At 39.8% G+C, this 288,358-nt stretch overlaps 2 protein-coding genes across 4 annotated transcripts; both read left to right on the top strand.

Annotated features, from left to right (window-relative positions):
• The first annotated feature begins 19,016 nt into the window (after positions 1-19,016).
• On the top strand, positions 19,017-40,682 carry SEC22B (SEC22 homolog B, vesicle trafficking protein). Of its 2 annotated transcripts, XM_053915443.2 has the most exons (6): positions 19,024-19,226; positions 24,434-24,529; positions 26,621-26,730; positions 29,410-29,570; positions 32,017-32,163; positions 38,729-40,682. In XM_053915443.2, exons 2-6 carry the CDS (start codon positions 24,515-24,517, stop codon positions 38,881-38,883), a joined length of 588 nt encoding a protein of 195 aa, XP_053771418.1. In that variant the 5' UTR covers positions 19,024-19,226; positions 24,434-24,514; the 3' UTR covers positions 38,884-40,682. The 2 variants fall into 2 exon arrangements, with proteins under 2 accessions (XP_024426052.1, XP_053771418.1); XM_024570284.3 differs by lacking the exon at positions 24,434-24,529 and having other exon boundaries at positions 19,017-19,226.
• A 45,474-nt stretch (positions 40,683-86,156) lies between these two features.
• On the top strand, positions 86,157-286,819 carry NOTCH2 (notch receptor 2). 2 transcript variants are annotated; one of them, XM_053916245.1, is made up of 34 exons: positions 86,157-86,382; positions 172,645-172,726; positions 197,565-197,824; positions 200,805-201,140; positions 210,136-210,258; positions 227,623-227,856; positions 229,192-229,347; positions 230,028-230,216; positions 231,162-231,275; positions 232,083-232,196; positions 233,730-233,963; positions 237,811-237,921; positions 250,300-250,492; positions 251,781-251,926; positions 253,856-253,969; positions 256,502-256,621; positions 257,022-257,174; positions 260,068-260,296; positions 261,070-261,271; positions 262,675-262,828; positions 264,633-264,817; positions 266,434-266,566; positions 269,155-269,391; positions 271,846-271,958; positions 272,918-273,420; positions 274,760-275,107; positions 275,658-275,800; positions 276,001-276,211; positions 276,646-276,742; positions 278,696-278,861; positions 279,484-279,785; positions 280,502-280,649; positions 281,263-281,360; positions 282,290-286,819. In XM_053916245.1, the coding sequence occupies exons 3-34, from the start codon at positions 197,659-197,661 to the stop codon at positions 283,676-283,678; spliced, it is 7,161 nt and encodes a 2,386-aa protein (XP_053772220.1). In that variant the 5' UTR covers positions 86,157-86,382; positions 172,645-172,726; positions 197,565-197,658; the 3' UTR covers positions 283,679-286,819. The 2 variants fall into 2 exon arrangements, with proteins under 2 accessions (XP_053772220.1, XP_024426383.1); XM_024570615.4 differs by lacking the exon at positions 86,157-86,382 and adding an exon at positions 128,364-128,816.
• Positions 286,820-288,358: the final 1,539 nt, after the last annotated feature.

The following is a 288,358-nucleotide window of genomic DNA, read 5'->3' as shown; positions in this document are numbered from 1 at the left end:
TATTTGTAATAGACAAAAAAATGGGGAACACCCACAGCTGGTGAATCAATAAACAAATTGTGACATAGTCATGTAATGAAATACTACTCAGCAACTAAAGAAAATAACTATTAAGACCTCGCCACTTGCTCTGCTCTATTCACAAATAAGACGTTGTTACATGGCAGTTTTATTTACTGGCAGTAAGTAAAGAAGACAAGGTTCCTTTCCAAAGCTCTGACTCCAGAGAGTTAAGGCTTATCCATTGCTTATACACACTATTTGGTTAATCACATGTTGATTTCTTCTTTGCAGTTGGCTACACTTATCAGGTTGGGTTCCTGTCAAGCTTATCCTGTTTATAACTAGTTGGTCTGCAAAATACTGGGTTACATTTTAAAGTTTAGCAAGAATGCCCCTGACCTTGAGACCTTTGTCCTATCTAACAGCAGGGATTATACAAGGTGCCCCAATTCCACTTCTCTACCCCCATCATGAATTTTACCTAAGGCAAGTAAGCTTGACATTTGGAATTTAAACTTTACAATGAAGACAAACTGGTTCAGAAATATGCAGACACTTGAAACACACATAAGGATTCCTACCACCTGGTTGAACATACTAGCCCGTCAGAGACAGAAAAAAAGGTGAATGAGAAGCGACGTTGATCACTGATGACACTCACCACCCGGGGAAGAAAGAACTCATCTATATCTCTGGACACTCTGTTTGAAGCTATTGAATTTTTTAAAATGCTCAGGTCCCCTTGTTTTACTTCAAGTTTCACAAACAACCTTTTGGTTATTATTTGGCTTCTAAATGCGGCAAGTATGCCAAGAGGCCTCACTGCAATAACAAAAGAGGTTCTCATTCCCTAAGATGTTACAATCCTCATAATACATTAATAATTGGCCGTTCCAGATTCAGATACTAGTCTTGTGGATTTGTTTAATATCATTCTGAGAAACAGGCTCAACAAGCTAAAGACCAGAATCTGACATAAGTTCCAAGATAATGCCACTTGCATGGTCTCTTGGGACAGTCAGCTTCCCCTATAGAGATCTTTTTATTTCTTTCTATTTTATTTCACAGTTCATCTTTCTGTTATAGCACTTACTTCATACTATAGTTAGAGGAACATAGTTTAGAACTATACATGGGCTACCTGAGGGTAGCTTTGCATCCAGCTTTGTACTGGCCTCCACCATCATTCTCAATGAATAACATTGAATTAAGTCAAATATGGATAATGTGCTTTCTTACATTTTTTCACTGACTAAAAATTAGAAATTTGGATACCAAAAACACCCCTTCTCAAATACAAGCCTCTAATATTCATAAATTTTAATACCATAGCTAAGACAGATATGTTTTTTTATTGTTGTTCAAGTGTGGTTGTCTCCATTTTCTCCCCACCACTCCCCCCCACCCCAGCCATCCCCACCTCCCACCCCTGATTCCACTCCCCCTTGGTTTTGTCCATGTGTCCTTTATAGCTGTTCCTGAAAACCCTTCCCCCTTTTCCCCCATTATCCCCTCCCACCTCCCCTCTGGTTACTGTCAGTTTGTTCTTTAAAAGTATGCTGCGCATTCCTGGAGAACTGCTTTTTAAATGAGGGTCAGAGTAGCATCAAGCTTGGTGAAGTCACTGACGTTTGAGAATTACATTTGAGAATTCCTGAAATGTTTAAAAGCATTTCAGGGTCAGCATTACATCAGCTGAGATGAATGTAGAGATCTGAGAGAGGAATAACTATTGAAGAAATAATGGAAGTGTGCTATTTTAACAATTAAACCACAATTTAGAGAACTGAATTTCTAACCTACAAACTTTGGGTTACTAATGCCAGTAAAAAAAAAAAAAATCATACCTTTATGAGAAAGAATCATGATGTATTTAAAATTTGGCTTCTTTTGAGTAGAAGAATTTATCCCAGTGTACATAAAATACTCAAGGAGACTTTAAACTATAAATAAAAATCAAACTAAATTTTATTGTTTCAGACATTTAAAAAATTCCAAAGTAGTCTGTGAAAAATATTCAACACCCCATAGGTACACATTTTAAAAAAGCACTTTTGTTTGGGCTAAAATTCTTATAAAAAATCAAATAATGAATATTTACTGCTTTATTCCTTCTTAAAAGCAGTAATTTATTATGGGCTTCTTAATAGAAATGTGATTCTTTTACTCAGCCATAAAAAAGAAGAAAATTTTACCCTTTGCAACAGTATGGATGGACCTGGAGAACATTATGCTAAGTGAAATAAGCCAGTCAGAGAAAGACAAATACCCTATGATTTCACTCATATGTGAAATCTAATGAACAAACTGAGCTAACAAGGAAAATGGGGACTGAATCATAGACGGAGAGCAGATGACAGCTGGGGTGGGGGAGGTTAGAGGGTGGAGGGACTGAGCAAAAAGGAAAAAGGACTCATGGACATGGACAACAGTGTGGTGATTGTTGGGTGGACAGAGGTATAAGGGGACTAAATGGTAATGGGGAAAGTACAATAAAGATTAAATTTAAAATAAAAATAAAAATAAAGATACCAAGAAGAAAACAAAAGAAACATAATTCCTTTAAGCACTGTTAACTGACTATCTGACTCAATTTTCTCAAACAGTGGACAGTGTGATGAATAAATACATTAAGTGTCTGTGAATACACTAAGATTCCTAGTTCACAAGTGAAGCATAGTCCTGAACACGGAATACAGGTCCATTACTATTTACTTCTGTAATTAATACTCAAAAGATCCTAACCCGGACTTTGTGCATAGGACACTGAAGCCTTAGAGAAATTAATTTTTTCAGATTCCACTTAGAGACTGAAACCACTGTTGCCTTGTAGAGTACTAGCTCTCCAAAAAGAATAAGCTAAAGATACTATGACAAGGAAATGCTTATTTAAAAAAAAAGCGGCAGCACTATCTCTCTCTTCTTTAAAAAAAATCATGTATATGACAGATTTTCATCCCTCTGCTGCTACATGTAGAAAATTTGGGCCTAATTTGTCTAGTCGGCCAAGCCAGAGCCACAGAAGGGACTGGGTTTAGGGGGCGCTCATCCTGCAGGGCCTCAGCCAGCCAACAGGCAGAGCTCCAGCGCTGCAGGAGAAAGGTAGCCTAGGAAAAAAGAACCATCGCCAGCCCCCACTGTGCTGTCTGCAGCTAAGATAATATTTTATAAAGGAGGGCGTGTAAGAGAAGGCAGTGGGTACTCTTTCAAATGTACACCCACGCACACTTCGTGATCCATTATTTTGCTATCCCTAATGCTTCCACCCTGGTATTGCCTTCTGAATCACGTGCGTATCGCTCCCTTGACCCAGCAGGCATGGCCTTTAACTTCATCTCCACCAACGAGGTGGGTGTCAACACATAAAGCAAAGATCTTGGGATAGAGACTGGGTTTCCCAAGCTTTATCCAGCAGAATCCAGCGCCACACCTAGGCAACTCCCCCTTATCTCTCCCCCTCCCGCCCCCGCCCCTAACCTCATCAACTCTCACCCGCACCCCCACCCCGGAGCCACAGTCTCCAGCCCCTGAAGGTTGGTTTTCCGAGCTAGCGCACAGCCGCACAGCCGCACAGCCGCCTGCAGCCTCCGGACGAGGTGCCCGCAGCGCTCTCACCTCATCCAGGGTTCCGCTGCCGCGGCTGTCTCTTCCTCCTGGGCCGCTGCTGCCCAGCTCCCGGCCGGCTCCAGATGCCTTCTTTCCCGGCCCGCAGGCCGCCACGAGGACTGTGGGGCTCGAGCCACGTCCCCGAACCAGTAAGGCGCGTGGTGCGCCCAGCTGGACGCGCGGCAGCGGCAGGACCCGCTGTCGGTGTGCTTCATGGGTTCCCCGGGCCTGGCCACCCCAGTCCTAGTCACGGCCCCTGCTTGGTCTCCCCGCAGTGCCCGCACGCGTTCTCTGGGTGTGGATGAGCATCCACTCCGGTTGCCACCGGAGTGCGGAGAACTGGAAGGACCAGGCCTCCTCCGCGGCTGCCTCTGCCACCTGCTCCGCCCAGACTGCTCCGACCGTCTCCCACAAACACCCGCCGCTGCGTTCGCTCCCCACCCAGTGCTTCAACCTGGAGATGTCCTCATTCCCAGACCTCTATTTTCTCCCTCCCTGTAAGCTCCATTGTCACCTTCCTCAGTTTCCAGCCTCAGAAAGTTTCTCCTTTTCTCATTCCCTCTCCCGATTTTTGTCGTGCTCTTCCCCCCAAACCAGCTATCCTCTTACATTAGTTACTCTCCACCGAATCACTACTGTGCCAGGTTGGTGGCTAGCCTCCTTTCTCCCTCTTTTAAAATCTACTTTTCCTTTCAATTTTCCCATTACCGTAAAACCTTTCCCCTACACAAACTCAATTTTCCTTTCAGTTGAGACTGTCTAATTGCCACTCTTCATGAAGAACTCATTAAAATATATATAGTGTGGTATCTACTATCGAATCAAGGGAATGTTCTCATGGTTAAAAAAAAGTTCATAGGTCATATAAACCTACTACATGTTTGTTCTCAAAACCCTTTTCTTATATCCCCACAGTGTCCTCTAAGAACGGAAGCTAGTGAGTCTCCAACAAAGCAGGAAGCTTCCGGCACTCTGTGCTTCTAGCAGCACAGGCCTGCAAGGGAGCGCAATAGACACGAGGGATCCCAGGGTTCATAGGCATTAGTCACTGTCGTTGACCAACTCAGTATGAACAAAGCTGAAGTCATCCTTAACTCATTTTCCTTCCAAATCTGCTTTCAGTCCTGTCTTAAAAAACAAACAAAAACAAAATCTCAGCACTACCATCCACCCCAAGCTCCAAACCTGGGAGTCTTTAGAGACTTGTCTCCGTCACTCATTCACCTTATCCTTTTCTTTAATTCTACTTCCTTAGTGTGTCTTTAAGGGGTCCTTCCCATCATGATTCCAACTGCCTCCAGAAAAATGAAGCCATCAGCGATCTCATCATCTTTCTTTTAAATCTTCTAAATTAATCTGTCTTCACCTCCCCCCCCCCCACAATGTTTCTTACTTGGGCAATTCACCCTACCACTCTCATCTCTACTAAGAAATTCTTAATTAACTTTTCTTATCTTTGTATCTCTAGCCTCCCCCTTCTCCTTCAGATCCATCCCCAGCAAATAAACATGTTCAAGTCTGATCCCCAAGACAGAGGCCTTTCCCCACAAACCATCATCATGCTCTCATCCCCTCATCACTAGTTTGTTTAAATACAGCGTGTTCATTTGACGTCTACACTTCTTGACTTCCTTACCATCTAAACTTCTGCAGTCAGGCTTCTAATCCTATTACTTAGCTGAAACTGCTATTCTGGCCGACTCAGACGTTGCTTTAGCCCACAGAAGAGTTGTGGATTTCACCTTATACACAAATTAAAAGGAACAGGAATGGGATTCCTTAATTTAAAGGGATCTGCCATCTTAGTTGAGGCATATAAATAGTTTAGTGCAATTACTGCAAACCCGAAAGCTAAGAAGTGCTGAGACTTTCCGTTCCAGCCAGGATGGAGGACCATGTTATCAGATTAACGCTTCCCCTGGACAGGGGGAGTGAGATAGAATAGAATATATTATTTTTATATATTTATAAGTATTTATAAACATATTATACATTATATAAATATTACATATATAAGTATAGAATACAACAAGAACTCTTTAAGGTATTGAAGAATTAGCAGATAGGACTTGAATCTATGACCCTAGAGAGAAGAAAAGCACTTGAAGCGAGACACCATATTCACCCTGGGATTTTTCTCCTGAGGGAAATTTCCAAACCAGGTGCTAGAGAATAAAGGACAGGTAAAAGATGGCAGTGTTGCTGGGCTAAAGAATCAAAGGTCAAAATTCTGCCATCAGAGTGGCTGGGACTTGAGAGAGAACTCCCAAAGAAAAGAGAATGGCAGAGAAGTAGCTCAATAATCTAGGTACTCACCCACCTCAAGATATCGTAGTTGTTAATTCTTAAGCCCAGCATGCAAAAGCAAGATGCCAAAAAGTATACCAGAAACAAACAAACAAACAAAAAAACCCAGCCATTTGACCCTGGCCAGGCAGTGCAATTGGTTAGAGCAGCATCCTGATATGCCAAGGTTGCTGGTTCGATCCCAGTCAGGGCATATACAAGAATCAACCAATGAATGCATAAATAGCTAGAACTACAAATCAATGTTTCTCTCTCTCTCTCAAATCAATGAATTAAAAAAAAAATTAACATCAGTTTTAGGCCAATGAACTCAGCAGAGACTTCAGCATCCAACACAAGTTGGACTTCAAGTCTCCCTAAGGCAGAGAGACACCCAGGGCTTTCAGGTGAGAACCCCAAAGAGGCCACACCCTCAGAGGAAGGGCAATACTGAAACAGAATAGATCTAATAAAGCTTAAAAACAAGACTTTACAGGATCAAAGTGATCTGCCAGTATTCTATCTATTTGAATTTTGGTGTTAGATAACATTTTCTGGAACCTCCAAATTTTTTTTACTTACAATGTCTAGGATATAATATAAAGTTATGAGGCATGCTAAAAATCAAGTCCAAATGATTGAACACTAAGAGAAAAGTTAATAGAGCCCTGACCAGTGTGGCTCAGTTGGTCGGGCGTCATCCTGCAAAGGGAAGGATCGCCAGTTCAGTTGCCAGTCCCATCCCCATCCAGGGTGCATGAGAGAGGCAACTGATCAATGTTTCTCTCTCGCATTGATGTTTCAAAAAAAAAAAGAGAGAAAAGTTTATAGAAACAGATAGATACTAGAGTTGACAGAACTTCAAATAACTATTACTAATAGGTTTAAGAAAACAGAGGAAAAGATGGGCAAAGATGGAGAATTTATTTCAATACAGAATTGGAATCTATTAAAAACCATATGGACATTCTAATTATAAAAACCACAATAACCAGAAGTAAGAACCAATTGGGTGTGCTTAACAGAAGTCTGAATACAGCAGAAGTCAGGGTCAGTGAAATGGAAAATAGTCAGTAGAAAATTTCAAATAGAAGGAAAAAGAAAAAAACCCAGCAGTTTGTCCTCTCAATTTCTTGACAGTGTCTTTTGCAAAGCAAAAGTTTTTTAATTAAAATTAAATGCAGTTCAATTTTTCAGTTCTTTCTTTCATGGCTCCTATCTGTGTTGTATCTAAAAAAATTGTCACCTAAGCCAAGGCCATCTAGATTTTCTCCTCTTACCTTTAGGAGTTTTTTACTTTTCCATGTACATTTAGGTCTTTGATCCATTTTGAGTTAATTTTTGTGAGAAGTGGAAGGTCTGTATGTAGATTCCTTGTTTTGCATGTGGATGTCCAGTTGTTGCTGCACCATTTGTTGACGAGACTATCCTTTCCTTACTAATTTGCCTTTGCTTCTTTGTCCAGAATCAGTTGACTATATTTGGTTGATCTATTCTTGGGTCCTCTATTCTGTTCCTTTGATCTATTTGTCTGTTCTTTCACCAAAGTCACGCTGTCTTGACTACTCAGGTAGTGTTGGTCCTCTGACGTGGTTTTCTCCTTCAATATTGTGTTGGCTATTCTGGGTCTTCTGCCTCTGTATATAAACTTTAGAATCCATTTGTTAGTATCCACAAAATAACTCGCTGGTATTTTGATTGGGATGCATTGAATCTATAGATATAGTTGGGAAGAAATGGCATCTTGACAATATTGAGTCTTCCTATCCATGATCATGGGATATCTCTCCATGCATTTAGTTCTTCTTTGATTTCTTTTCTCAGTAGTTTTTTAGTAATTACCAGAATTGTGCAACCATCACTGTTATCCAATGTCAGAACATCTTTATCACCCCCAAAAGAGACTCTGTAGCCTCGTTATGGGCACGCCACCACAGGCACTCACCATTTCCATCCCCATTATCTGCTCTTCCTCCTCCCAGCCCCTGGCAACCACTAACCTTCTTCCTTTCTTTACACATTTGCTAATTCTGAACATTTCATAACAGTATAATCATACAGTACGTAGTCTTTTGTGTCTGGCTTTTTTCACATAGCATAATATTTTCAAGGTTCACTTACTTTGTAGCATATGCCAGTATTCCGTTCATGTTTATTGTGGAAACTGTATCACATTGTATGGAAAGACCACATTTTGTTTATTCATTCATCAGTTAATTGACATTTGGATTGTCTGCATTTTTTACTATTATGAAAAATGCTGTTATGAACATTCATGTATACACTTTTGAGTGGACATATGTTTTCAATTCTTTTTGGTAGATACCTAGTAGAATTGTTGGATCGTGTTACTCTGTGTTTAACTTGTTCAGGAACTGCTCAACGGTTTTTAAGTAGTTGCATGAGTTTACATTCCCACTAACAGTCCATGAAAGTTCCAGTTTCTCTGCATCTCACCAGCATTTGTTATTATGTGTCTTTTTTATTATAGTTATCCTAGTTGGGATGTGAACTGATAGCTCGTTCAGGTTTTAATCATTCTTTAATCCTCACTCAAAAATATGCTTATGGTGATAGAGAGAGACATCAATGTGAGGGAGACATCTATTGGTTGCCTCCCATATGTGCCCTAGGTATGTGCCCTAACTGGGGAACGAACCCATAACCTTTGGTATACAGGCCGATGCTCCAACCAAGCCACCCTGATTGTGGTTTTGATTTGTATTTTCCTACTGACTAATGATGGCGAGCATCTCTTCAAGTGTGTATTGGCTATTTGTACAATAAGTGTTCTTTTTTATTGTTTTTTTAACAATTTTATTTATTTATTTTTAGACACAGGGGTAGGGAGAGAGAAAGAAACATCAGTGTGTGGTTGCCTCTCGTGTGCCACCCTCTGGGGAACTGGCCTGCAACCCAGGCATGTGCCCTGACCAGGAATTGAACCAGCGACCTTGTGGTTCGCAGGCTGGCACTCAATCCGTTGAGCTACACCAGCCAGGGCTATTGTTTGTTTTTTAAATTATATTTTATCGATTATTGCTATTACAGTTGTCTTGATTTTCCCCCTTTGCCCCCCTTCACCCAGCACCCCCACTCCCTCAAGCAATCTCCCCACCATGGTTCATGTCCATGTGTCATGCCTATAGGTACTTTGGCTACTCCATTTCCTACTTCATACTTTACATCCCCATGGCTATTCTGTAACTACCTATTTGTTAATCCCCTCACCTCTTCACCCAACCTCAACACCCCCCCTCCCATCTGGCAACCATCAAAATACTCTCTGTACCCAAGATTCTGTCTCTTCTTCATATTTGCTTAGTTTGTTTTTTAGATTCCTTATTGATAGATTTGTATTTTTTGTCATTTTATTTTTCATAGCTTTGATCTTCTTCTCTTTCTTATATAAGACCCTTTAACATTTCATATAATAATGATTTGGTAATGATGAACTCCTTTAGTTTTTTCTTGTTGGGGAAGCTATTTACCTGCTCTTTGATTCTAAGTGATAGCTTTGCTGTGTAGAGCAATCTTGGCTGTAAGTCTCTGCTTTTCATGACTTTGAATATTTCTTGCCAATCCTTTCTAGCCTGCAAAGTTTCTTTTGAGAAATCAGCTGACAGTATTATGGGAACTCTTCTGTAGGTAACTAACTTTTCTTCTTTTGCTGTTTTTAAGATTCTCTCTTTATGTTTAAACTCTGGCATTTTAATTATGATGTGTCTTAGAGTGGGCCTCTTTGCATCCATCTTGTTTGGGATTCTCTGTGCTTCCTGGAATTGTATGTCTATTTCCTTCACCAGATTAGGGAAGCTTTCTTTTATTATTTTTTCAAATAGATTTCTAATTTCTTGCTCTTTCTCTTCTCCTTCTAGCACCCCTATGATGCAAATATTGGGATGCTTGAAGTTGTCCCAGAGACTGCTTATACTATCCTTGTTTTTTGGGAATATTTTTTTCTTCTTATTGTTCTGCCTGGTCGTTTTTTGCTTCCTTATGTTCCATATCATTGATTGGACTCTCTCCTTCATCCACTTCATTTCATCACTTCATTTACAGGGTACTGTTGTTCCCTGTAAATTGTTCTTTATTTCAGTCACTGTATCCTTTGCTTCTGACTGGATCTTTTTTATGCAGTTGAGGTCCTCACTAAGTTCCTTGAGCCTCCTTATAACCAGTACTTTGACCTCTGCATCTGTTAGATTGCTTATCTCCACTTCATTTACCTCTTTTTCTGGAGTTTTGATCTGTTCTTTCATTTGGGCCATGTTTCTTTGTCTCCTCATGTTGGCAGCCTCCCTGTGTTTGTTTCTACATATTAGATAGAGCTACTATGACTCCCTGTCTTGGTAGCATGGCCAACTGTAGTAAGTGTCCTATAGTAAGTGGCACAGCCTCTCCTATCACCCAAGGTGGGTACTTGAGGTGAGCCCTTCGTGTGGGCTGAGTACACCTTTCTCTTGCAGTTGAGCCTTGGTTTCTGTTAGCAGGTCAATGGAAGGGATTTACCCAGGCCAGTCAGCTGCAAGGATTGACTGTGACCACTGACCATCAACCTCTGCCCTCCATAGAAGATCAGCTTTGCATGGGCAGGATGGTGGTGCTCTGACATGGTCTGTAGCTATTCACAGAGCACAGGCCCTGGTGTTTCTCAGGTGGTTCAGGACAAGGACACTCCCACCTGTGTTCTGCCCAGGGTCACCCTGCCTGAGCTATAAAGCAGTCTGAGACAGCTGCTACTTGTGCTGGGCTTAGAGATTCCCAGGTAAAGCCAAGCTGTAAATCTAGGCTGGCTTCTGCTAGTGCTGGGCTTGGAGCTAACCGAGGCCAGCTGTTGCTTGTTTGATGGGATTTAGGAAGTTGTGAATCATAAGCGAAGACCGACCATTCATGTGGAAAAGCAGCTTGGGTGAGCCAGTAAGCTGGTTGGTGCAGAGTCTGTGGGGATCCAAGGTGGGTTAAACAGTGTTAGCCAGGTTGATGGAGTCTCAAATATGGCACCAGCTTGTGACTCTGTGGGGATGGTTTAGAATAGGGACAGTGGCCTCTGCTCACCTTGATGCCAGACACTTCAGTTTCTCCCAGTGTGCCACTAGTGCCTTTCAAGCTGCTACCCTGGTGGTAGAGCTTAGAAGGAGTAAGTACGAATAAATTTGTGTGGGGGTTCTTAAAGAGGTACTGCTTGGGACTCTAGAAGTTTCTTCCCCCAACTCAATCCCTGCAGGTTTTTGCAGTCAGAAGTTATAGAGACTTATCTTCCTGGCACTGGAACCCTGGGTTGGGGGGCCTTGTGGGGGGCTGAAACTCCTCACCCGTGAGATATTCCTCCCTAATTTTTACCCACTACACGTGGGTGGGGGACCAGCCCATTCCACACCTGCACCTCTCCTACCAGTCTGGATGGGTATGGCTTCTTTAATTCCATAGTTGTCAGACTTCCATTCAGCTAGATTTCTGCCTCTTCTGAGTGATGGTTGTTCTATATTTTAGTTGTAATTTTGAAGTGATTTTGTGATAGGTGAGCCATGTCTGCCTATGCTGCCATCTTGACCAGAGATCTATAATAAATATTCTTTCGAGAAATGTTTATTCAAATCATTGCCCATTGTTTGTCCTTTTCTTGCTGAGTTGTAAGAGTTTGTGTGTTTGTGTGTGTTGTGTGTGTGCATACAATTCCCTTACCTGGTATATGACCTGCAAATATTTCCTCCCATTTGTGGTTTGTCTTTTGAATGTCCCTTGAAGCAAAAAAGGTTTTACTTTTGATGAAGTCCAATTTTTTTCCTTCTGTGCTTTTGCTGCATATTTAAGAAACTATTCCTGAATCCAAGGTTATAAAGATTCATTCCTATGTTTTATTCTAAGAGGTATATAGTTTTTACCTCTTAGAGGTCTACAGTCATACATTTAGGTTGATGATTCATTTTGAGATAATTTTTACATTTGATGTGAGGTAAGGGGTGTTAGAATGTACAGGGACATGGAGGACCTAAGCCACCACCTATGCTGTAACAAAGAAGGTATGCGTCACGGGTTGAATACCTGACCGTGAGTTTCCCTATTATTGGAAGCAACTGAAGCATAGCCACTGGCATCCTGCTGGAAACCAATTGAATCCTCACCGACCCTCCCCTCTCCCTCAAGGTTTTCCCAGAAACAAGGTCCATAATTCTCTCAGACTTTCTGTCACCAAATCAGCCATCCCTGACCAGAGGATACTGTCTTGCAAACACCTATACCCAGGACACCTGGGGCAGATCAGCATGGTGACTCACCTCCCTGGGGGTGTGCTATACACCCTGAAAGCCCTTCCACTCTTTCCCTTGCTGCTGCAGTCTGCTCGGACTCAACCTGTCTGATCACAGTGTCCCACCTTGAATAAAAAACCTTAATTGGACCTTTTTGGCCTCTACCCCTTTTTTAGACACCTGGGCTACCTAACAGGGGGCCCATCACCATTCTTTTAAATGTGAATACTCAGTTGTACCATCCTTTGGTGAGAATACCATTCTTTCCCTCATTGAATTATTTTGGCACCTTTGTTAAAAACCAGTTGACCACAGATGCATGGGTTTATGCTGGACCCTCAGTTCTATTCCATTGATCTGTATGTCTGTTCTTACTCCAGGATCACACTGTTTTAATTACTGTTGTTTGTCATAAACTTTGCAATTAGGAAGTGTGAGTTCTTCAACTATTGTTTTTCAAGATTGTTTTGAATATTCTTAGTCCTTTGCATTTCTATATGCATTGTAGGATGTTCTTGCAATTTCTGTGAAAAGAAAAAGCCAACTGGGATTTTGTTAGCGATTGCAATGAATATGGAGATCTCCTTGGGAATTACTGTAATCTTAACCCTTTTAAATCTTCTGACCCATGAATATGGGATGTTTTGCCATTTATTTAGGTTTTCTTTAATTTCATTCAACAATGTTTTGTAGTCTTCAGTGTACAAATCTTACACTTTTGTTAGAATCAGCTAAATACTTCATTTATGTTGATGCTGTTGTAAATGGAATTGTATTCTTAATTTATTTTTAATTTCTAGTTCATAAAAATACAATTGATTTTTTGCATATTGATCTTATATCCTGCAACTGTGATGAAATCACTTATTAATTCTATTTTTTGTGGATTCCTTAGAATTTTCTATATATAAGATCAAGTCACCTGCAAATGGATTTCTTGTTACTTCTTCCTTTCCAATTTTGATGCCTTTATTTATTTTCTTGCTTAACTATCCTAGCTAGAACTTCTAGTGTAATGTTGAGTAGAAGTGGACTTCTTTGTCTTTTTCCCAAACTTAGAGGAAAAGCTTTCCATCTTTCACTTTTAAGTATGATGTTAACTGTGGGTTTTTCATAGATACCATTTATCAGGTTGAGAAAGTTCCCTCTATTTCTAGTTTGTTGACCATTTTTAATAAGAAAAGGTGCTGGATTTTCTCAAATGCTTTTTTTGGCTTTTACTGAGATGATCATGTGGGTTTTGTCCTTTATTCTATTAATATGGTGTAATACATTTATTGATTTTCTTATGGTGAATTGATCTTGTATTCCTAGGACAAATCCCACTTGGTCATGATGTATAATCCTGTTTATATACTACTGGGAAAAGTTTACTATTTTGCTACTTATTTTATTTTATTATTATCTTTTTTTATCTTAGAGGGGAAGGAAGGGAGAAGGAGAGGAAGAGAAACATCAGTCGGCTGCCTTCTGTACACACCCTGACCAGGGACGGAACCAAAAACCCAGGCATGTGCCCTGACTAGATTGAACTGGCAACCTTTTGGTTGTGGGGACAATGCCCAACCAAGTGAGCCTCACCAGCTGGGGCTGTTTTGCTATTTATTTTTACATAGGTATATTAGTCTGTCATTTTCATTTCTTGTAAAATCTTTGTGTGGTTTTAGTATCAGAATAATTCTGACCTCATAGAATTATGAGTTGGGAGATGTTCTCTCTCCCTCCCCTCCCTCTCTCCCTCTCCCTCCCTCTCTTTCTCTCCCTCCCTCCCTCTCTCTCTCTCTCCCCCCCCTCCCCCTCTCTCTCTCCCTCTACCTCTCCCTCTCTTTCTCTCTCTGGAGGAGTTTGCTTTAAACATTTGTTGGAATTCACAAGTTAAGCTGTCTAGACCTAGAAATTTTTGTAGGAAGTTTTATTATTATTATTGCTACTACTAATTTAATCTCTTCCCTTGTTACAGGTCTATTCAGGAGTTCTATTTCTTCTTATATCAGTTTAGGTAGCTTGTACCTTTCTTGGAATTTATGTCATTCTCATCTAGTTTATCTAATTTGTTTACATACAGCTGTTCACAGTACTCTCGTATGATCCTTTGTATTTCCATGGGTTAGCAGTAATATCCCCTCTCTCATTTGTAATCTGACTCATGTGGAGGGTTTTGTGCTCTTCTATTTTTTTAAATTTTATTTTTCAATTACAGTTTACATTCAATATTATTTTATATTAGTTTCAGGTGTACAGCATAGTTGACCTATGTGTTTTAAAGAAAAGTCTGGACCAGCACTTCCTCCTCCCAACAAAACCACCAGAAAATTCCATTTGAGACAAATTTCAACAATTACAAAGTTATAACAGTTACAAAGGCCAACTTATAAAAAAACACAAAATGCCTCTGGTGCAATTTGTGGTAAATGGTATTTGTATATAGTCTAATCCAGATATAAAATACCTCTATAATTTCCATCACTTTTCAAAAAAAGTGTTTTAAAAATTATACACATTTTACGAGCTTATGACATCACTCAAACATCATCCATCATGCATGATATCTTTTCCAGAGTCTTGAAGCATTTTAGAGGTTCAATTAGGGCTTCTGTCTTATTGGTATTTTAAGGTTTTTTTTCAGCAGCATTTCCCAACTTTTTTTGTAGGGAATATTGAAAAAAAATCAAGTAGCAACATAAAAGTTGCTAAAAACCTGAATTCAATTGCAGTAATTTAAGCTGTGTGGCAACAAAAATGGTGGATACCAACAAAAATACACATTCTACCCAAAAGTAATATAAAAAACTAATAATTTTACTTTTGAAGCAATAACTTTGTCATAAACTGGAGTAAAACACACAGAATGAGGAGACTAATAAGAAAGGCATTTACAAAAGTCAAATCCTACAGGAAGAAAGTATATTGGAACAACTTCTTCCCAGCTAAAGGCTGCCAAGAGAGAAGCTAGAAGTCTTGTGAGATTACCACAACCACTAAGCTTTTGCCCACTGGCAGGGCCTAGGTCCTCCTCTGTGTAGAGCTGTACTCAGTGCGAGGTGAGTGTTGTTGAGAAGATGTTGACTGCAGCACAGGTACATTCTGGTTTGGTCTCTAACATGTAGTAAGAAGCCTGCCTGCCTCTTTGGGGGAAGGCCTGCTGTTTCCTAGCTTGGTGGGTAAGACTGCCTAATTCTGGGGTAAAATTTTAGCAAGACCTTCAGGTCATCACAGATCTAAATCCATGAGCCCTACTTAGTTTGATCAGTAATAAAAGTAGTATTATTTCTCTATTGGTTCCTATATCTATTTCCCAACTTGATCTCAAAGTAGAAGAGGAAGAAAGGATTGTTATCTTAATACCCTAAAACCCTGGCTCAAACTTGCCATTGTAATAGTCTCAAAAAGCAACAGGCTGCATAAATAAATAGTAGGTTAAAAAAAAGTGAGTTGCTTTTGGGATGTTGGTTATCATCTGCCTAAGGGCTCTGAGGTAGGCCTCCTTATAGAAATGGTGCTGACTTTGGGTCTGTCAGATTTCCAGCCAGAGGATTATACTCCCTAACAAAATAGGGAGTAAAAGTTCCCACATCAGTTAGTGATGGAGTGAGAGGGTTGGCTAGGGAGACAGGGAAGGATAACCAGAAGAAACTGATTAACAAAAATTGTATCTTTGGGAGGTAGAAAATCACCTTAAGAAAGCATTAGCGACAAATTAAGTTACACTTGATTCTGTCAGATTTGATGACTTACTGGATTCAGTTTTCTGGCCGGTAAAGCTGAATAGGTCAGGCTGGTAATTTTTTTTTGACAAGGAATGATAACAAAGACTAGTAATAACTGAAGGACCTGACCCTTATGATTGTAAAGAAAATCACTCAGAGAGAAAGTTGTTCACTAATTTCTGAAAGACCAATATCGATAGAAGGGAGAGAGTCCAATAAAGAAGCAGGAGCTGAAGGACTATAAGAGGAAGAAGCCAACCAACTGTGGAAGTTGTTGAGACAACAGCAGCTAAGACCCGGAAATTGTAATGGCTGCTGGGAACAACTCAATCCACTTGGACTCCACAGAAAGGAAGTGTGGGGGTGTGTCTGAGGCACAATCTAGACAGACACCCAGGGTTAAAAAACAATTGCCACCCAAAGCTTTCATTATTCCCAAGTGAGGGATGTGAAAGGAATGGGTGTAGAGGTGGGCTGGGAGGTAACGGCAGAGAGACAGAGCCAGGCAAAACATAGCCTCTACCAGCAACCATGCTTCTTCGTTAAGCCAGTACCTGACATTCTTTTCCGCCCAGTCCTTGAACAGTACGTATCTGTTGAATAACTAATTGGACAAAGAGAATGGTTATGGATGGGTCTTCACTTAGTACACTGAATTGTGCTGTATACAACCAATGAAGTATTGTCTCAGTCCAAGAGCATGTCATTCATTCAATCGTTTATTCAATAAACATTAATTGAGCTTTGCTAAATTCTGTGTCTAGGATACTAGACTCTGGGGAATAACAAAAGACTTTTTCTGCTGTGAAAGGATTTCAGGGCTAGCAGGAGAAGAAAGACATCTGTTAAAATTATTTTTAATTTCAATAACATATTTAGATGCTATCAAAACTACCCCAACTATCCTTCCCAACACCACACCTCCCTACCACACCCCCACTATCCCAAACTCCAAGCTGGGCCTGGCTTTCCTAACAAAGTAGGGAGACCAAAATGACGCTATGAAAGACATAGTTTCGTGAGGTAGTTCCCAGAAGGCAGGCTCCATATTTGAAGCAGGCCATCTAACATAGTAATTCTTTTAAATAGGGGCTTTCACATTACTTACAATACACACTTTGCTCTTTTCCCCTCCTTGCTCCCCAAATCTTTACTTTTCACTTCAATGTCTGAACAGACTGAGTGCATAGTCACAGGTAAAGTCTGTGAGTGAATTCAAGAACAAACGAGACAAATTCCTGCTTTAATGGAGCTCGAACTGTAAGAAAGTTTAGTCAGGGATGGTAATTCAAAATTGCCACCAGCACGGACTGTGTCAGCTGCTTCCACCAGAGGTCCTGCTTCCCAACGCGGGCAGGGCTGGGCGGGGCAGCGGCCTTGGGGCGTCAAGGAGGGGCCATTCTTCGATCTAGCCAATAGCCACCTAGGAGGTGGAGCTTTTGAAGCTGACTGGCATAGAAACCGACCGATCAGAACCTAACCTGGGTGAACTGCGGTGGCAGAAACAGAAGAGCTCTGACGCTGTAGGGGTGGTAGGTGGGGCTGGAGACGGGTATTCAGGACTACAGCTATACATTAATGTGTAAGAAAGCGTTTCAGTTTTTTAGTAACCGGTTTGGCAGTACTAATGTATATGTCTGGATATCAGTCCAAATATAGTGGCTATTTTCGTCTAAGAGCTTCACCTCCTTCTGAGAAACACTCCCCCCACCCCCCATTTAAGCAATCATGCAATTCGAACAGGAGCTGCTGTTTACTTAAGAGACTTTTTCTCCTAAGTGACAGTGTTTGATGTGAGGGTATATAAGGGTCATAGGTTTCTAGGACTGTTATTCATCTTCAAAACCTAGCTCAGTGTCTGGCATATAATTAGGTACTCAAGAATTGTTTAAGAATAAATGGACACAAGCCTTTATTGCTTCCTTTGATCTCACGGGTAAATTCTCTGCAATCTTCTGCTAATGGAACACCGTCCTATTTTAGCAGCTTAATTTAAATTGATGTACATATGTGCTTTACTCAGTTTCTTTGTTAAGAGTTAAGAAGTTGCTGGCAGGTCTGATATTCAAGACTTCTGTCTCCCACACACTCCGCACCCCACCCCAGTACAGCGTTTACAAGCTTCGTGATCCTTGTATTTGACCTATTTCACAGTGTTGTCAGGTTTCAGGCAAAGGATATACATAAACTTTATAAACTTTAAATTCCGAACGATGTGTGTTACCACCACCCCCCGTTTTTTCATTCAGTGTAAAAACGTTGAGAACCTCCAGACTTTTATCACAGTGTTTGCCATTATCTAGTCCTGTATCTCCCAAAGGACCAAAGGGCAGGATCTTAAATGCAACTTCTGGTGTGAACGAGATGATGCTGATCAAGTCAAAAGCAAAAGCAACTCAGATTTCAGAGTTCCTGAGGTCTAAGTGCCCAGGGCTGTTTCATACAGAGACAACTCTGGCATTCTCCCGATGGCTGGCTGCTCTGTGACCTAAGATCAGTTATTCACATATACAACACATATTTTTTACCAGAAAATGTTCAAGGATCCGTTCGTGGGCCATAAACAAGCAAAAAAAAAAAAAGACAATAATTTCTGCCTAGAAATATATGAACATAGACAATATTATGTATAGAATATATAATATCGAAAATAAAAAATTAAATATGAAAATATGTAAGCCTTGGCTGGGTAAATCAGGGGGTTAGGCCTTTTGTCACAACAGGGCAAGGTTCCCGGCCAGGGTACACAGGGAACTGTTGTAGCAGGGGAGGGTGCATAGATAAGTGGAACAGATGGATGTTTCTCTCCTCCTCCCTCTCTCTCTCTCAAATCAATAAAATGGGGGGGGGGGAAGAAAAATGTAGCCCGATTTGTTTTGTTTTGTCTATTATACACCCTTTATCTAAGTACCCATCAATTCCCACCCTCCTTCCCAGCCCTCTCCCCAAATTTAGAGTTTCAAGAACTAGAAAATTCTGATTCAGCTTGTGTGCCACGTCCCTTCAAGGGTTAAGGCTTACTGGAGGCTCGAAATCCAGAAAAGTGAGCGGGGCCTTGGAAGATTCTGAAGGTGGAGGAGAGACCACGGAACTAGTGTTCCGGTAGTTGTGATTCTCGGAGGGAAGCCAATTCTGGGGACCGGTAGTGGAAAGCTCTGGAGCTTGTTTCCGGCCACCTCAGCGGGAAGCGGAGACAGAAGGGGCTGGATCTTGGGGAAGTAAGGTAGTGATAGAGCTCTTGTAGCGGCGGAGGAAGTCCACCCTGCGGGCCGGTGTTGGGTCCCTGTAACCCGTGAAGATGTTGTTGCTCACGATGATCGCCCGAGTGGCGGACGGGCTCCCGCTGGCTGCCTCGATACAGGAGGACGAACAGGTGAGCTACTAGATCCCAGCGACCCCAAGTACCTGCCGGAATGTTGTGCTCTCAGCACCCGATTCCTTCTTAGGACGCTGGAGACCTTGTGACTTCTCAGGCACTCCCGTCCCCTCTGAAGTGCGCTTTTATCTTTTGATTTTGGAGAGACTACCTGTTAGAAGAAATCTGTTCTGAGGGCGGAGGTAGATTTTTGTGTTACCTGTTTCTCTTAAAACGAACGAACAAACATCGCTCTGGAGAATGTCGGCTGATTGTGATTACCTAGTCTTTTGTAACTCTTTAGGGACTTTGTCAAAATCCAGGATTTATAAAATTTTGCTGCTGATAAGGTTGAGTGACGACAGGTCCTGGTTTAAATCAGCTCCTAAATTCTTCAACTCGAGCACCTGATCCTTGACCTAGCTTGCTGACATCTTTTGAAAGTGGGTGAGGTAATATTGCCACATATGCGCACCTGTTTGAAGTTCAGTACAGTACCTTCTTTCAAGGTTATGTTGAATTCCACCTCCTTCAATAAAGTCTTACTGTTGGAATTCTAACTCCTGTGTAATATTCCTGTTATGTTTTATACCTTTATCTTATTATTTTTCTTTGTCTTAATAGAGTTTCCTAGCAGGCAAACGACAGATTTTAGTCATCTTGATGTTTCCCATAGCATTTACTACAGCAGCTTTATGCTGGTAGGTGCTCAAAAATATATTGAATTTATTAAAAAACAACAACTCCAGACATCTTGAAAGGGAGGTCCTTTGTGATTCAGACTCACAAGAGAAATTTCTAGTGTGAGACAGGTTTCTGGAGCAAGGTTGGAAGGTCCTGCAGAAGGGAGTCTGAGAATGAAATTTTATAATGTATTTAAAGTAATCAATTTTATATTACAACCTAAGTAGTTTTAGGGAAAAAAATACCTCAAGGCCTTAAAATATATGAGTTGTAGGAAGAATTATTTTGCACATACCTTTAACTTGGATTTTTCATTCATATATTCATGCAAAGAAAAACTGAGCACATGAAGTGTGTTAATGCAGGGGATTAGGGGACATAGTCCCTACTTTCATGGAGCTTAGAGTTTAGGAGAAAAGCCAGATAACTAATAATTATAATGTAGTGTAACTGATACAGAAGGGGAAGAATGTTCTGTGGTTGAACATGGAAAAGGTATGGTACCCAAGTTGATTTGGGGAGATCAGGAAAATCTCAGAAGAAATGACATCTAAAAAGGCTGTAATGTCTAGTAATAAGGAAGGCTTTTCTTTGGTTATATGCCTTTGTAGGTTTGGTCTAGAGATATGTTTATTTTTGCTTTTAGAATAATAGTGATACAGATTTTGAAGTTGCATGGTTTGCCAAGTGAAATATTTTCTATTAGTTCAACACAAACACTGATACAAAATGTGAAAAAAAAATGGAGCATGGCCTGAATTTTAAATTGTGAAATATTTTTCTCTTTTCCAATTTGTCAGGTTTTTCTAAGACCACTCTGCAGAAGGAGAGAGTGAAAGTTTATAATGGAAAGTGATTTGAATAGGCAGGATGATGTAGGAAATATTTCTTAAAGGATATGTTGTTTGACTGAGAAATAGTTTTCCCAAAGTGAGGGAAGTCTGGTCAGTTTTCCAACTATTGCATTGAATTTCAATGTGGGCAAAGAGTACAGAATGGATTTGAAGTCACCTTAGTATTAGTGGGCCCTTACTCTCTACCTTGATACTTTATTGAAAAATTGATTTATTATTGTATGTATCTTAATTTTCTAAATTAGGTATTGGTTTACCAAGGTGGGTTGCTTTGTTCAATTGACAAGGAAAGAAACTTTACACAAAAAGATTTTTTTGTGATTGTAATTCCATGGTGATTTCCTTTCAGAAATGTTGACTTTGAATGATAAAGTCCTAAACTTTTAATATCTGCAAAAATATCAACTGCAGGCTAATTTTTACCAGTACAATACTATACAGAATGTTTATAGAATGCTCCATGCTGAGCCTGTTAAGTGAATGATGCCATTCAATTTTCATACTCATAGGTACTGTTATTATCCAAATTTATGGATAAGGAAGCTCTGAGGCTTAGAGAGGATAGGTCTCTGGAGTAAAGTCACACAGCTTATGAATAGCACAGTGGAATTTTTTATCAAGGTTTCCTAACTTTGGCACTGTTGACCTTTTGGGATGGATAATTCTTTGTTGTGGAAAACTGTTCTGTGTGTTATAGAATGTCTTGCAGCATCCCTGGTCTCTACACCTTAGATGCCAGTAGCATTACCTCCACCCTCCCTTCAGTTGTGACAACCAAAAATATTTCCAGACATTTCCAGGTGTACCTTGGTGGGGTTGGGGCAAAATCAACCCTGGTTGAGAACCACTGGTTTTTAATTACTATCTGTCTGACTCCAGACCACAGCGTTAGTACCTAACCACTACACTTTACTGCCTTGTTCTAAGGCTTTTTAGTAATGTATTTACATCCTAGGAATCCAGAAGTAACTTTTAAGAAATGGATATCTTGACCAAATAGTTTTATAGTAAGCACCTTAATTGTCCAGGCCAAATAATTCAATGTACCTTTTCAGTTATTAACATTGATAAAATAGAAACCATATTTTAGGTAGTTACTAGGTGCTAATCTCTGTACAAGCTGCCTTATTACTGCATTTGAATGGTTATTTAGATAATACAATAGAGAGTAAAATTAAAAAATGATGTAGGCAGAATATCTTATGTACTGTTTCATCTGTGCTTAACTAGAAATGAGGGCCTGGGCAGGTAGAGAGATGAATTTTTCTCTTCAAACCTAGATTCCGTAACTGATCATCTATTTCCTTTCTTTCTTCCATCCTGCTGTGTTGCTCCTTTCAGATGTCTGCAGTTTCTTCATTTACCTTCCTGTTCTACCTCAAAGTGAATCATGCTCTCTTCTCTTTATTTTGCCCTAGCTCTGTGGACTTGAAGACCTAGTAGGAAACAAGAAAGCAGATAGTCTGTTTATAGTTAAACGAATTTTGATTAATCACCTTACTGTAATTGCTTTTAGAGGAAAATGGTTGGTTCTGGTGCTTCTGGCCTTTGACCAGTTGAATTCAACAGGAATTTAATAATGATAAGAGTTTCACTAAACATTCTTGTAAGGCAGAAGATGGGATCGATACAACTAGTTGTTCCGCAGTCCTAGTGACAGCAATAAAAAATACTGTGGTTGTGTGGCAAATTACTACCCTCTACTTTTTATATTATAAACAGAACCGAATCCTAAATATGCTACTGGGTGACCTCAGGTTAGTTTCAGAGTTTGTCCAGACATTCACATCCTCTTCATTATTGGATTACTAACAGATATCCCATTACCGTGAATACAGGTTTAAGTCTGTTCTGGGTGAAGTAGGAAACAGAATTAGGATATCTAATCTATTTTTAGGTAGACTGGCTGACTATGGGCCCTTTGTGACTTTAACCTTGAAAGCAAACTGAGGGTTTATCTGTAAAGCAGTGATTATATTGTGAGGTTTAGATCCTAGCTGCCAGAGGTTTTCTTGACATTTCCTATGAATTCAATTTAATATTAAATGGTGAGAAAGCACCTAGAAGGTGGATCTGCTATCATTGGAGCAGTGTTTTTGTTTTTTTTTTTTAAGGTTTTATTTATTCATTTTTAGAGAGGAGAATGGAGGGAGAAAGAGAGGGAAACGTCAATGTGTGGTTGCCTCTTGCGTGCCCCCCACCCAGGGACCTGGCCCACAATCCAGGCATTTACCCTAGACTGGGAATCGAACCGGGACCCTTTGGTTCACAGGGCAGCAGCACTCAATCCACCAGCCAGGGTGTGAAGCAGTTCAGTTGAAGGGGTGGTATAGTGTGCTTAGGAGCAGGAGCTCCAGAGTTAGATTGCTTCTGCTTGGGTTCAAATGCTGTCCCCTTTCCTTTTTTGACCCCCAAGTCCTTGAGCAGTTTAAATTCTCAAATATAAAGTAAACTTAAGGTGCTCACCTGCCTTTACCTGTCAAAAAAGAAATCTGTGGTTGTAGATATTTTAAAAATAGCAGTGTATGAGTTCCATGTGCAATATGCTGGTTTAGTTTGATTGGGGATAGAGATTGTGCATGAGTGGTTTTTTTGTTTGTTTTTTAAGATCTCTAGGTGATTCCAGTGTGAAGCCAAGGTTAAAAATCATTAATCTACGTTGATATTATTTCTTGGCACTTCAGTAGTGTTTTCAACTTTATTTACATTCCTTTTATCTATTGTTGTGGGATCAGAATTCTTTTGAATGCCACTTAATGGGAGGGGGAAGCAAACAAATTAGCAAGTACCATTCAAACTTAGGATTGTAGGATATTGTGCACTAGTTCAAAGCGTGTGATATATATATATATATATATATGTGTGTGTATATATATATATATATACACACACACACACACACACTTTCCTTTACTGGCTGGCCAGTTATGAAAAAATATGTGCATATATGTATATATACATATGCATGCAATATTGTTCCTGATAGCATATAATATTAATTATTTTAAAGTAATATATGAAACTGTATATATGTACATATATACACAGGTGCATGCATATATATAGATAGATAGATAGATAGATAAAGAAGTATTTCTCAAGTGAACAGCATTATAACAAATCATAACTATAAGAACGGTGCTTAACTAGATAAATATACCAAATGATAGTTTTAGTGGTCTCTACCTAACTCCCCTGGTTCACCTCATGCTTATTTACTTCCCTATTCATATTTAAATTTTCAGGTTACCATTTTATTTTATTTTATTTTATTTTATTTTATTTTATTTTATTTTAATTTTTTTTATTGAGGCACAAATGACCTATAACATCATATTAGTTTCAGGTGTACAGCATGGTGATTCGGTATTTGTATATACTGTGAAATGGTCACCACAGTAAATCTGGCTGCCGTCCATCACCAGACATGGTTATGATTTTTTTTTCTTGTAATGAGGACATTTAAAATTCACTCTTAGAAACTTTCAAATATGTAATACATTATTATTAATATTTTAATATTAGCCAATAAATTAGATCCCCATGACTTATTTATTTTATAACTGGAAGTTTGTACCTTTGGATCCCTTTCAACCATTTTTACCCCCTACTCCTTTTCCCTCTGGCAACCACCAGTCTGTTCTCTGCATCTGTGAGCTTCGTTTTTTGTTTTGTTTTGTTTTTTAGATTTCACATATCAGTGAGGTCACACGGTATTTGTCTTTCTCTGACTCATTTCACTTAGTGTAATGCCCTCAAGGTTCATCCATGATGTTGCAGATGGTAAGATTCCATTTTCTTAATGGCTGAATAGTACTCCATTGTGTATATATACCCATCTTCATTCATTGTTCATCCGTTAATGGGCACTTAGGTTGTTTCCATATCTTTGCTATATAAATGTTATGAATGTTAAGCGTGCATATATCTTTTCAAATTATTGTTTTCATTTTCTTTAAGTAACTACCCAGAAGAGGGATCACTGGATCTTATGATAGTTTTTTTTTTTAAATCTTCATTCGAGGACGTGTTTGTTGATTTCAGAGAGAAATGAAGGGTAGGGGCGGGGAGAGGGAGAGAAAGAGAGAAAGAAACATCAAAGTGGGAGAGAAACATCGATCAGCTGCCTCCCATAGGTGTCCCAACAACTGGGGACCAAACCCGCACCTAGGCATGTGCCCTGACCAGGAATCAAACCCGCAACCTTGTGGTGTATGGGACAATGCTCCAGCCAAGCTACCCAGCCAGCCAGGGCAGAAGTTCTGTTTTTAATTTTTTGAGGAACCCCCACACTGTTTTCATAGTGGCTGTACCAATTTACATTCCCACCAACAGTGAAAGAGGGTTCCCTTTTCTCTCTGTCCTCCCCAAAACTTGTTATTTTCTTGTCTTTTTGATATTAGCCATTCTGATAGGTGTGAGGTGATCTTATTGTGGTTTTGATTTGCATTTCCAGTTCTCCATTTTAAATATAGCTATACTGGTACATTGCTTATCTGCCACTTAAACAATTTTTTATTGCTTCCTTGTGTTTACTCTTATAGCTCAGCGGTTTAGTATCTAGAGTTTTAAGATTTAATTTTATACTTTTTCAATATTAGACCTCACATCCAGACTGGGGGCAAACCTTTGCATATACACTTTTTGATTTAAACATGTAGTTATTAAACATCTATCATGGAGACACCGTATCAATCTTTCAAACCAAAATAAATAATCCCAAAATAAAATAATTCCTTCCCATCACATGACAGAAGTTTTCCCCCTGTGTGTAGGGGAATAAGTAATGCATATTTGCTTTCTATTCTTCATGCATTTCTCTCCCTTTTGGATCTTGCAGGTTAGTGAGGGATGATTTTTCTCCTTTTGATGACACTGCTCTTTCCCCCAGTAGACCTTCCCTCTTTTTCTTTTAAACAAAATTATAAAATCATTTAGAAATTGTTCAGGGAAATATTATCTATAATTCTAGCATCTGAATATTATTTTCATATTTTTATGCATATACCCCTTGTTTTTCAAACTTTTGCTATCCGGACTCGGAAACCAAATATTTATTTAGTAGAGGATATTGGACATTATAGTTTTTGTCCTTACTCTTGTTCCTTTTTACTTGGTGGCAGTTACAGTGTTCATAAGAATTCGAACAGTCATCGGTGCACACGCTTACTTTTGCTGAAATGCTCAATACCGTAACTTTGTGGAAGATTTTGCTTGACATTCCAGCATAAAAATAAAACTCACCAGTTTGCTGTTCCCAGGATTTTTCCCGAGTACAGAACAAGTTCCGAGTACAGTTCTATGCCAGTAACTATACAAGTGAAGTGGGTTATGAGGAGGCACTGGCCTGGTAGGGGAAAGAACACTGGATTGAAAGTTTAGAGTACCTCAGAGATGTAAATTAGAGCGTAGGGAATATAGTCAATAATGTTGTAATGACCACGTATGGGGCCTGGTGGGTACTGGAGACATTGTGGGGAGCACTCTGTGAGCTACGTGATTGTCTAACCACTGTGCTGCACATCTGAAACTAGTGCAGAATAATATTGAATGTAACCTGTAATTGAAACATTGAAAAAGAGGTCATTTTGTAAAAGCACAACAAAAAGAAAGTTAAGAGTGCCTTAAATATAGTTGAAAAGTATGCTTTTTCTTCTTAGCAAATAACTAATGATTTATTTAGTTATTTGAAAACTAGGAGTTTGATTTTCTTTTTTGCTATAAAACGAGGCCTGTTTGTTAAAATGAATGTTACTAACCTGTAAATGAAGGACCTTATTCACATAGTGTCCTCATACTCTGATTCTCCTCACTAATTTATAGTTTTTTGAGTGTGTGTGTAGAAATTTCTTAAGTGAAAGTGTCTTCTTGCAGTCTGTCCGAGATCTTCAAAAGTACCAGAGTCAGGCTAAGCAGCTCTTTCGAAAGTTGAACGAACAGTCCCCAACCAGATGCACCCTGGAAGCCGGCACCATGGCTTTTCAGTGAGTACGCCCTGATTTCTTTGTGATCATTCCAGTGTGAAATACACTGAGTGCGAGCAACACCTGAAGAGAACAGTAACAATTTTTTTAAAGTGAAGGTAACTTGAAAAGTATAGTGTCTTCATGGAAGCAACTTCCCTAGCTCTAATTCTGTAAAACTGGAATCGTGGTTTGTTTATTCGACTTGCACACAATAATTTAACCTGTTATCCTGTGTCTAGTGAATGCTGTACCTATCATGCAATGCAATAATAGGCAGCTTTTTGCTTTGGGACATTCATAGAGCCAGGCACGTGTAGGTTAGTACCCTGCTCAAACATTTACTGAGTTTGAAGTACATATGTGCTTTACTCAGTACATCAAAATAGGGAAAGTAATCATAGTTTTGATTATACATGGAGGGAATCCATATGTCTCTTTTAATTGTTTGCCTGGCACATAGAGAATAGTCAATAACCATTAGTTATTACTTAGAAAAAAAGAAAATTATAAAAAATACTTTAAGAGCATTCCAATTAGTGGTTATAGATAATGCATATAGCTGAGAGAGGGATCAAAGACATTTTATTAGATTTCAAATTATGCACAAATAATTGGTATTAAATGTTGAATGAATGTGAAGTTTGAATGTGATAAAACAGGAAGGATTAAAGAAAAGAGAGGATAAGAAGAGCAGAGAAAAATATAAAAGGACTAGCTGAATAAACTTGCTATTTTAAGAACTCAGATACTAAGGTAATGTAGACCTGGGAGTGACCTTCTGTATTCAACTTAAAAGGAAAAAAAAAAATTCTACACCCACCAAAAATAAACAAATAAGCATAAAAACCAAAACAAAAAGACATGGCCTATTGGTTAAAGTATATTAAGTTTCATAAGGTATTAATTTGTGTAGTATATAAAACATTTTCTACAAATCTAATTTTTAATGTCAAAAAGTTATAGGCACTGAATTATATAGTACCTTTATCTCTATCATGGGTTAGGAACAAAAGAAACCAAAAACCTAGTGGAGTTCTCATAGAACTGAAAACTGATTTCCCTTTGCTTTGTTCCTTTAGGACCTTTATACTTATCTCAACCTTCATTTCCATCTAAGAGCTATTTCTTAAAGATTTATTCTTTGCCAGACCACGTTTTAAGTCCTGTCTTTAATGGCCATAGCTGTTAATGAACTTACCCTCTTATTAGCAGAGAGATGCATATGCAAGCAACTATAAGGCAAGACATGCTACCATTGGGACATAACTGAAATGCTTTGGGAACAGAGAGAACAAAGCAATAAATTTCCATTTGTAGGGAGTTTGAGGAAAGGGGATAGAGAGAGAGTATAGAGAAATTTCATAGAAAAATTATAGTAGAATTGAGCATATGAAAATTAACAAGGTTTCCTCAGGTACATAAAAGAGTATTACAGTTAGAATAATACTATGTAAGTAGAAGTCCACAAGGATTCGAACGAACCTAGCTTGTAGGAGAAGAGCATGTCAGAGAATAGCGTGTCCTAGAGTGTATTAGGAAATGTGGTGCAATGTGGCCTACACTTGTTTTGGAGGGCTACAAATACTATGCCAAGGAATATGATTTTCTTTTATGCATACTAGGGAACCCCTAGAGATTTTAAGTAGGGCAATATGTTTCTTTTCACTTGTTAGGAATAAAACTGATGGTTTAGATTAGAAGATGGTTTAGACTGGTCGCAAGGAGACCAGTTAACTCAGGTGCCCAAGTGAGAGATAGGACAGCAGAGTTATTATTATCGTCAGCATCATCACTGTCATCATCATCGTTGTCATCATCATCATCATCATCATCATTATTTCAAAGGGCCTGAGAGATCACACAATAGACTATAAATACTACTCTGTGGAGTTCTAGGATGCCTTAGGAGCAGGGGTATATGTGTGTAATACTTTAGGCCCTTAGACTCCTACTTAAAGACTTATTTTATTTACTATACGTATTGGTTTCCTGAATGTAATTTTTGCTAAAAAAAAAAAAAAAAGACCACAGTGGCTAAAAAGACATTTGAAAATCACTGAGTAGCCTAACTTCTTTCCAAGAGTGTGCCAGGAATGTAATCATGAAGCCCCTTCCAGAAGGCCAGGAGGCTCACTGCTCACTCTCACAAGAGGAAGTCGTTCTGTTACTGGGTAGTTTCCAGTTGACACAGAGCACACCTACCCTAGATATTAGGGAATGTCACTAGTCCCGAGGTTGTTATTTTCTGTACCCAGTAATATTGTGGCATTAACTTCCAACTTTTAAGTATCCACACAATTTTTTAGTTTCACTGTTTTTCTTACAGCTAGAAGGAGTTTAAAACTGTGTATACTAGTTTACCATATGTAATCAAAGGATGGATATAGTCACAACTCCATGGTTTCAAGAAAAAAGCCTTAGGTATTAGGATATTTTAATTGAAGAATTATATAGTGAATAGATAATTATAATAAACATGTCTAGATACTCCTTTTGCAATATACTTCTAATAATGGAAAGATATTTGCTTCTAATTCCAAGGATTTATGGTTTCAAGTTGGCTTTCTGACTTAGTTAGCCTCAAAGGGCTTGGGTTAGACTATTTTTAAAAGTTTGTATGGCGCTGAGAGTCTGCTTCAGATTGTTAGAGGTATTGTTACTCTACAAAACACTTTTCTTGCTTTTTTGTTCCTCCAGCTACATTATTGAGCAAGGGGTGTGTTATTTGGTTTTGTGTGAAGCTACCTTCCCTAAGAAGCTGGCTTTTGCCTACCTAGAAGATTTGCACTCAGAGTTTGATGAGCAGTATGGGAAGAAGGTGCCCACTGTGTCCAGACCCTATTGCTTTATTGAGTTCGGTAAGTATTGCTCCTTGTCTCTGGGTCTAGGGAGCAAAGAATATGGAAAAAGCTATTTGTTATGCTGCTATAATTTTCACATAATTGTACTGATGTGTACTTACTGGAGTTTCGGATTCTGCCTCTCCCGTTCCACCTCTTTTTATTCTTTTGAATGAATGGGGCTTTCTTCTTATAAGTAATTTTTTCTGGTCTTTTGATCTTTTCCCCATAGAACTTGTTGCCCTTTGCCCTTTTCAGTTATTTGGTTTGATTCTTCATTAGGCTCAAGAACTGTGCCTAAAGATCTACTTGATTGGCATATAATAGCTGAGTTCTTTCCCCAACCCCACAGACACATGCACTCACTTGCACACTCACAGTAAAGCTCATTTTATGGAGGTCAGAATTTGAAAATCAGAAGAATGGTGTTTTGTTTCTTTTAGAAAAGTAAGATTCTCTAATTTTAACGAAAAGTACTGGAAGATAGATGTCATCAGGGGATAACATTTACTACATGCAGAAGTAGTGAATACAGGTGTTGATATCTATATAAGAATTACAGACTCATATCACTGTTCAGACCTGTTAAAGTATCTGATGGCAATAGGTCAGTGGGAATGTCCCGAGTACAGCAAGTAGAGGAGGTGAGAACAAGTATGCTCAGACTATATAACTGACATTTTTAGTTAAAAAAGAAATTGGTTTTTACTATCTCTGAGATTCTGAACTGTTTCAAGTTTTCCAGATAAGATCATCTTGCTTTTTAGAAATAAATAAAATTTAGCAAAATACTCCAGTGTTTTATAACTCCAAACTCTCCAAGTGCTAATTTTTTAAATGTCTTTTTTTTCAAATTTTACTTTTGTAGATAATAGTGATCCAGTAAACCCAAGAACAAAATAAGACTACTGTTGTCAAGGTCACACAGGAAATAGTTGATACACTCAAATTAGGTTAAAGGTTTATATGCAAAGATATGAATGGATTATAGGTGAACTGCAAGGTATTGGACAGTAATCATTACTATCCCTAGGCCTGGAGAGATGAGATGAAGGAGCAGTTTCTGAATTGGGGAAGGAGAAAATTTGATAAAGAGAGCCAACCTGAGCCCTGGCTGGTGTGGCTCAGTGGATTGAGCACCAATCTGCGAACCAAAGAGTCATAGGTTTGATTACGCAGTCAGGGCACATGCCTGAGTTGCAGGCCAGATCCCCAATTGGGGGTGTGCGAGAGGCAACCCACATTGATGTTTCTCTCCCTCTCTTTCTCTCTCCCTTCCCCTCTCTCTAAACATAAATAAATAAAAAATCTTAAAAAAAAAAAGAAGGCCAACTTGAGCTGTAACTTTTGGTGGAGGGATAGTGCCAGCCCAAGGTGACTTCTCAGGGAGGAGCTAGAGGAATAAATACCCTGATGTCACTGTTCACACTTCTTTCCTACTCTTGGGGCCCCCCCTTTAGCTGAACATAACTGGAAGCTATGGGACAAGGAGCCCATTGATGTAGCCTATGCAGGTCAGCTTCCCAAGGCAAAAGCAGGGTGCAGAAGGGTGGAGAGGAGATCTGAAGAGGCAAATGAAAGGCACCCAGCACACATAGTTTGAGATTTTTGCCAAATGTTTAGAACATAATAATGTCATTCTTGTACTTTTGAGAAATATAGACATGGGCTAAATATGAATGAGACTGCAGTTTTATAGTGGCTATTTGGGAAGCACCCTAACATATGTTTGCTTTACCTGAAGTTTACAAACAGTGAAATTGGGAATGTATGTTAAAGAAAATGCTTTAAGACAATTTTTTCAACTTTTTTAAAAAAGATTTATTTATGTTTAGAAGGAGGGGAAAGAAGGGAGAAGGAGAGGGAGAGAAACATAAATGTGTGGTTGCCTCTTGCATGCCCCCTACTGGAGGCCTGACCCCCAACCCAGGCATGTGCTCTAACTGGGAATTGAACTGTCGACCCTTTGGTTTGCTTACCAGCACTCATCCACTGAGCCACACCAGCCAGGGCTTTTTAATGCCCACTTATCAACTTTTTAATGATAGGGTGACTCTTTTGCCATGTTAGTCTGTAGAAAGGCTAGGTCGTTGCCAGCATCTTTTTCAGGGAATGTATCGAGTTAAGTAATGAAACCCTTAGGGTGCTTGGAATACAGTTTGAAAATTTCTGCTTTCAGGAAAGGCTTACAGTAGTGGGTCTTAATTTCTCTAAGGATCCTGAGAGCAGATACTTCTAATTCAAAGTTGTGCAAAGGGCCTTTTTTCTGAATGGTCATCTAATTATATTTTTACATTTTACAAATGAAGACATCAGAACTCAAATTTTGATACTTATTCAAGTGCTTGGTTTAACCATGGGGAGTTGCAGTCAAGGACTGAACCCAGAACTCCATATTGCCTACTTCAGTATTTTGAAGGACATGAAAGAAGTCATTAATGGTCGTTTTTCTTCATCATCCTAGAGACCTACATTCAGAAAACCAAGAAGCTCTACATTGACAGCCGTGCTCGGAGAAACCTAGGCTCCATCAACACCGAATTGCAAGATGTGCAGAGGCTTATGGTGGCCAATATTGAAGAAGTGTTACAACGAGGAGAGGCACTCTCAGGTATCTGAAAGCAATATGGGTCTTAGGAAGAGGTGGTTCTCACTCCACAGGCAAGGATAGTTTATATTGGGGTACCTTTTATGCTGCCAGATTCTACTGAGCACTGTTAAGAATTCATCTCTCAAAAATAGATTACATTGTAAAACTTCCAATATGTTTTTTCCTTGCATGGTTAGTTTTTGTGGAGTTGGAACTATGGAAGGATCTCATTCCATATCAGAAGTAATTACTGTGTCTAAGATATTTACAAAATTAAGTATTTACAGGAACACCTACATAAGTTAAGGGAAATGAGAGGAAATCGTCTATCGCAGTGGTTTCCTGAGTAGGCACTTCGGCTGACTTTACTGCTGCCAGAGCAAATGTTATAAAATGCCATTTTCATCAAGGCATTCCTCGGCTGAAAAACTTTAAAATCTCTTACTGCAAGATAAGATCTAGTCTGGTCTCAGCTTACTTTTCATTCAGTCAGTCATCATTATTGAGTACTGGCAATGCTCAAAGCATTGTGTTCTCTGTGATGGAAGATAAGGAGATTACGAGCTGCTCTCCTTCCTGGTTCACAAACATTCTGACTCATTCTGGTCATCCTGGAACTGTTCTTTAAAATCTAGATAACAACTACCTGTCTCCTTTTTTTAAATTGATTTTTTTAGCGGGAGAAGAAGTGGGTGGGGAGAGAGAAGAGAGGTATCGATTTGTTTTTCCACTTATTTATGCATTCATTGGTTGGATCTTACATGTGCCACGACAGGGGATCGAAACAACAACCTTGTTGTATTGGGATAATGCTCTATGCAAGTGAGCTAGCCAGCCGGGGCAGGACCTTTCTCTTTGCAGAAGCCTTTCTCATCCTTAGAGCCCACATCACATTAAACTCTTTAAAGCACTTAGCTACATATGTGGGGTTTTTTTTTTTTAGCATATAATGGGGTGTTTGTATATAAATGTGTATATGTTCTTGTTTACTTATTTACCTGAAATATAAATATATGTTTAATATATAAGTGTATATTTATATTTAATGTTGAAGTGTTTACATAAGTGTTTAAATGTTAACTGAAGTGTTTAATGTGAGAATGTACTATTTAAAAGTAGTGCTTATGTTTCATGTCTATTTCATATACTTCTTTTATGCTTCATAGTAATGATCACACGTAGATATCTTAATGACTATTTCTTGAATTTAACCTTGCTACCTATTCATGAATCAATTTTTTAAAATTACATATTGTAAAATTGAACATTAGTAGTAAAAAGTTGTCCCAGTGAATAGCTTCACACTCTTTAAACATCAAATTTTGAGTGAGTCTGTGTATATTTTCATCATAACAGACTTATAGTTTCTCCCTGGGATAAAATAGACTTGCACAGGAATTTTTTAAAAATTCAAAATATGTACTATATTGGTTAGTTTTTCAAAAGTGTAAAGAATTCTCTCCTAGGGCTTTGCTGGGTGCTACATAGCTGATATGCCAATTGAGAAAGAAATATTTACATTTAAGCCCTGGCTAGAATGGTTCAGTTGGCTGGGCATTGTTCTGCAAAGCTAAAGGTTGCTGATTTGATTCCTGGTCAGGGCGCATGCGGGGTTGTGGGTCAGGTCCCCAGTTGTGGTGCGTGCGAGAGGCACTGATCGATGTTTCTCTCCCTCTTTTTCTCCTTCCCTTCCCTTCTCTCTAAAAATAAATAAATAAAACCCCAAAAATAAAAATAAAAATAAAAACATTTATACCCTAAAGTAACTTGGTCTGATTGGGGAAAGTAAGAAACATTGTCACAGAGTAATTTATAGATGGTATAAGGAAACAAACATCAATTGACTGCTTTGTGCCAGGCAGTATGGTAAGGGGACTACATATATCTTACTTACTTTTTAGAGTAATCCCAGGTGAGGTGGGTGGTATCAAACCAGTTTTACAGATAAAGCATCAGAGACTCAGAAAAGTCGAGTGGCTTACTAAAAGTCCCCCTGCTAGTGCCTGGTGGAATTTGTTGTCCACAGAGTCGTCCATCTTCAGCATAGGATAGTTTTAAATAGACATATAGACAATGAGAACTATAAAAATGTAGAAGGAAGTAGATAAATGTGAACTGAGCAGGAAAGACTTCTTGAAATTTGATAAATCAGGAAGGAGCGAAGAGTGGTATTTTAAGAGAAAGAAAAAGCATTTCTGAACAGAGCGTTTGTGAGGGACAGTGAAAAGATTAGCCTACCTCAAAAAATGTTTTATTCTCTAAGCTTCTTCATAATAAGAATCCATCTTTTATGCCTTCTTCTCTTTCTAATTTTTTAAGTTGTATAATTAGTTGTATAATTAGTAGAGTTATACAATCTACTTTGCATTTAAGACCCAAGAATAGGTCTTATGGGTTCTTTCAGCAAGATCAAATTATGCCCCTTTTTTTCTACCTAAATATACCTGTTTCTTTTAAGCCATGGATTTCATTCAAAGGTATCACCCTACTAGACTATAAATTCCACAAATACAGGGATCAAAAAACCACGTTTGACCATCATTGTATCTTCTGCACTTCACATAGTGCCTTCATGTATTTGCTTAATGACTTTTCCCAGCAGTAGCTTTGTATTAATGCTATTATGTGCTTCTGAATGTTCCTATGTAAAGGAATGCTCTTACCTTTTATACTTATTTCATATTTCACATGTTTGTTCCTCTGCCCAGTTATTCTCAGTGGATTTAGATTCACTTAGCAAATACTAACTTAATGCGCATTGACTATACGCCAGACTCTGTCCTAGTTACTGGCAATATAGCTATCAACACAGTAGTTAAACACCTCTGTCCAGTAGGTTATACACTCTAGTAGACTGGTTAGAAAGATTCCTTACAGCACTGTCATGGGTATTGCTCAGCCTATAACTTTTTTTTTAACATGACTAGGTGTTTTTCTTGTAGACAAGTTGATAACTTAGATATAGCTGTCATGCCTGTGTTGTTAAGTAATGCCACATTTCTCAATCAAACCAGTCCGTTAGGCAACTGCAAATATTCCAAAAACATTCTCTGAGGGAGAACAAGCAAATTCAGATTGCAAAATAGTTTTTCAAAAATTTGAAGAAGTGCATTGTTTAATCAAAATTCATTTATGTCACACTGAGAGTTTGTTTTTATTGTTCAAGTATGCTGTATACTTTAGTCCAGTCCAGCTTGTGTCTGTTTGGCTATTTCTCTAAGTGCTCAGTTCACAATTATAAGAAGATAATGACATTACAAATGTCCTTATAGGAAAAATAAATGTTGCAAAAGATTCTAAAAAGCTTGATTTAGTAGATATTAGTAGTTTTCCAGCACCTATTATTGTATTGTAAGGACAATACAACTTAAGTCTGTTGAGTATAATTGCTGGAGAATCTTAGAAATTTGGCATTCACCATTGAAATAAAGCTTAATACTCAGTGTTTGGTTCATTGAATTTTCTGGGTACATGAGTCTTACTTTACATACATTATTGTTTTTCATAATATGAGAGAATATGATTTAGACCATTGGAAGATTATGGAGATGCTTAGGTCAGCCAGCATTTCTCAGATGTTTACCATATGCAGGCATTGCGCTCACTTTAGAGGCATTCTCATGTCCCTGTACTCTGGCGATAAGTTTCTGTTATCCCCATTACATGTTGAATAGATGATAAAACTGGGTCTTTAGAGAGGCTGAGTTGACCAATGTCACGTGGCCGGCGCATCTGAAATTTGAACCAAAGAGTCAGAGGCCAAAGTCTGCACTCTTAACCACTTCACTATACAGCCTCAAGAATTTGAGCATAGTTTGGCCTGATAATTTTAAAATGCATTGTAGAGGGACTTCTGGTCAAGATGGGGCATAGGTGAACACAGCTTGCCTCCTTGCATGGTCACATCAAAGTTATGACTGAAATATAGAACAGCCATCACTCAGAAGTGGCAGAAATCAAGTTCAGTGGGAGTCTGACAACTATGGAATTAAAGAAACCACATCCATCCAGACTGTTAGGAGGGGCAGAGATCGAATCGGTTGGTCCCACATTCATGTGTGGTGGATAAAAATTCTGGGAGGAATATCTCAGGGGTGAGGATTCCCAGCCCCCTACCAGGACCCCTAGCCCAGGGCCAGTGACAGGAAGATAAATCCCCATAACTTCTGGCTGTAAAAAACAGCAGGGATTGAGTTAGTGGAAGAAACTTCTAGAGTCCCAATCAGTTCCACTTAAAGAACCCACCCACAAACTTACTCAGACCTACTCCCTCTGAGCTCCAGCATTAGGGTAGCAGCTTGAAAGGCACCATGGCATACAGGGAGTGACTCAAGTATCTGGCATCTGACACCTTTTTTTTTTTTAGACAGAAAGGCAGTCAGAGCCACAGAGCCAGCAGATATGTGCCATATCTGAGAATCCATCAACGTGGCTAACATTGTGCCACCCTGGAGATCCCCTGAGGCTCCATCCTGCCCAACTTACAGCTATTAACAGTAGCTTTTCCATAGGAATGGCTGGTCTTGGCTCACGCTTCACAACTTCCTAAATCCTTTCAAACAAGCAACAGCTGGACTCAGTGAGCCACCAGCCCCTGTACCTCTTGCTCAGTGGCTTCAGACATGGCACTAGCAGCAGCTAGCCTAGATTCACAGCTTGTCTTCCCCTGGAAATCTCCAAGCCCAGCACAAGTAATAGCCATCTCAGATTGCTTTATAGCTGAAGTAAGGTTGCCCTGGGCAAAACACATGTTGGGGGCTGACCTTGGCCTTCACCACCTGGGAAACCACAGGGCCTGCACACCCAGTAGACAGCTATAGACCACATCGGAGCACCACCACCCTGCCTCTGCACAACTGATCCTCTGCGGAGGGCAGAGGTTGGTGGTCAGTGGTCACAGCCAATCTTTGCAACTGACTGGCCTGGGTAAATCCCTCCCATTGACCTGCCAACAGCAACCAAGGCTCAACTACAAGAGGAAGGTGTACTCAGCCCACACTAAGGGGGCACCTCGAATACCCAGCTTGGGTGATTGGGGAGGCTGTGCCAGTGGACCCCACAGGACACCTACTACATTAGGCCACACTACCAAAACAGGGAGTCATAGCAGCTCTACATAATACATAGAAACAAACACAGGGAAGCTGCCAAAATGAAGAGACAAAGAAACATAGCCAAATGAAAGAACAGATCAAAACTCCAGAAAAAGAGGTAAATGAAATGGAGATAAGCAATCTATCAGATGCAGAGGCCAAAACACTGGTTATAAGGAGGCCCAAGGAACTTAGTGAGGACCTCAGCAGCATGAAAAGATCTAGTCAGAATCAAAGGACACACCGATTGAAATAAAGAACAATTTACAGGGAAACAACAGTAGAGTGGATGAACCTGCGAATCAAATCAATGATACAGAACATAAAGAAGCAAAAATCAGAACAACAAGAAGGAAAAGGATTCCAAAAAAATGAGGATAGTGTAAGCAGCCTCTGGGACAACTTCAAGCATTCCAACATTTGCATCATAGGGGTGCCAGAAGAAGAGAAAGAGCAAGAAATTGGAAATCTATTTGAAAAAATAATAAAAGAAAGCTTCCCTAACCTGGTGAAGGAAATAGACATGCAAGTCCAGGAAGCAGAGAGTCCCAAACAAGATGGGTGCAAAGAGGCCCACTCCAAGACATCATAATCAAAATGCCAAAGGTTAAAGATAGAATCTTAAAAGCAGCAAGAGAAAAGCAGTCAGTTATCTACAGCGGAGTTCCCATAAGACTGTCAGCTGATTTCTTAAAAGAACTTTGCAGGCTAGAAGGGACTGGCCTTCTAGCCTGCAAAGAAATATTCAAAGTCACGAAAAGCAGGGACCAAGATTACTCTACCCAGCAAAGATATCATTTAGAATTAAAGAGCAGATAAAGAGCTTCCCCGACAAGAACAAACTAAAAGAATTCATCATTACCAAAGCATTATTATATGAAATGTTAAAGGGACTATTTAAGAAAAAGAAGTTCAAAACAATGAATAATAAAATGGCAATAAATATATACTTATCAACAATTGAATCTAAAAAACAAACTAAGCAAACAAGAACAGAGACAGAATCAGGTATATAGAGAGCTTTTTGATGGTTGCCAGATGAGAGGGGGATGTTGAGGTTGGATGAAGAGGTAAGGGGATTACGCAGTACAAATAGGTAGTTACAGAATAGCCATGGGGATGTAAACTACAGTATAGGAAATGGAGTAACCAAAGCACTTACAGGCATGACACATGGACATGAACCATGGTGGGGAGATTGCTTGAGGGAGTGGGGGTGCTGGGTGAAGTGGGGCAAAGGGGAAAAAATCTGGACAACTGTAATAGCATAATCAATAGAATATAATTAAAAAAATAAAATGCATTGTAGATTTTTTCAGTGTTTTAGGATCATGGGTTAATCAGTACATACTACCTTACCCTTACAAATGATAATTTAAGCTTCATTGTGGTTTGGTATAGTGTCACTCATTTTGGTTATTTTTATGTCTTAATGCATTTGATAAAACACTTCCAGGCACTAATTAATATTTTCCTTTTTTCTTCTTTGACAGCATTGGATTCAAAGGCTAACAATTTGTCCAGTCTGTCCAAGAAATACCGCCAGGATGCGAAGTACTTGAACATGAGGTCCACATATGCCAAACTTGCAGCGGTAGCTGTGTTTTTCATCATGTTAATAGTGTATGTGCGATTCTGGTGGCTGTGAAGTAGTGAATCCGGTCACTGGCAAGGGAGAGCCTAGAACCCGGCAGGTGTATGTTTTCAGGAAGCTGAGCTCACAGAGATGTGTATTAGAATCCAAGTGGAACGAATGCCTCTAAGGACTTTGCAAGAAAAGACATATCCTGAAAATGAAAGATGACGCCTCATTTAATAAAGCTTAACCCTATGTAGAAAGTCTCTTTGGGGGGCAGAGGCTTTCTCTGGGTGCTAAGCCATGTATGTTAGGGAACAGTAGGTTGTTTTGTTTTATGTTTTCTCTCCCAGTTGTTTTACGTTTTTTAAAACAGCACTGAGTGGGTCATTCTCATTCTCAGTTGGAGCCATCAGTGAGATTTCACTTAACCAACCTGTGCTAGCAACAGTCGGAAATTCCTTTGGAGAAGGCCGTCCTCTGGGCAGGTTTTTGACTCTGTCTGATCAACATTCCTTTTGTTGGTGACATTTGTGATTTTCAGTAATCTGAGTTTTTTGATGGCCTTTTAAATAAGACTCCAGTATGTGAAGGTTAATTGCTGTGCTGCAAAGATCTTGTCTGTTGGCCCCTGTAGCAAGTTAACCTTTGTTATTTTCCTTTTATATTTTGCTTATTGCACAATTGCTTTAGGGTTAAACGAATTATATCAAGATGCCTTGAAATTATATTATAGCACTCCTTGATTAAGAAGCTAAAATGTTTTCTGTCATTTATTCCTTACAAGACTTAAATTTGTTTGGGACATTCTTAATTTTATTTTTGAGCATCTGGTTTATGTTAAGATGAGTGAGCATAGCATACATATAGCCAGAGGCCCCTGACTTATGAAAGGAAAGGCCCAGCTCATAACTACAGCTTTGTTTTGCCCCTTTCTCACTTTTTCCGCCACGGTTTTCCCGCTGTCTTTTCTCCTTGCCACAGTTTGTTAACATTTTTAAAATTCTTGCCCAATAGTTTCATGTCCCATAAGCATCCTCTCAGGACAGTCTCAAATTTCAAAATGGAGAATGTTCAGCTCTGTAGTTAATTAAATTTAAGTTCTTTGCGGAGTGACTACTCAAACACTAAATATATTTATCTGAAAAAGTCGCTGAGAGCTCCTCACACCTGCTTCAGTTTATGTAAATTCTCTGAGAATGGTCTAGAGCTACATAACTCATTTATAGCAGCTTCTATTAACAAATAAAAGTACCTATGATTTTTTCCCTTTTTTGCTCAGGGATAATGGGGATTTCCTTTTACCTTCTGAGATAGAATTTTTTAAATGGGAGAGTAGGCCTTTTCAATATTGTCACAAGGGTCTGCAGTATAACCTGTAACTCCTACAAATACTGCAAATATTTCTTTAAATTGTACAGGGAAACAAGCCAACTTCTTAACATCTTTGGAAAGAACTTTAACCAGTAAGTAATTTTGTAACTATGGGGTCACCAAAGCTACTGTCCTGATTCCTGATAGAGACAAAAATTCTATTTCCTTGTAACAAGGCAAGGAGAAATGCTTATTTTATTCCTGATAATTTCCAGAACTAGAATAAAAATTTTTTTCTTTCCATTTTGGACCTAAATCTGCCGATTGGCATTTTGTGCATGAAATATGAAGTTACTCTTTTTTATAGAAAATAAGTCCCTGAAAGGCTTGTCCCTAAGTAATGATGTTGGTAATAAAAGCCTTTGAAAGGCTGAAAAGCTATGTGGTGGCACCAAAGCATTTGGTGCTTCTCTGGGAGTGCAGAGTGGCAGCTCGTTGTCGAGAGTTGCATGTTGTAACCAAGTGGTCAGCAGTGAAATAAATACTTCTAGAATGTTCCCTTCAGTGTGAAGTTTTGTTACTTAGTTTATTTATGTGCATATGACCTAGGTATATTTCTACCTAAACTCAGTGAGCTAGTTAAAAAAATGAGAAGAGGGATTGTAGAATGACAAAGGAATTTAAAAAAGTGGTTTAAGATTATGATGGTAGAAAAAGAACAAGACTGTTATAATGTGGCTCCTACTTCTCTTCTTTATTGGAAGTAGTGGGAAGGGAAGATCTGTAACCAAACAGAATAGAGAGTGTAGTGTACAGGGAGGGTTATCAGGGGCACGTTGAGAAGACACCTAGTTTACTTGGGGAAGGAGTGTGGTAAGAAGAGGAGAGTGGGGTATTCCAGACAGAGTCAATGGCTTATACAATGTCATGAGTTAAAAGAATAAGGTGCATTTTGGGAATTGTAATTAGCTGGTTCAATGTACCTGGTAGGGTAAGTGTAGGCAATGGAGACTTAGGAAGAAGAGCTAGACTGGTCCACTACCATAGAGTGACTTGTCTACTATGCTAAGGAGGGTAGGTTACACTCATGTCAGGGGCAAGAGGTGACATCAGATTTGTAGTTTCAAACGATCATTCTGGCCATAGTGTAAAAGGTAATATTAGGGAGGGATAAACCTAGAAGTAGGAAAGTGCAACTAAGGAGCCATCAAAGGTAAAATGAGACATAGGAGACAGGTTTCAAATGATTTCCAAGAAAGGAGTTATCCCAGGTGCCAAATAATAGCTAACACATAATGCTTTCTTTATTGGGAGCTAATTTAATTTTACACTGAAGTAAGTACTGCTCACACAATGTGAGTGAATAAACTTTTTACAAAGGATACCACTCAGAGGTACAGAGAGTTAATTTTGTCCAAAGTTGCTGAGTTGGAAAGTGATGGAGCTGAGATTTTCCAGAGTCTGCTTTCTCCATTCTACTACCCCACCAAGTGGTCAAATAAGTACCAAACAATATTTTGAATTTAGCAATTAGCAACTTAATCACGCAGACAGAAGGAATTCCAGAGAACTGGGGACAGAAGTCAGATCAGGGAGGTTGAGGATTGTGTGAATTACTAGGAAGAACTACTCTTATAAGCAGCTTTTCTGGTTACAACACTGAACTTCCCAAGATGCTTATTAAATTAAGAAATCTCACAAATGTTAAAATACAGCAATATTTGGCCAATTGTACATCTGTTCATTTAAATGTCAAAGTGGTTCTTAAGCTTTTTGGAAAGCCTTTGAAAATCTGGTGAAAGGTATATGCCTTTACCCCAGAAAAACATTCACATGAACATGCATACTGAGTATCACAAACAACATCAAGGAATCAAGAACTCCATAAAGCCTGTTCGTAACCCAGTGGTCCGTGATCCCCCAGGTAAGGTAAGAACCCCAGATATATAGAATGTGGAACTCAAAGGTAAGTACCCAGAAGCCTTGGAAACTGTCCAGCTCTGGTGAATTGGAAGAACTATATAGTTTGAACTAACTTTGTGGATGAGATGCATTCTTGAAAGATTGTCTGCAAAAAAATTTTGTCTATTTTCCTGTAGTACATTTTAGGGAACAGGTTATACAGAAAAATATTTTGGTCTCAGTTCTGCAAAATCACATTTAAGGATCTTAAAGTTTTCTACTTTTTATCAGTAGGAAGTCTAGCAAAAGCAAGTTAAGACAAATGGATAATTATTTTTGCACACACAGTGTTTAATGCTTCATGTATAAGAAAACACCTCATAATTTAATTTCCCATCTTATTGGGACTTTATATGACTAAAGGATTGAACATTGGTGGCTACGCAATTAAGGCTTTTTGTATTTAGCAAAACTGATTGAACCCTCCCCTGCTTGTCTTCAAACAGCTCAGCAAAAAGGTGAAGTGCAGTGGGTGGATAGATGTTTTTACTATGATTACAAATAAACTGATTGGACCAAATAGCTTGTACTGTAAAGGTCCCCAAAGAAAACTTACAGCATGTTACATAATTTGAGGTAGAATGGGCAAATTGAGTCTCATACCCTATTCTTACTCATCACAGTGAAGGTTGACCCAACAGTGTACAACTATCTCCAGAAGTTTAGTCACTCAGTTCTAATAAAGTTTGTTTCAAGTGCTGTAACTGAAACCATGTTTTAGATTAGAAAAACTGTTAGAAATTTAACTTTCATATATTAATCAAGACATCCAGTTTTTTTCTTCCATAACATTCATGTACTGAGCACTATGTATTAGGCATTTTACACATGTTATTACCATCCTCATCACCATTTTCCCAGCTTGCCCAAGGCCACATAGCAAACTGAAATACTTCGGTTCAACTCCAGAACTGCTGGCCACCTACCCAGCACACCATTCTGTTTCCTGCTCCTGAATAATCATGCAGACATGTTCATCTTAAGCATTTGGCATTTCACTTTGTCCTGTCAAGTTATTTAATTTACTTTTTGGGGGAAAGGTATATCTTTTTTAACAATTTCATTTTATTATCCCATTCTCTTTTTAATTTTTTTTGTCATTTCTCCTGTATTCCTTGTTAATATTTTGTTTTTGTTGTTTTTTTTTCTCATGAGTTTTTATTTGCCATTTCTCATCCTTGGTTTGACTTTTTCATTTATAATATATTAATTCATAATTTCAATATGAATTAATATTAATATGGTCTTAATATTAATTCAACATTTTTCTACATCTGATTCATTTAAAATTTAGCAAAATGATTTTTGAATCTTCCCTTCCTAGTCCTTTTGCCCACTCTCTCTTTTCCTCACTTCTTTTTCTCCCTTTCCATTTTACTTCTTTTCCTAGAAGCTGTTTTTACTGAGGAGTTAATGTCATCCTTCAACTTTGCTCTGTAAGCAAGAGCTTCAAAATCAACTGTTATGTGTACTCTTTATTTCTAGACCTCAGTTTTTCCCTTTTATTGTTTTTATAATACACTATGTTCTCTTATTACTTAATACAGATATGCCCCTGCTTTAAGGAATCCCTTTACTAAAAATTTCAAACATGGCAAGAATTCTTTAAGAACAAACTTCACTGGTTTGCCTTCTGTATTTGGGGTGTCAGCTATAGCTTGTATTGTTGATAACTCTGAAGTACCCCTGTCTATCCTCACACTTGAGGTCCAGACCCAGTTTTTTTGCTGCTTATTGGCTATCTCTCTTTGAATGGTCCACAAATATGTAATTGCATCTGAAACATTACCTCCATTTCAACACTCAAAGGTAAAAACTACCGTGGGCTTCCTGCTGTGTTTCAGTTTTTAGACATCACCTTTACCTGAGCTACAAGTCTGAACTGCATTTGACTCCTGATTTTGCCTTCTGTCTGTCAACTGTTAACCGAAGTCTGTTTTTAATAACCACTCATACACCACTTCCTTTCCCTTGGACTTAGATTCAAGCTCTCATTAACTTTAACTTGGACTCTTGCAGTGGCCTCCTTACTACTCTCCTTATACAGGTCCCTTTTCCAACCCAGCACTACCATGTTAGCACCAGAAATTTTCTTAAGGAGTCGATCACGCCCCCATTCCCTATAGAATGAAAGTCACATACGCCACAGTCTGCCTTCCACAGTCTGTGCTTTGTGCCATTCCAGACTCATCTGCCACTCCCCGCCCCCCACCTCTTTTGTTTGAGCCCCATCACACTGTCAGTTCTCTCCCAGCCAGACACTTTACCTTGTGCCTTGCTTCGCTCATTAGTACCTTCTCTCCAGAACATCTTTTTGTAAACCATACCCCTAGCCTTTTCCCTTTCAATTTAAAAGAATCTAAAGTTCTGCTTATCTTTCAAAGACCCAGCTCTGATGTCTCCCTTGGAAAGCCTTTCTGACGGTCTCATGCTTCTTCCCACCAACCTGGGAGAAATTACGGTTTCGTCCTCCCATAGCAACTTGTTCACATTTGTCACATAGAACTCACCGATTTAAAATAGCGGTCGTTGTGTGCTTATTTGTCTCCTTGGCGCTCAGTACAATGGCTGATGCTAGAGGGACTATAGCATTTGCTGAATGAGTACACTGACTTAAAAAAAATTATGTGCAAGTTTTCTGGAACTGGGCTATTCTGCAAGTCATGGATATATACATCATTTGAGTGAAAGAAAAAAAAAACAGTGGAATAAAATGGCAGGTCTAATAAGGGAATGGGGAAGGAAAGAGGCACGTTAAAAAGTCACAACAAAGTCCAACAGGAAGATTCTATATGTAGTGAACACATTGGAGAAGAGGAAGAAAATAATATAGCAAATGAAATCAGTCCTTTAGGGCAGAAACAACTGAAAGGTAAGAGGGTGAAGAGGGAGGAGAGTGGGGCATAGAGGTAAATTAGGCTTGAAAACCAAACATGAAGTCAAGACTGGCAATCTCGGGCTGGCCCTATTCTTAGTTGACCACAGAGCCTTGGTGCTATGGTTGCTTTTATGCTGTGTGGATAGTAGTAAATGAGCTTTTCACGTCACTTAACTCCTTACCAGTTTGTTGTCTAAAAAAGTGACGTCAGCCCTGACTGGTGTGACTTGGTTTGTTGGTCCTCATCCCACAAAGCAAAAGGTCACCAGTTTGATCCCAGGTCAGGACACATGCCTGGGTTGCGACTTTTGTCCCTGGTTGGGGCTCTATGAGAAGCAACTGATCGATGTGTCTCTCCTTCTCTTTCTCCCTTCCTCCCCCCTTTCTAGAAATAAAAAGTAAAATCTTAAAAAAAAAAAAAAAGCGACTTCAGTTCAATAACAAATACCTTGACCGATATGCCCTATCAAAGAAGACATATTTTACCATGTCTCAGTTACAAAACTGGTGTAAGGCTTAGTTTTGACCAACTGATGGCAGTTTCCACCTGCCTAACTTCTCCCAATGGTTCCCTTGTAACTACTGTAGGTAGGCAATGAAGGGCAGGTGGTAAGACCTATGAAAGTAAAGATTGAAGACCACATCAGTTTGTATGCTTTTTGTTTGACCGTTTTGTTAACATGCAGAGTGTGTTTATTTGCCCACCTAGAACTATAAAATAAATGTACTCTGACCTTCAGATTGGTTTTTCTTGATTTTTTTTCATCTTTACATTCTGCTTTTTCTTCCATCTTTCACAAACTCAATTTTCCCCAGTACCAGAGTTGGGACTTACTATTAACAAAACTCTATGTGCCAAAGAGTCTTTAAAAAATAATAATAAAACAGTGGTTTTAATTTTTTAAGATAGTAATGGGATGTAAGGTACAGGGTAGAGAATATAGTCAATAATATTGTAATAACTATGTATGGTGACAGGTGACTACTAGACTTACCGGGGTGACCACTTGATAATTTCTATAAATGTCTAATCACTATTGTACACCGGAAACTAATGCAATATTACAAGTGTAATTGAAAAATTAAAAATTAAAAAAAACCTAAATACTAAAGAACTTCAAAGCTAAAGTTGAAGAAGATCTGCTATAGCCCATGCACTTGTTTGTGGGATTTCAGTAAATACATTTTTGTTGTTTTTGCTACAATAACCATGTAGCCTGCTAGAATCCTATCAGTACGGTAGAAAGCGTATTTATGGTTACCAGTTAGGTGAACACTATGGGACATTGCTGATGAAGCATAGAGGTTTACGTGAGAGTACAACAGGGATGAATTCCTGGCGTCCCATGCAGCAGGTCTGTGCAGGTGAACGGGGAGAAAACACCAAACTGGGGACTCAGGAGATTTGGCTTCTAGACCCAGCTCCCCACTCTGCCCCTGTGGGACTCAAGGTGAGTTATTTAGGCCTCAGTTTCCCATGGTTGAAAAGGGGAGCGGTATCTGCTAGCCTGCTTCACGTAGATTATTGGAGGATAAAGGCAGGTAAAAATGCAATCATGGCTCAGTGCTGTATGAACTGTTAAGTGGCCTTTAAGTGCCACAGAAACGTTACTATTATCATTACTGTTATTGTTCCTCTTCTAACTTAAGGGAAACATTCATGACCAGTGCAATCCATCTTTTCCTCTGGAAACTAACAGTTCAGTCCCGTGATTATTTTACTCTTGATGGAGCGGCACCCTGGCCTGGCTGTACTGCGGCAGTCAGCGTCCCTCAGCACCATCCAGGCCTCAGGTCATGCCTTACCGTTTCCAGAAGAGGGAAGCAAAACTCCAACTCAAAGGCTCTTGTCACTTCCTCCAAGTGTCTACCCTACTGTTTCCCTGAGGTCACAACTACACTGCAAAGAGAATAGCATTTTTATGTATTTATTTGCTATTCTTTAAAATTTCTTTCAATTACAGTTTATATTCAATATTATTTTGTAGTTTGTAGTTTCAGATGTACAGCACAGTGGTTAATTACATTACAAGGTGTTCCCTCTGATATTTCCAGTACCCACCTGGCTCCACATATAGTTATTACAGTATTATTGACTGTATTCCCTATGCTGTACTTTACATCCTGTGGCTATTCTGTAACCACCAATTTGGGCTTCTTAACCCCTTCACCTTTTTCACACAGCCCCCCAACCACCTACCCTCTGGCAACCATCAGTCTGTTAAGAGAGCAGCTTTTAACAGATGGTCTCTAAGTGACAGATGAGACACATCTCATTATTATAAATACTACAATATAACAAACATTCACTCATTTCAAATAATATTTTGTCTTTTCTCTATCCTCTGAGGAAAATAATTTGGGCTGTTTCTTTAATCTCATTTTAATGATTTGACTGGTGTAACCAGAAACTTAGCCATGTTTTCCCATTTTAACTCCAGAATTTTATATCTCACATAGCACAGGTTTTTAAATAATTTTTTTAATAAGAAGAAAGGAAGTTGTTCAGGCCTGATTCCTTCCATTTAAGATGCCTACCTAAGTCCAAAAAATGATCCCCAACACTGTCTAAATGTGTCTGTCATAGAGTGTGTCTGAGTCATTTGAAGCAAATGTTATTTGTATCTAATCTTTCTTATTGCTTCATTATTCAAACTTGTTTTAAAATGTCCTTGTGCTTTTATACTGTGTAAGAATTCCAGCAGCTAACATCTGAACTGTTTCGATAGCATACGAGGTCCTCTCCTCTATATTTTCAAATGAGGTTGAGAGCCACTCTCCCCAACTTTGAGATATATTTTATCACCTATTATCAGAATACCTGCTCTGTGCTTAAAGAGAAAAGTGCTGGGAGATACTCCATGTATCAAGAGAGGCTTGAGGGCACAGGGTACTTCTCTCCTCATAAGTGATAAAGAGCCAATTCTGAATCTGATGCTTTTTCTGCCTGTTTGACTACAATCAGGGTACAAAAGCATTCTGTTATAGTTTTTCAATTTCTTCTGCTCTTGTCAGTTCAATTCTGGCTCTTGCTCTTTTGAAAGAAAAAAAAAAAAAGACTTTCCCATTCCAGCCCCCTCTACCATCCCCTCCAAGTCAGAGTCATCTTTCCATTCCAGCTAGACCTCTTCCTGTTCTTAAGAATTGCATCACGTTCTTGGCGTGATGTAGACCCACACCCCCTGTGGACACCAGGGGCTGTGCGGGCCTTTATTGGTTGACAGTGCCTGTCTGGTGAGCACAGAATAAGTCACTCACTTCCTGACTTCCAGCCCTGGCTGAATTCATCTCCAGAAAAAAAAAAATATCCCTTGGATTTTTGTTTGTTTATAAATCCCCTTCACCTCAAATTGGCAGTTACAGAGTAGTCACGGGGATGTAAAGTATAGCTTTGGGAATATAGTCAATAGTATTGTGATAACCGCACATGGCGCCAGGTCAGTATGGGAAATATCGAGGGGAACACTATGTCAAGTAGGCGATTATCTAACCACTAAGCTGTACACCTGAAACCAATACAAAGTAAAATTGAAAGAAAAATAAATAAATAAATAAATAAATCCACTTCACTTCAGCCCAGTCCTGGAACGGGCAGGATTTTTACCAAGCAGGAACGGCGTGGAAGGTCATTTGAGGGAGAGGGTGGAGTATGCACACCTTGCTGTCTACCTTTGCTGTTTCTAATTCCTCACTTCTCTCTCTTTTCAACTCAGTGTAATCTGACATTGGCTCCCACTGTGTTGAAGGGGCTTTTGCTTAGGACAGTAGTGCTCCCTGTGTCGCTAAATGGACACATCAGTCTTTATCTTATGTGTCTCTAAGCAGCTGATGCTATTGACCTCCTCGAAAGACCCACTGTCTTCCTTTGGTTTCCATGCACTAGTGTTTTTGTCCTGCCTTAGTCACGGATCTTCAGTGTTCTTTGCAAGCTCCTCCTTCTCAATGAACATCAAGTGTTGGTATTCCTCAGGATCCTGACCTACATCAGCCTCTTTTCCCTCTATGCATTCTCTGAGAAATCTCATCCCCTTCCACGACTAGTTGAGGTCTATATACCAATGACTTCCAAATCTCTACCTCCTCTGAACTCCAGACATACATTTAACTGCCTTCTAGAACTTCTTCAATTGGAAATTCCTGGGACCATATTAATTCACTCACTCAAATAAGGTTCTAATGTTCCTTATCCAAATCTATACAATAACATCCACCCGTTGCTCTCACCAGAAACCTAGGATTCATCCTTGATTACTCTTTTGCTCACTCTCCACATTTAATCAATAACCAAATTCAGTAAAATCTACTTCTTTGAATCTTCCCATTTATCCTTATCCCTACCTGGCTTAAGTGATCACCTCTGGATTTTTGCAACTCTTTGCTAGTTTTCTGCCTTCAGTTTCTCTCCCCTTGGTGAATTTCCACCAGCAACCAGAAAATTTTTGTAAATGCAAATATGATCAATTTACCTCCCTCTGTTTAAAATCATGTAGTTGCTTCTAACTATCCTTCGGCTAGAGTACAATCTTTTAGGCAGGGCTCACAGGCCCTTGGGCATCAGCAGCCTTCCCAGCAGTCACCAGTCCACACTCCACTCGTGTTGGATTCCAGTGTTTCAAACATACCTGCTTCCTCTTGCTCCTAGGCCTTCACAGATGCTCTTTCCTTTGCTTGGAACAATCTGGTATAGGACCTCGAACATAGCTAATCTAAATCCCACCCCCCAATTGTCAGTTATCTTGTTCCTGAATTAAAATTGGATTTGGATAGTTCATTTTTTAATAACTTTTGGGGAGTGGTTCTGAAACTCTCCAGTTCCCATTGCCTTTCATTTCTTTTTTTCTTTTTTTCTTTTTTTATTTATTGAGGAAGGAGGGGTGGGGAAGCGAGAACACTGGTTTGTTGTGCTACTTATTTATGCATTCACTGGTTACTTCTTGTATGTGCCCTGACCAGGAATCAAACCCTCAGCCTTGGTGTATCAGGGCAATGCTCTCACCAACTGAGCCACCTGGCCTGGGCTACTTCAATTTTAATTAATTCTTCTTAAATTAGTAAACATGCTTTTAAATTAAATTTGTTGGGGTAACATTGGTTAATAACATTGTATAAACTTCAGGCGTACCACTTTGTAATACAACATCTGTATACTCTGTTGTGTGTTCCCTACCTGACATCTGGTCTCCTTCCATCACCCAGTATTTGACCACCTTTACCCTCTTTGTCCTCCCTCAACTCCTTGGATTTAATTAAATATTGAATTAACCTTATTTAATCCTATATATTTCTTATTTCTTTGAAAAATATATCCAAGGTTATGTTCTAATGAAAATGTATTTGAACAAATTAACTTAGATCACGACTGACTTTTACCATGGCTGAATGTGAACTCGAACATATTTTTTAAATTACTGGAATGTTTTCTTCATTGTTACTCATCATGACATTTTATGTTTGGAATTTTTTTTCTCATTACCAGCTGGCTTCTACCACTTTCCTTTCTCACCTCTCAACCCTTCCCCTCTGGTTGCCCTACACTCGTCCCTCAGTGGACCCAGTTTGCATGCAGTGGTAGCTGCTGTGGGGCCCTGGTTAAAGTAGACCAGCTCAGACTGCAACAGGAAAGCTCTGAATCGAAAGCAAAGGGGAGGAAGTACAAACCGATACCCACCGCAAAGCTGCTGGGTGCCCGGCATGACCCAAGCCGCACCCTCTGATGAGGAGTCTTGTGGAGGAGTCAGAAGCCACAGGGTTTAATAAATCATCAGCATAGCCTGTTCTCCACTTCCCCCATCCGGCCTTCCTGGGTCACCGTGAGTATCACCAGGTACTGGCCTAAGAAGGTGGGTGATGATGGAAAAGCCTCCAGAGAGGTAGAGGCTGAGGGCAAGTCCCTGAAATGAATGACTGTGGACCAGTCGTCTCAAACTTCCCACATGGTCCAGCTTCATGAGCAGGAAGAGCCTGGGTACACAAGTGTTCCTAATAGGTCTCCACCTAGGGTGATACCCACGTTCCCTAAAAGCATCTTTGTTACCTGCCTAAAAAGCTGCTTTTTTTTTTTAAATTTTATAACTGCAGATAAAGGCACTGTGAGATACAAGAGAATGTCACATTCACATTGAATTACAAATAGTATTTCCAGATTCTTTCCTGACTTCAGTAGAGGGAAAAGGACAAAGGGAAGAGATGGGAGCACCAAAGATATACTTCACCTACTTTGTGCTTTTGCTGTGGTCTCTCCTGACTATCTGCATGTGTCCCCTCTGCTCTCAGAGGAGCTACTTATTCTTCAGCAGCCTGAATTACAGAGACGGGATGGAAAGTGTGGGGAAATGTGCAGGGACTTTGTCTAGATTTTAAACACTGGTCAGGTTGGAAAGTCCTTGGAATGCTGGTCTCCCAGTGGCTCATTACCTTGGAATGTGGGGAGATGAACACTGTGCCGTTTTCGCAGCTGGAGATGCAGAGGCCTGAGAACAGGGGTGACTCTCTGCATCTGGAGGAAAGACTGCTGTGCTTGGCTGGAAGTGGGCACTGTGTCTTCACAGAGTGCCAGACTCACACTTCAGATAACAGAACAGGAAGTACAGTTAGTGCAGCTGGGAGGGGAGAGAACTAACTGTGTACCCAAGACCATGAAGTTACTCCTTGGCCTCTTTGCATTGTGCTTTTCTGTCCTGTAAGTGACCGGACTTTGCAAAGCACTAGGAAGCAAGTGACATCTGCCTCAGGCAACCTCCTGCTCCTGCCATCTTCACACCCCTCCCCCTAGCAGGTTCAGCTCCTTGAGACTCTTCAACTCAGAAAATCTTTCAAGATCTAGATTATTAATGAGATTGCAATGGAGGAAGTATAGGTACTTTGATAGGAGGTGAAGGAAGCAATTCTGGAGTAGGGGGACCTTCTTTACCCGAAAGGCCAGAGCTACAAGTTCTAAAAATGTGGTCTCTGTTCCGCAACCCCAACAGCAGTGAATCGGAACAGATCCTAATAAAGGGGTTTGAGGTCAGATGACTTTGTTTTGAAATAACCCTCCCCCCTCCCTCTCTTTCTCCCTTCCTCATTGCCTCCATCCTCCCTTTCTCCCTTTCTTTCTTCCCTTCAGAGAGGAAGGGAGGGGAGCGTAACCATAGAATAGGAAGCTCCTTGGAGCTCTAAGGAATGCTGCAAGCTTCCCAAGCTTCCCTGCCCAGAGTTTTCCCACTTTCTTAAGAGATCAAGGACATTCCTCTTATTAAACCCTCAAGCTGTGTTTAATACTTATGCTGTCCAAGCTGCAGGAGCTGAGTGACTGTGCTCCCCAGGTGTGATCCTTCAGCTTGTGACCTGCCTTTGTATATTACATTCCTTAGATAAGGGAAATTAACAATATGACTGCAAAGAGGGGGAGACAGGGAGTGTGAAAAAGCTTACTTATGAGACAAGAGGCATAGGTTGGCAGGAGGGCATGTGGAGGGAGGTTTAGGTATGTTTATATACTTGAGGAGAAAGTAGTAAGAGATCTTAAGCAAGTCACTTCATTCCTAAGCTTTGATTTTCTCATGGTGGGGGGGAGGTTCTATAAAGATTAAAATTAAATAAAAATCAAATGCATGGTAGAGGCTTATACACTGCAAAGCCCTTCACACATGTTAATTATTATAACCATCGTCATCTGGTGACTGTACAGATGAGTAAGCCCTGGTCACAGCTCTCTGTCTCTGTCTTTTCTACCCGACATGACAGGGCCGTGAGGAAGACATAGACTCTTGATAGGCAGGCCCAGGACCCACAGAAGAGGCTGGTAGTAAGGGATTTGCATCTCTCCCTGTTTTAACCTTTGGTGGGGCGATGTGTGCATGTGCGCATGCGCACAGTGAGTCAACCATTGTGGTATTTCACTTTGCTCATACTCTTGTTTTAAAATTCTTATTCAAAAAAATGGGCACATTTTAGATTCAAAATTTCTCGTAAAAGCTCTAATTTAGGGAAAACATTTTTAGAAATTAAAAAATACTCTTAAGATGCAAGGGAATGTACAAATAAGATTATAGACATGGATTTCTGCTTGGACAAAGGAGCACTGTCCTAGAAGTACCTAATGTTAATCCCCAGCTTTGTTTGTAGGAAAAGCTAACCTTTTATTTTCTCTGGCTAGTTGCAGAATCGCATTATAATTTTGCTCTGATACAAATTTAGTGATAGCAATCGTGACTGAGTTTTCCAATTCGCTCGCTGCAGTGCTCAAAACTTTAACCAAACAATTCCCCGTCAGCTTTACATGGCATTATATACTCAAGGAGTCAGTGAAGTCTTCCCCTCACAGTCGTTTGCTTTGCAGCTTTGCTTTGACCATCCCCCATTGTGTACACAGTTGACAATAAAGCTCTCCTGCAAATCCCACTCCCACGTTTCCTTTCCCTGGTGCAACCTTGAGATGAGTTATGCCTTCATTTCTGGGTGCATCTCTCTGCCTATTCCTTATCATTCCTCCTCCTTCCCTCCTCCTTCCCTCAGTCCATCCTCCTCTTCCCCTGGCCCCTCTCCGCCTCCAGTTTTTATTACTAGCAACCCTTAGGGCAGTTCTCATAGCATGCTCCTCCATGCGTTACAGGAACAAATTTTGGGAGAGCACTGAATGGAACGATCTAGTGTCCTTTTCCAATAGTGAACATGAAGCCACTTAAAAAATATCGTTATTGAGAAATAATTTATATGCTGTAGAGTTCACATGTTTAAAGTGTAAAATTCAATAGAGAGTTGTGCATCCATCACATTAATTTTAGAACATTTTCATTATACCCAAGAAGAACTGTACCCATTAGCAGTCACTCACCATTTCCACTTCCCCTAATTCTTGGCACTCACTCATCTATTTTCAGTTTCTATGGATCTGCATATTCTAAATGTTTTACATAAGTGAGACCACACAATAGGTGGTCTTTTGTGACTGACTTCTTTCACCTGCATAATATTTTTGAGGTTCAACCATATTGTAACATGTATCTATACTTCTTTCCTTTTTGTTGCTAAATAAGATTCCATTGTATGGTTAAATCATCTCTTGTTTATCCATTCATCAATTGGTAGACATTTGGTTTGTTTACATTTTTGAGTCTACAAATAAAGGTGGTATGAACACTGATGTACCAGTTTTTGTGTGGGCATATGTTTGCATTTCTCTTGGGTCGATACCTAGGATTGGAATTGGTAGGTCATATAGTAACTCAATTTTAGCATTTACAGGACCTGCTAAACTGCTTTCTAAAGTGGCTGCACCATTTTACTTTTCCATCAGCAATATATGAGGGTTCCAATTTATCTATTTCCTCACCAGAAATTGTTATTGTCTGCTTTTTTAATTATAGCCATTCTAGTGGGTGAGAATTGGTATCTCATTGGGATTTAAAAAAAAATTCTTATAGCTCTGGCGGGTGTGGCTCAGAGGATTGCAGGTTGGCTTGCGAACCAAAAGGTCACTGGTTTAATCCCAGTCGGGGCACATGCCTGGGTTGCGGGCCAGGTCCCCAGTGGGGGGCATGCCAGAGGCAACCACACATTGATGTTTCTCTCCCCTCTTTCTCCTTCCCTTCCCCTCACTCTAAAAATAAATACATAAAATCTTTAAAAAAAAATTCTTGTGCTGTACTTGGGTGATGATCTAATCAACTGAGCTGCCTGGCCAGGGCTCATTGTGATTTTAATTTGCATTTCCCTACTAACTTTCCATGTACTTACTAGCTATTTGTATATTTCCTTTGGAAAAATGTCTATTGTAATTGCCTGTTTTTAAACTGGGTTATTTTTCTCTTTATTGTTGAATTTAAGAGTTTTAAAGATTCTGCCCCTGGTTGGTGTGGCTGAATGGATTGAGTGCCGGCCTGTGAACCAAACAGTTGCCAGTTCGATTCCCAGTCAGGGCACATGTCTGGATTTCTGGCCAGGTCCCCAGTAGGGGCGCATGTAAGAGGCAACCACACGTTGATGTTTCTCTCCCTTTTTTTCTCCTTCCCTTCCCCTCTCTCTACAAAAAAAATATATATATTTTTAAAAAGTGTTTTTAAGATTCTATATAAAAATCCTTTATCAGATTTATGACTTGCAAATATTTTCTCCCATTCTGTGGGTTGTCCTTTCACTTTTTTCATGATGTCTTTGAAACACAAAAGTTTTTAATTCAGGTGAAATTCAACTCATCAATCTTCTCTTTTATCACTTGTGCTCTTGGTGTTGTCGCTAAGAAATCATTGCCTAACCAAGCTCACAGAGACTTACTCCCATGTTTACTTAGAAAGGTCTTATAGTTTCAACTCCTACATTTAGGTCTATGATCTATTTTGAGTTAATTTTTATGTATGAGATTTGATAGAAGTCCAAATTCTTTTCATGCTGGTATTCAGTCAACCCAACAACATTTGCTGAAGAGACAATTCTTTCCTATTGAATGCTTTTGGCTTCTTTGTTAAAAATCAAATGACTATAAATGTTAGGGTTTATTTGTGGATTCTTAACTCTGTTCCACCGATCTGTATGTCTGTCCTTATTCCAGTACCACACTGTCTTGATGACCACGGTTTTTCAGTAAGCTTTGAAATCAGGAAGTGTGAGTCCAACAACTTGTTCTTTTTCAAGATCATCTGGCTATTCCGAGTCCTTTGCCTTTCCACATGAACTTCAGGATCAGCAGAAACTGACAAACTGATCCTAAAATTCATAAGAAATCCCTCATTTTTAATAAATGATAAAAAATTATTCTTCCATACTAAGGATCAAATTGGACAAGGAGGATGAAAAAGTAGTCTCGGGAGCTGTGGAAAGCAGGGGGATCCTTGGAAAGGGGGACCGAACTGCTGGAGGAGGGGAATAAAGGAGCCCAAAAGTTTGGTGAACTTCCCACCCTGGTGAGAGGAATGTTTATTCAGAGGAGGCAGTTTGATCTAGCACCAGGGGACATTGTGAAAAATAATTGAAATTGCTAAGTCCATTGATCTCTAGAAGAAAAAAAGGGGTATCTGAGTAAACGGTATTGTCAGTTTGTTGATTCTTACTGAAGAAGATTCACATCTGACTGAAGAAAGCAGCTGGCCCTTTCTCAGGACAACACAAGAAAAAAAATGAAGAAATTCCTCCCAGTCTTTTCTTACCTCTCTGTGGCCAGCCCTAACCTTTGTTCATCTTTGTTACCCTGCCCCTTGATAAGTTCCCCAAAAGAAGAGGGAGGAGAAAGAGAAAAAGAAGAAAATCATAGTGGGAGAGAGGATGAGAGATGCTAGGGATAGGAGAGGAATTCTGGAGCAGTTAAAGTGAAAGATCTTTAAGGTACTGTTGATAGAATGTACTATGGAATATGGCATTAGGTAGCCGAAGCCATAAAGATGATCACATTCTTTGACACATTAATCCAACTCCTTATAGTTTGTTCTAAGGAAATAAGACATGCAAGAAGCCTGAGTGGCAATGCTAATGAAAATGTTATCTGGAAGAGCACCAGCTGGAACAACCTATATCTCTAAAATAAATGTTTATGATATCATGACATACAAAGAGTGTGAATTATCATACTGGCTCCACTGTCAAAATACACCGTGAATTGCGTCACTTTTCACTGCATTCTTGGCTACCCTCAGTTGAAGTCACATCATCTCTCACCTGAATTGCAATGGCCTCCCAACTGGTTTTTCTCCTTTTACTCTTGTTCCCCACTCCCTACTCTACTTTCAACACAGCAGTCATAGGAACCATTTAGGATTTTTTTTTTCAGTTACAGTTGTCATTGGAACCATTGAGAACATTTAAACACATAATTTCTCCATTCAAAAGCTTCCACGGCTCCCCTCTCGTTTAATATAAAAGCTGATGTCTTTTGTCAGTCCCAGGCCCCCCGCACCTGGCCTCTGTTACTCCCTGACCTCATCTGATATTACAATACTTTTCCTTTCGTACACTCCAGCCTAGCCACACCAGACTCCTCACTGTTTCTTGAACACATCAGGTCTTCTCCTGCTTCAATGACTTTGAACTCACTCTTCTGTCTTCCCCCAGATATTCACTTGGCTCATGCCCTCACTCCCTTAAATGTTACAGGTGAACTTTCTTTTCCTGATCATCCTATTTAAAATTGCCATCTTCCCCCACTCCCAGCTCCCAGTATTCTATTCCCCTTCTGTGCTTTACCCTCCTCATTCCACTTAGCACTTAACGTGACTTATTTATCTGGGTCACTGTCTGGTTCTCCCTGTAGAATCTGCGCTCTGTGGGGGCAGGGATTGTGTATGTTGCTCACTCCTCAGTCTTCAGTGTCGTGACTCTGCTGGGCACGGAGTAGCTGTTTGATAAGTATCTGTGGGGTGAGCAAACTCCTTCACAAAGGTGATCGCTCTGAAAGCTAGGTCACAATTTTGAAGGTGGGAAAGTGTACAGGTATGAACGGTGACATGCACAGCGGCTGTGACAGTGTGGTGTACTGGAGTCTGGAGCTGCACTCAGACCTGGGTTTGAATCCCCATGCGCCCACTTTCTAATTGTGTGACCTTGGGCAAGTGTGTCTGACTTCTCTGTCTCATCCTAGTGTTGTAAAAACTCCATGAGGAAATGTAAATGAACCCTTGGTACACAGCGGGTGCTCTCATCTCTTGAGGAAGGCTATTCCCCACCCCGGGGATAAGAGCTGGTGGAAATATGCAAAAATGGAAATAGTGGTGTGTGTCAAAGGGAGGAATTAAGAATATTTATAAATGTTTAATTTATTTCAAGTCCTACCTGTGCATGGGTACGTGTAGAGATGGTAGACCAAGAATGAGATGCTCCTGGGTTCTGGCTTCACCTGTGACATTCACAAGATGTGTGACATTAAGCAAGTCCTAACCTCTCTGGGCTTGTTTCCTCATCTGTAAAACCAAGAGGTCAGATTTCATAACTTTTAGTCCCATCAATGCTTAAAATGCCACAGTTCTAGCAGGCAGGCCTTTCCACCTGGCTTTGCCAGACGTCAGCCCAGCCCGACTCAAATGTGACGGCCAGATGTTTCTAATCTTAGGTGTAAAAGACTCTATTCTTTGGTTTGCAGAGGCCAAAAGAAACTGGAAAGTTTAGGAAAATAGCTAAGCCAATGAGTTTCCCTCTCTCTGACTCTTAAACACTGAGTTCATTTTGTTCAAATTTAAGAAAACATGAAAAGCAAAGCAAATATGCACCTTTGTGTTTGAATCAACTATGCGAAGTTTTAAGCCGTGAGGAAAGTGTGTGCACGAGTGTGTTGAAGCAACATCCAAAAAGTAGCCATCAGCAGTTCTCAACAACTATAACCTTGTGCCCGCGCGGCTGTGAGCCCAAGGGAGGAGGGAGTGGTGGAAGGCAATGGCTGGGGCCGTCCCCTGCTCTGGAAAGCTCCGGGCTTTGTTTTCTCGCATTGCTACACACTGAGGCAGGCGAGGTGGAGGAGAGAAGGATGTTTGGGTTTACAGGCCGCCGGCCACTGTCAGCAAGTTTGCAGCCCTGGCTTCACTTCCCTGAAGTCTGTGTGTGTGCGGAGCGGGGTGGGGAGGTGGGGGCTGGTCAGCTGTCCTGGCCTCCCTCCACAGAAGGTTCAAATACCCCATCAGTTGCAAGCCTCTGACTACCCAGCTGAAAAGGGACGATCTCATCTGGGAAGGGTCAGTTAAAAAATGACAGAACTGCCCAAAGTAAACAGAGAGAACAACCACAACAGAACGTTTTCTGCCCTGTTTCCTTATAATTACCGGCCAGCCACGGCCACCGAAGCTATGGCTGGAGTCCCCCTCCGCCCTCCCAGTTGCCCCCACAGGCCTGAGCAAGCACCTCCCTGAACTCAGGCCTGTTTCCAGCCCTCTCTGGAGAGATCGGGGAGAGTCCAGATTGCAGACGGTTTTGAGAAAGGAGTTTGGGGCTGGTCAGATGAGAAGACTCTGTAGACCTCATTTATTAGGACCCCTTATAGGTGAGTAAAGTCAGCTTCAGTGATGCACCCAAAGTGAGAGAGTAAGTGTGAGGCAGAGCTGGTTTCCTTGTCCTAACCGACTACTCTTCCCAGATTACCAGACACTGTTGTAAGAGACTAAAACATACAGCAAGTTAACTTTAAAGTTCTCTTTCTCCATTTTTTTTCTAACCAATTCTATTCTTAGGGCTGTGTAGAAAAACATATTTTGCATTTAGAGTTGTGTAATAGCACCTTGTTTGGACTTCAGCGTTAGTGTTATCTATTTGCCCCTCCAGGCAGCACTGAGAGGTCAGCAGCTGAGCACAGTGGGTAGAGCACGGGCTTCGTCGTGCTAGGAGCTCTGGCTCTGCACATTCTAGCTGTGGGAACTTGTACGAACAAATGATCTACTCGCTCTACGACTTTGTTTCCATGTCTGCAAAATGGGAACAATCACAGCACCGACTTCATCATATCGTCATCAAGATTTCATAAGATGATACACATTATGCACAGTGGAAAACTCAACAGGCCCCAGCCGGGTAGCTCAGCTGGTTAGAGCGTCATCTTGATAAGCCAAAGTTGCAGGTTCAATTCCCAGACAGGGCACATACAAGAAGCAACCAAGAATGCATAAATAAGTGGAACAGCAAATTACTCTCTCTCTCTTAAAGACAAAAACAAAAAAGCCGCAATTCAACAAATGTTAGAAATTGTCACTAATCCTGGAAGAAATTTATTGTTCCCTTTTCGCAGACAAGAAAATTAAGGCTCAGAGAAGTTAAAGGGCTGTAGTCATACGATTGGTCAGTAAGAGAACCAGGACCTGGCTCAGCTTCCTGACTGCACATCCAAGGCCCTATGGCACCACTGTTGAGTACGCATAGTCAAAAGTGGCCCTGGGCCCTGGGCCAGAAATGTCTGCCTCTAGCATCATGAAATGACATGTTATTGATTAAGCCCTCACATGCTAAGGTTTTGGGAAATGGATGCTTCCAGGGTGAAGAAGGAGCTCACATGCAGTCTTTTTATAAGGCAGTCTTTGCATGGATACCAGCCTCGGAAATGAGTCCTGGCACTCATCCCCAGCCCAAGCCTGGGGGAGCTGGGTTCAGAGCTAGGTCAGAAGTCTTATTCTCAACTTCCCTTTCCTTTGGCAATGCTTCCTTCATGCTCTCAGAATACTTTGCTTATTTGGTATTAGAGCCTTTTTTCCACTCTCCTGTGTGATAGCATTTCGCAATATCCATCCAATTCCCCAGTTGGAACAGTGGGCTCCAAAGTGAGGTGCCTAGGATGAAGCACTGAGGTGTGGCGAGAAAATATGTGAGCACTTGTTTCTATTTTTTCTTTATAGAAAAATATTAAGAAAATTAAGCTTTACCAATATTAAAAAATTAGTAGAGCAGAACATATATAATTTATAATAAGTATGCAATTATTGGGAGTGCATGCTAATTTGATGGAGTGTAATGATGAAAAGAGTTTGGAGGTAACTATCTCAACAGGAAGCTTCTAGAGGGCAAGAGATATATCTTGCTCTGATTTGTGTCGCTCTTCCATACTCGTTACCTAGCGCTAAATGACCATTCCCCAAATAAACGAATTTGGCATCTATCTGAACTTGGTTATCTTCCCCCCTTCCTCTCGTCATCCATCTAATGTAATACTGTCCTGTTCAGTATTCTGCCAAGACCTGGGAAAATAATAAAGCTGTGTTTGAGAAATAGAGTGCAAAGTGCCATGACTGAAAAATTCAAGGCTGATAATTCCAGAAAAGGAGTTAATGGCAGTGAATAAGGTATAAAGCAGGCAAGAGGAAAACATCACGGAGGAGCTCATGGGCACAGAGTTGGGCACGGAGCACCAGCACCGCGGTCTGAAAAATCGTGTGGTCTGAGCATCTGAATATTTTCAAACTCAGCACTGCCTTACCCTGCCCCCCAACCCCACCCCTTATAGCAGCAGAAAGCACCACAACACGATGAGAGAGTGTATTGGAGAAAGAAGCCCCAACTTTGTCACTCTCCCTGACTGGGTGATCTTAGGAAAGGCCCCTACCCAGGTCCTTCCCTTCTCCCAGGAAAGTAACTCTTTACCCACAATTGAGGTCAGACTAGATGATTTGGAGGTCACAGTCCTGAATACAGAAGTTCGTATTTTTCTACGAGATGATTTACACTTTGAGCAGCACCGTGAAGCCCACTGGACCAAAAATATCACCTTACCGCCAAACCTTCCATGAAGCGTGACATCCCCTCCTCAGACGCTGTGTCTCCATGTGCAGCTTACCAACCTGCCAGTAACTTGCTGGCATGCAGCCACTTCAAGTTTCAGCTATGTCCATTTTACATGTTGAGTGGGATAGCAAGTCATAACAGATTACATACACATTACATATATCTATAAATAAATATAAATATATGTATATATATGCAGAAAAAGAACTGAGAGATACCCACCATACTTTTAACATTGATCATTCCTATGCAATAGGAAATTAGAGATGAGGGAAGGGATTTTACTATTTACTTTAAATTCTTCTATAATACTTGCTTACTTTAATAAGCAAACTAGTAATTAAAAATAAAATTGTTTTTAAAATAAACCTCAAAAGTCCTATACAAATGTTTCTAAATATTTGAAATGAATGGTACCAGCTGTTCAAGAAGAGACTCTACCGGAAACAAATCTTCATCTCGATATGTCATCGGAGCCTTTGCTAAAGCACTGATTAAACACAAAGGTCCTATGGAGGCTAGGGACCCAGACAGAGAGGCCCTAGTCACATCATCACAAACTCTCATTAGGTGCTCTTGGGCAACTTGAGTTTGACCAAACTTAATTGATTTGGATTTCTCCATGATAACACAAGGCTGTTACACCAAATGACCTATAGAGACCTTTCTATTCTGAAGACCTATGATTCTGAATATTGTGCATGCAAAGACCCAGCTAGGAAGGTCAGTTTGTTCGATGGGAGCCAGGGGAGAATTTCTTACTTTCCTCCAAAGCAAAGGGAAAATTGATGGAAAATCCCTCTTCCTCCCTCATCCCTATATCCCTTGCTACAGCCCAGTTATATAAACTCTCTATATTTGGGACATTCCTCACTTTATGGGACTTGATGGGATACAGAGGCAACCTCTCACTATAGAAGCTGAAAATACCAGATATTTATTTCCAGCCTCCCATGCAGCTATGCTAAGTTGTATTTTGCCGTGTATAATGCACACTCTTTTGCCTAAAGTTTTGAGGGAAAAATAAGGATGCACATTATACATGGGTAGTACTAATTCCATATCTATATAAATGTTTTTAATTCTTTTATTCATGCTTACGTGTTAAAAGTGTAACTCTAGAAAGCAATCACAATATCCATATGTTGAGAAATAAATTTTAAAATTCCTTTATAATACAAAAAACAAGTATCTAAATATAAATAAATAAAAAATTGAGTTAAAAAAATTAAAATGGAAGATGTTTTCCCTGAAAGTTTGGGCCAAAAATGTCAGTGTACATTATAAACAGCAAGAGATGCATACAGTATATAAGGATCTGCAGTAGACTTTGACTCAGGATCTAGTGATCTCAAACGCCAAGACTGCTAGATCTGCTCTGCAGAGAGGGGTGTCAGGTGCAATAACCACGTTCGTTTCCAGATGCTTCAGTAGTGGTTCTAGAAGGAAGGATCTGCCTCCAGATTTGAGGTGTTCACCATCCAGCAGTGCTGTCCATGCAGTGGAAACACTGGTGTCTTTACAAGGTTGTTCTAGAAGTTGTTTCTGGATATGTAACCTCCAAACCTGGATCTCTAGTCCTCCTGGATTGCACTTGGTTAAAAAAGAAAAAGTTTTTAAAAGTATTAAAAACAAAAAAAGCAGGTCTCCTTCCCTTTCTTGACCTCTTATTTTCCCAGTTCCCCTCTCTAGAGGTAGCCATAGTTGCTAGTTTCTTATGTCTTCCTCCAGAGATATTCTCTGTGTATGTAAGTATATCTACATATCCAAGAAAGAAACACTTGAAAAACCACCAAACACATAAATGGGGTCATTCATACATATTTGCTTCATATGTTGCTATTAAACCTAACAATACATATTGGAAATTATTCCATAAATGTTAAAGTATCTCGCTCTTTTTAATGGCTGCTTAGTATTGCATACAGTATATAAAATGAATAGGGGTGTTCAACCTTTTGGCATGTCTGGGCCACACTGGAAGAAGAGGAGTTGTCTTGGGCACATGCTAAATACACAAACATTAATGAAAACTGATGAGCAAAAAAATGGTTTTAAGTAAATTTACGATTTTGTGTTGAGCTGCATTCATAGCCATCCTGGGCTGCAGGCGGCCCATGGGCCATGAGTTGGACGCCCCTGCTAGTCAGTCTCCTACCATGAATGGTTGGGTTGCTTACGGGTTTTATGATTACAAATTAGGTTGTAATGAGTATCCTTAAATATGTCTTAAATATATCTTAATGCCCAGTGGAAGCATATTCATAGGATAAATTTCTGGCGGGGAAGTTGCTGGGTCAAAGGGTATACGGTAACTGTTAAATTTTGACAGATAGTACCAAAGTGTGGTACAAAGAGACTACACCAATTTTCAGTATCATAAAAAATTTTTCAGACTTCCTGTTTCCCCATGTCCTCACTTCACCATATGTATTATCAGGTTTGTATAATGTTGCCATTCTGATAGGTTAAAAATGATTTCTCGTTTTAATGCTCATTCTTTAAGCCATGGGAAAGGCCGAGCATTTTTCTTATATTTAAGTGCCATTTGTATTGATTTACCAATGTATTCTATTTATGTCCATTGCCTATTGTTTTCTATTAGACTTTGATCTGTTTTTGATTCTTTTGTAAGAACTCCATATTTTAAGGAACCTAGCCTTTTTTCATATTAGTTGCAAATGTTTTTTCCCAATTTGTTTTTGGTGTCCTCACTTAATTTTATTTGATTTTGCTTTTCTGCCTCACAGAAATCTTGCATTTTTATGGAGTCAAATGTGTCCATATTTTTGCTCATGGCTTCTGATTTTGCTTAGAATGGCTTTTGGTTGGGAAGCTTCTCATGGTTTCAACATTGAAGCTGCTAATTTAGAAAACAACCTGTGAGATTTCTGGTTCAAGAAAACAAATTAAACACATGTATTGTGCTCCACTCCCTCTTAGGGCTCAACCAAAAGTTAATGTTTGATGAAGTAATACATTCACATGGTTCTAAAATGAAACAAAAAAAGGCATATAGCAAAAAGTATCCGTCACCCATGTCCCCCACTGGCCCAGGTCCCACCTTCTTCCTGTCCATAAGTAAGCACTGTTACCAGTTTCTTATGTGTGTGTGTCTCCAGAGTTTCTCAAGAGACCTAAGGAAGCAGAATTCTAAGCCAAGAGATGAGAAAACTCAAGCAACTTGCTTTACAATACATTTCAGAATCCTCCATGTGCTCAGCCCTTGTTGGCCCCAGGTACTCTTGTGAGTAAAATTGCGGTTCAAAGCAGTTGGATGAATTGAAAGTCAGTACAAGAAGCATGGCGGTCCCCAGACCCCTCGCTCCCCTGGATGCCATCAGGTGGATGGCCCCTGCCCCACAATGGCCAAAGAATGGGAGCTTTTCTTCTGATAGGAGAGTAGAACAGAGGGAGGTCCCCCTGCCTGCTTCCCTTATGTAGGTAATACAACTCTGACATCCAACCAGGAGATTTAAAAAGTTTTCTCTGGGAACCTGACACACTGGATAGCAGTGTCCTAAAGATCATTTGACAACAGCAGCATCTCTGAGAGAAAAAGAAAACAAAAAATTATTAATATCCTCTTAGAGATCAGAGGGAATAGTGCTCACATGAAATAAAAACAGAACACTATCTTTTTAAAATCCTCACTTGAGAATATGTTTCCATTGATTTTAGAGAGAGAGGAAGGGGGAGAGATGGAGAGGAGAGAAACACCGATAGGTTGCCTCCCGACTATGCTCTGACTGGGGATTGAACCCGTAGCCTCCTTTGGTGTACAGGATGATGCTCCAATGAACTGAGCCACCCAGCAAGGGCAGAACACTTTTTAAAAAGAAACACTTAAAGAACAAAAAAGAGACCTTAGAAATTTAACTATGATTGCAAATATTTTTCTAAAAACTCAGTAGAAGATTTGGAAAGTAGAAAGTAAAGCATACAGGCCTTGCTGGTGTGGCTCAGTAGCTTGACTGCTGGCCTGTGAACCAAAAGATTGTTGGTTTGATTCCCAGTCAGGGCACTTGCCTGGGCTGCAGGCCAGGTCCCCAGTTGGGGGTGCATGAGAGGCAATTGATTGATGTATCTTTTGTGCATAGTTATTTCTCTCCCTGTATTTCTCCCTCCCTTCCCCTCTCTCTAAAAATAGGTAAATTTTTTTAAAAAGTAAAGCATACAGATAAGACATGGAACATAGAAGATATAAGAGCACAAGAAGTTTATTTGGGAGATGATCCCAGGGAACACATGTGAGGCAGTGGGAAGTGAAACAAGGAAGCCAATAAGTCCAGCAAGTTACTGTGAACACCTGGGACTTGATTCCTTTGGGGGATTCTGGAGACCAATGTAGAAATTGTGCCTTAAAATTATCCCCACTCAGGGCTGAGGGAACTGGGGTGTTTATCTACTAACTCCTATCTGTCTTTGGTTAAGGGCTACTTGCAGGGAGGAGGGAGTTAATTCCCTAAGATTTCCTGAGCAAACTTGAGGCCAGAAAAACCCTCAGGCAAAGAGACATTTGTGCTGGTAATTTAGACTACATTGATCTGGTAGGTGCTAAGAAACTGTGTGCAGGGCATTGATGGCATCTGTTTCTTAGAAACAAGATGCCTTGCACTCTTTCTTAGAAAGTTACTGGAGGATGTGCTCCACCAAAACAGTGGAGTGAATCAAGAACAAGGAAGAGGTGGAATCCAAGAACCAGTGTATTCAACACAACTGGGGAAGGGAACCCCCAGGATGTGGTGAAGGGAGATCCCAAGGTGACAGCTGTACTGTGTGGAGGCTTAAAAAAAAAAAAAGAATGCTTTTCCTTCCACCTTCTAAGTTCTTCTAACTGGGCTAAGAATCAAATGAACACAGACAGATTAATAGGAGAAAACCAAAATTTTAATATGTGTGCATGGAGAATTCACATATGCATGAAAATTCCAAAATAGCATGCAGCATTGGCTATATAAGGCATTTTGGACAAAGGAAAAAAGGGGGATGAGGTATTAGATTTCAGAAGTGAGAGTAGGCAATTACAGGTGGTTGAGGAACAAACATGGCAGAAAAATTCTTGCCGGGCAACTCAGAAACAATGGGACACTGAGGGTGTCTAGCTAACAGCTTGGAGTCTCCCTGACTGATGCTAGAGTGAAGATACTCAAGGTGATTAAGCCAAGGGTCTCTTCCTAAAGCAGGTTTTTCTGTCTGAAGCTCTTGGACCTGAAATGGGTTGTGGGGAGGTGGGGGATCAAAGGTTCTTTCTGAGTCTTGTTTCTTAATAAACATCTTAAAATCAAGGTTCCAAAGGCAGTTTTAGAATTTCTCTTCAACAGCAAGCCTAGAGATGAATTAGCCCAAATAGGAGCAGATCAGAAGGCTCTGGAAAATCTTTCTTAAAGATGAAATTCATTAACACCAAATTTGTTTGAACATTTTGAGAGGAGACAAACAATTGGAGAGAATAGGTAGGGATTAAATTCTTGAGACATGCAGAGGAAAATGTAGACAAATGAAAAATGGCACAATTATTAACTCCAGGGGAAGCAAAATGTTTTTCAGGAAAGTGATCATACTTTATTATACTACACAGGTGTGAAGAATATTTATTTGGTCAAAATAATTTAAATTCTGAGTATCCATCTAATGATGACACAGGTATATAAGCCAGAAAACATATGTGTGTGTGTGGTATTTTCCACAGTAGAGAGTCAACAGATTTTAGGGTTTAGAGATGTGATGCAAAAAAGGGGGGATGGGATTAGTTAAAGCATTGGAAGTGATTTCTTCTGAGGAATGAGCAACGGGAGGGGTAGGGTGGGAGACTGCTTTTAATAATGTAGAACTATTCTATTCTTTAAACTGTGCATATTTAATGTTGATGTAAATACCTAAGTAAAAAGCAGTAATTTATCTTTTTTCTTCTGCTGTGTGAAGAAAGGAGGAAGTAAGATGGAAGGTGCATCATTCCTAGCCAATGAGGACGCTGGGAGGGTAAAGGGAAACTTTCTTGTTCCCTGAATCCATCAACCCAGCAGGGCCTTTGTCTTTTCATGTCCTGGTGAGGCAGGAAAAAATAATTATGAGAAATGGGAAATTAAGACTTTAAAATTCTTTAAAAGAGCTGTTGATGCCAAACTGACCTGAAATCTGGGGCTGCCCCTAGGAGGGTTTGGACCTGAGGAAATGATCTAAGGTAAGTGCCAAGAAAGGGTTCTATCAAATTCAAAAATAAAACCAGGATTACACTATGGGGTTTATTATTAGCACGAAAGTATCAGTGGAATAAATTCTTAATTGTGTCTGTACATAAATTTCTTGAAATTTTACTTTACATGCCACTTGCCTTAGAAACCAGAATTTTAAAATATGAGTGTTTTCATTTTTAAAAATACATGGAAATGTTTTGTACAGAGCTTTAAAATACTTAAAGATTTTTTTTCAATTACAGTTGACACAAAATTATATCAATGTCAGGTGTATAATGTAGCGATTAGCCATTTATATAACTTACGAAGTGATCCCCCAGTAAGCCTAGTAGGCATCTGGTACCATACAAAGTTATTACAATATTATCAACTATGTTCCCTATGCGGTACTGTACATCCTCGTGACTATTTTTATAATTGGCAACTTGTACTTAATCCCTTTCACCTTTACAGAATTTTGATTAACCTTATCTATGATTGAAATCACATCATGTAGGTCAGTGGTCCAATCAAGACACTTTAGTTTAATACTTTTTAATGCAGGCAAAACAGCCATGGGAATGGGGCGTCCTGAAAGCTAACTCTGTCCTACATTCTCCTCCTGTCTTCAGTCTCTAGCCACTGGATTCTTCTCCCCAGCCTAGAAAATGCTCAGTAATACCCCCACCTAAAATAAAAATAAACAAGAAGTTCTCCCTTTAGCTATCAACCCAACTTTCTCTTTTCCTTCATCACAATACTTCTAAAAAAAAAATACATGCTAACTTCCTTCTTTTCCTTCACTTCCTCACCACATGCTGCTTCTTCACCCTGTGCAATGTAGTTTCCTCTCTGACCTGGTACTTCACAGGTCGGAGGACTTTTACTTGCTAAATCCCTTGGTGCTGTGTAGCACTCATCCTCCTCAACCTAAGTCTTCGACTTTTAAAACCTCTCTGAAGGTCTGTCTCTCTGAATTCCCCCCCAATGCCTCTATTCTCCCTCCCACTAGAGTCCAGCCACAATGATGTGTCTTTCAGTTCCTCTAATGCACCCAGCTCTTCTTGCCATAGGCCCTGTTCCCTCTACCTGGGACCCCTTCCCCAACCTACCCCCAACCCCCAAATGGCTATTTCCAACTTGACTTTCAGGTTAGGGTTAGTTTACTATCACTTCCTCAGAGTGCCCTCCCTAATGCCTCCTCCCCTCCCCACCCCCATCAAACTAAAATTTCCCACTTCCCATCTTGGGAAAGTAGTTTTTTTCTTCAAATTACTTATACAGTTTATAATTATGGACTTTAGTCGTATGTCTATTTGCTTAAACATCTACCTTTCTTTCCAGAGTGTAAATTCCATGAGGACAGGAACTTTGTCAGTTTTCTTTAGCGCCATGTATTTAGAATTCAGCACAGTCCCAGGAACAGTAGATCCCAAATATTTGTTGAATGAATGAATGAAGTACTTTCTTCATGCCAGGCACTACAGTAAGTACTTTACATGTATCACCTCATTTTTATTTCCACAGCCACTCTATGACAAGGTATTATTATCAGGGGAAGAAATTGAAGCTTAGAGAGACTGAATAGTAATGCCCAAGCCCTTGCCAAAAAAAAAAAAAAAAAATTAGTGGGAGAGTTAGGATGTGAAAATACGTTTCTTTGACTCTCTGTAGGACTTCTTAATTATCATATTATAGTGCTTCACAGCTGACAAATCTTCAATATTTGCCTTCCAAAACTTCCCTCACACTTATCCCCTCATGTCTGTCTGTACGGTTTCTCCTGCATCTTCCTTCCAGGATCTCTTCCAAGCTAAACAACGGTACGTGGGCGGGGGCCTGGTCATGAAGGAGACTGGGCGGCCCTGGCAGCTTTCCTTTTCTAACACGTGTTTCTGAGAAGTCCTCAGAAAGCCTGTGAGGTAGACAACCATGACAACGGTCAACACTCTGACAGCGTTCCTGCCCTTCCTATGTGCTCTTCTCATTTCCTGCCTATCCCCCCACACACATCACTTTGGGTGGCTCCTCACTGGGGCGCCCCACTCAGGCTTTCTCTCCCTGCCCACAGATGCCCTCAGCACATTCCAGATCCTTTTCCTGACAAAAATGTACCTGTCCTGGAAAATGTCCCCTACACATGGTAAGTGAAGAAAAAAAAAGATGAAATATTGAATCAATAGTTGCTGCGGGTTGAATTGTACCTCCGTCCCCCATCCCAATTCATATGTTAAAGTCCTAACCTCCAGCACCTCAGAATGTGCCCTTATTTAAAAATACGGTTATCATAAATGTGATTATTCAAGCTAAGATGAGGTCATACTGCAGTAGGGTGGGTCCCTGATGCAATATGACTGTTGTTTTTATGGAAAGAATCCATGTGGAGAGACAGATATGCACAGAGCATGAAGATGAAGACACAGATTGGAATGACGTGGAAGCCAAGGAAAAACAAAGACGGCCAGCAAACCAGCAGAAGCAGGGGAGAGGCCTGGAGCGCTGTCTCCCTCACGCACTCAGAAAGACCTATCCTGCTGACACCTTGGTCTTAGACTTCCAGCCTCCAGAACTGTGAGACAATACCTTTCTCTTGTTTAAGCCACTCAGTTTGTGGTAGCCAGCCCTAGTGAAATAATAGAAATAGCATAATCCCAAACCCATCTATGTTATAGATTACCCTCCTCTCTCTCTCTGTCTCTGTCTCTCTCTCGTTCTCTCTCACATATACACAATGAAAAGGAGATATAGCTTATAAATAAGTGGTTCTTTTTGGAGGGTGGATGATTGGTGATGTTGCTTTGTACCTTTTTGCTGCACTTCTGGGTATTTTTTGAATTTGCTCACATCTCTACAATATTGTATATTATTACATAGACAAATCCCGGGCTCCAGGGTTCTCAGCTGTAATTTTAGAAGATCCATGCCAGTCATTCAGCATTCTTGTAAGGATTAAAGTGCCTGGCACACAGTAGGTCAGTTGGTGTCCAAAGAGTCAGAAGAACAGCTCCAAAGAAGTCAAGCAAGGCATTCATCATTCAGGGGTTGCTCAGCTCTCAAACGAAGGCTTCACCATGGCTGCCAAGCAGGGCTGTGGCTTCTGCTCAGCACTGGTCTCTGTGCACTGCAGGGCTGAAGGTGGAGAGTGAAATGGCACAAGAGAGCTAGCTAGACATGCTGGGGTTGGGAGGGTCAGCAAAGAAGAGCAAGAGATGTTGGATTCAGAGGTTGATTGGAGGCAGATTGGTTGAAGGAGGACAATTTAATCCATTTGGGACAGTATGTCTCACTTTGGGGTGGCTGTCTGGTGGAGCAGCTGAAAAGGTAAGAGGGACCAAGATAAAGAAGAAAACACAGTCAGGAAGTGAACAATTCCATCTAATATGAAGAATGACCACCCTCCTCATTTCTTGTCTGAAAGCCCTCCGGAAATGGAGTGAGCAACTTAACTTACTTCTGACTTTCACAGCTCATGGGAAGATGTTCTTTCCCAAGGAGGGGTGTTTTCCAAACATCCTTTTTTTGGGGCATATCTGGGATAAGATGGTTTTTTCTGGAGACTGTTTAGGTAGATGCAACCTAAACATTTAGCCTTGCTTCTGTCTTATCTCAACAGGGAGGGTTGTCTTGAATCTTGATTTTAGCCACTTGTGACTTTAGATTAATCTTTGGTTTTCAAAAATTAGGGGCTGTTTTGTTTCTTTGTATTCAGCTATGTCTTCTCTACTCCTATCCTAAATCCCAGCAATTTAGGGAAGATTTAGGTCCCCCTAAATGCCAGTCACAATCTATTTTTTTATTGGAGGTCACTGATGGACTTGCCCAATCCCCTTGCCAAAACCTATTTTCCCTTTTATATCTGTAAGATTATGTAGCAACATGAGAAAACATTTATAATATAATATTAAACAGTGAAAAGAAGAGAATATAAAAGTTGCATGTAAATTACGATTCCAGCTATGTAAAAACAAATAAACAAAAAACCAACACACACATACATACAAGGAAAATAAGCCTAGAAGGAAACAAATCACACAATTAATAATGGTTATGTTAGAGAACTAGGATTGTGAATTTTTTCTTATTATCTATTTCCCTAAAGTTTTTCATTTTAATGGGAAAATAATTTTATAATGAATAATGAATAGGCTTACTAAGATAAGGTAAGAGGCAGAATGAATAACAAAGTTTGATAAAATAAATACAACAGGAAAACTAGTTGTAGATAAGGTTTTTCTGGAAGTGAATGTACATGGTTCTCAGCTCAGTGTGTGTGACAGAGAATTATGACCACAGAATTGTTATGGAAGACATTTAACCCCTTGTCATCCAGCATACTCTGAGAATGACCGAGAGGAGGAACAGCACAAGACTTCAAACCTGTTGAGCATTTGAGAAGAGCTGGGGATGGGAGCAGTTAGGAGTCCAGGCCCATTAGAGGTTTAGGGGCTGTAGAGAGACTGTGTAGATGTTTCTAAATCTGGGGGTTTCCGGGAAGTGTTTCAAGCATGACATGCTGAGGCTCTGATACTGTTTATTTTTAGAAGTCCTGTTGAGAGGAGTATCTTTCACCTCTCACTAAGTTAACTGTGCTCCTTGGAACCATGGACATCTTTCTGCTGTAGCAGCAGTAGGATCAAAGCACGTGTTTAGAAAGAGAAGTGAAAAACACCAGATGTGAGCAAAACCACAAGGGGAATTTCAGACAGGCAGCATGCACCAGATTGCCCAATTTGGAATGTGGCCCAGGGCCCAGGACAGGCTGACCCTCTAAGGACCAGGCTGGAGGGACGGAGGTTATTGATCCTGATTTAAGCCCAAATGCTGCTAACTTGACCTGTGACCTTGCTCAAGCCGTTGACCTCCTCTAAGCTACTTTCACTGTCTGTAAAGTGGAAGGACTAGCTTATTTCCTCTGAGGAATATAATGGAAACCGTGCTAAATACTAGAGGTAAGAATGAGGCATGATCTTGAAGATTGATGGTAAATTGTGTTTGAATATATAAATACCACAACATGTACACATTTCCAATGTGCAGACACAAATATTTTGTGGGAAGGATATGTGTAAAATAAAACAAAACAACCCAGGGCTTAAAGACTGTGTCATACAAATCACAACATAAATCAACTCACAGTGTAAATAACCTACATGTTGACAGTTGAAGGGGATGTGACAGGATGTTTTTCTGTCACCCACAGCACTTTAGGTCTCCTGGGGACACCCCAGATCTAGACTAAAGCATACTACCTAGTACACAGATAGTGCTGAATAAGCATTAGTAGACAATAGAGCTCATACTTCAAATTCCAGCTTTCTTTACCACTTAGTTGCATGGGGACTTGGGTAGATTACTCCGTACTTGTGTGCCTCAGTTTCCTATTCTGTAAAGTGGGATTGATAGGAATATCCATCTCATAGACTTGTGAAGATTATATGGAGTAGTTATGTAAAGAACTTAGAAGAGCGCTGGGTAGATAATGTTAATTATTGTTATCTTCCCAAACCTTCCATGAGGACTTTAAAGCTCTCTGCATTTCTTTCTTTTGTCTGTTTTGTCATCCATATGTTTCCCACATTGGTGCTCATTTGAGAAGATTTCCTGACTGTCTTACTCAGTGATGTAGGACACTGCTCCCTCCAGACTAAGCAAGCCCTACTTGCACCCCCCACCAAAGCTATTAATGTATTCCTATTCACCCCGACTTGGAGTCAGAAGGTGAGCCCACAACCACACATCTATGAAGCATCACTCAATTCTCTGTCCTCCCACTGCTGGGATGCTTACATAATAAGATGCTCTCTTAACCAGAGGAGGTGTCCCACTAAAGATTAAAAAGGATGTTTTTCTCCTCTTTCATAGAAGTTGTCGATGATGGCAGTCACAGTGTGGAGTTGGGAATAGCCTTGGAATCACTGGGCACAGCTGTCTTTAGGAGGATAGATAGCGCAAGGAGAGGAGTCGTGGTTATAGTGAAAACCCTCCCCCCCACCCCTTTGGAGAGAAGTTGTTATTGGAGAGGAAGGGGAGTGTGGTACTGGGTTCAGGTGGGAAGATGCTGGGATTCATCCATGGGCCCATGTGCCCAGGAAGTGGCTGTGTATAAGCATAGGAGAAAAGGAAAAAAAATCTGATCAGTGAGAACTGTGATATTTGGGACTATTAGGAGATGATAGGAGTAAAACTGAGTGGAATGTTGGGGGATTACCTTCCCTCAAATGCCAGAGGAATGCACTCACTTTGGCACCCGTGGAGCAGCAGAGAGAGGACTCACATTGCAACCCGCCCCTGGACAACCTGTGTTACAGTGCCACCCAGCACTAGCATGCTTTCTCCCCAGGAGCGGCCTTGTCTTCTGGCACTACCAAGTGTGCTTGTGATCGTTGCTATCGTCCTTACACTGCCACCTTCAAATCACTTCACCTTTTTCTATCCTTCCGACATATTGTCTTCTAGAATGTTTTCACTACACAATCATTGGAATCCCTAAAGATGCTTCAATTCCATAGAAATAGTTGAGCTCCTGTTGTACAAGGCTAAATCCTAGGGAACTCAAAGATGATTAAAAATACAGTCACCACTCTCAGGTAGATTTAAATGATTTAAATCGCTAATTTACACTTAATCTAGTGATGGCCTAGGTTCACCAATCATTTTCTCTATTGGCCTTCCTCATAATGTTTATTTACTACATGTATTGAGCACCTACTATACATTAGGCACTGTGATGGCTTTAGGATGCAACAACAAAATAAAACTAACATCATCTTTACCTTAGACAGCGTAACTACAATGTGAAGGAGCTAGGGTCCGTGATATACCTGGTGACTACCAAAGGAATAGGTAATGCTTAGTATTCCTGTCTCTCCTTCTGGAGAGTGGGGTGCACTCCACTGAACCTCCCTCTTCCAGCCATCATACAGTGAAATTGTAGTTGAGACATGTTCTTATTTAAGTCCAACTTAAGAGGCACCTGAGAATAAGAGGAGGGGAAGACAAATCTCCATTATAAGAGTGAGTAGCTGAAAACTCCATGTTCTGTGCTCCTCACCAATATTCTCATCTATCCGCTCTCCAGGAATCAAGTACCCTTCATACCACTACGTCCTGACACTATGTGGACTGGAATCCCTTAAATATATAAATGTGAAATATTTTTGGTTTGTTATTGAACAGTTTTAAATAGTTGAAGGTAAATTCAATTATACAAATATTGTGCTTCCAAGGAAGGATAAGGGAAGGGCTTCCAAGGAAATATTTTTCTTATTGGAAGATGCATTTAAGATGAAGGCAGGTATCAAATTTCAATTGATGGCGATGAAACTACTTCTTATAATATTATGGTGTATAGTTGATATGAGAGCTGACCAAAAAAGGGATGTAGTAAATCTCCTCACAGCCTCTGCATACTCGGGATAAGACCCCAAGCCATGGAGGAATGACTCACTGTAACAAACTCGGCCAGCTATTGATTAACTGTATTCACAGAGTAGTATAATATTAGAATAGGAAGGAATGTTATAGATTGTACTGGATTACTAGTACAAGATAACATTTTGATTCAATCCTGACTGGTATGGCTCAGTAGATTGAGTGCCAGCCAGTGAGCCAAAGCGTCACTGGTTTTAATCCCAGTGAGGGCACATGCGTGGGTTGCAACCCAGGTCCCCAGTTGGGGGCATGCAAGAAGCAGCCACACATTGATGTTTTTCTCCCTCTCTTTCTCCCTCCCTTCCTCTCTGTCTAAAAATAAATAAATAAAATCTTTAAAAAAAATTTGGAATCAGATAGCCCTGGGTTCAAATTTCAGCTCAGGTTCCTCTCTGTCACCTGGGCCTGCAGCAATTGACTTAGCTTCTCTGTCTCCCCACCCCCTTTTTTTCTCATTTGTGTAAATATAGATTTTAAAAGACTACAGTGACATAATTGAAGGCACGTGGCACAAAGCAGGCAGTTGCTGAATGCTTTTTTCATATGACAGATGAGGAGCCAAAGTCTGAGGAACTGATTGAACTTGTCTGAGTGCTCACAAGGAACCAACGTCACACATGGACTGAAGCCCCTGGCTTCCTGACCCTTAGTCCGGCTGTCTTTCTATTATTTTCCTAATGGGAGTTGAGCAAAGATAATTGAAAATACACTTCTCTCTGGTGTTCTAAAGCTTCAGAGGGACAACATAAAAAGAGAGGAGGAGGCTGATGTGGGGTGAGAGGTGAAGAAAGCAGATTTTCTTCCCTGGTTTTGCGTTACTTTCCGGAGTTTACATTGCTTGAGCACACACCCACTAATGGTGGAGGAAAGTGGCGGAGCGTAGCCAACTGGGATTAAAGATTGTGTAACTTCAATCCACAAAGTAAATAATCTACATGTCCACAACTGAATGGTGTTTGACAGGGTGTCTTTTTTTTTTTTTCCTCACATACAGCTCTTTGGGTCTCCTCAGCCCACCCCAGATCTAGACTAATTTTCCAGACAGTTAGGACCTTCTGGAAACATTTTCTTCATAAACATTTTCTTCAGAGTTCTGAGCTTGCTAATGTGTGGGTTTGGCAGAGAAGTGCAAATTAAAGAGGTAATGTGTGAAAAATCACTTGTGACCTGAAAATTATTTCAGTGTGGGTTGGGTGCTCCACGCGGTGGAGTGGAAAGAGCCCTGGGCCGGAGAGAGAATGCCTGGCTGCTTCCCCTGACACTGCCTCTAAATTAACTGAGGGGAACCCAGAAGAGGGAGTTGTCTTCTCTGGGCAATTGTGTTGTCACTTGTAAAACACCATCAAGTAGTCACTTGCTAAATATAGAACATAAAACACTCACCACATTTTATTTTCCTTTGTCCTTACAAGAGCTCTACGAGGTAGATAGTACTTTTCCCATATTGGAGGCGAAAAAACAGAGGTGTAGAGATGTTGTGACTTGCCCAGTATCATTCAGCTAGTAAGTGGTAGAATTTGCTGGAATTGGGATTTGAACCCAGAATGTGCTCTACCCTCTAAGATAGACTACCTCCAGTGGGACAGGGGAAATAGGTATTAAAGCTCAAAGCACTTTAAAGGAGTTTAAACAAATGTGTGCTACAATCATTTGGAATTTGAACGGTTTGAATCATTTATTGGGGGTATAATCCCTAGAAGGTGTCTGCATTCAAGTGATTTTCAGCTCATTGACCTTCTTATTCATTGCTTATCATCCCACCTGGGAGCCTCAAACCAGTTGTCCTTTCACCTTCTTTGTTTTTGGTGTCACTTCTCCCACATTGGCTGCTTTCAGGGGAATCAGCACCACACCTTGCCAAGAGGGGGAGTGTAAGTGTGGGAGCCATTCTCACACACACATACCCACACACACACGTGCACACACACATTCATATTAGTTTGTTATCTGCATTTTTAGAAATGGACAATTGCAGAATCTGTCATTATTGTCAGTGTGTATATCACATATAAATAATTTCCCAGAATTGGGGCTTACAGTGAAAAAATGCTGTGATATAGTGGAGAAACCGGAGAGACTTGGACCCTTCTGGCTTCAGCCCCAACCTTGAATTCTGCCATAAACTTAGGAATTTTTCCCAGCTCATTCAGCCTCCCGAAAGGCCCTTACCCTTGGTGGGCAGTAAGTTTGCTATGACCTCTGTCTCTTCAGGAGCTTATTCTGAGCTTTCACTCTGCCATCTGGGTGTCGCCAGACTGTAAACTTTAGAGGGTTGGGGTCACATCTGTGGAATTCTCCCTTCTTTAATCCAGCAGTACATCCAATTAGCTCTTTGGTGATGACCACGTTCTTCATTCTTACTCCTGCTTTTTCTTGCCTTATTTGGGAGGCAGACACAAAGGATTTCGAGCCTCATTTAATTATGTAGAGCCCAGAACTGTTGTAGCATTCAATACATGAATTTAGTCATTACACATGCACTTGTTGAACACTCGGGGAGTATTATTCCATTTTTGCATTAACCCTTAATAATGACAAAGAACGTCTGTGATTGTATCACACTCAGACACCCAAGAGTCCTTTGAGAAGGGTAGAAAGGGATAAAAATATTACCTATTTCATGATGTTTGTAAGGATTAAATGCAATAAACTACAATAAGCACTAAGCACTGGGGGCTGGCACAGAGTAAACATTATGAAATATTGCTATTAGCACATTACTAGACCATATCACTAATGAGAAACCACAGCTCAGATAAGCTAAGTCACTTGCTCAGGTTGTATAGTTAGTGGTAGAATTTGGGTAAGAATCAAAGTCTCCAGACTCCAAACCCATTTTAGGAAATTATCTGTTGAGATTGCAATTGTGGATGGAAAAAAGCAGAGCCTCAAAGAAAGAGCATACCTGACAGGTTTTATGGTGGGTGAGCAAGCAGAAGTGTTTAGAGATGAAGCACAGCTCAAGGGGGTGGGTGCGGCCCAGGTCATGCACCACAAGCCACTGTGCTATTCATTTTGGGTTCTGCAAAGGCTCTGTCTTCCCTCAGCAACTTCATGTACATTGATTGCCTCCTGCACCTTCCCACCTCTCCGCAACACTTCACCTAACATGTCTTCAAGGAGGCTGTCCTGAGCCCGGTCTGGGTTTGCACATACCGATATAAGTACCTCAAATGTCTTGATTTGGAGAATACTTGTCCAATGTTTCTCTTCCCAGCTAGACTGCAAACAATGAGAAGTCATCAAGTTTATCTGGCCTCCTGGTTGCTGTATCCCTGGCACCCTTATGGCCTCTGGCCCATTTGTTAAGTGCACAGCAAGAAAAAAGAGGGAAGACATGGACTTAAAACGCTTTACCATTTTGCCTAAGAATCTGAGAGGTGCTATTGGAGTTGTGAGGAAATGTAGAAGATAGACTCCAGCACACGGGAAAAGTGCAGAGAAGTCAATCACTGTGAAGAATAGTCCAGGTGTTCATCCTCAGGAGCTGTGGCTGGGCCAAGCCTTCTGCAGACAACTGAAGGGGGGTTGGGAAGGAGCCATTTCTGCCAGACTGCCTCTTGTTTGCTGCCTTTTGCTAGAAAGAGGCTGGACCTCCCTGCTCTTTACAGATGACTAACCAGGAAGCAGTCTACGGAACACAGCGATAAGCTTGCTGAGGGACGAGGCTGAGAAGGAGTTTCCATCAGGGTGATAGATTTCTGACTCTGCCGTGTTGACAGCAAAGGTAGTGGGACTTTTGGCAGGAAGCATCCACCTCTGCAGGAATCAGAAGTGTGCCAGGAGGTAGAGCAACCCTGGAACCCCAGAGCCCTGGCTCTTTCCCCTCTGCACCCTCAGCAACCACTGGTGTCTCGATGATCTCTTGAGCCTTCTTCTAGGTTAGGGCTGCCAGAGGAAGGAGGTGAGGCTGGAGCTTCAGCAGGGGCCATTTTGTTTACGTTCCCAGCCCCTGGCCTTGGGAAGCCCCGAGTTCCCACAGTCACTGAGGCAGGAAGGTCACCACGGACACCTCATCTGTCTGGGTGGCTGACTAACTACAGATAAGCAGCAGCTGCTGCCTCCATGTTGGGGTCACCTCCCAGATTGCCCAGCCTGTGCCCGCGTGTGGACGTGGGGCCTCATGAATGACGTGACCAAGGGAAGAAGAGGTCTTAGGCACGCCTACCCAGCAAAACAAAGCTGCGAGAGCATTACTTTCGGAGCTTATATTTGTCGAGCACTCTGCTGCACTTTTTCTCACATCGCTCTGACCACCACCCATGAAGAACACAGAACAGGTGTTTTTGTGTCCATTTTGCAGATGAGTAAACAGCCTCAGGATCTGCGAGTGACTGGCCCAACTTCTCACAACTAGTCAGTAGTAAAGGCTGTTTTCTACCTGTGTTCAGTGGGTCTTTCCATTACTCCATGCAGACAACCAGCCAAGTGGACAAATTCCAGTTTTATCCCTGAAAGAGAAACTGGAAACTCTTCCAGTTTCTTCCAGAAACTCTTCCTCCCAGGTTTAACCTGTCTTCACCCAGTCTGGGGTGTGGTGAGAAATGCTTCAGTCCTGGAGTTTGAATGGTGATTCTTCTTGCTGGCCAAGTAACTTAGCAGCTGTGCGATTTGGACTGGATTTCCATAAATATTTGCTTCCACATATATAAAATGGAGATAATATTGTTTAAGTTGCAGGGTTGTTGTCAAGGTTAAGAATAAGAGGAAACATCTATTGACCATTTTTCCATACCCTAGGCTCAGTTCTAAACATCTTACCACCATTGACTCCTTGATTTCTCACAAGTCTATGTTATTTCATATATACTATGCTATTTCATTTTATAGATGAGGAAGCAAAGGCAGAGAGGTAAAGAAACTTACCCCAGGTCACACAGCAAACAAATAGCAGAGCCAGGATCTAACCTAACCTGTCTGACAACAAAGCTAAATGCTTAATCTCCATATTCTACTTACTATGCAAATTATGTTTACAGTCCATAAGAGATCCTCAATCAACAGTTGTTACTAGGAATGGGAGCAGAGTTGGCTTGACTTATAAACAAAGTGAAGAGCTAACTATCTGAACTAAGATAAACCAAAAAGCCTGTCCACTCAAAAATATCTTCAGTTTCATGTCCCCCACGGTTTCTCATCTCCCACCACTACAGAGCAGGAAGATGCCTTCAGGGACATTTGGCAAAAATATCTGGAGACACTTTTTGGTTGTCACAACTATGGGAGTGGTACTGGCACCTAATGGGTAAGGCCAGGGACGCTGCTAAACATCCTACAAGGCACAAGGCAGTTCCCCCCAAAAAGAATTATCTGGCCTTACATGTCCATATGCTAGGTTTAGAAACTGCTTTAATGTTAAGTATTGAGTATTTAGCATAGAGTCAAGAATATTTTAGGCTCTTGGAGAGCCTTGTAAATACACAAATTTGTCACATGTGACTGCAAAGTAATGTGCTGTTTAACCTCTATTGATGTTAACACAGTTCAGTATACGTGATCATTTGTTATTACCTATTGTTATTTTTATTGTTGTTGCCAAGCCAAGAAATGTGCCCTAGAAATGGTCAGGCTGATTTGGGCTTTGTGGTGGAGTTAGAAAATTGAAGCTGTTTTTCTTTCAAATTATGTTACCACCCCTCAGATTGCTGACATTTCTTCCAATATGTTGATGTAGGTCATAAATAAACTCACAGCAATGCCATTTCCTTTCAGCATGCAACTCTATGAATCATTGGTATCTCTCAGTCCAGTCAGCTTCTGCTCAGAACTGCTCAGAACTGGTTAGATATGCGCACATTTAAATGTCAAATATGCTCACATTCCATTGATAGCCATGCTGATATCAATGGGGCAGAGATGTATATATTTCTCCTAGAGGCCCCATATGCAAGGGCAGTGAGTATTCCTAACAATAATATAATCTACCACAGGAGTTTGTCTCCAAAGGTATGAACTTCATCAGAGCCAGGGCCTTGGCCTTGAATCACTATTTGTCAAGATATTTTTATCAATAAACAGGGAAAAAACATAAAGTGAAAGAGTTGAAGAGGCAAAATCATCACATTCTAATGACTGATTTGCTGAAGAGCAGAGACAGATAGCAAGTGTGTAGGAAAAGGCAGAGTCAAGGATGACTTCCAGGACTCTAGCTTGGGTGACTGGTGAATGATAGTACCAACAGTTGAGATAGAGAATAAAGAAGGAGAGGAAGTTGAGAATGAGAAAGGACCAGTTTTATTTTTGACCCAATGAACATGAGGTGTCTTTGGAACATCCATGTAGAAATATACAGTAGACAGATGCATATATGAGTATGGTCCCTGAGTGAGTTATAAGCTAGAAACAAAGAGATTCATCAGCATATAACAGGTAATGAATAATAGCATTATGGATTACATTTATTGAGCACTTACTATGTCAGGCATTGTGCAAAGCAATTTACGTACATTATTTAGTGCTCATAACAGTCCTACAAGCTACTTGGTATTATCTATCCTCACTGTGTAGATAAGTCTATGAAGTCTAAAGAAGCTTCAAACAAAAAAAACTTCACCCGAGTCTTGCTAAAAATTATAAAAAGACACAAGTGCTTTGCCTCCACAACCCACATTTCAATCAAATATGCTCTTATTTGGAATCATGACAGCAAAAGAGAACATCCAGGCACCATGGAAAGAGAGAGAAGGTAAGAGCAGGGAGTCAAGGGCAGAACCCTGAGGATTATAAATATATGAGTCAGGAAGATGAAGAGCCCTTGGAGAAGACAGAAAAAGAGCAGTTAGAAGAAAATCAGAAGAGTACAAAGCCTCAGAAGCCAAGTGAGCAGAGAGTAACAACAAAAAGAGAGTGTCTAACAGAGCCAGAGACAGCAGAATATGCAAAGAGCAGGGCTGGGAAGTGTCCATTTGTGTTGACAGGTAGGCCTAGTCCCTGACAATTCCTCTAACCTCACAGAAGCATCTGTAACCAGCCATATGCCCCACTCACCACAGCTGGCTAGTCAAGTACTGACTTGGGAAACATTGACCTGTTGCTGGTTCATTCTCATTGAACTCTGCCTCTAGAGGCTATCTTCATGTTTTGACCTGGTTAGGTAGGTCTTTGTGGCCTGGCTCTTGGACTCTACCTGTGTGTGCATGTCTGAGGTACTGGACTGCTCTCTCAGCTTAGGAAACCCAGTCTTACACCACATCCCTACTGTTTGGTTACCACCTCCTCCTGTTTGAGGGAGTGAGGTCAGACACTGTCCCTCAGTCCACAAGGCTGTGTCTCCTGCTAATTCTCAGCAACTCAGCTTTCAGAAGGGAAATAAAGAGTGTGGTTTCAGATGGTGGCTGCTGCATCTACTCTGTAGATGTGACAAATTACTGACAATGGGCTTCTGGCTTTGAGGTCACAAGTTGCTGCTCAGACCTTGCCAAACCTTGCAATGCCTGTTGCCAGAGCAGGATCTCTGTCTTCAGGTGGCCCTCCCAGTGGCCATGTTTCTTAATCCAGACATCTTAAGCAGTTTATGGAGATATAAGATTTATATTTGGGGACAAGAGGACACTTATGTAAGTGGAACTTCTCATGTATGGAAAAATCAGAATGCTATTGTCCAACTACAGTCTGGAAGGCCACACTATGGATGCCACTGGGACCTTCTCATAGCCACAACTAACTGGCAAGAGCCTTTGATGTCCATAGAGTAGCCAACTACAGCATTAGAGCAGGTAAGCATCCAGACCTGCTTCACTCCCAGAGACTTGAACTGAACTCTAAGGCGAGGGCATCAGAATCCTCCAGCATCTCTGCTCTTTGCATTCAGCTGGAGGCTGCACATATCCATCACCCTTCCGTGACTACACCCACCCAGCGAGGGTTACCAGATCTATTAAATAAACACGCAGGAAAACCCAGTTAAGTTTGAATTTCAGATAAACAGCAAATACTTTTTTAGTATAAGTATGTGTCACACAACATTTGGGATATGCTTACACCAAAAAATTTTTCAGTGTTCATCTAAAATTCAAATTCAACTAGGTGGCCTGTATTATATCTGGCAACCTTCATAACCTGAGATAGGAATTCATAGACCTTGGGATCCATTGGGCCTCCACTTCTCTCAAAAAGGCATTGGGACACTTTGTGAAGGAGAAAAGACGAGAACTGGGGCCTCTGCTAGGACTCCTGGGGTCCTGATCTGGTCCCCTCATGGTCCTCCTGGGCCAGCTCTGGTTATGCATTAAATTAGATCTTCTCAGTTCCTATAACCTTGTTTGCCTTTCATTAGCTGCATTTGGAAGATAAAGAGTAAAAGATCACTTTCTAGAAGTGCCTAGATAGTTTTTAGAGACCACGATGCCCCTTGTCCTGGTTTCTGTGCTTCTTTAACTATGTCCTAATATGCCTTTAAATATCTCCACATATACCTTGCCCAGCTATGCTTCAGGTAATCCTCTAGTCCAACAGTCCTGGGTTTCCTGAAGTATCAGCACCTCCAACACAGTCTCTAGAAACGCATGGCATTTTTGGACCAAGTTCACTGTAGCTTGGTGTCCATAATTCTGGACTGAGAGACCCCCTGGTCACTTGAGGACACCTAGACATTCCAAGATATGCTTGATAGCAATTTGTTATTTTCTGTGGAACTGACCTAGTAATGACCTCCTGACCTCCTAAAAAAGAGAAGGAAGTTGGCCTGATGTGCTGAGGTTGACACCATTTTTCAAGCAACTCAAGACTCCCTTCATTTCTGCTCCATTATAGCGTTAGCAGGAACTTACTGTGTGCCAGGCACTCTTTTAAGGGCTTTACCTATAACAACAAATTGAATGGTTCTAATAATCCTATGAGATATATGCTGTTATTATTGTTGTTTTATAGATGAGGAAACAGAGAGATAAAGTAATTCCTCTAAATTCACATAGGTAAAAAAGCTTGCTAAGATGTACAAGCTGAGAATTGGATGTGGACAGTCCAGCTCCAGAGTATGTCCTATTAACCTGTTTGCCAACTCTAGGCAGCCTGCACCAAATTAGGTTCAACTCTACACTGTTGGGACTGGTGCTGGCAACACTGTGGAAGAGCCACCCTGACCAAGGAGGAGTCCTTCCCTGTTCTCCATTATCCCTATTTAAGAAGGAGAATGGATTGCTATCAGAATGTCTTCAAAGCCTAAAGGATCTAAGGCCTGATGGTGAGCTCAGTCTGTAGTGGCCTGGAGCAGCCAGAACAAACCTGGAAGCTCAGCTCATGCTATGAGGTGGCTCACCTGATCTCATTTGCCTCAGTGTCCCATCAGCTACATACCCGGCAACAGAACCACAGAGCAATGGCCTATGTTGTAAGCCTGGGTACCGGGGGCAGTGGAGAGACTCTCCCCTGGGAGACTCTGACTTGAGTATGGTAGTCATCTTCCAGGCATCTACATGTGGGCCTCATCCAGATCCAGGACCTTTTGCGAGCAATGCAGAGAGGTGTAAAATACCATGAAAGCCTTGCTATGACTAGGGTGGTGTGCATCCCATCAGCTCAGCCAATTGTCTGTTCTGCTACCAAAACACAGTCTGTGGCCCTCTTGTAAGTGTTCTGGTACATTCCCATGTCACTTGGACCTCAAGAAAAGATGACCTAGATTTCCTGAAGAGCAGCTATGACTCCTGATCAGCATATGCCTCCAGCACTGCATCTATGGGACTTCTGTCTCTGTCTGCCTTCTTGCCCAGTCATGACTGTCTTGGTAGTGACAGCTTCAGAAAGATGGCATGCTTCCCTTTTTGCTTCTGTCCTCCATCTATTCCAGTCACTTGCACCTTGATGGATAAATGAGAGGTCCTACTTCCGTGGTCTGTCAAAGCACTGTTTTCCAACCAGAGCCTTTGGACCTGTGAAGTCCATGTCTACCTGTCGCCAGCTCTGGATGGATGATTAGGGTAGTGCTTAAGGAATACCTGCATTCTTTTACCTCTCCCACACAGCTGGCTTCTCTGGCTAGTGTTGCTGCCATAGACTTTGCTTTCAGAATTTATTGTTTCCTGCCTTCCAGAACTGTTTTCTTTGTAACAATGTTTTTTTTTTCCTTACATTTTCTTGCACCACTTCTTCCCAGCACTATTGATACTTTTGCAGCTAGGTAGTACTTGGGAAGATATGCACCAGCTTGAAGGAACTTTGATGAATGTACCATGTTCTGGTACAGAGAGAAGGTTTGAGTTCATGATGCCATCGAATTGTCCCCCTAGCACAATCAAAGTGAAAGCTAGGGGACTGTTGATAATTACACCACCAGCAACAACAGCTATCATTTATTGGGCACTTGCTATGTGCTAAATGCTTTGCATATATTTTCTCACTTAATCCTACAACAGTGCAATAAGGATACTATTTTACCTCCATATTGTAGCTGAGAAAACTGATCCACCAAAGATCAATAATGAGTAAATAGTAGAGCCAAATTTTGAACCTCAGTTAATTTAAAGCCTGGGCATCCAGCCACTCTACTGCCACTGTCATACATCAGCTAACTTCCTCTATGTCCAGTCTTTGAGCTTTTCCAACCACCACCCCAGTGATGAGGGGGGATAAACATAAATTGTGTTCCCAAGAGAGAGCCAACTCATTATGACACCATGGCTGACCTCACCGATGGGACCATGGGAAAGAGTAAAGTCACATTCTAATTTGAGCCTTTGAAACAGAGACCCTACCCGAAGGAATTAGGAATTTGTTGCAACTACTTTCCTGTTTTGTTCAGTGACGGATCCCAAACACCTACAAACATACCTCACTCACTAACAAACATTACCCCAACAAACATTAGCAAGGGAGCCCAGGAAGGTGGGTTTGGCCTGATAAAAAGACAGGAGCTATAGCAAATCTGGATGACAGGAAAGTCGCTTTTAGAGATCCAGATGACAGAATATTTCTTACAGTGGTACATCATTTTTTAGCTACTCTTTGCCTTTTCCTATCTTATTTCAACTAATAAATTCTGTTTACTCTTCATTTATTTTCTGTTCTACATAATTGCTTATTTGTAAATTATGCTTTCTTATCATACTGCTTTGCTTCCTCATGGCTTTAGTTGGTATAACCATGGTGCTCCATGGCCCCTTCTCCATTGTACAGCACCCTTTCAACTTTAGTTTTCATGGCAAACTACCTCACTATCTCTATGTCTTTCAATTCAAATCCCAGAGGAGTGAATCTCATTGACCTCACCTTTTAAATCTGATTGAATCTATCTTTTCCACTCATGCCCTGGTTTTTGGAGGGGCAACCTTCATGCCAAAGGCCAATCCCTGGTCCAATTAGGAGCCATCCCTGGGTAAAGAACAACCTACCTCTGCTTCTCAGAACAGGGGGCTGTGGGTGGGGCAGTTTCATCTTGAAGAGGAAGTTGGGTGTGGCAGGCACTTTGTTGACATATCCAGTATAGGAGTGCTCCTGGGAGCCCATCGCTCATCTCTGCAAAAGTGACTTTGAAGGTTAGGACTTTTCATCAGGCAGCCCCAGGAGAGCCCAGCCAAATGCAGATGGTAACTCGCTGAGTTTGGAATTCCTCTTGGCCTGCCATCTCCTTGTAGTCTTCCTTCTGGGACTACCTTGAATTGTAAGCTCATGACCTGTTTGAAGTTGGCTTGTTTCTGGATTCCCTCTTCTACTTAGGTGAGTTGACTTCTGATTAGACTGCTTGACTCTTGGACAAGGTGAGTGTTTGGATTCAGCTTTGGTCTTGGATCATGCTTTTAGCTTGGATGAAATGGACTCCCTTCTTGCCTCCCTTGCTCCCTAGCTTCTACTCAAATTTAGTCTGCTCCAAGTTATCATTTACCTGAGGGTACCTTCCCTTCCCAGCCCACCAACATATTCCTGAGGGAATGACATTAGAAATAGTTGGTGACTTCAGTGAGAGCAATTTTAGAGGGATGGTTGGGGCAGAAACCAGATAGAAGCAAGTTGAGGAAGTGGAAAGAGTGAGTATAAGACTACTCTTCTGAGAAGTTTAGATGAAAAGGAGGGGAAGAAAACAGCTACATGTCAAGAGTTGTTTTATTTTTAATTTTAAGAATTTGCTTCTGATTATATGATACATAACTCTTGAAAAATACAAATTTTAAAGAATAAATTTATAATTTCCCATAATTCAATTACCCACATAATTATGATAGTTACTAAATTTTGAGCACCTACTCCATAGAAGAATCATGTTAGTCACTTTATAAATAGTGTTTCAAGTCACTGTGTAATACAAAGGCCAAGATGAGCCAGAATTAAGACAGATATGTCTGTGATGAAGAACAAGACAATGTCCCTTCCCCTCAAGCAATGATTGACATCCCTTGAGTTGCAAGGAGGCTGAGAAGTTTGCTTGGGGGAAACTCAAATCCTGGCTTCAGTAGGGTTTTAGTCATGGGTAGATACATCTGGGGAGACTTATAGAGGTAGGTAGTTTGCTGGTAGGTATAGTGGGGCCCCTAGGGAGTACACAACTTGTTGAGGAAGAAGTCTGCGATGATAAAGCTGGGCTTTAGTCCTGGAAGGCCATGGCCAGTCTGGCTGTCATGGGGCAGGGCCTTACTCAGCTTCCCTGTATGTGTTTTCCTGGAAGAAGACAAGGAAGCGCCTCTGCATAATAGAAAGAACCATTTCATGAAACTCTGCAATGCCCTAGGGCCTGTTGGTGGGTGGGTAACTGGGTGTAGCACCCAGGAAGAGAGTTATGCCTTCCATATTTTGAAAGAGGACACTGACAGGCATCACAGGAGCTACTCAGCCCTAAATTTCCCACAAAACTGGCACCACAGGGCCAGCTGTGGTGGTAGAAAGAGTTTTCATCTAACTTGTAGCAAGGTAACGGTAGCTGACATCAGTTCAGTAACACTTTACCTTGAGCATTAATGCTGAAAAAATGGACTCCCTTACTTCCTCTTTTTCAAAAGCATTGTTGACTAGGGGAATAATGCAGGACTCTGAACAAGGCTCGGGTGTGGGCTTCTAGCTGACCATGGTGCTGTCAGAGCCAGCATCACGAGTCCAACTAAGCTAATTGTAACGATGAATGATGGTATAGCTGATGCAAGAACACAGATAAGGCCTGCCCACTGGTGTCTCTGCTCAAACAACACCTTTTCCTTAAGACCATCCTATACAGTATAAAACTGAACACCCCTTCTTCCTCACCCCCAACTTTCTCTCCATAGCACCTACCGGCTTGAGGGCTGTGTCTAGGTCTTTGTGCTTATTGTTGTGTTAGATCAGTGACTGGCACAGGGTATTCAACATTCATTGAGTTCATTCCTTTTGTGGGTTTCTCAAAATATTTGGGAAAGGATGAGAACAACTAATATTTTAAATTAGCATCTTGATTTATAACCCGGGGGAATCTAGGACATTTCTTAAACTTATCATAACCCTACAAGGCATATAGTGCTATAATACGCCTATTAGATAGATGAGGAAGCTAGGGGTTAGAGCAAAAGCAACTTGCCTCAGGCCCCATAGATAATAATGGCTGGGGCCAGTGTGAACTGGTATAAGAAGTGAGAAGGCCATGTAGGAGGTATTGCTATAACTGAAGTAAGAGCTAACGAAGGCCTTGATTGATGTGGTAGAAATGGGAAAAGAAAGAAAGAAATGGAAAGGAAAGTAACTGTGAAGATTGATTAGAAATATGGGAGACAGAATTCAACACACTACTAGAAGTAGCCTGTAAAAATCAAATGAAGAAGAGTGGATTTCTTCTAAGAAGGAGGCAACTTCAGTTTCTTTCAGAAAGAGAAGATTGTCTGGTTGAAAACCAATAACAAAATAGACCAAGTAAATTCAAGTCTCTGGAGCATTGAGAAAAGCTGTGGTAAAAATACATTAAAGTACATTTCATACTTGGACTTTAATTGCAAAACAGATGAGAGTAAAATACTTTTGGCAAAAAGAGTCAAAGTTGAGTCATAACATAGAGAAGATTCTGATGGGAGTGTCCAAGGAATGAGTAAGAAAGCAGTGCAAAGCCTTGGGGAGAGGGGATTCTCATATCAGGATTTGGGATTGTTAATCATGAAGTTCCCGGGCATTGAAAGAAACTCTGGAAATGGGCCTCGGCTTAGCAAAAAGGAACTATTGGATCCAAGTGAGAAGGTCTGGCCCACTCCACTTTCCATCTCACTCCAGCTCATCGGCTGGTGTTGCAACCTATCCTGTGACTCTCCAAGAGGTTTTGGAAAGGAAACCAGGTACACGTGGCTGGTTCAGAAGGGCCATCTGGGATGGCCAGCCATACGTGAAAGGCAGGTAGGGAAACTGAAGATTAATGCATGTAAGAAGCTTCAAGAGGCTAAACCCATCCCAAGTCACATCAGATACTGTCTATAGGGGTGGCAGCCCATTTGTTTATTGGATCGATATTTACTGAGTGTTCTTTATAGTCCAGGCCCCATGCCAGCACTGGGCTAAGTGCTGGGAATTGAGCCCTGAGTAAATTATTTCCTGATTTTTCCACTTTCTTCTGGAGAAAGAATTGGAATGACATCTGGCTCTCACTGGCACAGAGATTGACCAGGGCTAGGTCTGCAAGAGGCAGACATCAGCTTGGGCAGAGAAATCAGGTTGGGGACAGCATGGCCTGGCTGATACAATACTTATATTGTATCTGGAATTTGTGTTTATTTTCTATGCTCAACTTGGTATTGTTTGTTTTATATTTGATAAATGAATTAACTATTTTATATTTTCTTATAAGTAACTTCTAGGTATACAGTTATATTTGGGGGATGGGCTTTTGATTTTCAGTTTTAACAGCAACAACATGCCTACATTCCTGGGCTTAACAATCATCTAAAACAAGTATATTTCAAATCACTCAGTAGAAGCAGCAGCAAATCAGGGAGAGCGCAGGATCCATCACCTCTTTATTACATGGCTAAACCATGAATCACAGTGGGGAAACCCCAACAGGGTGTAAGGGTTTTAAATCACTACAAGAGCAGAGATTAGTGTGCAGATACTCTGGAGAGATGATCCCCACCCATAACTCTTTAAGACACAACATTTGGTAACCACTTAACTCATAAAGGCAACATGGCAATGAACTTCACTTAGGGTGTGTGCCCTATTCCACTCAGCCTGCAAATATGCCTACACGATCACCCCTGTTCTCCCAGGCAAGAGAATTTGTCTTAATTAGCCAAGAGAATTGAAGAAACACAGATGGTATCAACAATAGCCCTAGGCCCTTGACTTATTACATAGAATGGAGATGAATACTCAAACAATTATTTGCCATTGTGGAATGTGTTTTCCCTAGTAACAATGTTGTACATGATTATAAGATCTCTATAGTTGTCTATTTAACTCTGAAACACATATGTGGTTGACACCTACACAGAATCTAGCCCAGTGACTTTACTCTAAATGGAACTTAAATTACATAAATTGAGAAAAATGTTATACCAGTAGAAAAATGGAAAAGAATAGGGGAATAAACAAGAGAAAGAGCCAGAATAAAAGTTCACTTTTTAACTATATTTAATTTTGGCTATATGTTTACAGGTATAGGTTGTAGCTGAAAAGATTTCAATTTCTCCTGTAATGTAAACAAGGATTCTAGGGGACAGAAGATTTTAGGACCCACTTTTTAAAGTTTCTAGATCTGTGGTCTATATTATCTCAGCCTCAGTCCTATGCCCCATTAAAAACTGAAGCCATTCTTTGCAATGGAGAATTTTAATCAGTGTAATTCAATCTTAATGTTGATTAAGTGCGGACTCTGTGCCAGGCACTTTTCTAGTCATTTCATATATGTTAACTCATTCAAACTTCACAAAACTCTGAGGTAAGTATTATTATTGTTTCCATCTTACAGATGAGGTCACTGAGGCACAGAGAGTAAGTAACTTGTTCAAGATCTCATGACTAGAAAGTGATACAGTCAGGATACACCGCAGACAACGTGACTCCGCGGCCGTACTAGCAGTCACCGTTCTGCATTGGCTCTGCAGACTTGGTGATCCTAGTACATATCTCCAAGGAAAGGGTTTGTGAAAACAACCCTTAGATGTTTAAATGTTTGGTAACATTTTGGTAACATTTATTACCTACTGAAATTTGTTAACTGCATTTCTAGAACAGAGTGACAAGCTTATTTACAAAATCATCTTTTTCTACCCTCTTTTTCACAAGAGGTAGTAGTAACCTCTTAAGAAACAAAGTAAGTGTAGAGTTACTTTGGTGAGGACAAATGGTATAGGGTGATTCTTACATAAGCTGGGCCGGCCTTCCAGGACCTGTTTTTAAGAGGTATCAGCTGCCAGTAGTTGGCGAAGCAACCTACATACTAACGGAATTAATATTCAATCAGATCATGATGTTTGTTCATATGCATTAAAATCTTTCTAGATAGCAAAAGGTACATTTCATTTTTCTTTCTTTTTTTTACTTTATGCAAAGTTTAATATCCTAATTCCATACATTCTATTTTCTTCAGCTTGAATTAAAATGCATTATCTGCCCTGGCTGGTGTGGCTCAGTGAATGCCACCTCGCCTCTGGCAACCATTAGTCTGATCTCTATCTATGAGTCTGTTTCAATTATGTTGTTCATTTATTTTGCTCGTTAGAGTCCATGTATGAGTGAAATCATATGGTATTTGTCTTTCTCTGCCTAATTTATTTCACTTAGCATAATAACCTCTAGGTCCACCCATGATGTTGCAAATGGTAAGATATTATTTTTATGACTGAGTAACATTCCATTGTATATATGTACCACAGCTTTTTTTTATCTGCTCATCTCTTGATGGGCCCTTGGGTTGCTTCCCTATCTTGGCTATTGTAAATAATATTTTAATGAACATAGGAGTGCATATATTCTTTCAAATTAGTGTTTTGGGCTTCCTCAAATATACATCCAGAAGTGGAATTGTTGGGTCACAAGGCTGTTCCATTTTTTATTGTTTGAGGAAACTCCATACTGTTTTCCATAGTGGCTGTACCAATCTGTATTCCCACCCACAGTGCACAAGAGTTCCCTTTTCTCCACATCCTTGCAACACTTGTTGTTTGTTGAGTTATTTATGATAGCCATTATGATATTCTGACAGGTGTGAGGTGATATTTATTAAGGTTTTAATTTGTGTTTCTCTGATGTTTAGTGACATTGAGTATCTTTTCATATGTCTGTTGGCCATCTGTATGTCCTCTCTGGAGAAATATCTGTGCAGGTCCTCTGTTCACTTTTTAATGGGATTTTTGTGGTGTTGAGTTGTATGAGTTCTTCATAAATTTTGGATATTAACCCCTTACTGGATGTATCATTGATGAATAACTTCCCCATTTAGTAAGCTGTCTTCTAATTTTTTTTTAGCAATACGCTTTATATATATTTTTAAAGATTTTATTTATTTTTAGACAGAGGGGAAGGGAAGGAGAAAGAGAGAGAGAGAGAAACATCAATGTGTGGTTGCCTCTTGCACAACCCACACTGGGGAGCTGGCCTACAACCCAAGCATGTGCCCTGACTGGGAATCAAACTGGTGACCCTTTGGTTCGCAGCCTAGAACTCTAAACCTAAACAACTGAGCTAGGGCCTTGTCTATCTTTTCTAAAAACCAGTTCTTGTTTTCTTTGATCTTTTGTATTGTTTTTTTTAGACTCTATTTTCTTTATTTCTACTCTGATCTTTATTATTTCCTTTCTTCTACTCATTTGGTGCTTTGTTGTTGTTGTTCTAGTTCTTTAGGTGTAAGTTTAGATTGTTTATTTGTTTGAGCTTTTCCTGTTTCTTGAGGTAGGCCTGTATTGCTTTGAATTTCTCTCTCAAGACTGCTTTTTCTGTGTCCTATAGGTTTTGGGTTGTGTTTTTATTTTCATTTGTCTCAAGGTATCATTTGATTTTTCTTGATCTCGTTGTTATCCCATTCATTGTTTAGCAGCATGTTGTTTAGCCTACATGTATTTATGTGTTTTTCATTTTTTTTCTTGTAATTGACTTCTAGTTTCATATCGTTGTGGTTGAAGAAGATGCTTGATATGATATAAATCTTCTGAAATTTATTGAGACTTATTTGTGACCTATTCTGGAAAATGTTTCATGTGCACTTGAAAAGAATGTATATTCTGCAGTTTTGGGGTGAAATGCTCTAAGAATATCAATTAAATCCATCTAGTCTAATGTGTCATTTAAGGCCTCGGATTCCTTGTTTATTTTATGTCTGGAAGAGCTATCCATTGATATTAATTAGCTGTTAAAATCCCCCACGTTGACTGTATTACTGTTGATATCTCCCTTTATGTCCATCAATATTTATTTTATATATTTAGCTATTCCTATGTTGGGAGTACAAATGTTCGCAATGGTTATATCTTCTTGTTGGATTGATTTCTTTATTATTATGGTATGTCTTTTTTGTGTGTCGTATTATAGCCTTTGTTTTAACATCTATTTTGTCTTATATAAGTATTGATACTACAGCTTTTTTTCATTTTCTTTTGCATGAAATATCTTTTTCCACCTCTTTACTTTCAGTCTGCATGTGTCTTTCGATCTGAAGTCAGTCTTTTGTAGACAGCATATATAGGGTCTTGTTTTCTTTTTCATTCAGGTGTCTTTTTGATTGGAGCATTTAAGCCATTTACATGTAAAGTGATAGGGATTGCTATTTCTATTTTATTATTCATATTTATGTTTCTTTTTTTGCCCTTTTTTCCTAAGGAAATCTCTTTAATATTTCTTGTAATATTGGTTTAGTGGTGGTGATCTTCTTTAGATTGCGTGTGTGTGGTTTTCATTTTTTTTTTCCTCATAAGCTCTTTATCTGTCCTTCCATTTGAAATGACAGCCTTGCTGGATAGACTATTCTTGGTTGCAGGCCCTTGCTTCCCATCACTTTGAATATTTTGTGCCAGTCCCTTCTGTCCTGAAATATTTCTGTTGTGAAATGAGCTGAAAGTCTTATAGGAGCTGCCTGGTAGGTAACTGTGTTTTTTATTTTTTATTTTTTGCTTTTTTCTCTTTGTTTTTGATCTCTGACATTTTAATTATGATGTGTCTTGGCATGGGTGTCTTTGGGTTCGTATCATTGGGACCATCTTGTTGGGACTCTTGGTGCTTCCTGGACTTGTGTTTCTTTTTCCTTTACCAGGTAAGGGAAGTTTTCTGTCATTATTTCCTCAAATAGCTTCTCTTTCTTCTTCTTCTGGTACTCCTAAGATGGAGACGTTGTTATTCTTCTTCTTGTTCCAAAGGTCCCTTACAGTCTCATTTTTTAAAGTTCATTTTCGTTTTTGCTCTCCTTAATGGGTTCTTTCTGCTACCTTGTCTTCCAAATTGCTAATTCAATCCCTGCTTCATTTAGTTTGCTTTTGATTCCTTTTAGTGTATTCTTCATTTTAAGTATAATAATCATTTCTTACTGGCTCTTTTTAATAGTTTATATGTACTTTTTAGTGCTTACTATCTCTTTATTGAGGTTCTCACTAAGTTCCTTTAGCTTATAACTGTTGTTTTTTTTTTTTAACTCTATGTGGTGTATTGCTTGCCTCCATTTTACTTAGTTCTTCTTCTGAGCATTTTTCCTATTCTTTCATTTGGATAATGTTTCTTTGTCTCCCTATTTTGGCTGTCTCTTAGTTTTGTTTCTGTACATTAGGTACATCTGACATGTCTCCAAGTCTTGGTATGGTGGCCTTGTGTAGTAAGAGTCCTGTGGGGCTCAGTGGTGCAGTCTCTCTGATTATTTGAGCTAGATGGTCTACAAATGTCCCTTATGTGGGTTATGTGAGCCTTCTTGTCGTAGTTTAGTTTGATTGCTGTTGGCCCATCTGTGGGTGATTTTGGCTCTCAGGCTGGCTGACTGTGAGGATTGATCCCAACCACAGTATATGAGCTGCTGTGCAGGAGCTGACCCCCCAAAGTAGAATTTGTCCCAGCAAGTTCTGATGCCTGCCAAGATCTCTCTGTGGGTTTGCTACTTGTGGCGTTAATCAGGTTGTGCTCTTGTGGATGGAAGCCAGCCACTGGGTTTATTTGTTCTGGTGCCTCTAGAGGGACTCTGGTGCATCAATGCCAGAAGCTGCTTGTGTCAGGCCCTGGGATACCTCTTAGGAGGTACAAAGCAATCCTCAGTGGGTGGCTGCTTGTTCTGGGCCCAGAGGAACAAAACTGTCTACTTCGGCGGGTTTCCACCAGGCTGAGCCTCAGGCACATCAGCAAAATGGCCAAGACACCCTGAGATTTGGCTCCACCTGCTAGCTGCCTGTTAAGCTCAGCCACTGAAAGAGCCTCTGGTGGTACATGAAATGTATGAGGCAGGTTTTGAGTCACCAGGTAGGGGTGAGTGGTGTTCACCAGGTTGATACAGATTCAAACTTGGCACCAGTGCTTGGTCTGAGGTAACTTAGCAAAAGTCTCAGCGTACACCAAGGCCAGCCATCACCTGCCTGGGGCCTGTGGATTTTTGCTGTGGGGTGGGGTCTCAGGGAGCCATGTAGGTGGAGCCAGTAGAGTGTATCAGGTTAAAAGAGATTAAGATTTGGCTCTGTGAAGGGAAGGCTCTGCACAGGAATGGTGGCACTTCTTGAGGCACACAGGGAAAAGTAGCCCTTGCCCCAAAGCTACCAACTCACTCTCTTTCTGTGCGTTTCTAATACCTCTGGAGTTTGCCTAGGCCTCCCTGAGAGCCTTACAAGCAAGTCTGCAACATGGGCCCAGGCTGGCTGCAGGTAGCTGATTCTCCCACAGGGTGTGTGTTTGGCAGGGTAGGGTGATGGGGTACCAGGAGGGTGGGGCTATTGCATTCCTCCAGGCTGATGCCACATGGAGGGAAGTGCTTGACCCAGGATGGATGGCATGGGAGTGGGACTCACCACAGAGACATTGGTGGCTGTCCCTCCAGCTCTCTCCCCAAAGCCACACAACCCAATCTCTCCTTGTATGACTCCAGACCTCTCTGAGCCTCTGTCCCTTCATTAGAGACCAGGGTGAGTCCCTGTGAACTAGATTTTGTGTGCTGGTCCTTTAACAGGGCACCTGAACTTTTAGCAATCTCCCATTTCACCCTGGGGAACAAGACCCCCAGATTTTTATAGTTAGATGTTATGTGGGCTTCTCTTCCTGGTACTGGTGCTGTGGGCTGGGGAACCCAGCATGATGTTGAGACCCTTCGATCTTCAGGGGGCACCTTGGCAGCCGAGATATCCCTCCAACTCTCAGCCACAACACATGGGTGGAGGGCGACCCCTTGTCACATCTCCGCCCTTACCAATCTTGGCATGGCTTCTGTAAATCCTGGGTTATAAGACTTCTGTTCAGTTACTCTTCAGTTGCTTATTCAGGCTGATTGGTCTGTAACTTAGTTGTAATTCTGATTTGGTTTTGGGAGGAGGTAAGTGTAACTTCCGCATGATCTGCCACTTCTTGGATCCCTCCTAAATCCTTTTCATTTTTCTCATCTGCTGTTTTCTGAAGTTAGTACACAATTCCCTCTCATTTCTCCCAGGTTTGATATAAGGCTAGCGTTTTCATATTTGATACTCTTAGAGAAAAATCAGCAAAAAGAAGGAGATGGGAAAGCATTTAGACTTACTATGTATTAATTTGTGATATTTTAGTATTTCAGTAACTCTTATCATGTATTTTCTCCAGGTTCTGCTAGATCTACGATGGGGAGAGAAACTTATCTGGAGTGACAACATTTCTCCTTCCCATAATTATTTCTTGCATAGGATATTTAAATTTTTTTCTATAATCATCTCATGTTGGAGATAAAGGAAAAGCAAGTACATCATTTTTATTAGGAATTTTCCTCTAGAACGTTATTTTGACTTTCTTCATGAGATAAAAGAGATGCTAACATTATATCCTGCTTCAGTTTCAAATGGTGTATTTTGGTTCAAAATTTGCTGTGAATATTAGAACTTTGTATTGTGTCATAGTGGCCTGGCCAGTGTTTTTTGATTCCTAAGGACTGCTAATCTTATACCCCTAAATATATTTCAGATGCAATTCAACAAATGAAAATGAGATGCTGTTAGTGGGTTTAGAGGTAAATAAGCCAATGGGAATAAGCCCCTTAAGATTAATAGCCTCAGGGAGATGGACCAGTCTGGGACCTTCCTGTCTCTTCTCCATTACAGGAGCACTGTTAGAAGGCCAAGCCTCTCTCTGGAGGTGAAACTGCTACACTACACATCTTATTTGTTTAGATGACATTGTGGGACCCAAATCTACCCTGTTAGCTCATTCTCTCAGAACAAGCCAAGCAACTGAAAACAGTACACACTCAGGTAAGTCAAAGCCCAAAGGGATACTAGCATCACAGGCTTCACCCGGCCACCTAGAGCATGAGCATGTGAGAGAGAATAAGGGAAAGGTGGTGTAATCACTACCTTTCTTTTTGTGTCCACCAAACTACTAAACAACCCTTTTTTCCTCTTCTAAAGTGTTGTTTTAAAGAAGGCTCAGCTCAGTTGAATCACTTCCAAGTTACTGTAGCTGGTTTACAAACTACTCTTTGAAGTTATGCCCCAGAACAAATTTATCAGCTATGTCTTACAGTAAAAATTAACCCACAGACATTGTTTAGTATGAGAATATGGTCAAAGTGAGAATAGATAGTATATTAAGAAATTAGATAATTTATATATTTGAGCTAAATACTAGATAATGAATGTTATTTCTTAGGAAAAGTCTAATATGATATTAAAGTTTAAAACAAATTCTCTAATAAATTAGATTTAACGAGTTATATTCCAATAGTAGAAAAAGGTGATGGTAGAAGAATATATGGAGGAAGCTTTCAATTAAAAAAATTAATTTAGTTTAATGTTTTTTTAATTAAAAAAAATAGGAGGTCTGGAAATCAACCAATCCAGGTTGGAATATGGGAAGGGAAGCCTCCAGGGAGATCTCCTGGATAAAAAAAAAAAAAAAAAAAAAAAAAACTAATGTACTTAATTATGTGGAAAATAGAATCAAGAGGCATATACAGAGTTACTAAAGTATTTAGAATTAATGATTGCATACATTAAGAAAAAAATTAAAGAGTCAGTTAATAACTCCAGGAATATTTTAAAACTTTGAATAAGAAAAAGAACATATTCATGCTATTTAACTTAGCTCAGAAAAAAAATTCACAGTCATAATTATGTAAACTTTGAATGTTGATTTACTCAAAAATTATGATATAACTTAGGAAGAAAGGGAATTACTATTAGATTTCTAAAACAATGTTCATGAGGGAGTTACTTTAATAAAATTTTAAAAAGAAAACTCTCTGGATAAAAGATAGTAAAATCACATCAGCAAAAAGATGTTTTACAAGAGAGTTAGTTGAAAGCTATAGTCTCAGCATGATAAAGATCAAATAGCATAAAAACTAAGAGAAACCTTTGCCTTTTTATTTTTATTTTTTCAGTAGAAATTGGCTCTGTTCCTAGAAATCTTGAATTTTAAATTCTGGTAATCAGGCCAGTGTTCCACTGATGGAGCAGAAATGTGAGAGCATATTCTACTATGTCAAAGATGCATAAGAATTACAAAAAGGACATGGAGAAGTTGATGGAGTTCTGTGTATTCTGCTGAGCTAATAAAGAGAACTAATTTAAAGGGGATAAAACTCAGGTTTCTCTCAAGCTTCTAATGTTTTCAAAATGTATTTGTCGTATCACTTAAAGGCTTATAATAATAATGACCTAAGTTCTGTTTATTTTTCTCAAAAAAGGGATAAACATTTGAGGAGACAATTCTGTACCCCTTGAGCAGGAAGAAGCCATCCTTTTACCGTGTGAATAATTTAACCAGAATAGTTGCCCACTATTCAGGGAACAGTTTATATAACCTTTGGGTCAACTTGTGCTTCATGGTGCACTAAGCTTTTGACACTCACCTCTATAATTCAGAGACAGATTTGTTATTTGTAATACCAGATATTGACTGCAAACTTTCAAAACAGGAACCTCCCTTATCAGATTACAGAATGTTAGAGCAAAAGAGAACTGACAGATGATCTTGACTAAGCTGCCATTTTATAGCTGAAGAAACTGAAGCACAGAGTAACTTGCTGATGTCTCACCAAGCTGGGACATAAGCTGGCCTAGAGCTCAGCTCCTGGCTCTCAGATCCATGCTCCATCACTAATGTCATGTAGCTTCTCTCTAATTTTTTGGTGAATGAGTGTGTTAGGCACTAAGAAGGTAAAAATGAGGCATAATACTTGACATCAAGGAGCTAAAAATCTAATAGGGAGATTAGATATATAGACACCCTCTCCAAAGAATTATATTGAATTCTGCACATTGTTGCTAGAATGATCCCCCTAAAAATAGAAAGTAGAACATTTTGTCTGTTCCTGTGTAAAAGCCTGCAGTGGCTTTTCATTCTTGTCAGGTAAATCCTCCTCCTTGTTTTCTGACCTCTTAATATTGATGTTGAAGATCAGCCATAGAAAACCATTTGCTTTTCCCTAAATGTGACATGCTGTTCTATCCTGCTAGGACTTGTCTCGTACAGTCCCCTGCCGGAGTGCCCTCTCCTCTCACCCACCAGAAGGGTTATCTCCTTATAATACCTTTCCTTAAGTTCCTCTCCTCTAATCTCCATTCTTACAGGTGGAATTAACTACTCCCTCTTTTGTTTATTGTCCACTGTGTCCTGCTGACACTTCTGTAGCATCTATTGTGTTTTGTAACACTGATTTTAAAAAAATACATAAATGTATTTGCTGTTTACACATAAGTATTTCTCTGCTAATTGAAGGTAGGCTCCTTGATGGCAGGGCCATCTTGTCTGTATCCCTAGAACATAGCTCAGCATCTGTCTCATAAAAGCTCCATGGAATGAACTGCCCATAGAGGCCCTTACAAAGAGCTGTGGCAATGTGGAAGGAGCCCTGACCTGTACTTGGAGGAGCTGCCCCAGGAGATAAAGTATGTGGGCCACACCTTAAATGATCAGTAGCCCATCAAGGCAGAGGGTGGGTATTGGTTCATATCTGATGGTAAGAACAGAATGCACACAGGTGCAGAGGCCTGAGAAATGGTGGAAATGGTGGCATGCTTGAGAAATGTTAAGTAAACCTGAGAGATTGGACTGTGGGATATGTTGTTAAAGTAGAAGGATCTACAAAAGACAGTCAAGGCCTGTGTGTGAGATTTCTGGTAATTCATGCTAAGAAAGGAGGTTTTTTGTTTTTGTTTTTATTCTCATCCAAGGACACTTTTTCATTCCTTTTAGAGAGAGAGGAAGGGAGAGAGAGAAACAACAATGTGAGAAACATTGATTGGCTGCCTCCCATATGTGCCTGGACTGGGGATTGAACCCACAACCTAAGTATGTGTCCTGACCAGAAACTGAACCTGCAACCCTTCGGCTCTGGGACAACACTCCAACCAACTGAGCCACACTGGTCAGGACAAGAAAGGAGTTTTGATTGTATTATAGGGAGCTAGTAAAAGAGTTGTGAAGGTCAGTATTCAAGAGTATGCATAATTGGATGTGCCTGTGGAGAGATAGGACAATGCAGCAACTGAGCAGAGGCTGCTCTAGAGAGGGTTGGGACTGGCGGTTCTGAGTGCAGTGTGACAGTGCTGATCTGAGGGTTTGGAGAACTGAGAATGGTCCTGGTGAGAAGTGACGGGAGCCAGCAGCAAGGCAGTGGAGATGGAGAAAAAGAGAATGATTGGAGAAATACAATGGTGGTGGAATGATGACTGGTGACTGGTTAGAGATGAGGAATGAGGGAAAGAGAGGAGTAAAGAGTGATTCCAGCCCTGGCCAGGTGGCTTAGTTAGTTGGAGCATCATCCCATACACCAAAAGGATGAGGATTCAATTGGGGGTTCAATCCTCGGTCAGGGCACAAACAGGAGGCAACTGATAGATGTCTCTCACATCGATATCTCTCTCTCCCTTCCTCTCTGTCTCTAAAATCAATAAACATATCCTCAGATGAGGATTAAAAAAATAAAAAGAATGCTTCCAAGCATTTATCCTGAATGTTTAAATGAATGGCAGTGTCCTGATATGGAATGCAGGAAGAAGAGGTTTTTGAAAAATAACATTAAATTGAATTTTGATGCTCGTGAGATGTACACATGAAGGTATTGAGAAAGTGGTTGGAACTATGTGTCTCATACCCGGGAAAAAGTGTAGATTATGAGTATACCTACATGATAACGGAGTTCCTAGGAGAGGACGAGAGCACCTGGAGCTCATGGGAGTGAGAGAAGAAGCTCTTGGACAAGGCCCTTGGAAATGGAGGAGAGAGTAAGACAGCCAAGACTAAATTGGAATAGACAAAGAAGTAGGAACAGATCCAGCATGGAGTCATGGAAGCCACAGAAAAAGAGAGTTTATTCCACAGGGAAGAAAGAGTTAGTGGTGTTCAAACAAGAGAAAGGACGAGGATGATGACGACTGAAGAAAGGTCCTGGAAGAGCTGTAATATAAGGCTGCAGACATGCTCATTGGGGGCTGGAGGAAGTCCAGCATATGCCAGGGTTGAGCCAGTGAATCAGAGACAAAAGGATCATATTTCCTAGTCCCACCCAGTTCACAAGCTTGAGGTTGAATTAAACTGTGATTTATGCTAAAATGGCTTTGTCTATTTAGGGCTAGTGAAATTGAGGTGGTTGGACTATTCTGGCAAGAACTTGATAAAGAATTGAGGGGCGTTCGCATTAATTTTATTCTTCATTTGTGTGAGTTTGGATTGGGTTAAGGAGGTAGCTGACTAAAGAAGAGATAAACATAAAAGGGAAGGGGAAATAAGTATTTGCTCTTTAAAAAGGTGATGTGCCAAACAGCAGTTCTACAACTTTTATCCCCCTGCCTCCACAAAGACTAGGGTCTTTTTATAGGAAAACTGTAGGATAGCATGACCAACATAAGCTTCAGTGGGGTAGCAAAAAAAATGTGATCACCATATAATTTGTTTCAGATTCCTCAAAACAGTTTTAGTAAGGGACTTAGTAAGTATGGGTATTCAAAGTGTGGTCTGTGGACAGTATTGAAATTAAGAGTATAGAAATAGAGAGGAAGCACTTAAAGATTGTCAGAGCAAATTCAGAATGCTGTGACATACAAGCACTTACTTCAGCAGTGGACTCACTGTTGAGCAAGGTATGGGTGAGTTTGGGTGTTGTAAAATTCACATAGGGATTCACATGGGGCTTGGCCTGGGCCCTGGTCATGTGCAAGAGGAAAGGTGTCAGACAATAGCAGGCTGGAAATTTAAAAAGAAACAAAACTAAACAACAAACCCACAGATGGTTTGAGGAGCACTGCCTTTAGATCACAACTCATTTGTAAGTTAAACTTCTTATAGTTTCCTTTGCACAAGGTAGTCGACAGAGACATTGAGCACATATTAAAAAATTTAGACATAAAGTGAAAGAGTTAGGATTGTAGAAGATGTAAATTGGTGTTGGAAATTTCCAAAATTACCTTCTGAAAAGACTTTCTAGATTAAATGCAAGATAGTTTATTTTTTAAATTGTTTTGTTCATTACAATATCCTGAAGGTCTGTAGTAATACTTGGTACATGGTAGGCACTAAATAAATATCTGTTGAATATTTAATTAGTTGTTCTAACTACAATGTGGAGAAGAAATTGAGTAGGGAAGAGGCAAGCATTAGAAAAAACAGTTAGGAGAACTTAAAGACATTCCAACTATAGGTTGATGGGACTGGTCAACATAGTGAACACTAAAATAAAGAAGATCTAAGAAATACTGTGAGAAATCTCTAGTTTTCCCTACCTCAGTAGGCAGCATGTCTATTAGGGTCCAATTTAGAAATCTGGGGTCGTCCTTGACTCTTCCTGTTGTCTCTGCACCCAGTATTCTGTCACTCTTTGCGTCTTAAACAAGACTTGTCCTACTCACACGACTTTAGTTCAGGCTGTAGCTCCCGTGCCAGCACTTTCACAATAGCTTCCTAAAAAGTCTCCATGACAGGCTTTTCCCTGTTAGTCTTTCTTTGAAAATTGAAAATGTGGTATTTTTCCTCTGTTGTTTAAAACCATGAAGTGGCTCCCAATTTACCTTCTAAACTTAAGCAACACCCAAATCCTGTAGTTGCACAGCCCATTTCAAGGCCATATATCAACTGGTACTTGCCTCACACTCCAGCCTTTTCTTCCGCTCCTTACCCGGTGATCCTTGAACCTCAGCAACGTGAAGCTACCCGTAACCCCTGCCCAGAGGGTGTGCATACTAGTTTGTGCTTCTGTGCTTATGTTATTCCTTTTGCCTGAACTGCCCTCCATCCCCATGCCCTGCCTACTGCTGCACCTGTATTCATTTCCTATTGCTGCTGCAACAATTTACCACACACTTAGTGGCTTAAAAATGACACGAACTTATCCTCTTACCTTTTTGGAAATCAGAAGTCTGAAATAAGTCTTTTGGGGCTAAAAACAAGTTGTTGGCAGAGCTGCATACCTTTAGGAGGCTCTAGGAGAGAGTCTGTTCTTTGCCTTTTCCAGTTTCTAGAGGCTACCCACATTTTTGGGCTATGGCTACATCATTCCCACCTCTGCTTCCATTGTTGCATCTCCTCTGGCTCTGACACTCCTGCCATCCTTTCTTATAAGGATCTGTGTGATTATACCAGGCCCGCCTGGATGATCTATAATCTTTCCCTTTTCCTGAATATAATCATGTCTGCAGAGTTCCTGTTGCCACATAAGGTAACATACTCCCAGGGTTAGGACATGGACATCTTTGGGGAGCCATTATTCTGCCCACCACAGCATCCAATACCCACTGATTTCTTAAAGCTCAGCTCAATAGCATTTTTCTCTGAATCATCCTCTGTTAACCCTTCACACAGAACCAGTCACTCTCTATTTTGTGTCATGTATGTGCTGCCATCACTGCACGGATTAGCTTGTATTGCATACTTTGAGGTCTTGAGGGGGAAGCTTATTTCTCTTTGTATTCCCAGCACATAGTACAGTACATGACATGGAGTAAAATGAACAAAATTTATTTTTAGAAAACAAATGTGCCAGGCACTGTGATGAGCCATTTTCATGAGACCTGGAGATGTGGCTTTAAATGGTGACTGAAGCTGGTGTATCCTGACTCTGCAGGGTCATCTCCTATCACTCCCAACTCCAGCCTTCCAGCCTCATTCTCACATCTACTATCCCTCGAGTCACATGGACTTTCTGACCCTTCTTTGCCTTGCCTTTCCCATCCTCATCTCTCTAACTGCATTGTTCTTCCTCCAACTTTTCTGTTTTGTGAATCTCCATTCATTCTTCAAGGCATAAATAAATTTTTTTTTCTTTTGCAATGCCTTTTATAATCTCCTCAAGAGAGAATTAATCACTTCCTCATTTGGTTTGCTAAGATATTTTTTTATACATATCTGTGTCACATTGTGTTTTGCCTGGTAATGTATATATCCATTCTCCCACAAGAGTATGCAAGAATCATATCTTGTTTATAACAGTGCTAGACATATAGCTAGCAAGCAATCAATCATATTTATTAAATTAAACTGAGCATGTGCATGCATAAGCATGGAGGGCCATAGGAAGGAATCAAAGATAAAGGATGCCCTTGATAAAAGCTAAGTAGGAAAGAGGAGATGGACATGATACAGAGTGTCAGGAGACTCAAGGAAGCAGAGTGTGATGAAGAGCAGAGTTACAGTGACTGGCCTCTAATAAAGAGGAGAGCATGAGCAGCGGCACCAAAGGCCACTGAGGTGCTGACCTGGGAAATCAATGAGAAAGGCCATTGAAAGATCCTAATGGTTTTAGGAAGTATAGCTTTTAGACTGCTCAGTCAGGGCTCTGGGTCCACTCTGTTTTTAGTTTGGGGGGGGGTGCTGGATAATAGAGAAAATTAATGACTTGAGGAAGAGGAAAACCAGACTTCTTATTCCATCCACCTGTTTGAATGCCTGAGGACATGACACCACAGAACAGCTCCAAGTCAGGTTGGAAGGCTTGGTTCTTTCATCTATGGCAGAGGGTTCAAAGCATGGGGTGATGTGGGTAGTTCTCAGGGAACACAGGAACTGACTTGATGTATTCCCTTATACTAATCAGATGTTTTCATCAACAGGCAGTCAGTGTAGTTGTCCAGGGGCCCATTCTTAGGATCAGAGGTGAAATGGCTAATCTGGCTTCAGCTCTGAGAGCAATTTCTCTTCCATGGAACTTTCCTGGGTATTGGGCTTTGTCTGTATAAGGCATTCTCTGACCCAGTGGAGCAATATTCTCCACGCCTCTGCTTGCTTTGAACTTTGCTCTCCTGTCTTCCGCCAAAACTACCTTCGGCTGCATTCTCCAACCTATTATCTTGCTTAGCTAACCTCTACGGCCAGCTGTCTGGATTTTTTCCCAAATTGATTTAATCTAGCATCTAGTTCTGTGATCTGCTTATGTTGTGTCTACCCTGGTCTGATAGGTCATGCATTCTCAATGGGAGTGAGAATGGTTTTTGGTAGGATAAAAAACAACTTAATTTTTTGATGTATAGTGCAGACATAGTACCTAAATTGATATAATAATATATCTATGGTATTAAAATGTTATGGGGAACAATTTTAAAATGTCTAAAAAGGCTAATTAGGAGGGCAATATGGGGTGGGAGGAGGTTGAGAAACACTGTGATACGTTCTGAGACCAAAATTTGAGTTACAGGAGGAACATTAGAAGAGTGGATGCTGAGGAAATGGAGGTAGCCAGGGTTGGTTACTTGCCTGAAGTAGATTAGGGAGAAGGATCCAATCTGGCAAACAAACTTTGAGTGTTTATTATGTGTCATGAACTGTGTGAAACACTTTCACATTTGTTAGCAGAAAGCTTCTCCTTATTTGAATCTCAATGTGCATGTTCCTTTAGGAACAACAGTGACAGTTCCCGTTGAGGTATTAGCCTACCTATCTCCCCTCCGCTTCAGCAGTTTTTATGCTAATCATGCACTTGGAGGCAACTCCTCATTCACATTTTGCAATATAACAAAATGAAACACACAGCCCAGCTTGTGTTTGTAGAAGCTCCTTTCATGGCAACCTTTCAAGGGGTTGGGCAATTTAAAAGATGCAATTGTAATCATGACTAACTCATTAAGATGCTTCAGGGAAACCTGAATATCTTTAACCTACTTCTGAAAAGAGAGGCAAGGAAAATACAAGAGTGAGAATAATCCAAGGAAAATAATTTCAGCTCTTTGAAGAATAGACAGACTCTAGAACCTCTTGAGCTTGAGAGAGGGCAGGACAAGAAAAAGTCATCCTTAGAGGAAACCTGGCAATCACTTTTGTCTACTTGCTCTTCTAGAGCATGACCTTTATTTGGTTGCTTGTTTTAAAATGCTCTTCTTTGTTCTCTCATAGCATTCATTAAGAATTTACCAGTAAGTCTTTGCATTTATACTAGTCAGATCGTCTATGCCACGTATTCATCTCCTGTACTTGACTCCTGAGCTTTCCTTCTCTCCTGCTTTCCTACCTCATCATGAGTGTTCAAGCAGGGATGATGTTGTTCGGGTAGAAAACTGAGGGGAGAAGATGACTGAGCCACAATGTCCACTTTGAATCTATAGCCAACTCTTGGCAGCTTATCTGTGGTAAATCTTGTTTTCAGCTTCTTGTTGACTTTATCACCCACTCTGTGTGCTTAACGCTCTTAACTCTCTGATGGATGTTATCATTAGCCTGTTTATTCACGATGCCAACAGCACCAGTTGAACAAGGAACTATTCAGAAAACTCTACTCTTTAAGGGTCAAGTTGACCAGAAAAAAAGAAACATTATTGTTTTGTTAAAATTGGCTTTGTTTTAGAAATAATCATTTACATTTAGTCAAACTAGTTGTGTGTACAATCACAGTCCTGTTCCTTCTTCCTGTCATACTTTGCACTCCAGAAGGAAGAGAAGACATAAAGGGAAGGTTTTGTTTTATTATTTTATTCCTCACCCAAGGATACGTATACTGGTTTTGAGAGAGAGAGAGAGAGAGAGAGGGGGGGGGGGGGGGGAGGGAGATCAATGTGAGAGAGAAACATCAATCTGTTGCCTCCTGTATGCACAATGCCCAAGGATTGAACCTGCAACATAGGTATGTGCCCTGACCAGAGATGGAACCCTCAACTCTTTGGCATATAGGATGATACTCCAACCAACTGAGCCACCTGGCTAGGGCAAAGGGAAGATTTTAAAATACAGTTTTAATATATGTGCTGCCGAAAGTGAGCACTAAAACACAGTTTTAAAACCCAAGTGCCCATCAGTAGATGAGAGAACAAAAAAGCTGTGGTACCTTTACACAATGGAATACTACTTTACTCTAAAAAAAAAAAAAGAGGAAAATCTTACCCTTGTGACAGCATGGGTGGACCTAGAGAACCTTATGCTAAGTGAAATAAGCCAGTCAGAGAAAGATAAGTATCATACAATTTTATGCATTTTTGGAATCTAATGATCAAAATGAACTAACAAGCAAAATAGAGACAGACTCATAGAGAACAGGCTGACAGCTGTCGGAGGCGGGCTGGGTGGAGGAGTGGAGGGATTGAGAAAAAAGAAAAAAACTCATGGATGTGGACAACAGTGTGGTGATTGTTGGGGGGAGGGAGTGGGGGGAGGTAGAGGAAGGTATAGGGGGATAAATGGTGATGGACAGAGACTTGACTTGGGGTGGTGAACACACAATACAGTGTACAGATAATGTGCTGTAGGATTGTGCACCTGAAACCTGCATAATGTTGTTAACCAGTGTCACCCCCATAAATTCAATAAAAAGGAAAAACAAAACAACAACAAAAAAACATGGCTTTGAGTGGGAGTTTGAACCACAGGGAAATGCGTGGCCTTAGGGGATAGGGAAACATCTCTGCTTAGGTGCATGCAACTGAGAGATCCATTGACTATAGGAGAATAGCAGCAAGGGACACTGGTGGGTAATTAGGCAGCTTTTCCAATTTTGGATCATTTTCACATTGTGACCTCAATATATTTTTGTAAGTTTTACAAATTCTTGGAGTATCAGACATACCCACTCAAACAATTCTTTCAATAAAATGAATATTTCTAGGCTGCACTTGAAATCAGGACACCTTGAATTTAAGCCCTATTGTGACATTGGCTGACTGTAACTTTCACACTTTTTAGTTCTCCAAGGTGTTATGAATAATGGAAAACATACAGACTTTGGAATTATTACAACATGGGTTCAAATCCTACCACTACCGTACTTATTAGTTTGTTGACCTTGGAAAATTCATTTAACTTCTTTGGAGCCTCTCCATTTATTCATTAAATGGAGGTAAAATGGTCTTCCTTGCAGGAATGTTGTAAGGAGCTAATGAGATCATGTTGTAAGGAGCTAATGAGATCATGTATGGAAACATTTAGTACATAGTAGTCACTAAATAAATAGCTGCTGTCATAGGAATACCTGCACAGATGTAGGAAAAGGCTAGGTGACAAAAGGCATGGCCGTCTGAGCTCATTAGTTGCTAGATGCTTCCTTGGCCACATAGAAATTCAGGCCTCTTTTATTTCTGCAGGATCTTGTCACCACAGAAATCAGAACGTGCAGGAGTAAAACAGAGGGAGAGGCAGAGGATGAGAATGAATAAGGAGGCTGGAAAGGCTTTGTTCTCCCCAGAGGCAGAGAGTGTGTGGTGTTCCTTCAGCAGTAGGACAGAAAGAAGAGGTGAATGGCTGCCTGCTGGTGATGTGTTCACCAGCCAAGCAACCAAAGCACTTCCTGCTTAGTCTGCACAGATGTTGCTCCTTGGCTTTGGATAAGTCCCCTGAGAGTAGTTTGTTAAGAACAAGAAAGGCAGCTGCAAAACTGCCTTGTCCATGGAGCTGACAAACCGGTATGTCATCAAAGAAAGAGGGAGTCATGGGAAATAAAGGCCTGTGGTTCATTCTCTCAGTCAGGGAGTCAGGTAGGTGTGAGGTAGCACCTTTGCTCTTGCTCATAAATGAAGTTTTTCCTTGAGTTCTCCTCCTCCCCTTTGCCTGCCTGTCCACTGCCAGGTTCCACTGGGTAGGCAGCAAATACCTACTCAAATCATTAATTGTGTATTGTGTGTGTATCCAATATTCATTCAACACACCTACATTGAATGTCTTCTATGAGAACAACAAAAATAATAAAATAGATGGGCTGTAAAGTACAGCATGGGGAATATAGTCAATAATATTATAATAACTATGTATAGTATCGTGGTCACTAGACTTATTGTGATCACTTCATAAGGTATATAATTGTCTCACCGTTATCTTATACACCTGATACTAACACAATATTGTATGTCAGCTATAGTTTTAAAATAAATTAAAAAATAATAAGAATCAGGCTGTCATTCAAGTAGGTTGCAATACAGTAGTCACATGTTCAACTAATTGTTAAATGGTATATACAATATGCAGGAACCAACTGTAGAGGGGCTCAGGGAAAGGCACAACAAACTGAGGGAGGCTTCACAAAGGAGATGACCTTTGATCTAGGCCTTGAGCTAGAATCCCACAGGTCATGGAGAAGATGGGGTGGAGGAGGGGAGGGAGTAAGGGCATGCCAGGAAAGAAAAGTGCATATGCAGAGACGAAGAGCATGTGAACTCACAGCATATCTGGGAGCTGGCTGGTAGGTTGATGTGCCAGGAACATAAACTGTGCAATATGGAGCAGCAGCAGGAGAGAGGAAATGTGACCAGAATGCCAGTTTGCTTTTTTTTCCCAGCCTGTGGAATTCAGGCTCTACCCAGAGGGATTGGGGAGCCACTGGTAGGTTTTAAGTATAAAGTGGTAGGGTTATACTTGTATTTTAGACAATCTTGTGGCCTTCAGTGTAGTGAATGGGTTGAAAGAAGGTGAGACCAGAAACTGGAAGATCAGTTAACAAGACATCAATTGTATCAAAATGCTGCCAGCTGGTCCAGGAGGATGAGGACTGAGGAGCTCACTGGATTTGGCAGTTGAAGATCTTTGGTGACATCTAAAAGTAATTTTACTAGAATAATTCAAGCAGAAGCCAGGTTACTAAGCCAGTGGTTCTCAAAGCGCGGCCTCCAAACCAATAACATTGGTATCACTTGGGAACTTGCTAGAAATGCAAATTACCCAGCCTCACCCTAGACCCCACTCCAAAGCTTTCGAATAGAGTCCAGAAATTTGTATTTTTACATGCCCTCTGGGTGATGCTGATGCATGTTAAAGTTTGAGAACCATGACCTAAACAAATCTAACTCAACTCTTACAGTAACAGAGCCGCCTGATACTCCCTAAGAAATCGTTAATATCATGGTTTCTCAGACCTCTGCATAAGTTGTTCCCTCTGTCAGTCATGTGCTCTCCCCTGCTCCATATATATAGTCTCCACTTGGCAATATTGAATTTATAGTTTGAGGCCTAACTCCTGTTGCCTCCCACAGAAGTTTTTCCAATGGCATCTCCAGACAGCCCTTCAATGGATACTTTTACACATATTTCTATTTTGACACTTATTTTATTGTGTTGTGTGTTTTTGGTTTATATTTGTCTCCCCACTAGCTAGAAACTCCTCAAGTGCTTTGTTCATGTCTATTTCCCCATTGTTTTCACGTAGTAGACACTCAATAAATGTAGGGAAAGGAAGCTATCACGGGTTGAGGAGGTAAGAACAGCAGGAGATAAACTATGTTTTAAGAAGTCTGGGAGTAAAAAGAAATAGAAATTTGAGCCAAATTTAATGTGTGTGGTGTGTAATGCATTAAGGCTGAAAATTAAATTGTTGGCTGAGGGGATTAACTCAATAAAGAAGAGATGAATGACAATGACAGTGGGGGCAAAAGGATAATGAATAGCAAAATGGTCTTGCAAAAGGTAGAAGTGAGTGAAAGCAATAGCAAAACAGAAGGATTAGCACTGGAATGAAGGAAAGACTTTTCTCTGAGATACAAGGACAGAAGTGAAGGTGGGTGCAGGAAAGAGAAATTGTGAGGTTGAGAGGGAGGGGTTGAGGAAGTTTTTAGATGGCCTCCCAGTGTAGAAGTGGGAAGGCTAGGGAAGGTTTTACAGGGTAGGTGATGTTTGAGCTAGGAGATGTCTTTATTGAAGTGGGAAGTGAAGCCTGTTGCTGGGAAGGAAACAGGGAACAGAAAGAGGGAAAGAAGCCCCAGAAGAGTGATAAAGTTTTACAAATGCCATGGAGGTGAGTGTGAGGGGAAGGGTAGGTGATCTTAGAGAGCAGCAGCAGGGGGTTCTTTGGGGCTGATCCATTTCAGCTGCTGAAGGGCCCACCCATTCACCCGACTGCACTTTGGTAATATAAGCAGTATTGGAGGACTGTCTGCAGGGGCTGTCTCAGCAGTAAGCTAGACAACTCTGGACACAGAGCCCAATACTAATATAGAAAGTGTTGTAGCTCTATTTACCATCAGTGCTGAAACAAAATGCAGAAACTAACAGTACTGCATATGACATCTATGTAGCAACAAAGGAAAAGATTTATGATATATGATTAGCTGATAAAGCAGGACAAAAACTGCATATATGTCTTCATTATAACTATTTGAAATGTGCATATGAAGGAGTAACTAAATAAAATACTCCCAAATGCTATCAGTGGTGGTATTATAGGTGATTTTAATTTTTAAATAATTTTTTTGTTTATAATTGAAACAAAGAAATGGCAATAAATAAAATTGGTTCTTTCCTTACTGGCTTTGTTTTTGATTAGGTACACTAAGAAGAGAGAATTTCAAAATAAAATTGTAGTGTGGAACGAACCTGAAAAATTGTCTGACTTTTTCTCATCTGAGGGAGAGAAGTAGGGACATGACATCCTTGGAGGCTGACAAGCAAGAGATTGGGCATTGCACTGTAGGGGAGCACAAAGGACATATGTGATCAAACCTTTGTCTCAGGAAGCTTTGGAGACTGGGTTAAAAATAAATGATTACAGGACAACTTATTCTGTGCTCAAGTGGGTCCCTGAGGCAGACACAGGTGGGGAGGCACACGTACCATTCAGAGGTCAATTGTGTGCCACTGGAGGTGGTCAGGTGGACCTGGGCTGTGCCACTGTTTACAGCTGTGTGCTATTGGGCAACTTCTCAGGTTTCACTTTGTGAAGTGGGAATAATAACATCTACTCATAACTGGTTTGAGCATTATAAACACTAAAGTAGGTGAAGTGCTTAATTCAGTACCTGACACACAGTAAGCACTCCATAAATATTTACTGCTGTGATGATTATTAATATGATTATTGTTATTATTATGCACAAATATTGATTATGCAGGGGCCTGATTTGGACTGGGGGTGTTTTGAATTCTTTGGAGGGAATTCGGGGAGGTGTCTGATGATACTGAGTGCAGTTCTCTCTCACCACTAGAATGATGCTACGGGTTCACCGCAGGCCTTCAGGAGGGGAGAAGGAGATGTGCAAGGAGGAACTCCATGTTGGTTCTTCTTTTGCTAGTGTTTGTGCTGCTTCCCCACTTCTAAACAGGTGCATATTACTTCAGAGCACCCTTTCACCTTCCTCTCCCACTCTCCTGTTCTGGTTTTCTGTGTTCAACTCTTTTTACTTCCCTTTTCTCCTCAAAACCCCAAGTGGCGGAAGGGTAAGAAACTATACTACCTTTGACATGTTCCAAGTTTGTCTTTTTGAAACTTGAAGGTTGTCTCCTAATTCTAGGAATTTACACAAGTCTGTCTGTGTTCATGCTATCCATTCTTTCACTTACTTAAAAATAACTATATTCTCCCATTACTAACCTTCTCCCAGAACCAAACTGGAAATACAACTAAATTAAAGAATAATCACCCTGAATCACCAACTAAAGTCTAGCTGAAAAGGAGTCTTATAACCAAGAATTTATAGAAGAAGCCACATCCAGACTGATAGAAGGGGCATAGACACAAAAAGGGCTAGCTCCTCTCCCACAGATAGTGGCTGAGGTTCCAGAGGGATACCTCAGCTGTGGGGGGGTTCCACCCTGAGAAGCATGGGGCCTGAACCCCAGGCTGGGCTCCCCAGCCCAGAGCATAAGAGCTAGGAAGAAGCGACCACATAACATTTGGCTATAAAAAGCAGCAGGGTTTCTGTTTGCCGAGGAGAAAGGAAATCTTCTGGAGACACAGGTACCCTCTCTTAAAGGGCCAACACACAAAATTTCATTCACAACCACTCACCTGGGCTCTGGTGGAGGGAGGGTAGTGAGGATTGGAGTCTCCTGGGGAGAGTGTGGGGTTTGGGGTTCTGGGAAGTAAGCTGGGGGGAGGGCCACTGGGGATCCCTGTGCTGACTTGTTCTCTGGTGCCAGTGTCACAGTTGCCATCTTTCTTGGTCAGGGTACTTCCCTCCTAGGAGCATCAGCCTGGGAGAAAGCAGTCATCCCACCTTCTGGAATATCCCTTTGGCTTCCTTATCCCTTATCCCTTTGGTTCCACCCTGTAGATTTTAAGCCCTGCTGAAAAAACACCTGCATAGGCCAGGGTGAAGAAGTCTGGCCAGACTCAGGGGGTGTCAGTGACTGACTCTTGGGTGGGGCTATTATCTCACTTTCCTGTGAACTTGACTGGCACTTCCACCCATGGGAGAGCCAACACAACCACCCTCCCAGCTTCTGGCAGACCCAACCTCTGGGATCCAGAGGCCCCACCCACCTGGCTACTAGGGGCTCTGCCATGCCAAGGTCAGGGCAAAATCCAGGATAGACTCAGTCATGTGATTCTGGGATAAGGATCAGACCCGCCACCTTCCCTGAAGCCTGAACTGCACCTCCGTCTCATGTGATATGCATTAACCCCATGCTCTCAAGTCCATCAGAGACTCTTTCAAGTGACTGAGCCTAAAACGCAGCTGGCAGGCAGAGGCAGGCAAAGGCAGATCTTTGGGTGCCTTGGAATGTTTGCTAACCTGCCCTGGGACTCAATGCTGGTAAAAGCCAGACTTGGAGTATAGCCTTGTCATACCTGTATGCAGCCACAATCTGTAGATTGCTTGTAGCTTGAACAGCTTGTGCCAAGGGCCAGGCACAAACAGTATCTAACATTGGCCTGTACCAGAGTCCCTCCCAAAAGGCTCAGAACCAACACACCAAGTGGCCAGCTTCAAACAACACTGGAGCAGGACCCAATAAGCTTCACAAACAGCATATCCAAAGGGAGATTCTAGCAGGTACTGAACTCTCCTGAGGAAAAGTCTGCTTTATTTCTCTTTTCTATTTCGTTATTCTTTTCTTCTTTTTCCTTTTTCTTTATTTTGTATTTTAGCTATTAGTATTAGTATTTTATTTTTTATTTGTTTCTGATCAGCACCTGCACAGCAGCTCACATGCTGTGGTTTGGATTGAGCCTTACAGTCAGCCAGCCTGAGGGTCGATCACACACACAAATGGGACAACAGCAATCAAAACTCAGTTACAACAGGAGGGCCTACAAAACCCACACAAAAGAGGCCTTCCTAAACACCCATCTCAGGATATCAAAAAGACTGCATCACTGGGTCTCACAGGACACATACTACATAAGGCCACCCCATGAGGACTGGGAGTCATAGCAGACCTATCTAATACATAGAAACAAACACGAAGAGACAGCCAAAATGGAGAGACACAGAAACGGGCCCCAAATGAAAGAATAGAAGGAATTTCCAGAAAAAGAGCTAAATAAAATGGAGACTAGGATTTTATCACATATAGATTTTAAAGTAATAGTTATAAGGATGCTCAAGAAACTTAGTGAGAACTACAACAGTATGAAAAAGGATATAAAAACCATGAAAAATAACCAGTCAGAAATTTAAAATACCATAGCTGACATCAAAAATACACTGGAAGGAGTAAAAAATAGGTTAGATGAAGCAGAGGATTGAATCAGTGACTTGGAAGGAAAGGCAGGGAAAAAAAAACCCATCAGAGCAATAAAAAGAAAAAGAATTAAAAAGAATAAGGATAGTTTAAGGAAACTTTGGGCCAACATGAAGCATAAAAACATCCACATCATAGGGGTACTAAGAGGAGGAGAAAGATAGCAAGGGATTGAGGACCTATTTGAAGAAATAATTACAGAAAACGTCCCTAACTTGGTGAAGGAAAAAAAAAACCACACACAACTAATCCAGGAAGCACAGAGAATCTCCAACAAGATGAACCCAAAGAGGCCAACACCAAGACACATCATAATTAAAATGGTAATGGTTAAAGACAAAGAGAGAATCTCAAAAGCAGAAAAAAGTATACCAGTTAATTACCTACAAGGGAGCTCTCATAGACTATCAGCTGATTTCTCAACAGAAACATTTCAGGCCAGAAGGAATTGGCATGAAATATTCAAAGTGATGAAAAGTAAGGATGTACAACCAAGTCTACTTTACTGAACAAGGCTATCATTTAAAACTGAAGAAGAAATAAAGAGCTTATTTGAGAAGAAAAAGCTATAGGGGTTTGTTACTACCAAACCAATAACATAAGAAATGTTAAAGGGCCTACCTGAAGAAGAAGGAAAAGGAGGAGGAGGAGAAGGAAAAGAAGGAAGAGAGAAGACGAAACTATAACCAAAAACAGAGGAACAGAGTTAAAAGAATAAAATGACAATAAATATGTACCTATCAATAATAACTTTAAATGTAAATGGCTTAAATGCTACAATCAAAAGACTTAGGGTAGCTAAATGGATAAGAAAGCAAGAGCCATATATATGCTGTCTACAAGAGACCCACCTCAGACTGAAAGATACATACAGACTAAAAGTAAAGCGATAGAAAAAAATATTTTATGCAAATGAAAATAAAAAAAAGCTGGGATAGCCACACTTATATTTGACTAAATAGACTTTAAAACAAAGGCTATAGTAAGAAAAAAATAACAATACATAATTATAAAAGGAGCAATCCAATAAGAGGATATAGCTCTGGTAAACACTTATGTACCCAATATAGGAGCACCTAAATATGTAAAGCAAATCTTGATGGACATAAAGGGAAAGACTGACAGTAATACAATAATAGCAGGGGATTTTAAAACCCCATTGACATCAATGGATAAATCTTTCAGACAGAAAGTCAACAAGGAAAGAGTGGCCTTAAGTGACACACTAGATCAGATGGATTTAACTGATATTATCAGAGCATTTTACCCCAAAGCAATAGAATATACATTATTTTCAAGTGCACATGGAACGTTTTCTAGGAGAGGCCACATGTTATGACAGAAAACAAGTTTCAATAAATTTAAGAAGATTGAAATCATATCAAGCATCTTCTCTGACTATAAACTGTATGAAACTAGCAATCAATCACAAGAATAAAACTAAAAAACACACAAAATCATGGAGTCTAAATAACATGTTATTAAATAATGAATGGGTTAACAATGAGATCAAGAAAGAAAACAACAGTTACCTTGAAACAAATGAAAATGAGAATACAACAACCCCAAAATCTATGAGATACAGCAAAAGCAGTCATAAGAGGGAAATTCATAGCATTACAGGCTTACCTCAGGAAACAAGAAAAATCTCAAATAAACAATCTATACTTAAAGGTACTTGAAAAAACAACAAAGCCAAAAGTATGTAGAAGGAAGGAAATAATAAGAATCAGAGAAGAAATAAAGAAAATAGAGTCTAAAAAAATACAAAACAATAAGTGAAACTAAAGCCTGGTTCTTTGTAAAGATAAACAAAGTTGACAAACCTTTAACCAGACTTCTCAAGACAAAAAGAGAGAGGACCCAAATAAAATCAGAAATGAAAGAGGAGAAGTAACAATTGTCACCAAAGAAATACAAAATATTGTAAGAACATATTACAAACAACTATATGGCAACAAATTGGAAAATCTGGAACAAATGGATAAATTCCTAGAAACATACAATCTTCCAAAATTGAATCAAGAAGAGTTATAGAATCTGAATAGACAGATTACAACTAGTGAAACTGAAGCAGTGTTAAAAACAACAACAACAACAAAACAAAACTCCCAATAAATAAAAGTATGGACCAGATGGCCTCACTGCTGAATTTTACAAAACCTTCTAAAAAGAACTAATACTTATTCTTCTCAAACTGTTCCAAAAAATTCAAGAGAAGGGAAAACTCTCAAGCTCATTTCACAAGGTCAGCATTATCATTTCAAAATCATATATGGACACTACAAAGAAAGAACATTATAGGCCAATTTCCCTGATAAACATAGATGCTAAAATCATCAACAACATATAAGCAAACCAGACCCAGCAACACATTTAAAAGGACATACACCCTGATCAAGTGGGATTTATTCTGGGGATGCAAGGTAGGTAGAATATCTGCAAATCGATGAACATGATACACCACATAAATAAAACAAAGGATAAAAAACACACTGTCATATAAATAGAAGAAGAAAAAGCACTTATAAAATGTAGCACCTATTTATTATTTTCAAAAAAACTCTCAGCAAAGTGGGACTAAAGGGAACATACCTCAACATAAAGGCCATATATGACAAACTCACAGACAACATTACCCCAATGAGCAAAAACTAAAAGCATTTCCCTTAAGATCAAGAAAAAAGAGAGTTATGACTTCTGGCCAAGATGGAGGCATAGGTAGACACACTGTGCCTCCTCACACAACCAAAAGAAGGACAACAAAAATTTAAAAACAAAAAACAACCAGAACTGACAGAACATCGACATGTATGGAAGTCTGACAACCAAGGAGTTAAAAAAGAAACATTTATCCAGACCAATAGGAGGGGTGGAGACGATCAGCTGGGCAGAGAGGACTAGTGGCAAGGCAGCGGCTGGCCAGCAAGGTGGCAACTGGTGGAGTGGGCGGTCCCACATTCCCATGCAGATAAACTGGGAGAAACAACTGGGTAGTGAGATAGATGGCGCAACCCAGGGCGTCAGGGCAGGGAAATAAAGCCTCAAACATCTGATTGAAAACTGGTGGGGGTTGAGGTGGCAGCAGGAGAAACTCCCAGCCTCACGGGAGTATTTGTTGGAGAGACCCACAGGGTCCTAGAGCATACACAAGCCCACCCACCTGGGAATCAGCACCAGAAGGGCCCAATTTGCTTGTGGGTAGCCTGGGAAGTGACTGAAAACTGGAGAGAGTGGAGCAAGCAGCACTATTCCCTCTCAGACCCCTCCCCCACATACAGCATCACAGCGCAGTGACATGGGTTGCCCTGCCCTGGTGAACACATAAGGCCCCGCCCCTTAATGTAACAGGTATGCCAAGACCAAAAAAATGGCCCAAATGAAAGAACACATCAAAACTCCAGAAAAAATACAACTAAGTGATGAAGAGATAGCCAACCTATCAGATGCACAGTTCAAAACAATAGTAATCAGGATGCTCACAGAATTGGTTGAATATGGTTGCAAATTAGAGGAAAAAATGAAGGCTATGCTAAGTGAAATAAAAGAAAATATACAGGGAACCACCAGTGATGGGAAGGAAACTGGAACTCAAATCAACAGTGTGGACCAGAAGGAAGAGAAACATTCAACCAGAAAAGAATGAAGAAACAAGAATTCAAAAAAATGAGGAGAGGCTTAGGAACCTCCAGGACATCTTTAAATGTTCCAACACCTGAATTATAGGGGTACCAGAAGGAGAAGAGGAAGAGCAAAAAATTGAAAACTTATTTGAACAAATAATGAAGGAGAACTTTCCCAATCTGGCAAAGACAATAGACTTCCAGGAAGTCCAGGAAGCCCAGAGAGACCCAAAGAAGCTGGACTCAAGGAGGAACATACCAAGGCATATCGTAATTACATTACCCAAGATTAAAGATAAGGAGAGAATCTTAAAAGCAGCAAGAGAAAAAGAGACAGTTACCTACAAAGGAGTTCCCATAAGACTGTCAGCTGATTTCTCAAAAGAGACCTTGCAGGCATGAAGGGGCTGGAAAGAAGTGTTCCAAGTCATGAAAGGCAAGGACCTCCATCCAAGATGACTCTATCCAGCAAAGCTATCATTTAGAATGGAAGGGCAGATAAAGTGCTTCTCCGATAAGGTCAAGTTCAAGGAGTTCATCATCACCAAGCCCTTATTATATGAAATGTTGAAGGGATTTATTTAAGAAAAAGAAGATAAAAAATATGAACAGTAAAATGACAACAAACTCACAGTTATTAACAACCACACCTAAAACAAACAAACAAAAACAAAACAAAAACAAATGAAGCAAACAACTAGAACAGGAGCAGAATAACAGAAATGGAGATCATATGGAGGGTTATCAGTGGGGAGGAGGAGGAGGGAGAGAGTGGGAAAAGGTACAGGGAATAAGCAGCATAAATGGTAGGTACAAAATAGACAGGGGGAGGTTAAGAATAGTATAGGAAATAAAGAAGCCAAAGAACTTATATTAATGACCCATAGACATGAACTAAATGTGGGGAGGAATGTGGATGGGAGGAGGTGTGCAGGGCAGAGGGGAATAAAGGGGGGGGGGAATGGGACAACTGTAGTAGCATAATCAATAAAATATATTTTAAAAAAAGGAAAAAACAGGGATGTCCTTTTTCACTACTCTTACTCAACATAGTACTGGAAGTCCTAGCCAAGCAATCAGACAAGAAGAAGAAGTAAAAGGCATCCAAATTGGAAAGGAGGAAGTAAAACTGTCATTATTCACAGATAACATATTATTGTACATATAAACCCCTAAAGACTCCACCAAAAAGCTACTAGATCTAATAAACTATTTTGGCAAAGCAGAAGAATACAAAATTGGTAATATTCAGAAATCAGTGGCATTTCTATACACCAGTATTGCACAATCAGAGAGCAAAACTAAAAAAACAATCCCATTTACTATTGCAACAAAACAAAAACAACATACCTAGGAATAAATTTAACCAAGGAGGTAAAAGACCTGTATTCAAAAATTATAGGACATTGAAGAAAGAAACTGAGGAAGATAAAAATAAGTGGGAGCAGATACTGTGTTCATGGACTGAAGAATTAACATCACTAGAATGTCCATAGTACCCAAAGCAATCTATAGATTCATTGCAATTTCTATTAAAGTACCAATGGCATATTTCACAGATCTAGAACAAATATTCCAAAAGTTTATATGGAACCAAACAAGACCCCAAGTAGCCTCAACAATATTGAGAAAGAAAAACAAAGTTGGAGGTATCACAATACTTGATATCAAACCATACTACAAGGCCATTATAATCAAAAGAGCCTGGTACTGGCATAAGAACAGGCATATAGATCAATGGAACAGAAGAGAGAGCCCAGAAATAAACCCATGCCTTTATGGTCAATTAACATTTGACAAAGGGGGCAAGAGTATACAATGGAGTAAAGACAGTCTCTTCAAGAAACATGTTGGGAATATTGGACAGGTACATGCAACAAAATGAAACTAGACAACCAACTTGCACCATACAAAAGAATGAATTCAAGATGGATAAAAGACTTAAATGTAGGTGTTGAAACCACAAAATCACAGAAGAAAACATGGACAGTAAAATCTTGGACATGTCTCATGGTGACAGTCTTTCTGATACATCTCCTTGGGCAAGGGAAACAAAAGAAAAAATAAAGAGATGGGACTGCACAAAACTAAAAAGCTTTTGCACAGCAAAGGAAATCCTCAACTAAATGAAAAGACAATCCACTGAATGGGAGAACACATTTGCCAATGATACATCTGATAGGGAGCTAATAATAAAAATTTGTAAAGAATTCATGCAACTCAACACCAAAAACCTCCAAACAATCCAATTTAAAAACTGGGCAAAGGACCTGAATAAACACTTCTCTAAGGAGGACATACAGACAGCTAATAGACTTATTAAATGATGCTCAATGTCACTAATCATCAGAGAGATGCAAATAAAACCACAGTGGGATATCACTTCACACTTGGCAGAATGGCTACCATCAATATATCAACAACAGTAAGTGCTGGTGAAGATGTGGAGAAAGGGGAATCTTAGTGCATTGTTGGTGGGAATGCAGTCTGGTGCAGCCAGTGTGGAAAACAGTATGACGTTTTCTCAAAAAAATTAAAAATGGAACTGCCATTTGACCCAGTGATCCCACTTCTGGGAATATATGCTAAGAATCCCCAAACACCAATTGGAAAGAATATATGTACCCCTATGTTAGTAGCAGTGTTATTTAATAGCCAAGATCTGGGAACAGCCCAAGTGCCTATCAGTAGATGAGTTGATAAAAAAAGCTGTAGTATATTTACACGATGGAATACTACATGACCTTAAAAAAGAAGGAATTCTTACCTTTTGCAACAGCATGTGTGGACCTGAAGATTATTATGCTTAGTGAAATAAGGCAGTCAGAGAAAGACAAATACCATATCATCTCACTTATATGTGGAATCTAATGAACAAAATAAACTGATGATCAAAATAGAAATAGAAGCATGGACACATGGAACAGACTGACAGCTGTCAGAGAGGAAGGGGGACTGGATAAAAAGAAGGTGAAGGGATCAGCCAATGAAGTATATGCACAACCCATAGACACATATAACAGTGTCATGATGGCCAGAGAAAGGCAGAGTGGGGCCTTGGTGGAGGTGGGCAAAGGGGGGTGGATGGAAACGTGTGTAATAGTGTTCAACAATAAAAATAAAGTAAAATATCAGCTTAAAAATAATAACTATACCCCTAACTACTGTCTTTAGTAAATACTCTTAAATGATAGTCATCAGTAGAAAGACAAGGATTTAGGACCACAAGAGTTCAATTAAGCAAGGCTTCTTAGAGGTAACTATATCTTCAAAAGAACCAACAGAGGTGTGAACTGTATTCATTCTTGGCAACGAGGTGTACTTTCCTGGACCCAGATGTAGATCTCAATGTGAGAAGCATTCTCTGTCTTGCTAGCATCTGTTCTTGTCTTGCTTAGACTTTTAGTAAGTGCGCTAGAGAGGGGAAGGCATCAAAGGTGTGACAGAAAAATGATTAGACCAGAGGTCTGAGCAAGAGAGCAGGGTGGTCATATTATGTTATTCTTTGTATTTATTTATTTAAGTCATTTTTATATTTAGGTATAGTTGGTATGCGATCTTATATTGGTTATATTAGTTTCAGGTGTACAATATAGTGATTCAACATTTTTATACCTTACAATGGTGATCACCCTACTAACTTTAGTGCAGAAATCAGGATGATTAAAAACAAAAACAAGCTGTATCCAGATCAGGTACAGCCACCACTCACCTGCTGAGTTCCAATTTCACATTCCATTCTACACTGACGAAATATAATGATGTACTTTCAGCTGTGTTGGAAACCCTATTTGTATATGTACAAGGTCATTATCTTCAGCAAGAGATACCTGCACTGAGCCCAGCAATTACCACCTCTGTCTCTCCACACATTAGTACACACACACACCACAGCCCAGCAATTACCACCTCTGTCCCTGCACACATTAGCACACATACACAACACTGATTTGTACTTTCCTATCAAATTACTCTTTCCCTTTTTAATTAGAATGTTTTCAGAAGCAAACCCTATCGTTAAGGCCATGTATGCTTCTATTATAAATACCAGTTGCCAGCCATTAATTATCTCCTGATGAATTACTTTAGAAGGAGACTTTATAATGCTTACTTTTAAAAATGGAATTTCTTTTCCTTGCTTTTGGTGCCCCATCCTCATACTCAGTTAGCCATTTTGAATTCCACATAAGAAAAATGTTCCCTTTTCTTCTGCTTCAGGATATATGATCTGTATTTAGATAGTATGAAGAATTTTTCATACTTAAAGGTAGAAACTTTTTATAGGTCTGGACCTCACTGTTCAGAAATTTCTTGGCTAATCCGTGAGGGAAAGAACATGAGAACGTTGGGTAGAAACAATTGAAGTCTCTGAGAACAAACACCTTAACATTTCACAAATATCCAGAGTTGCATAACCATTGTAGTGACTGAAGCACTGGAACTCATCCAGTAATCCTGTGATTCAATAATTACACAGTTGTGAGTTTATGCTGCTCTTGAGTTGGGGAGGCATCCTTGTGCATACAGGTCAGTCCTTTTTTTTTACATCATTGTATATAAAATTTCATACTGACTTAGGAATTGAAGTGTAATACTTCCCAGCATAAAATACTTAAAAGAAAAATTTAAGTCAGGTAATGCTAAAATGAGCACTCCTGTACTAACTTCCCTGGTTCATGGACGGCAGAGAATTTTGTATCCTAGGTAAGTTTTATACGGGCCATTCATCATACAAGTACATACACACGAGAAGAGTTAATTGTACAAGGAAAATCTTAAATTTTCCTCTCCTTCATATTAAATTGAAACAATCACATTCCTAAAAGGGCAAAAATATATCAAGAAACCCAAATTACAATTTTTTATATTGCTTATACCTTTAATCAGAGCAGAGACAACTGTGTCTATGTTCATTTAGAGGGTCTGACTGGTTCCTAATTCTAAGAGTAGTTTGAATCTCCAGATTGACTCCTGCTTCTGGAATTTGTGCCCTGTTTGGCCGAACCTGGTAGACCTCTCAGAATGTGCACATACTCCATGCTCTATGCAAGTCAAGGAACCAATACTGTGGCGTTTACAAACATGAACAAGGGATGGTTCTTGTGTCTACACTGTTTAGAGTTCAGTTGTATAGGTCATCTCAGTTCATTCAAATCTTGTAGGCTGGAGACTAAACAAAATCAACGTGTCCTTAGAATTAATCACAGTGCCCTCTACTTCCCATAGCCCTGTGCTTTATCTTTGCTCTAGTTTGTTTTTTGCATGTTTTGACCCCCCACCTCCCCCAATCCCCTCAATCTCCAGCCTCTGTTCTCTGTAATCTCCAGAGAACAGAGGCACAGGCTAATACAAGTCTGTATTGCTGCGGAGTCAAGGATGTGCTTGTGAAGGGTAGACTCTCAAAAAATGCTTTTAAATCAAAGAATGCATTTGCTTATTTAGGCTGTGCAGTTACAGTGGGTCAGCTTGTTCTGTACCAATATGGAAGTGATAAGAAGCTGGTCAATCTTTGGCCAGAGGTCCCTACACTAAAAATCCTCTTGAATGTACTTCACATCATTGCAGAGAGAAAGGGTGGAATGAGATAATCAGAAGTCAGAAACTGGGGGTTTTGTCTCAGCTCAGTCACTAATTACTTATTTAACCTTGGGCGGACACAATCGCTATCTCAGTTTCTTCATCTGTGAAATGGGGATAATAACTGGCTTAGCTATTTCCCACGATTGCTTTGAGAATCAAATGAGATGTATGCATATACTTAAAAGTGTTTTTTTTAAAGCTCAAAGCGCTGCACAAATTCAAGGCATTATTTTGCAAAGAAACCTTACTTTTAATTCCTGCATCACACATCCCTGGTTTACTGGGGTATGTGGTGAGATATGTGCAGTAGCTCAACCTATGCTTGGTATGCACCCCAGAATCTCTTCTGCAACATTCACAGTGTTTCACTGATTCGGCCTGAGATTCTCCAAAACACATAGGTTTTCTGTCACTCTTGCATCTCTCTCCAATTCATATAGCTATAGATGCTCCTCATTCAATATTTATTTAAGACGTACATTATTGAGCACAAAGGTGCCCTATATATTGTGCTAGGAACTTGGGCAAAAGAGACAAATAACACAGTATGTCTGCACTTAAGGGGTTTTACAGCCTTTTGGATCTAAGAGAACAGACATGAAAACAAATGTGCCCAATTCTGCATTTGTTTTGGGAGGCAATTTTACATATAAGTTTTAATTAGTAAAGACAGATATGTACATGTTTAGTTTTGACTAAAATGAAAACTAGTGGAGGCCCTTACCAATGTTTTTCTACTGCTAATGGCCTATAGATTTTAATTTGAGCTTGGACACAGATTGTTTTTTTTCAGATGAAAGTTTGTGAGATCCCATTTCTTTGTAGTGAAGCTATAAAACTTTGAGGAATAGCAATAGCTATGATTAGTTATAGGATCACCTGAATGTTTTCCTGCTAATTTCTCCTATAAAGTAGAATTTGCTTTGACTAGAAGTACTGTTCTTGGGGAAGATAATTCCCAATCCAGTTGAACAATTAAACTGCTGAGTACATTTGGAGCTAACATCTCCAGGAAGCTCCTGGCATTTCATGTCCCCAGCTGCTATTTGAGTTTTGAGACACCACTGTAAGACCCCCTGGCTTCTGATCGGGATCAGGGAAATAATGAAATAGTCACCTAAATGTGCACAGTGGAATTTGGGCTTAGCTTTGGGGAGAGGTCACCAGTGGAAAACATATTTCAGTGCAAGTCTATCCTTTTAATCAGCCAGGCTACTCACAGCTCTCCCTAAAGTAGTCAATAGTCCCTGCTGCTACTGAACACAGTTTCCCTCCTTCCAGCTACATTGATCTCTTATCTTAGCTAATATGTCAAACCCCCTTTTCCTTCCCCTGTATTTCCTATGTCCGTCATGCCTCAAGATACTGAGGTCATTGCTAAATCCCTGATCACCCTTTCCTCTCTCATTGAAGCAATTACTAGTCTTAGGAGCCAATGTCCATCCTTTCTGCCTTCCTACAGCCCCTAAGTCCTTATCTTCCTATTTTAGGGAGCAGGCTGTGGTCTCTATTGTTCAGCTGCCTCTATACTTGTTGCATTGCCTGGAACAGCTTAGATCACTAAATATGAGAAATCTCTTCTTCATCAATTTCTTTAATCTTTTGGTCTTCCAATTCTTAGTCCAGCTGTTGAGGTTGTCCCGGAAGCCTTACCTGACCACCCCTGGGCTGGGGTATGACTCAATGTCCCTTAGTTGTCACACTGGATCTTAATTGTTGGCCACTTGTCTCTCTTTATCCCTGTACTCCTTATACAGGATCTGGCCTGTGGTAAATATTCATCCAAATGCTGGTTGATAGGTTGGACATACTTGTTCTCATCTCTCAGTCTTTGCCAATTCCAGTTTCTTCCCTCGATTTTCAGCTCCCTTTTTTGTTTTGTTTTTACCCATTTATATCCATAACTTCTTTCAAAACATGTTTTTAAAAACACCTTTTCAGTAATAGCCTCTACTTCCACTCACAACATTTACTCTTTATTCCTCCTGTCATTATAGGAATGTATGTAATAAATTTAATATAATAATCCCTAAAACATTATATGTTAACATAATAACCACTTTCCTTAAGACAATCACCTTGAGAAATTGTGCACTATTGTCACAGTAATGTCATAGCCACAGTCTTTCTGGAGCCATTCTTCTGCATGTATTTTAAGAATGATAAATCTAATCTTTGCAGGTGATTTTTAGAACCGTATACAGTCAAATCACTATGAACTGTATTTAGTGAGTAAAAAGAATGATCAAGCTGATAACTCTATATGTTAGCAAATAAAAAGTAATGTTATTATCTATCTCTGAACATATTTGCACAAGGGAAATTCCAAAACAATTGGACTATGTTATTTTTGAAAAGAGTTTCTTGCATCCCAAGGTGACTACTTTTAATGATAGCACTTGCTTATTTATTATAAAGTGCTTATTAAAATCCAGTGGGAATTTTACAGGCCTAAGATCATACTGATTTGTACTTGTTTAGTGTTTTTTTTTTTACATTGTAGTTCAACTGCTCTTATGTGATAGATGCTGGGAATCAATAAGGCCATGGTCCTTGTCCATTAGGATCTCTTAATCTAGTTGAAAAGACAGAAATACAAATAGTCCTGTGTGAAAAATAGATATCAGTGTAAGATAAAGAAGCAGTATAGTGGAGGGACTGTCTGTGAGGGGAGGAATTTGTTACAGTGTCGCCAAAGCCTTCTCAGGACTGAAGGATGAATAGTTAGAAGTTCACCAAGAGGAGGAGGGAAGGGGACTGCAAGAGTCATTCCAAGTCAAGGGAACAGAAGGTACAGAGACAGAAACAAGAAGATATGTTTGGGGGAATCTCGAGTGTTTCAATACTGTTATTGTGTAAAGTTCACAATAGGGCAGAGAGGACAAGAGGGGGGACCGAGTGAAAAAAAAGCCTTGTATTTATCATTTTTAGAAGTATGGACTGTGTCCTGTAGGAGCCAGGGAAAGGCTCTATGAATAGGATTTCCCTTCCAACAGGACCATAAACCTCCATATCCAATCAGTCACATAAGGTTGCTTGCCTGCTGCCCCCTCAATATATATTTTTTCAAGATTGTCTCAGATACATCCCTTTCTTTCCATTTGATATCTACCTCATTAATTCAGATCTTCATCAACCCATGCCTGCCTGGGCTGTTTCACAACTCCCTGACTAACCCTTCAGTTCACTTTTTGTTACTGACAATTTTGCACAGGATTACCAGAGCAACCTTCCTTTCCATCAAGTTTCACTCCTGTTCCAAAACTTTCAGTGGTTTTCTATGACCTGAGAGTTAACTACCCACCCTCCCTTCCCGCTCCTCACTCCCCTCTTTTCAGCTTGTCATTCAAAGTTCTGCATGATCTGGTCCCAAACCCCTATCTCTCCTTGACTCCTGTCACAACTAATAGTGACAGAAGTCACTTACTGCTTCCCTTATCTGTGCCTTCACTTTGCCTTCACTTTTATGGTGGTTCTCCCTTGGAATGCCACGCCCTCAAAATGAGGACATTACTTTTTTAGACAGAGAGGAAGGGAGAGGAAGCGAAAGAGAGAAGCATCGATTGGTTGCCTCCCTTATGCCCAGACCAGGGATCCTACGTGCTGGCTACCTAGGTATGTGCCCTGACCAGGAACTGAACTGACACTTTTTGGCTACCTGGACAGCGCTCCATCCAACTGAGCCACACCGGCCAGGGCAGCTCATTTCTTACAAATGACAAGCCCACTTATACCCATGCCTGATCATATCTCTCACACTCCTGCTCTGGAAGTAACCGTTATTCTGGTGTTGTTCTTTTACTATATACTGGGCAGTATGCATCCATCAGTAATACATGGTAATGTTATGAAAAAGTTTAAATAGATATATATGGTATACTTTATGTGTCCTTCTGCAATTAGCTTTTCCACTATCATTGTAATTTTAAACTTATCCCTATTGACATATGTGAATACAGTCTTTTAAATTGGTGTATCGCACTTCATTTTATAGATATACAATACATCACTCATTCGTTCTTCTATGGGTGGGCATTTAGGTTGTTTCTAATTTGGGACTATTACAAACAATGTTACAATGAATATTCTTTGCTGGTCTCCTTGTCCTTACAAATTTTACCTTTAAGATCCTGTTCCCATCCCAGTTTCTCCACGAAAGCCCTCCCAGAACCCCGCAGCCGCAAAATCTCTGTCCTCAAAAGTATCTTGTGCCTCACGTGTCTTTAGTACCATTCCATTGTGTCCAGCAAAGGAACAAATAAGTGAATGAATGAGTAAATGAATGGTGCAGCACAAGCCAGTTGACGGCTCTGTTCTTTTTAAATGGACTTTGGCGCCCTACCCTCATTTCCTTGACAGCACTGGTCCTCTACCGCATTCCCCTAGTTAGTCCAGGAGGGTGTGGATGTGTGGGTGTGGGGGAGACACCTAGCTCACCGAGTGAGGGCTGGCTCTCCCCGCAAGTTCAAGATCTCTGCCACTTTAGTGTCTGAAGTTCAGCGTCCCCCTTCAGCAGGGCCGGGCCCAGCTAGGAGCTCCAAAGACGACGGCGTTAAGGCGCGTCGGAGCCCGAAGCGGGTAGGGGGAGGATGGGGGATGTCTGTGGACTTGTAGTAGATCCCTCCGCGCGCGGCTCGGGCCGGCGCTTCTTCCTGCGGGAAACCCCTGGGTGCCGAAGGCGGCGGAGCTCAGCCGCGGCGACAGGGGGCGGGGCTTGAGGTGGGAGGAGGAGGCTGAGGCGGAAGGACACACGGCGCTGCTTTGCTGCACACCCAAGAAAGTTTGTCTCAGAACTTCGGGCGGCGGCTGAGGCGGCGGCCCGGGATCGGCTGATTAGCGGTGGAGGGAGTGGAGGCATTAAACCTGAGTTTCGGGGCGCAGCGCGAGCCCGAGAGCCGCAGATAGGAGGAGGAAGGAGAAAGTAGGGGCTCCTCTTCGGGACCCCCTCCCCATGTGGATCTGCCCCGGCGGCAGAGGCGGCAGCGGAGGCGACCGAGAAGATGCCTACCCTGCACCCGGCTCGGCTGTGGGTGCTGCTGGCGCTCTGGCTGTGCCGCGCGGCCCCCGCGCGTGGTGAGTATCAGACTGGGGGTGCTGTCCTCGCGCCGCGGTCCGCGCACCGGCGCTCCCTCCGTGGCCGGCCAGCTGAGATGACCCTTCGATCCCTTCTGTGCAAGAAGGCCGGGCTCGGCCGTCGGCGCGGAGTGAGGCCACTTGGTTCCCGAAAGTTTGGACACCGTGGGGGCCCCTCCCTGGGCGCGTCCCCTCCCCCGCGCTCCCCGCTGCCGCCTGCTTCCCTAGGCGGGTGGCCCCACACACGCCTCCTCGGCGGGGCAGCGAGGCTCAGAAACTCCCTTTCTCGAGCACGGAGTTCAGGGTGTTGGGCAGTTTTGCCCTTTTGGTTCCGCGTTTCCCGGGGTTGAAGGGGAACCGAGGGCGTGCTGCTCGCGACGAACCTTCGCCAGCCGCGGACCGCAGAGGGGCTGAGCAAAGGAATGCCAGGTTCTGGCCTGGAGGAGCGGAGGCAGGGCCTCCCAGCCCAACTGCTTGCACCTTCCCGGCCGGACCGAGTGTGCCAAAGGGGCGGCACACAATCCGGGTGGGTGGGGTTGGTTTGGATGGGTCCAAGGTTTCGCGGTGCGCCTGAGCCCTGACACCCCGAATGCGCGGTCCCGGTGAATCCGGCTCCATTCTCTGAAAGGTGGAGGCAGGAGTTGTAGCACAACTGGTGTGGCTGCCTGTTGGGCCACATGATTTAAAAATCTCAACTGCTGTTATTCTTTCCGAGGCGCGGAGCTCCGGCGCTGTTTCAGAGCCCTTGTCCAGCCCCAGGAATGTGGTGTGACGATCACCAACTTCTCCAACCTGGCAGCCGGGTTTGCTGCTCTTTTGGCAGGTTGGGGGTGGGGCATGGGAGGGTGAGGAAAAGTGGAGACGTTAATTCAAAGTGCTTCCTCAGAAGGCCTCTTTATGATTGGATATTTGCAGCAGTCTTTCTGAACACGGTTGGGTCAAGGAAAGGAAATCCAATCATTTTTTACCCATTCCACCCACTACCTCAGTTTCCACAATTTTCAGACTGTTTAGTGGAAAGAGCTTGGGCTTTGGAGCTCTGCTCTGTAATCCTGGGTTCAAATCCAGCTCTGCTGTATAAACTAACCAATAAAATGGGAATGAAATTACCCAGCTAATAGGATTAATTAAGGGAATGTATATGGAATCCATGGCAGTCAAAAGATATTCATAAAGTCCTTTCGGGGCAGAGCTGTGTTTTATTTTTTCTGAACGCTCTGCAGCCAGTGGGATGGTGGCTTGTGTATGTTTGTTGAAAGTAGCCTAATCTGAAGAAATCTTTTTATCTTGATTTAAAAAAAAAAAGAAAGAAAAAACCCAACACCTGGTACATGAGCAATGTCTCTTTGCAAAGGAAAGGTAAGGAGATGAGCTTCAGAAAAATTTGCTCTTTGTTCATTGTTAACAGGCAGTCAACATGCCAGTCACAGATGTTGAAAGAGAACAAGGTTATCACCGTGCTGGGTTGTTCCGCACCGACCAGATCCTTTTTGGAAAGTTCAAATTCCACACACCTCGAGGTCCCTAAAAATTTCACCAGTGGATGAGGAGGCTCTGTGATGATAAGTCAAACCTGTTGTTTTAGGAGCACTTTACAAAACACGTACAATGGTAGTTTTGCCTGCCTTTTTTCTTTGAGTGAGAGCTTTAGTGTAAGTGTAGATTTAGAATACAGAGGGGTATAAACAATGGGCTAGTCTGAGGGTTACACTCCCTGGTCTGCCATTAACTTGTTTTAGTAAATAACATCTTGTGATCTGTCATCTTCTCACCTGTGAAATAGAAGAAATAACCTACATTAGAGAATTGGAGGGAGTAATAAATATGCGGAGCAATTTGCAAAATTAAATGTTAAATGATAAGACAGCAAAAAGAATTATTCTGACCCGCAGGACTTCTCTCATTCTAGGACCTTAGTACATAGAAAGATGTCCTCTTTTTTACTTCTGCATTGATGAGGTATTGCTATTACTAGCAAGCTTTTAGGTGAATGAGTTGAATGTTAATTAACTCAAAGGACAAGATTTAGATATTTAGATTTTTAGACAGGTGTTCTTCAGATGCTAAACTGCAATAGAAGAGATTAAAAAACCCATTTCTTGGTACAAATCTTAAATCTTTTCAGTTTGGCAGTGTTTTGCCAAGGTACCAATTGTAACACACTCTTCCAGACTTTTGAGTGTTCCTGTATTTGGCCTGTGGCCAATTCTTAATTTAAACATCACTGACTTCCTAAGGCAAGGAGCTGTCAACCCATCTGTCTGATTGTCTAAACAGCTACCCAAGACCACCTCTTGCTCCTTGTTTTCTTTTGCTTTGCAGTGTGAGTGACTCCCTGGTTTTGCTGCCTTCTGGATAATTTCTCAGCTGCATTTGTCTCTTGCTTTTAAAGAAAAATCACAAAGAGCAATTGTTTTTTTTTTTTTCAGATGGAGCTGAAACTTTTTCTTCCTATTCTTTATTATTACTCCATTTTGGGAGGGGGGAGGTGGAATGAGAGTAATTATTTCTAGTCTTTTTTTTTTTGTTTCCGAAAGTTTTGATTTTTAAAAATATTTACCCACATTTTCTGCACCATTCCCACTCTACTACCTCTTCTGTAGTCTTACGGCACGGAGGAGTAACTTATGGTTCACCTGAATTATATTTGCTGACTTTGGGACCTTTAGAAATGTTTAGATTCAGTGGGATATGCTTGGATGCTTCAGAGCAGCCTTACAATACATTTTAAAAATATCATACCCACAGAAATTTAATTTTGCCCACAAAATTTGCATTGATTTAGTTCCCACTCTCTGATGCCATTCCTAGTAGTCTTCCTCCTTACTCTGTCCACTGTGATAGAACAAAGCTCCACATCCTGGCTGCATCAAAATCAGCTGGGGTGATTTTGGACTCAATACCCAGGGATTCTGATACAGTAGGTCTGAGTATCTGTATTTCTCAAGATTTATAGGTGATTCTAATACAGTAATTTGATTGGAACCTATTGATAGTTCATTACTTTGCCTTTAGGTATGTGTATATATGGGGTTGTTCCTTCTTAATTTTAATAGTTTCTGGAATGAACCTAATCTTAGCCATTCCAGTGTTTAACCCTCTATTTTTAACATAAAAGTTATACAGTATGCCAATTCTTCATCATCTGGTCACAGTAGGTTTCCATTTTCTCTTTAGAAGAGCTTTATGTATTTGAATGCTATTATTATAAGCTTCCCACCCCCCCTTTTTCCTCTGTTAATCTGTTTTTCTTCAAGACTCATTCATATATGTCATTTTGGACCTTTTATCTATTTGCCCTTAATGGTTTTAGAGTAAAAAGTTCTAAGCCATGGTTTGGATGAGAACATAAGAGAGTTTACATTATTTGGATATTGTGTTTACACTCCTTATTTCTCGATGTTTTCTACCTGGATGTCACAACTTGATCCTATCATTTTCCTCCCACCTTTTCCTGATTCTCCTTTTCCTCTCTTCTTCCCTTTCTCTGCAAATGACTTGAAGTCAAAAGGTTTTATTTTCTTGTACTCCTCTCTCTTTATGTATGCACTTTATACATTATATATAATATATAAAAATATTTTGGAAATATTTTAAAAATATTAAAAAACATAAAATATTTTGGAAAGATCACTGGCCTAGGAGCCAGAAGACCAACTTCTCCTCCAGATCTGTTATTAATTATTCTTGTAATTTTGTGGGAGGGGTACTGTTTTGGTCCTTCATTTGCTTAGGTACTTTGTTCATTGTCACTGAGCCAATTACAGAGTTAAGACTAGAATCTCTCTCTTCTGGCCCTTAGTCCAGTGCCTCATTTGCTCTTCACACCACTTACATCTCTTGTACTAATGAGCTTGTATACACAAAAACACTCAGAACGTCCTCAAAGTGCTTATTGTTAATGTGCGCTTCTTGTGGGGAAAAGAATTATCTTTTCATTTATGTGTTTATTATAATTCTTTCACCCCTACCTCTGTACCTATCACAGTGCCTTGGCCTCTAATAGGCTGTCAATAAATATTTGTTCAATTGGACAACTACTTTTAGTTATTCTCTTATTCTGCACTACTGTGGTATTCTAAGACAGTTTTTTAAAAAATAGTGTTTGCAAGAATCATTGTTTACCTTACATTTGGGGAAAAACCAAATTTTCCCCTTCCCCAAATGTTGTATTTAAACTTACTATTTTGAATTTCTGTCTCTCTCTGTCTGTCTGTCTCTTTTCTGATCACTTCTGCAATTCATGAAGGTCACTTTGACTTTGGTATATAGCCTCAAAGGCACTGGCATCCACCACCAGCCTCTCACTTGAGTTGCTTCTACTGCTTCCTGTATTACTGTATTACTGAGCCAGCAATTTCTCTTATTTTGTTCAGAGTTAGGATACCTTAATGTAATTTGATCATTTTAGGGACTGTTGGAATAGTGTTTTTAAATTTTTAAAGTTAAAGTTAACTATGTTTAAATGGTATTTTCAGACTTTTTTTTTTCCTTTGGGATCTGGATATTGCAAACTTGTACTTGACTAAGGAAATGTACATTTAGTAAAGTTTGTTTTTGTTTTTCCCCCACCAAGAGAGTTCCTGGAAAATCACTACCACTGACAAAACCTCTAAAGGTGAGATAATAAATAACATTTTGAGAGAACCAGAAAGTTTGTGAGCCATATCCACCACAAGATTTGCTCCTTGATGGTAGGGACTATGTCATACACATCCCTTCTCTGGCCTACAAAACCTGTCTGGCGTGTGCCCAACATGCAGAGTCAGCGAGCAGCAGGTTTTGGTCACAGCACCTGTGACTCTTACTCTGTCCTTTCCACCTCTGGGACATTCTGGAGGCTGATGGTGAGTCAGGGGTGTGTCTTTATGTTCCTTTCTCCTTTGAAGAGAAAAGATCAGTTGAAAGCTGACCACACCTACAGACTTTTATGCTATCTCTTCTTATTAATTAATGGGTAGCACAAATTTTCCTATTTATTGACATATGTGTTGGCAGGAACTTTAAATTATTGGGTTGGCCAAAAAGTTTGTTTCGTTTTTTACCTATGATGTCTCTAGTAGTGCCTAGTTGTCTTTAACTTCATTTGAAACAATTGGTTACATTGTATGGTGACAAGTGTCATATCAGCGCGCATTTAAAAACAACTTACTCGAATTGGTGAATTTTTGTGCACCCATTTTAATACTAAAAATGGAAGACAATATACAACATTTTGGGTGTATTATGCTTTATCATTTCAAGAAAGATAAAAATGCAACTGAAATGCAAAAAAGAAAGATTTGTGCAGTGTATGGAGAAGGTGCTGTGACTGATCAAACATGTCAAAAGTGCTTTGTGGAGTTTCTTGGTACTGTTGACATTTTGGCCAAATAATTCTTTGCTGTGGGGCTGTCTTATGCACTGGAAGATGTTTAGTAGCACCCCTGGCCTCTACCCACTAGAAGCCAATAGCTGGAGATAGCTGACATACTCAAAATAATGAAATCAATAAAGTTATTGGTGAAAATGAAAAATGTGTCTTTTATTTTATGGAAAAAACCATACAGACTTATTGGCCAGCCCAATACATCTAGTCCTTTTGTCCATCCCATGTTGGATGTGATCCTCTTACAACATCCTGATCAAGAAAGAGGTAGCCTATCTATCTTCTTTCTGCTTGTACACCTTTTGTAATAGTTCCCTGCCTCCAGAGGCAGGTTAGTCCATCCTTAAACAGCTGTGATTCTTAAATAGATCTTATGTTCATCTGTAATCTGTCTTATTATGATTTGCCTCCATCATCTCAGGAACCTATCTTACTAGGACTTATATCTTCTCAGGAATTTGCCTCATAAAGTCATGAGCCTTGTGTGGGTGATAGGATCCAAAAGGGGTACCCTTTGCCAAACTGACATCTTTCCCTTTGTAAAAGGAGTTAAACCCAGTGAGGAGCATGAAGATGATCCCATCTGGGGAGTTCTGGACATTGGGGGAGAAATAAAGGGGGAAGAGGAAAGCAAAGAAAGGGAGATGGTAAAAGCCATAGATTGCAGTGAGAAAAGTGAAACAGTTACTGTGTTAACTTAAGTATATATGTATATGTATGTAAATGCATGTTTCCACATAGTATTCTGGTATAAGCCCTACCTATTGGCTCTAAGATATATTATCTTTGTAGCTCTCTTAGTGGTATGTTAGGGAGCACAGTGGTTTGATTTCATCCTTAATTTGTGTGTTTCCCTTAGCATCATGTGGTAGGGAGGATAGGGTATTCTGTTCGGCTAGATGTGTGGGAAATCACTGACCAAGTAGAAGACAGGGTCCTGTTCCCAAGGGGTGGACATCATCATGGAGAAAATGAGCATACAATTATGAATATGGACTATAGTCATTTAGTCACTTGTCTACACTCTCTAAAAGCAGTTTTCTGCAGTCAGGTTGACTGAGAACTGTTGGGTCTGGGAGAATAAACTCCAGGTCTACCAAGGAATAGCGACCCCCAGCTCACCCCTGCTGGACTTGTGTGCTGTTCTCCTCTTTATCTGTTGTAATTTAGAAATATAAAAACTTCATTTGGGGAAAAGACAAAGACCTCTTTGTCTGGCGAGGGTGTAAATATAAATTTGGCACATGTTGTGATGTCTATTATGTCTATTAGTGGGTTTGTGGCAAGAGAGAGGGCTGTGTTCTCAGCCTGGATGCCAAGCCTGATCTAGGACAAGTTAAGGTGGAAGTATCTTCTTTGGAAGATCTAGTTCCCAGTGGCAGTAGCTGAAGGAACTTCTTGTCACAGCCAGGCAATGACTGAGGTGCGGTATGGACACACCCAGAGTTGCTGCCTTAGGTGGGTGGCATTGATTAATCATACTAACATCTCCCTCACCCTCTTGTGCTTGTCTTGGCAAAACCCTGTTCTACCAGCTCCTCAGAGTTTGGGCTTTACTAGGTATGATTGAGCAAACTCTTGGGTGGGGGATGTCATTTTACTGTTCTTTGCCACTGTTGAACTGCAGGCCAGTTGCCTTGGTCCAGCTCTGGTGCCCTTGGTCTTCTGGCCAGGCAGTGAAGGGGCCTGGGTCTCTCTTCTCTTTACACTGAAGCAACTTCCTGAGAGGTCTGCCCTAGGGTAGTTTCTGGTCTTCAACTCAGTTCCTTTTGCAGGATGTTGGCAGCTGGGCAGTGGCTCTGGTTCTTTGAATACATCAGCCAAATATCATGCCAGGACGGACTCATTGTCTCAAAGACAGGTTGGGTGTTGCAGAACCTGTTTCTTGGTTAAGAGTAGCTCTCCCACCCTCATATATTTATTCATATGAAGAAAGTGTGTGTGTATTTTGTGAGGTAAGGAAAATATGATAACATTTTGGAGTCAGATATTGTCTTCCTAATAATATGTTGTCTTTTAACAAATAATACTGCTTTAAAATACAATTTTGCTTGCTGAATGAAGTGTTGTATGAGAAGCTGTGGTTATATTTTAAAATATACTACCTTGTTCAGAAGCAGGTGCATTTTTAAATTGTTTGCTTCTTTTTCATCTCTTTTTATTCCCATCCCTTTTTTGTGAGGAGATTTTGGAAGGATTTTATGCTTCAAAGATGAAATAGCCTATTTTAACTAGTACCTAACAGGGAGAGGTTGCTATGCTGGAATACTTCGCCAAGATTCAAATAAGAATAGTTGAATACTGTTTACTCACTGATATATTGTATTGAGTTTTTGAGTATGAATAGTTAGAAAACTAGACAGTGCTAATGTGTTAACTTCTCAAAATGGTAAATATGGTAAGCTACAAAGAAACTTTTGCTTAATTCTTTGCTTTCACATGCTTTTGTTTGTCCAGAAAGTGTGGAGATTCATTGAAGTTTGAGGACACATATATTTTGATTATTACTTTTTATGTTTTTCCTTTGATGTGAGCATACCCTTATTTGCTAGATCTTCTTGAATTGAAAACATTAAAGACATTTACTTTAACATTTAAAGCACCTTCTAATATTTATGAAGGTTATTAGAGAAAGAAACACATCCTGTGTCGGCATTATGTTACTAATTAAAGTAAGTAATAATATATCATGACTCCTATGACACATACTTTCTAAGAGATTTAAGGAAAATGGTTGTAACTACAAACAAACATTGTAACATTTTAAGGGAAGTTGACATAGCAACAGCATTACTTCTTAAGTTTATGCATAATTAACTTATCTATGTTTTGATGATTTTCTCCGGCACTTATACAAAATTTTTGGAGGGTGGTTGTGGTGGTAGTATTTTACTGTTAATAATTTAGTGTACATCTTTTGGTCTTTTTTTCCTACCTTAGTTTTAAAAAGTTGTTGATTCATAAGGTATATACAATTTTCTCTTCTGCCTTTCTCTAGTGGTTATATATTTTTTTATAAATTGAATTTTAATAGTTAAATATTATTCTAATAAGTTTACTATATTTTGATCATTCTCCTTTGGTTTGCTTGCATATTTGGTTGATTCCAACTTTTTTTCCTGTATAAATGAAATTGATATTAATCATTTTTTATACATAGAGAAATTTACCTCTTTAGGATTTTTTTCATTAAGTTAGATTTCCAGAAGAGAAATTAATATGTCAAAGAGAGTGATTTAAAAAAAATTCAGGTAACAGGATTAAAAAATCAGGAAAACATAAGAGAAAATCATTATTAGTATTATTAGAATGTCTAATAATACTACCATTTCCAACCAAAACACACAGTTCATATTTTGATAGATTCCAGTGTTTTTCTGTGTCTATTATTGTAATTGGGATTTCAATGTACATACAGTTTTATCATCTGCTTCTGCACCACTTAAATATTGTGAACATTTCCCCACTTATATAAATGTTCTTTAAGAATGTGGTTTTAAAGGCTGCATACTCTTCTACCTTAAGAATCTATTATATTTTATTTAAATTGAAATCTCTTTGTAGTTCCCAATTTTTATAATTATAAATAATGCTACGATGAACATTCTTACTATAAACATCTGTAGGGATATTTATTCCAGAAGTCAAATTATTGTAACAGAGAGTATGGACCTTTCTGTGGCTTCTGATACACACTGAAAAATTCCCTTCCCTATAGTTTGATTGAGTTATATTTCCATCAGCAGAATGTCATTGTTCCCAACTATTGTCAACACTAGTTTTATTTTTAAAACTACCAGTTTGATAAGTGGTAACTACTACCATATCTTAATTTTCCTCCCTGGTTACAGTGATGGTAAATGTTTTTTCATATGGTCAGTGGCTATTTGTATTGCCTTTTCTTTTATTTACTTATTTTGGTAAATTGTTTTTATTTTAACCAATCAAGGTGTTTATTTTTGGTTACTGATTTGAAAAAGCTCCTTAAAATTAAGTGTATTAGTCCTTATCTATCTTAAATATGGTGCAACAGGTATGGACAGGTTAAACTAAATAGTATAAAATTGCTACCAATGTTGATATAGAAATTGTTTATTTGATAGGTTAATTTTTTTTATCCTTTTATTTCTAATGAGCTTGGTCAATTTTCTGAGCATTTGTTCACGGGCATTTTCTGTAGCTACTTTAAAATTCTAATCTGACTATATCATAAGTCAACGAGCTGTCAGTTGTATATGCCCAGAAAATACACATTTACTTTAATATTTTATAAAAAGATTCTGGAGGAAAACAGTATATTCTGAAGCCAAATATGTGATTTGGAGTGGGTGGAAGTTAATCTGCTTCTGCCTTTCTTCCTAGATATTTGAAGTAACATCTCCGAAAGGCAGCATTAATGCACTACTGAAACTGACATTTTGACCTAATTGATCATTCATTGTACAGTGGCCTAGCCAGTCAACAAAGTTTGGTCAGACAACATGGTGACTAAGATTCCCTCCCCTCTCCCCTCACCAAATTGATTAGTTGTGGGACAGAACAGACTGAATCAACCTGTTGTTTTGGCACCCCATGGACACCACCTGTTTTTTCCATTTCTCCTTCCAGCCTCCCACTGCCCTGGTGTAGTGCTGTGTGCACAGTGGGTCGGAGATCAACTTGTTGCTGAAGAATGTTGCAATAAAAAAGAGTATATTGGTTTTTTTTTTTCACATTTGTGTGTTCTTAAGACACCCTGCTGCTTTTGACATTAAGAGCTCCAGCTGAATTGCTTTATGCAGAAGCTCTGCAGGTCTTAAGTGTTTGATTCAGAGTAATTTCTAGCAATATGAATGCTTTCTTAAGTATTATTGGAATTTACTGGGCTGGTGGTTTGCCAGCTATTACCATATTTAGCATGAGGAGACCTGGAGAACAAGGAAATGCACATTTCTGGACATTTCTGACCAACCAAAGAAGGAAACCTCTCTTGAAAGATTGAGACTTTTAAAAAGGCTTAATTAGGAGAATACCAGTTAGAGTGAGATTCCAGTGTCTAGTGGTCTTTGTTTCTTTGCCAAATCCACAAAATTAATTTATGGATGACAAAAGAGATTTGGTAGGGAAGCTCTTTCTGACACAGAAATATAGGACTGTTTCTGGGGGGAAATTGGAGAATTCTTATGCCTGGATTGTGCAATGAGAGGCTTAATCAGCAAGTGAAGCTGTTGATTAAAAACAGGTTGATGGGTGTTATTCTCATCTTTCTTCTTGAAGGCTTATTAGTTTTCTGCTTTGTCATGGTCTGAATTTATTTTGGCCCAGCCCTTTTTCTCCATCCTACTTTTGGAAGCATCAGCCTTCCCTGTATGGCTTAACATTTCTCTGCCTCAGTTTTTCCACTTTAAAGATGGAGATAGCATTTGGAAGGACCAGTCAATACAATGAACATAATAAAACTTACTTGTATGTAGTAAAACAACCCCAACATTTCCATAGCAATGTGGAGTTTACAGAGCACTTTAATCCTGACAAAACCTTGGTGGGAACTGAGCCTCAGAGAGGTTAGTTGGCTTGTGTACCATTGTTTAACCCTAGATAATAAGTGACAGAGCTGGGGCTTAAACTTATGGTTTGACTTTTAAACCTCAGCTAAAATTTTTTTTTTTTTGTCAAATTCTTACTACGTGTTTGTCACTCTGCTAGAGGCTTTACGTATATTTTCTCATTTAATTCACATGGCCATCCTTTAGGGTAGACAGTATTAACCTATATGACCGATAAGGAAATTGAAACTAAGATTCATAGCTTTGACTATTGGGGTGAATCTTGTGGTTAGTGAGGGATGGAGCTAGGATTCAAGCATCTGTCTGGCTCCAGGGCCAGCAGCCAGCACTGGTACTTTGTGTGCATTTATACAGTTACACATCACAACAACCCTACAAGATGGGGTGTAGATAAATTGGGGAAACCGAGGCCTACAACAGCATGCTCAGGTAAATGCAATTAGTAAGTGGCAGAGTTGGGATTTAGAGCTAGGTCTGTTTCTGTAACCCTTACTCATTCCTGTACACTGAAGATGCATGTTTTGATAATATGTATAACTAAAAATTAGTTCCTAAGACTGTCAGTGTTTTGAATGTAGAGACCAGCTGTTAGGAATCGTGTCTTCTGAATAAATAAGCAATGGGTGGGCATTAGTTGACTGATGGACCTTGCCTTCTCTCAGTTGGATTTGGGTTGAGAGGAGGAGAGTTCCCATTAAGGGTGAGTCTTTAACTCCAAATGGGCCACAGCTATGAGCCTTTCCGAGTGCCCAACTCCTGAGGGCTCGGCTGGCAGGCATTCCTATCTGTGTTTCTGGAGACTTCTCTTTGCGAGGGAGTTGTCAGCTAATGGAGAAAGAGGGTGGGATACTTACAAGTCTGGCTGTAAATGTACTACTATCCCTGTGCCCTTGGGCAAGTTTCTTAAGCTCTCTCTGCCTCAGTTTCATTATTTATAAAATGAAGATAATAGCCACATGTCATTGTTAGGGTTGTTATGAGGATTAAATAACTTTTAAGTGTTATATTCATAGTACGGTACCTGGCACAAAGTAAGAGGGCAGTAAATAGTAGTCGTTGTTGGTGTTATTTTATGTTGCAATATGGATTGGCCTTTTGTTGCTTTCACTTTTTCTTTAGTCAAAATGGTGAAAAATAGGAACTTCACCTTTGTAACATGTAGTGTGTTCACTGGTTTCTGGTGACCCTATAAATATTTAGGGGTATTGTATTTGAGTTTGTTCCCCTAATGACATGTACTTGCAATTAAAAAAAAAGTTTTGCTTATTATAAAAATTGCATTGATAGGTGTTAAATTGTTTCCCTGTTATTTATTAACCAGACATCTGTGGTTGTATGTTGATAGAAACTGATATTTCTGACATGTAGCTTTGAGGACAATATCAGGTCTAACACTTTTTCCTCCCCAATTTCCTGTGATATGACAAACATCATGTGTCATCCAATGTCACCATGTGGAATACTAGCCTAAAGACAAAATATTTGATGTTTTAATTAGCCTTACAGCACTTAATGGACTATCTCTGTTAGACATTTTGAAATAATAAAAATATCCCATGGTCTGTTATTAAAAGTTCAGGGGCTCCTGGAGATTTGGGGTCTTAGGCAGGGTACCACCCGTGTAGTCCATCCTTGTTTTACAGATGAGGAAACCAAAGCCCAAAGAAGTAAAGTGACAGGTCAAAGGGCCTAAAGTGAGGTCAAGATTGGGGCCAGAATCCAAGCTCTTGGTTTCTAGTCAAGTGATTTTTTCCTGTACCCACTACTCAGATGATGCATCAATATGTTGAATCTCTGTATTTTGAGATCTGAAAATGAACAGTGAAGGAATAGGAAGGGTGGGGGAGGGGAGAAGTGTGGCCATATCCAGCATGCCAGAGATAGCAGAGAGAATATTTGCCTGTGAACCCCTGCCTGTCCCTTTGGACATCTTTGTAGTGTTTAAGACAACTCAGCAGGTTGTTGTCATTAGTGATTCAGAATTGGATTACCCAGGACTGGTGGAGTTACTGTCTCAGAAAAGGGTTTCATAGTTTAACATTTGTTTCCTGTGACACTTAGCTTATTCTCAAGTTTTGGCAGCCTTGAGCAAATGGTTGTCAGGTTTTTTGTTTTGTTTTGTTTTAAGACAAAACTCCAAATTTCATTTTGCCGATTTAGTAAACTGTTTTCTTCCTACCACTCCTCCCTCTGTTCCCTCTATAATTATTTCTAAGACTTTGTTTTTTAGTTGTGGGAGTACTATGAAAGGTTTTCTTTTATAGTCTGAGATATTTATAATTATGCATAAGCACACTGTTTACAGAAAATGTAAATGGTTTATATGTTAACTCATATACCCTTAAAACACTTAAAATATTTTCCAATAATTTAAATCTTTCCAAAAGAGCAGCTGAAGCCACTTCCAGTAAAAGAGGAGGTATACACTAAAGATAGCAGTATTTGAATGTAGTTAATAGAGATAAATGTGAATATCACTTTGGAGGAACTGGGAGTATTTGCATGAAAGCTGACCAGGGGATGCCTGCTTATTAATACAGTGAACAAAACAGACAAAAATCTCTGTCCTCATGGATCTTAGAAGTAAGTAGTAACAATAGCTTCCATATACTAAAAGTTTGTTATATGACAGATGGTTGGGGAAAAAGTACTTAACCTGCTTTTTTTTAGTCCTCAGTAGGTGTTATGATTCCTATTTACTGAAAGGTTAAGGGATGGTCATCCAGCTCACCCAGCTTATCAGTGGAATAGAGCAGCATCTGGAGCCCCTCTGTCCTGACTCCAAAGCTCACACGCATACCCACTCTCAGTAATGACATTGTCTGTAATCCCACAGATAATAATGTGACTTTCGATTTACTAATATTTTGTGTACTAAACTGACTTCAGTTTTACTCTTCTTGATATCTTTCCTCTGAATGAACATTTGCATAATATGGAAATGACTTAAACTTCAAAATTACATTTTGAGGAGTTGCAGTTCTTTCTAAATCTTGAAAGGGGAAGGATGGATTTATATTTGTTGTAATGCAAGGGAAGTTATTTAGCTTTTCTTTCTCTAATTTCTTGATCCTAAAAGAAATTATTTAGTAAATTAACAACAGGAATGAATGTGTAACTTTTTTTTCTTTTTAATAAAAAGCATTTTGAAAGATTGAATCCAGAGTCATATTTGTGCCAGGTTTTTAAGTTATAGATAGTAGTTTCTGGACTGTGCTCTTGTATTTTTATTGTATCACTGAAAGGGATGTGAAAGACCATGTAAAATGATTGGAATGTCTCAGCATATGAACAATAGCCATAGCCAGTTACTAATAAAACTACCCAGTACTGACTTATGTTGGCCTGGGAACCTTGGAATTAACTGTGTGCAGCATTTCTAAACATATCATTATAGAAAAGACACAAGAATGACCTTGGCTTTTCATTTCTGTAAACTTTTTCCTTATTATTATCTCCTTTGTTACTGAAAATTGAGGTTGTCTATGCTAATAAATGAGAGAAGACTATTTGATACCAACAGATAATCCCTTCTGTTTTAAAATACAGTCCTACACATGAATGCTCAGACATGTGGGACCTTGCAAACATACTGGATTTTCTCTTTAAGTTGAATGGTGAAGGAGAGAAGGTCCAGTGATATTAAGGATAATGAAAAAGATAACAGTGAAAGTTGATTGTTTATTTTTACTTATCTCTTGGAATGACTTTTAGATATCCTTCCCCCCTACATTTTGATTTTTAATTTAGTGTAGCTAGTGAGTTTTGGAACCGACTAGACCTGGCTCTGATTCTTAGCTAAGAATATTGGGTAAGTCCCTTAACTTCTCTAAGTCTCAGTACCCTTATTTATATAATGAGAATAATAGTAGTAGTACCTAACTTGCAAGATTATTGGTAAATGTTAGAACAACATTTAATTGCATGGTTCTGAGCGCAAAATATGCACTCAAGTGTGGGAGCCCCCCAAATTTGAACTTCATTAGCCTCATGGTAATTACCCCATTTGGAGGTTGTAGGCTGGGAATACTTGTCTCTGGACCTCCTTGTTTCAGTTTTCTTTTAAGATTCCCTTTAGACTCCGCTCTATTGCCAAGGCAAGATTATGGGTCATCTAAAAAACAGAAGAAAACACTATTGTCTAGTAATTTCAAGTTTATAGATTAACTGTGTGAATTAAAACACTTTTGTCTGCTCATAGTTTGTAGCATCTTGCATCTTTTACTTCAGAAGCAATTGATGAAAAAGTTATTTAGTGATTCAAATCAAAGCTAGAGAACTTTTTAAATAAGGAGGATCTACTTGGTTGGCTTATTTGCTCCCATCTTTCATCCCTAAGTCTTCATGGAAATCAGGTTTGAAATGTTAGAAGCAGTTGGTTTTCAGCATTGGGAAAGCTTATCTAATCAGGCATGTGAAGTGGCCTATGTCGGATTTCTGTGCCAGGGAAGGCTAGGGGAGGCTGAGGAGATTATCGCTCTTGCTTGTAATTCCTGAGCATTGTTGAGACTCTAGGAGAGTAATGGGGAAATTTAAAAAGTTTTTTTTGAAGTTGGTTACACTAACACATATCTCCCACCTCCACTTGGGTTGGTCTTACTATATAGGTATATGTGACCTAATTTGAATCATGTAATTAAGTTTATCATTTCTGGGCTAGATGATGAGGAATTTTGGTTTCACAGAGTTTAGGATTTGGGATTTTACATAAAATAATATTTTACATTAAATAGTGCTTTCTGGTTTATAATCACAGTAGTTCATTTCTTTCCTTTTTTTTTACAAGTTTATTTTTTATTGAGAGAGAGAGAGAGGGAGAGAGAGAGAGAGAGAGAAAGAAATCAGTTTGTTGTTCCACTTGTTTACGCATTTATTGGTTGCTTCTTGTATGTGTCCTGACTGAGGATCAAACCTGCAACCTTGGCGTATCGAGACAATGCCCTAACCAACTAAGCTACCTGGCCAGGGCTATTAAGGCAGTAGTTCTTGTTTCATTATACCACATTGCTTCTTCCATAATGTCCCTAAATCTGAATTCTGTGCCCCATGATTTGAAAGGGTTCTCTTCCTTTCTGTTTGGTTAGCTGTGTCAGTTAGAGCATGTCAGCAATGAAGTAGAAGTTGAGGATTCTTTCTGGAAATGGGTCATTAGCTTTCCTTAACACAATTCCATGCTGCAGTAACCAGTTGTCCTCCTTGCCTAGACAGGATGTGGATACAAAGTAAAAAAGTCAGGAGTGTGTGGCTTACTCACCTTAACTGAGTCCCGATCACAACTATTTGTTCTGCCAGTGGGTCCAGCATGTCATGTTCATTGACATGCACTTTATGTGCTCTGATGTCTATTTCCTAGTACTTTTCCTCAGCTCTTTTTAATGTCTGAAACCTTAGTTCTTCCTGAGTAGCCTGAAATGACTTTGGTGTTTCTTATATTTTCCCCAAGTTCTCTCAAGAGCACACAGCATGGGCTACTGCTTAGTGTAATTTCATTTCATAGCTCTCGGCATTTCTCCTTTTAATCATCATAACCTTAAATTTAAACAATATAAATCGTGTATACTCATAGGCATGTCAGTATTGCACTGTCATTTATGTAAGTGCACTTTAGCATTTCATCTTTCCTTTAAATCAAAATGAGGAAATAGAAAATGTTTTGTTATGGTAGTTTTACACATACACCCCACAAGGAAATGCCTAGCTTCTGTGGGAACTGTAACTGATACATTTCAGGGAAGAAAATGCATGATGGCTAAAATTTTAACTTTGCCAAATGTTCATGGGGAAAGAAAAATGATCAAGCTCACACAATGCACTTCAGTTTAGCTTACTGATTCTAAGACTTTTAACTTAAATGAGTATCTGCCTTGTTTACATCTATTAGTGTATGAAAGCATGCTTGCCTTTCCACAGAGTGCATTTCACAAGTTGTGCTTTTCATTCAAGGGAGCCATCTCAGCAAACATTCTTTCAGGTGTACAGTGTAGGACAGCTTATTGCAAGTTGAAGGTTTGACACCTTATTATCAACAGAATGCTAAGTGGACCATTTTGACTCCACCAGCAATCCAACTGGACATTTGGCCAGGCCCTGTGAGCTGAGAACTTCCTTTGAAGGCCATTGCCATCTAGTCACATCGAAGCCATGCACCTCTCTCACTAGGAAGAATTTGGCACTTGTATATCATGAGAGCTGGGATTCTCCATTCTCCTTCATCATGAGAGCTTTGATAGTAGGGTTGCTCCTGAAGCACATAGGTTATCCAAAATGCATATAAATTTGTTCATAGAAAATTATGAATTGGTTAACTGTATATATTTTTTGTTTATGACAGGTTGAAATTAATAGACTTGTTACATTCACTTCAGTAAAGGAATATTTATTGCTTTGATAAAGTTTCAGATTTGATGATGTGGATATTTGAATTAAACAAATATTCCTGCTGTGTGTGTTTGTGCTAGGAGGAATAGACCTTGGCATTGTTTGTAAAAAATTATTTTATAATAGTGCCTATTTTCAGTTGGCAAAGAATAACTATGCAGAATGTCACTAAGGTCACTAGAGAAGATTTAGGGAAGTTATAACTAGTTTAATAATCATCTGTGGAGTGACATAGATCGACACACCCAATTACACAAGACCTGAGTCTGAGAACTGTTGATGTGCAATCGTCCCATCAGCATCTGGTCGTCATTATCAACAACAGTAGTGGCTCCACTGTTTCTTTGGGGCCACATGAAAAGACAGTGTGCCCATAGTAAAGGGTAAGTCACACCTGACAAAAACAGAGCCTTCCCTAACCCTTTGTCCCCAAACCTCTCTTTAAATATATCCTTTTGTGAGGTTTTAAAGTAATTCAATCTATTGACTGTTTTTCATAAATTTTCCTTCTTAAATACCATGTCTTTCCAGCTTGAATTTTTGCCAGCTCAAACCAGGAAGTGCCAAAGTACTATGGGTCACTTTTCTAACTTACATCTTTGTCATTTGAGAGACTTCATGTCTGTGGCTTCCTGCTGCTTTATGTGTAAGAAAGTATTCAGTATCTATTCTGTTTTACTCTTAATGTTACAACTGCTGTCAAACCACTTGTGAGCACTTTCTAATGTAAATCATTTTGGTCACTGTGAGTGGGAGGAAAGGAATTGGTTCACAGGAATCAATTTGCATCTTGAGAAGATAATATCTAATAGTTTGCAATAGCTAAGCACTTTCATGTGCATTATCTCTTTTACTACACTGTGTGTTCATTTGTGGAGACTGAGGCAGAGACCCTGTGAGACCTAATCCAAAGTTGCCCTATACGTACCAGGGCTAGCTGGAGAACCAGAGCCAGGTCTTCTGTCTGTCTCTTGGTGTATAACTGGATGATTATTTTATTGGCAGAAGTATGGAATATTTCATGTTTTTTAAAGGGTACCCTTTTGCTCTCAGAATGTATGTTAGCAATTATTTCCAGAGTGGAAAGAAGAGAGTTATGTTTTCCTGCCTTTCCATAAAAATCACTGTGTTTTCTCTAAATCTTGTTGTTTCTAATGAGAGTCTGATGGCACTTCAGGGCTTCTGACTAAGGAGCCCTTTGGAAAATTAAGATTTTACAGAAATTAGCAAGCTTTTCCATGACTTTTTGAAGGAACAGACTCAATATAGTGATATACATGTTTTCTTTGATTTGTGAACACATTACAAACTTTAATTTTGGAGTTTTAATGTTTACCTTCTTTCTGAATCATATATCTGCTCACAAAATGGATGCTTAATAGTTCTCATTGATTTGGCAAGTGGTCAAATGTATGGTGAGTATTGGTAGAGTAGTGCCATATAACTTCAGTGCCAAGGTTGCTGTGTGCAGACTGGCCGTGAGACCTAGCTCATCTTTTGAGAAGTGATGTGGTTTCAGGAAGTACCCTGAGCCTGTGGTCAGAAGTCCTGGTATGAGACAGTGTGACCCTAGGGAACATGCTTAGCTAAGAGACCATTTAAGAAATGGATTTTGCATTCCTTTTAAAAGTCAGGTCTTGTGCTGAATGTTAGAGTTACTGTTTCAAAGAGCTTTTTTAAAATCTAGTTTAGGCTCTTGTTGGTGAGCTTAGGAAAAGCAGCAGAAGAAAAGCAATTCTTGGGAACTTTCCTTGGAGGTTATAGCTGGCTCTTAAGAGTCTTGATTGGAATAGATGAGTAACTAGTTCCTGGGACTAATGAACTTTCTAGAGTCCCTTTGGCTGTCCATGTAGCTCCCTGGGATTGCATATGGTTCCAAGCCAACCTGTTTTGGAATAGTGGTTTTCAAACCTGAGTGTGCATCAAGTTTGGAGGGTTTGTAGGAACACAGGTGTCTGGGCCCACCACCAGAGGTTCTTATCTGTAGGCATGGAGTGGGGCCTGGTAATTTGCATTTCTGATAAATTCCCAGGTGATGCTGCTGCTGTTTGGGGGAACTACACTTTGGGACCCATAAAGCTGGAGCAATTTCAGGTGTTTGAGTTTTAGGGCAGAGGGAGCTATGCAGCTTGGGTTGGATTTTTTCACAGCTCTTCTAGGGCACAGAGGAGAACTTCCAGATGTATTATTAATTAATTCAACAAATATGTGTGTCCACTATGTGCCAGGCACTGTTATGGTTGTTAAGGGATACTGTGAGGAAAGCACACAAAAATCCCTTCGTTCTGGAACTTCAGTGAGCATAGGCCAGGATTAACCTGATATTATTCCTGCTAGTTGTTCAAGCTTGCAGATGAGCCTGTTCCTTTTCCTAGCTCCCTTCCACTTATTTTACTTTCTTTTGGAATCTTTGAGTTTACTACTAGTGACATTGCTATTATTAATCATCACCAAAATTTTTAATTGAGTGCTTAATTCTGTGTCAGACAGTGCAGCTAAGTGCTTTACATTCATTACCCATTTAATCTTTAGAAAAACCCTGGTGTTTTTATCCTGATCTAAAAGATGAACTTTGAAAGAGTTGGTAACTTACCCAAGATTTTGCCACTAGGTAATGGAGCTAGGTCTGTCTGCCTGCAAGGTCACACTCTTTACTATCATGCATTTGTTATTCCAGTGTTTTTAAGCTCCATGTTGTGATCACTAGTAGGTCATGAAACCAACTTGGTAGGTCTCAACCAGCACTTTTTTGGGGGGTTGGGGGTATGACTGGGATAGAAAATATTACACAGTAAGAATTAGCATTGTTTCTTGAATTTTTTGTTTTCACTGTACAAACACACATGTGAATATTGAGTTCTGACTTAAAGTATATTTCTTACAGTAGACCACAGTAAAAATGTTTGTAAGCTACTGCCTTGATCATAGGTCATTAAATGATTTTTTAAAACATATTAGAAAATTGAGGCATTAGAAGAGTAAGTAATTTTTCAAGGGCACAAAAATAGTGGTTCCACAAAGACAAGGTGTTTGACTTTTAGCCCCTGGCCCAGTGCTTTATTTCTCACATCTTACTGCTTCCTTAAAAGTGTACCATGTTGCCTGGGAATTGAGTCCTATTTTACCATGTGTTGGGAAATATGCCACAGAACCTTTAGAGATGTTGACAAAATCTGAAAAGGGAAGTTGAATCCCAGCCTACTCTGGGTAGGTAAAAATGGGGGCCATGTAGCCCCCAGAGTCTGCAGATAAAGATATAACATTTCTCCTGCTAGTTCTGGTACACTTGATGGGATGAAGATAGTAACATTAACTAATGGTTGCCAGGCTGTAAGCACATTTCATATAGTAACTCATTTAATTAGTAATTATTTTGACAGGAATGCTATGGCTGGGATGTGAACTCGTCTGTTTTGAACGAGAGGGGGCATCCTATCAGCGTGAGTTAACACTTCTCTTTGCTGTCCCCAGTTCCTCATTTTGTTCCTGCTGAGTTCAGAACTGTTTTCCTCATGGTCTCAGCTTCGTTTTCTTGTGCCAGACCTTATACTTTAATTAGGTGGGTAATTTAGGTCCCTGTAACTTCTTCCCTTAAATTAGTATATTGCTGATTTTCATCGGGGGCATGATCAGGTGAGGATATATGTTGGCCCCCCTTGCAGAATGCTGCCCCAATACTTTACAGGAAGGAGTAGTAGGGGACATTTGGAAATAACTTGAGAATGCTTACAAACCCTTCCAGCAAGTGCTCTTTAGTATCATACAAACATTCTGTGGAAGCTGAGTGAATGCAGAGTCAGGGCCCCATCAGGGAGGAAGGCGGGGGCCGAGATTGGTGGGGAGGAGATGCTAAAATACATTCTAGATAGGAGAATGACATGTAGAAGCAAGTAAGGATGAGGTGAAAACCTTAACTTATGAATCATAAAAATTGAGTGAGAAGGGGCCTTAAACCTTAAAGGCCTAAAGAGTGAAGTGATTGACCTTCAGTTCTCTGGCTAGATGATCAAAAGTTGGTCATAGAACTTTGATCATCATTCTGTGGTCCTTTCATCCTATGACCTGTTCACCAGAGTTGTCTTCCAAAGCACCTGGTTACAGAAAAGAATGACTGTCACTTACCCTAGAATAAATGAAATACAGACAGCAGGAAAATGTACCAGGTTTATCAGTTTCTTTGTATTTTCCCCCAAATGCTATATGTGTTCTAGTTGTGAAATGCAGGGATAAAGCAGGAACCACCAAACTTTAAAAAGAAATGTATGCCCCAAGAAAAAACATTTTTTAAGTATAAACTCTCTCCTCCAAGTAAATTAATAGATATTTATAAATTATATACCTGTACAACTATTAAATCATACATGCATATGTATACTCTTAGTAAAATGTGATTATATGTTTTTTAGACTATAAATATGTCAACATTCTAAAAGTTTTTCTGGTACCCCAGTGGATGGTCTTGCACCTCCCCCACCTCTGAGATACACATATCTCATTTTGTAGACCACTGGTTCAGAATGCAAATTGAAGAGTTTAATGTCAAAGTTATTGATTCTTTCATTAGACAATTATTTTTTTTTACTTACAATATTTCTAATGTCCCTCTGAAACATAGTTTTTGAATTAAAGTTTTGATTTTAAAAGCTATCTTTCCAGAGTGGAAGAGATAAGGATGGAGTATATATATGAATTAGGTTGAATCTTTCCTTGAGAAGAATGCTGTTTTTGATCTAAGGAGAATGAACAGCTTTCCCTTTCATGGTCTGTGGTTTTATTTTTTTATTTTTTAAACTTTATTGATTTTAGAGAGCGAGAGAGACAGACAGACATTGATTCATTGTTTCACTTATTTATGCATTCATTGATTGATTATTTTATGTACTGTGACTGGAGATGGAACCCACAATGTTGGCGGATTAGGGTGACACTCTAACAGATTGAGCTACCCAGCCAGGGCTTTCAAGGTCTCCATTGGTGCAAAACTTTTGTTTGACGTCATGAAGCCTTTCCTCCCCACCATTACAGTGACTAACCTGCTTCCTAATCCATGTTAGGGCGTAGTAAATGTTTGCTGGTTTAAAAAAAGTCCTTTCAGCCTTAACTGGGGAACAAATTAGAAATGAGAGTATAAAGAAGAGACAACACTTTTCTATAGAGTACTGTTGAATGGTACTGGTACCATGCAAAAGTTGATTTGTTGCAGGTCTTTTGCAATATTACCTAAAGTTGAGCAAGATTTGTAATCAGAAAATAAATTAGTTTATTTCATTTCAGAGTTTGGAAGCCCAGGCTCATGGGGACTCATTAAAACAAAGATATACTGAGTAAATGTAGTGAAAGATTATTTTGGTAATTAGAAGAAATTCCATTTTTGTAATGAAATAAAAAGGAATAACACTGGTCATTATTTGTGGAGAGACCCTGGAGAGCAAATCAGAGAAAGAGATCAAATTCACTTTGGCTACACCACAGAGCAAGGCAAACTCAGGGACATATATTCTATATATGTAGGTATTTCCAAATATTTTTTTCAGTTGTGTGGATGCAAATCATTTCAATGTTAGACCAGCTCAGTTCATTACTGTTACTGGAAAAACGAGTTAAACCAAGCACATGTCCTACTGAGGGTGAGTCAACAGTGTCATTTTAGCATAAGGAGGGACAGAGTACATTAAGTGAGTTATTCCAAGTCCTGTGGTTTTCCTCCAGCTGAGCAAAGACAGCTGTTGTTTCAGAAGTGGGGCTTAGATGCAAAAAAAGAAGTTGTCCATTTCCTTTCTTTCTCAATTATAGCTATTTAGTTTTCTTTTTGTGTGAGACTTAAAAAATCCCTTTTCTCCTTAGATTTCTATCATCAGATTTCCTGAATTAGAGAACATTTTATTTATTATAGACTACTTGTAGTTTAAAACTTTACTGAGTTCATTTACCAAATCATGGACCAGGGTTGATAATATAGCATCGAATATCCTTTAAAAATGTCTTAAGGAAACAGAAAAGTAGTCTATTTTATCATGTCATCATTTTCTACAGTTTTTTAATGGTGTGGACATGAAGTAAGGTAGTATTTTTTTGAAGAATATACCAAACTGTAGTGATGAAATTTATCCTTTGACTTTGGAAGACAAGAGTCTTGTGTTCTCAGCCTTGTGGAAAAATAGTGCTATGAGCTGTTTGAAGTTTCCTCAAGTAGGAGTCAATATTATTAAGGGTATGTGTCTGGATAGTTTATTTCTTGGTTTGGGAAGGTGAGTTTTTGTCTTTTCCCCTCTCTCAGTTGATTCCTTTAATTGGAGAGAAACAGACCAGATGAAGAAAATATTTTATCTCTTATAGCATTTTTGGTTTACCACATTAGTTATTACCCTCCTTCTCTGAGTACCAAGCCACACTTTTCCTGTTTAGTGGTTCAATTTTCACCAGCTTAACTGCAGATGTGTTCTTTGAAGGGGTTTGTTTCTGATCAATTAAATTATGGGTAGCTTTATCAAATAGTGATGCTGTTGCTTACTTTTAATAAGATCAGCATTCTTAAGAGTAAAATCTTGTCAAGATAAGGTGTGATCATTCTCATGCTCTGGTTCCATAATTTCCTTTGCTTCTGTGATGCTGTTCTATTATTGCGAAGAAATGGTATCTAGTTACAGTTTTACAAAGGAAGCAGTCTATATACAGTTTCACCCTTCCTTTTACCTTACAGTGCAGTTTGTTTTTGTGTTTTTCAAGAGAAATAATACATAGCAGTAGTTTGAATCCTAGAGTTGGCAAGTTTTCAAAAGTGGAGTTCTTTTGTTGTAGAGGTAGGACTGATACTAAAGAATGGATGTCATTTCTTATTAGGGTATGTTTGTGAAGCGTGGTACTGAAATGCAGCATTGGTGGCTCCTCTCATCCTAGGAACTCTTGTCGTGGGTTTGTTATTAACAAGCATGGGTCATTAGCTGATCTTTGGCATAAATGTTTTTTTATGTACATAGCTAGTATGTGGGTGCTGTTATAGTCACAAATGCATATCATGGAGGTTTGAAAGTTTGGGTGGATATCAGGTTTTTCTAACTGCATCTCAACAGATATACTAAGTGAAAGGATGCTGTACTAGTGGGTAAAAGATATGTGCTTTAGTCTGGTTTGGCCATCTTGACTTGAATGACTTTGGGCAAGTCCTTTTTTCTTTGAGTTGTAGTTTCCTCTTCTGTAAGATGATTGTTATGGGGGTCAGATGAGATTGTATGAAAATGTCTGTAAATTATGAAGGTATTTTGATTATAGCATTGTCTTTGGACAGTTGATGTGGGTCCATTCAGCCTTCTCAGGGCTGAGAAATCGAGGTTTGAGAGCCAACTTTCTGATTTGTTTGGCTAAAGTGTTACATGGCCTTAGAGTGCTTGTAAGTTTGGGGAACACAGATGAAGATCAGCTGAAAACTCTGGTTCATTAGAAGCTAGGATGTTAATCCTAAATACATGTTACCAAGGCAACACCAGCTCTATCTTTAGGTAGGGTAGGAGCTTGTCACTCTTATTTTACTGGCAGGACACTGACCAGCCAACTAATTTAGGAAATGACCACCTAATTACTGAAATTCACATCACTAGAGTTGTTCCTTGAGGGTAAGATGTTGTGTCTTTGGAAGGATGCTGATTTGGGTTATTTTCTGTGGAGAAAGAGGAGTTGGCTGTACTCAGATTTATCAACTTGTCTTCACATTCTAAAGCCAGATGGCATTGAGGGAGACTTGGTTCACTTCATGTTTTTAATATAAAACTTAGAGTATTTGACACTTTCTATGGTAACTTATACGTAGGCCTGTAGCCAAAGTGATTACAATGCCTTGGCTTTAATATTTTTCGATGAGGTAATGTGTGCTTTGGTAGGGAGGAGGAGAAATGTTATTTAATCACTAGCACTGCACTAATAACCACATTCACTAAATCCTTTGTCCCTTTGCTTGAACTGAGGGTTACTTGCTGTAATACTGGTTTTCCAAAGGACTTAATCCTGTTAATGTGATGTGGTGACGGGTGAGAAGGACATTCCCACTGGGCCTGAGTGGTATAACTGGTAAAACTCCCTTTGTAAATCCCTCCTGTTTAGCATGAGTGTCACTCCCATGTCCCCAAAGTGAAATGAATTTTTGTTGAGGAGAGAATTTTAAGAGTGATAAAAAAGAAGAGATGAAATGATCTCCTCTGCCAGGTCATTGTGATCTTAGAAAGCTAGAATAAACTATCATTTTGCAGATTGTATTTTTGACTTCTTTTGTGGAAAATTAAGGGTTGTTTATGTTCTCTTGGAGGGAGATAGAAAACTACTGGCCTGCTTCTTGAACAGTTTGGCTTGACAAACATTTTGCAAGCATTTAACATATGCCTGGCATCATGGTGGGTCGAAGCAAGGTGGAGCAGGCATTGTGGAGGTACTACGCAGTCCAGATCTGTCTTTTGCTGGAACTCCCTTGGGCTTCCAGGCAAAAGGAGTGACAATAAAGCACATGAAATGGGTTGTGGGCCAGGGCATCTGCCTTTTATTTTTTAAATTCCTCTAGGAATTTATGACTTATTTATGACAGTTGGGGAAGCACTGGGCTCCAGAAAGTCAACTCCTTTTGCAGGATTTACTCTCCTAAATTTTAATGTTATGTATTGGAGTTTAGGTCATTTCTCCTGCTCTTTCTGAAAACTCTAGACTGAAGCTGGAACCAGAAAAGTCTTTTGGCCTCTTTAGAACCACATCTCCCTCTCCCCCTCAAAAACCCAAAGATCAAAAACCCCCACAACCTTCATCAAAGGCAATGTGATTTTCGGGTTTGCCAAATCGGGTATTGCTATAAATGGAGAAACCTAGATCTCCCATGTTTGAAGACACAAACATGGAAAGCTTAAGTTTCCACATGGTCATTTTTTGGTGTACACAATTTTTTTTGCCTTTGCTGCCTTTCTTTGCTCATCCAACAACAACTGAATGACCAAGACTTAACAAGAGCATTTGCAAACTAGATTGTTGACTGTTAGTGTGCTGGGCTGTTTTTTTTAAACTGTTACAACTCCACAGAAATCTTAAGTAGTCTTGGAGATAAATTCTTGCTTACCCTCACAGTAAAAAAAGGATATGAGCAGTTGAAAGGTTCATGGTATTGGAGGACTGGATATTTAAGAGGAATCAATTGAACATTGAAATCATGAGCATTTTATCAACTATCTTTAAGTGTGCATTACTTTTTTCTATTGACCATTGGGGCCCAAGTTATGTTGGTGTGAGTTGGCATTGATTTGTGTTTGAAGAAACAAAAGAAGAGAGCAATTAAAACAAAACTAAATAAAAATAGAAGTTTAAGGCTCATGGTTTTTCCCCCCTCAGTATTTAATAAAGATTTGATATTTTCCTATTTCAAGGTTCTTGCCTGGAAATGGGAAAAATATGCATTGACCATTCCCAAATTTAGGTATGTTCTTTGCAGTGTTGGTTTCTATACTTACCTGGCGCATTCTGGATATGAGCTCAGGATTTATAGGACCTGTTGAGCTCTTCGGTTTAGACAATTCTCAAAGATGCATGCAGGAATTTGGAGTTGAATATTGTCAACAGATGAATAGGGTTTGGTTTTGGCTGAAGGTATAGAACCTCTGTGACTCATAATAATAGAAATAACCCAAATATTAGGACCTTACCTTCTGCGAACCATGACTTCAGAGCAGTTAGCTATACATGCGGTAGGACTTTATGTAGGACTCAGACTCCTGTCATCCGTTAGCACAGTGCATTGATTATGGTGTACTGTTGGTTGAGTTCTTGTGAGGAGCCTTCATTGCTACCAACCAAGGGTTTTTAAAAAAGGCTGTGGGGAAGAATGCCTGTGGGGAAATCTGAGTCTGTTCTCTGGATTTCCTCCATTTGGTTTTGGGAAGTCTCCATGATTTTATATAATAACATATAACAATCTTAGTTTTCCCATTTTTCATTTTTAACATAACTTTGAAACTTATTCTTTCTTTTGGGGGTCTATTCCAAATTAACAAACAATAGAAATTGTCTTCCATTTAAAAAGCATTCTAAACAACTTAAGCTAAAAGAAAACTTTGTTTCTTTTGAGTGGGTAGCAAGAAGATTATATGTATTTATAAAATTCTTTTCCAGCATGGGTACTTAAAAGCATATATTTAAAATTAAGGGCTTAAAAAATGAAGCTATACTTAACCAAATAGTCTTTAAAAAGTTTCAAAAAGGAGCATTTACTAAAAGCACAGGAAATTGGTGATAGGCAGAATGTGTCTCTGATAACAGAACAGATATAGATTATAAAACAGACTAGATAATAGATATAAGATAAAACAATGGAATAACACCTTGGATTGGCCTTTTTTGACCACTAAGCATTTCACAAATATATATACCCTTTGTGTAGAAAATAATTTAGCGTATAGATATGATACAGCTTCTTCCCTTCTATTGAGTTTTATTACACTGAGACCCTGAACCTTTTGGATATGTAAGCCCTATAATTATTTTGATCAGTGTCATTTACAAAAAGGATTAGATACTTAGAGCAAAGAAATCCATTGAGGCTGTTTTTAATCAGATTGGTGCATGTTCTATGGATGTGTATCAGTGAATCTACTCATGGGGAAAATGGTATGTATGGTATGATGAAACCATACTATCTTAGGTACTATTCACTTGGAATTTTTATTGCTATGTTTTCTGCATTTGCAATTTAGATACAAATTATTTTGGCTTCCATTCAACCGATTTCAATCAATTCATAACACAATACACATGTCCTAAGATTCATGGAGAAGAGTAGGAAAGTGTGTGTCTTCATTTATGAAAATTTTAAGGCAGGAATTTCCAAAATTTTTATGTTTTAACTTTGTGAAGATTAGAAAAGTGTAGTTCTACTCTCAACTTTATATCCTGTTGTAGTCCAGAAAATTTGCATCTGTGCACCTTATCTATGGTTTGAAATCTAAGTAGAAGTTAGCAAGATGGAGCTGGAAGGAAGAGATGGGCAGTATTTTCCAGGTAGAAGGATGTACTTGTGTGTAGAGGTGATTGTTAACAAATAGGCCATATCTGATTTATAAGTATATGGGGATTTTTCAAACTTGCATTTCATATGGAAGAACTAAATCCATTTTCATTCCCCAAACTGACACATTAAAATTTAGCTCACAAATACATTAAATTTTTTTTGCAGTCTTTAAAAAGACAAAAAAATAAAAGAAAAAGGAAAAAACAATGTATAGCATACAAGATCTGTCCGGAAAAAGTCCAGCCATCATTAATATAATTAGAACGATTTGCACGACATTGATGTAAGCTGGCAGCCAAGGGGAGTTGACTGGAATTCACATGTGTAAACAGTGACGACTTCACTGTACTAGTCAGTGGGGGGGTGGGGGGGGTAGACGCTGTTGAGTGAGCATGTGTACTGTGTGGCCACTGCATTCAAAATGAGCAAGTAGAGAATGGATCTGCATCAGATTTTGTGTTAAGCTTGAATATTCCTCCATGGAAACTATTCAGGTGATTCAGAAGGCTGCAGCTATGGGCAACTGGTGATTGGCAGCTTCATTACAACAACATGCCCATGACATGCATTATGTCTCATGAAGAGTTTTTTGGTGAAACATCAAATCACGCAGGTGACTTAGCCCCACAAACAGCCCAGATTTGTCAGTCTGCGACTTCTTGCTTTCCTAAAACTAAAATCACCTTTGAAAAGAAGAGATTTCAGACCATGGTTGAGATTCAAGAAAATATGACAGGGCCGCTGATGGTGAATGGGAGAACTGTGTGAGATCTCCAGGCGTCTACTTTGAAGGGGACTGAAGTGTCATTGTCCTATATGTACAGTGTTTCTTGTATCTTGTATCTTCTTCAATAAATATTTCTTTTTCATATTATAGGGATGAATACTTTTTGGACAGACCTTGTATGTCAATATAGCACAGCAAATATTGATGGATTTTGTTTCAATATTATAAAATAGAACAAAATTGGAATTTTTTAAATCAAAGATTATTCTAGATTCATCAACTCAATGGGAGGAACTCACTGGGATGAATATCTTTATAAAACAAAAATTCTATTAGTAGTGTCAAAAATACCCTTATGCTATTTATAAACTGCACTTTTTGTTGGTTATATTTTCTTAAATCAAGGCATACCTGATTTTGAAAAGTAGTTTTGATAATATTTTGCCTTAGGCTAAGCTTAACCCTATAGGCTAAGCTTTAATAATCTTGGGTCTGGTATCAGCATCTCTTCAGTAGGAAACACATTTTCTTTCAGATGGTATCTGTAAAGGGCATAGAAGTCCGTGGAACATTATCAAAAAAATAAAATTGCTATCTCCCTTGATGCATTTATTTGCCTTTTAATCAAGATGAATTTCAAGAGGAAGACAGATGTTTCTCCACTTTGTTTTTATTTAAATGTACCACTTGGGATTTGAAGCTTCTGCACTTCTTCTGTTTGTTTGGATTTTTTTTTCATGGCTGGATCCCAAAAAATGGAATAAAAAAATTTAGTGAAAGCTTTGTTGTTTGAAATTGCAGGGTGCTACAAGAATTATTGCAAATCCCTGATGTCTCCCTGTCTGCCCTTAATTCTCCTATTTTTGGTAATAATGCAAGCAGTCATTTTAGAGAACTGTGCTTTGTTCATTTTACTGGGCCTCTTCCAGACCCCATGTGCCTGAAGGAACAGCAGCCAGCCACAGCCAAAGTCCTGGGATGTAAACTCAGTCTTCATCTTTCTCAAAGGCTGCTACTTGAAATTTGCATAAACTTGAAGAGAAAATTAAAAGGGCCCTGTATATCTCCTCTTCACATATTTTAGAAAGCCCAGTCATTCGAGGTATTAACATATCTTTTGAGTGAACAGTGGATATAAGCACAGACAGACACCATACTGCAGACAGAGGGAGCATGGTAGGAAAAAAATCGTGTGAGCTAGACAGCAGACAGGCTTATTTGAAGAGGCTACAAACCAGCAAGTAATGCCAATTTAACATGATTACATGTTAATACAAGTGAAACACATTGAAGGCTGCTCAGATTACACCTGCTGGGGTGCAGACTTACTCATGTTAGAGATTCCTAAAACAAAAGGAGGCTTTTAAACCAGTGAGTGTACCTGGTATGATACTGAAAAGCTCTGGAAAACCTAGGTAAATGCCTAGAGAAAATTTTAGGGATGATTCCATCAAGTTTGGACACCTCGGGTCTGTTCTTAAATGGGCAAATTCCTTAGGCATTGGAACTGGTTAAAATCAGTGACAGCTTATTCTGTGTTTACAGGCAAACCTCGGAGATATTGTGGGTTTGGCTCCAGACCACTGCAATAAAATAAGCTGTAATCATTTTGCTTGTGGAGGGTCTTGTCTGTATATACAATTGAGGCCTATGAACTTGAATAAATACTAGAACCCTGTCTAAACTAAGTTATACTTAGTACTAAACAACAGGGGTTAATTTCATACTGGTTCTTTTTGAAGTTATTCTGAGATTGATATTAAGATAGTCTGCTATATAATAAAAGCTATTTTTATTTTCATATTAGAGTCTTTTGGCTAGGTCACATTCCCTCTGTACCTACCTCTAACTTCCGTCCATTAGATTGTAAAGACCATGAGGATAAGAATTGCTTTATTCCTGTTTAATTTTCATGCAGTGCCTAGTAGGGAGGTGGTAATACTCACAGTAGTTGTTCAACAACTATTAATAGAACTGTATTAAAACTGAATGACATTTTTACTCATATATTACTTATTTTACCTTTAGCAAATCATTTCTTAGGCCTGCAGTGCTATGTGTGTATACCTTTTTATTTTTTAAAAAGAGCAGTGACCTCTGTTTTTTGTTTTTCTTTTTGTTTTTTTATGTAGTACTTCAGTATATCTTTTATCAGACTGCTACTGATGTCAACTGGGAAGAATTTATTCCATTTATTGATATTACATCCTAAATTGCCTAGGGCTCTTTGGTTTTTCTAGATTTCTCAGTTTGCTTAAACTGGGGTTTGATTGATATAATAGGTTTTTCTAAAGACACCATTTATCATGCAGCCAAGAATTGAAGTGCCTGTTATTTTGAGCTAGCCTTTTTTGAGCTCTTACTGTGTATCATGCGTTGTTTTACACTCTTTAATTTATTAATTACTTCTTAGCAGAGCTCTTTGAAAGAGTACAGATGAAGAAACTAAAGCACAAAGAGGATCCAGAGGTAGATGGTAGCAAGTGGTGGAGCTAGAATTCAAATCCAGATTCCAATTTCAGTGTCTATGCTTTCAGCCACTAAACTACATTGCCTCATATCTACAGAAAAGAAGAAATGTTCTCTATCCTCTAAGTCTAAGTCCTTAAAAGTGAAAAAGCAGAGAGAGTTAGAAGACTGTATAGAATTAAATGCTAAGTTACGTGTGTTAAAAGAGTCAGGGTTGGGTTATGAGGACCCGAACTGTCAAGAACAGGCTGTGTGGGCGAGGCAGGGGTGAGCTGGGCCTCAGAGGATTGAGTAGAATTTAGATAATAAAGGGGAAGTAGCAATCAGAGGAAGCTGAGGTACAAGTGGAGGCATGGAACTGAGTTCAGTGGTGAGCTGTTCAAGCAAGAGACTGTATTCAGAGTGGTGGGAGTCATACTGGACCTGAAAGGGAGGCAACCATCTTGTAGGTGAGCATGAGCATTTAGACTAGAAGTAAGAAATGGCTTGTCTCTAGAAGAAAAATGCCAAGTTTGGCACTGCACGAAGATCTTGCATGGACTTCTCAGCTGGTTCTCCTCAAGCCAAACTGAGCATAAGTTCTGAGAATTTGGAGCTGAAAGTCATTGTAGATTATGGCAGCAATTTTCAAACTGTGTGCTGCAAGAATTTTTAAAACATGCAATAACTGACTATTTAGTCAGGGGCACTGACCTCTTTTCACTTAGATTGTCAAATTTAAAAAAAATGACAACAGCCAACACAACTGTAGCCATCCAGTGTGAATGAATCAAAATTATACCTTTTTTTGTCAGGTGGGCAAAAAATTTTTTTTTTGGTGTGCTGCAGAATTTTAGTAATTAGTTTATGTGTGCCATGGGATGAAAAAGATTGAAAATCACGGGATTAGAGAGTGGTGGAGTGACACATTGCAAGTGGTGCTTCTGGGAGGTTAGATTTGATTAGAATAAAATCTTTGCCATTTGGGGGGAAGTGGATGTCTTTAGCCTAAGTCTAAAAAGAGATGACTTAAATAAGCTCACATAAGAAAGGAAAAAAACATTGATCACTGGAACTTTATACAATGTTGACTTTTTTCAAACCTACATCTGATTGTCGTTTTCCTTGTTTAAAGCAGCCCATTCGTTTACCCTCACCTTAGAGCAAAACCTGTGATCATACTTGCTTGCCTTCCTGGCCTGTCTCCTGTTACTCCCCTCCTTGCTTAATAATCTGTACCCATATGAATCTGGAATATCAGATTCAGTCCCATCTCAGGCCTATATACTTGCTGTTTCCTCTTCCTGGGGTTACTCTTTCCCCGTATTTTCATGAGTCCTGTTCATTTCAATCTTAGCATAAGAATACCTCCTCACACAGGCCTTTCCTCGCCACTCAGCCTTTGTGATTACTTTGTGTCCCATAACCAGATTCTGTTTTCAATAGAATCTATCACTTAACCACTGTCTGAAATGATTTTGTTTATTTACTTACTTATTAGCTGTCTTTCCCTAATAAAGGGACTTTATTCTGTTAGACATGGTATCCTGACATCAGGGCTTGCACCTCACATGGTAGATGCTCTGTATGTCCTGAATATTAGGAGATTAGTCTCCTATATGCTGCACAGAAAATGTGTGAAAATTGGAAATTGGCCTCTAGATTTTATGTCACATTGCCCTGTGATGGAGTGTTGAGATACCTGCTCCTCTTTGGTTTTGCCTCTTGTGGGGGGAGGTGTGTATATAAAGATAGACACACATACGCACACATTCTATATGAAGATTGATTTCAGTCAGCCAGTATTTATTGAGTGACCATCATTTGTGGCTTAAGATGAAAATTTGGGAAAAAGTTACTCTTTTTGTGAATAACTAGTTTCTCTGAGTCTATTAAAACATCAATTTAAGCATCAGTTCTCTAACTGTGACACAATTGAGCATTTTCTTTTTGCCCTACAAAGATAAAGCTGCTTTCAATTTCATTGTTAAATTTATATGTTTTACAATGGGAAAAAATTAAGTTGAATTTTGAAATGAGGTCTTTTCCAGTCAGTTTCATGGTTTTGAGTTATCAAAGTTTTAACTTTTTTTATATAGCAAATAATTACAGTATTCATTTAGAAAATAGCCCTCAGGCAAAAATCATAAGTCTCAAATTTACTTTATTTTTTAGTTTATTCAGGCAGTATGTTATCATACAGATTATCCAAGACCTCCTGTGGATTTTATAGTTTTAGGGGAGTCCTTAAAGTGGACACATGGCCTTAGTACAGTTGTTCTCGAAGTGTTCCTCAGACCAGTAGCATCAGCATCACCTGTGAACTTGTTAGGAATGCAAATTCTCAGGCCCCCTCTAGACCCACTGAATCAGAGTCTGTGGGGGTGGGGCCTGGCAAACCCTCCAGATGATTCTGCTGCAAACTAAAGTTTGAGAACTGTGACTTAGAAAGTGTTAAAGGTTCAAGGTTGCACGACCCTACAGATCAGCCAATTGGCATTAATTATTAGCCCTGTAAGCCCACCTCCTTTTTGGTCGCTGAATTTGATTGGTTCACTAAAAGTAGGCTGTAAAGTTATTTGGTAGATTGATTGTCACATATTGACTTTGTGTTGTTTGTATTTCTCTGAACCTGTCATGGTATTGATTTGCAAGGACACATAATAGGAACAGACTGAGATTTTTTTTTCACCCGTGGCTATCTGAGTCATGGGCCACTGGGTCTTTATGCTCTTCTGGATAGATTTCTCCAGGTTCCAGGCATGCCATGCATATACTTTTAATGACGGAGGTGTCACTGCTGGATCACATGGGACCTTTGGGAGTATTTAGTTCACCCTAGTTTGGTTTACAGATAGGGAAATGAGCCCGCATGAGGTTGTGCTCTGCTTGTAGTAAGAGCACAACTAGTGAGAGGCAGAGGCAGGATTTCAGGTCTCCTGACTCCCTCCACTGCACCAGGATTCCTCCACTGTAGCAGGATTCCTGCAGGACAAAGCTGCAGTTTGCTCTCTGTCTATGGGACATTTCTTTCCTACTGAGAGGCTTTCTTTTTTTATTTAAAGAAAAAAAAAGCAAATAGTAAGAAGTCAGGAAGTTCTCATTGAAACTAATAAAAGTGTCCAAAGAGAATGAAAAAAAAAAAACAACAACAAACCAGTTTGAGAACTTTGGTATGGAGGAAATAACCTGACATTAACTGTTTTAATTATAGTTGTTGCATTGGGCTTATCAGTGTGGGAAGAGGGAGCATTTGAGCCCTACAGGGAAGTGGGATATAGACAAGATGACCATTTTCCTGAATCTGTCTGTTCAGGCTGCAGCCTAGTGACGGCTTGTGTGATCCTAACAGCAGTCATGGAGTAGGGGCTGGACTCAATAAGGGACCTGGGTCCCAGACCCTTTGGCAGACCCGGCACTGCCAAAACTAGTGGTGTGGTGCCCTGAGGAGGTCACTGAACCTTTTTGGCCTTCACTTTCTAGTAAATTCTTATAATAATCCTTTCCTGTCCATCCTGAAAATAAAAATGCCATTTAGTGGGAAGCAGTGGATCGTTGTAGTTAAGAGCACAGACTATTGTGGGACCCAGAGTTCCTAGGTTCAAATTCTGGCTCTTTTTTAAAAAAATTGATTTGAGAGAGAGAAACATTGATTTGTTGTTCCAATTTATCCATACCTTCATTGATTGCTTCCTGCATGTGCTCCAGCCAGGAACTGAACCCGCAACCCTGGCACATCAGGACAATGCTATAACCAACTGAGCCACCAGGCCAGGGCTCAAATTCTGTCTGTAATTCATTGGTGTGGTAATAGGCAGGTTACTTAACCTTTTTGTGGAATGGGTGTAATGAAATTAACTACTTAATAATGTTACTGGCATTAGGGTTCATAGGTTTCCCAAGATATAAATTGAAAGGAAATCCCAGAGAAGTTTCCAGATAGATTTTATTAAGCTTATGCTTAAGCACAAGGGCGACAGCACAGAGGAAAAGAAGTCCTTTTAACTGGCTCAGGGACTGGCTCTGCTTGGCTGCTTTTATAAGCTGGGGGCAAAGTGGGCTTGTGTAAAAGGGCGAGCTTTTGAGAAAGGAAGACTTGTGAAGGGTTTGGGGAGTAGAATTTTCTACGTCAGGGTGGGGTTACTTCTTCCTCCTGTAGGGTTGCTTGGTACCTACATCTCACCTGTGCTGTGGGGGCAAGACGGTGGTGTTACTCATTACCCGCCACCCCAGGAAGGTTGAATAGTGGCCAAATCTTGATCAGCTGTGCTTGTGGGTCAGTAGTCTAAGCAGGCAGTTAGAAGGGTGATAAAATCAGCTATCTCTGTGTTTTTGAGTAGGGAGTGAAGGGGTGGTGGCATCCTGCTGTTCCTTCTAGCCACCTGGTCTCATCTCAGCTTCCTGGTCATCCACTATTTTCTATTCCTCGGCCCAGGTCCCTGTACTCTTTCATTCCCCCCCAGAGATTTTATCCTTCCTATTCTTTTTGTTTTGATTTTTGTTTATTGTTTTTTTTAGAGCAAAAGGAAAGAAGGGTGGGAGGGAGGAACAGGTGGGAAAGGCGGGGAGAGACAGAAGCATCGATTTGTTGTTCCACTTATTTGTGCTTCACTGGTTGATTCTTGTCTGTGCCCTGACTAGGGATTGAACCCACAACCTTGGCATATGAGAGGATGACACTGTAGGCAGCTGAGCTATCTGGCCAGGGCCCATCCTTCCTATTCTTAAGGGATTAGAGTTGGAGGTCTCTTCTCCTGTAACTACTTTCTGCTGAACATTATCCCTATACTTAGGAGGAATGAAATTCTCTCGCTCTGATCTAAAGAGCAGTAAGAACATGGGTCTTTTTTGTCTGGGGTGGGCTGGAAGCCTTGAATAACTATCAATTTAATGTGGAACTGTTGTAGTCTGGAAGAGACAAACTTTATGAGAAAGTTAAAGAGGCAAGAACCAAATTATAGGCAGAGTAGAAGGGTCACCAGGGCCCCTAGAAAGGGAAGTATCTAAGTAAGCAGGGCAGATAAACCTTTAATGGTTTCTCAGACTTGATTTAGGTTGCCAGGGTATACTCCTTTTAACTGGGTAGCCTGTTGTGATGATTTCTCCAAAGTGTACTTTATGTCATCTAGCTGTAGTCTAATTCCAAGGTAAGTTTTTGTTCTCAATTCTAAGGCAAAGGATGGGAGAAGAATGAAACAGTAGCTCTGGGGACTGCAGCCAAACACTTTCATTAGGAAATCTCAGGATCCAGTCGAGTCCACAGGTGAAAATACAGAATTTTAAAGATAATTAACCAGACCAGAATCTAATAACTACAATTGTGTATTATGGTATCTTTTGAAACAGTTTTCTCTTGAAAATCACCCTCATTTTATTAAAGGTAGCCAACTTAAGGCTAATTTATTGTATAAATCTAGTTTGAATAAATTTGACCTGTTATTTTCATAAGTACAGCAAGAATAGTATTTGATCATATAGATTCTTTTAAAACTGCCTTGCTGAAATTTCATAAGAAATCTCCAGATTGAACTTTAATTAAGCATTTCAGAGCTAAGAAGTCAAGCCACATAGTTGCAATCAGCATTTGCCTGCAATACCAAAGATTTGGGTGAATCCCTCAGGTTATTGAGGTTTTCAAAAATGTCTTGAGGTTCTTTTGCCATGTCCCAGGAAAGTAACCTCTGTTCCTTACCTGGAAAGACTGCTGTGAACCATCTAAGCAAGGTACCAAGCTGCTTTTCCAGGGGGCTTTTATCAGCCTCTAAAGTCAATCTTAATTCCTTAGAGCTTTCTGGCGAGATCCAGAGTCTGTACATATTTCTTTCAAACATGACATTCCAATCAAAGCCACATCAAGAGTTTCCAGTTGTGTCGTGTTGTAAAGAGAACAGCTTCCTATTGAATTTTTGCAAATGACCATATTGCCATAAAAATAATAGTACTCCTTCAGAGTCTCCAAATTTCTGGAGTGATCAAGTAGGGAGAAAAATATAAATATTTCAATACTGCTTACAAAGGCGTAATTTACCGAACTGTTCTGTGTTATAGGTAGTTTAAAAGAAAACAAGTTTCCTTTTATCTGGAAAACAAAAAGATTAAAAAGTCAGCAATATTTCCATCAAAGAGTTATAAAAATAATAATTATCCTCAGTTCATTCAGTCCCATATAATTAATACCTGCCTATCTTGATCTTTTGTCAGTATTTTATGAATCCAGTTATTCCTTAGAGCTTTAAATACCTTCATTCAATTTAAAGGTATGATCTGAAAGTATATTACCAGGAAAACTCTTATTTTAGAATAAGTTAGAGTCCTTTCCATGGATCTTTCCGAAGATGAAACATACTTGGAAAAGCATCAGGGTAAAACAATGACCGTATGTAAATGACAAAACTTAAAATGACATGGTTATAGTTTGAGTATAATGCAATTGACAAAGAACTTTGCTTTTCTATGACATATTTTAAGATAAGAATTACAAATGAGTATTGTATTAGGACTTGGTAGACTCCTAGAGATTTTTATGTAATCTCTAATATGTAATGTTCATATGTATATATATAAATATATAACCCAAATACTATACAACTATTTTTTTAGTTAACAAAGCTTCCTGTGCAATTTAAGCATATCAAATAGGCCTAATTAGTTCAAATCCTCTCCCTTATAAGGAAAGAAAACAAATCCTTTGAGGTATTCCAGGGTACTATTGGAACAACCCAAAGCCATTCTAAGTTAGGGAAAACTTCTCCTGTTAAAATTTGAACCTGGGAAGTTTGCCAAATGCACTTACCAAAAAGATCATATATCATTATGAAACAGTATTAATCATTTATTTACCCAAAGTGACAATAAAAAGGTATCAGATACAAATTCAGGTTAGCAAAACTTTAGTTCTTAGTATTTAGAAGATTGTTTTCTTAAGTAATCAAGGGTCTAATTAAAACAGTATAACACAGAATTATTTTAATAAAACAGAATCTGTGCTTTCCAGGCAGAGATTTTATTTTTATAATCTAATCTGTAGTAGAACAATAAATACAGGAAAAAATTTGTTCTCCACAGAGTAAAAAAGAACCAACCTCTAACTCTACATTTGCTTATTTTTGATATAAAGATTCATTTACTTGATAAATTTTAATCTTATTTAGCTTAACCGTATATGAAATTTCTTCAAGACTTTTTTCACAGACTTTCTACAACTTTCCTAGTCCCTCTTAGTTTGTCGGTTTCTACTCATTCAGAAATGACCAACCTTATTTTGGGACAAACCTTGTTCTATTAATTCTTTCAAAAAATGTATTTTCATACTGTGTGCTTATTACTAAAAACATACAATTTCTTCCAATCTTAATTAGAAATCTTAGCTCATAGGAACCTCAATTTCTTGTGACAACTAAAAAGTAAGCAATTAGTATTCTTTAGATTGATATATTTATGAACGTTTAATAATTTTCTCAAAAATATATTTTCTCACACACAGCTTTTTTTTTCTTGCCTCCAAACTGACTTCTAGAGTGGGTTATAATTTTTTTTAAATTTTCGTTGTTACTGAATTACAGTTGTATGCCTTTTCTCCCTATCCCTCCACCCCACCCCAGCCAAACCCACCTCCCTCCTCTCTCCCCCCACCTCGATTTTATCCATGTGTCCTTTATAGTAGTTCCTGTAATCCCCTCTCCTCACTGTCCCCTCCCCACTCCCCCCTGGCTATTGTAGAGTGGGTTATAATTTTTAAACACACAATAATTGCCTTAGCACAAGAAAACGTTGTCATGAGATTAACTGCCTAAAAAATCACACACAGTTTTTTAATGTGGCACAGGACATGTTTGCTAATATACTCAAATATCTTTAGTTTCTCAATGATAAGCAGTAAGTAGAGAAACCTATTTACATTTTCAGTAATTAATGTTTATTATTTTATCTTATTGGAAATGTTCTAGACATTCAATGAATATCCATCATTTAATTTAGCTAGGAAAACTTTAAAGTTTCAAGTTACCAAAGAAATTTATAAAATAATTTAATCACATAAATGATTTAATTATTGCTAGTTAACCGAAAAGAAACTTTTTACCCCATTTTACATTTAACTTACTTGCTCCTAAGTTTAGATTACTTATGAAAATTTTATTACACCAAGTTATTTTCCTTGCTGATAATTTTGCAACAGAGATAACATGAATTTATTTAACTAATAAACCCAGGTAGAATAAAAGTATTATTTAATGCTGATGACTTTAAAGATATGTCTACTTAGCCAGACCAAACTCAAATCAGCCCAAATCATGGGATTCTGAAAAGTTTTTGGGTTAGCTGTTACTAATTTAGGATTTTGCTCAGATGACCAAAGCTTTGCATGCTGTAAGAATTTCTTTAAAGCCATTTAAAAATTATAACCAATCATAGAATGCATTCTATTGTCTCTGAGAGGCCTAGGACCTCTCCTTCAAGGGTACCCCTTAAGGTGGATTTGTCAACAAACACAAACAACAGAAAATGGAAAGCTCAGAAGGTAAAAGAGCAGCTTCAGAATGTCTGAATTTAAAGTGGCAGGTTTTCCTAGAGGAAGATGGCTCTGGGAGGGAACAGGATGGTGGCTGCCAAGTGTCTGGAGATGAAAAAGATGGGGGAGGGGAAGAAAAGGCCCCTGTGCTTGATCCTCTCAATGGGAGCAAACTGCAAAACCTTTCTGGGTGGTCATAGCAAACGAGTCATGAGATAAACTCTGACTGGGAACTAAACTGAGGGTGCAACATTAAGAGCACCAAGTCCTAACCATTAGAACCCAGGGAGGTGTGGGTTAAATTCTGGACGTTTGCCATATGGATTCTTCTCCAGCACTGATAAAGTTCTGGTGAGTGAGCCCTGGACAGGCTACCTTTGCCAGCTGCTTTACCAGGTACCACGAAAGCCCAGGAGGAGTGTGTGAAGACCTCAGTCCCCTAGAAATGGCTAAGGGGCTGGTGAGAGAGAGCAGTGCCTCTCTACAGGGTCAGAAGACTCTCACAAAGGAGTTTACTGTGGTCACCAAGAAAGTCAAGTCATTTAAAACAATATATTTTACTAACACATGTTCATACATTTTTCTGCCACCTCTGCCCCAAACATACAGTACTTTCAGATTTAATTTGCCAGCTCTAGACCAAGTTCAAAACCAATTCCAGTTAAAAACAAGATTCCATGGCTAGGCTGAGACACAGATTTGACTAGTAGCAGATCCAGTAATCAACTTCCTAATTTTCTCACTGTAAAATGAAAGCACCGTTGGTCAGTTACACCTGGTCAGTGGTGAGCCACTGCAGTTCTGTCCCTGGAACAATTAATCAAGGCAACTCCTCAGACAGAACCTGGAGAGAATGTCACTGGCCAGGGATCACTGAACCACAGGTGGAAAGGCCACTCAAGGCTGTCCCTTCATGGTCACCATTGTTTTATGATCCCCAAGAGAATATTGGGGGTAGGCTACATTGTAAAAGAAAACTAATATTTATTTCATTTTTTTAGTGTTGAAGAGAGTAGTCTCTCTTCAACTAGTGTTCAGTAGTGTTGAACAAGTAGCCAGGATTGTCAGTAAGTCAGTCTCATCAAGTGGAAACAGACACACAAAACAGAAACAGAACACAAAAGAACGTAACTTCTACAGTGGGTGGAACTGGAACACAACCCTGGGACTAACTCAAATCTAAGTCACTGAGGGTGCAAAGGAAGGAAGCAATCTGTCTGCCTACTGGCATAACTTCTGTGGTGGGGCTAGAACCCAGTCTTGGAACATAAACCATACCTCGCAACTCAATCCTGAGACACTCAGGGTGGGACAGAGGGTAGCAATCTGCTCATCAGTGTAACTGTAGTGCAACTTGAACCCAACCTCAGGAATTGCACGGGACTTGAGCCCACTTTCAGGGGTGCAAGGACAAGATAAAAGAATCACATGAGAGGGAAAGACAAACTGGTCAGGAAACAAAATATGTCTGGGCAAGAGGAGAGGGCCAGGAGTATCAGAGACAGACTCACACATTAAGGTGATGCTGAACCAAAGGTTCAAGGTTTGACCACTTGTCAATCCTGATTCGTGACTTTTCTCCCCACTCTGTCCTGCTGCTGTAGGGACACGAGGTCACACCAGATTTGCCACAAAATTTTATCAGCATTAGGGTTCTTGGGTTCTGCAATTTAGAAATTGAGAGGAAATCCTGGAGACAGATTTTATTAAGCTTATGCTTAGGCACAGGGTGGCAGCACAGAGGAAAGTAAGTCCTCTAAACTGGCACAGAGGCTGGCTGCATTTGTGAGCTGGAGACAAAGTAGGCTCGTACAAAAAGGCGGGCTCACGCAAAAAGGCGGGCATGCGCAAAAAGGTGGGCATGTGAAGGGTTTGGAGAGTGGAATTTTTCATGTCAGGGCAGGGTGACTTTCTGCCCCTGTTGGGTTGCTTGGCAACTGTCTCCACACCTGACCTATGTGGGCAAGATGGTGGTGTTACTCATTACTGCTGTCCCAGGAAGGTCATGTAGTGGCCAAACCTTGATCAGCTGCACTTGTGGGTCAGTAGTTTAAGCAGGACAGTTAGAAAGGAGATAAAATCAGCTACCTCTGCGTTTTTGAGTAGGGAGTAGAGGGGTGGTGACATCCTTGTGTTCCTTCTAGCCACCTGGTGTCAGCTCACCTTCCTAGTCTTTTGCTATTTTCTATTCCCAGGTCCAAGTCCTTATACTGTCACAATAGGGTTGTTGGGAAGATTGAATTAGTCTATGTAAAGTGCTTAGGACAGTACCTGGTATTTAGTTAGTAAGTGCTATGTGGTAGCTGCTATTGTTGTTACTGTTTTTTAGTGTTACTATTTTAAGAGATGAAATTTCTGTAAACATGTTCTCAAATAGTTCCATCACTTGATAACAGTACTGGGCAAATACACGGCTCTTATGTAGTAATTGTTAATGGAGGAATTTCTTCTGATATCCAGCTTGTGCCTGGGTCCTGCTGTGGAAGGAAGATGGTTTTGATGCCCAGGAGGGGCAGGCCTAGAGCCTCTGATATTGCAATTTATTTAAAGATTGGTATGGCTAGAGGAAACTCAAAGACTTCTCAGTTTTGCTTTCAGGTATTTATACGTGAACCATCCTAGGAAATGGAAATCTTAATAATCTTCTAGAAAATGTTCATGAACTTCAATTTTGATTTTTATTTGCCTAGGTTTCTTTCTGTCTTGCCTTTTCAGTTGTTATTAGAATTATAATGATTCTGGTGATGAAAATTCTAACTCTAAAAGCTAAACAATCAAGGTATTGTTATTATGTAGCAAGTGAGTGACAGACTTTGGATAGCTTTCCTCCTCTTTTGGCTTAAATCAATGAAACTTTCTACTATTGCTGTTTATTTCTGAGTAGTCTGTTTTGGGGAGGGATTAGGGTGGTGAAGTGCCTTTTCATTGCCTCATAAAGGAAACGGGGTTCAAGAATTTGAGAATTATTTTATCTGTATGTATAAATGAACTTTTTCATTTTCTTTCCTTGGTCCCCCTCGTCTACAGTCTTTATTCATGGTCTCTTTTTAAAAGTTAGAGATTATATTTTATTTATTTCTCTATGTGTTCCATTTTTCCTTTTTCCTCTGGATCCTAGTATAATGCCTGGTACATAGTAGGCTCTCAGCTACCATTTGTTGAATGAATATTGTTGATGTTCCTGATTACTTCTATAAGTGGCCTTTTCTGAAACCTCACCTGAAGTGTTAAGTAATTAATTTATATCATGGTGATCTAATATCTACCCAGGTCTTCCTTAATATGCATTAATGCTCATGGCATGTTATAAGTGTTAGAGCTTGGATTCCCCTATTATCATTGGGAGATAGAGATGTAATAGCTGGGGAGATCGAGGCACAGAGAATTAAAAGCATCATTCAAGATCACAAAACAGTTATTGTGGGAGGAGATACTTGGGATGAGCTTCCATGCTTCTATGACCCCAGAAGCCAAAAGAAAAAAAAGTGATTAAAACTCTAAAAGGATTGTATGTACATATATATACAACCCATGAATATGAACTAAGGGGTAGAAGGCTGGAGAGCTGGGGGGTACAGGGCAGAGTGGGGATAAAGGGGGTAAAAAATTGGGAAAATTGTAATAGTATAATCAATAAAATATACTTAAAAATAAAAATAAATAAAATCTTTTTTAAAAAAAAAGAAAAAAAAACCTCTGAAAGGAAACCCAGATCAGGTTGGATCTAGGAATGAATGTTGACTTAGATTGGCTAACATTTTTTTGATGTCTGAGGGTTATGATTAGCAAATTATTTCTAATGTACATTTGTTTTTATTTTTAGCATTGCAGTGTCGGGATGGCTATGAGCCCTGTGTAAATGAAGGAGTATGTGTTACCTACCACAATGGCACAGGATACTGCAAGTAAGTTTTTCTTTGTGCTTTCTTTTCTTCATATATTTTATTTTACCTAAGTAGGATACTGGGCAAAATTCAGTTCTACTATTCTATTTTTAATACTTCTGTGAAATGTTACAGGTTCTCTAACTTTCCTGGTGTAGTTCTTGTGTGCATGAGGATGGAAGGATGTGGGTGTCAGATAAATAGCTAATAAGAACTCCTCATATCTTATTGTTATCTTTGTCATTATGAAAATGACTTTTCAATGAGTATTTTGAAATAATTTAAGCTAGTTTTAATTAATTAGGCTGGTTAATATATATCTTGAGTGCATTCTCTTACATTTTTCAGTTTAAGGCAAATCCGTAGAATCACTCCTCAACGTTTTAGTACGATCTTGTTTTTAAGTCAAACTAAATAGATATTAGCTTTTTAATTCTGCCTAATATACATGAATAGTAAATAAATATTAACTTCTTTTGTGAAAAGGAAAGGAACTATTTATTCAAAAGATATACAGGTGTAGAGTAATGGCAGAATGTCACCGTTAGATCTCAAAGTCCCTTTAAAATACCCACAAACACACGTAGTCCTTCCTTCCCCCCTTTGCCCAGTCAGGCCAGTCTCAGAACATACCAATCAGAAGTACTGTCCTCCAGAAGGAAAAGAACAGAAGTCCACAGCTCACTTCTCCTGGTTCCTCTCAGTAATCCGTCTCCGCTGGGCAGGTTTTCCACTGTCCCCAGCACCATCAGGTGTGTCACTGCGATCTTCAGTTCTTAATCCAAAACCACATGGTACCTCCTCATGGGCCACCAGCAGAATCCTTTCACCTGATATTAACATTTTAATTCTGCCTAATGGCCATATGAAATTCTTTTTTTCTATTGTAAAAATTCTGAAAGAGACTGTGCTGGACGAAGATGCACACATACCCTAGGGATGAGGTGGAGAGCAGGTGCTGTGTGTGAATGACATGATATGGGTTTAAAAGAGTAAGGATGAGAACAGGACTAGGGAGCATAGGCTAGTTCTCAAGAGTGTTTCTTTCTTTTTCTCCAACCATGTAGTTAGCCATATTTTTTATCTGTTTGAGGAAGCCTGTGAGATAATCTCATAAATAGCTTTTCCAGGTTTCCTATGACCTATTTTCCCCTTCTACCTCAATTGAAAATTTTTGATAGGCATATGTATTCATTCTGTTTATATCATGGAAAATAAGATTTGATAATATGAATTTTATCTTTAATACTTTTATGGGAGTTTATCCAACACATTTGGTTTTTTCTCTAGATATTTAATCAAATACCATAAAGATAATAATGACATTTGTTCCCATCAACTGTATTCTGACCAGGATCTAGGCATCTTAACGTCATAAGAATTTTTCCAAGTCAGAAAGAATTCTCTTCACTGAAGTGAAAATATTTTAAGCTGTGGTGACAGTGAGGCTTAACAATAGGTTGTTTGGATTGGAATAAAGATAACATTGGAAATGAAAATTTTTATGTAACCTGTTATGTACTAAGTAAACGATTATGTACTGCTAACTTAGTTTTTCTAGCTGGGAAAAAAACCCATCTCAAAACATGTGATGCATTCTCCTTTTAAGAATGGAAACACAACTGGAGATAACAAGAGAAGGAACTTAAAATTGGCCACTGAAATCTTGTTTAGTCCCTTTTTGGCATCTGGTGTCTTAGTTACTTGCTTTATTCTGTTATTCAGCTCTCTCCTGATAGTTAACCCATTACCTTATGATCATTTGTTGATATATTTGTTTCTCCTACTAGGTTGTGAGGTTCTGATCTTAGGCATATTTGTATAGTTATAATGCCTGGCATGTAACTAGTATTTAGTGATGTGTTTCTTGAACCAAAAAGTGCTCAGTAGATATCCTTTGCATTGAAAATTTCTATTTGTCTTAAGTAAGAAGAAACTAGTCCTTTCCTCTTAAGAATTTTATTTGCCTCACATAGCATCTAGGAAGGTAGTACTATACAGAGAGGCAATTCAGTTTACTTCCAAACTATCTGGAGAAAATTCACCTTGATGACTTGTATAGGGAGAATTTCAGATTGGTTCTAAGAGTTGGCCTACATGTTTGTGGTCTGACATGGGGAGAGATAGTTTCTAGAGGAGACTAATTTCTAAGCACTTACCAGGAAAGGACACTAAGGGTCACTTTTGGGAGCAAACAGATTTATAGGCTGCTAGACTCCAATTCTCCAACCAAGGTGAGAGACAAAGTTGCTCTTGGTTTCTGGAAGAAGCGCTGCTAGGGAACAGGGAACTCACTTTGTGAATGACTTAAGTGGAGCTGCCTGAAGTCTGTCCCTGGATACTTGTTAATTGTTGGTGGGATGGGTTCCTTATTGATATCATTCTGGGTGGGTCCCTCAGATGCCCTCCAATCCTATTGTGAGGGAAATACGCTTCCTGAGAAAGACAGGATAAGAAAAAAATGGGCGAGGCATCCTTTTGGGAGACCAATATGGACAACAAAACTTGGGGAAAAAGTGTCTCAGTAAAAGTTTACATGCCTCAGTAAAAGTGATATTAACATCTTCGGGAGTGGCAGTGTCAACATAAGTGGACATAGGAAACAAGAACAATATCAGGGAGGCCATGTCAACCATCCCTACATCCCATGCCAATCTCCATAGGTGTTAAACAAAATTTTAAGCAAAAACAACATCTTCTTAGCAGACCTTTCAATATATTCCTCATCAACTTTGTTTTTTTTCCCTGGGGAAAGAAGGTAGGTAATCCAGCTTGCTCAGTAAATATTATTTTCACAAAATGGTAAATGAATATTAGAACACTTAGCAGGTTTGTAAGAATTGCATCAGACATGCAGGGCATGTGATTAACTTTTTACTCATGAGATTGCTTAGTGGATTAAGAAAAGTAAGTTAGAGCCAAATTCCTTTGAGGGAAGTGGAAATCAATGGAAGATGTTTTAAAGTAGGAGCTATCTGTTTAGAGAACATAATGCTACTGATTCAGCTAAAATATAATGGTTGTTTACAGAAATCATAGAAACCCTTGATAAGATCATATTGACGGATGAGGATAAGTAGTTGTAAAGGTTAGTTTTGTACACTGCTCAACTTTTTTTTTTCTCTCACTGCTAGGAGCCTAAGTAGTCAATCAGTTTGTGATTACGTTGGGATGCCAGACAAGGAGAGCCTGTGTAATCATGCATAAAACTCAATTATTGCTCCTAAATAGTTGTTGTCAGATCTTAATAAAGGCCTCTCACTGCAGAGAGATAAGACATTTCATTCTCTCCCTGGTCCTACTGGGAGGTGTAAGTATATAATTAAGTTTAGTTGTCATTAATCACTTTTAAGTTGTTGATCTCAGACTTTCAAATACAAACCATTCCAAATCCCACTTTGATTAAAAATCATGGGCAACTCAGGTTCACTAGAATGCTGGGGGTGGGTGACGTTATGATTTGTAAAACTCACAAAGTGTTCATTGTTAAAACATGTTTGTCATAATTATTTAAAGTTCTTGTCTGCCAATTCTTGCCCTGGCTGTTGTGGCTCAGTTGGATCATCATCCTGTAAGCAAATATAAAAGGCTGCAGGTTCTATTCCCGGTCAGGGTGTGGGCTGGGTGCAATCCCCTGGCTGGCATGGGCAGGAAGCAGCCGATTGGTGCTTCTCTCTCGCATCAATGTTTCTCTCTCTCCCTTTCTCTCACCCCTCCTCTCTCTCTAAAAGCAATGAAAAAATGTTCTTGGGTGAGGATAAAAAATAAAAATAAATAAATAAAGTGCTTCTCTGCCAATTCTTAACATCTGGTTTGTCTTTGGGTGTGTTTTTATCAACAACTCTTCGTCTTGACTATCGATACAGTTTCGTTTACTTCATATTTATGGTAGTTTTTATTTACTGGACATTGTGGGTGATGCATCTTAAAGTTTACCTTTCACTAAAGAGTGTTAAGTTTTGTTCTAGCAGGCAAGCTACATTACTGGAAGATCACCTTGATCCTATGGAAGACTTACTTTCAGGCTTTGTTGTGCTGGGTCTGTTTTGCCCTTAGTCTGATGGTTTAAGTCTTAGTCCTGGGATATGGGCCTTACTCCCAAGGTATGACTGCCTAAGGGGGTTCAGTGGAAAGGTGAATTGTTTCCCAAACCCTGGGGTGTTTCCTAAGTACCTCTAATTTGGCAAGATTTGAATTCAAACCTCCCACTTTCCAGAACCATGTTCAGCCTTTCAGCCTTCCAACTCTTGCTTTCTCTTGGGTTCCTAAATGTCACTTGTTCATGCATAGTTGGGAATCATTTAAGGATTTGAGTGGAGTTGTATGCATACTTTAGAACTTCCCCATCCCGGGTGCTGTCTTTTCTAGGCTTCTCAAATTCCGGCTGCTTTGCCAGTTCCAGACACCTTTTACTGCCCAGCCAGTAAGACTTTCTGTTTTCTGCTTGCATTCTCTTCTTCTGCTACATGGACTGGGAATATTTTCAGGGAAAAAGCTGTATAAATGTAGGTTTTATATAGTTTTTTTTTTTTTAATTTTCAAGGCTCATATCCCTTTCAGCTTCTGCCTTCTTTTGGTTACTCTTTGGTACCTTTTATATTTTGTCCAGAGTTTATAATTAAAAGCAGGAGAGTTGGTTTGATATGTCACTCTGCCATTAATTTTAATGATAAAAATTATAGTTATAAAGTAGTCTTTCACAATTTTCTACATACCCCTTAAGAGATAACTAGCACAGTATTTGTTACATAATGGAAAGTCACCATGAGTTACATAGGTTCCTGTGGATTGATGATTGCATTTGAGAATCTCTACTTTTTGCCAAAGTATTTAACTGAAAACTATATGTTAAAACAAATCATTATAAATATGTTATAAAATACAACTTTGTGTCACATTTTACCCAAAATTTGTCTACTAGCTATAAGAGACATTAAATATTAATGAGTAACGATTATTCTTGCCAGGATTAGGGAGTAACATTGGTGGTCCAGGCTTCCTGAAGCCATCCAAGAAAAGTGGAACCATTGCTTTTGTCCTCTTGGTAAGTTTCTGCATAGTCAGGAGAGAATAGACACTTGGAATCTTCAAGCCTGGCTCATAGCAGAGGATGCATTAGCAATGTTGTGTTGTGAGGTGCTCCCCTAGAAAGACATTTTCAAAAGTCACAGCCGTCAACATTTTCCCCTTTCACTCACCTTGTTAGTATATTCAGTGCTATTCAGGGCAGTGTCAGATCAGAGAAATACACTGGGAAAAATATCAACCGTTAAATCACTCTCTTTCTTCTCTGCTGAAACTCTGCCAGCAAAGTTTCTTCAAGTGTGGTGTCATATTTAGCAGAACATCACACACACAATTTTGCTGCCAGATGCCAGCATGCCTGGCCACTTTTTTGTAAGTCTTTTATCTTTACCATAAAATGAAGAATGCTGCCTTTTGGCTCACTAAATACCTTTCACAGAGTAATCTTTGTTTTGTTTTTTTTTTTCTTTAATGTGATACTTAAGGAATTGTTAATTCAGGAATTATTCAGTGCATACTGTTTATGTATACCATATGTAACAATGTAACATAACTCAAGCCTATGATAATAATTGATACTGTTATCACATTATTTTACACTTCTTTAGGACACCATATAATAATTATCAATTTGTTAACCTGGACTTCTTAAAGAGGTTCAGAATGAGTCTTGCTAGTCTTGTAAGGTCAGCTGTGAAACAACTGACTGTAATGTGGAACCACCAGTGAATGGGGCTGGGACCAGGTTAGGTGGGTAAGGCATTTGTCTTGAGCATAACATTTAAGAGGGTGCCCAAAACTCAGTAATCAAGATAAAATTTTTATGTAATAGTTAAACAATTAAAACTAATGCAAAAAAAAACTATGATAAAAGATTTCCAGATTTTAAATAAAGAGAAGATTAGTATTACTGACTTTTTTTCTTTGCCTCAGACTCCAGTATGGTTCATTCTGCCACTGGTGAGTGGACGAAGGCATCTGGAAGAGCCCTGCCTGGTGACATGGATTTTGTGTCAGATAGACTCGAGTTGAGCCTTAATTCCTGTTGCCACTCAGATCTTTGGCAAGTTAAAGAATATTATGCCAGCTAATATTTATCAAGCACTTATTATGTGCTAGGCTCTGTCTGTACTTAGTTAAGCTCTTTACATGCATTTTAGTTCTCATATTAAAGTAGTTAGTCTTAATATACCTGTTTTACCAATGAATACATGAAAACTCAGAAAGGTAAATAGTTTGCCCAAGATCCCATAACTATTAAGAAGCTGACCTCTTAGAAAATGTGCTGTCACTCTGGGTCTCAATTTGTCAGTAAAATGGGACAAAATTACCCATTTTAAAGGGGTAGCTCAAACTACCCCTTTAAAAGAAATGTGGAACATTTGAAAGTGTGCGAAGGTAGCTTTTTAGATAAGGGATATGATTAAAACTCCACTTTAAGCCCTGATTTTAAACTAGAGACGGTAGCATTTGATCGGTCTAGGCAGCTCAGAGAATGCTGGGGTACTGAACCTGATTGTAGCTTACTTGAGTGTATGTGGACCAGGCTTCACTAATGCTGCATTTCTGAGAAGTGGGCCTTTGACTTGAAATCTCAGTGCAATTACTGAAGATGAAATATAAGAAGAGGACAGTGAAGGTGGGGACAGAGGATACTGTCAATTAAAATGCTCCTTAGTAGAGAAAACTAAATGGAAAAACTTGAAACTTCTCCCTTCTTTTTCCTAATAGAAGATGAGCAAGTCCAAACAGATTTTATGCAGCTGTGAAATTCAGACAGGCCAAATTCAATGACTTCTGATAAATGTTGCTGCCAGCACAAAGTCACAAGTTGCTGAACGTAGTGCCTTGCATTTGCTTAGTGAGTTACAGGTGTATGGATGTATGCTCTGTGAAGCTTTCCTTGTTGAGGACTTGGGGTCTGGACCTCAAACAGTACCATTCTTAAGTGATTTTCCTAATTAACACATATCCTTGAAACATCATTTAACAAGTATGTTAAGTGTTCCTCAGGAATTTTTCATAAAGGAAGTCTTGATTATCAGCTTCTCATCAACATATAACAACAGAATTTCCATATTCTTTTAACTAATCTTCATTCTTTAGGTGGGAACCCTTATACATTTTAGTGTTAGATGAAAAAGTAGGCGAAGGTGGTTCTTGGGCTAAGTTTATATCATTTCGCCTGTCTAGGGGAATTGCCAATAAGTGAAACCAACTAATTTTGGCCTGCAAACTTGGCATGAGTAGATGTGAGTTTAGCTAGAGTTCTTTCAACACAATCCCCAGGTTAACCATAATCCTATATAAAGTTTCTTATTGTTCTGTGGTGGCATGTCAGCACCATTAATTTTATGTAGGAATTCTTTTGCCCCCTTTTTTCTTGTGATTAAGCAGGATGCGAAATATTTCTCTTTCAGGATCTGGAATAGCTTAATTAAATCCTTCATTTAAAATTTTGGCTATCCATTCTTCATCAAGGCTAACAAGGTTGAATACAAAGGGGCGGAGAATATCAGAATGTGATAAAAATATAATTATCTAGAAATTTCCAAGTGCTGTTTTCTTTGTTAGGCTGCCATAAATGTGTGTGTGTGATGGAGGTTTTCATTAAGCCTCTTCTCAAAATCCTGTACCTAGGAATTTTGTAGCTGGGAATGAACTTTAGTGTCTCCTTCACCCCTACTGTGTGTGTGTGTGTGTGTGTGTGTATTATGTGAATGTTTTGTTCTCACATTTGTCTTAGCTATATTTTACTTTACATCTCAATTTAAGGTATACTACATTTTCTCTGGGTCTTCCTAAAGTTCTCTGTATTTAGCCATTGTCAGTAATCTTCCCTAGCACTTTGTCCTCTGTGTCCAAACATGTATTACAGATTGTTACACTGTTGCCTTCAGCCTTTTATTATTAATGCAATTATATTGTTTAAAATTTTCCTCTCCTAAATAATGTCCTATTGGATCTTTATGAAAAGGACTTTATAGAAGAAAAGTGAAAGCAAAGTATGGCAAAGGCGTCATTGCCCTGGCCTGGCGACTCAGTTGGTTGGAGTGTTGTCTCATACACCAAAAGGTAGTGGGTTTGATTCCCGGTCAGGGCACATACCTGGGTTGTGGGTTTGATCCCTTGTGGGGGCAGCCAATTGATGTTTCTCTCTCTCTTTCTCTTTCCCCCCTTCCTCCCCCTTCCTCTCTCTAAAAGCAATCAATAAAAAAATTTTAAAGGCATTATTTAAGTGACAGATGGTATTACTCAGTGAACACATCTAACTGTAATATTATGCCCAATTTTTTCTTCACCTAAGTGTGAGGAGAAGGTAGGTGTTAATGAGAAAATAACCTGGTTAGGACTTATGTGGAACAGTACATTTATGGTACTGAGTCTGTATAGATTCAGGCCAATTTCCTGAAGTTACTGTATCTATAAATGTGTATCCTGAACACTGAAAGTCAGATAGACTCTGAAGCACTGTAGGATCCTTACGCTTTGTCTTAGTCAGCTCGGGCTGCTATAACAGACTACCACAAACTGGGTGGCTTAAACAACAGACATTTATTTCTTACAGTTCTGGAGGCTGGGAAGTCCAAGATCAAGTTGCTGACTGACTTGGTTCTCTGTGAGGACCTTCTTCCTGGTTTGCCGATGTCTGCCTTCTCACTATACCCTCACTTTGTGGGGAGAGAAAGCTCTGGTCCCTTCACCTACTTATAACGGTACTAATCCCCTAGTGAGTATCCCACCCCATGACTTCATCTACCTAATTACCTCCTAAAGTCCTCACCTCCAAATACATTGGGGAATTGGGTGCAACATATGAGTTTGGGGGGAAGGATACAAACATTCAATTTGTAACTCTTCAAAGTTATTTATTGAGTATTTACTGAGCCAGCTATTGTGATTGAGCACATGGTGGATTTTGTGAAGAGATAGGAAAAGCCCAAGAGGCCTGTGCTGTCTGACTTCTTTATCACAAATACACATATCCTGGCAGTGTCTGATGGAGAGGGTTGTGTTTCTTTGGCATATGGCGTGGTGGCAGTTCTCTGACATCTTGTTGGGGAGATGAGGCACCCATGTATGTATAAAGTAAAACCATCTGTAATTGTCCAATGTAGCAGCACAGATGTTAAGAACTATAGCGATTTAGACAGGGGAGCAACTGTGGGGCAGAAGACCAAAATCAGAAGAGTTTTAGTGAGTAAGTTAGATTATAAATCTGAAAATACTGACAATGCTTTAGGAGGTGGATAGGTAAAATGATGGAAGTGGAAGGGCTATTGTTTCCTGGAATAATTGTTACCAATGTTATCATGATTTTTTTCTTAAAGACATGGTTTTAAAACTTCTCTTCATCTTGGTTGCTCTCTTCTGTCTATACTTCAGTTGGTGCGAGGTTAATAAACCAGTATGTGGATTAATCTGGTTTCATAGTGACAGAAAAGTGATTTTAAAAAAATCGTTGCTTTAGCACATGTTGGCTAGAGTGGTTGAACATAGACTGTCTAGAGTGAGGGAGGAAGAGGACACCTGCTTCCCCCTTAGACCTTTTTTGACTGTTGATCCTTGTGCTGCTTCCAAAGCAGGACAGCCAGAAAGGCTTGTGGATGCCATTGACCATCAGCATTCAGGAATCTTCGAGGCAAGGAGAATGGGCTGGGATAGGAGGAGTGATGGAAAAGCAGTGACACTAAGAACAGGATCAGTTTTCATACACAACTCAGTACATTCTCTTAACTGATAATTCAGGTATCCCAGCTTCAGATCTCTTCTGTCTAGCATATCACTGGCCTGATCCAGTTCAGTTCAGGGCTCCAGGGGGAGCAAGCATCTGTTAGCCAAATCTTTGGTTACCCCAAATTAGCTCATGTTCTTTACTGCTTGTTTCCTCTGATTATATAGTACGTATCCAAACCCTCAATTATCCAGAATAAACCCGGGCTGCCTATTTTGTGTGGAAAACATTTGACAGTGGCTATAATTCTCTTGCCTAGACCGTGGTAGAGCCTTGGCCATTTAATCAGCTGTCCCTTTAAGATTTTGAAATGCTGGTTCTGGTTGTGTAAGCCAGACACATCTCCTTGAGGAATTATTTTACTGGGAAACCTGCCCCTTCAGAAACCTCAGTCATCCCAAAAAGTACCTCAGGAACCTCTTTGACTTTAATTTTTCTGCTTTAGTCCTATTTGTATATAATGATTGTGGTGTCTGACTTTTTAAATTTCATATTGTTAAAACTCAGAGCATTGAATTTGTGGGTCACTCTTAAAAAGTGGAAAGACTTGATTACTAATGAAAAGTTGACTCATTTCCTTCCAGGCAAAGGTTGACATTGATTCTCAGAGTTCATAATTAGTCTCCACAGAAGCAAACTCTAGTTATGGGACATCACCTATTCTTTCCTAAATTTTAAGCATTATGAGTTGGGGAAGTGAGTAAAATAGACATTTATGTATTGAGAGGATGTATTAAAATGATACCTGGAAACAGATCCTACATGAAGTTAGTTAAGTGGTTGATTGCATGCAAATTTAAATTTGGTGCATCTCTTCCCAGACCATTGTTATACACACACACCAGTCATTTGTAGCATTATGTATATTATCAGCAGCTCAGATTCCATAAGGAGGCTGTACTGTCTACCACCATTCTGTGCTGAAGAATACAGGCTCATGTTGGTCAGTTGTTTGGGGAAGATGCTGACTTTTTTTTCCTTTTTAGGTTCAGGATTCCTTTTTGTCTTCCATATGCTATTTAAATACATTTTTCTTTCTCCTTTGCATGTTCTTTGCTTCCATATGCTTCCTATGAGGGGTTAGTTGAAAGTGTAAGTTTTGCAACAGTTCATTTATACAAGTATGTATTGAACTGGCTGCACACTTACAACGATAATAGGTAGGCAGTGTGAAGAAGCCCTTGCACAGAATGTCGATGGTCAAGAATACAACCATTGACTCTAAGCATTAACATCAGCAAGTATCATTACATCCTTGGGCGGTACTGCTGAGGAAATTCAAAAGCCAAAAACTGTAGAGTCATCATATTAGGACGATGAAGGGACTTTGGCACAAGCACCCTTTCTGCTTATCTTGTTTTATAGGTGGGGGGAGCCCAGGTGACTTACCCTTTGTCATAGTAACTAATTAGAATGTGGACTGGGATTAAAGGTTGTTTCTTCAACCTCACTAGGAGATCAAAAGATTCAGCACTATTTCTTTTCATTCTTGGTACCAGCCTTCGAGGAACTGATGGTGGGCGAATGTTTTATTTGTATATGTACCTGGGTGGTTGGGCGGGGCGGGGGAGAAAGAATTAAAAAATAAGAAGTTTGGGCTTTTCTGAGAATTTTTCTGAAAGACCAATAATTTTAACTCTAGCTAAACATTTTTATTTTTTAACCTTCCATGAAAAAAAATACTGAAATTCTTTTTAGTTCCTCATAAAGGCCTATATGAATATCCAAGGGGCCGTGGGACATACCTAAATGGAATCTTACAATTTTAGAACTTAAGCAACTGTTACAGATTATTTGCTCTAGCATCTTGTTTTAACACATGAAGCAGTTGAGATCAGAGAGGTAAAGTGGCTTGTTCAAGGTCTAGTAGCAGAGCCAGGGCTGGTCTAGAGGGAAGGTTTGTTGGGAGCCACTTTATCAAAAAGATATGGGAGCCTGTTAAGGTCTTGGGTGAGAGGTTTTTATAAAACAATATACTAGTTATCTTTTTCTTCATAAATATATTTGTTCCAGTATGTCCTAAATACATCTCACCTATTACTAGACATGTTTGTTTGTTTGTTTATTTGTTTTTTAAAGCAGAGTAGTACAGGAGAATGTAGCCATGTCAAGTGTGGCTTTGCCCTGACTCAGTTTAGTAAGTGAAGTGCCTCCCCAGAGTTAATGTGAAAACATGGGGTGTGATTTATATTTTGATTTTTATGATAAGATAACTTTTTGTTTAGGTTTGGGAGATTTTATTTGGATCTTCAGTTTGGTTGCTAAGTACCGATCAGCCTGGGCCATTTCAGGTTTTGCAGTGTTTGCTGTGCTTGTTACCTACATCTTTTTTGTTTTAGGGGTAAATGTACTGTATTCTGATAATGCATTTATCTCCACTTTAAGTAAATTTAAGTGTATTATTTCAGGATGCTTGCTTGATACTCAGTTTCTCTGGTTTGGAAGGGCACAGATCATTGTAATACTTAAGATTTTTTATTTTATTTTTATTTTTAATCTCCTGGGCCATCATCCAGCCATTAAAGGGAAGTGTAGAGGTTTTTGTATTGAAGTAGACACTGTTATTCTTTTTCTACGTCCACTATTTTTATCTGTGGTTCTAATTAAGGCCTTTAAATGGGATTTTGACATATTTCAGGGCATTCTGAAATTATATTTTCCAACTATTCATTGAAGAGTTTTGGATAGCTGTACATGTGATTACTTTGAGAATGATTTATTCAGAATCTACAAAGAAATATTTTTGCCCTCTTAAAATTTGAAGAAATGCAGATTTTTCTCCAGTTTACTTTTATATTCACATTTGGTTTTACATGATTTGGGTACAATTATTTTGAACTAGGAATCTTTTCAGATCAAACCATTAGCTTCTGGGACTGTTCTGTTTTCAGACATTTTTTTTTGAGTTCAGAACTTTGTAGTCATCCACTCCCATTGGAGAACAGAAAGCAGGTACCACACTCACTTTTCTTCCTTGAAGTCTTGTTTAATTTTCACTGCTCAGTCTCTAAAGAATCTAGCAGTTCATGCTTCTGAGGCAGTAGGATGTTCTGTCACTCAGGGCTCCAGGCTTGTGGTGGTTCATGTAGTCAATTTCTTATCAAAGATTAATAAAAGTGCAAGAGAAAATGAAGACTATGTGTGTGTGTGTGTGTGTGTTAACTTCATATTTTGGGGAAAATGTGATTTTTAAAAATCTACTTCACATGACATTGGCTGGCCCACTTTGAATGATTTAGGGATTACTGAAGGTTAAGTTGTCCTCTATATATCAGGAATGTTAATTAGTTTTGATAATCTTTGGGTAAGTATGTCAACCTAGTGGTTTCCAAACTTTGAGTATAAAGGGTCTTTTTTAAGGTGTAGACGTAGGTTTGACAGACTCTTGTATTTTGCCTTTTGGCTCCTGTTAAGAATATGAGCAATGAATAGTTGACTGCCTCCTATGTGGCAGTTACTAGTGTTGGGCACCTAGAATATGGTGCTGAACAATTCTTAATCCGTTAGAGGACACATACTCATAATAAAGTATAATAAGACATATGATAGGGTTATGGGAATGTACTGAAGGGGTATTGAGCCGATTTCTCCAAGGAAAAAACATTTAAGCAGAATCTTCAAGGGATTTTAGGGCTTAGCTATGAGAAAAGGGTGGGCAAAAGTGTTTCGGGCTAAGTGAACAGCATATACAAAGGTCTGGAGGTGAGAAGCCTTGTTCTGTAGCACATTGTGGGCCTAGAAGTTGAGCCTAGCAAGAGTGAAATGCATAAAGGAGAGATGATCTGGAGATGAAGCCATTTCTCAATCTCTTGTTTGAATACAATGCATAATGTCAAAATCTAAGAATGCAATAACCATTTTATAATACCTTTATATTTTAATAATGAAAACAGAATCTAAAATCCATTTAAATATGGACAGGGCATTATTTAGTAGTCTAGAGAGTGCTTTGTAAGTTTTGCAGGTTCCTTGCCATAATCATACAGTGCATAGCTTGGGAACAACTGACTGAACTCATTCATTTTTGCCTATTATGTGAAGGGTGCTTTTTGTAAACTCATATGTTTAGAATATGTTTGCCATGTTTTAATCAAAAATAGATAATTTTTCAGGGTTTAGCACAGTGAAATATGGTAAGGTACTGATTGTATGCTAGAAGACCGAAGAATGACCACCTTCTGTTATAGCAGCAACACAAACCTTTCAGCACTGTTTGTGTGCCCTTGCCCAATCTTTCAGGTGATGATGGAAGAGACTGGGTGCTCACTTTGGCTTCTGAGTTCTGATAAATGAGCCCAGATTATAAACTGGAAGATAAGGGCATTTACAAATTCTCTTGTAAATAAATGGTTTCCCATTGCAGTGGTTACTGATTTCATAGTCTCTGATGAAGATGAATGATGCTGTGAATTAATAGCTTCACAGCTTGTACCACTGCAGCTTCTCTTGGGTTTGGATTTATTAAAATTAGTGTGTGCTTACTGCTTTATTCAGATGGGGGTGGTGGTGGTGAATGAAAACCTGAACACATGAAAACCGAGTGAGGTGGTGTTTCAGATGATTCCCAGCCTTGCAATTCCCTGTGAAATTCTTTTCCTGTGGGAAACTTTTAATTTGGAAGCATTCAGCCTAATGTGGGAACCAAGATTAACATTTTCTGAAATACCTCCACAAGAAAAGCAGAAATGTTCTGTTCCGGAAGCTGAATTTACATTAGAAAATGGGCTGTCCTGCAGTATTTGGTAGTTTTTATTTATTAGTTGTGGTAAAAAGTGTGTGTGTGCACATGCACATACGTGTATATGGGGGAGAGAGAGAGAGAGAGAGAGAGAGTGTGAGAGTGAGTTGATTGTATATTTGTCTTTGTTTCCTTTACATCCAACCAGCAAAGCGCTGGAAATTGTGTTTTACCATAAACCAGCCCAGTACTGGGTCTTGTCTTTATACACAAATACTTTGTTTAGTGCTTTTTGTTTTTCCTTCTTGCTGAGTAAGCTATAGTGGGTTTTTTTTGGTGGGGGGAGGTGAGAGTGGGAGTGGGAATGGCAAGAGGTCAACATGACAGAGCTTCTTCCCCTTTCCTCCCCTCTACCAGGAAGTTAACTAGAAGTCTTCATGTGTTGTTTAACTTTTAAAAAAAAAACAAGGTCATATACCCAGTTAGTTACCTTTGCACAGAGTTCCAGAATTAGCAAGTTGACAGTCTGATGAGATTTCAAACTGGAGGTACAAGGAACAGAGGGACCATGAAGTTAGACTATTAGGTTGGGCCTGTTGAATGCCAACTGTAGATTAGCCTTGATTTTGGAGGCTCTAGGGCATCTAGAAGTTTGTAGCCAGAGCCTTGGGAATCAAATGTTAAACAGAAACTTTCACTGGTTACAGTTAGCCTTGGCTGTTAGCAATTATTTTTATCTACTTTAACAAGGGGAGCAGGGATGGGGGCAGGAAACTAAGCTGGCATTATGGTCACAGAAAAGAACAGACTGATTTGGGGCTCTTTCAGAATGCAGGCCTTTGTTACTAACCAATGCTTAATTTGGTTTCTGAGTTTTGTTATTTTTTCCCCCTGCCCTTACCTCATTTACCTTAACGACAGCTCCCCCCTCTAGAGCGCAGCTAGGGCAGGCTGCCACTGCGGATTGGGGGGCTGGCCGAGAGGCCCAGAGCAAGAAGAAAGTGGGTTGAAAGCAGAGTTCTGTTTAAAGAATTTTCTGCTGGAAACTAGCCCAGAGGGAGTAAAGAGGAGCTTTAATGAGGAGCAGCTGCAGGGCCGACGCAACCCACATGAGACATTTTTTTCCCCTCCGTTCCACATTCTGTATAGTTTTTAAAACATCATGATTTTGAAATAGCTGTTTTGTAAAGCCCGCCTCTCTTTTTCTTCTTGTATGCAGTGGGGTTTTGCTTTGTTGTTTTATTTTTTTAATGACCAAATCCCTGCTTTTAAAAAAAAAAAAGCTAAAGGCAAAGCTGCAGCAGAGCCCTGGATGCAGTTTGGGCTCACCCTGCCGATACAGAACATTCAGTGGAGAAAACAAGGAGAGAGAACACTGGCTTTTATTTGGAAAAAGGGGCTTATTTCCTGCTCAGACTTCAGTCATCTTGGAGCTGACATGCTGCTACAGTGTTTTCAGCTTTTCTCTAGACGAGTGGCTATTCACTTAGGAAACTTGAAAGAACAAATTTTTCTGTTCTCTATTACTAGGGAGACTGATCCCGAGCTGCAGCCATTGCCAGATAGATTGGAATTGCTATTCAAATCCCAGGGTCGTTGAAATCTGTGTAACGTGGCTACATGTAAACGAATCCAGGCTGCCTGTGACATGTGAGAGCTGGGGTCTGGTTCTCATCTGCTTTACTGAGGGGGGCTATATGGGCATCCTTTCCATTGCAAAGTTTTCTATTTCCATTAGGAGGAAACCCTTGTTTTTCTCTCTTTTTCTCCCTCCTTTCTTCCCCTTCACCTCATTCCTCATGTGTGTGTTTGAACAGTAACAATGAAAGAGTGGACCTCTTCATGTCAGAAATGGCAGACTGTTTCAAAAAAGGCAAAGACCTGATAAGTATTCAGATCAATTTTTGGAATTATTTTACAGGCAAAAAAAAACCCCCTCCAAAACTTTCCCTGTATTCACAGCCTTGTTTGTGAACTGTATTCTTTCAGAGCTCCAAAGCTAGAGAAGGGGGACAGACCAGGAGGAAGTCACTGAGAGAACCACTGAAATAAGTGCTAACTTCCCTCCAGGAGGGGGACATCCAAACAGTTTTGGGAACAAAAGGCAACTGTTAGATTTATTCAGTTAACATTTTAGCATATATTTTACACAGCCCTTTATTCAAGAGGTAGGCCATTTTTGAAAATTTATTGAGGTAACTTAATAGAACTTAGACATGCGAGGGAACTTGGATTATCAGCCAGGATGATTAGCCGTGTTTCCAGCCTCTAACAACTCAGTTTGAGTCATTCCAAGAAGAAAGCTATTTAAGCTCTTGTTTTCAGGCAGTCTTAATTTCCACTCAGATCAACAGGTATGAGGAGTACTTGTATTATAGTTGAACAGGAATTTGCAGAGTTGAAAGGCCTCCTGCCTTAGGAAATGTGGGTCTTTTATTTATATCTGTTTCACCCATTTCTTCTCTATTTTTCCACGTCCATAATTCTGCTGAGTCTCTTGGTGATTGAGGGATAATCTTGTATCTCAGGATGATTCTTAGGGTTGATTGGCCTGTGTTCTACCACAGGCCAAACCACAGAGTTTGGTACTTTTTTAGTACTTTTTGTGTACTAACACTCTGTGTTATTAACATGATGTTTAGTACTTTGTGTGTATTAACACTCTGTGTTCCAGCCACGGAGTAGGGTTGGAAGGGGATTTTGTAGCATATTTGGTTTGACTGACTTTATCCATCACAGGAAATTTAACCTGCTTTGGAACCAGTTACCGAATGGTACATAGGTGCTCATGGTATACAAGACACCTGTACCAGGGTCTCGAGACATCCCCTTTCCCTTCCCCACCCCACACAGGAAATCCAATAGGAGCTTGATAGGCACAGGAAAGACATAACAATGGCTTAAATGAAGAGTCATACTAGTAGAAATAATGTAGTACCTAACATGGCACTGCATCTACTGTTGGAGGGATCAGAGGTGGGTAAGATGGTTTGGAAGAGGCTTAATGGAGGACTTAAGTTTTGAACAGGTCCTTGAAGCAGAGATGGAAGGAACATAAATTAGAGGATAACAGATGGGAAAGCATGATATTTCTCACTGGAAAGTGGAAAGAAGATTTTTATATAGGGCACATTAGACAAGAGTGTGGAAGTATCCGGAGTGTTTTAGTTACGGACTACTAAGCAGTAAGACAGCTGGTAGGAATCAGGCAGACAAGCAGGTCAGAGATTCTAAGGCACTTGGATTTGAAGGGGTGGGCACCAGTGCTAGTTTCTGAGCAGAGAAGTGACAATCAAAATTATGATTCCGAAGGGTTTTTCTTTATGTAGTGTACTTAGTTTCCTCAAGGAATTTCCTGGCTGTCATTACAGGGCGGAATGGATAGAATGATGGTGCGGTTAAAGTGATAGAACTGACTGAATAGGTGCCAGTCTTGGGGCAGGGCCTAGTAGAACATTTTCAGTTAAGTTCTATTTTATCTTTTGATAAAAGATATAGGTAAAGAAAGAGATGCAGTTATGAATGATGCAAAACTGGGGGAAATTGCTAAATTCACAAACTTGGGCACAGGTCCGTTTAGCTTTGGTGTCATTATCAGTGCAAAAGAAGTTCAAACCAGCTGACTTCTGAAGTATGGTGCCATACTGAAGTTCTGTGATGATATGAATAATGTGTAAGTTATCTCAATCAAGAAAACTTGGGGTAAAGATTCAGCGTGGTGAATTTAAAAGGTACGAATAATAGGTTCAATTATTGGGTTCAAAAAACATGTTGTATGAGTATAGAATAGAGAATTATGCTATAAAAGTAGTTCTTGTGAGGCCCTGCTGGGTAGTTCCATTGGTTAGAGTGTCATCCCAATATGCCAAGGTTGCAGGTTTGATCCTGGTCAGGGCACATACAAGAATCAACCAATGAATGTATAAATAAAAGAAACAACAAATTGATGTCTCTCTCTCTCTCTTCCTCTCCCCCTCTCTCTCCCTTACTTTCTTTCTCTAAAAACATCAATAAAAATTAAAAAATTTTAGAAAGTAGTTCATGTAGAAAAAGAAAGATCTGGGTGTTTTAACTGACCATGTGTTCAGTAGCAGGTAATGGTGTTTTGTGACTTCTAAAAAAGTGAACACAGCTGTAGGCTGCAGTAGTAGAAACACAGTGTCCAGAAGGTGATGATCCAGCTCTGTGCTGCTCTAGTAAGAACATATGTGTTACGTCTTTTTTTTTTTCTTCCCATTTTGGGCTCCGCATTTTAAAGAGGTTTAGATGAACTAGAATCATCCTGGGGCGGGGGGAGCAGGATAGGTTTGATGCCCTTGCTTTCTACTAGCTGTGAAATCTTAGTTTTTCTAAGCTTCAAGGTCCTCATATACAGAATGGAGATCATAGTACACTGTTATAAGGAGTAATAAAAAAGATAATAGCTGTAAAATGCTTAGCAAATACATAATACATAGTAAATGCTTCAAAAATTTTGGTGACTATTGTTATTACTATTGTTATCTTAAACATAGAAGAGCCACTAAAATAGTGAGAAAGTTTGAAAATAATTTACACAACTGTTTCTTAGGCCAAAGCTCTGAATTCTGGAGAAAGGAAAACAGAGGGTCAACAGAACTGTCTTCAGATTCTTGAAGGGCTTAGTGTAAGGGAGCAGAGCCTTGCTCCTTTTTGTTTTAGAGGACAGGGATAGCCAGTACGTGGAAATTGTAGGGATGCAGAATTAAAAAAAAAAAGATACAATTCACATACTATTACATTTACCATTTTAAAGTGTACAATTTAGTGGGTTTTAGTATGTTCACAGATATGTGTAACCATTACTATTATTTAAGGTCTAAACATTGTCGTTATGTCCTCCCTACCCCAAGAAATGCTCTAATTCTTAGTAGCCATTCTCCATTTCCCTCTTTTCCTAGCCCCTGGCCACACTAATCTATTTTTTTCCTATTCTGGACATTTCATAAAAATGAAATCATATAGTATGTGGCCTTTTGTGTCTAAGTAACTTCACTTAGCATGGTATCTACAAGGTTTATCCAGGTCATAGCATGTATTGTGTCTTTTTTCCTTTTTATGGACAAATAATATTTCATTGTATGTATATACCACATTTTATTTATCCATGTACCTAGGAGGGAGGCAAAATCTTAAGACATCAGGAAGAAAGAGCGTTCTCACCATCGGATCCACCCATTCTGAAGGCTGTTCTCTTGTTGAAGTAGTGAGCCAGTAATTTTATTTTACTTAGTAATTGCATGGTGATTACTTTGTGCTGGATATCACTCTTAAGTATTTTACAATTATGTAAAAGGCCTGTGAAGTAAGCATTATTGTTAAATCCATTTTACAACAAGGAGGGTTTAGTAACTTGCTCCAGATCACTCCTTGAGTAAATGGGGAACTGGGATTAAAATCCAAGTGGTCTGGTTCTAGAGTCTGTGCTCTTAATAGCAGGAACAGTAATTTCAACATTTATTAAATTCTAACTATTTCTAAGGCACCATGCTTAATTGTTTGCATTCAGGTAGAGGCTATCATCTTTTAGTGATATTTTAGAAAGAATTATACCACTGGATAGAAATTGCCTTAGGGTACCTTGAATCCCAAGGTTCTGTTATTCCATGGATGGATGGAAGTAGGGAGCAAGCCAGCAATAAGATGTATGTCCTCAGGCATTTAAGACAATCAGAACTTATGAATGATAAGTATTATAGGAATTCAGTTAATAAGAGTTGTCAGAACATGGTAAGAAATTATATGTAACCTAAAAGGATTAACCAAAAGTGACTTTTGAGATTATGAATGGAAGCCTTAGAAAAATGAAGGCATTTTAAGTCTCGTGGGACCATGATGTCACTTCTTAACTGTTTTGATTCAAGTATTGACAGTATATATTGTATTAGTGTAAGGAGATGACTTTTAGTAAACCAAGCATAATAGAACTGGAGCTGCATTTTTGGGAGTCAAATGCATGATGGTAGTTGTTTAAAACCAAATGAACAACAGCAATAACAAATGCATATGAGAGAACAGAGCGAGGCAGCCCAGACTTAAACTAAAGGTGGCCATGATTGATGGGAAAGAGGGAGAAGAGGAATCAGCAACCTAGACTAAGCATTTACTGAGCTTTGAGGTAGATGGAGGGAGTCATAGAACCCAAATATAAAAAGAGTAAAATGATGTAAGGTGTATTCAGCAATACCTCCTATAGGAGAGAGAATTTCCTTTTGATGAAATATCAGATGAGACCACTGAACTTGACAGGGGGAACATTACTCTTAGAGCATAGTTTCTGGTCAATAATTTGAAAGTTTTGTTAAAAAGAGACAAGAAGAAGATAGAAAAGGAAGGAAAAATACCTGTGAAACTAGGTTACAGTTATAGAAGTTGTCTGTGAAGGAAGAAGAATTGGGAAAGGGAAATGAAGCTTAGTGAAAAATGTACGTTAAAAAAGCGTTGTACATGTTTTAAAGTAATGAAAGAGGCTGATGTCTAGTCCTTTAGAACATCTTAAGTAAGAAGTTAAGTCTTTATTATTATACCAACAATTGGTCTAGTTTGACATAAAAATTAGATGTGATTCTATACATGGACTTTAGGAGAGTAAGTCAGTTATACATCAATCATATCTAAATATCTCACTAGAGTAAAACTAAATCCTTCTTACAGGAGCCTTGAAGGCCTCTCATGATCCACCTTTCAGTCACAGCTGTCATCTGTTTTCTTCTACTCTTTTTCTTAATGAATCCCTTTGGTAGAACTGCATAGGTCTTGCTAATCCTCAAACATGCCAGGGTTGTTCCTGGATTAGGGCTTTTGCATTTGCTGTTGCCTCTGACCTGAACACACTTCCCCTAGATACCTCCATGGGTAGTCCATCACCTTATTCAGGTCTTAACTCAAATGTGCCTTTTCAGTGAGGTCTTCTCTGGTTTTCCTAAAAAAGCCCAAATACCTCACTTTTATCTATCCTTTACTATCCCTAATTTTTTACTTATTTATTTTGTTTTTGTTTTCTCTTACTAGAATTTTCAACTCCACTACTTCAAGGATTTTCCTAGCACTAGAACAATGCCTGGAACTTACTAAATGTTTGTTGCATGAATGAATGAGTGTAATATTCTTTGTGGAAACAGATAAGAGAACAATCTTTTTCATCATCAAAACATCATTATTAATAAGCATGTAGGATGCTATTTATAGAATTAGGCTTCATGTATTCTTTTACTGAGGAGTTCACAAACTTTTTCTGCATCAGATGGTAAGTAGTTTTGTGGGCCATAATAGTCTCATTGCAGCTGTTCAGCCCTGTTATTATGATGCAGAAGTAGCCAAAGATAATTCAGAAATAAATGTATGTGCCTGTGTTCCAATAAGACCTTATTTATGGGCACTGAAATTTAAATTTTACATAATTTTCAAGTGTTACAAAACATTCTTCTTTTGATTTTTTCCCCAACCATTTATTTTATTTTATTTTTTAGATTTTATTTATTTATTTATCTTTATAGAGAGAAGGGAGAGAGAAAGAGCAAGAGAAACATTGATGTGTAAGAGATACATTGATTGTTTGTCTCTTACAATGCCCTCAACAGGGAACCTGTCCTGTAATCCAGGCATGTGCCCTGACTGGGAATTGAACTAGTGACCTTTTGGTTCCCAGGCCAGCACTCAATCCACTGAGCCACATCAGCCAGGGCCCTAAACCATTTAAAAATGTAAAATTATTCTCAGCCCAACAGACAGTGGGCAAGAGTAGACCCTGAAGATGTAGTTTGCCAACCTCTGCCTGTACTGGTTTCTTAAGCATAGCGTAGTTGAAATTTATTTTTCCACATAGGGAGCAGCAATGTAGATTAAATCCTAGTAACAGATAATTCAGGAATACATACTTCTGTTTGGCTCCAGATTTTTTGTAATATTTCGTTTATGTTTTCCTGGGAACCTTATGTGTTTACGATGGTGATATTTCAGTGAGTTTGTATTCTCTGAGCAGATGCCACATAATAGTGTTGGAGAGGTATTGATAGTGTAATAGGCCAGGAGCAAAGCTGGGCAAAGCCCACTCACATTGAAGAGTTGGCCATTATTTACAAGGTGAATAATTTTCATATGGAGAAATCAAGCATTGTCAGCCAGGCTTAATGTCCAGAGGACTGGAGTCCCTGTGAATGAGAATTGTGGCACAGTCTTTAACATTATCCAGAACAGATTTCTTGAATAAATTGAAAATGCTGTTAATAATACAGCTCAGGGTTAATTTTAGCTATGCTACATTGGCTGTTTTTACTCCCTTACTTACAAAAATCAGAAAATAACCTATTCTATTATCAAATCAAGCTGTAATTTAAATAATGCATCATATTTTCCTCAGTAAGTACCAAGAGAAAGAAATGTTTTTCATTTGCAAAACTTTTTAATAAAAGGTTTTTCACATACTTGATTTTATTGGATTCTTACACAACTGTTTAAAATCTGAGAAAACTAATGGTCAGTGAGGTTAAAAACCTTGTCCAAAGGCAGAGCATCAGGACTCCTATAGACCTGACTATACGAGGTGCAGACTCCTTGCTGGAAACTTGAGCCAGTCTTTGGTTTGAGTGCTGTGCCCTCCGCTCACTACCTCTTCATCTGTAGCTTTGCCTTCTCATGAAGATGCTGGAAGCTCTGACTGCTCCTGGCTCAGCTGCACTTACCGTACACAGCTCTGGGGTGAGGAGGCTGTGGTCAATTACATCACTACCACTGCAGCTACTTACTAGCTGTTTCCTCCTCAGCCATTTCAGCTACTGCATAATTTTTCTGGGTATATTCTGTCTTAGTTCCCTAATGTTTGGTTCTCCTTCTTTTCTCAATAACTGTGACCTCTAAAAACTACCTTGACAACCAATAGCTAATTAAAAGTCTTGGATATGATTGGCAAAGACAGGAAGAAGTAAAACCTGATGCCAGTGCTTCAAATCTGGGTGACTGGGAGCATCAGGGCATAGTGATTGGGCTGAGGAAGCTGTGATATGAGCTGGGTCCCCCCGGCCCCCACCAGGTTATTTATTATTTTTCAATTCCTTTCAATATTTGTATTGGTTTCAGGTGAACAGCCTAGTGGCTAGATGATCATATGCTTTACATAGTGTTCTCCTCAATGTTTCCAGTACCCAAATGGCACCACCCACAGTTAGCACAACATTATTGACTATGTCCCCTATCCTGTACCTTACATATTTGTGACTATTCTGTAACTACCAATTTGTACTTCTTAATTCCTTCACCTATTTCTCTCCAGTCCTCCAATACCCCTCTCAGGAGCTGGTTTTGAGGAGAAAGATTTAGAGTTTAAATGTGTTACAATGGTGGAACAGTGTTGTAAGTTTAGTTTTCTATGCTCCAAGAAGTAAAATGTAGAAATATTTTGAACCAAATATCTGGGGGTGCAGCCACATGGTAAAGTTTATAGTTAGAATCAAAGTCATCGTGTTCCTCTTCATTGTGAATGGAGACTTTCCATATCTTTTTAATGATGTTTAGAGAAAATTTTCATAAATTTTACAGATAATTTGGGATGGTTTTATATGTTATGAATCAATGGGTGGCATATATAAAAATTCTTCAACATACCATGTGGAAAGTGTTATAGAATGTTATTCTTGAATTGTTTTCCGTTCTTCACTTTGGGGTCTATATGTTACCTTAGATATTTTTAATGTCATTTCAGTTACATTTTGTGCTTTTTTAATTTGGTTAAAAAAAGTTGCCCTTTACTTATATCGTAACAGATTTAAGTTAAAAAGGAAAGCTCCTGTAAGTGTTCCCCATTCCTTTTTGTTTCTTTATCACAGCCTCAACCTCCTGAACTAAACCCAGAAATCTAGACCAATTGATGTTTCAATGGAGAAAAGAAAAGGAGAAATTATTATTTCTTAATGCTTAATTGAGAGAAGACGCATGGTATTTTATGTCTTTAACTGGAGAGGATAGAGGGCCAGTCCCTGCATTATCATGTGAATATCTTAATGCTATCCAAGGGCTTAATCAAAATGAAAAAGTTAATGAATTTGAACACACAAGTATCAACAGTGCTGCACAAAAAGGTGCTGTTATAACAAACCAGTCTGTATGTACATGAAAAAAATCTAGGGTTGTATTTTGCCTTTAAATAAGAGTCATGCTGACTGGCCATGGCAGACCATGCTGGATCACCCACCTAGTATTCTGTCTCCAGTCTAGACTCAAAAGGACATGGGAGTATGAGGTTAATTTCTCTGAACATTTTTGCTGCTAAAGTGAACATGTTTGCAGTTGTACCTTCAGGCCCGTCAATTCACAGTCTGATGTTTCCTTGACTGGACTGCATTATCTTGTAGGCTTTTGGATTTACAAGAAGTCATGTATTTTCATGGACTTCTCTCTTTTCTACACAGATGTCCAGAGGGCTTCTTGGGAGAATATTGTCAACATCGAGACCCCTGTGAGAAGAACCGCTGCCAGAATGGTGGGACATGTGTGGCCCAGGCCATGTTGGGGAAAGCCACGTGCCAGTGTGCCCTGGGGTTCACAGGCGAGGACTGCCAGTACTCCACCACTCACCCCTGCTATGCACATCCCTCTTGCCAGAATGGAGGCACCTGCCGCGTGCTCAGCCAGGATGACTATGAGTGCATCTGCCAAGTTGGTTTTACAGGTATCAGATGGGACTCAGGCCCATACTCTCCTGTTGTCAGTATATGTCTTTATTCAGTTTCTTTTAAATCTTGACATCTGGCTCTTAAGAGTCCTGCAACTCTGGTACATACTTAACATTAGGGTAAGGAACTGGAATGTTCCAGACAACTATTTTTAGCTTCCTTTTGAGAGTTTTCAGTGAGGAGAAAGAGAAAGAAAAAGGGTCAGATACTCAGAAGTATTTGCTTAAAGTATACATGTCAGGATTGGGGCTCAGAATCACATCATTGTCACCAGAAGAAAGCTGTTCGTGCTATTAATTACTTGCTTCTTGAAATCTCCTCTCCCTACATGTTCAGGGTATTGGCTGTTCTGACTTTCTGAACTCTAATTGGTCCTTTTGCTTCTGCATTCCCTTGTCCTCATCCATTGTATATTTGTTGTGTTCCTTGGAACTTTGTTTAGAGGCTTCTTTAAAGTCTTATTACAGCTCTCCCAAGACAATCTCACTAGCTGTCCTTGTGTTCATCAGTTGCTGATGACTCTGATAATCATCTTTTTTGCTCTACCCTGACCCTGACATTCAGACTTATATTTCCAACTGTGTATTGCATATTATCTTTGGAGATTCAACAGGTACGTCAATCTCAACACGTTGATATAAATAGTGCTATATTCCAAGTACTTCAAATTAGAAACTCCCTCTCACTATCCTTACCCTCCTTAGACTCAGTCACCCAACCCACCCTTTGAATTACCTCTCACCTGTCTACTTCTCTCCATTTGCTCTCCTGCTCTCCAGTTGAGGTCCCTGTCATCTCTCACCTGGACTCCTGCAGTCATTTTCTAACTGGTCTCCTTGCCTTTATCATCTTTCCATCTTGTTCACCTGCCACATTGCCATACCTTTAATTATAAATGTAAATCCTTGCATAAACTCACCAACTTACAATGCCTAATGACTTCCCATCATCCACAGGGTAAACTGAAAACTCTTTTCCGTGGCTTCCATAGACCTTCACAGTCTGGACCTTATTACATCTTTTTAGAGCTTCATCTCCCTGCTAGCATCTAGCTCTAGTCACACCATCATTCTCATCATTTCCTGAAAATGTCATACTTCCTATTTCCTCCATGTTATTGCACACCCCTTTGCCGGGAATGCCCTTTTCTATAATTGGCGATTGCCCAATGTTTTTTTTAAAGTCTGTCTTACTGGCCCTGTCATGATTCCTTGAGGCAGTTAGTCTTTATGCTCTATTATTTTATGTGCCACAATCTATTGTAACTAATTTTGTACATGTCTCTCATCTGACTAGGTTATGAGTTCTTCAAAGGTAGGTCTGAGCTTTATTCCAAATGAACCATAAGTGTTTATTAAGTTAGATAAGAAAAGGAGAACCATTCATTGGTTTGTCCCCCACTACACCAATAATTCTGTAAATCTAATAAGCAAAAAATGAAAAACATAGAAAACTAGACTGGATCAGTTAGTTTGGAATTCTTGCTCTTGATTTTTCATTATAGGATGTTGATAGGGGTAGATAGTAGTTAGGATGATCCATTATCTCCATTATGATTGTGGTAGCTTTGATGCTGTGAGTCATTGAAGAGATTTTGTGGTTAAGAGAGTAATTCTTTCCTCGTTATCAGTTTTGAGTTGTTTTGCTCCACAAGGAAAAGGGAGGCTATGCCCATTTAAAGTTGTTTGATTCTGAATGGGCAAAGTGGCAGTAATGCCTTCTTTATAATTAAAATGATTATCTGAAATGATCCCCAAATTAAAACTTCTTCCTTTGCCATTAAAAGGATTTCTTCTTGGTGTTCTGCAGGGTTCTGATCATGTTTGCACATCTGTAACTTTTGTCTGTCCCAGATTAAGTTCACCCTTTTGGTTCTATGATAGCCTTACACCTTTCCTAGTCAGACTTTATTAGCTTAATCTCCACTCTCAGATGAAGAAACCGGCAGGAAGCTAATGCCTACACTATGTAACATTTATGGGAAGCCAAGTTCAGGGACCTTTCTAATTCAGCTCTAGGCAAACACTCTGATGATACACATGGTTGTCTAAAGTAACCATTTTAATCTCCTTCCCATTGTAGGTAGGTACCTCTCAGGAAAAAGTAGGAAGACAAGGCATACAACTGTAATTGAATAACAATAAAAATTAAAAAAAAAAAAGTAGGAAGAAAAATACCAGTTTTAAAACAATTTTCTTTCTGCTTCGCACCCCGAGCTATGTGTTTCCCCTTTGATCTGATGTTCAGTGATGGGCAGAGAGCACTTCTGTGTGCTCATGTGTCACCCTTTTCTCTCTTTTCCAAAAGCTATCATGACTCTCACTTGCTTCCCTATGGGGTATTTACTTTGACAACCACTTAGAGTATTACAAATTCAGTAGGTTCTCACATATTTAGCGTAAAAAAAAGCTTAAGCTAATGACAACAAAAAGCCACATGAATACAAATTTATTAGTAGCATGGGAGTGTTTTCTTTTACTCTTTCTACCTCTTTCTGCTTTGCTTCCTCAGATTCATGCCTTGGTATCCAGTATGTGAGAGCCTTCCTGCTGCTTCTGGTACCTTCCTAAGAGAGTCCATGAAAGTTACCTTCCCAGACTTTTAGTCTTATGACTGCTTCTAGTTTTGTCTAGTTTTCATATACAAGGAGCCAGAGATTCTTCATCTTCTTCAAACACATCAAGCAATATTTATATCAAGACAACAATTAATAAAATATTTCCAAGAATATGTGTGCATGTGTATTGTGTTTAAAGGAAAAAGAAGTAGTATTGACTTGTTTATATCTTCCAAGAGGTCTATTTAGTAACTGTATGTTGTGGAAAATATCAATACATTTTATTTATTCAGAGAGCTTAAGGATTCTCCATGCAGTAATCCCCTGATGTCACCTGTTGGGCGAGGCATGTGGGGGTTGAGGATGGTGTCCCTTCCCATTTCTGAGGGCAGTACTGAGTTCTGTTATCCGTCTTCCAGGTAAGCTGTGCCAGTGGACCGATGCCTGCCTATCTCATCCCTGTGCAAATGGAAGTACCTGTACCACTGTGGCCAACCAGTTCTCCTGTAAATGCCTCACAGGCTTCACAGGGCAGAAATGTGAAACTGATGTCAATGAGTGTGACATTCCAGGACAATGCCAGCATGGTGGTACCTGTCTCAACCTGCCAGGTTCCTATCAGTGCCAGTGCCCCCAGGGCTTCACAGGCCAGCACTGTGACAGCCCCTACGTGCCCTGTGCTCCCTCCCCTTGTGTCAATGGAGGCACCTGCCGGCAGACTGGTGACTTCACTTTTGAGTGCAACTGCCTTCCAGGTAAGGAGTTCCCCTAGTGTCCTTGGATTGGGAGATACACCTCCTGCACAGAAGGAAGGTGGTGGGTGGGGCTCTATGGATCCTTTAGGAAGTATCCTTCCTAGGGGAGAGGGTGGGGAGGGCAAAGAAAGAAAGGGGAAGTGAGAATTTCGTGGGAGGTGGGTTACTAGAGAGGAAGGAGTTTTATGGGTCCAATGTGGTGTATAAACTGAGCAGGGGGTAATTTAACATGTCAGGGTTTATGATGATGAGTGGCTAGGAAATTGTTTAGTGTCCTTTTTGGAGAAACAGTAATTACAGAAACAGCTGTGGGAAAGGGATAGACAAGTCTATGGAATGGAAAGGAACACAACTGAGAATTAGACATTGAAAAATAGGTGTGACTAATGAAGTGCTTTAAACTGAATTAACAGTAGTAGGTGATCAAGTTTCCTATATGCTTTTACCTCTAAAAAACAAAACAAAACATTTTTCTGTCTACTTAAATGTACCTACTTAACCTTCTGTGATTTTTTCCCTGGGTTTCTGGGCCTCAAAACCCTTTCCAGTTCTGTCTGACTTTGGGATAACCCTGCCTTGACTTTGAAACTAGAGAATTTTGGAAGTGGGATGGGAGTTGGTGCTCTGTTAATCAGTGAGCACTTTATGATGAACACTGAGAGATTATATGTGGCACAATCATACATAATCCTAAGCTAGAAACACAAAGATGAGCAATGTATGGGAGCATGGGGCCCAGTGTTCTGCAGAGGTGGAGAAAAGAGTGAGCCTGGCCAATTCACTAAACTCCTTATAAAAATGATGAGGATGCTGAAAACTGAGAATTTTGATTGGGAACAGAACACAAGCAGCTGGAGCAGATGAATTACTAAGCAACAAAGATTCTGTTTTTATACAAATATCCTTAGTACAAAAACAAAAGAAGGAAAACTTGAGGGGGAATAATATGCTAAGTAAGCAGAATTGCCTCAAAAAGAAGTTGTTCTAGCTACTTTTTCAGAATGGGAATCTTTGATTCTGGTGTTGAAGGTATGGCTCCCATATAATGGGATTGTGTATTTTATCTTTTGGGGATTAGAGGTCATATAGTGGTCCCTGGTATAAAACCAAATGGTAACTTATTCCTTTCATTTAGTAAAAATTTATTGACTGCCAGCTATGTTCTAGGCACTTGTGCTATGGGCAATACAAGACACTGCCACACAATAGAAGACTTCATACTGTTTAACTGAAGCCACAAGCGTAAGCTATTATTGTGTTGCTTTCAGTTTCTCTTTCAATGAAGAATAGATAATACTATCATTCTAAACACTAAATAAACTTCTGTTGGCATAATATTACTAGTGTCTACATTACCTGAAAGAATAACTAAAGGGTATCTTCACTCCTGTTTTCATTTTAAGGATTAAGGAAGGATAGAAATGTAGACAATTTAATTTTACAAAGATTCTAATAGTATAATATTCTAAAAGTCTACTAGTCTGAGTGGCTAGTAGTAAAGGTTAGTGTGATTTATTGTTGAAGGCTAATTGTGTTTTTAAGCTTCAAGAGAATTGCTTTTAATAGTTGCCTAGAACAAGAGGTTAATTTGGCAGCAAAATGCTGACGGGAAGTTAGAGAAGTCAATAAAGGAAGTTTTTAGCCAGGAGAGAGTGATTACTCACTCCCATAGTCTCTGCATTGTTATCCATTAGCCACGATAAGAACCTTAGGGAATTATGAGAGTGTGTGCAGGAAAGGATCTGTCAAACCAGAATAGTATCTCCTCCTTGAGAAAGGAAATAACCAGGGATTCCACAGCTGAGAGGCTGCCAGGGCTAGTGGGATGGAGTGAGGAAACTTGGCTCTCTCTTATACCCTGCTTGTAGTTTAAAGCAAGACATTTATTTACTCACTGATGAAGTGTGTGTATGCATGTGTGTGTGTTGGGAGTGCGGGGGTGGGGGGGGTTGGTGAAGAGAAAAACTTAACATACAGTGCCTTTTATGAGTCAGGCACTATGCCAGGTCCTTCTGCATTCGTTCATTCATTTACACAAAACCTTAGGGACAGGTATTAATTTTTCAAGTTTTCCCAGGTGAAGTAACTCACGTTTGGAGATGTCAAGTGATTTACCCAAAGTGGCACAGCTGACAAATGGTCAGGCGGAGTCTTTCCCCCAGGCAGATTCTTTCCAAAGCTTTTGCATCTTGCTGCATCACCCTGTACTACTTCTCTACGCCCGTGTGTGCTTTGAATATGTATGAAACTTTGTTAAATGCATTGAGGTGTTTGAGTTAAAAAGAAAAGTACACTCATAAGAAGAAAGAGATACTTCTAATTATGATTGACTAGTATTCATTACATATCAGCCTATGTATGACATGTTGCAGACATTTAAAAATAGGTAGACTCGTTCTTGCCTTTCAGGATCCCATGATCTATAAACCACATGACATTAGCTTAGACAACGTATAGAAGGAAGTTAAAAAAAGAATGCAAAACAATAGATAATGCAGTAACATTGTAAATAAATAGGTATTTACACAGTTTGTAAGATTTTATGCTCATTGTTTTTTCTGTCATAAGTGGACTTTGGAAAATATTAACCTCATTTCCACATAGGAAATAGTGTCTGGAAGGTGATTTTCTTTTACAGAGTTTTTTTTGATAAATGCAATACCTATCTCCTTGCCCTTTCCTCTACTGCCCTCCACACTATTCTAAATGACTAAAATGTTACTTAAAATAATAATCAATATTTCACTTATAAAACTGGGGAAACCAAGTCAGCAGAGTAGCTTGTGAAGGTAGTCTGTAACTCCCAGATGGCTGCTTACCACCAACCACATTTCAAGTCTTTGCACTTCTAATTGAGGCCTAGCCTGATAACCCTATTTAAAATTGTAACCATACTCTAAACCTCCTTAATTACTGGCCCTTATCTACTTTTCTTTTTCTGTAAGATTTATCTTCTTACTATATAATTTTTTACTATATAATTTACTCCATGTGCTATAGTTTGTTGTCAGTCTTTTCCAAATTTCTGCTCCCTCTTCTCCAGAGTGAAAGCTAGGATCTTTGTTTTTGTTAGCAGTGTATCCCAAACACCTAAAAAACAGTGCCAGGTACATAACAGGCACGCAAATGTTTATTGATTGACTGAATTTCATATCATATCACTGCGTTGAGAATGCAACTGTGTTTGGTCTTCCCGTTTTCTTCTGGAGTCGTGCATCGTAGACCTTGCCCGGCTTCTCCCTTTGTTGTTGTATTCTGCGATACTGGGTAAGAAGAATTTTAGAGTGCTTTTTAACTCTGTAAGTCAGTGACCCCCACATAAGTTAGTGATTATATTGGAAGGGTTTGGTTATAGTTCTTTTCCTACAAAGGGCACTATTGTTACAGTGAATTGATTTTAGTGTTATTGTAAGGCTCCTGGGGGCAGGGGGAGTGATTAAAACTGCAAAAATGACACATCTTGTGTGACGAAGAAAGTATAATTTCTCTATAGCAGGAAGAAAAAACAGTGTATTCAAGAGGGAACTAGTAGACGTAAACCAAGGAACAATATTTCATTTTCTCCTTGGGTTCGCAACTTTTAATAATCCAGACCTTCATGAGCTACCATTAAGTAAATTATTTAGCAGATACCCTGAGGAAGAGCACTCAGCCAGAATCATTTTAACATAAGAACAAAATAGAAAATAAATCATTCAATTATTGACTTCCAGTATTTTGAGGGTAGGGCCAACTAGTGGGGAAAGAATGAGGCCCATTTTGTGTTTGTGGACATTTAAAAAAGTTTCACAGGTAATCAGAAAACAGTGGGGTGTTTGAATCTGTTGGCTGTGAACTTGAGAGTTCATAGTTGGATTGAACAGTCCTTAGTGTACTTTCCCTTTTTCTTTCTCTCCCACACCTCTTTATTCCTCTGTGATTTTTTAAAAACTTAAAAAGCTGTGTGATCTCATCCTCTCCAAACAACGAACACTTATCCTATGTACCCAGCCCTATACTTCACAGGGTGATTATGTATAATATCCCTGTATCATTGAAATAATGCTTTGGGCACATTTTGTGACTTTTGTGTCTGCTCTGTTGTTGCTGAGCTTAAAAACTGTTAGAAAGAATTCCTCCTTGCATTCTCACACACAGGGCATGTAATGTTCTCCTGGGCATTAGAGTAGTCATATCTTGGCAGGTATCTCCAGAGCAGATGCAGAAATCTGCTCATACAGCTTTTCAGGGTGCGTTATTTTAGCTCCTTTGACTTGGGCCCCAAGTCCCATTTTACTCAATATTCTTGGAGTTGTTTCCTGTTTTCCCATGCTTGGTAGTTTTGCCCATGCTGTCTCCTCAGCTTTCCGTCACCTTCTTCCCCCACCCTCGCCACCTTTTTGTACAGAACTCGTTCTTTATGATGCATCAAAGGCACCTACTTCACTGAGATGCCTTTTATATTCTCCACCCCCTTGGGGATTAGAGACCCTTTGGGGTCTTTTGGCAACCTGTACACCTCCAGCAGATTGTTCATTTGTTCATCTTTCCCAGTAGACACTCTAGTTTTAACTCTCCCCATCCCTCCCACTACCCAAACTTAGTGCCTGGCTCAAAATTGAGACTCAGTGAATATTTGATGAATGAATTGAATGTGATAGAGAAGAGAATTCCTATATTATATATTTTTTAAAAATGTACTGGATTTATTTCTTTTGAATCCCTTTATTCATTTCTGTGACTTCTTTGGTAATAAAGTCAGAAAGGAAGGTGAAGAGATTAGGGAGATCCCAGGGAGGCAGCCTGGGTGGGTGTTGTGGCAGGGGGTATACATGGGCCGACCTTGGGGGTCAGTGAGCTCCTCAGGGCTCACTCAGAGGATGGAAGATATGTGCCAGGAAAATCAGTTGGACCCAGATAGGAGCAGTTCCTTTTGTGAGAGGCTTCTTTCCAGGGGTTGGGGCAGAGAAGGTGGTCTTACAGATTTTTACCTTTTTGCCTTTGTCCCCACCATTTCAGGTATCCCTGTTTTTTTCCTCAGTCTTTCATCGCTCTACATAAGCACTTCCTGAGGACTTTCAGCCTTGCCTGGGAGATTCCTGGTTGTGCTTTCTCATCTTCTCCGTTTGCTCTACTCTTTGTGCCTCTCCACCTAGCCTTTCCACCCTCACACCTCCCAGGGCCTGAAAACAGAAAGATGCGATGCTCTCTTGAGAAATGCTGTTCTCTGTGTGGGATGACAAGTGCAAAAGACTCTTTTCTGCTCCCCACCCTCACTGTCATTATTTATCAGTTACATGGCCCATAGTTTTATAACAGCACAATCTTAAAATGTTCCTTCTAAGTTTAATTTCTCTCCGTGTGGCCTTTTAAGGATGTGAATTGGCGTTAGGCAGCAGATTCCTTTTAGTACGGTCATGGGAGCCTCTCTGTAAGTCTGCTACACCCATCCCACACACAGGTCTGGAGACTTGTCTGTTTCCCTTTCCGCTAAAACCTTAAAATATGTTTTAAAGAAGTGATTGCACTGTAACTTATTCATACAAGCCTTACCCACCCCCTTGCATACACTTCCTTACAAGAATTTGCTGGCTATTTCCAAAAAGAGTTCTGTATCTCTATTTTTAAGGCATAAATCCTGTCTTAACTTCGGAGAACCGATTTAGCTTGAGTTTTTCTCAGACAGGGAACTTTTGACCTAAGGTCAGTTTTTCAGGCTATTGAAAGAGAACTCTGAAGTCCCAGAGGACACACTCATTGAAACTGGGTAAAGTTTCCAGTTCAGTATAGACTCCTACCTACTAGTCATGTAAACTTGGATTGTGACTCTCAGCCTCTTCATCTGTCTACATAAAAGGATTAGAGTTGATAATCTCTAAGGGGTGCTTTGATCTTATTGATTAATAGTGTTAGCTAACTGTATGTAGGAGAGGAATTGCTGAGTGATAGGGTAACTATTTAACCTTTTCAGGAACTACCAGACTATATTCCAAAGTGGCTGCACAATTTTACATTCCATCCAACAGTGTACAAGGTTTTCCAGTTTCTCTACATTCTCTTGCCTACACTTGTTATTATCTGTCTTTTTGATTATCGCCATCCTAGTGGGCGTGAAGTAACATCAAATTGTGGTATTTATTTGCATTTCCCTCATGGCTGATGTCAAGCACCTTTTCATGTGCTTATCAGTCATTTTTATATTACCTTTGAAGAAATGTCTATTCAGATCTCTTACCCATTTGTAAGTGGGTTGTCTTTTTATTATCGTATTATATATATTTTTATTATTGTTTTAAGAGTTCTTTATATATCCTAGAAACAAATCTCTTGTCAGATATATGACTTGCAAATATTTTCTCCCATTTTGTGGTCTTCCACATTCTTGATGGTGTCCTTTGAAGCCCAAATGTTTTTAATTTTGATGAAGTCCAGACTATACTGTTTTTTTTTTCCCTTTTGTTGTGCTTTTGGTTATATTTAAGAAAGCTTTGCCTGGCTCAAGTCACAGAGATTTAATCCCGAGTTTTCTTCCAAGAGTTTTATAATTTTGACTCTTACATTTTGAGTTAATTTTTGTGCATGGTGTGAGGAAAGGGTCCAACTTTATTCTTTTGTATGTTGATGTTTAATTGTTCCAGCACCATTTATTGAATTAAGTGTTTTTTATATCTAACTCATTTAATCTTTACAACAACCTTTTGAGGTATGTCCTATTAATTCCCCTAGAGAGGAAATAAGTATCATGTCCATGTTCACTCAGGTATTGCCTGGAGAGGCTGAGAGTTGGACCTAGGCCATGCTTTACCCATGAACTAACCCTTTCATCTCTCTTCTTCTTACCTATCTACCTATTGGCCAGGAAGAACTACTTCAAAAACAGTCAGTCAGTCATAAAAAGAGAACATTTTATTTCTTATATGTTGTGGTTATGAAGAAATGCTTCTGCTTTCTTAATTTGTCTGTGGTTGGTGAATTCAGTTAGTTGTAGCATTGACTCATATAGATTCAGGGTTGCAGTTTCCAATTTGGTTACAAGGGCTTTATCATCTCCCTGACACCCTAGTCAGTAATACATAGTATTAGTCACCAGAAAGGTCAAATTAGGGGGAGGATGATCAGTACCAGTTCTATAATATCACCAGACCACCCAGGTTCTAACAATGGTGGGCCAGGGGCCGTATTTCCTTCCCACACTCTAAAACTGAATCTTTGACTTTTCTAAAGATTGTTTCCATTAAGAGCACTAGACTAGAGACACCAACCTCAGTTCTTGTTCAAGAACTGCTGCTTGGTAGATCTGTAGATTTGCCCTCACTTTATCATAATATTTTTTGACTTAGCCCATTCATAGGATTAAACAGATATATGAGTAATATGACAAATTTTTTTTTAAATCTGAGTCTATAAAATTTTTCATAGTCTTTCTCAAGCTTACTTAGTGATTCATCTGCCTGAATGGCTTGAGTACCAAATACAAGGAGGAACAGAATTCTCTTCAGTCAAGCTTTCACTTATTCCCATCTTCTATGAAGTGATTTCCTTTGGTCTCTGGGAAGTTACTTTGGCGATTTGATTTACACTCATTTACATGACTGCCACTGTATTCAGAGAAACCAGCCATGTTCCAGTGTATCGGAGCAGATGTAGAATACCACAGTGGCTTGTGGTAAGGGATGAATAAAGCAAGGTGCGATTGATGTCTTTCCCCGCCCGCAGGCTGTCAATACCCTGAAAGCAGGGACTCTGTCTCTTTTACTCACTGTTATATCCCCAGTGCCTTGTTTAAGACTCATTAAGTGTTTTGAGTGTGACAGAGGAACCTTATGGGACATTTTGAAGAGGCCCAAGTACATAGGCATACTATATTTCAAATAGGACAATGTTTAGTGAACATTCTCTTGTTTTGAAACTGGTAGTCTTCTATTTTAATACCTAAGGAATTAGGTAGCAAGGAGAGAGAAAGGGAAAAAAAGCCCAGTGTATAAATTACTGTGGGCAGTTAAGGTGAAGTTTGATGTGCTACTTTCATTTTTCATAAAAGGGGAAAGTCAAGAGGAAGGAAGCAAAGCTATAAATGTAGTGAGGAAGGTGAAGAATTTGAAGGGTTGGGAAGTTTAATTAGTAATAATACTACCCCATTTTCAGATAGTTTTTTATATTTGTATTGCATTTACTTGTGATGTGGCACTTATAACAACCTAGAAAGGCAGGCCAGGCAGGTGGAGTCAACCTCATCTTACAGATGAGGAAGTTGATTCAGAGCGCAGGTGGCAAACACAAGGCCCTCGGGCCAAATCTGGCCCTCCACCTTGTATTATCCAGCGGCACTTTGTTTCCACCTGGTAGCAGTGCTGAGCTCTTACTTAGTTATTAAGGAGTAGTTACATTTACACAGTACTAAAATTACATTTGGCCCTTTGAAGGCAATTGCGAAGCTGATGTGGTCCCTGGTGAAAATGAGTTTGACACCTCTGATTCATTGTTAGGAATTTACCATGTGTTAAGCAGCTTTATAGATAGTGAGGTTGGAACTTGATTTATATCTTCAGACTTTAACTTCAATATTTTTCTTATGCCCTTCACCCCCACCTCGTTTTCCCAAACAATAATCCCAAGGGGAAAAAATACATTTAAATCTAATTACATAATCTTTCATCTGTTCTTCTCATTAATCTAGCATGGAGCTGAGGTAAATCTAATACCTTTGTTAAGAACCAGTGAATAGCTGTTCCGAGTAGAAATTTGTCTTCACTGGGGTTTTATTTCATGAAACTTGTGAGGTACTGTGAAAGCATGCCATTGGCATAATGAGTCACTTTAACCCGTCTAGCTATACTTGAGGCAAGAGAAGGCAGAAGACTGGGGGATTTTTAATACAGTGAGTCCTGGGTTGACCAGCTGCTAACTGCTGAACTGAAATAATGAAGTAGGTTTCTGATGATCATATCCTGCGGGAGAAGAGAAGATCATTTCTTCTGTATAGAATTCATCATTTTTGCTTTTCTTCTCTTACCAGGTTTTGAAGGCAGCACCTGTGAGCGGAATATTGATGACTGCCCTAACCACAGGTGTCAGAATGGAGGGGTTTGTGTGGACGGGGTCAATACCTACAACTGTCGCTGCCCCCCTCAGTGGACAGGTATGTACGGTGTGGCTAAAACCAGGATGGGGCATAGATTGGTAACCAGAGGCAGGCCATAATTGAAGTAGGCACCTTTCACAAGGGTCTGTGTGCTAGATCATTGTGCTAACCCTCTAGGTTCTCCTGTGTTCATGCAAAGAAACATGTGCACAGGTATTTATTGGGCAGCTATTCTGAACTCAGCCCCGTGCGCGCTAGGTGCTGTGGCAGGTGTGAGAAAAGAGCATTATTGACAGACTCTGAGGTTGTCTGGGGAGCGCTGCACATTGCCTGGAATGTAATAGATGCATAATAAATGTTTGAAAGGAAAAGAACATGCTTAAATGCAAAAATACAAATGTTTTTACCACACACACATACAAATGGTAGCTGTGTGAGGTCATGGGTATGTTAACTAATCTTATTATGGTAATTATTTTTCAACATATATGTATATTAAATAGTTACATTGTGAACCTTAAACTTACACAATGTTATATGTCAATCATATCTCAATAAAGCTGAAAAAAGAAGAAACTACAGCTTGTCAAGTTTTGGTGTAGTATCAAAGAATAATCATAATTACAAGAAAAGACTGTTAGAATACTCCTCTTCCAACTTAAAAAAAAAGTAAAAGTAGGTTATAGAGACTTTAAGAGTTCAGAGCTGTTGCTTTTTCACAGACAGAACTCTCTCATCGTATTCTTGTGTCCTATAATTATGCCAAGGGCTGAGCAGGTACTCTTGATGACTTATTTTTATGACACTCATTTACATTTTTATTTTTCTCTTGTTTGTATCCTTTTGTGCATAGGACAAAAACAGATATTTTTGCTTCCGAAAGTACAAGAGTAGTCTCGCTTAATTTTACATCCTCTTGGAAGTTTCTGATACTGTCTTAGGCAGATTTTCTACTTCTGTTTGAAAGTTAAGTTGATTTTATGCAGACGTTTGGATCCAATTTCTGTTTATTTATCTAACTGAAAGTGGAGACAGTTAAGAACTAATTAAGTGATTAAGAACTGAGCCTTTTTGAGAGAAATTGATTAATTTAATGTGGAAACCCAATAACTTGTGGTATAAGGAAGAAACTTCAGTACCAGTGATGGATGGTGCCTAGCAAAGAAGTCTTGATGCTGGATTGCTGCCAACACTACCTGGTATTTAGTGCTACAAATTGCTTTTCCTTCTCTGTAGCAGCTAATTATTTAGAGTACTTTTTAGAGCTGTAGATTATGAATAAAAAAGATTAAGAGGGTTTAAAACTTCAATAACATGATTTCCTGAAAGGGCACATATTTCTGCTTTTAATCCCTAAACTGTCCTTTTTTAATAGTTTCCCACTGAGTTTCCCTAGAATTGGACTTCCCCTAGAATTTCTTCTTGATGTCTTCTTGATCCTGGGACTTCACTCCCAACCCTCTGCTTTCTGCCATGCTCTCTGTACCTTTTGCCATTTCTGTGGTAGAATTTTCATAGGCCATTTTTTTTCAACTTAAAATTACTGTGAAGTTAATTATATGACAATAACTAGAAAGATTTGAATTTTTCTTTAATGTCCCTCACAGTGGTATTGGGTGGGATGGGATATTTGTTAGGAACTTGAGCCCATTCTCATCTCTTTCTTGCCCTGTGGCAGAGTGGCTCTGTGTGGTACTAAGGCTTCCGATGCCAGTCAAGATTAAGTGATATTGTGATTTCATTGCCGGTTTTTCTTTGATACCACACTCAGTTTCCTGCTTTGATATTAATTAGGAAGGCCCAATCTTGGGGGAAACTTTCCCAGTGAAATGATATTTTACCAAAATTTCTTACCACAGGATGTTTAATAAATACCTTTTTTCTGTGAAGGTCCTTACAAGATGTTTCCCCCCCATATGTTCTTGTATTTCTAGAAATGGCAAAAATGATGGGTAAGTTTAGTGTGGCAATATTTATTTATTTTGATCTGCTGCCATTTAAAGTGACCCTCGCCTTTGATTTCTCACCACAGTTTTCTTTCCTCTACTTCACTCCTGCCAATTCTTTGATTTTTAGTGACAACCTTGTTTTTTGCTATCCTCATCACCAGTAGGATAAAGTCTAAGACTCTTCCACTTCATGTGAATGAAGGAGTCCTTTCCAGCCTCAGCCCTGTCTGCTTCTCCAAGCTTTTCATACATGCAACAGTACTTCCTGTTCCAGCAATAAAAACTGTTTCCAGTTCTCCTATATCTACCACAACTGGTGTCTCCATTTATACCATTCCTTTTCTCTAGATTTTCCTTCTCTACTCCTCTCCCTCTTGTCCTCACCATTTTTGCCTGCCTGGCTCAGATTAAGCGGTTGCCCCCTTCAGGAAGCCTTCCATGACCTTTTTGCATCTTTCCAGGCTGAGTTAAGTGTTCTTTTCTGGGCTTCATCATTGTCCCATACAGTCCTCTTGTGATAACACTCACCACATTAATATTGGCATTACTATGTGCTTGAGGTGTGGGAAGTACCAAGTTGGAGGGTAGGTCTTTGTTCTCAGTACCATGTAGCTGAGCAGTTTACCATCCCAGCCCCCACCTCATTACGAAAAGAATAGAAAGATAATTTTGGGGTGTAGGGTTCCTAGTTCTATTGGTATTAGAACTATAAATTCAGGTTAGTATTTTCTACCTTATACAAATTAAAGAAATGACTGGGGCTGGGAGGTAACTAATGTTCATTAGCACCCAAATACGATGCTAATTACAATGTTTATTTTATGTAATCTTTGCAAGAACTGTATTAGGGATAGAGTTTATTAAATACCCTTTTTACAGATGATGATGAATATCAGAAGGGCTAAACAGTTTACTCAAGGTGCATAGTGGTTGGGCTAGGGTTTGAACCTAGCCTTATTGTACTCCAAGTTTATATTCAATCTGTGGTCTTTTTCCTATACAAATTTACTCTGTGGATTGTCTTTTTAAAAACTTTGTCTTTTTGAGAACTTTGATTCTTTTTAAGTGATTGAAAGTTCAATTTATAGTTATATTATTTTAGGGTATAGTGATCTACTCTTTGTCCTTTTTAAAAATTTACCTGGTTACTTTAGATTAGAAGTTAATATTAAGGGAATGCTTTATATTCAGTGCGGTGTTTTTTTCATTATACCAAAAAGCTTTATTACATCTTTGCTCAAAATTCCCTCTACAATTTCTGTCTGTAAAGTTGAAGCATGAACTGTTTGCTCCGGCTTTGACAAAATAGAAAAAGTCGGGTTGGGGTAGGATACTAGGAGAGGGAATGAAGTTGCCAGCTATGTGAAAAAGAATGGATGGGATTCTATAGCTGAAAAAACTAAGTATCAATTAGAAATAAATGAAGATTTGGGAATCTGCCATGTTTTTAATGGGAAGAGCCTTACTGTGTTCTATGTACACATGCATAGAAGGCTTGGTCTCTTGTAGCAAATTTTAGACTCCAGGTTGACCAGAATTTTTCCAAGTCTATTTATGGTTTGATTTGAGGTAAATGAGTCAGCTTCCTTTTTTTTTTTTTTGAAGGCTTTATTTGCCATCCATGGAACTCATATCTCTTAGTTACTTTATTGGGGTATTGGGGTGTTGGGTGAATACATGGTGCAGTAAAAAGCTTTTTAAGTTTTTCATTTACTTAGCAAACAATTATCTTGTAAAACATTCTAGATATGCTATTTGGTATGGTAGCCACTAGCCACATCTTGATATTAGTCAGCACCTGAAATGTGACTGGTCTGAATTGAGACGCACCACAATTGTAAAATACCTGATTTTGAAAACGTGGTATTAAAAAAAATGTCTCATTAATAATGTTTTAAAATATTGATTAGATGCTAAAATGATGTTTTAGATACACTGAGTTAAACAAAATAAAACACTCAAGTTAATTTTACTAGCTTCTTTTTTCCTTTTTAAAGTGCTACCAGAATATTTAAAATTACATCTGTATCTCTTAGATATTTCTGTTGGACAGCACTGCTTTAGATGCAGAGATGTTCTGTAGGTATTACCATTGCTGCTACTGTGTAGGTGTCTCCCCTCTGACCCTGGGTGGTAGAAGGTGTACATGTAGCTCTCTGTAGAAGGGCCTGGAGTTGGCCCCACTAGAGGAAAGCATGGTGGCCATGTTCTGGTGTGGTTTGCACATCAGTGGTGGACAGAACTGTTTTCTAGCCCAACACAGAACCATTTTACCTGACAGGACTATCTAGGTTAGTAATTAGTTTGTGCCTTCAAAAGCTTCCACTGTTCTAGACAAGCTAAAGCCCAGGTAGAAGAAAGAAATGGTATTAGGTTTGGACAATGATTTACTTTTCTTACTGGAATCTTGTTATAGAGATGATTCCTTTACAGAATGGAAGTACTCCTAAGGATCTGATGAAGCCCGAGCACAAAAGTTTTTATGATTACTGTGCTTGGCCCCAAGCCATCTGTCGTCTTGTGAAAGAAGTTCTGCTTTGGCAGATATCCACTTAAGAAAAAAATTTATGAAAGGCCCTCAAATTAACTAAGGCAGTATAGATTAATGTTTTGTCTACGTAGATTGTTATTTGAATTTTCTTTTTAAAGGTTCATTTCCTTCAGAATTAAAGTTGCCTCTAAACTCAACTCACAAATTGCTCTCTGGCAGCTTTTGGTTTTGGGTTCACTCCTAGGGCAGATGTGATTTATTTTCCCGTGCCTGTTATTAACTCAGAATTGTAATTTCAGCTTGGGCTTGGAATAGTGCTTTGGGACACTAAGCAGAAGTGAACAATGGAAGTTAGGTGGATATAAGTCAAATAAAACTGACCACATTTTCTCTCAGCTCTCTCTCCTTTGTAACACGATGAGCCTGAAGAGTGGGCTAAAGTTCCCTTTGCTGTTGCTCCAATTTCAGTAAAATTTTTGGGCATGAATCAGCAAGGCATATATTGCCAGAGGTGCTCCATGAGCTCCTTGTTTCTGGAAATGGAGTCTTTTTGTGGTGGTATTTTGATTTTGAACTAAATGCCCCTATTCCAATCTAGCCTCTAGTTGGCGACGAACTATTTTCTAGGATGAGGCTTTTCTCACAACTACTTCTCTGCTCTTGTTGGTTGAGAGTAGATACTATTTAATTATAACTGGGACTGTAGAAGTTTCCTTATTTGCATTTTTCATGGGGAATGGGAAAATGCATCTCCCATTTCAGTTTCTCTGCTGTCAACTGGATTGTGAAGTCTTGATAATAAGCCCGTTTTCTGGAATTCTGCTTCCAGCCCCAATTTCAGTTTGCTATCAGTTGGGCAGACTGCCAGAGTGCTAACCTGAAGCACCCTCACCTCAGAGGTCTCAGAGCTGATTAGTGGTTGTACTGGTGGGAACACAGGTGAATGGTTAGGATAGCTCCCCATTAAGTACAGGAGGTGAGACTGAGGGATCTCTTCTGCCCTCATCCATGCATGACTCAGTGTCTGGCTTTGGCTACATTCCAGGCAAGATCCAGTTTCACATCATGGATTTCAAAGCCCCCACAGAATGATTGTAAGGTAGCTTCAATAACAGATATTTATTGAATAACTGTTATATTCAATATACTATGCTGGATGCCATAAAAGACATGAAGAAATCTGACCCTTCTATCTTTAAAGGAGGGTCAGATTTACTAGAAAGAAGTAAGTCTACATAACCACAACAGGAGGTAGAAAGTATGAATGGGTGTGAGCTTGAAAGAAGGATAGAGAGGAATTGGGGACCATTTAAGTACTCAATTGGATAAGGGAGGAGATTGAGAAGAGTTAACTTCTGTTTTGAATCTGAGTAATGGGAGAATGTGGGGACTGTTGACACAAATGGGCTAGAGCTGATGGTAAGTTTTTTAAGTGAAAAACGTTTAGCAGTAAGACCCAGGAAGTCAGAACAGAGGTAGGTGCTAGAGACTCAGAGCTTGAGTTTTGGTTTTGGTTGCCTTGGGAATGTATCAGGTGTGTAAGGGAAAGTGTGTGGCGTGAGAAGAACAGAGGGTAGAACCGGAGTTGTGAGAAATTTCTACACTAAAGAAAATGAATGATGAAAGGGATCCAAAGGAGGAGGATGAGAAAAGGGGATGTGTGAGAGTTGGGAAGCAGCTCGCCATTAGAGCATCACCGAGTCAGGGGTGTGTTTTAAGATTGTGCCCTTAACTCAACTCTACATGCTTCTGGTGGTAGCTCCTGTAATATTTTACTGCTCTTACTGGTTTGTATGCTTGCTTTGCCTAGTGGACTCTTAGCCTCTGGAGGATTGGGAAACTGGTCTTACTTATTTTGGCATTCCCAGGTCCAGTTTTAACAAATGATGGTTATTGAATGAATGACAGCCAGTAGAGTCAAATAAGAATAATTGCACAGTTAATCAGATTGTTTCAAGTCCTTGGAAATCTTCTAAAATATAGTTTCAATATAAAGTAAAGAAAGAGACCAGATTGCAAGGGTTAAAAAGAAAAGTGTGATGAGGAAGGAGAAGAGTGGGCATAGTCACTTATTCAACATTTTGTACTGCTGGAAAAGGGAGAGAGGGAGGTGCAGGGCTGGAGCCATAGGACAGGAACTTCATTCATGTGACCCACCACAGATCCTTGGCTAGACTAAGGATTAAGACATCTAGAAAGGGGACTGGTTAATGAATTGGGTTATTTAGGAGGAACTTACTTTTACAAGTTTTAGTTGGGGATAAATTAGGTGAAATGGTTGCTGGGAATGGGAAGGGATGAAGATGGGAAGCGTGGAGTGTACCAAGTTTGAGATCTCAAAATTGGAACAACGAATGTTGCATAATGAGATCCAGAATGTGAGTATCTTTGTGGTATGCAGCACATGTGGAGGTCAGTTGAGTTGAGAAAAGTAAGAACTGTTGGCTTAGATGAACTTACTGGTTCCCAAACCAGATACTGATTTCAGAGGAGAAAGGGAGAAAGAGTGAGAGGAATATAAGCCATGTACTCATGTCATTTGAGGAAGTGGAAATTGGCCCATGTGTACAACAGATAGTGGTGAGATGATTTAAATTATGGCATTTAGTGTTCTTTTTATTTTTAAAGTTATACCTCTTTAGAAAAATTTGGATTTGAATCCATCTCAATTTTTTAATGTCAAAATGAAACTGTATACTAATTGCCTTTTCTGTAAGATGAGGAATATTGTCTCTTTGCTCTCCAGATTTTGCTTATATGGTCTGGCATTTAAAAATTCACATTACAGTATTTTGAGTTTTAAAATCTTATACATATTCTTTAAAAATTATTCTTGATATTTATACTGTTTTATAATCCAATATATAATGTTTTAGGCTTAGTCCTATGTATAATTCGCTTTGTGTTAACTACTAGTACTTCTATATCACCACCTTTTCATTACTGAGTTATTTATTTTGATTTATATTTTTCCATCAGATGAGCACATCTTTGAGTATTTTTTTTTACAGAGAAGTTACATGTTGGTATGTCTTCAGAACTCTTGGATTTTTGGAAAATACCTTTTGATTTAGTTGCCATCATATACAAATGGCCTCTTGCCTAGATACTGGATTCTTGGGTCATAAATGAATCTTACCAAGTTCCAAGATGTGAGTATTATAGGGAGATTCCAGACAAGTCAGTCTCTGTCTCTGTCTCTCTGTGTCTCCTCTCTTTCAAATCAAATCTTTAACCAATAATTAATCATAGGTATTTTATCCTAGCACTTTTTGAGCCCTTTGGATCTGCAGACATAGTTCTATTCTCACCTCAGAAAATATTGTCTTTTTCATTTGTTTTTGTGGTTTCAGGAACACCTAATACCTTTACATTAGGTTGTGATTCTTCCCTGTGGCTGGAATCTTCTCTCTTGCTACTTTTTCTCTTGCTGGTTTTTTCTTTGCATTTTATGAGAACTTAAGTTTTTCCTTCATAACACTTATTTATTTTTCTTTATTGTTCTGTCCTTTGTAGCTTCTAATGTGATCTTATTTGAACTGCATTTTATATTATTTATAACATTTACTCATTGTACCTAGGTCCTCTCTATTTCTGCCTTTCTCCCAGCCTGCTTCCTTTCATCAGAGTCTGGTGTCCTATATTATTTTCCATTTCTTTTTAGAACCTATATGTATCTAAATTTCTTTAGAATATAGAACCAGTTTTTTCTAAAATGTGTTCAGTTTCTGTAAATGAATATTTTTCATAAGTATGTTCTTCATCTAATCTTAAGTAGTACATTCCCCATCTTTCATATTTCAGGATGTTCTCATAGGTCCCACGTTGTTTTTTCCATTTTGCCCATCTGCTCATAAAAATTGCCCAGAAAAAGAGGATGTCAATTCTCTTTGGAACCCCCACTGCAGTTAGTTTTTTCTCCCAGTGGAGTGAGGGGTTGTTTATGTAAACTGGTATAACAGTCCAGCAGCGCAAGGAGGGGGAAAGAACCGGAGCGTGGGCCTCCAGGCAGGAGGACTAAAGCTTGGAGCCACTTTCTTCTCTGTGTCAGGGGTCAGCTTTCTGAATGTCCAGCATTGGTGCAGCATCCATTGCTCACCATACAGCTTCTGAGCCTGCATGCTCTTTGGTGTTACTGCATCTGGAATTTGCCTCAGATGCGCTGCGGACTTTCTTGTTGCTATAGCGGCCACAGGAGCCCTGGAACTCCCCAGTGTTTTAAATTGCTGTTGACTTGGAAGGGTGAGAGAGAGTTCAGTCCATTCTCCCCAGAGCAGCAGAGTGGGCATTCTGAAACACAAATTGGATTGTGTGTTTCTTTGCTTAAAACACTTCCTTGAGTCCTCCTTGCCTTTGGATAGAGTTCTAAGGCTGTGTGTGTAACTCCCTCTGTAGCTATATCTCCCCGATGCATGCCTTGTAATTGAACCCCATGGATTTTTTTTTATGGCCTCAAATGAGTCATGTTATCTATTCAAACCTATGCACATATACTTCCTTCTGCCTGAAATACTCTCCACTCCATTCCCTTCCTACACACATTTCACACATATACAGGCTCTTACACAAGCTGGGTAACATATAAAGTCTCTCTGTCTTTCTTGCTCTCACTGTCTTTCTCTCACTCTCAGTAATTTAAAGTTTATTCAGCTATAATGCAGCCATTCTGACTTTAAAGTAGCATTAGGTGGCCTACTTCTGAGTCTGTCCCCAAGATATTCTGTTGTACTTATCTCTGTCTGTTTTATAGGTTTGTGCAGTCTCTGGCACTAGGGAGTCATTTAGGTTTGCATTACATAGCAGTAAACAAATGGATAAAAGAACTTTAGAAGTAGTTAAAGCAAGAGCCCACTATGACCTTAGAATATGGAGCCAAATGCTGCCATTACTGTTCATATTTGGATGATAAATTCTTGTTGTTAATGTAAACTTAGGTGGTTTGAAGGGGAATCTAGGAAAATGAACTGTCAAAAAAATACACTGCCTTGATATGGGATGTCATTAGGTTCTGTAATTGTAGCTTGCCAATGAACATATTATCTCAACTGGACTGGACAATATAGTTCTTCTCTATTCTCCTACTCTGCTCCCAAGGCAACGTGCATCTATTAGAGCAGTTATTAACCTATGTTATTGTTTGTTTGGTTGTAAAACCTGTATTTGTCTATAAGTTCTGCAGGGTAAAAGCCACAACTATTTTATTCAGTATTATAATCCCAGTGTGTAGAGGTCAAGCTGGCACATAGTATCTTCATATGTTTTGAATAAATGAGTAAATGGGGCCATTACATTTTCCATTTGTTCTGACCCACCTTCATCCCTCCAAATTTAGGGCTGTTATTGGGTTCTTTCTGGGTCACTCTCTTTACCTCCCTGAAATACTTCAGTGTCTTTCTTCAGTGGGGACCAGGCCTCTACATCTGTACTACATCTGTAAAGCTGGAGTAATTGTACAAGAGGATTAAATATGCAATTAAGTATTAACGCAGTGTCTTGTACCTAGAAATAGATTAATGAATAAATGTTTACTGTTTGAAGTTAGTAGCAGCATTAGGGAATAAAGAAAACATGGATTCTTTATAGTAGCTCCTATAGACCACTCTCCCCACTATCCCCTACTATAAAGGACACAAGGACAAAATCAAGGGGAAGGGTAGAGGTGGGGGAGGGAGGTGGGACTGGCTGGGGTGGGGTGGAGGGATGGGGAGAAAATGTAGACAATTGTAACTGAATATAAATAAACAAACAAACAAACAAACAAATAAATAAATAAAAAGCTTCCCCCCCCCCCCAAAAAAAAAAACATGGATTCTTTACCTACTTACCTTCATGCAGATGGAAGCAATTAGAAGAGGAGGATATCAGCCATGATGGCTGACTGGGATATAGTCTTTGGGGAAATCTTAGGTTTCAGTTGAAGAAGGAAGGTACTCACAATAAAGTAGAGTTACCTTTGAGACATCAATGAAGGATTAGGGTCAAAAGACAAGATGAATTTTGTATAGTATAATGTAGATGGAGTTCAGCAAGTAAGGAGGGGGCTGGAATGAGAAGTTTTGTGTATTGATTGATGGATGTAGATACAGGGATGATGAGTAGAATAGAGACACCCCAAAGGTGTGAAGGAGATGAATGGGAAGATGATTATTATTTTGGGATTAGAGTGACTTAAGAGAAGGCAGGAGCAGATAAACATTTGTTTTGCAAATATTTTTGAATACTACTCAAAAATATCATTAGCTGGGCACTGTAGTAAATTTGGGGGATTTACTGATGAAGTAAATAGCTACCACTCATTTCTTCGAGGAACTTACAGTCTGGTAAGAAACACAGACATAAATCAAATAATTATTTTAAAACGTTGAACTGTAATAAATGCCTTCAGGAAAAGTAGCAGAGCATATTAAGAGGCAGAAACAACTGAGCTTGAGGTAGGCAGGTAATGTCTCTTTGAGAAGGTGGCATTTCAGCTGTGGACAGTGAGTCAGAATTAGTTAGAGAAAAGTGAGGATAAGAGTGTTCCAGGTACAGGGAACAGCACGTACAAAGACCCTGATGAGAGGGGAAAGATTGTGATGATTTTGAGAAATGAAAAAAAGCTGAAGTGATAGAGCTAGTAGTGTTTCAAAAGGAGAGACTAGAGAGGTAGGCAGAAAACCTGGATAGAATTTAGAATTTTATCTTAAGTATAATGGAAGTCTCACCAAAGGGCTTGAACAGGCAAGTGGCACAGTCCACTCTACATGTTGATATCATTCTGGTGACTCCTTAGAAAATTTATTGACCAGGATGCAGGGAAAGCAGTCTTTCGAGTAGTCTGGAAAAGTGATGGCATCTATGAATAGTGGCAACATTCACATTCACTGAGATTCTTGCATTTATCCACACATGAATCCCCCTACCTGTACTTACATTATCCCCTTAGCCACTGTATACCCCAGGCCTTGTGTACACATTCATGCTTGTGCATTTGTGTACATGTGTGAACTCTCTAGTATTTATACAGAATGTTCAACCAGCTTTCACTCCAGCTGGCAGCATAATGGTTAAGTTTGCCCTTTGTTCTTTCACTTCAGCAGTGTAATGGAAAAATCTGTTTAGAGGAGAAGGTTTTGTAGGACAGAAGTTATAAGAATATTCTGATATGAAATAAAAAGATGAAACCCCACCATTCAGGAGCTTGGGTGACTGCTGGTTGGAAGGGTATATTGGAGACTGAATTCTCTTGATTTAACCACAGAAGAGGAGGTAGCAGGGTCAGGGCAAGGGCCAGCCAAGCTCTTTTTTTATATGTTCTCATGTGGTGATTGTTGTTGCAATAAGAGTTGACCCTTAACAGGGCCATTGATGTGATAAAAGTTTTTCCCACACACTTCACAGTTGAGAGATGACTGGGAAGGAGAGGGCTTCTTCCCAAAGTGCTAAGGCTCAGTGATCATTTCTTTTCTTTGTTTCCCCTCCTCCTCCTACTTCCCAGTCACTTGTAACTCCAAGTTGGATTGATGGTTTGTTTGTTGTATCTTGAGGAAGCCACAACGAGCTGTTTGTATCCCAGTGTATTGCAGCTCACATATGGTGTCCTTTCATGGTCCATGGCTCACTGGGCTAGAGCTTGATGCTAATGAGGTCCAGGTCATGGTTTTCCATTTCAGTACAGTCCTCTTGGGCTCACTTTTATAATTACTGCCACTGCTGTACCCATAATGTACCCTACGGTTTCCAGACAATAGGACAGGGCAATAAGAAAGATCAGTATGAAAGTGACCCTACTCCTGTAAAACCGGTACAGCATACTTATTTTTCTAATGGTGCGTTAATAGTGTCATCTTCCTTAGTAGCGCTACTGAGGCACCTTGCTCTTCCCTGTGTTTTCAATTCTGCCCTGCCCCTCAACAGTCAGCTTAGAGTCCCCTTCCCCATTGTGAACACTAAATTAATCTGCTGTTAGCACCTCACAATTTCTGTTTTTAATTTTGTCTCTTTCGAATTCTCCTTCCAGCTAGCTGTGCAACTGTGGGCAAGTCACTGTACCTCTCTGGTCCTAGTTGCCTCATTTGTAAAAATGAGCTCATTAGATTAGGTCTGAGGTCTGTTTCACCACTACCAAGTGTCTAGTACAGTGCATGACTTGTTAACTGAGGTGAATGGCAGACACAGTCCCTGCCTTCATGGATGTGAGTTCAAAGGATGAGAAGTAACTAGCCATATACATCATGAGGGGGGAATATCGGAGGTGGAGAGAACGGGATATGCAGAGGCTCTGAGGTAGGAAGGAAGTTAATGTTTAAGGGACCAACAGTAAGCCTTCATGGCTGGAGTAAAATACATGAAGGGGAGATACGTGTTTGAGATCATTTATGAGGCAAAACCATCAGCCAGAAAATTATTGGTAGCTACAGAAGGCTCTAAGCGTTTAAGGTGTGAGCAAAGGATTTGGTAGTGTGACATTTCATACCAAGTTAGTCCAGACTCATGGTGGCAGTAGAGAAGGTAGTTTCTAAAAACAAGTGATTTCTTTTTCTTTTACACACAAAAAACGGGAGCGGCCTTAGTTTCAGTGTTCAATGGCAGTAGCCTGTAATATCTAGCAGGTGAAATTACTAAGAGGGATAATTGATGCCCTCAAAAACTTGCCTCACTGAGCTTTGTACAATATATTTTGGAGTTCACCAGCAAAGTTTGTGTGTTGAGACAGGTGATGATACATGCTGAGGCTTGTTTGGATTGAAGATTTAGTAGCGTGGTCAGGCATGGACACAACACAGCTGTCCCTTTTCACCAGAGGCTTTTATGTGCTAGGTCGCTCATAACTTGGTGCTCTCTCCTTCTCTCCCTGTTAAGTGAAAGCCATTTGCTTTTAGTCCCTCCTGTATTCTACTGGGAGACTAGTCTTCAAAGACAATTTTGATCCTGTCTTCCCCCACCCAGGAACCTATCATAATTCCCTTTGCCTGTTCTATCAAGTTCAGAATTCATAGTCTAATTTCAAGCTTCAAATGATCTCCAACCTTTTTCCTTTTAAACTCCAGCCAAAGAATACACTTTAGTCATTTTGATATCTTCAAGTCCTAACCTTACCACCCTCAGTGAGCCCAGGATGTAGTGGGAAAAGCTGAATGACCTAAATGCACCCAACATCTCTAGATGATCACCAAGAAATTTTCCTACTTCAATATTCAGTATTTAGTGACCTTTATTCATTGCTAACAGGGGTGTTCTTTAATTGTCTCAAGCTTCTATGCCTTCTCAGTGCTTTAAGACCCTAGGATCAAATCCTGGACACTTAACTGCGCTGCAGTAGAAAGCTAGTAGACTTAGAGTCAAACTGATCTGGGTTTGAATGACAGTACTCTCACTTACTGGTTTCTGACCGTGGGAAGCTTCCCTCTCCTTTCTGAGCCTTGTTTCTTTTCTTTTTTTTTTTTTTTTGAAATTATTTCTCTTGTTTTAATAACTAGCAACATTACTTCTCAAAAAAACTGTCACATAAAATACAAGCCAGAGGTCTTCCTGGTTCAGAAATGATACATAGGAAAGAGACACCAGTGGACAGGATTATGGCGTGATTACTGACTGGTCCTATCACCTGATTAGCACAGGGAGCTAAAGATGTAAGAACAGGAAGAGACATCCCGAAACTTCAGTTTGTCCTGTAGCCCCTCACAGAGGGTGAATGGGGCTTGCTCCAGCTCAGCTGGAGAGGGCACTCCCCTCCCAGGCGCATCTTCGTGTGGCCTCACTATGAGCGCCAGGGTGTGTTGAGCCTTGTTTCTTATTCGTAGACCTCTGCATTGGTTTCCTCCTGTGCCAAGAGGGTGATAACATGAAGGAAGCACAGTGTTGTAGAATGTTTCATTGGGCATTTTGGAACATGCAACTGTAGTGGCCCCCTGGGTTGCTGTTTTCTACCTTCTGAATTAAAAAACTGGTTGATAGAATTGGAATTAGGAGAAAAAGAATTCTGGCAGAAGTGAGCTTGGGAAGGAATGCTGTTCTAGAGAAATGTGCCTGCAACTTAGAGGAAAACGATCAATTCTGTAGGAAATTCTTATAAACCAGTGTGCCCTTGGCTCTAGACTTGATTTCTCTAACAAACACTACCCGAGAGATATACTATCTTAAGGCGTTCACTGATTGTATGTAACCTTCAAAAATCAATCTCATTCAAAAAGTAGTGAACTGTGCCCAAAAGAACATTTGGTTTTTAGATAGTAATTTGCATTCATAAATTTTTCCAGTAATCAGATTGTGTGAGTCATGATTCTAATCCTCACCTTCTTTATCCTCTCCACTTCCCCATACCTTTGTGTGCTTGGGAACCTGAGACACACAAGAGATGGTTTTGAAAAGGTGAGATTCACATCACAAGTCTTCATTAAGAATTTTAGAATCAGGTAGCTCTAGTTCAAATCCCAGCTCTACTTGAATGCAGAAAACTTCACACTAGGCAAGTTATTATACCTCTCTGAGCCTGATTCCTCAGCTATAAATGATGTAATTTTTGTTACAGCTCAAGTGTAATGCCTGCTTTATAGCAGGCAATCAGTGACTTCTGGTTTCCTTTCTCGAGTGCCGAATTTGCATTCCAAGTGTTGTTTATTTACCTAGTCTGTTTTACTGCAATATTTAAGTGTCTGGGTATTGCAATGCATACATAAAGAATACATGAGATATTTTTAAACACACAGTGTCTTATACTCAGAACTATCATGGAGCCAGTCAAAAAGAAAAATAACATCCAAATTGCTCACATTCAGCACGTCATTTGGTTTGAGCGTAGCATATATTATTTTAGTTAGCATAAGTGTAATAGACAAGATTCTCAGTTAATTTCCAGGTTACAGCAACTCTTCACCTCCTTGGTCATGTTTTTATTTCTTAAATCCCACCTACATCCTAATTACACATCTGTCTCTATCTGAGGGAGCATGTCTGTCAGTGTGGTAAGGGAGCAAAGCTTTCTGTCATAAATGACATCACCTGCCCTGGCAGAAGTCATAGCCAATGCACACAGTCACTTCTGCACTCACTCATGCACTTTGTATTAGTTAATACTGTGGATTGCAATGGACAGATCCCCATCTGAAATTAGGGAAACCCATTGCAAGGGATATCTCTCAGAATAGCTCTGAAGGGGTTTGGAGCAGTTGGGCTTCAGGAACAACTAGAACCATTAACTTGACTGCGATTCTTTTCCGTGCACTTCTGATTCGCCTTTATCATTTTCTGTGTAGACTGGCTACTTCATCCTTTTGGTCCATGTGGCAAAATGTCAGTAGTCCAAAAGTTTGGAAAGAGACATAGCAATATGTAACTTGTCTCAGATGCCCATCCTATATCGGGAGGGCATTATCATGTAAAGACATGGTGGCTTCTTCAAGAATGTATAGAAGAAGTGGGGTGAGGAGAGGAGCTGAGCACAGAGGTCAGAGATGCACACACACCCATCTTGCCATCCTAGGCAGTGGAGTCTTAGCTGGAAATACAAAAAAATACTTCTGAACTGAGAGGCTGGTTGCAGCCAAGTGATGGGAGATAGATGTGCAATTAAATAAGTACAATAGAATGATGTTGGTTCTGTAGTAATGGGTATAATGATGAGTGTAAAGAATGGTGTAATTGTGGAAGTAAAGAATAGGTGGTCAGTTAGATTAGATTAGACACAATTAGCTTCGGCTAGCCATGATGGCTACACAGATGGGCACATTGCAGGTTTTCTGAAACTACTTGAGCCAGTTGAATTACTGCTAGGTATTTTGGGGACTAGAGATAACATTGGCATTTTCTGAGGGTAAGTGTCATGTGCTTTTTCATTTAGAGGCCTCTTCAACAGAATACCTTTTCTTTTACAAAGAAAGAATTAAGGATACCTTGAGGTTTTTGAGTTTCAGCCACTTGTGTTTTAGAGGATTCAAATGACCTGAATATTAGTTCCCTTTGATAGCTCTCTAAAACTGGTATTAGAAAGACCTCCAATAACACCAATTCATCAACTTGTTTTACAGTTCAACTGGCCTGACACTAAACTGCTGTTAATCACAAATTCCTTGCTTTTAGTTGAAGATACTCTTTTTCTTGTCACGGGTCCCAGGAGCCTTTCCCTAGTCCCCCAACCATTGCTATCGTAGTGACCTGCAATAGGTCCATAACTGGTTTCATCTTTATCATCCTCCAGTTTGTTCTTTTTCAGACAGAGCATATTGATCCTTTTTCCATCTTCTATCACATTGGGTCGACTTTCTGTGTCTTATTCTCCAAATTTGCATCCTTGAAGCTTGGGTGTCTCAGGCTGAGCACAGTTTGCTCCAGTCTCATGATCTTGGTTTTGTTTTTCACATCCATATTTTACCAAGGCTTTCACTGTCCTTAGTCTTTTATCTCTACCTTTGTTTGCCCTGACCTTCATTTTTTAATTAAGTTTCTTATTTTGAGATAATTGTAACTTCACGTGCACTTACAGGTATTAATACCTTTTAGGAAGTCTCCCTCAGTGGTAACATCATCTTGTAATGCTATTGTACAGTATCATAACCAGGTTATTAACATTGATAGGCAAGATACAGAAACAATTGCTGTAACATTTTGACTTTTACATTCCTTCTCATTATTCTTTTCCTTACTCATCTCTTAAGACTCTTTTCTTGCTCTTCTCAGTTATGTGTTCATTGTCCCATGGTTTTAACTGAGTCAGAAAGCCTAAAAGACTTGTCTTCTCTTTGATAGGTTGGCTAAATTCTCATGGTTTCAGAGTTTCTAGGGATAGCAACTGCCATTTTTTTCTTTTAATTATTTGCCTAGAATAAATGTCATTTGGATGGTTCAAGGTGGCCTTAAAATTAAAGTGAACACCTGATCTGCTGTGAGTTCTGCTTGCCTTAATTTCAGGCAAGTCACATTAGGAAGAAGAAGATGTGGGGGCTGCTATGGTACTGATCCTTTGAGACTGAAGAGCCCTAATCAAAAGCGCTTTCCCCCCCAAAGGACAGTTCTGCACAGAGGATGTGGATGAGTGCCTGCTGCAACCCAATGCCTGTCAGAATGGAGGCACCTGTACCAACCGCAACGGAGGCTATGGCTGTGTGTGCGTTAATGGCTGGAGTGGCGATGACTGCAGTGAGAACATCGATGACTGTGCCTTCGCCTCCTGTACTCCGGGCTCCACTTGCATTGACCGTGTGGCCTCCTTCTCTTGCATGTGCCCAGAAGGAAAGGCAGGTAAGGCCAGCAGGGGGACAGAGCTGGAGGTAAGGGAAGGGGCCCACAAGCATTCGGGATTTCTGCCTTCTCTTTCAGTCCAGTAGTTGTGTCCTTTTAATTACCATCAGTAGGAAGATATTGCTCGAGATTGTTCTGGAAATGTAATTGCTAGCCAAGGTGCTACAAAGTTAGTCTTTTTCCTTGGAACTTTTGGCTCTCATCTCAACTCTGTGTACCTTAGTGTTTCATCCTAAAAAATAAAAGTTAGTCATTATTACCTTGGAAGCATTGTGTTGACCTTTAAATCTTGGGCTGAAAAACACCTCATAAATTAAGACAAAATTACTAATAAATGGATGTAAGGACTTCATATTAAGAAGAAATAACTTACTTGCTCAGGAGGAGTTGGCAGAAGAGAAGCATGTAAATGCATTTCAACTCTCAACGTCTAGAAATACAACGTCTGTAGTATTTCTATAGAAATACTCCTCTAAGGGAGGATTGTTACTGACTTAAGAGTTAACATTGCTCTAGCTTCTCTGTTTAACAGCTTCTGGTTCTAGGAGTAGAGAGCAATGGAGGGAGGAATGTGATGGAAGATGATAGCTTTGGTGAGAGAACTGTGTGCCCAGCAATTTTGAAATATTCTCATATCTAGGCCTTTCCAAAAACTCCACCTCCAGCTTTGTAGAAGAAGCCTGAGCTACCTGTTCTTAAGGTAATTGCAGAGTGGAAAATCCAGTTCCCATGTGAACTATGTGGAACATGAGGCCTGGTAATATCTTCAGAGTCCTGAGGGCACTTGAGCCAGGAATGTTGACATTATTAAAAGGCTGCCCAAGCATAGGCTGACGATGTTGAGCTGTTTTTTTTTTTCTTTCTGAGGCTAGTGAAATGCTGGTGCCCCATAATCACCAGGTAGCATTATTTTGGGAAAGTAAGTTGCCAAATAAAATACAGGATGCATGCAGTATTTTGGACATACGCTAGAAAATTATTTATTGTTTTTCAGAAATTACTATTGAACTGGGCATCCTCTATTTTTCTTTGCTGAATCGGTCAGTGCTACAGGAAGGTTATTGCCATTTTCCTGTCTCTGTCATCTAACCATCTCACTTTATGGCCTATAGAATACTCTACCCTTGAGGAGAGGTCTAGCCAAGGGTTAGGGCGAGGATACCAGGGCTGTCTGCAGAAACTCCTTATTTGGCAGCATGTTCCTCATGTAGGATAGCCAAAGGGAAGTTGCCTCAATCTCCATAGTGGATTTTGATGAGCCAGTGTACAGTTTCCCCTCCTCCATGAAAGAGACAACTCTTCCCCAAGTAGGGACATTTTCTCTTGTTGCCACAGGTCTCTTGTGTCATCTGGATGATGCATGCATCAGCAATCCTTGCCACAAGGGGGCACTGTGTGATACCAACCCCCTGAATGGGCAGTATATTTGCACCTGCCCACAAGGCTACAAAGGGGCTGACTGTACAGAAGACGTGGATGAGTGCACCATGGGTGAGTTCGCAGAAACTTGCCTCTTCCTCATGTGTCTGTTGTGCTTAGCAAGAACTTACCATATTTTTTGGACTGTAAGACTCACTCCCATTGTGTGTGCTCCCCCCTCCCACAATTTGGGAGGGAAATGGGGGTGCATTTTATAGTCTGAATGTAGCTTATATTTACATTGGTGAAATATTATGTTATTTGTGTTATTAAATATTTTACCACATTTTTTGCTTCAAAATTTTTTTTTCCTATTTTCCTCCTCTTCAACCTAGGTGCGTCTTATGGTACGAAAAATACGGTAAATTGAAGTACCTTTTACTCTAGGAGCATGTTTGCCCCAACCTCAGATCTCCTATTACTTGCCCACTGTTTACAACTAAACTTTCAGCGTAATCATATATTCTATTTTGGGAATTGAAATATATGGACAGTCTGTACTTGACTCTTGATATAAAGCTGTATCTGAGTAATGGTTTGGGGCAAAGAGCAGCAGAGACACAGAAGACTTGAGATTGCACTAATCTTATTACCTGTTGAATTTGTTACAGAGAAAATAGGAAATTGAGAAGCAGACCATTACATGCCTGGCCCTAACGCTTGTAACAATCAGACCCACATCTGTAGTCCACATTTGTGGGGCCTCTCCATCAAGTGCTTTGGTCCTTGTAATTGGTTCTTGTCTCTTTCAGCCAATAGCAATCCTTGTGAGCACGCGGGAAAATGTGTGAACACAGATGGTGCCTTCCACTGTGAGTGTCTGAAAGGGTATGCGGGGCCTCGTTGCGAGATGGACATCAACGAGTGCCATTCAGACCCCTGCCAGAATGATGCCACCTGTCTGGATAAGATTGGAGGCTTCACATGTCTGTGCATGCCAGGTACTTGGGCCCGTTTGTGTGTAGGGTCCAGACAGGAGGCACTTACCTGTGCTTCTCTTAGGTGGAACACTCGGGATATGTGGCCATTCTGTGACCTCTGTCATCATTTCCTTCCCAGTAATGACGGGCCTCCCCTCCAAGGGACTCTTAAGGAGTAAGGCAGTGCTAGAATTCTTAGAGCTATGAAAACCCAGTTAAGCAAGCCCATTATGTCAAAACTCAGGAAATTTCAAAAGTGAATGTTTTAATGCAAGTATTCTTTAATTTAATAAAGTATTTACCATCAGAATCTTTCAAATAGCAGGCTTTCCTGATTCCCTTTGTATTATAAGTACCATGCCATTCCATTTATAGAAATTAATTTTATCCATAGTTATATAGGAACCTGCCATTTATCTGGAGTGATGTACACATGACTAATTAGTTGTATTCTGGAGCTCTTCTGCAGAGACCATTCCTTGAACTCTCAGAGCCCACAGCTAGTCCAGGTCACAAGGGAGGCTGACAATGGCTGCTTGCCTCATTAATGATGCTAGACGCTCTAGCCTTGGTAGGCCCTCCTGACCTTGACTTGCACCCTGAGCGCAGCAATATCTCTACTTCAGCTGGTCTTTAGGAATAAGCAGTGGGGATGCTATAGGCCTGGCACTGTCCTGAAAGCAAAGCCTGGACAAGTCAGAGAATGTGGCACCGTCTTCATTGGCATGCTATATCATACCAGTATCTTTGGAGGTAACCTCTTTCCCCACTTCACAGTGACAGGGATATCCCAAGGGGGTTCCCCTGTATGATGGAAGAGTCACTGTCATGGTACAGCCCCCTTGTCCTCTACAGAAATGTTCATGCTCATAGAGGATGTCGTCATCTTTGCAAGTTTGGACTTTCTTGTCTGGAATATGCCTTTCTCTCTCTCTCTAAGCCACTTGTGTGGTCTGTTTTGTTCAGGTTTCAAAGGTGTCCATTGTGAACTGGAGATAAATGAATGTCAGAGCAACCCTTGTGTGAACAATGGGCAGTGCGTGGATAAAGTCAATCGCTTCCAGTGTCTGTGTCCGCCTGGTAAGTGCCCACACCTGCCCCTGTTATCTTTGAAAGCACAAAACTGACTGACCACAGGGAGGGAGAAGGGAGAGAATGTGTGTGGGCTGTACATGAGGAAGTCATTAAAGTGAGCACTTCAGAATAGGAGAGTGTGTGTACAGAAATGGGGAATTTGTTTCAGCTAGTGTGTTTTTCAAATCCTTTGTGGCCAGAAGTCCAAGTCTACTCTGAAAGGCCCATGACCTCTCTGTCTGTGTGTATATTTCAGAAAGTTCATATCTCATAGAGGCCTTAATTTTAGGCTATTCAGGATTTTATTTTTCCCCCATGGGTCATAGTCTTGAAGCCTGTTGGTGAGATGATTATTTTTAGACACTTCACCTCTGAGTCAGAAACAGACAAAAGTCATTTTTTTTTGAAAGAATGCTCTGCCTCTCCTTTTGCTCCCCAAAGCTATTGTTGAAGACATGCCAATTTTTCTACCATACACTGTAGCATCTCTCGTTGTTTTCAGAGAGAAGGTCCCAGTTCCTTTGATGCTACACTCACTTGTTGGAGTGCTTCACCTGTAACCATTCAATCCCTATTTTAACTAGAAGGTGAAATATGCAAGGGGAAGAAACAGAGATAGAAGCACACATGGGTTGATGCCCTGGGCTTCACCCAATCATCCTAGTTAACTGTTGGAGAGAATAATTTTACTTTTGCTAACCCTTGGGCATAAGCCTTTTGAGTAACTTATCCTAACACTTCTTGGGCATCGTTTCATAAAAAGGAGGACATAGGATAATCCGTTGTCTTGTGTCATCACTGTCCCTGTTTAAGGTTTCACCGGGCCAGTTTGCCAGATCGATATTGATGACTGTTCCAGTACTCCATGTCTGAATGGGGCAAAGTGTATTGATCACCCAAATGGCTATGAATGCCAGTGTGCCACAGGTAAGATTTTTCTCATTTTTATTCCCCTGGTAGGTCCACCTGAACAAAACAGGAGATTGTTCTCTTCCAGCTGCCCTGCCAGGCCAGTCCACTGACAGGGGCTGTTCTGTGTTGAAATTGTCTTCTTCCAGCATGGTTTTTGCTGCTCTCACTGTTTCCTTCTACAACACCTGCCTCCTTCTTCACAATAGTGGTCTGGCCTGGGCATTTGCATTTGGTGTCCATGTCTTTCTGGGACAGATTTTGGCAGCGATGAGTTTCCAGCTGGCTTGACTTATTCCTTTGGGAAAGGAAAGAATTCCATTTGAAAGCTGTTTTTCACTGGGGCTTCTCAACAGGAGGTCTGTCACTGTGTTTCTTGAGGGAAGTGATTGAACAGAGGCCCAGGAATCTAAGGGCAATTGTGTGCAAGTGCAGAGGTTTTCTGTCTCAAAGACAAATCATGCAGTGAGAGTCAGGTGTGTCTCTGGACAGGTGCGAGAGCCCTGTCTGGGGAAGTGTGTGTACTCTTTCCTGAATTAGAGTGGAAAATAATCTGTTTATGAATGTTCTACATTTCTAATCTGTGGCCACGTTTCCCAGTTGGGAGTGATCTGAATGAGCCAAATGTCCTCTATTACTCATTTGCTTCTTCACAGGCCAATATTTTGTAGAAAAGGACTAGAAATGATTAGAAAAGGTGATTTTCCAATTTATTTTTTATCCCATTGCTTAAGAGAGAAAGAAATTAGAAATATAATTCAAGACTTTTTTTTAATTTTAGAAAATGGGTTCTTAAACACTTTTAAACATTATGTCCATTTCTTTCTGATCACAGAGAAGTAAACTATGTCACAAAAATAAACAATTAATGTTTTAGTAGCACTAGAACATAACCACTTATTAGGCCTACTTGGATTAGGCTTAAACTTCCTTCTTTCTTCATGAACTGTTAGGAGAACCTTACTGGAGTCTTCTAGAAGAGATTTAATGTTGCTTGAAAGAGTTTTTATCAGTCCCTTTTTCATTTAAATGTTTATAATTTGTTCATTTTATTCAGCAAGTATTTATAAAAGCTTACTACATATGCATAATATTCTGGGAGGAATTGAGAGGAATAAAGGGGAGTTCTCTGTCCTCTAAAGTCAGACTTGGGAAGATAAGGTTCATTAAACCATTCTTACATTACCTGTATATTAGGTTCGGGAGGAAAGGAATATAGAGGTAAATAAATATAGGAAAAATATTGAGAGCTATTCCTCATGAGGCCCAATAAGGAATGAAGATTCAGTTAAAGCATTTCTGCAATGAAAGCATGGATCTCTTAGAAAAAGATATTTGGATTCTACACAGTCAATTTAAAGAACTTTTTTTAAGTACAACTCTCTAGGCCTGCCGTATAAATCAGGGCAAATAGTCAGTTTCAACTGCTCATTTCTTCACTATGAATTAAGGCATGGGAGATGCAGGGATAAGCAGATGTAGCTACATTTATGTTCAGGTATGGAGTATCTGCTTTGGTTTTTAATCCTTCTTGGTAAAATTCCTTCCAAGGATTCACTGGTGTGTTGTGTGAGGAGAACATTAACAACTGTGACCCTGATCCCTGCCACCATGGCCAGTGTCAGGACGGGATTGATTCCTACACCTGCATCTGTAACCCCGGGTACATGGGCGCCATCTGCAGTGACCAGATAGATGAATGTTACAGCAGCCCTTGCTTGAATGAGGGTCGTTGCATCGACCTGGTAAATAGCTATCAATGCAACTGCCAGCCAGGCACCTCAGGTAAGCCTGCTCTCTTTATGTTTCCTTTGGAGTTTTCACTGCTTCTCAAAAACAATTTACACACATGTCTCAGACTTTCTTGGCATATGCTTAGTTGCCAGAAAAAACAATCCTTTTTCTGAGAAGCACAGCCAAAGCCACAGCCAGAAACATCTCAGAGGGAGATGGCTCTAGCCAGGGAAAAAATTAGAGACAATAGCTTTACAAAACTAGTGATTTTATGTATATGTTTTCCCTAAAAGGAGGCCTACCACTTCAAAAAACTGAAATTATTATTTAAAATTGAAAACCCTCTTGCTTTTGTGGCTTGATTTTATTGTCTTCTTTTTTTATAACCTCTACCACAGACTAATACAATTATTCTCCCCCTTTCTTTAACCCTCCCTCCTTTCTTTCCAGTAGTTTTCTCTCTAATTCAGAATCCAGTATCTTTAGTGTGACACTTTTCTTCTGCCATTTGTCTCTGTTGGGCACTGGGCATTTGTGAGGATTGTAAGGGAGAGGAGAGACTTTGCCGCACACCCTGGTCACTGGAAATTAAAATGTAGAACCACCATTCTTGTCCCAAGTTCATTGCAGTTTCCTGACTCCGGCCAAATGACTGTTAGTTGTGAGGGCATGCTCCTCCTTGCTGGGGGAATGGTGAATTATTTTCTCTGGCAGCAGTATTTCACAGGTTCCACTGGATTCTGTTTTACTTATTGGAGGAATAGTCATGGTCACAACTGTGGTTAATGGACAGAGAAGTACTGTGTCTCAGATCAAAGGCAAATGTATTAGTGGAAGATTAACTAGTGTGTACCTTTGTTAGAAGGGAACCTGCCAGAACAACAGAGTGATTTATTGAGAGCTCACTCTCGATTTAAGGAAAAGGGCTTAGGTAGGGGGCAAAGGTGGGGGAGGTGGTTAGCTGCCCTCATTTTATTTTGTTATTTCCAATTGCATTCCTTCAAACTTGTCAAGGGCCCTGGGCTTCATCCAGGACCTCATACATGCCAAGTTTGAAAACAAAGTCCTTTTTGAGTTGTTCAAGCATATGAAAAACATCCCATGCCTTCACAGTTGAAAATGCCTTCCCCCCCTCCCCACGTTTAGATAACTCACTAAAAGGGCTGAATAGATCTTTGTGAAACCTTCCAAAAGCAATTTGCTTCCGGGCTGGTCCCCAGACATGAGAAATTGCAGTACGAAAAGAAATTTGAGAGATTTACAAGCAATTGAAATGGATGCCTTTAGAATGGCGGGGCTGTTTTAGGCCTTGCTATCGTTCCCATTATAACAAGCATACTGGAACCTGGGTGAGTGGCAGTTTAGCAAGCACTTTGTTTTCTCTGTGATGATATCATTATGGCAGGATGTATCAGGTGTGTTCCCTGGGGAGGACAGCAAAGGCAACCACTGAGAAAAGCAAGAAGTAGATGTGAGTGGTGTGCAGGCAGCATAGAGAGGCAAGGTCCAGAATCTCTTGGAGAACTGCCAAATTCATTGCTGTGGATGTCAGCAGAATTAAAGCAAAGAGACCCAGGCAACATAAAGAAATCTTGTAATGGGTGGAGAAAGACCTGGCAGGTAGGGCCCTGGGTGAAAGCATTCATTCAGTTAATCCTTGTGAATAGACTCTTGAGTTCTAGAGTAAGAATCCATGACCCATTCATAAGACAGTCCTAGGTTGATAGGTTGAAGCATGGATGGGTGTGTAGATAGAAAGGATACTTTATAATTTGCTGGTTATGGTTGTGGTTTCTCACTCACTGGCACTGCAAGTGGGAGGTACTGCCCAGAATGACTTCTCATGCCTTCTCTCACCTGTGCTCTTATGATGGGACATTGTTTTAAGTAAGTTATTTGAAGTCACAGAATTCAGTATGACTAGCTTAAAGAATTATGAACAACCACACAAACAACAATAGAACAAGCAGAAGGAATTTAGTGAAAGCACCAAAAAGCACCTCATGGGTTTCAGGTGAGTTTGGAACAATAAGGCTTTGCAGAGATTAGCAGGAAGCAGGGCCATTTGCAGACCATAGGTCACACAATTCATATTCCTACATTCCTATGAGAAAATCCCATTGGCCCAGCTTGTGGGTGGAGTCACACTGGACCACCTGGCTTTCTGGGGCCTGCTTGGTTAAATGGGGTTAATGAGTTTGTCAGGTAAGGGCTAGACACATTTTTTAAAGGTATTCACTTGTGTACAAGAGTGTGGAAACCCTTGCCTCCTTTGTGGCTAGAGAGGCAATATAGCCTCATCACTCACAGAATGACCAGTATGACATGGTGAAGAGTGTGGAATCCAGAGACCTGGGTTCACATCCCATTGTGCTGCTGTGACTGTACAAGTCATGGAAAAGTTGGTGTAGTACATCTTGGTTTGGTGGCTGAGTTAGAAGATTAGGGAAAAGTTATGTAAAGTGGAGGCAGAATAGTTTGCACATAATAATGGCTCGATAAATTTCGGTGTAATTATTGTTATTAATAAATATTAATACAAAGTGAATCAAAATTATGGCATTTGTCATGGGAATTTCTTATAATTCTTATTATAAGGCTTTATTTTTTAGATTTTTTTAAACTACTAGAATATTCCTTTATAATACCCCAAAAGCATCACAAAATTCATGTTAAATAAATCATGAAATATCAAGAGTATTTTTACCAAATAGTACTAACAACAATGATTAGTATATCTCTACTGTTTAGTTACCCATATCTTTAGTTAAAGCTTTCTTAACATAGCCAAACTCTACAGTTTATTCTGGGAATAGTCCAGGAGGAAGGCAGCATGCTCCAGGAAGAAGTTACCAGACCCTTTAAAATTTATCCTGAACTTTAGCCCAGAATAGAGACTGTCAGTTTGAAGCTGATGGCAGTGGATATGAGTTCCAAAATTCTAATTTGCATGTGAAATCTAAAATTTTATCTTTGGAACACAACACTGTCAGTGGTTTATTTGTTTGTCTATTGGTTTGTTTTGAAATGACACGTGTACTTCTTTCATTTAATGTGAACTAAACATTTAGATCTGAACAGCTCTGGTTTGTGTGTCAGTAGTTCTTTCAGTGAAAATGGGATTCAAGAAAAAGCAACTGTTTCTGTTCAAAATTGAAACAATCACACAACTGCTTTTCCTGGAGACAACTCTGTACTTTGGCAGGCACACAGAGCAGTGGAAGTACGGTCAAGGGTCAAGACATAATAAAATGACTGGCTGGAGTGGCTCAGTGAGTTGAGTGCTGGCCTGCGAAGGGTTGCCGGTTCAATTCTCAGTCAGGACACATGCCTGGACTGCAGGCCAGGTCCCCGGTAGGGGGTACAGGAAAGGCAACTACACACTGATGTTTCTCTCCCTCTCCCTCCCTCCCCCATTCTCTTAAATAAATAAATAAATAAGTAAGTAAGTAATCGATCTTTTTAAAAAAGACGTAATAAAATGATAAAGTTAATAATTTTGACTATTTTACCAAAGCCATTCTTAAGTGAATCTTTTTGTTTGTTTTTCACTGTGAGGGCCTGGAGGTGAAGAACACAGTGACTGCTACTGCAGTGTGGTGCCACTGCTCTGATTCCTGCTGAGATGCCACATTCCTGCTGAGTCCTGCCACCATTGCTTTTTCATACCTGTGCAATGCCATCACAGGGGAAAGGCAAATAGTGGCTTAGTGTGATAAATAAGGTCGACTGGCCCTCATGATCACCTTGACAGGGTCTGGGGGACTGCCCTTTGAGAATTGCTACTTTACCCAGGGTTGGCTGGATATTCTTTGGCTTTCTTAACAGCATCACAAGCAGACATCCTTGGTATTTCTGTGGTAATATCACATGGTTCCTCTTTGGTTTATCCTTACAGGTACTAACTGTGAAATCAATTTTGATGACTGTGCAAGTAACCCTTGTGTCCATGGAGTCTGTATGGATGGAGTTAATCGTTACAGTTGTGTCTGCTCACCAGGATTCACAGGTAATGCTCCTTTTTGTTGGGAGGTTCCACCTTCAGTCCCATTACTTTGGCAAAAGGGCGTCTGAAGGGACATTACTTTTAAAATGTTTCCTATTTCTTTGTCTTTTGGAAGATCAGGCATTTGTTTCTGTGCTCCTCTGGCCCAGTTTTCTGCTTACAGGCCTTCCTAAACTGTAACATGAAACTTTTCGTTAGTTAGGGATTTTAGACCATGTGTTTATAGCTACTTGAAAAGAGCTTATAGTCAGACTCTGAAGTTCTCTCATTGTTGTGCTTGAGTTATATATCTTCCAAAGCCACCTTTCTTTTTCTACACTTAGTAGTGAATGCTTTCTGTAATGGCATAGCCAAGGTAAAATTCTATGAAAATCCTAAATGCTTTTTTCTGAGTACTTCTTATGGGAACTTGCTGGGTGAAGCCAGAACCAACCTCATTTGGCTAGCACAATTGAGATTTTTTTCCCCCCAAGAGGAACAAAATAAAATGCCTAAAATAAAATTGGCTAGAATCCTTCTTAAATTATAAGCACCTAGAGCATTTACACACGTACACATGTGTACACACACATCTTCTCTTTTCTCTCTTTTGTTGTTAATCAGATTAACTATCTTTTACTCTCCTGATCAAAAAGTACTAGAGGCTACTGAGGAAACCTGAGGCCCCTTTCACACCTGCTCATTAATGGCAACATCAGAGGGCATATACTCTGCCTATCCTATTCTTTCCAGACAGTGCTATACACAACACGGCACTAACAGAAGATGTGACCATTTAATAAATACCACGTGGTCATTTGCAACCAATGTGAGGAACTTCCCTCAGAGCTTTTTAAACTATAATATCAAAAGGCAATTGGATCCAAGTAAAGGTAAATGTCTGCCTCTCACCTGCTAGGAACTTACAGTACTCTGTATTTCACAGTTCTTTTCTCCTGCTTTGTATGATTGTGGATGCTGGAGAGGAATGTTGGTGGCCCGCATGGGTCACTGTAATCCCTGTTCAGTGGGAGATCACTCAGGAGACGGGCATAATGAAAGCTCTCATACGTAGTGCCCAGCACTGCTTGTGGTAGCCAGATTTACTTTTATGTCATGAAACTTACTACTCCAAGGTTAAGTGACAGACAACAGAATACACAAAAATTCTGCTAGATAGGATATTAAGCGCATTTTTTTTAATGGGTAATAAAAATTTGTTACCATTTATTAAGGACTTATTTTGAGCTAGACATTAAATTAGGTGCCTAATCTCATTTAATTGTCACTGCTATTATCATTGATGAGAAAACCAGAGCTTAGAGAGGGTGAGTAATATTACCAGTGCACTATAGCTAGGAGTCCAACCCAGGGGTCCTACTCTAGAGCCCATGCTCATTCCCCTGTCACTGGGCAGCCAAGTGGGTGCCGGTGGTGGTCTCTTTTTAGGTATGTAAGCCTTAGACTAAATTTCTTCCTCCTACTTCCCCTCCTCTCAATCCTCCTCCTCCTTCTTTTTTTGGAAAAGTCAGTGAATCATAGTTTCTTTTTAACATTTAGCAAACCAGGAAGGTCAAGGAGGGAGGACATGGACTAAAAATACTCTAAAATAAACTTAAGGTGTAGCACGAGACTACATAAGCAAGAAATGGAATGTTTTGGTTACTGGGTGGTACCCTGTTCTTGGAACTGTTTTCTAGTCTTTTGGGAGGTTTTTTTGGGGGGGTGGGGGAGTTAAATCAGCTGCTGAAAATATCAGAAACAACTGGTATACACTCAGAGCTGTGAATGTGAGGTGCTTTATTCTTTCCTTTGTTTTATTTAATACTACTTTTTAAACAGATTTAAGGGAGTTTTTTAAATTAAGTTTATTGGGGTAACATTGATTAATAAAATTATATAGGTTTCAGGTGTACGGTTCTATAATACATAACCTGTGTATTGCATTGTGTTTATCACCCAAAGTCAAATCTCCTTCTGTCACCATATATTTGACACCCTTTACCTTCCCCCACACCCCTTTCCCTCTGGTAACCACCAAACTGTTGTCTGCATCTATAAGGTTTTGTTTGTCTTATTTATTTGTTGCTTTCAGTTTTATATTCCACATATAAGTGAAATAATATGGTTCTTGACTTTTTCCATCTGATCTATTTCGTTTAGCATGATATTCTCAAGATCCATCCATGTAGTTGCAAATGGCAGTATTTTATCTTTTATGGCTGAGTAGTATTCCATTATATATACAAGGTCTTTCCAGAAGGTATCCAGCCATGTACTATAAAAAATAGAGACATTTATTGAAGAAGATATAAGAAATATTATACATAGTACAATGATGTCTCATTCCCCTTCAAAACAGGCACCTTGGGACCTCACACAGTTCTCCCAGTGGCCATCAGCTGCCCCGTTATACTTTCCTGAATCTCTTCGATAGTCTGAAATCTCTTCCCTTTCAAAGGTGATTTTAGTTTTGGGAAAAGCCAGAAGTTGCGGGGCACCACATCTTGGCTGGGCTGTAGGAGGAATCAAGTCACCTGGGTGATTTGATGTTTTGCAAAAAACTCTGCACAAGACATGATGCATGAGCATGCATGTTGTTGTGATGAAGCTACCAATCGTCAGTTGCCCATAGCTGTGGCCTTCTGAATCATCCAAATAGTTTCCATGGAGGAATGTTCAGGCTTAACACAAAATCTGATGCAGATTCGTTGTTCTACTGGCTCAGTCATTTTGAATGTGAGCCACACAGTACTTTGCTCATTCATTGATGTCTACTGCTCCACCTCCACTGACTATTACAATAAAGTCGTCCTTGTTTACATGTGCACATTCCTCCTTGGATGCCAGGTTACATCGATGTAGTGTAAACCTTTCTTGTTATATTAACAATGGTTGGACTTTTTCCAGACAGACCTCGTATGTACCACATTTTTATCCAGTCATCTATTGAGGGACACTTCAGTTGTTACTATGCCTTGGCCACTGTGAATATGCTGCAATGAATACAGGGTACATATGTCTTTATGAATAAATGGGTATTCAAAAGATATATACCCAATAAATGTGTATCTTCTGGATATCTACTCAAATTTTTTGAGTAGATACCCAGAAGAGGAGTTGCTGGGTCATATTGTAACTCTAATCTGAATTTTTTGAGGAACCTCCATACTGTTTTCCATAGTGGCTGTACCAATTTACATTCCCACCAGCAGTGAATGATGGTTCCTTTTACTTCACAACCTCTTCAACACTAATCATTATTTGTCCTGTTGATAAGAAGCATTCTAACAGGTGTGAGGTGGTATCTCATTGTAATTTTGATATGAATTTTCCTAATAGCTAGTAAAGTTGAGTGACTTTTCACATATCTGTTGGCCATTTGTATATTTTGGGGGGGGGAGTGTCTCCTCAGGTCCTCTGACTATTTTTTAATTGGGTTGTTTTGTTGTTGTTGAGTTCTATGAATTCTTTTGGATATTAACCTCGTATCAGAGCTGCTGTTTGCAAATATCTTCTCCTATTTGATGGGTTGCCTTTTTGTTTTGCTGAAGGTTTCTTTTGCTGTGAAGAAGATTTTTAGTTTGATAAAGTGTCATTCAATTACTTTTGCTTTTACTTCTCTTGGCTTTGAGGTCAAATTCATAAAATCTTCTCTAAGACCAAGGTTCATAAGTTTAGAACCTGTGTTTCTTCTATGTAATCTGTTGTTTCAGGTCTTATATTTCGGCCTTTGATCCATTTTGAGTTCATTTTTGTGTATGGCGACAAACAGCAGCCCATTTCATTCTTTTGCATGTTGCCTTGCAATTTTCCAGGCACTGTTTATTGAAGAGGCTTTCTTTTTTCCATTGTATGTTTTTATCTTCTTTGTCAAAAATCACTTGTGCATATACATGTGGGTTTATTTCTGGACTCTCAATTCTGTTCCATTGGTCTGTGTGTCTGTATTTCTGCCAGTGCCATGCTGTTTTAATTATTGTCGCTTTGTAGTATAATTTGATGTCAGAATGTGATACCTGCAGGTTTGTTCTTTTTCTCAAGATTGCTTTGGCTTTGGGGGGGGTCTTTTGTGGTTACATTCAAATCTGATGGTTTTTTGTTCTATTTCTTTTTAAAAATGTCATTGGGATTTTGATGGGGATTGCATTAAATCTGTGTATTGCTTTGGGGAATATGGCCATTTTAATTATGTTGATTCTTTCAATCCATGAACATGGAATATTTTTCCATTTCTTTGTGTCTTACTCAGTTTCTTTTAATAATGTCTTATAGTTTCGGAATATAGGTCCTTCGCATCCTTTGTTAAGTTTATTCCTAGGTATTTTATTCTTATTGTCGAACTTGCAAAAGGAATGTTTTTTTCATTTCTTTTTCTGAAATGTTATTGTTAGTATATAGTAATGCAGTGGATTTTTTTATCCTGCAATTTTACTGTATTTATTTATTGTTTCTAATAGTTTGTTGGGGTTTTTCTGGTGAAGTCTGTAGGTTTTTCTATATATATATATATATATAATCATGTCATCTGCCAAAAGTGACTGTTTTACTTCTTCATTCCCAATTTGGATGCCTTTTATTTCTTTTTCTTGGCTGTTGCTCTGGCTAGGACTTCCAGTGCCATGTTGAATAACAGTGGTGAGGACATTCTTGACCCTGATCTTAGAGGAAAAGATTTCAGTTTTGTACCATTGAGTATGATATTAGCTGAGGATTTGTCATCTCTGGTCTTTATTATATTGAGACACTTTTCTTCTATACCCATTGTATTGAGTGTTTTAATCATAAATGGATGTTGTATCTTGGCAGATGCTTTTTTTGCATCCAGTCATATGATCATGTGATTTTTATTTATTTTATTAATTTGGTGTATCACTTTGATTGATTTGTGTATGTTGAACTATCCTTGTGCCCCTGGAATGAACCCCACTTGATCATGAAATATATTTTAATGTGTTGTGTTATAATCAATTTGCTAGTATATTCCTTAGGATTCCTGCATCTGTATTTATCAGAGATATTGGTCTGTAGTTTTTTTATGTGTGTGTGTGTTATTCTTGCCAGGCTTTGGTATCAGGATAACGTTGGCCTCATAAAATGTGTTAGGAAGTATTGTCAGTTCTTCAACTTTTTGGAAGAGTTTGAGAAGAATAAGTATTAAATCTTCTTTGATGCATGGTAGAATTTACTAGTGAAGCCATCTGGTCATGCTCTTTTACTTTTGGAGAGGGTTTAGAAGGTTGTTTCAATTTTCTCACTCTTTATCAGTCTATTTAGATTTTCCAGTTCTTCGTGATTCAGTGTAGGAAGGTTATATATTTCTAAGAACATGTCTATTTCTTCTAGGTTATTGAATTTGGAGACATATAGTCTTTTAGAGTATTCTTGTATAGTCCTTTGTGTATCTGTAGTGTCATTGTAATTTCTCTTTTATTTCTGATTTTGTTTGTTTGAGCCTTTTTTCTTTTTTCCTTAGTGAGTTTAGCCAGAGGTTTGTCAATTTTATTAAATTTTTCAAAGAACCAGCTCTTTGTTGCATTAATTTTTTGTTTGGTGTTTTTGTTTTCCATTTAATGTCATTGTGCTCTAATTTTATTATTTCCTTCCTCTGCTGTCATGAGGCTGCATTTGTTCTTTCTTAGTGCTTTAAGATATAAAGTTAGGGTGTTTATTTGGGAATTTTCTTGGTTTTTTGAGATAGACCTGTAATGATACAAACTTCCCTTTCATTATCACTTTTGCTGCATCTCAAAAGTTTTGATATGTCATATTGTCATTCTCATTTGTCTGTATATCTTTTATCTCTCCTTTTATTTGTTTTTACCTATATATTCTTTAGTAACATGTTGTTTAATCTCCACATATTTGTGCTTTCTTTTTACAGTTGATTTATAGTTTCAAAGCATTATGGTCAAAGAATATGCTTGGTATGATTTCAATATTGTTAAATTTGTTGAGGCTAGTTTTGTATCCCAGTATATGGTCTATCCTCTGAATGTTCCATGTGCACTAGAGAAGAACATATAATTTGCTGTTCTATGATGAAAGGCTCTCTAAAGGTCGATTATGTCCATTTGGTCTAATTTAAAGCTGATCTTTCCTTACTGATTTTCTGTTTGGATGATCTATCCATAGCTGTCAATGGGGCATTTAGGTCCCCTGCAGTAATTTTATATTTTCGTCAGTTTCTCCCTTTAGGTCTATTAGTAGTTGCTTTATACATTTTGGTGCTCTCTGACTGGGGGCATATATTTTGATAAGTGTTATATTTTCTTGATGTATTGTCTCCTTTTATCATTATAAAATGTCCATATCTGTGTCTTGTTACTGTTATTATCTTAAAATCTATTTTGTCAGATGTAAGTACAGCTATACCCACTCTTCTTTGAATGCATTTGCTTGGAAAATCATTTTCTACTCTTTCACCTTGAGTCTGTAATTTTCCTTGCAGCTGAGATGTGCTTGTTGATAGTAGCATATGGTTGGTTTTGGTTTTTTGTTATTTTGTTTTGTTTTGTTTTTTAATCTTATCTGTTACTCTGTGCCTTTTTTATTGATGAATTCAGTCCATTTACATTTAGGGTGATTATTGATGTATGAGTATTTCCTATAGACATTTTATCCTTTGTTTTCTGATAGCTCAATGTCTCCCTTGTTTCTTTTCTCTTTCTCTTTGTTTCAGTTTGGTGGTATTCTATATTTTTCCCTCTATTTCTTCTTTTATGTTATGTGTCTCAGTTTTGAGAATTTTTTTGTGTGGGCTCATGCAAAAGAAAGTTTCTTATATACAGTAGTCCTTTTTCTTCTGAATGCACCTTTTTTTTTTCTTTTTTGAGATTTTACTTATTTAAAGGGAAGGGAAGGAGAAAGAGAAATAACAATGTGTGGCTGCCTCTCATGCACCTCCAACCTGGGATCTGGCCTGCAACCCAGGCATACGCCCTGACGCAGAATCGAACCGGTGACCCTCTGGTTCACAGGCCCATGCTCAATCCACTGAGCTACACCAGCGAGGGCCTGAATGTATCTTACCAGGGCAGTTTTTTTAAGACTATGTCTATTCTCCTCAGACCTCTTTATACTTACTGATAGAATGGGAAAAACAAGAACTCAGCCCTGGCTGGTGTGGCTTAGTGGATTGAGCTCCAGCCTCTGAACCAAAGGGTCGCTTGTTTGATTCCCAATCAGGGCACATGCCTGGGTTGCAAGCCAGGTTCCCCAGAGCGGGGAGTGCAAGAGGCAACCACACACTGATGTTTCTTTCCCTCTCTTTCTCCTTCCCGTCCCCTCTCTCTAAAAATAAATAAATAAACAAAACCTTTTTAAAAAGTAAAGAGAGGAACTTCTTAGCTTTAAAAAAAAAAGAAATGTGGTACTTCTATGAAATACTTTTCAGTTTTACAAACTACTTTTTCAGCTTTATCTTCATATTCATTATTTTGCTGACTTCTCATTATATCCATAAATGAAGATAGGTTGGATAACAAAACAAAAGCATATGCAATGATAACAAAAATAAACAAATGGGATTGTATTAGTCTAAAGAGCTTCTGTACAGCAAAGGAAACAATAAGTTAAAGAAAACCTACAGAATCAGAGAAAATATTTACAATATATAAAATATATAGTATATATAAATTTATAAAAACAACATATCTGATAAAGGGTTAATATCCAAAGTATATAAAGAACTCATACAACTCATTAGCAAAGAAGCAAATAATCTACTTAAAAGTGAGTGAAGGACAACAAAAATGACTTTGTAGCTAACTATGTATGGTGATGGATGTTAACTAGACTTATTGTGGTAATCATTTTGTAATATATGCAAATATCAAATTATTATGCATACACCTGAAACTAATATAATGTTTTATTTAATTATACCTCAGTTATAAAAACACAATCAACAGGAGTAGCTAAACATAATTTTAGGAAATATTATTGGAAAATTAGAGGATACTGGAAGTGTTCACACTAATTCTAGGGCTATATGATTTAACCACAGACTGTGACATTTTAAACTGTAAGTCATTGTTTGTATTTAGAAATCCAGTATCATCTGAAACAGGTGAAGTTTTGAAAGCTTCACGATCTACCAAACCCTAGTGATTTTCAAATAGTATTTGAAAAGCTAATCATGAGTAACAAATCTATCAGTATAGCTAATCCTCATTATAGTACCATTATAAAACTGTGGAAAATTACCAAAATATAATTTAAAAAATAGGACTTTTATAATCTCTCCTCTTTCCAAGTCTCTTACCATAGTTCCTAATCAGTAGTAAAGTGTATAAATCTTTATAAATTATAAACTTATAAATGTTGGACATAAAATTTCTTTTTGGTTCTCTGTCTCTCAGCCAACCCAATCATGGCATGTCCTGCACAGTTGTGCTGATGAAAAAAGAAGTGGGCAGCATTGCGTTGTGTAGAAAATTAGTTCGTGCTTTTAAAAAGATTTAAAGTATAATCAGGAACCCAGACTGCATACATAAGAAAATGATTTAAGACTATGGAAGCAAGTATAAACAGTGTATATACATTAAAAAATGTATAAATGATGAAAGAAAATGAATATTTAGAATTAAGGGAAAAAATGGGCAAAGACTTGAATACTCAACGTCACTAATTATCTAAGGAATGAAAATCAAAACCACAGTGAGATATCACCTCACTCCTGATAGGATGGCTATAATCAAAAAGACAAGAGATAGCAAGTGTGGCTAGGATGTGGAGAAAAGGGAACACTTGTGCACTGTTGGTTGGAATATAAAATGGTACATTCATTATGGAAAACAGTATGGTGGTTCCTCAAAAAGTTCAAAATAGAACTACCATATGATTCAGCAGTTCCATTCCTGCATATATGTCCTAAGGAATTAAAATCAGTATCTCAAAGATATATCTGCCCACCTATGTTTATTGTAACATTATTCACAGCAGCCAAGATACTTGTCTGTGTGTGTGTGTGTGTGTGTGTATAAAGGAATGTTATTCATGTGTAAGAAAGCAGGAAATCCTGCCATTTGTGATAATGTGGATAGACCTTTAGGGTATTATGCTAAGCATGATAAGTCAGACAGAGAAAGACAAATATGTATTATATCAGTTATATGCAGAATATGAAAAAGTCACTTGTAAAAACAGAGTGAAATGATGGTTCATGGGGCCTGGGAATGGGTTGGGGGAATTGGGGAGATGTTTAAGGATACAAACTGCAGCTAGTAGATCAATAAGTTCTGGAGATATAATACATGATATAATGACTGTAATCAATAATACTGTATTATAAACATCAAAGCTGCTAAAAGAGTAGATCTTTATTCTCACCACAAGAAAGAAATGATAATTATGAGACATGATAGAGGTGTTAGCTAACAATATGGTGTGATCATATTGCAACATATAAATGTATCAAACCTTAAACTTACACAATATTACATGTCAATTATATCTGAATAAAAAAATTAACAAAAAGTAAATGGGGAAGTTTTGTTATCCTCATTTAGCATACGAGGCAACTGAGAGATAGAGCTTATGTCCATGTTATCGGCTGCTGAGTGACACAGCTAGGACTGTGAGTTCCTAGAAGGCAGAGACCTTTCTAATCATCTTTTCAGCCTGTGTCTAAGACAATGTCTGGAAACACTCAAACTGTTGCTGAATAAATGACTAGAACTCAAATATAGGACCTCTAACATCCCACCCCAGACTCCACTCTGAGCTATCCCATGATTTCATTCATTGAACACCAATCAAACGTAAGGTAAGAAACATTGGTTAACTTCTCATTCAGTAGCTGCTGAGCCCAGTAGGTCCATAGCCTTGTGCTGGACATTTCTGATGCTGAGTAGAAACTCCTTAAGGGTAAGACCTGGCTATGGAAGTAGCTGTTAGTTCACATAGTAGACTGTACAAGGATACATTTAACTCTCCTGGCTAAAGATGGCTTGAAAATTGATTCTGGGAAGAGTTTTAAAAGCAAATGAAGAAAACTTGGAAGGAGTGGCTTCTCAGAAGATGCTTCCAAAAAAAGACAGAAAATGAAGGCTCTTCCCTCTCATTCTCCACTGCATCGCAGGCTGAGGATAGCCCTGCAGTTGAGTTCTGGCTCACATCTTGGTGCCATTGGCAAACATCTAAAAAAAATCAGTGGTTGAGGCTAAGGAAGTCATATTTTAAAATAAGTTATTAATAAAACACTTAAGAGGGAAACAGCAACCACTACCAGATTATGGGTCTTTACCACAAATACCACCAATCCTGGTTTAGAGAGCAATGGAGAGTGAAAAAATGTTAATACCCATACTTTAAAGGGGTGTGTGTCTATTTCATTTGGAATTTCCTGTTCTAAATGCAGGGTTACTCTTTCTTAAATAAAATGCATGTTTTTGTCTGAGTCAGAACATTGTATTCTCTGAAATTTGTAAATTCCTTCATAACAGTTCCTTGTTGCCACTCATTTACAGAATTATGGGTTATTTTAAATTTTTATATAATTTTGGAATAATTGGTTAAATCTTAATTATTAAAAATTTAACAGAGCAGCCCTGGCTGGGTAGCTCTGTTGGAGCATTGTCCTGTACACCAAAAGATTGCGGGTTCAATTTCCAGTTGGGGCATATGCCTAGGTTGTGGGTTCAGTCCCCAGTCAGGGTGCATACAGGAGGCAACAATTGCTCGTGTTCTCTCTCTCTCTCTCTCTCTCTCTCTCTCTCTCTCTCTCTCCCCCCTCCCTCTCCCTCCCCCTCCTCCTTCTCTCCCTTCTCTCCCTTCTCTCTTTTCTCTCACCTCCCAACCCCCACTTCTTTCCTTCTCCCTCCTCTCTCCCTCTTTCCCTCCCTCCTCTTTCTCTCCAAAATCAATAAACGTATTCTCAGGTGAGGATTAAAAAAGTTAACAAAGCAAAACTCATGTAACTGGCACTCTCTACTCAGTTTAAAGTAATAAATATTAAAGTTATAGCAGACATTTTTTCAGAGTGCAATCTTAGGCATGTTTTAGAGAAAGAACATACTTCAGTTTCATATATTCTAAGCAGTTACATTATTACATGATGATAAACTAATAATGTATACATATGAGCTTCACAAAATGTAATATTTGAACCACCTACATGATTTAAAGTGTGATTTGTTGGACCCTACCCATCACAGTCCATGGTGATAGGGCCTAAGAATCTCCTTTTAAAACTAGTATTTAAGCAACTCTTTTTGCACATTAAAGTTTGAGAACCACTGGTCTAGACTGAAAGACCCTAAATTGCTTTCTCAGTTATCAGGGGGACAATACAATTATATTTAGAATATTCTTCTTCTTGAGCAGATAATGGATTAATACAACCCTAAAAATGAAAGCAAAATGGCTTTTCTTTTTAACCAAATTAACCATTAGGTTAATATTCCATTCACTAAGCATTCCTGTTGAGATTTCCTGTTTACTCTATGTAGAAATGTAATAGGATGACTAAGAAAGATGAGTTTTCAGTAAACAAGCTGAGAACAGTGATAAAATAAGCTTCTTCGAGTGTACTCAGAACAATGTCAAGTACTTTGGTAACTTTGATGTTCTCTTTTTAAATCCTTATGAAGTTTCTCCCTTTCTAAGATGGAGCAAAGGAGAAATATATTGGGTTAGCCAAAAAGCCCATTTAGTTTTTTCCATAAAACAAAAGACATTTTTCATTTTCACCAGTAACTTTATTGATTTGGATATTTTGAATATGTTGGCTATCTCCCACATGGTATAACATTGATTGTCCTCAATTAATGTCTCAATTTGATCAGTATCAACTTCAACTAATCTACCTGATCATGGAACATGGTCCAGCAAGAAATCTCCAGCATGAAACTTTGCAAACCACTTTTGACACAGTCACAGCACTTTCTCCATATACTGCACAAATCTTTTCTTTGCATTTCAATTCCTTTTTTACCTTTCTTGAAATAATAAAGCACAGTATGCCGGAAATATTGCATATTTTCTTCCATCTTCAATATTTAAATGGCTACACAAAAATTCACTGATTTTGATATTTCTTTTAATGCACACTAATATGACAGCTGTCACAATATAATCTAACAAAATTGTTTCAAATGAAGTTAAAGACAACTAAATGCTACTAGAGCCATCTTGTGGAGAAAACCAAACTTTTTGGCCAACCCAATATGTCAAACACTATAGCACCATTCCAGCATTTTGTTAACTCTTCTTCATTTTCAAAAGACAGTGCTGTTTGCTGCTTCCTCTCATGGCAATAAGTGCTTTTGGGTGTCTTATTCCTTAAGAAAGTGCCATTTGGTGTCTGTACAGATGAAGGCATCAACACAGTATATCTCAGTTCTGTATCTACTCCCTAAGCATTTTGGATTTGTCAAAAATTGTCTCCCTTCTCTACAGGGCAGAGATGTAACATTGACATTGATGAGTGTGCCTCCAATCCCTGTCGCAAGGGTGCAACGTGCATCAACGATGTGAATGGTTTCCGCTGTATATGCCCTGAGGGACCCCATCACCCCAGCTGCTACTCGCAGGTGAACGAGTGCCTGAGCAATCCCTGCATCCACGGGAACTGTACTGGGGGCCTCAGAGGGTGAGTAGCCGCCATGTACTAATAGTTTCTCATTGACGTGTGTCAGGCCAGTTGGGGTTAAGTTCTGGCCATACCCTGCAGAAGTCAGTCGATGACTTTGAGCTGAGATTTGGCAGAAGAGTTTGGGAATCTGTATCCTAGTCTTCCAAATTGCCCTTTTCCTTACCTTTCATCACTGAGCTGGTGGAAAATAAGGAGGAAAGTCTTCCTCATGTGGGCAGTCAGCATGTGGGAGGAGTCCAGGGTTGTTCTGTGAGTCTTCAGTGGTTGTGCTTTGAACACCTATCGCAAGATTAAGTTTTGCAGGATGTTCTCTCTGATTTGTTTCTGCTTAAAAAAGCTCAACTCTGTTCTAATGCATTACCACTATGTGCTTCTGAAGTAGAGTTGGTCTCAGCTAACATTAGACATGGCCCTGATGAAATGTTTGTAGTTCGCAAGCCCCATAGAGTTACATGATGTGTTAGTGGATAGTTTTCTAGAATCAGAGAGTGTGGCATTAAGTTCCATGAGACAGTCCTGCACTCTTGCTATGCTTTCCAGAGGACAGGGCCATACTCACAAAACGTGAAAGAATTAAGAGTGTCTTTAGAGGAGAATGGGAAATCAGGTCATTTCCAAGATGAATTTCCTCAGTATTCCTGCTTCTGAGCAGGGCAGCCTCCAGAGTATCCCGACACATCCACATTTTCGCTAAGAATCTCCAGACCACATAGTAAGTGCTAATAATGTTCAGATTGTGAGCAATGTCCATGCCTCCATTTTTGGTCCTTTTCCTACTCAGTATCCTAGGTGCCTTCTGGGGCAGGGTTTCAGAACAAAGCATATCTCATAAGTCAGGCATTCCAGATCTTCAGAGTGGCTTAGAGTCTCTGATACTAATCTACTTCCTGGGTGTCTGTTTTGCCTCAGAAACAAATGATCTTAAGGCTTGCTTTACTTTAGTTTTATACAGAAGGAAAAAACTGTGCAGGTTTACCCATGTTAGTATATCTTTCAGATTGGTCCAATACGTTGTATCAACCACTGTTTACATATGGAATTTCAGTATAATTTATTAATTTCTCCATCATCTTTGTGAAGTAGGGAAGCAGCACCAGGAAGGTCATTTTACTCCAGATGGGCCCACGTGCTTCACACCATGTCCATGGTGATCCACATTAGGTCCCTAGATGAGATTAGCCTACCTTCATCTCCTCTGTGTCTCATGTCTTCACCAAGTCCTGTATTCAACTCTGACTCAATGGTACCTTCATCTCACATAGTAAATAATTCTATCTTCTTTCAGATACAAGTGCCTCTGTGATGCAGGCTGGGTTGGCACCAACTGTGAAGTGGACAGAAATGAATGTCTTTCTAATCCGTGCCAAAATGGAGGAACTTGTGACAATCTGGTGAATGGATACAGGTGTACTTGCAAGAAGGGCTTTAAAGGTGAAGGCAAAAGTGCATATTTCCATCTCCCTGCTCAGCCCTTTTGTTGTTGCATACCTCTGGCTCATGTCTTTCTTTCCTGCCTTAAGGTACATGGGTAATAAAAACATAAATAAATTATATAGATTCTACTTTCTGCCTAGCAGAGAGGTAAGCTACTGAAACTGTTATTAAACATGAGTGGCCAGGACTCCATTTACATAACTTTGGACAGGTTTCTAATTGTAAGCTTCTTGGTGCAGGTTTGATTCTATGATAATTCAAAGGAGATATTGGTAGTAGAATGAAAATATTATCTAACTGTAATTTTGATTGCAGTAATATCATGGAAGGATTCACATGTTCAAAACCTTCCCACAAATTCTCTTGAATGGTGAGATATTCTTAGATACATAGTTCCCTATATGACCTTCTGGAAAAATGCATAATAGGGGGTTATTGTGTAAAATTATTTTTGAGTTGTCACTGTGGTATTTCTGCCATCAATTTTTTCTTGGAAACTCATGAGAGAGAAATCTGTGGATAAATAATTTTTATTTGAACTGTTCTATTTACTTAGTCATTGAATTCCCCACTCAAAAATTTAATAGGCTACTGTGAATCATCAATATGTCTCAGAGTCACTTTATTTGATTGCTTGAAAAATTTTCTGAAACCATGTGTTAGTTATTTATTTACTGATATATTACATTACATTTGCATAGAAACAAATAGATTTAAAAGGACCTTCATTTCTTTATGTCCTTGAGACTTGCTGATCAATGAACTAAATAAGTTTCAAAATGCATAATCCATATTTGTATGGCTGTTGAATAGCCAGCCCTCTGTAATCCCACATCGTCATTTTTTATGGTACTCTAGTTCCTCTATTTTAAGGCTCTGTGCCAGGCCTTATTGAAGAGCCAAAGGTGTGTAATAGTTGGGTACGGCCCAGTCCTCATTAATGCTCTTTACTTTTTCTTTTTTTCATAATGGGAATAAATTTCATGTCTTGGATCAGGGAAACAGCTTTGTGACTTCAGGAAATACTACCTCATTGATGGTAGAGACTGTACATATGAAATAGGGGGCATAATTCAGAGGCTTCCATTAATGTGTTTAAGAATGTATTCCTTAGCCCTGGCTGGTGTGGCTCAATGCATTGAGTACCAGCCTGCGAACCAGAGGGTTGCTGGTTCGATTCCCAGTCAGGTTACATGCCTGGGTTGTGGGCCAGGTCCCTAGTTGGGGGCATATGAGAGGTGACCACACATTGATGTTCCTCTCTCTTTTTCCCTCCCTTCCCCTTTCTTTCTCTAAAAAAAAAAAAAAAAGTTATCCCTGGATAGCACATACCCTCTTTTTAAGCCTTGACCAGACACTTTGGATACAGAGAACTTATACATGGCCTAGCACAAATAACACCCCTTTTCATATTACAAAATCTTTTATTATAAAATCATAAGATGTAATTCCGTAACATAACAATATCACACTAAGCACACCATATGACATTTTAGGTGAAGTGTTCAAATTAAAACTATAAATTATTATATCCATATTATTACCCTACCAACCACACTCAAGTAGGTGTTACCTCTGCTGGACCTGGTATTTAGATACAGCAGCAGATTTTTGCCCTTAGTGAACTTCTTGATCCAATATTGAGGAATTACTTGTGCTGTATTCAGAGGTGCATTAGACTTTCATGCTATTAGAATATACTGTTCCCCTATTTATCTTTTTAATTAAGCACTGTCTTTTACTAACTTGCTGTATGTCAAGGACTTGTCACTGAAATGAAGGAATAGGTGTTCCAGTGGTCTGAAGAAATAATGCACTTTCTGAGCTGTTTAGTTTTTACCACTGAGAGAATTGCTTGGTAATTAGGATAATGAGGAGGCTAACAAAGTTTCACTGCTTTTGGTTTTTCCCCTCTTCGGTCTACAGGTTCTAACTGTCAGGTGAATATCAATGAATGTGCTTCAAATCCGTGCCTGAACCAAGGAACCTGCTTTGATGACATAAGTGGCTACACTTGCCGCTGTGTGCTGCCATACACAGGTGAGCCCTGCAGGTGTAGGGACAAAGGGGATGCTGGGTCTCATCTTGTCGTTCCAAGCCTCCGAGTCTCAGAGACGGGATCTGTGGGGCAGTGATGCTGCTCTGAGGACTCTCCCCTGGTCGCCCGTCCTGCCCTCACTGACTGGATCTTGAGCTTTGAGGAAACACTGTGGCCCCCCTAGATGCAAGTACTGAGGAGACTCATTTACCTTCCTTGTACTTTAGGGTTTGAATTTTTTTTCATCATCTGAGGTCGGAACTGACATAGAGCTGATTATGTGAATGGACCCAGGGTCTCCATGACCTGTTCTCTTAGTCTCAGTTTCAATAACACAACCACCACTTACTGCCAATTTACTATGTGCCAGACACTTTATGTACTTTGGATTATTTACTTTAGTGCTCACAATAATTCTGCAAATATAAGTTCCTGTCACCATTTTCTTTTTTTTTTTTCCGTTTTTCTTTTCTACCTGCCACCATTTTAGACATGAAGAAGCTGAGGCAAAGAGAGTTTACTTGCTGAAGGTCACAGATAGGTGATAGGTCTAGAATTTGCCCCTAAGTCTCTGAATCCACAGTTTGTCCTCTTAACTGCTCTTCTCCTCCTCACATTCAGTACATCTTCGTCTCATTCAGAGGGGTATTGCCTTGGATGGCGACCACAAGCAGAAGACATGGGTGTGACTTCATTTCATTCCAGGTGTTCTTTGGTTCAGGTGGTATTTTAGGAGTGTGCTTGGACATTTCTGCTTTGTGTTTTCTTGTTACGTTACTGCCATCTTGTGATTGATTGTATTTGTGTGGCTTCTTTACCTGCTCATCATCCATTTTCTTCATTTCTGGGGAACAGATAGAAACATGGATGGTGGCTCTGCATGGTTCTCCAGTGTGCAGCATGCAGTTATGAGCATGGCCAAATCCTCACTACCTCAGAGTCTTGGGCTGTTCATAGTAGCCATTAATAGTAACTCTAAGCAGTGCAGAGTGTTCAAATTAAAACTATAAATTATTACACCATATTATTACCCTACCAATCACCCTCAAGTAGGTGTTACATCTGCCGGACCCTGTATTTAGATATTCGAAGTAGCCACAAGCATGTCTCTGTGACCTGAAAGACTTGATACTACATTTTTCCCTTTACCCCACTTCAGAAGAAATGTTCTTGTAGGGACATGGCATTTAGCCAGCTTGGTTGATCAAATCATAGTTACCGGAAATCCCTAGCTATCCCCAAAGACAGTCTATATCATGTTACTTTGTAGTGACAGTGCTGACAACACCTGTTGGTAGTGAGAGGATCATAAAGACTGAGAATTGATGGCTGCGGGGAGATGTAAACAGTTGTCACTATACTCAGCCACATCATAAACTTATCTGAGTATGACTTGTATGTACAGTTCATCTTGAAAATTCTTATTTTGTCTTCTTGCTATTCAGATACTATAAGAATATTCAACAATGTACTGGCTGTTGATTTTCTTCATATTAGGATAACAATAAAAGGATTTACTGTGTGTGATCTTTGAGAAATTATATTAGACTGAAAGCCTATGCAGGTAAAATTTCAGTGCTGATAGCTAAAGTTTTTACATGTCATTGACTTTGACCAGCCTAAAGGGAACTAAGCAACATTGCTTCCCCTTGTGAGCCACTGTTGTGACCAGGCACATTAAAAGCTGGTTGGGGATCAGCGAAAATTTGTGTGATTATTTTTTTCTTTCTGAATACAAAATTTTAGGATAAAATTTTAAATCAAATTAGTTGTAACTTGACTTTAAAAACAACCTCATCTCCCTTTTGATAAGAGCATCCTTTTTATTTTTTTTCCTGAAAGATTATCTTCAGCACACTAAGGCAAAAAATACTGATGGGCAAAAAATGACGTCATGTTGCTGATGTCAGTATAAGGAGACTTGTTACTAGGTATCAGAATTACTTTACTATTGCCCACTTGTGATGGCCTTCTGGTCAACCTCATTGCCTTCTGGAACAGGCCAGCAGAGGCCTGTGAGAAATAGGAGGCCATATTGTTGCTTCTCTGCTCATATGAAGGGAGATCTGTGTGGTTAAGCCTCTGAGTAGCTGAATCTTAGTTCTAGAGATGCAGAAACCATTGCTCCTGATTGATGTAGGTGTCTAAATGCTTGTAACCACTCATGATAATAACGGAAAGATGACAGCAGCCCACCAGTTGTTAAGTACTCACTCTGTGTGCCAGGCTTTATGCCAATAAGGACTTTGCAAGCATTTTTTCATTTAATCCTCAAAAAGCTTCTATTAGGTACCATCCTAATTTCCATTTTACTTATGTGGAAGGCTCAGAGAATATAAATAACTTGCCTGAGGCCACATAATTAGTAATCAAGTCAGAGCCAAGATTCAAAGGACCATAAGTCTCTCAGATTCCAAAGCTCTTAACCACTACTTTAGACTTGCATTTGGAGAGCATCCTTTGGTTTAGAATTTGGGGAAACTGTAGTTTCTTTGGCTAATTTTCTGTTATAAACCCTGTCATTTGCTTTGCAGGCAAGAACTGTCAGACTGTATTGGCTCCTTGTTCCCCGAACCCTTGTGAGAATGCTGCTGTTTGCAAAGAGGCACCAAATTTTGAGAGTTTCACCTGCCTGTGTGCTCCTGGCTGGCAAGGTAACAACATGGAAGTGGAGAAACCCGAAGTTTTTGTGAAGTGGTCAGGTCATCAGAATACATGGAAAGCCCTGGTGTTTGTCACTAACACGGGCCTTGTAGAGGAGCTGCTAACTGCAGTGACTCAGAAAACCTTTCCATTTTGCATGTCTGTGGGGTACCCTAGTGGCTGGAAGACTCCAGCCTGAGTCTGAAACCATAATGCCCTACAGGGAATTTTAGCACCTGGGCAGCAACTTGCCAGGAGCACAGAAGCTGAAAGGGACTTCCCAACGCAGGAGACTAACCAGAATACCCTTGGAGTAGCCCCATCTACCCCTGCTGCAGCTCAGGAGCCACATAAGTTTCTGTAGGAATGAGCTTCCCAAGACTGGACCATTCATTGTCCCTGTGTTTCTAGGTCAGCGGTGTACAATTGACATTGATGAGTGTGTCTCCAAGCCCTGCATGAACCATGGTCTCTGCCATAACACCCAGGGCAGCTACATGTGCGAGTGTCCTCCAGGCTTCAGTGGTATGGACTGTGAGGAGGACATTGATGACTGCCTCGCGAGTGAGTATGCCAGCCAGCTCCTTTGCCCCCAGGGGACAGAGGAGCACACAGGCCTGGACTGGAGGCAACCACCACTCCATGCCAAGACTGGCCACCCCAGTAGTTTTTCACATGTCTCTAATATTAGTATTTTTACAATCTTCTTTTTGAAGCTAGTAGCTTTAGGAGTTAAGATAATGGACTCTGTTTTAATCATTTCCTTACTGATTTACATTGACAAACTGGGGACAGTGATATGATAGCTCTTTTTTTAAAGCTGATTATCGAGGTATAATTAACATTTAATACACTGCCAATATTTTAAGTGTACAGTTCAGTGGGTCTTGATATATGGCAACTGAAACTATCATTCAAGCTAATGAACATATCCATCCTCCTAAAAGTATTCTCATCTCTTATAATTTAACCTTTCTTTCCATTTCCCTGTTCTAGGCAATCAGTGATCTACCTCTGTCATTAGAGATTTGTTTGCATTTTTTACACTTTTATTTTTTTTTAAGATTTCATTTATTGACCTTTAGAGAGAGGGGAAAGGAGGGAGAGAGGCAAACATCAATGTGTCTTTGCCCCTCTCATGCTCCTTTACTGGGGACCTGGCCCACAATCTAGGCATGTGCCCTGACTGGGAATCAAACCGGTAACCCTTTGATTTGCAGGCTGGCGCTCAATTCACTGAGCCACACCAGCCAGAGCTACACTTTTATATAAATGTAATCATATAATACAAACTCTTTCTTAGGGAGAGGGAATGTGACTTCTCTCATTCAGCATATTATTTGAGACTTTGAGACTCATCCATGTTGTGTGATTTAATAACTCATTCTGTTTAATTGCTGAGTAGTATTCCATTGTTTGGAGATACTACAACTCACTAGTAAGACATCTGGCTTTTTTACAGTTTCAGGGTATTACAAATTAAGCTGCTATGAATGAGTGCGTGCAGACATGTGGTTTTATTTCTCGAGTAAATATCTAGATGACAGATAAATAATTGAATTATGTAGTAGGTATATATTTAACTTTTTTCAAAATTGCCAAAATATTTTCCAAGGTGGTTGTACCATGCTTGTATTCTTACAAGCATAGTATGAGAATGAGAGTTCCAGTTAAATCACATCCTCAGGAACGCTTGATGTGATTACTCATTTTAATTTTAGCTATTCTGCTGGGTGCATATAGTATTTCACAGTGGTTTTAACTTGCATTTTCCTATTTATTAATGATGTTGAGTGTCTTTCATGTGCTTATTGGCCAGCTGTATATCTTACTTAGTGTGGTATCTATTCAAGTTGCTGCCCAATTGAAAAATTGATTGTCTTATTACTGAATTGAAAGGGTTCCTTATGTCCTAGATAAATTTTCTGTCATATATTTGCATTACAACTATTTGCTGCCAATTTATAGCTTTTGTTTGACTTTTTTGAAGAGGAAGAGTTTTCTTTTGATAAAATTCAATATACCCATAATTTTCTATTATAGCTCACTTTTCTTGTATCATGTTTAATAAAACCTCAGTAACCTAAGGTCACTGAGGTTTTATCTTCTTTGATTTATTCTGAAAGTTTCATACTTCTATCACTGACCTTTAGATCAATGATCTATTTTGAGTTAATTTTTGCAGTTAGTGTGAGTTTTAAAAGTTTTAAAGACTAATTTTATTTTCTATTCTTGCTAAACTCACTATTCTAGATTAGTTTAGCTACTAGTTTAATTTAGATTTCTAGGATTTTTTTACAGAAATAATCATGTTACCTCTAAATAAATACAACCACTATGTCCTTTATTTCTTTTGAAATCTGTATGCAGTTTAATTAATTTTCTTGCATTATTGCAATTTAGTACATTCTAGGTATAATTGATGGAGAAATTTAAGGGAGTGGCATCAAACTATTTGGATTCCTTTGTACATTACTTAGTATCTCAGTCAAATTTTTCAGTATTTAAAATTTTTCCTTATTTGAAGTAGGACTGGTAATGTTTATATTTAGTTTAAAATAGTTCATTAAATTATGATGAGTTTCCTAAATGATGCTATGGAAATTATAGTAGCTGTGTACTGTGTACTGTGAATTAGAAGGGATAATACGATTTTTACAATTGTTCTAGTAGAGATTCCAGATGAGCCTCAGAATGAAAGTAGTCTAATAGATGAATAAGTTATATTAATTATTCCTCTTATAAAATAGGGGCTCTGTTACCCACTGGGTATTTAGTTTTCTTTTTATGTTTATAACCTGCCTTTGCAATTATATTTTAAGGTCTTTAAGAGCAGGGCCTATATCTTGTTTTTCTTGTTCTGATTTGAATGCCATCAAAATGCGGAGGATGGTGCCATGGTGGTAGTTCAAAGTTTGTTGATTAACTGGTGTGGTGTTGTAAGACTGAGCTATGTGATATTTAAACCAAAAATCACCTTTGTTTCCTAATTCTACCTAGGCCTAAAAAATAAAAACAGAAAAGAAAGGAAGGCAGGGTGAATGGAAGGAAGGGAGGGAAAAGAAAGAAAGATGGCTCAGCACAGGAGGCTGATTACTATGTATTCTGTCCTGTCCCACCCACTCCACTGCCATGTACCACTTTTAAAAATTCTTACTGACTTTTTGAGATTCTCTGTGTTGAGGGCACATATGTGTAGGGACAAATGCACATTTTATGACTATTAATTTTTCAAAACTCTTAGTGATATACGTGAAGCTCATTCCAGTTATCAACTAGGCAAGTGTTACTGCATTCATTTTCACAAATGGAGGAGTCAGGATGAAGAGATAAGGAAAAGTACAAGTATAGAAAAGTCAGAATTGTTACTGCTTAGTGTGACTCAGTTCACCTTTATGAGTCTAAGATTAAACTGCTGGTGTGGTTCAGAGCTCTAATTCTTGTTTTAATGGTTTAGATCCGTGCCAGAACGGAGGTTCCTGTGTAGATGGAGTGAATGCTTTCTTTTGCCTGTGCCTTCCGGGCTTCATTGGGGATAAGTGTCAGACAGACATGAATGAGTGTCTGAGCGAACCCTGTAAGAATGGAGGGACCTGCTCCGACTATGTGAACAGTTATACTTGCAAGTGCCAAGCAGGATATGAAGGAGTCCACTGTGAGAACAACATCGACGAGTGCACTGAGAGGTGAGCAACCCTATGCACTTGGGTCCCGATGTCTTATGGGAAAGAAGGAGCACAATAACTGGGATTGTGGGGCAGAGGTAAGGTATCCACTTGGGTCCTAGTCTGTAATCATCTCCTGTTGCCCAGTCCTGATTCCTTGTAGACGTGGAGTTAGCAGGTCAAAGGTCAGGGACTGACAAGCTTTGTGGGATGGATCATCATTTATTTCTTGCTTAGGGAACAGAAAAAGATACACACATAATTCTGAACAAAAGAAAAATTTTCTTCTTTGTCTTTTGTTCCTATTAGTCGACAATTTAAAATTTTCTATTTGCAGATTTTTCATCACTGTTTAAGTAATTTCTGGAAGGTCTGTTTCTTTTTTATTATCATCAACAATTTGTTGTGTTTCTCTTTCATAAAGAAATCTAGAGTCAAAAGCTATCTATGTAGCACCTTTCTTATAAATTAAATTGACTTAAGGATAAAATGAAATATGATATATGTGGAAGGACTGGGTGAAATCTGGAAAGTTAACTTTCTCTGGGAATCTGTCATTAACTCAGCCTTTTAAATACTTGTCTAAGTTTCTTGGTTTTGGAAAGGAAGCTGGGACTTGACTGATTGGCAACCTGTCTAGTTTGTAAAAAGGTAAAATGTACTGGCTGTAGGACTTTGGGATGCTCAGGAGCATTTGCCTCTGTAACATCCTAGATTTCAGGAACCTTGCTTTTTAAATGGCAGGTCAGAGGACCAGATTACATAGTTGACGGTGCTCTCTGTTTGCTTCTTAGCTCCTGTTTCAATGGTGGCACATGTGTTGATGGGATTAACTCCTTCTCTTGCTTATGCCCTGTGGGCTTCACTGGCCCATTCTGCCTCCATGAGATCAATGAATGCAACTCTCATCCATGCCTGAATGAAGGAATATGTGTTGATGGCCTGGGTTCCTACCGCTGCACCTGCCCCTGGGGCTACACTGGGAAAAACTGTCAGGTAATTAAATTCCAGACCACTCACTCCACTTCCTCAGAGGAGCAAAGTATTATACCTGCTTCTTTTCTAGGTGGAATAAGCCCCTCCTAAAAGAGAAAATTATAGGTCTCAGGGATGTCCCTGAGATAAATCAAGTTAACTTTTTAATAGCTAGTAGATTCCAAAATAGTGACAACTGGCAAGATTATACAGATTAAAAAATGTAAGATTGTTGTTAACAGGCTGAGAACCACAGAAAAAATACATGTAGGAAATAAGCACATAGATATTATTTATATTAGAAATATAGAAAGGGAAAAAAGAATCAAAATTAAATTTTTGAAAGTCAGATATAATATCTAAGGGGATAATAAGTACCATGTCTTACAATGTTGTACCATTCTCAAAACCAAGCTATTTACATATCATTTAAATTCAAATATATAAATATACATTTTTGTAGACTCTTAGGTTGGAAGGACCCCTCAGAATCAACTGGTTTAGCCTTTCATTTCATGGAAGCCCCAGAGGGACTTCCCAGAGGGAAAAAGTAACTCTTTTAAGGTTGCATACCAAACAGTGTATTTAATTTTATGCCATTTTACCTATTAAAGTAGCCTTATAGTAGCACTTTGGTAAGACTTTGTCTATATTGGACATGCAGATATTACCAGCTCTGCACATTAAACAGCTTGTTGCCAATTCTGTGGATGAGGAGGACATTCCTCATGGGCTTCTGTTTAGTCTCCTGGTGTGAAATTATAAATCCTGGTGGAGCATTTTGTCCTTTCCCCTATGGCCCCTTCTTTCGCAAACAGTCTGTGTTGTGAATTTGCCTTCCTCTCCCCAGAGGCCAAGCCTCACCCCCTCCACCCCCCCATATGTAAATTGTGTAGAGAAGCGCCAGTCTGCTTACACTCTTTGCCTCATGTTTTTCATAAGCCTGATTTTCTCCCCTCAAAATATGCTGTTTAGTGGTTTTTAGGTTTATTAATAGGCTTTAAGTTCTTTTAGGCATGCTCACCACAGATTTGCTCAGGACCCATGTGGATTTCTCACACAGGAGTAGCACGGGGAGTTAGTTACCTGTCTGACAGCTTTGACTCTTTTGCTTTCCAGCCCTACAGGATGGCCACATATTGAGGCATAATCATGATATAGGGAATAACTTTAACCTATTGGGCTTCCTCAAATTCTTAAATGTCTGTGTTAAGAACTTTTTAAATAGCAGAGCTAAGAGGAATTGGACTGTATAAAGTGATTAGATTACTTGGGAACACTGGATCTAGTTTAAGGTAAGGTAAGTTTAAAAAAATTAATTAGTGTGCTTTTCCTTGATTTCTTAAAATGCAGTGTAACTTATTTTCTTCATTTCTGGTATGTGGATGTGTGGATATTGACATGTGTGTATGCCCCTTTTTCAGACCGTGGTGAATCTCTGTAGTCCGTCTCCATGTAAAAACAAAGGTACTTGCGTTCAGGAGGAAGCAAAGTCCTGGTGCCTGTGTCCATCTGGATGGGCTGGTGCTTACTGTGACGTGCCTAATGTATCCTGTGAGGTGGCGGCCTTCCAAAGAGGTAAGTTAGGCCTTCTCAGGCTCCAGGATCATTCCTGGAAGTATTGACTGGCCTGTGTCATCTTAGGGTAAATATCATTACTGTGGGATGCGAAGGCAGGGCAGACAGTACGGGGTGGGCAAGGCTCTGGCAAAAGGGTCTGAGACAGAAGATAAAAGGGCAGAAGCACAGGTTTAGAGAGTCCAAAAAAGAAATGTATTTGTATGCCTCTTCTTCTTTATCTATTCACCAACCAGTGGACACCTAGGTTGCTTTCTTATCTTGGCTGTTATAAATAATTCTGTGATGAACATAAGGGTGCATATATCTTTTCAAATTAATGTTTTCATTTTCTTTGGATAAATACCCAGAAATGGAATTGCTGGGTCATATGGTAGTTCTATTTTTTATTTTTTGAGGAACCTCCATACTATTTCCCGTAGTGGCGGCACCAGTTTACAATCCTACCAATAGTGCACAACGGTCCCCTTTTCTCCACATCCTCGCCAACACTTGTTACTTATTGACTTTTTGGTAATAGCCATTCTAATGGGTGTGAGGTGGTATCTCATTGTGATTTTGATTTGCGTTTTCCTTATGATAAGTGATGTTGAGCATCTTCTCATATGTCTGTTGGCCATCTCTGCATCTTCTTTGAAGAAATGTCTATTCAGGTCCTCTTCCCATTTTAAAAATCAAGCTGGTTTTGGTTGTTTTTGACGTTATAAGTCTTTATATATTTTGGATATTAATCCCTTATCAGATATATGATTTGCAAATATCTTCTTCCATTCAGTCGGTTGTCTTTTCACTCTGTTAATGGCTTCCTTTGCTATGCAAAAGCGTTTAAGTTGGATGCAGTCCCATTTGTTCATTTTTACTTTTGTTGCCCTTGCCAGAGGAGACACATAAAAGAATATATTGTTAAGACTGATGTCAATGAGTTTACTGCCTATGTTTTTTTCTAGAAGTTTTATGGTCAGGTTTACATTTAAGTCTCTAATGCAATTTGAGTTTATTTTTGTATATGATATAAAGAAGCATTAGAGTTTCATTTTTCTCATGTACCTGGTCAGTTTTCCCAACATCATTTATTGAAGAGACTGTCTTTTTCCCATTGCATATTCCATCATACATGAATAGATAGAGATGTGATATACATTGTACAAGAAAATATTAATCATCAAAAAGTGAAATCTTGCCATTTTTGACAACATAGATATCTAGATGCCATAGATATCTATGCTAAGTGAAATAAGTCAGAGAAAGGCAAATATTCTATGGTCTCACTTATATGCAAAATCTAAAAAAAAAGCAAAACAGAAATGGACTCATAGATGTAGAGAACAAACTGTTGGTTGCCATAGGGGAGGGGGGGAGGAGATGGGTTAAAAATATGAAGGGGATTAAAGGGTACAAACTTCCAGGTACAAAATAAATGTCCTGGGGATGTAATGTACAGCATAGGGAATATAGTCAATAATATCATAAAAACTTTGTACGGTGACAGATGGTTACTATACTTATCATGGTGATCACTTCATAGGCCGTATAAACATTGAATTATTATGATGTTGTACACCTAAAATTAATATAATATTGTATGTCAACTATAGTTAGAATAAGAAATGTATTTTAAATGAAATGAAGGCATATTACACTTTCAGGGCTTATTTTCAATACATATCTGATGTTGATTGTCATGAATTAGACAAGAATAAAATTAGATTTGTCAACTGGCGTGATTAATTTGCTCATTAGTTGGTCTGAACCTGACATGTCATGTGCTCCTCTGTGATGTCTCTTCCTCCACGGGGTTTCCCAGGATTGCCCACTGACCGCTTGTGCCAGCACTCAGGCGTCTGTATCAATGCCGGCAACTCACATCGCTGCCAGTGCCCCTTGGGCTACACTGGGAGCTACTGTGAGGAGCAGCTCAATGAGTGCTCGTCCAATCCCTGCCAGCACGGAGCCACCTGCCATGACTTCATTGGTGGATACAGATGTGAGGTAAGATAAGCTGCGCACATCGGAGACTTCCCAGAAGATGGTGCAACTATTGTAAAAACTAAGATAATGACTTTAGCTGCTTATGTTTTATTTGTACAAATTTATACACTTTTTTGTATCCAATCACCATTACGGTATTTACTCATTACTTGTTCTTTCAGTCCCCTGTGCAATAAGTTAACATAGCTCTAGTAAGATATTTTCATAGAGTTCTGGAACCATGTCACTTCCAAGGGTTGCCTCCAGGATTCAGAGCCATTATTCACTACCAGAGTGCATTTCACAGGCCCACCAGAGCCCCCTGGCATTTCCCTGAGCAGCAGGTGAGATAGGAGAAGCTACTTCAAAGAGTGTCCCTTTGACCCATGCCATCTTTGTATACAGTCATTGATCAACCCAACTAGTAATTCTTTCAAAAAATGTTGCTCAGCCTGTTCTATGTAGCACTGTACTGATTGTTGCATGTGCATATTTGAGGAAGTGTGTGTCTTTTAAGGGACATGTCACTGTCTTCTTAATATCTGGGCTGATAATGATTTCAGGAAGATGTTAACACAAGACCAGAGACATGAATTTGATACCAATTCAAGCCACCAAGCAACAATGAGAAAAGCTTTGCTTCTCTGCCTCTCAGAAATGAGCCAAAGATGGCTTCTGTATATTTGCCCCTAGGTTATTTCTTCATAGTAGCCTGGGACCTCTTAGCTCAAAAGTCACCAGTGCTAAACTCAAATTGTACGCATCCATATGTTTTAAACATAACTGTAATAAGTAGATTTTTAGCTATTTTGAGCCTGCCTGCTTTATATGTTCTGCAAAACAACACCCAGTATCTGCTAGTCAGAGCTAAAATAAGCCCCAGAATGTAAAGACCCCAAGCCACTGCTGCCCTTCACAGCTCTCTGACCCAGAGACTCCAGCCTGGCTGCTGAGTGACATCACGAAACACATAGGCCCCCCTCAATTACCCCTTCCCTTGGAGCTCACTTGCCCTCCTCTCCTTATCCTCCTTTCCCTAAGGGATGAGCTCCTGCTACAAGGGACTTCCCCCACATTGACACCTGTCACAGCATTGCTCAAATAAAGCCACCTCATGGTCAATATCTTTTTTCTTGGTCAGCCCTGAAATCCCTCAAACACCAAGATTTACTCTAGCTTGATAGCCTACCTCCCTTGCCTTCACCTCTATCTCAACCAGTCTCTCACACATACATGGAGTTTGCTGAACTTGGAGATGAATAAATGCAGTGTCTTTACTACCATCCACACAGACATCCTCATCATACACAAAGGAATACATATTTTAAAGATAGAAACCTGCACAGGGGAGGGACAGAAGTTTTGCACAGGGGTCGTATCTGAAATATCCCTTGATATTCAGTCCTTGCCTTCCTTTAAAGTAGCTCTTCAAGCTGGTGTAGGTAAATGCTGGTAAGCTGCAGTCAGCCCTGCACAGGAGGATTATTGGGAGTGTGATGATGCCAGAGAGACAGACGAGAGCTGGGTAGAGCATAGGGGGCAGAGGGTCACAGTAATGCTCCAGATCTCCTTTGCTCTCATAGTCTGTTTCCAATGATGGTCCAATATTTCTTGTCCTTTCTGTTTGCTCCTGGCAGTGTGTCCCAGGATACCAGGGTGTCAATTGCGAGTATGAAGTGGATGAGTGCCAGAATCAGCCATGCCAGAATGGAGGCACTTGTATTGACCTGGTAAACCATTTCAAGTGCTCCTGCCCTCCAGGCACTCGGGGTATGAAATCAGCCTTACCTGTTCTCTGTCCAGGGCATTGTCTAAGTTATGAATCCAATTTTAGTGTTGAGGGTTTTTTTGTTTGTTCGTTTGTTTTTTTAAGTAAACATTTAGTTCTGAATCCTGGTAATTCAGCCATTCATTCTCTCATTTCTTGCTTGGCTCTGAAGTTCTGACTCATGCTGTTAGTGCTGTCTGGGTCTTGTTGACATCTAATATTTCCTGAAACACAGAAAGTGGAAATGATATCATGTTGCAACAGAACTAGCCTGGTTAGCAAGATTTCTTGGAACTTCAAGAGAAAACACCCAGCGGCCTCTTGAATAAATAATTCACATTTACCAGTTTATGTATTTTTTAAAACTTGCCAAGTCTTGCCTCCCTAAGGTAGGGAAATGAATGGATGAAAACATTTGCCTATTTTCATAAGCCCAGGGAGGAGCCTGATGGCTAAGGCTATAAATGAGCCTTTCAGTAAAGCCTACTAGGGGTTGTGACTTTAGACTGTGAAGCGTGGAGCCATCATTTGGCTCTGGCCCCTGACTCCTGTATGGAGCTTATTATTAGAATATTATTAGAGTATTATTTCTTAGAAGACATGTACCTACCTTCAGAATTTCATTATGTATATAGAAACCGAATACAAAGAAATTTTCCCCCTACTATTTACTCTGAAGACAGAATATTAGACATTCTTTTGCAGTTGATTTTTTTTTCATTTAATTGGAGATGTTTCTATATCAAAATATAGAACTTCCTTAATTGTTTTATCCTGCAGAATTCCCTTTTATGGTTATGCCATATTTTGCCTAACCAGTGCCCCAGTGATAGAAATTTGGGTTGTCTCACATGTACATAAGTATATTTATAAAATAAATTTTCAAAAATGGAATCTCTGGATTAGGGAATATGAGATATGCATTTGTATTTTGGTTGTTGTGGCTGAGTTACAGTGTATGAGCATACTGCTTCTCATGAACGCGTGGATGAACGCGTTGTCATTTGGTTTTCCTTTTTCTATGGCTCTCTGTTCATATCTATATTCTTTTTTTCTATTCTGTGAGTGACCTTAATATTTGACAGAGATTAGCTGTCTGTGACACAGAATGTAAATATACATATTTTCCCCATATGTTGGTTTTTGTCTTTTGATTTTCTGTATGGTGATTTTTTTCATGCAGAGTTTTTTATTGTAATCAGGTTGAAGTTATCAATCTTTTTTTATGGCTTCTGGATTTTGAGTCCTAGTCAGCAACACCTTCTACACTCTAAGATTATAAAGGAATTCTCCCATGTTTTCTTCAAGTCCTAGAATCCTGGAGCACTTTCTCCCCATGGCTGCTGATTTGTCCCAACACAATTTATTGAATATTTGATCCTTTATACAATGATTTGAGATGGAACCTTTATCAAATTATAAATTCCCCTGCATATTTGGGAGTTTTTCTGGGCGTTTTTTGTTTTTGTTTTTGTTCTGTTGTTCTGTTAATTTATCAGTACTACCCTAGAGGTTTTAATTATTATGGATCCTCTTTTCCAGGGTTTTCTAGGCTATGGTTATAGTTTATTTGTCCATGTAACTTTAGAATCAGGTTTTCTATTAAAAATCATATTGCTATATTTATTGGGGTCACATTAAATTTATACATGTATATAGAGAAAACTGATATTTTTATGATGAGGAGTTTTCCTAATGAAGTCACAGTGTTTTTCTATTTATTCACCTCCTTTTGTGTCTTTCATGACTATTTTAAAGTTTTCATATAGGTGTAGTACATTTCTTGTTACATTTATTCCTAGATATTTTATTTTTTGCTATTGCTATTGAAAATGAGGTCTTTTCTTAGATTTTTTTAATAGTCCATCTTATATTAGTGCATGCTACAGATTCACATGGTAGAAGTACAGAACCATTTTCCTTTCTTTTGTAATTTTTTTAGTTGATCTTGGGATCATTTCTAGACTAGTCATTGATTTCTTTTGTTTCTTTCTCAAAAGTATTTACAGATATTTATACTAGATGGCTCTTTTACATCTATAGTCAACATTAAATTAGTTCTGTTTCAAATAAAATAACCTTTGAGCTCTCAACAAGATATTTTCCCTCTATTCTTAATATAAGAAATAAATACACTATTTTACAGAAAAATAGTCAATGGGTATTAAACTTTAAAAGTCATTCAAAACTTAGTTTTCGGTTCTTACCAATATTGTTACATACTTGCAGTCTGTGTATTCTTTGTTATATTCTCTTTTCAACTGTTTTATATTTTGAATCAAGATGAGTAAATTAACAAGAAATTGTGAGTCTCTCTTGAGCTCCAGTTTCCTAGTCTCTCGGGTGAGACAGATAATACTAGTTGCTCCATGGGGACTGTGTCATGAGTGGAAGAACAGGTGTAACTGGCTACCAGGAAAATGATGGGCTGTTCTAGATCAAGAGTATGTTTTGCCCTGCCTGACCTAAAAGGTCCCACCACAGTGGAACCTGATTAATTTTGAAAGTGCCAGCAAGGGTGGCTCTCCCTTGCTAGAAGCAGTGTTCCAAGAATTGTCACAGGTCTTGATCTCTCCTCTCTTTCCTCCAGGCCTGCTTTGCGAAGAGAACATTGATGATTGTGCCAAGGGACCCCATTGCCTTAATGGTGGTCAGTGTGTGGATAAGATTGGGGGCTACAGTTGTCGCTGCTTGCCTGGCTTTGCCGGGGCGCGGTGTGAGGGAGACATCAACGAGTGCCTGTCCAACCCCTGCAGCTCTGAGGGCAGCCTGGACTGCATCCAGCTCACCAATGACTACCAGTGCGTCTGCCGCAGCGCCTTCACTGGTGAGAGCCTCTCCAGACTGCCTGCCTGCTCAGCTCGGGGCGGGGGTGGGGGCTCGGCATGAGGAGACTGGACCCTGAGTGATACCTTCCAGACCCAAGTGAAGCCTCTCACACAGGAAAAACTAGACCAGCTTCATTCAAGAGCCCAGGTTTTTTCTTCAGTCTGTGCTCCATAGTTATTGTAATCAATTTCTACCTTTTGTTTTTCCTGAGACACATTTTCTTTTTTTGCTATACATTGATTTTATATGTGTATGTGTATGTATATGCATATATATGCTATGTATATACACACATCTATAGTATAAATATGCATATGCTACATACATACACATATAGTATAAATACATGCATGCCATATATATAGTATATATAGTCTGTGCAATATATATGCACACATATGTAGTTATATATGCTATATACACATATACACATATATATAGTATATGTACATATACGTAGCAGAAATATAAAAAACAGAATTTGGGGAATAGTTGGGCAAAATAACATTTTTTAATTGTGGTAAAATGCACATAACGTAAAGTTTACCATTATAACCATTTTTAAGTATACAGTTCGGTGATACCAAGTACATTCACATTGTTGTACTATGATCACCAACATCTATGCAAAGAACTCTTCAGGAACCTTACACCTAACTCTAGTTTCATCACTCTGCCGTCATTGGCATCTAATGACTTGAGTAGCTGAGTAGTCACTGCCACTGTGCCACTGCCAGGGTACTTAGGGAGAGTAGGTCCAGCCGGAGTGTGTTTGACCAAAAATCCGGTGATAAAGTGTGTGAACTGGAAAGCTGCAGTGGTCACAGGGGTGACCAGCAATCCTAAGACATTTCTCAAGCTTTTTTCCTATCACAGAGCATAAAGATGACCAAGTCTGGCCTCAGAATAGGTGCTTTATCTTAGGCCTTTACTAGTTTCTTCTCCAAAAGGGAAGTTTGGTGACTTTGGGGGACTAAAATAATTGTTTCTGTCTAAATACAGCAGTATCATCAGATATTCTATTCAGAAATCTGTCTGGCATTTCTAGGGTCGTTTCCAATCTTACACTGTAGTAGTATTCCTTGAGAGTCAGGTAATAGGCTGTAGTAATCACCTTACTAATAATTTGGCAAGTTGGACTCTGCTACTTTCTGAGCCCATCTCTAGACATCCTTCCTTCCAATTTTAAAGATATGTTATTAAGAACTTCGGAACTTTATAAAGAATGGGAAAGATTTTGCATTATGAAAAATGCCTGGGTGCAATATCAGAAGAGAGGCATTGTATTGTGCATGTCATGCCTATTGAGGTAGTGCTAGATGGAGAGTATGAACAATCTGTCTACAGCCTCACATTACGCACGATGTGCTTGGAGAACGAGAGAAGCAAAGTTGCCTCCTGTTTTTTTGTCACCACTGAGGCTTCCTTTATCTGGAACAGTGACAGGCGCTTACAAAGGTGAAATAGATGAAGGGAGGAATGGAGACCACCTCAAGTTAGGGTTCCACAGCCAGGAAGGGGTGTTCATGCATTGCCCACACTTGTGGATTGAGCTCAATGATTGTAATTGTTGTGGGACGCTGTTGATGAGATGAATGTTAAGGGGCCCTCAGTCCCTGAGCCCTATGCCCATGCTGTGGTTGCTCTTGGTTCTTGGCTATGGCTGTGATCTGAAGAGACAAACATCTGTATTTCTTGACTCTTAGTTCTGGTTGGCCGAAATTATTACTCTGAATTTCCCTTTTAAAGCTACCTCTCCCCTCCTAAGTGACTGCAGGACAAAGGGTGCCTATCTCCTTCTATTTGCCAAGCAGCCCCAGCTGTGTGTCTCTGTCTTCCCCACGATTTCAGTTGCTTAGTTCACTTTATCTTGGAGCAGTGGGAAAATCAATTCTGGGAAAGTTAAGCTGTATTTTAAAGCAGTGCCAATCAGGTTACAGAATGGCTAAGAAATGATTGAAAAGCAATGTAATAGATGAAAATTCTCTATAAATTGCCAATCAGCATTTATGTGTATTGGCTGGGGTAGTTTCTCCTATGAAGAAGACAGTGTTAACAAAATGCAGTGAACAGTTTGCTAAGTATTTCTTTTGACTTATGAAAGCTAAGTGCCTTCAAAAAAGGCTGTGTCTTTTTGGGGACGGGGGAGGTTGTGGTGGTTTTAAAGCCAATTTTCATGTCCATCCTGTTTTGTGAATGAGTTGGGAATGCATGCCATGTTTCCATATATAGTGTAGACAAGACTGGTGAGGCGACTGGCCTGAGCCAGAGGTGAGTCAATCACATTGAGATCCAGTGAGTCCTTTCTTCATCTCTTATTCCCGTAGGCTTAAAACTGAACTCTCATACCTCTTACTCTGTCTCTAATCCTTTGGCTAGCTCACATCCTAATGGTGTTCTGTTCAGTAACTACTTGTGCCTTTTAAAATTCCTTTTCATTTTCTGTTTTGAGGTCGTCACTGTGAAACTTTCGTCGATGTGTGTCCCCAGAAGCCTTGCTTGAATGGAGGGACTTGTGCTGTGGCCAGCAACATGCCTGATGGTTTCATTTGTCGTTGTCCCCCGGTAAGTCTGTGTTGCCTACTTAAGGAGTATGCTGTCTTTTATGCAGTCTGACAAAGCTGAGCTCAAACCTGGTTTTTCCAAGTTCTATGGGGAGCTTTCTCAGTGGGGAGGTTTCTTAATTTTGGCTCCTTCACAAGAAAGTGCTTGGGTTTTCATTTAGAGCTGTTAAAATACTCCCAGAAGCAGTGAGCTCCCTAATCTCTGACTGTCGATCTTCAGACACACCAAAGGAAACCACAAGAAGTGGTGGAATGTGCCCTGGAAAAAAGGACCACCGTCTCTGGCTTCTTGGTCCTGTGCTGGAGGGTTGTCTTGCTGCCCAGATTGGGGCAGAGTTGGTTGGAAGTGCTGCTTTGCTTACATTCCTTAGCAAGGGCTATTTGGGAGCAGGTTGGTCCTTAATGTAGAAGGAAGCCTAATTTTAGCCATTTGCTGTGCCAACTCTTTTACCACTGCCAGAGGCTGAATCCTCCCTAAAACAGAGATCATTGTGTGTGGGGAGACACCAAAAGGAAGCCTGTGCAGTAACCCTGGCTTGGGCTAAATAAGCAGGGAGTATAACAATGAACTGACATGGGAAGATTTTTATTTACCCAGAACTCCTGATATGATTCCTGCGCTCCCATAAAGCCATTATATTATATTAGTGATCTAATGATGGTTAGGCAAGTACTTACGGATACAGTGTCACCTGTGTCTAATCCCACCATGACCTGGGGGCTTAATTTGGAAGTGATCTTTTAAACTGATAAAATTTACATCACTCCATGGAACCTTCCGCCCTGATAACTCAAAGAGGTCTCTTCCTAGAACTTGGTCCAGGAGCCTGCATGGAGAGATCTTAGCCAAGCGTCTCATCTTTCCCTCTCTAGAAGTATGGCAGAGGGGATTGGGAGGGGAAATAGGGCATGCCCTCAAGAGTCGATCCATCAACCTCATTTGTTTACTGACTTCCACAGGGATTCTCCGGGGCAAGGTGCCAGAGCAGCTGTGGACAAGTGAAGTGCAGGCGAGGGGAGCAGTGTGTGCACACGACTTCAGGGCCACGCTGCTTCTGCCCCAACCCCCAGGACTGCGATTCAGGCTGTGCCAGCAGCCCCTGCCAGCACGGAGGGAGCTGCTTCCCGCAGCGCCAGCCTCCGTATTATTCTTGCCAGTGCCCTCCACCATTCTGGGGCAGTCACTGTGAACACACAGCCCCCACCAGCACCCCTCCTGCCACCTGTCAAAGCCAGTATTGCAACGACAAAGCTCGGGATAATGTCTGCGATGAGGCCTGCAACAGCCATGCCTGCCAGTGGGATGGGGGTGACTGTTCCCTCACCATAGAGGACCCCTGGGCCAACTGCTCCTCCCCACTTCCCTGCTGGAAATACATCAACAACCAGTGTGATGAGCTGTGCAACACAGCCGAGTGCCTGTTTGACCACTTTGAATGCCAGGGGAATAGCAAGCCATGCAAGTAAGGGTCCAGGGTCCCTAGAAGCTGCAGGAGACTGTCACTAACACACCTCGGTTTCTTGTTCTTGCTCCTAACCACTCCAGTGCTTCAGCCCAAGCTGCCTCTGCCCTTCAGACTGGTGCCCTGAGGCCCTCTTTCTGGTGTCAGCCTTGTCCCATCGCACGCTACCCTGTGCTCTCCCTTGCTGACAGAGGTCCAGGAATGCTCATTGCACAACTACCCTCTCTCTGCCTATTTTTGCCTTCTCACCTGCTGCTCTCGTGACCTTCTGGGGAAATAACTTTTGGAAGTGGTGTTACCTACTCTCAGGCAGCCTCTCACATAACCTGCCTGCAGGATGGATGGAAAGGTCTGTACCCCTGTCTGTTTACCCCATTCCTTTCTCTAAGACTGGGTTTCCCCAGCTGGATTTATCAGGAAGCATAAGGTAGATTAGGCCACTTAACCCTCCTGGTCTTCACTTTGCAGTTATAGGGCACTTTATGGTTTACACAGTAACTTTCCTTTTAGCCCTCCCATTTAATTTGATCCTGATGAATTCTCAACAACCTTGTGAGGCATAGGTATTGTTAATGGCCTTTCACAGGTGAGGCCTGGAAGGTTAAATTGCTTGCCAAAGCACGTACAGCACTTCCTGACTCCTCGTGTCTTCATTGAGCCAGCGTGGCAAGTTGTATTATATGGTATAACTACCAAGAGGGGGGAGTGGGGGAGGAGGTGTAGATAAAATGGTTGTGCATTGTTTAGGTTTTGGGACTCGATTTCCTTTTCCCAGTATTTGAAAGAGGCTTTACAAGTTAGATGTGGTATCCTGTATGGGAAACACACCTTCCTGCCTGCCTTCCATAGCTGAGATTCAGTCTTGACTGGGAAGGAAATAGGCCATATTGACATGGTCCTTTGTATAGCAGCTCTTGATGGTTCAGAGCTGTGAATCCAGGCTCTGGAGGCACCTCTGAGAGGCACCTTTTACTTCTGAAAGTGGATGTAAAAACAGAGGAGGCATGAACCAGGTGTATTTTCATTTCAGGTATGCAGCTTTCTTTATACATCTGACGTAAGATGACAAGCTGCCAGGGGGCCCATAAGCCCAGGTAGCATGGTGAGCACCATATTGTCTCCCGTCGAGGGAGCACTCACTGATGTTGTGTGGCATAGACTCTATGTACTCTAAGATGGCAGAGATAGGAAATTCAAGGAAGGCTTCATGGGGCATTTGGGGTCTGATCTGGGCCACAGAAGATGGGTAGGAAAAATCCACAGTAGTTCCCCATGGAAATCCAAATAGAGCTCCAGTCTCATCCAAGCTCCTTTCCTTCCTCTGCCTCCCCCTGCCTAGGTATGACAAATACTGTGCAGACCATTTCAAAGACAACCACTGTGACCAGGGATGCAACAGTGAGGAGTGTGGCTGGGATGGGCTGGACTGTGCTACTGATCGGCCGGAGAACCTGGCAGAGGGTACCCTGGTTATTGTGGTACTGTTGCCACCTGAACATCTACTCCAGGATGCTCGCAACTTTTTGCGGGCACTGGGCACCCTGCTGCACACCAACCTGCGCATCAAACAGGACTATCAGGGGAATCTCATGGTCTACCCCTATTATGGTGAGAAGTTAGCTGCCATGAAGAAGCAGAGGATGACACGCAGGTCCCTTCCTGATGATCAAGAACAGGAGGTGGTTGGGTAGGTTCTTGGTTTCTGAACTTACAGCTCAATTTTACAAAGCCAAGTACTTCAATACACAGAAGAAGTCATAAGCGAATCTATAAAAATGCAAAATCAGACAAATAAAACAGCCCACCAAGTAAAATGAATATGTGATCCCAGTATTTATATTTAAGAGTAAAGGTGCGCCTTGATCTTGGGGTCCTGAAAGGTGGGCTGGAGCAAGCAGGAGGCGGGATGTCAGGAAACCTCCTCAAGTGCTAGAATCTTTAACCTTTTGGCATGGTTGCCTCATTTGTATTAATCTCTGGCTTCTCAGCTGTGTTGCCTAAGTGAGAAGGCTTGGACTCAGCCAGGCTAAGGAAGGCGAAACATTCTCTAAGTGGGAAGTAGGATTTATATTTTAATTTCCGAGATCCTTCTGGAAGAGGCAGCATCACAAAGCGGGGGAGAGGCCAAAACTGAAGGTGATGAAGGAAGACTCATGCAACCCTTTCTAACTCAGCTTGACTGGTACCTTGCGTTCCTCACCATTTCCCTTTCTCCTCTTTTTCCTTGGTACCCACAGCTCTAAGGTATATCTGGAAATTGACAACCGCCAGTGTGTTCAAGATTCAGACCAGTGTTTCAAGAACACAGATGCAGCAGCAGCGCTTCTGGCCTCTCACGCCATCCAGGGCACCCTGTCATACCCTCTCATCTCTGTTGACAGTGAGTTGCACACTATGAAGGGGAAAGTGTGGGGGTGGGGAGCGTCACATGGGGCAAAGAGAAAAGGGCACACTTTTCAATGTGCAGCTCTTTGTTTTCCAGGGCTAGGAAGCTCAAAGCTGTCCTCTTAAGTAAATTTAAAGCCAGTATTTAGAGGTTGGTGTTTTATTCAGCACTTTTCCTGTCATTTGCAATTTTAGGTGAACCCCCAAGTCCACCACGCACTCAGCTTCTTTATCTACTTGCTGTTGCTGTTGTCATTATTCTGTTTATTCTGCTGCTGGGGGTTATCATGGCCAAACGAAAGCGGAAGCATGGCTCCCTCTGGCTGCCTGAAGGTTTCACCCTTCGCCGAGACTCCAGCAACCACAAGCGTCGTGAGCCAGTGGGACAGGATGCCGTGGGGCTGAAGTAAGATGGTTTGCCAACAAGCCACGACTCACAACTATAATAAGTAGAGATAAATCAAAAAAGTAGATCTTTTTGAGTCATAATTTCTAATTCTGAGCTCTGGCCATGCCACATTATCACACTTGACCATAATTCTGAATGCCTACTGAATAACTGTGTGCTTCTGTGTTGTACATATTGAATATTATCACATTGGTGCTCAGCTTCTGTGTTGAGGTACACTTTTGTTGTAAGCTCTTGATCAGCAGGAAAGGAAGGGATGTTTACTCAGGTAATGAGATGTAAAATACTCTCCATCCTTTTAGGGCCAAAGCCCCTAAAAATCTGAGTATAGCAATGAGAGTGTGTCATGGTGGGAAAAGTATTAAAATCCAGTTTATTAGTTGATGGTAGACCTCTGCTTTGTTTTTCCCCTTCGTAATCCGGCGTATCAGAAATCTCTCAGTGCAAGTCTCAGAGGCTAACCTAATTTGTTCTGGAACAAGTGAACATTGGGTCGATGATGAAGGGCCCCAGCCTAAGAAAGCCAAGGTAAGTTGGCCATCATCAGCCATTATCTGGTTACATTTCAATTTCTGTCTTTGGTAGCTAGAGTGTCCCAAATGGGAGTGATAGTGATGCAGGCGACCCAAGAAAAACCAGAATTCTCTTCTGGAGGGCAGGCCCCTTGTAGTACAGGCTTCTTCTGCCAGGTGAGTGTTCTAGGGAACCATCTGTATCAGTGCACTAGCCGGTGGTGTTGTGAGAGGTTGCATTTGGCTCCAGTGAATTTTTTTTTAAGACTCTTTCAATGCCTTTGCCCATTTAGTGATGGTTAGTTATGAGCGTACCTGCCCGTACTGCGTGAGTGTTCAGCAGTTTTTGACCAAAAACAGCCTGACCCCAACCCTCCCTATTTACCAATCTCTCCCCAAGCGACTTTTTTTTTGCTTCCCTGGATGAAAAAAGTCCTCAGAGGGAAACAATTTACTGATGTGAAAGTGGTGAAACAAACACAAAAATGGTAGAAGCACTAAAAGGCATCAAAATCGACGAGTTCAAACACTGTTTTGAGCAGTAGAAAAAAGGTCTCAATAGGTGTGTTGCATCAAACAGAGGATACTTTGGAAGTGACTAAAGTTTAAACATGTAAGAATGAATACACAATTTTTTGTAAATAAATTCCGGGGTTTTTTGGGTTCCCCCTTGTATGTTGCCCAGGCAGTGGCTATCCCAGGTTGTCGTGAAAGGCAGAAATCTTTAGGTCATGGATGGCCTTGGGTTACCTACATGTTTTCAGTAAGAACTCTAAAAATACAAACATGCCTGAAAAGTGCCATAGGTGGTCAAATAAGGACTGAGGTGTGTAAACAGCAATTTCCTGCATGGCTACCTTATTCTCTCTGGGCATTTCTCTTCTGGAAGGGAAGGTGAAATTAAGTAGTGGAAGAAAGCCTGTGACCATTGGCTTAAGAGGCTCCTTAGCTTGAGCCCAGGAAACTAAAACCACTTAACAGTAAGTGATAGATTGGGCTGAGGCTGATGTGGAAAAGGAGACCACCCATCTGTAGCCCTACATGGCTGGGATACACCTGCATCCCATAGATATTCTAAATCAGCTTGAGGAAATGAATCTTGTAGTACAGGCATGCAGTGCAGCAGGATGACTGAAAACATTGCTTTAGTTACCATTGGAGTTGGATTCCAATCCAAACTCTGCTGCTTCACAGCTGGCAAATTATTTAACCTCTTTGTACTTAACTATCCTTATCCATAAAATAAGGCTATTAATAGGGATATTAATAATTCTTTATGAGGTATTGTTAGGATTAAATACAACAATACGTGTGAAGTGCTTTATTTTCTATCACATACTAGATATTCAATAAAGGTAGCTGCTTTAAAAATTATAATAATGATTATTGCTCAACAAATATTTTCTGAGTGCTTGCTATGTGCTGATCTCTGTGTTCATACAGGACGGCAGCCTTGAAGCAGGCTTGTCCCCCATTCTTGTGAACTGTGCAGTCTGGTGGTGTTCCACAGTGAGCACTTAACATACGGTCAGTTGAGCAGAAAAGCAAAGTGCTTTTTAGGACCAAGAAGACAAATTAAAGTCTAAATTCATTTGTGGGGTAGGTAGGAGTTAAAGAATTGGGAGAGACCATGCCAGACAGGGAACAACAAGAGTGAATTCCCAGAAGCAAGAAAATGGTGCTTTGCAGATGTCTAAATAGCACGTTAGGGAGGTAAGATAGGTCACATACTACGGCTGCAGCCTACAGTTAGGAGAGTTGTACAGATGGTACAGGACAGGTAAACAGAAGTCACATCACAAGAGCCATGGGAGGCTGATACGGACATGACCCTGAAGGGTTAGAGTAGGAGTTGGGAGAAAACTGGGTGGGAGATTAGGAGAAGTGGTGGGAGACTCTGGACTCGCTCCATGTCCACAGTTCCTGGTGGTGGGCCAGGCCAATAGCAAGAGCTGTCTTTCCCTGTCAGGCTGAAGATGAGGCTTTACTCTCAGAAGAAGACCCCATCGATAGACGCCCGTGGACGCAGCAGCACCTTGAAGCCGCAGACATCCGTAGGACACCATCGCTGGCTCTCACTCCTCCGCAGGCAGAGCAGGAGGTGGATGTGCTAGACGTGAATGTCCGGGGCCCAGGTCAGCACCCCATCCTCCCCCTCTCATGAAGCCATGCCTGCCCTTGGTTCTAGGTTGTCAGTCCTGCATTTGTCCTACTTGGTGATATGCCCCCTGCCAGTTCCACAGACTCTAAATTAGCTTGAGGAAACTATGAAATTGTGAACTTACATGAGAACTTATATGTAGAAATTACAAACAAACATTAGAAAAAAGGAACGGATTTCACATTGTTTCACATATAGTGTGCTTGAGAACAAATAGGCTGATTATATGGGATAGATTTTAGTATGATAGAAAAATTTTATCCCAAGCAGAGGGATAGAGAATTAGTTTAGTTGATAACTTAGTGCCTATAATTCTATTAATATTAAATATTTTTAAATGTCATCCATTTTAAAATAACAAAACACTTAGCAACTTGAGCAGAAAAGCTTATTTAACTCCCCCTTCTTGCTGTCTCATTACTCTTTACAGCAAGGACATCATCAGAGGAAGAGTAGGTGGCCAATTACCACAAGCACAGGGATTTTTTCCCATCAGAATGACTTTACTCATACTGAACTTTTCTGACAGTAGGGTTAACTGAATATTAATATCTTTCTCCACCTTGAGTACCCTTTGGTATTTTCCTTTCCTATAGATGGGTGCACCCCACTGATGCTGGCTTCCCTCCGAGTGGGCAACTCCGATATGAGTGACGAAGATGAAGATGCAGAGGATTCTTCTGCCAACATCATCACAGACTTGGTCTACCAGGGTGCCAGCCTCCAGGCCCAGACAGACCGGACTGGGGAGATGGCCCTGCACCTTGCAGCACGCTACTCGAGGGCAGATGCCGCCAAGCGTCTCCTGGATGCAGGGGCGGACGCCAATGCCCAGGACAACATGGGCCGCTGCCCTCTCCATGCTGCAGTGGCAGCTGATGCCCAGGGTGTCTTCCAGGTAAAGAACATAGGAAGAGCTACTTCCTTATGTATCCTTAATGTCTTATCTTTGTTAAGACACTTAACATCCCATTATACTCGTTCAATAATTCTTTGAGAAAGTAAAGCAAATGGTAGAGTCATCCTTGCTAGATGGGAAAGCAGAAAAAGGAAGGCAGGCAAATTGACCTAATTATCTACAGCCAGATATTGATAGAGCCAACAGCAGATAAGGCCAGTCTTCTGATTCTTAATCACTGTGTTTTTTTGGTGTGCCAAAATGCCTCCCAAATGAGTAGATTAGATGGGAGTGATACCTGTTATGAAGCCTTTGATAGTGTCAGCTTCTGCCTCTGGGCTTATCACGTGAGTTCACAGTATACTCCTAGATGCCCTTTTATTTTACCCTCATGAGGAAATTGGAAACATTCTCTATGCCACAACTGAGGTGGTGATATTTTCCCACACCCCTCTTCTTTCTTTAGAAAGGAGAAGTACTTCACTTTACATGGAGCAGTTGTTGAGAACATGTTTGTTCATTTGTTCATTTATTCATTCATTCAACAAACATTTGTTGATTAACCATGGTAGAAACTTGGGCACAAAAATAATTCATTTCTTGCTCTCCAGGAACTTAACATGCAGCCTCAGCTATGATGCTCTTGTTTCTTCCTCTGAGCTTCATTATATTCCCTATCCAGTTGACTCTCTTTTCTGTACTTTCCCTTCTTCTAGATTCTGATCCGCAACCGAGTAACTGATCTAGATGCCAGGATGAATGATGGCACCACACCCCTGATCCTGGCTGCTCGCCTGGCTGTGGAGGGGATGGTGGCAGAACTGATCAACTGCCAAGCAGATGTGAATGCAGTGGATGACCATGGTAGGGGCGAAGCAGAAGTTGGGATTCTTACCTGCAAAGCATCCTCCAGGGAGCAGAATTGTTATATGGTCCTTAAAGACCTGTCTCAGATCCAAATCCACTCAAGATTCATTCATTTATTCATTCTTCCTTTTAACATACTGAACTGAGATGTCTGTGCCATTGGGTGGTTTATAGATGAAGATGGGAAGGGATTGTTAGTGAGGGTCTTTGGACCTCAGTGCGAGTCTGTACAAGGTTTGTCTGTGTAAGTTGCCTGGCATGCCACTCTTGACATGAGGACTTATGAGAGCTGAATGCACTGGGGTCGGGGAGACTGGTAGATGTTCTAAATATACATTCTGGCAAGTAATACATAAATAGGTCATTGTCTTCAGTGTATGAAAGGGTATCTGCCATGGGGAGGACCAGGTACCATAGACAAATGATCCTATACCTAGAGGTCTTCTGAAGCCTAAGCAGCCTGTACTGCATTGTTTCTAGAACAGAGAACTGACTTGCTGCTGCTCTCTTGGAAGTTCAAGTTCCTTGTACAAGTCATGATGCTCCCTTATACTAGAAGTAGGACGTGTCCTTCTACTCTGTCTGCTCATATGAATGATTTTCCCTGCAGGAAAATCTGCACTTCACTGGGCAGCTGCTGTCAATAATGTGGAGGCAACGCTTTTGCTGTTGAAAAATGGGGCCAACCGAGACATGCAGGACAACAAGGTACAGTCTGGGCTCTGAGCTGGAGGACAGGCACATGAGTGCCCAGAATACAATGCCATTTCCCCCACCTTTTCTCTCATAGCTCATGATAGGTATAGACAAAGATGAGGGCAGGTTGGATAGAAACTGGGTGCAGAGAGCTTGAGGAAGGGTATCAGGCTTATCCAGGAAAGGGTCGGAGTTGAGCTGCCTACCTACTACTCAGCACTCAGTCTGATCCAGGCCTTTCTCTGATAACTTGGGTGTAGCCTTCTCAGCCTTCCTCTTCTTTGACATTCCCCTTTCTGCTGTTCTCTGTTCTGCTCATGCTCACTTCCTTCTCTCTTGATTGTTTTCACTTGTTTTCCTATTGCTCTTTTTTTTATGTGTTCTTGAACCCCAGGTGTTTTCCTGTTTGCTTTTCTTCCTCTGTGTTTTATGTCCTGCTTCCCCTGTCTTGCTCATCTTCTCCCTTTTATTTTCTCTATTCCCCTGATTTAGGTCTTTCTTGTTCATGGTTTTTCTCTGTGTTCTTTTACTTTCTCTTATTTTTTCAGCTCTGTACCTGCTTTAGATTCTTCCCCTCCGACCTTCCTTATTTATAACTCTTCTTCTCTTAGAACCCTTGTCAGATAAGCTCATTGCTCTTTTAAGTGAGTCCCTGGCTCAGTGGCATGCTTTATTTCACACATTCCCACCTGAGAAGATACTGCCCTCAATGGCAAAATTGGTTCTTGGGGTGGGGTGAAATAATCTTACTCTTTTTTGTGTGTGAAATGCAGATATCCATTCAGCACAAAGCTAGATATTCAATTTATCTTTGGTATCAAAGTTTCACACAGGGAGGCAGTTTGGAAAAAATGTCTACAGGGGTGATAATGGAAAGACTACAGAAACACTGCTGTATTCTTGAGTGTCATTAATATGTGCTCTTTGTGGGCCTTTTGTAGGAAGAGACACCTCTGTTTCTTGCTGCCCGGGAGGGGAGCTATGAAGCAGCCAAGATCCTGTTAGACCATTTTGCCAATCGGGACATCACAGACCACATGGATCGTCTGCCCCGGGACGTGGCTCGGGAACGCATGCACCATGACATCGTGCGCCTTCTGGACGAGTACAACGTGACCCCGAGCCCTCCAGGCACTGTGCTGACTTCTGCCCTCTCCCCTGTCATCTGTGGGCCCAACAGACCTTTCCTCAGTCTGAAGCACACTCCAGTGGGCAAGAAACCCAGACGACCCAATGCCAAGAGTGCCGTGCCCACCAGCCTTCCTAACCTTGCCAAGGAAGCCAAGGATGCCAAGGGGAGTAGGAGGAAGAAGTCACTGAGTGACAAGGGCCAGCTATCTGAGAGCTCAGTGACTTTATCCCCTGTCGATTCCCTAGAGTCTCCTCACACATATATTTCTGACACAACATCCTCTCCAATGATTACATCCCCTGGCCTCTTACAGGCCTCACCCAACCCTATGTTGGCCACTGCCGCCCCCCCTGCCCAAGTCCACGCACAGCATGCACTGTCTTTCTCTAACCTTCATGAGATTCAGCCTGTGGCTCACGGGGCCAGCACTGTGCTTCCCTCAGTGAGCCAGCTGCTATCCCACCACCACATGGTTCCCCCAGGCAGTGGCAGTGCTGGGAGCTTGGGTAGGCTGCATCCGGTCTCTGTCCCAGCAGATTGGATGAACTGCATGGAGATGAATGAGAGCCAGTACAATGAGATGTTTGGTATGGTACTGGCACCCACTGAGGGCACCCCTCCTGGCATAGCTCCCCAGAGCAGGCCGCCTGAAGGGAAACATATAACCACCCCTCGGGAGCCCTTGCCCCCCATTGTGACTTTCCAGCTAATCCCCAAAGGCAACATTGCCCAACCAGCCGGGGCACCCCAGCCTCAGTCCAACTGCCCTCCCACTGTTACAGGCCCCCTGCCCACCATGTACCAGATTCCAGAAATGGCTCGTTTGCCCAATATGGCCTTCCCCACTGCCATGATGCCCCAGCAGGATGGGCAGGTTGCTCAGACCATCCTCCCAACCTATCATCCTTTCCCAGCCTCTGTGGGCAAGTATCCCACACCTCCTTCACAGCATAGTTATGCTTCCTCGAATGCTGCTGAGCGAACGCCCAGTCACAGTGGTCATCTGCAGGGTGAACATCCCTACCTAACACCATCCCCAGAGTCTCCTGACCAGTGGTCAAGTTCTTCACCCCACTCTGCTTCTGACTGGTCAGATGTGACCACCAGCCCTACTCCTGGGAGTGCTGGAGCAGGACAGCGGGGACCTGGGACACACATGTCTGAGCCACCACGCAGCAACATGCAGGTTTATGCATGAAAGAGTCTGACTCCAGTGTGCGGGCAGAACTGCCTATAGTAAATGCTGCTGTGGAGAAAATGAAGGTCATCCTGGAGAGAAATGAAGAAATCTCTGGAGCCAGCTTTTGGAGGCAGAAGAGGGGAGATGCTTTTTACCTTTCCAATAATGCAAGAGAAGCAATTTTATCAGCTTCACTGGATATTTGCAGAGTTTTGAGGGAGAGTGACTAGCCTCCTTTTACTTTCTTGCCCATCGAGCCACATCTGTGGAAATGCAAGATAAATACAAGACTTGGAACCATGTTTACTTTTATTTGGAGACTAGGGTGGATGCCTGTTGTAGCCCAGACATTCTTGCAGCTTGGACTACATGTCAAGCCCTGGGTGCTTCTGCCATATCCATGGGAAGATTCTACAGTAGGGTCCTTTTGGGAATTTTGGCCTGGAATCCTTGCTGAATTAACCTGTCTCATCTTAGCTGTGGAAATTCTTTTGACTCCATTTGGTGCTTTAAGTTTTGCATCTTTCTGTGGTTGTAGCCCTTCCACCAAGTTATAGGCCTTGGCCTTTGTACCTTTAATCATTCCTGCTCTGGAACATAACTTCTGCCTCCTTTGCCCTCCTGCTTTTTAGTGTCCCTGGAAGTCTCACAGGGTTTACTTTGGTCATGGTTCTCAGCATAAACCTCGTGTTTATTTTGAAAGTGGACATACTGCCTTCTCCTACATAAGAGCATTCCTAGAAGAGGAGCAAAATATTTTTCTTTGAACCCAATTTGGGGACAGAAGATCCCTTCAAGAGGCTGCTCCTAGTGCTCTGGCCTGTATGCAGGGCTTCGTGTAAATCTTATAGGAAGGAGGATAAGAATCAGTTTTTCATCTGTGGGCCTAGTCAGTGTGATGTTTTCTCCTTGGCAGTGTAGGTACTATGACCCCCTTTAAAAAAACAAACAGACAAAGTTTGGAATGTTGGAATGACCAGCAGCTAAGCTAACTGATGTAGGAAGTGTCCCCACTGACAGGTCCCTGCCCTTCCTGCAAGCAGGGTGTTGACTCCAATGGGAAACACATTTGTTCCAGATCTGAGAGCCCTCGGGTGCTTTCCTTGGGCCTCCAGCAGATAAAGCAAGTCTATATGCTGAGCCTCCTTCCATCAGTCCTCACAGAAGAAAATGTCTCAAACGATATTCCCTTACCTTCTAACATGGAGCTTTCTTCAGCTCAAGAGCCCATCATGGTAGTCTTCGCTTTGCCAGGTGATCAGTCTCTACTTCCTGACTGATTTTCTCTCTGATTGCAGGCCTGTTCTCCAGTCTTCCCTCCACACAGTATATGGTCTGAGTTCCTGGTGCACCCAGTAGGTTCTCACTGAACACAGGCATTTTCAAGTGCATGAAATAAAATGCTGGCCTAGTTTTCTAGGGTCAAAGCCAGTCCTATAAGAGGTTTGAAAGGGAGGAACTATGAGACTGCCTTTGCTATTTTTTGGTACCATTTCATTTCCTTTGGAGCAGTCATGGCGTCTCCTTTTAGGTAACTACCAAGAAACATTTTTGGTAGTCAGTTACAGACTCCCTGTCCTTGTCATCCTCCTGTTCAGTTTGGAATTGCATCTCACTTAAGTCTGCTCTATTTGTTGTCTTGGCAACGTCCTTGACCCTTTGTCAAGGACAGAAGTGTTCTAATTAACACGAGAAATGGGGAGACAACAGTTTTTTTCCCCTTCTCCCCGAGTCAGCGAATAATTGGTCCTCTGGCTACACTGTCACATCTACCTGGTGCTGTGGTGTCATGATGCCTGGAAAATTAGTTCCACTGGAGTATTTGATAGATATTAATGGGTCAGTTGCCTACTCTGTTTTGGTTTGAATAACAACCTTCATTCCTGCCTTGTCTGTCTGTGTGGCCTATATAGAAGCCCTATGTGTCTGTTAGCATGGAAGCCTACAAATGATTTTTCCATTCCTGCGAGAGTTCACAAATGAACAAAAATAATTAATTCTGCTCTAATATAAGCAGACTGTTTGTTCAGTCTGTGTTTTATTCTCTCATGTGCCAACTCTACCAGCCCCTTTCATAGTGTGTAACATTTTTTCATTCTAAATGCTCTCTCTCCTTGGACCCATCTGGTAATTCACAGATGGGAGAACCTACATGCCTGAGTCACTATGGACCTCACCACTCCTGCCCTGCTCCGTCATCCTGTTCCAGCTCCACTTACAGGAATTATCAGCCTCTGATCCAGCAGCTTAGATCTTTTATAACCTCCTCCCTCTCCAAACACAACACAGGCCTGACTTGCTTGTTTCTAATTGGAATCTTTTGGGTTTAGGGGAAAGGAACATGAAAGCCGCCATTACAGACAACAGGCTTTGGTGGTGAAGAGGAAGATATTGCTTTTCAAGCATTTGTCAGTCACTTAGATGTTAAGAACCCTTGAGTTGTATCATATCTGATCAAAGAAAAGGTAGGTTGGAGACTCACTTTCTCATTTGGTTCTGAATGGCAGACTAACTTCTAAGGGGACACAACTCCTACGCCATTTATAGGTCAACCCCCCAGTTTTGGTTTATTTTTATAGACTCTGTCTGTGACTCTTCTGTCATCCTCTGCAGATAGATTTTTTTATTTGCTTATCACCTGTTTTGTGTTAAGCATCATTTTCTGACTTACATGAGGGAGGTAGAGGTTTGAGGGCAAGAGAGACTGAAAGTTGAAGATTTTAATGTAAGTAATCAGATATGAAGCTCAAGTCCATCATGTCATCTTACTGTTATATGTCCTGGTTCATAATGCTTGCACAGAAAAGAACCAAAGGTGTAATGTATCGTTGGCAGGTGGTTTGGGGAATTTGGCCTTAACCAATACATTGAATGTGTGATGACTATTTGATAGGACACGTTTTATGCCCTGAGGCTCTCATTCCTAACTCTCTGGTACTACAGCTCCTTCCTTGTGTACATTTCTCTTAAGAATGATATTATATCTGTTTGTACGGAAACCTAATAACCAGCAAAATGACTGCATATTCCTAACTATACGTGGTAAGGAAAATGCACTCTTTGTTTTTACTTTTCAAAGTTTCATTCTAAAAGTAGTTAAGGTGAAATTTATATGAAAGCATTTTTATCACAAAATAAAAACAGTACGTGTCAAGCTCAGTGGTGTGGCGGTTTTTGTTTTCTTTTCCTGCATCCCTGGTCTTGCAAGGATTTACCTCACAGCATTTGCTTAGAGAGAAATACTTTTCATTCTGCATCCCACAGGGCCTAGCACTGGGCTTCTTTTTTTTTTCCTTCAGGCAGATCATAAATGCTTTTGAGGAAGAAGCTTCTGTCAAATAGGAAGCATCATAAGATTAAGTCACTTTTCTATGCACCAGCTGATGATAGACGATCGCTCAGGGCAAAGTGCCTTCCAAAGGAAATTGGGGTGTTTGCTAAAGGCAGAACCCAGAGTTAGGGTATAACGAGTAACTAGGATATAACGAATAACATGGATGGTGCTGGTGCCTAAACCATTAGTTTGCAATATTATCCTTCAAATTAAAGTCTGTGTAGAACTTAATATATACAATTATAGTATCATACATGTAAATAGGTTAGCAAGTTCATTTATTCATATACTTGTCAAGTCAACCAAGTGAATGCTTAAACACAGATATTTGGCATGGGTGGTATCTATGGCATTAGCAGCCTTCCATCAGCTTTAGCATCAAGTTTCTTTCCATAGTGCATTTGCAGAAACTGCTGAGTCACACGTACATGATAGCAGTATTGTGTTTGAACAACTGGCTGGAAGTCGGGCTGTAGTTCAGTTAAGCAGCTGACAGATCCTTTTTCAAGTTCTGCAAAATAATGTTGTAACACAGCTGCCAGCACATAATGGCTACCTCAGGAGTGTTATCATTGTACATAAAACACACTTGAGTCTTCACTTTGGATTTTGTTATGGTGTGGGAAGAAAATGAATTTGAAAGCTAGGAATGACTCGCCCAGGCTGGTCCTCGGCAGGCTGGCCTCAGTGCTGGAGCTGCCTCTTCAGACTTTGGGAGCTCAAACTGGGTCCACAGGAACCAGTGGATCTGGGCCCCTGGGCCCCTTCCACATCCTCCCCCTGCTACTGCAAGCCTAAAATCCTAGCCCTTGATGGTGCAGGGAGAACCCACGACTCTCCCAGCGATGAAATCCAACGAAGGAGAGCAGGCTGGCAGTCCAGGCTGTCATGTCACATGGCTGGAACAGATTTGGACCAGGCCCAAGACATGCCAGTCAGGGACAGTGCTTCCCTCAGTTATGCAACTAACAAGCCTCTTGGCCCAAGGAGAGGGGGCTGAGGTCCTCTTTCAGAAGGTAGTGAATGGGCCAACCATCCTTGATGTCCAGGGTGCAATGGGCAATGGGGGAACTGTGAGCCAGTTACTGCCTCTGCTTCTGTAAGTACACCCGGTAAACACTGCCGCAGGCCGGCTCTCTGAGTGGTCAGGCTGTTCGCCTCATCTGTCTGACGGCATTTTTAAAGTAAACTAAGGATCAAGTGCTTTCAAAAGCCCTAAAGACAGAGAGGGTATATGTGGTGAGTGTATGTGTGTGTGTGTGTCTGTGTGGGAATGTGTGTGATACAAAGAGAGAGTTCAACTTTTCCTTCTTTTCTCTTAGAGCTTATTAGCAAGACACATTTAAAAGATTTGTGCCAGTCAA

The sequence above is a fragment of the Desmodus rotundus genome, chromosome 12 (genome assembly GCF_022682495.2).
Source record: "Desmodus rotundus isolate HL8 chromosome 12, HLdesRot8A.1, whole genome shotgun sequence".
Taxonomy (NCBI): Eukaryota; Metazoa; Chordata; class Mammalia; order Chiroptera; family Phyllostomidae; genus Desmodus; species Desmodus rotundus.
This window is presented reverse-complemented; position numbering and strand designations above follow the sequence as displayed.

Excerpts from the sequence above, each read along its gene's own strand:
- SEC22B (XM_024570284.3), top strand. The coding sequence starts at position 19,152 with ATGTTGTTGCTCACGATGATCGCCCGAGTGGCGGACGGGCTCCCGCTG. Across the intron at positions 19,227-26,620 it reads CGATACAGGAGGACGAACAG|TCTGTCCGAGATCTTCAAAA; the intron begins GTGAGCTACTAG and ends GTCTTCTTGCAG. Across the intron at positions 32,164-38,728 it reads ACGAGGAGAGGCACTCTCAG|CATTGGATTCAAAGGCTAAC; the intron begins GTATCTGAAAGC and ends CTTCTTTGACAG.
- NOTCH2 (XM_024570615.4), top strand. The coding sequence starts at position 128,744 with ATGCCTACCCTGCACCCGGCTCGGCTGTGGGTGCTGCTGGCGCTCTGG. Across the intron at positions 230,217-231,161 it reads CACATGTCTGTGCATGCCAG|GTTTCAAAGGTGTCCATTGT; the intron begins GTACTTGGGCCC and ends TGTTTTGTTCAG. Across the intron at positions 257,175-260,067 it reads CATTGATGACTGCCTCGCGA|ATCCGTGCCAGAACGGAGGT; the intron begins GTGAGTATGCCA and ends TTAATGGTTTAG.